At 41.5% G+C, this 288,358-nt stretch overlaps 19 protein-coding genes across 29 annotated transcripts in view; 8 read left to right on the forward strand and 11 right to left on the reverse strand.

Annotated features, from left to right (window-relative positions):
- Positions 1-7,991, forward strand: part of eppk1 (epiplakin 1) — a 20,986-nt gene extending 12,995 nt beyond the window's left edge. Inside the window, exon 2 of the mRNA XM_083789516.1 lies at positions 1-7,991. This exon is cut by the window's left edge and continues 5,320 nt beyond it. Within this exon, the coding sequence (XP_083645642.1) occupies positions 1-7,718 (7,718 nt within the window). The 3' untranslated portion in view covers positions 7,719-7,991.
- A 2,680-nt stretch (positions 7,992-10,671) lies between these two features.
- fbxl6 (F-box and leucine-rich repeat protein 6) lies at positions 10,672-19,138 on the reverse strand. Its single transcript, XM_083765355.1, has 11 exons — positions 19,000-19,138; positions 18,330-18,458; positions 17,472-17,928; positions 16,127-16,285; positions 15,969-16,032; positions 15,385-15,516; positions 14,272-14,379; positions 13,978-14,088; positions 12,965-13,196; positions 12,137-12,380; positions 10,672-11,356 (listed from the first exon to the last, which is right to left on the reverse strand). Exons 2-11 carry the CDS (start codon positions 18,424-18,426, stop codon positions 11,188-11,190), a joined length of 1,773 nt encoding a protein of 590 aa, XP_083621481.1. The 5' UTR covers positions 18,427-18,458; positions 19,000-19,138; the 3' UTR covers positions 10,672-11,187.
- A 289-nt stretch (positions 19,139-19,427) lies between these two features.
- Positions 19,428-23,596, forward strand: LOC310868055 (uncharacterized protein). The gene is made up of 3 exons (XM_083778299.1): positions 19,428-19,535; positions 19,880-19,963; positions 20,366-23,596. Exons 2-3 carry the CDS (start codon positions 19,903-19,905, stop codon positions 23,014-23,016), a joined length of 2,712 nt encoding a protein of 903 aa, XP_083634425.1. The 5' UTR covers positions 19,428-19,535; positions 19,880-19,902; the 3' UTR covers positions 23,017-23,596.
- Positions 23,597-24,134: 538 nt separating this feature from the next.
- On the forward strand, positions 24,135-27,856 carry LOC310863661 (solute carrier family 52, riboflavin transporter, member 2-like). The gene is made up of 4 exons (XM_083772152.1): positions 24,135-24,406; positions 24,926-25,796; positions 25,945-26,068; positions 26,314-27,856. Exons 1-4 carry the CDS (start codon positions 24,277-24,279, stop codon positions 26,521-26,523), a joined length of 1,335 nt encoding a protein of 444 aa, XP_083628278.1. The 5' UTR covers positions 24,135-24,276; the 3' UTR covers positions 26,524-27,856.
- A 7,311-nt stretch (positions 27,857-35,167) lies between these two features.
- Positions 35,168-37,153, forward strand: slc52a3-2a (solute carrier family 52 member 3-2a; the record flags this gene model as incomplete). Its single annotated transcript, XM_083766782.1, has 3 exons — positions 35,168-36,180; positions 36,548-36,671; positions 36,941-37,153. The coding sequence occupies 3 exons, from the start codon at positions 35,168-35,170 to the stop codon at positions 37,151-37,153; spliced, it is 1,350 nt and encodes a 449-aa protein (XP_083622908.1).
- Positions 37,154-39,713: 2,560 nt separating this feature from the next.
- nfatc1 (nuclear factor of activated T cells 1) lies at positions 39,714-84,455 on the reverse strand. The gene is made up of 10 exons (XM_083768274.1): positions 84,059-84,455; positions 81,460-82,519; positions 80,606-80,765; positions 75,070-75,272; positions 73,127-73,299; positions 70,841-70,981; positions 62,634-62,689; positions 55,963-56,095; positions 50,759-51,322; positions 39,714-41,911 (listed from the first exon to the last, which is right to left on the reverse strand). Exons 1-10 carry the CDS (start codon positions 84,075-84,077, stop codon positions 41,856-41,858), a joined length of 2,565 nt encoding a protein of 854 aa, XP_083624400.1. The 5' UTR covers positions 84,078-84,455; the 3' UTR covers positions 39,714-41,855.
- Positions 84,456-91,853: 7,398 nt separating this feature from the next.
- Positions 91,854-144,844, reverse strand: atp9b (ATPase phospholipid transporting 9B; the record flags this gene model as incomplete). Of its 4 annotated transcripts, none has more annotated exons than XM_083764194.1 (30): positions 91,854-94,231; positions 95,743-95,946; positions 97,669-97,726; positions 98,284-98,392; positions 98,697-98,761; positions 98,904-99,059; positions 99,689-99,753; positions 99,988-100,132; positions 100,524-100,613; positions 101,004-101,102; positions 101,575-101,745; positions 103,107-103,190; positions 105,437-105,529; positions 106,260-106,421; positions 111,401-111,658; positions 114,496-114,608; positions 117,363-117,505; positions 117,923-118,083; positions 120,973-121,049; positions 122,987-123,062; positions 124,533-124,613; positions 127,189-127,283; positions 130,115-130,166; positions 130,710-130,768; positions 131,792-131,900; positions 132,136-132,249; positions 136,289-136,439; positions 140,534-140,707; positions 140,957-141,075; positions 144,760-144,844. In XM_083764194.1, 28 exons carry the CDS (start codon positions 140,668-140,670, stop codon positions 94,095-94,097), a joined length of 3,264 nt encoding a protein of 1,087 aa, XP_083620320.1. In that variant the 3' UTR covers positions 91,854-94,094. The 4 variants fall into 4 exon arrangements, with proteins under 4 accessions (XP_083620320.1, XP_083620321.1, XP_083620319.1 ...); XM_083764195.1 differs by having other exon boundaries at positions 140,957-141,016; positions 144,760-144,838; XM_083764193.1 differs by lacking the exon at positions 140,957-141,075 and having other exon boundaries at positions 144,760-144,839.
- A 3,377-nt stretch (positions 144,845-148,221) lies between these two features.
- sall3b (spalt-like transcription factor 3b) lies at positions 148,222-156,836 on the reverse strand (the record flags this gene model as incomplete). The annotated part of the gene is made up of 4 exons (XM_083778084.1): positions 148,222-148,602; positions 149,010-149,353; positions 149,531-152,521; positions 156,752-156,836. 4 exons carry the CDS (start codon positions 156,834-156,836, stop codon positions 148,222-148,224), a joined length of 3,801 nt encoding a protein of 1,266 aa, XP_083634210.1.
- A 40,243-nt stretch (positions 156,837-197,079) lies between these two features.
- Positions 197,080-204,059, forward strand: mbpa (myelin basic protein a). Its single transcript, XM_083777713.1, has 6 exons — positions 197,080-197,319; positions 199,282-199,374; positions 199,747-199,779; positions 200,148-200,168; positions 201,873-201,953; positions 202,600-204,059. Exons 1-6 carry the CDS (start codon positions 197,215-197,217, stop codon positions 202,648-202,650), a joined length of 384 nt encoding a protein of 127 aa, XP_083633839.1. The 5' UTR covers positions 197,080-197,214; the 3' UTR covers positions 202,651-204,059.
- Positions 204,060-205,039: 980 nt separating this feature from the next.
- On the reverse strand, positions 205,040-210,114 carry zbtb22a (zinc finger and BTB domain containing 22a). Its single transcript, XM_083769707.1, has 4 exons — positions 209,932-210,114; positions 209,096-209,362; positions 207,457-208,243; positions 205,040-207,349 (listed from the first exon to the last, which is right to left on the reverse strand). The coding sequence occupies exons 2-4, from the start codon at positions 209,300-209,302 to the stop codon at positions 206,313-206,315; spliced, it is 2,031 nt and encodes a 676-aa protein (XP_083625833.1). The 5' UTR covers positions 209,303-209,362; positions 209,932-210,114; the 3' UTR covers positions 205,040-206,312.
- Positions 210,115-211,596: 1,482 nt separating this feature from the next.
- On the forward strand, positions 211,597-217,752 carry scn1bb (sodium channel, voltage-gated, type I, beta b). The gene is made up of 6 exons (XM_083776266.1): positions 211,597-212,159; positions 212,436-212,602; positions 213,532-213,769; positions 216,387-216,528; positions 217,348-217,422; positions 217,616-217,752. Exons 1-5 carry the CDS (start codon positions 212,111-212,113, stop codon positions 217,415-217,417), a joined length of 666 nt encoding a protein of 221 aa, XP_083632392.1. The 5' UTR covers positions 211,597-212,110; the 3' UTR covers positions 217,418-217,422; positions 217,616-217,752.
- A 1,017-nt stretch (positions 217,753-218,769) lies between these two features.
- On the reverse strand, positions 218,770-225,556 carry LOC310857068 (NAD(P)H-hydrate epimerase-like). Of its 5 annotated transcripts, none has more exons than XM_083762681.1 (7): positions 225,474-225,556; positions 223,404-223,584; positions 223,126-223,234; positions 222,113-222,196; positions 221,332-221,442; positions 220,271-220,418; positions 218,770-219,448 (listed from the first exon to the last, which is right to left on the reverse strand). In XM_083762681.1, the coding sequence occupies exons 2-7, from the start codon at positions 223,568-223,570 to the stop codon at positions 219,249-219,251; spliced, it is 819 nt and encodes a 272-aa protein (XP_083618807.1). In that variant the 5' UTR covers positions 223,571-223,584; positions 225,474-225,556; the 3' UTR covers positions 218,770-219,248. The 5 variants fall into 5 exon arrangements, with proteins under 5 accessions (XP_083618807.1, XP_083618804.1, XP_083618805.1 ...); XM_083762678.1 differs by having other exon boundaries at positions 222,086-222,196; XM_083762679.1 differs by having other exon boundaries at positions 222,086-222,196; positions 225,458-225,547.
- A 713-nt stretch (positions 225,557-226,269) lies between these two features.
- Positions 226,270-234,244, reverse strand: LOC310867289 (lamin-A-like). Its single transcript, XM_083777214.1, has 13 exons — positions 233,922-234,244; positions 232,816-233,183; positions 231,333-231,489; positions 231,012-231,137; positions 230,550-230,720; positions 229,672-229,797; positions 229,207-229,427; positions 228,606-228,876; positions 228,017-228,124; positions 227,809-227,928; positions 227,659-227,715; positions 227,382-227,573; positions 226,270-227,113 (listed from the first exon to the last, which is right to left on the reverse strand). Exons 2-13 carry the CDS (start codon positions 233,163-233,165, stop codon positions 227,078-227,080), a joined length of 1,935 nt encoding a protein of 644 aa, XP_083633340.1. The 5' UTR covers positions 233,166-233,183; positions 233,922-234,244; the 3' UTR covers positions 226,270-227,077.
- Positions 234,245-236,792: 2,548 nt separating this feature from the next.
- Positions 236,793-244,689, forward strand: usf2 (upstream transcription factor 2, c-fos interacting). 2 transcript variants are annotated; one of them, XM_083778402.1, is made up of 11 exons: positions 236,793-237,545; positions 238,346-238,389; positions 238,793-238,902; positions 239,842-239,961; positions 240,365-240,527; positions 240,813-240,900; positions 241,180-241,224; positions 241,767-241,825; positions 241,977-242,071; positions 242,403-242,531; positions 242,791-244,689. In XM_083778402.1, exons 1-11 carry the CDS (start codon positions 237,508-237,510, stop codon positions 242,878-242,880), a joined length of 981 nt encoding a protein of 326 aa, XP_083634528.1. In that variant the 5' UTR covers positions 236,793-237,507; the 3' UTR covers positions 242,881-244,689. The 2 variants fall into 2 exon arrangements, with proteins under 2 accessions (XP_083634528.1, XP_083634527.1); XM_083778401.1 differs by having other exon boundaries at positions 236,797-237,545; positions 241,977-242,083.
- Positions 244,690-246,292: 1,603 nt separating this feature from the next.
- LOC310867998 (free fatty acid receptor 3-like) lies at positions 246,293-247,291 on the reverse strand (the record flags this gene model as incomplete). Its single annotated transcript, XM_083778202.1, has 1 exon — positions 246,293-247,291. One exon carries the CDS (start codon positions 247,289-247,291, stop codon positions 246,293-246,295), a length of 999 nt encoding a protein of 332 aa, XP_083634328.1.
- Positions 247,292-252,841: 5,550 nt separating this feature from the next.
- LOC310868075 (free fatty acid receptor 3) lies at positions 252,842-253,846 on the reverse strand (the record flags this gene model as incomplete). The annotated part of the gene is made up of 1 exon (XM_083778325.1): positions 252,842-253,846. One exon carries the CDS (start codon positions 253,844-253,846, stop codon positions 252,842-252,844), a length of 1,005 nt encoding a protein of 334 aa, XP_083634451.1.
- Positions 253,847-256,869: 3,023 nt separating this feature from the next.
- On the reverse strand, positions 256,870-261,757 carry tekt2 (tektin 2 (testicular); the record flags this gene model as incomplete). The annotated part of the gene is made up of 9 exons (XM_083766585.1): positions 256,870-257,074; positions 257,470-257,549; positions 258,189-258,332; positions 258,866-258,973; positions 259,142-259,256; positions 259,534-259,677; positions 260,001-260,206; positions 260,849-260,974; positions 261,602-261,757. The coding sequence occupies 9 exons, from the start codon at positions 261,755-261,757 to the stop codon at positions 256,870-256,872; spliced, it is 1,284 nt and encodes a 427-aa protein (XP_083622711.1).
- A 1,328-nt stretch (positions 261,758-263,085) lies between these two features.
- ago3b (argonaute RISC catalytic component 3b) lies at positions 263,086-285,513 on the reverse strand. Of its 3 annotated transcripts, none has more exons than XM_083782690.1 (19): positions 285,373-285,513; positions 282,785-282,965; positions 282,415-282,535; positions 281,854-282,065; positions 279,673-279,809; positions 279,451-279,585; positions 278,998-279,085; positions 278,043-278,190; positions 277,552-277,671; positions 277,011-277,154; positions 275,995-276,128; positions 275,223-275,407; positions 274,482-274,641; positions 273,904-273,994; positions 273,570-273,764; positions 272,524-272,658; positions 271,110-271,211; positions 269,342-269,541; positions 263,086-268,734 (listed from the first exon to the last, which is right to left on the reverse strand). In XM_083782690.1, the coding sequence occupies exons 1-19, from the start codon at positions 285,395-285,397 to the stop codon at positions 268,626-268,628; spliced, it is 2,622 nt and encodes an 873-aa protein (XP_083638816.1). In that variant the 5' UTR covers positions 285,398-285,513; the 3' UTR covers positions 263,086-268,625. The 3 variants fall into 3 exon arrangements, with proteins under 3 accessions (XP_083638816.1, XP_083638814.1, XP_083638815.1); XM_083782688.1 differs by having other exon boundaries at positions 275,995-276,161; XM_083782689.1 differs by having other exon boundaries at positions 275,995-276,161; positions 282,785-282,962; positions 285,373-285,505.
- An 831-nt stretch (positions 285,514-286,344) lies between these two features.
- Positions 286,345-288,358, forward strand: part of olah (oleoyl-ACP hydrolase) — a 5,858-nt gene continuing 3,844 nt past the window's right edge. Inside the window, exons 1-3 of the mRNA XM_083771432.1 lie at positions 286,345-286,635; positions 286,869-287,007; positions 287,520-287,619. Of these exons, the coding sequence (XP_083627558.1) occupies positions 286,506-286,635; positions 286,869-287,007; positions 287,520-287,619 (369 nt within the window). The 5' untranslated portion in view covers positions 286,345-286,505. The remainder of the gene's footprint in view (positions 286,636-286,868; positions 287,008-287,519; positions 287,620-288,358) is intronic.

A 288,358-nucleotide genomic window follows, 5' to 3' on the forward strand; every position in this document is an offset into this window, starting at 1 on the left:
CAACTACCACCAAAGCAGGTGGAAAATACCAAGGAAGGACTGTGTCTTTGTGGGATCTGTTTTACTCCAAATACATCACTGAGGAGAAGAGGAGAGAACTTGTGCAAAAGTACAAGTCTGGAACAATCACAATTGAACATTTCTTGGAGATCATTCTGACAATCGTTCAACAGCAGACCATGACAACCTCAGAAGTTTCAGTGGTCAAACAACAAAAGCCTGTGCCCAAATTAGAAAGCAGCACAACCAAAACCACTTTTAGTACCAGTACAACTACAGAGACAGCTCAAACTAGCTTCCATGGAATAAGGAAGGATGTGACTGCCCAGGAACTCCTTCAATCAAAAATCATTGATGAGCATCTCTACAAAGATCTCAATGCAGGAAAAATCACAGCGAGTGAAGTGAGTGAAATGGACTCAGTTCGCAAGTATCTAGAAGGAACCAACAGCATTGCAGGAGTGTATGTGCAGTCCACTCAACAGACCATGAGCATCTATGAAGCAAAGTCCAAAAGCCTTCTCACACCAGGTACTTCTCTGGTTCTCCTGGAAGCCCAAGCTGCCACCGGCTTCATCATCGATCCAGTCAAAAACAACAAACTCTCAGTGGAAGAAGCTGCAGCACAAGGCGTGATAGGCAATGAGTGGAAAAAGAAATTACTTTCTGCAGAGAGGGCAGTAACAGGGTATAAAGATCCCTACACAGGAGACACCATCTCCCTGTTTCAGGCCTTACAAAAGGATCTCATCGTCAAGGATCATGGCATCCGCCTCCTTGAAGCGCAAATTGCCACAGGGGGCATCATTGACCCAGTGCACAGCCATCGAGTACCTGTAGAAGTTGCTTATGAAAGGGGCTACTTTGATGAGGAAATGAACCAGATTCTGAATGACCCTGATGATGACACCAAGGGCTTTTTTGATCCCAACACGCAAGAGAACCTCACCTATCTGCAGCTGGTTGAGAGATGCGTCAGAGATCCCATTACTGGCCTCAGCTTGCTGGTCATTGTCAAGAAGGGAGAGCTTTACTTCTTTGTTGACGAGGAAACCAAACTCCTTATGAAATCTACAACTACCATCAAAGCAGGTGGGAAATACCAAGGAAGGACTGTGTCTTTGTGGGATCTGTTTTACTCCAAATACATCACTGAGGAGAAGAGGAGAGAACTTGTGCAAAAGTACAAGTCTGGAACAATCACAATTGAACATTTCTTGGAGATCATTCTGACAATCGTTCAACAGCAGACCATGACAACCTCAGAAGTTTCAGTGGTCAAACAACAAAAGCCTGTGCCCAAATTAGAAAGCAGCACAACCAAAACCACTTTTAGTACCAGTACAACTACAGAGACAGCTCAAACTAGCTTCCATGGAATAAGGAAGGATGTGACTGCCCAGGAACTCCTTCAATCAAAAATCATTGATGAGCATCTCTACAAAGATCTCAATGAAGGAAAAATCACAGCGAGTGAAGTGAGTGAAATGGACTCAGTTCGCAAGTATCTAGAAGGAACCAACAGCATTGCAGGAGTGTATGTGCAGTCCACTCAACAGACCATGAGCATCTATGAAGCAAAGTCCAAAAGCCTTCTCACACAAGGTACTTCTCTGGTTCTCCTGGAAGCCCAAGCTGCCACCGGCTTCATCATCGATCCAGTCAAAAACAACAAACTCTCAGTGGAAGAAGCTGCAGCACAAGGCGTGATAGGCAATGAGTGGAAAAAGAAATTACTTTCTGCAGAGAGGGCAGTAACAGGGTATAAAGATCCCTACACAGGAGACACCATCTCCCTGTTTCAGGCCTTACAAAAGGATCTCATCGTCAAGGATCATGGCATCCGCCTCCTTGAAGCGCAAATTGCCACAGGGGGCATCATTGACCCAGTGCACAGCCATCGAGTACCTGTAGAAGTTGCTTATGAAAGGGGCTACTTTGATGAGGAAATGAACCAGATTCTGAATGACCCTGATGATGACACCAAGGGCTTTTTTGATCCCAACACGCAAGAGAACCTCACCTATCTGCAGCTGGTTGAGAGATGCGTCAGAGATCCCATTACTGGCCTCAGCTTGCTGGTCATTGTCAAGAAGGGAGAGCTTTACTTCTTTGTTGACGAGGAAACCAAACTCCTTATGAAATCTACAACTACCACCAAAGCAGGTGGAAAATACCAAGGAAGGACTGTGTCTTTGTGGGATCTGTTTTACTCCAAATACATCACTGAGGAGAAGAGGAGAGAACTTGTGCAAAAGTACAAGTCTGGAACAATCACAATTGAACATTTCTTGGAGATCATTCTGACAATCGTTCAACAGCAGACCATGACAACCTCAGAAGTTTCAGTGGTCAAACAACAAAAGCCTGTGCCCAAATTAGAAAGCAGCACAACCAAAACCACTTTTAGTACCAGTACAACTACAGAGACAGCTCAAACTAGCTTCCATGGAATAAGGAAGGATGTGACTGCCCAGGAACTCCTTCAATCAAAAATCATTGATGAGCATCTCTACAAAGATCTCAATGCAGGAAAAATCACAGCGAGTGAAGTGAGTGAAATGGACTCAGTTCGCAAGTATCTAGAAGGAACCAACAGCATTGCAGGAGTGTATGTGCAGTCCACTCAACAGACCATGAGCATCTATGAAGCAAAGTCCAAAAGCCTTCTCACACCAGGTACTTCTCTGGTTCTCCTGGAAGCCCAAGCTGCCACCGGCTTCATCATCGATCCAGTCAAAAACAACAAACTCTCAGTGGAAGAAGCTGCAGCACAAGGCGTGATAGGCAATGAGTGGAAAAAGAAATTACTTTCTGCAGAGAGGGCAGTAACAGGGTATAAAGATCCCTACACAGGAGACACCATCTCCCTGTTTCAGGCCTTACAAAAGGATCTCATCGTCAAGGATCATGGCATCCGCCTCCTTGAAGCGCAAATTGCCACAGGGGGCATCATTGACCCAGTGCACAGCCATCGAGTACCTGTAGAAGTTGCTTATGAAAGGGGCTACTTTGATGAGGAAATGAACCAGATTCTGAATGACCCTGATGATGACACCAAGGGCTTTTTTGATCCCAACACGCAAGAGAACCTCACCTATCTGCAGCTGGTTGAGAGATGCGTCAGAGATCCCATTACTGGCCTCAGCTTGCTGGTCATTGTCAAGAAGGGAGAGCTTTACTTCTTTGTTGACGAGGAAACCAAACTCCTTATGAAATCTACAACTACCATCAAAGCAGGTGGGAAATACCAAGGAAGGACTGTGTCTTTGTGGGATCTGTTTTACTCCAAATACATCACTGAGGAGAAGAGGAGAGAACTTGTGCAAAAGTACAAGTCTGGAACAATCACAATTGAACATTTCTTGGAGATCATTCTGACAATCGTTCAACAGCAGACCATGACAACCTCAGAAGTTTCAGTGGTCAAACAACAAAAGCCTGTGCCCAAATTAGAAAGCAGCACAACCAAAACCACTTTTAGTACCAGTACAAATACAGAGACAGCTCAAACTAGCTTCCATGGAATAAGGAAGGATGTGACTGCCCAGGAACTCCTTCAATCAAAAATCATTGATGAGCATCTCTACAAAGATCTCAATGCAGGAAAAATCACAGCGAGTGAAGTGAGTGAAATGGACTCAGTTCGCAAGTATCTAGAAGGAACCAACAGCATTGCAGGAGTGTATGTGCAGTCCACTCAACAGACCATGAGCATCTATGAAGCAAAGTCCAAAAGCCTTCTCACACAAGGTACTTCTCTGGTTCTCCTGGAAGCCCAAGCTGCCACCGGCTTCATCATCGATCCAGTCAAAAACAACAAACTCTCAGTGGAAGAAGCTGCAGCACAAGGCGTGATAGGCAATGAGTGGAAAAAGAAATTACTTTCTGCAGAGAGGGCAGTAACAGGGTATAAAGATCCCTACACAGGAGACACCATCTCCCTGTTTCAGGCCTTACAAAAGGATCTCATCGTCAAGGATCATGGCATCCGCCTCCTTGAAGCGCAAATTGCCACAGGGGGCATCATTGACCCAGTGCACAGCCATCGAGTACCTGTAGAAGTTGCTTATGAAAGGGGCTACTTTGATGAGAAAATGAACCAGATTCTGAATGACCCTGATGATGACACCAAGGGCTTTTTTGATCCCAACACGCAAGAGAACCTCACCTATCTGCAGCTGGTTGAGAGATGCGTCAGAGATCCCATTACTGGCCTCAGCTTGCTGGTCATTGTCAAGAAGGGAGAGCTTTACTTCTTTGTTGACGAGGAAACCAAACTCCTTATGAAATCTACAACTACCATCAAAGCAGGTGGGAAATACCAAGGAAGGACTGTGTCTTTGTGGGATCTGTTTTACTCCAAATACATCACTGAGGAGAAGAGGAGAGAACTTGTGCAAAAGTACAAGTCTGGAACAATCACAATTGAACATTTCTTGGAGATCATTCTGACAATCGTTCAACAGCAGACCATGACAACCTCAGAAGTTTCAGTGGTCAAACAACAAAAGCCTGTGCCCAAATTAGAAAGCAGCACAACCAAAACCACTTTTAGTACCAGTACAACTACAGAGACAGCTCAAACTAGCTTCCATGGAATAAGGAAGGATGTGACTGCCCAGGAACTCCTTCAATCAAAAATCATTGATGAGCATCTCTACAAAGATCTCAATGCAGGAAAAATCACAGCGAGTGAAGTGAGTGAAATGGACTCAGTTCGCAAGTATCTAGAAGGAACCAACAGCATTGCAGGAGTGTATGTGCAGTCCACTCAACAGACCATGAGCATCTATGAAGCAAAGTCCAAAAGCCTTCTCACACCAGGTACTTCTCTGGTTCTCCTGGAAGCCCAAGCTGCCACCGGCTTCATCATCGATCCAGTCAAAAACAACAAACTCTCAGTGGAAGAAGCTGCAGCACAAGGCGTGATAGGCAATGAGTGGAAAAAGAAATTACTTTCTGCAGAGAGGGCAGTAACAGGGTATAAAGATCCCTACACAGGAGACACCATCTCCCTGTTTCAGGCCTTACAAAAGGATCTCATCGTCAAGGATCATGGCATCCGCCTCCTTGAAGCGCAAATTGCCACAGGGGGCATCATTGACCCAGTGCACAGCCATCGAGTACCTGTAGAAGTTGCTTATGAAAGGGGCTACTTTGATGAGGAAATGAACCAGATTCTGAATGACCCTGATGATGACACCAAGGGCTTTTTTGATCCCAACACGCAAGAGAACCTCACCTATCTGCAGCTGGTTGAGAGATGCGTCAGAGATCCCATTACTGGCCTCAGCTTGCTGGTCATTGTCAAGAAGGGAGAGCTTTACTTCTTTGTTGACGAGGAAACCAAACTCCTTATGAAATCTACAACTACCATCAAAGCAGGTGGGAAATACCAAGGAAGGACTGTGTCTTTGTGGGATCTGTTTTACTCCAAATACATCACTGAGGAGAAGAGGAGAGAACTTGTGCAAAAGTACAAGTCTGGAACAATCACAATTGAACATTTCTTGGAGATCATTCTGACAATCGTTCAACAGCAGACCATGACAACCTCAGAAGTTTCAGTGGTCAAACAACAAAAGCCTGTGCCCAAATTAGAAAGCAGCACAACCAAAACCACTTTTAGTACCAGTACAACTACAGAGACAGCTCAAACTAGCTTCCATGGAATAAGGAAGGATGTGACTGCCCAGGAACTCCTTCAATCAAAAATCATTGATGAGCATCTCTACAAAGATCTCAATGCAGGAAAAATCACAGCGAGTGAAGTGAGTGAAATGGACTCAGTTCGCAAGTATCTAGAAGGAACCAACAGCATTGCAGGAGTGTATGTGCAGTCCACTCAACAGACCATGAGCATCTATGAAGCAAAGTCCAAAAGCCTTCTCACACCAGGTACTTCTCTGGTTCTCCTGGAAGCCCAAGCTGCCACCGGCTTCATCATCGATCCAGTCAAAAACAACAAACTCTCAGTGGAAGAAGCTGCAGCACAAGGCGTGATAGGCAATGAGTGGAAAAAGAAATTACTTTCTGCAGAGAGGGCAGTAACAGGGTATAAAGATCCCTACACAGGAGACACCATCTCCCTGTTTCAGGCCTTACAAAAGGATCTCATCGTCAAGGATCATGGCATCCGCCTCCTTGAAGCGCAAATTGCCACAGGGGGCATCATTGACCCAGTGCACAGCCATCGAGTACCTGTAGAAGTTGCTTATGAAAGGGGCTACTTTGATGAGGAAATGAACCAGATTCTGAATGACCCTGATGATGACACCAAGGGCTTTTTTGATCCCAACACGCAAGAGAACCTCACCTATCTGCAGCTGGTTGAGAGATGCGTCAGAGATCCCATTACTGGCCTCAGCTTGCTGGTCATTGTCAAGAAGGGAGAGCTTTACTTCTTTGTTGACGAGGAAACCAAACTCCTTATGAAATCTACAACTACCATCAAAGCAGGTGGGAAATACCAAGGAAGGACTGTGTCTTTGTGGGATCTGTTTTACTCCAAATACATCACTGAGGAGAAGAGGAGAGAACTTGTGCAAAAGTACAAGTCTGGAACAATCACAATTGAACATTTCTTGGAGATCATTCTGACAATCGTTCAACAGCAGACCATGACAACCTCAGAAGTTTCAGTGGTCAAACAACAAAAGCCTGTGCCCAAATTAGAAAGCAGCACAACCAAAACCACTTTTAGTACCAGTACAACTACAGAGACAGCTCAAACTAGCTTCCATGGAATAAGGAAGGATGTGACTGCCCAGGAACTCCTTCAATCAAAAATCATTGATGAGCATCTCTACAAAGATCTCAATGCAGGAAAAATCACAGCGAGTGAAGTGAGTGAAATGGACTCAGTTCGCAAGTATCTAGAAGGAACCAACAGCATTGCAGGAGTGTATGTGCAGTCCACTCAACAGACCATGAGCATCTATGAAGCAAAGTCCAAAAGCCTTCTCACACCAGGTACTTCTCTGGTTCTCCTGGAAGCCCAAGCTGCCACCGGCTTCATCATCGATCCAGTCAAAAACAACAAACTCTCAGTGGAAGAAGCTGCAGCACAAGGCGTGATAGGCAATGAGTGGAAAAATAAATTACTTTCTGCAGAGAGGGCAGTAACAGGGTATAAAGATCCCTACACAGGAGACACCATCTCCCTGTTTCAGGCCTTACAAAAGGGTCTCATTGTCAAGGTTCATGGCATCCGCCTCCTTGAAGCGCAAATTGCCACAGGGGGCATCATTGACCCAGTGCACAGCCATCGAGTACCTGTAGAAGTTGCTTATGAAAGGGGCTACTTTGATGAGGAAATGAGCCAGATTCTGAATGACCCTGATGATGACACCAAGGGCTTTTTTGATCCCAACACGCAAGAGAACCTCACCTATCTGCAGCTGGTTGAGAGATGCGTCAGAGATCCCATTACAGGCCTCAGCTTGCTTGTCATTGTCAAGAAGGGAGAGTTTTACTTCTTCATTGATGAGGAAACCAAACACATTATGAAATCTACAGATCTACAATATACAATACAAGGACAGATTGTGTCACTGTGGGATCTGTTTTACTCCAAATACGTCACTGAGGAGAAGAGGAGAGAACTTGTACAACAGTACAAGTCTCGGGCCATCACAGTTCAAGACTTCTTGGAGATCATACTGACAATCATTGAGCAGAAAACCATGACAACCTCACCTGTAACCAAATATTAACACAACAAAATAAGATCCTGAATTATTCAAATTATGTCACCTAGGGCTATTTTATCCCAACACACAAGAGAACCAACCTGCAGTTGCTGGAAACATACAGAGATCATGTGAATGGCCTCTCCTTATTTCAACAGAGTTGAACACAAACTATTTTAATACATTTAATACAAATACTTTTAATCTGTCAATGTATCTGCTTTCTATGTCGGACCAAAGTATGCCTCCCGGTTATTAGTAGTAGAGATCTTATATAATAACATGCAAATAAATGTCTTTTTTTTTTTCACTCTTTCAGAATAAGTGGAATACATTTTATATTCATCTAACATATTTTCATCTTTTGAAGTTAGTCATAAAAAACATATTTTGAAGTTAGTCTCATACAATGTATATTGTGTCAACAAATATATTTCACCTTCAACTCATGTTAAAAAATAAATGCAAAAAGTACAATCTAAATCAATCTGGTTTGTGTTTTATTTGAAAGCATTGACTAGAATTTCAATCTAATACATATTTCAATATAAAGCAGTAAGTGATTTTGGTTGCAAAGGTTTGGTTGTACTGTAAATGTTAATTGTAAGTGTAAATAGCTCTATATTCTGATAGTAGACATACTTAAAATGAGTCTCCATGTCTCTCCAGCTCTTTATTAAACAGAATGCATTTTCCGGTCAGATACCAATTTTATTCAATCAGGATAGAGTATTTAGGATACAGATTAAACAAGTGAAATTGGAAACAAAGAAATAAACAGACAAAATGTATCTCTTAACACTATAACAATGAAGGTGATCAGAAGTAATAATAAATCACTTACTTACCACACCTTTAATCATGTTCTATAAAAATATAATATAGAGCAGTGATTCTCAACCTGTGGTACTTTGTATGTACCACTGGTGGTAGTTGAGAGACCCCCTCTGGTGGTACGCAGAGGAGTCGCCCCAAAGAAAAAAAGACAATGTGGAATGAAATATTGATATTACTACAGGTGGTTTTTGACCAAGCAATTGTTTGAAACAGTTTCTCCAGCTGTGCTGAAATGAGCATGACAGCACAGCTGTCACATAGTTAATAGATTTGAGAACGGATTAATCACATTAGAAGAAATATAATTTGTGCTGATTTGACAGTTTCATCAGAGCAGCAAGCATTATTGACTGAGGAAAACAAAACAATTCAAGAAATAAATTACAGGGGCACAGTGGCACTGTGTTCAACTGCATTTCTGTCATGGTGCCGTTTCATTTTGCCCTGGCTGGTAGTTGCCTATGACAAAGAGAAAGCATGGTGGAGTCATTCTCGACACTGAGTGACAAAATCCAACACATTAGACAGTTTTGGGTAAGGGACCAATGCACATGAACGGATATGAACTGTTCTTTTAACACCTTTAAAATGGCCCCGGACAAGTACAATTGAGGGGCAGGCCCTCATTTTCAATGTAGCTGAGATACAAAAAAACAAATATACATTTGAATACAGCAATATCAAATATATGAATCAGAAGACAGAAAGTAAAAGAACGGAACAGATAGACAGAGAATTAAAACAGCTGAAAGTGCTAGAATTTCCCTGAATTGACCCGAGATATAGATATAGTTTGAGAATTCAAATAATCATCCAATTCCAAGCATTTTTAAAGCAGTTGATCATTTGTTGGGCAATCAAACTTTCACAGCATCAAATGAACCCCAATTAATTTAGCAATTTAGCATCATATTACTTCAACACATCAATGGCAAAAGGTCATGTAAGATAACCCTATAAAAATTTAAAAGAATTACATTTTTCTGGATCATGGTTAGCCCCATATGTGCCCTCTCCCTACGCTCATTCTGTAGCTCCGAGATGAGGTCACACACTGGGCCCCTCCCACCGCGTTTCAGAAACGGCGCAAGTTTCCGAAAACATGGTCTCCTATCCTTACCACACCATTAATCCAAAACGTGTAGGGCCAATCCAGGTTTACACTAATTCAAATTTAGGACCGGCCCAGAAAATCCAACTAGAGATTTGAACTGAGCCTTTACGTCCCGTATTTTGTCAGTCGCTTCCATGTTTATCAAGGAAGTGTGCGTGTGCGTGTGCATGTCGAGTGAACTGAAGTCAGTTGGAAATTTTCGACCAGGGGAGGCGCCGGGTAGGCGCTAAAGCTTTTCAACTTCCTTGATAAACATGGAGCGACTGACAAAATACGGGACGTAAAGGCTCAGTTCAAATCTCTAGTTGGATTTTCTGGGCCGGTCCTAAGTTTGAATTAGTGTAAACCTGGATCGGCCCTACACGTTTTGGATTAATGGTGTGGTAAGGATAGGAGACCATGTTTTCGGATTTCTTTCTTTTTTTTTTTTAAGATATTTTTTTGCGGCTTACGCCTTTTATTGATTTTTGAAGGGACAGACAGTAGGCTGACAGGAAACGGGAGAGAGATGGGGGATGACATGCAGTAAAGGCCGTGTCGGGTCCGGGAGTCGAACCCGCGGCACACTGCGACTGGATTACCAGTCCGGTGCCCAGACCGTTACGCTACGGCCTGGGCCTGTTTTCGGAAACTTGCGCCGTTTCTGAAACGCGGTGGGAGGGGCCCAGTGTGTGACCTCATCTCGGAGCTACAGAATGAGCGTAGGGAGAGGGCACATATGGGGCTAGATCATGGTATAATTTAACAAAAGATGTGTCATGTAAATGAATTGCCACTATAACACTAGAACACCTACCACGCCGGCACTGGACCCTGCTAAACCGCCTCCGTACCGGGGTCGGTCGCTTCAAATCGTCCATGAAGGAGTGGGGCCTGGCAGACAGCGCAGCATGCGAGTGTGGCGAGCCTGAGCAGACTGCCGACCACATCGTTACCACCTGTCCTCTGTACAGACCTCCTTCAGAGGCTGGCCTCTTCCAAGTGGGACCAGAGACAATGGCGTGGCTTTCTGACACTGAGCTGGACATATGACGACGATACACAAAAGAAGAAGAAGCCACTATAACTATAAAGATAACCAACTACTGTATATCATTCATGGTCACCAGTGAATTGTTTTATAGGTCTGTGTAAAACTATATTGTTATAGTTAGTGCTCAGTGTGAATGGCTGAAATCAAACATTAAATGTATTTCCTGGTGTAAAATAATTTAGTGGAGGACTTTAAAGGTTTACAATGTTATATAATCAGATTACTTAAATTTGCCATACACCAGCTACTTGCCAACCTAGCCTACATCTCAATGTCTCTACTGTTGCTGGGTTCCAACACTAGGTCTAACCCTTCAAAAGTATAAAAGTATTGTATATTGGAGAAACAAAATTTGCCAAAATCTAGGTACAATGATTTCATGTATTTTGGCCATAAAGACTATACATTAAAAGCTGCACGATGTAACTTTCCCCTTCAATCCCAGATTTGAATCCATTCAAGTTTCATAACTAGAACATGTCCAGGTTTTGTCTTGATGACATAAGAGATTATTGGTTTTCTGGTTTCAAGCTATGTGAAACGGCTTCTATCTTCAGCAAGTGAATTAGCTGGTGGATGTCTTCCTGTCCACGGTAAACCCTCTTTAGTCCTCTTGGAAAATAACGGCAGGATGACAAGTTGAGGTAGTTGAGAGCCGTAGACTGGCAAATGACTAACCTGGAAGCACAGTACAAAAACACAACATGCTCAGAATTACACTGGTAATAATGCCACCTTTTCTATACAATTGCCATACTATGTGAGTGCTATCTGTAAGCTCAAAAGCTTAATAATGTTAAAAAATAAATAAAATAAAATAAACAGATAGAAAATGATTTTTAGTAGATCGGGTGGAAGTTTATTGCTTACATGTAAAGGCTCATACATAGTCTGGATTTTCAGTGGTTAGGTGACAAAAATGACGTCACGAGCCGCGGTGAAGAGCAAACCACCGCTCCAGCCCTTCTCTCTGTTTTTACTCATCACCGCTCAATGTTATTTCAGCTCCGATGGTCAGCTCACCACCGGAGCGGTGGTCACCTCACCACCGAAAATCCAGACTATGAATAGGCCTTAAGCCTTGCCGAGCCATGAGGCCCATAGGGCAGGAGCCTACAGTATCTCCCGTTTCTGTAGCGTGAGGCAGATTGATGTAAAGTACACCCTCTGGACATGATGCTAGTATGTCGCAGGGACTTTGTTACCCTCAATCCAACTCTTGATGCTGAGTGCCAAGCAGGGAGGCACTGGGTCCCATTTTTCAGAGTCTTTGGTATGACCCGGCCAGGGATCGAACCCCGGTCCCCGACCTCCCAGTCTCAGGGCGGACACTCTATCCACAAGGCCACTGAGCTGGCTTACATGTAGTTGTACATCAATCCTTAAACCCCTAGATGTCACTAAACCACAGTGAGAACAATTCACTATCCCGGAAATGTGAGTCCATAGTTCACCTACCCAAGGGCATGTGGTGTGATCGTTGTTCCACAGAGATTTAGTGAGCGCAAGGAGTCCGTCTTTGCTGTCTGAGCGAGGTGCCTCATTGCGATCTCTAGGTCCTCCTCTGTGAATATGTGATTTGTGATATCCAGTTCCTTCAAGGTCCCACTCCATTTTTTCATCAGCATGTGAATGCCCTTCTTGGGTGACGGCAATGCCAATTTGCTATTGAAGTATAGTCCCCAGAACAGACACTCAAGTTCTTAAAGAAAATAAATATACAAGTTTGTTGATTCTGATGTTAACATTTTCAAAATATCCTCCTTAAATGTAATATGAATATTAGTATGGTAAGTAATTTAAAATTACAGTAACATTTGTTTTAAAAGTACAGTATGTGACATTTTTACTGTATTAGTATCATAAAATAACATTTTGAAAATCAATGCTTGAAATGAAATCTTCACAACTCAAGTGTACCACAATCTCAGAATAGACTGCCTTGTGTTGACATGCAACCTCTAGAGATCATGGCATCATAGTGGTACTAGATCAGATGTACGTAGACAATAAAACCCTTCTTCAAAAACTGCATTGACAAGAGAAGAATCTTGGCATTGCAGGGAAACACAGAGTTGAGGGTAAACACGAAGGGGGAGCCCACTGCTTATGCACTGTACTTGGTAGCATTAGTTTGGTATACATTTCAGGCAAATAGATCCAGGTTATTTATGGTATCCATTTTTTGTGTGCCATATGTATTGGTATATTGATATTTTAATATTTGGGCCATATGTAAATGTGTCATACTAGAATTTTACTCATCAATCTTAAATCATAGCTCACCAACACAGGGTAACTCAGCAAGGCCAGCAGGTGTGATTCGAGAACAGCCCCGCACGTCCAGAACCCGAAGTTTGGGAGAGCCAAAGAGAATGTCCCACAGGTCTTTGTCCGTCATGCGGGAAATTGAGGTCGTGGCCATGCACAGCTCCTCCAGTAACGGGAAGCCTGACGTAGAATTTGGTCCACATCGCATCACTTTGGGCATGGGTATGACGTTCAGCATCCGGAATGTCTGAACAGAACCAGAGTCACAATCTTATCCATGGGTGTTCAGGGGTCCTCACAGTTGCAATGGGGGGGGTTCCATAAACTTGCATTGAAGACTTTGTCCAAAAACACAGTTTTATAGACAATATATGTAGTTGGAGTTCCTGCTTTGTCTTTCTCTCTCAACTAAGGGGTCCTTGGCCTGAGAAACATTGAAGACCCAAGATCTCAGAGGTACTTGCCTGTCGGGGTACTTAGTTGCAAGTACAGGTCATGTTCTACTTTCTCAAAGGCCATGCACACTTGTCCGAAAAGTAAATTGCCGAAAAGTAAAATGATAGGTAAAATTTGAATTACGGTTCAATTCAACAAATTTTCTTTTCTTTCTTTCTGGGGCTGTGAGATAAAAAGAATGTCATAGCTCAATTGTTATACTAAATAGCTATGAATAACCTCTTATTTTACATTCCACAGACCAGAAGACTGGCCATGTTCAGGTGTTTAGACAGATATCTGCGGTTGCCACTCAAACGAGCACTTGCCCAGTCAGCCAACCTGTAAGCAAACTCTACCTGCCCCAAAGTTTTATTTATCTGCCAGGGGCAGATGGGCAACTGAAGTGCAATATACTTTTCTGTTTAATACTGTATGTTGGTGATAGTAAATGTACATTTTAATAAAATAATGATTTGGGGTATTTTCAATATTTATTTAGCTCTTCTGAATCATAACTTTTTTGAACCCCACTTTTACCTGGCATCCCTAATCTGGGCAAGTCATTATAAGCGAAATGTTTAGCTTTTTACCTTTAGCTTGGGACATCCACTTTGTAGACCTTGAATGTAGATGGGAAGTTGACAATATCCACTGTCGAGCTTTGTATTGATCTCAAGCAATTCTAAATCCGGACAGCTTCTCTGGGAAAACAAAAAAATAATGTAATAAATATGGTGTGTGTGTGTGTCTGTCTCTGTGTGTGTGCGTGCGTGCGTGCGTGAATGTGTAATGTCATTGTGCTCATTAGAACTCATTGCAGTAAATATAGCAAGTAAATAGACTATAAAATACATAATAAAAATAATAACGAGAGAAGGCCTTACAGAAATAATAGCAAGAATTCTCTCATTCTTGGATCCATGGGTATAGAGGAGCTGTCTGATTTGGCTGCCATGTGTTTCCAAGAAGATAACAAGACCTTCCACCTGAAACTACAAAAGGGCATATTGTAGTTGAGAAAAATATGCATATGTCAATCAACTTTATTTATTCACTCAGGTCCAGGTAGAAACAGACAACATAAAATACTACATACAAACAGGAACACCCCTATCCCATAAAAACAGCAGTTTTACAGTAAACAGTCATACCAGTGCTTCCAAAAAGCAGGCCGATACCTAGTAGTACTGTGGCTGGCAGCATAACTATAGAGTTCTTGAGACTTATTTAATCAAGTTTTTTCAGTAATGCATGAAAAGTGTACACTCCCACACTACAGAATAACTCTGCTCACACATGCAATCATTATAAGCAACCTGCAGTTCATAAATACTTGCTTTCTTGAACTTCACCCACAAGGGGGCAGTAAGGGCAAGTAGAACCGCAACAGCCTACAAAGACTTCCAACCGACTTCACTATAGTAGCCTTTTCATTTGTACTTCTAGGGCCTAGAATCTAGGCAGTCTGCTGTCGTGAAAGTTTAGTTAGAGAAATTCAAAGTTTCAACACCAAAGTAGTAATAGTTCATTGTGAATTAGCAAATTGGAAATTTAGAGTGAATGTTTCCTTTATCCTTTTGTTGCGCTTCTGTTTTCGCAGAGATTTTTATTTTTCGTCCGTTGTCCTTCAAGTTCCACAGCCGTCTGTTGTCCAGCCCCTCCCACCCCTCACTGGGGACAGTTCCGGGATGAAGAACGAGGACGCATCTGAGCCGCTACCTTCCGATAGCTGCGCTATAGCTTGGAGGACCTCATTGGCTGTAACTCCAACAGCATCACTAATATTCATATGCATAAAACTTTCTGCAGTCTCTTTGGGCCATCTCTAGGTTGTGATTTCTACCAGCTACAGTCTGTGTCTCCTAAAGCTTCCCATCTTATTTTCCGAAAAGTATGAGTAAATATTAAGAAATACATGATGAGCCATGTCTAGTAGAAATAATTAATTATATGAAACTGTCATTATCAATTCTTATGGGTATCTGTGTATGACGTACCTCAGAATACTGCACATTTATGCTATCCAGAGACCGGCTGTGTGCACTGAGGCTCTGGAAGGTCTTCTCCGTCACACCATTGCAATATGAGAGTTTGAGGGAGCGTAGATTTGGACAGAACTGGGACACAACCTTCGTTGAACAAATAACACATGAAACAATATTTCAGAAAAACACACAAGATATACGTGTGGAGTTTCCTCCCCCAAGTATGTTATTCAATTTCCTATACAGTGCATTGTTTTGCATACAGTGAGTACAGTAACATGGCCTATATAAAAAGTGCCAAATAGGTGCAGACCACGGCCAGGGTCAGGACAGGGGCTAAAGGTTCCCCCGAACCTCCAGTTGAGAAAAATAGTAAATAAAAGCTACTGTTGTTTGTACCCATTCAGAACGGGAATTAAAATGGGGTACTAAATGGGTTAGCATACCACGAGCAAAGATGTAGAACAGTGTACTTGGACTATGCTTGAGGTGTCTCGAACTCTCGATATGCAATATTAATGAACAGACAATCAGAAACAAATATATTCTGTGCCCACAGCCCACCTGTATACTACAATATGCATTACATTACTTACTTCTACAGCATAGTCCACATTCTTTTTCCAGTGACAAAGGGAGAAGTCTCTTAGCTGGGAGAATCTAGTCAACAGTTAGATGATAGGACATTTGTCAACAACTGCACTAGATCAGAATATTATACTACTTGGCATTTGACAAAAATAATAACATGGACCTGTTTTGTGCCAGCCAGTTTAGAGTGTCCTTAATTTTCAGCACTGTTTTAGGCAACTGTGTCTTCCCAGGATCAATCCAGCAGTGCCCCACAGTCACACGGCGCCACAGCACAAGACTGGATGCAGCAGTATTCCATAGACGACACACCCTTGCCATCCTTTTTCAGGAGGAAAATTAGATTTAGTTCACAATAGTTCCATCAACACCAAGTATGCTCATACAGTAATTAAACCTGCACTCTCAGTTAAGTTGTTGTTAACTGAGAGTTAACAACTTTTCAAAAGGGTAGAAGGTTCAAAATGAATAGTACGGCCCCGCAGACTTGTTGAGTAATTGATTAATTGATCTTAGTCGGTCAAGATTTTTTAGTTGATTTATTAGTCTTTTTTGTATATGTTTTCCATTCTAAATGAACTACCGGTACTTGAGACATTTCTAAATATATAAGACATTAATTCTACCAGTCTTTAGTACCAGTATAGATAGCAGCTGTAGTGAAAGGTTGAGAATAGAGCACCGAAGTCTGACGTCAATATCGGTAGAGGCCGCAAATCCACGGGTTCATGTACTTTTTATTTGCATTGTAATCCCCATAGGGGGATTTTAGATCGCCTCATATAATAACTGTTTGGAAAATAAACATGTCATCCCGGCAGTTTCATATATGGATATGAACAACTGACTGAGAGAAAACGCTATTGTTACTGCTGCTGATTTAGTTACATTTTCGCCAAAAACAGACATATATGAGTGACTGACTGACTGTCGCAAACGATACAGAGACACCTCCCTGACAATAACGCAGAGACAGCTTGTTTATTTTTGGACCACAATGCTTATATGAAACGATTTTAAGATGACCGCCTGTTATTCTCCATTGAGAAATTATTTCCGTGAACCAGGGGACACCAGGGGATGAGCGAGTGACGTCAGGACTTCGGCGCTCTATAGTTCTCATCAACCTCACCTATCTGAAACAGCTGGTGTCTGCCTGATTGTATGCAGAAAACAAGATTTTAATTATCTGTCAATAGGTTGACAAATCCCTATGACTAAGTCAAATAAGAATTAATTTAGTCAAGGATAGCCCTAACAACAAGCACTCACCTACATGTATCAAATTAAAAGCCACATAATTCTTACCTAATATGAATTTGTCTAGGTTAGATTTGTGCATGGACATGACATCACGCAACGTACTGATGTAGTTACAGTACATACATATAAACAGGGTCAATGAGGCTTAACATGGTGTTTAGGGCCTGTTTATGTTGTAGCACATGTATGACAAAAGAAATGCAATAATCACTCCTCACTTTTTGTGATGCCTGTAATTGTGTTACCTGCAAAGAAATGGTACTGCACCATCGTGGATGACAACCATCTGAAAGATTTTGATTAACACCTCCTCAGGAAGACCGTCTCCCCATCTTCTGTCTGTGCCAATGTCTCGATGATGCACCAGAACCTTTTGTTCTACCGTCTTACTCTCTGGTGGTTTAGTCTTAGCAGGGAGTGTTTTCCTCCTCTTAATTTGACCAGCCTTTGATTTGCCCTTAGCAGGCTTCTTTTTTCTGCTTATTTTCTTCTTCGGACGCCAGGCTAGATTATCATACTGGTTTGTGTTGGATATTACCAGGAGCATATCCTCTCCCTCTTGAACGGTGTACCCAAGCTTGGCAGGTCGGTTGACCTGGGCCCTCTTTTTTTTCTTTGGCTTGGCACGTGCAGGCACATTGGACTTCCTCTTCAAAGACGGCTTCTTTGCAGTAGACCCACATACAGCTGGGAGACTCAAAGCTGTTAGGACAATATTTATAGCCAAATGTCAATATTTGTCATGGCTCTGTAAATGACGATTCAAAAAGTGTTTTCTGTTACTAGAATAGAAACATTGTTTGTTTTATTTATATCAGAATAGAATATAGAATTGTGTGTTATATATATATTTATTTTTTTCCTTTGCTTGATGTTTTGTGTAAAGCACATTGAATTTAACCTGACTTTGCCAGATGGGGTAACCATGTTCCCCAAGCTGTGAAACAAAGTGTAGCAAGCTTCTTGGATCTGGCAGCGTCAGGTTATACATTGAATTGCCTGGTTGTTGAAATTAGTATAAGTCCTTCTAATGCTATGCACCAGAGATATACATTTTACAGCACATGACACACGTCACACACCTTTTTCCTGATTTGACTTACCTGATGTACATGATGTAGCATCACTAGTTCCCTCACTGGAACCTTGAGCTACAACTTCAGAGTCCATATTTAGGCAATGCCCAGTTCCAAGACACATAGACACCTGCCACAGCCTTCACTCGTCCACATCTAAATATTAAAAAAATAAAAATAAACACGTTTTAATTCTATAGTCATCTAGTTACATCAGGAGATGGGGTCTGAAGATAAATGTGTGGAACGTCAGACACTAACGTTTCAAAGCATGTTTTCCTCTATATATTTAGCTGGACCACTAAGAATGGAAATTGAGAAACTGAATACGCAGAATGTTTTTAATCCATCATTGTTTTTATTGTTAGTTGTTACCCATAGTTAGCCTAAAATGTAGTCTTGTTGTAGATGTATTTATCGATTCTGACTAGCCCCTCTCGGAACCCTCCATAAAGCTTTTCTGAAATGTTGATGTCGGTCTGTGTCGTCAAAAATGTCAGAAACTTCAGTACCATTGGGTTCTGCTTGGAGGGCTAGATTCTGACATAGATGAAAATGTCAGAATCGATAAATACATCTATACGATACTCTACATTTTAGGCTAAGCCATAGCATAGCCATAGCCATGTCCATAGCATAGCTACTATATAGCTACCTAGCCATTACAGCTTTTTTTTAAATGAAATTGCAATCTTACCTGAAGAAATACACAATATATTTTCAATATCCAGTTTTCGGAACTTGGTGTTTTTTATTTTAGTATATCAGGATGTTTCATCATGACATTAAGGTGCGACATTACATAAATTTGGTCTTGGGTCTGCTACATCGGCTAACAACAAAGCGCTAACAAGTAACAACTTCCCACAATGCACTTCGATATGACGCGATTGGTGGTCACAGATATCCCGATTCCCTCGAATCCCTTTCCAGTTTCCACTCGGTTCTGCAAACTGAGAGAAGCATATCAGATTAGGAAAGGCATAAAATAATATTACACTACAACGGTATATCGTAAAGATTTTTTTATATTATTACAGTAGGTGGCAGTATGTACCTGCAAGCATTGCAACCAACCTGCTGCCATAACACTAAAAGAAGTATCTGCGTCTGCAATGCATTCACCATTGATGCATTGATTGCATTCCTGCTTCTGCAAAGTTGAGTTAAATCCAGTGCTGACGAGAAGTGAGAGAAGGGTTGCCTACCTACATACAAAGTGATTTTGTTGTGGTAAGTCTGCTGAAATTATAAATATACATTCAAAACCATGTACAAATAGTCATGGACCAGGGGTGCTGGAGATGCTTATTAGTACGTAACTAAACTAACAGAAAAGCATGCAGCGCGATCGCTTACTGGTGAGAAATGCTAAATGCTAAACGTCCGCTGGTTACATTCCTACAACTACTATGTTTACATTACACTCGTAAACTAACGTTAATTTTTACCGCGTCATGCTGTACAAACACCGACACCTCACGCTACCAAACTAACTTTAATTGAATATATTATTCACCACAGTTAATCGTGAATGTATCTGACTTTGATCATTCATGTGTCTTCATATGGTTTAGAAACCTGACACCGTGTTGACACAATGGAGGAAGACCACGACATTTCTCTGTATGGGAAGTTAGCTGTGGCTGAGGCGAATCTGAGTAAGTTTACATATTTGATTTGTGTGTGTGTGTGTGTGTGTGTGTGTGTGTGTGTGTGTGTGTGTGTGTGTGTGTGTGTGTGTGTGTGTGTGTGTGTGTGTGAGAGAGAGAGATCTAATGTGTAATCTATTAAAATGTTTACAAAGACTTGCAAGTTAGGCTTTCACTCTCCACAAAACACCTCACTTGATCAGAAATGTGATTGGTGCATAAATGCAGAGGATAAGTAAATGATCAATTAAAGTTTTTGTATTGATCTTCATTTTGTTATTTTGGGCTCTTATTCCTATTTCCTATATAAACTGAAAACATTTAATTTTCAGAAATCTATGTTTTTATATCAGTTGTTTTGTCAAATATCCTCCAAATTGATACTCACTAACCAATATCTTTGTTTTTCAGGAGATGACAAGTTTTGGAAACTTACTGAAGACTTCTTTGGACCTCAAACAGGACAAGTTTTAGAGCTTGATAAGTCAAAATGCAAAAACAAAGTTTTGATTCAAATAGGACTTATGAGAGAGGACAGTCATCTTTCTTGGATTTCTGTGATTGAATGGTTGCAGAAGATTTTCCCGGAGCATAAGTCTGCCGATTTCCGACGTTTGATTGAAACGGGCATTGCAACAACATTGAGTTTAGGAAGTGATGCTAGACAATCCTTCCTGGAGTCAGCTGTGAACTTTAATTTTGTTGGCCCAATATGTGACAGCATTGGAGTTGAGAGAACAGATCTATTGGAGATGAGAGATTTTGCAGAGCGAGCACAGTCTATTGAGGTGATCACAAATGGTTTGATCCTTGAGTTGACTAACTTTGTTACCAGGGAAAAACTTGACCCAGTAATCTTGGTTACTTGGCTCAAAAACTTTAATCCAGAGTTTTGTCAGGATGGGGATATTCAGAAGGCTTACAAATCCTTAAGGACAAAAATAAAACGATTTAGACTCTTGTATCGGAATTATGAGACCAGAAGTCATAGGAGAAACACAGCAATGGAGAACCTACTTCAAACTCCATTTGAACTCGTGCCAAGAAAAGTTGAAGGCAATGGAGGCCGACGATTTGGTGCAAAGAAACGCATACAAAACGAAACATCTGACTATGAAAATGTGAAAATGAAAGATGATTGTGAATATGTTCCCAGCATGGAAGAACATTCAGATGACAAGCCTATAACAGAGAAATGGGAACGTGTCTCTGAAAAGGAAATTGTCAAAGAAAATTACTCCTTGGGAGATGTAGGCAATCAACCCAATAATGGGGAAGGCTCCCAAGATAATAAAGAGGAATCTTTAACACTCCTAGACATCACTATGCTCAATGTGAAAAAGCTTGAAGATGTGTATGGTGGAAAAACTCACGTGTCCAAGAAGTCATCTCTGGATCTTCTGAAAAATCACTATGTGCTAACATCCAAACATCACCCAGAAATTATGGAGTTGGAGACAAAAATCACATCAGTTTCAGAAAACATTACACTGGCACCTCCCTTGAATTTTTTACACTACAATGCCCATTTTCTTGTTGACATACATGATGCAATTGAGCTGCAGTTGATGAGCATTGAAGAGGAAATAATGCAAGAAACGGGAAAGAAACTAGGCCGTGATGGGAGTCCGAAATTCAAGACCTTAGTGAACTTCTCTGAAACTGTAACCTCACGTTACATCCATATGGCCTCTGATGTCTTAAGCCCTCACGCTCCGGCCGAGCAAAATTACAGAAGGCACTGGGAAGCTTTCTGTAAAGAAAAGGGAAATCCATCAAAGCTGGCGTTGGATATGTCAAACGAGTACACGAAATACTTTGATGCTGCAGCAGGCCTTATTCACCACCACCAAGAGATTCCCCTCTTCTTTTCAGACTTGCTTGAGCTGGAAATTGATGACTGCCCAAATATTATTCTGGAGAGTGTTGTCGCTGATGCCAATGATGACGTACTACAGAGCCTTGTATGTGTTCTCGGCATCATTTACCTCAAAATTCTGGGTCCATACTGGCAGCTCCTGAAAAGTGGAGCTGAATACACACTCTTCAGCCAATACATACTCAGCCTCTACCAAAAGCTCACTGAATGGTGTCAAGATCCTTCACTACTCCTGGAACCTGAGGCGATTGCGAATGTTTTCCTGCAGTTCCCATTGCAAGAAAAACATTTTGATAGGGTATCACATTATCTTTGTCAACCACACACAAATTTGGAACGCATAAAAGGCTGTTTGCAGAAGATGCTCAAGGTGATTATTGTTGTTACAGAAGAAAACTTGAAAGATTTTCTGCCAGGAGGAATATATTGTGAAAGCCCAACGCCACACATGTGCCAACAATTGTCGGCCTGCATGTTTTCCATTTTAATGGCAGAATATCCCCATGTCTATAGTCCTGATGACAAAGACGAGAAGAAAAAGCCTGATTATAAATCCTCTGATTTCTCATGGTCGAGTGACTCGGAGGACAGTAGTCTTGATTCATTTGGAGATGATTCACCAGATTTTAATCCAAGCGGCGCAAGACGAAACCGCAGCTTTAAATGGGGTGGAAAGACCACTCGCCCTCGTCAAAGACGTGCTATACCATACCATTTAAAAAGGGCATGTTTAGATAAAAGCAAGATGAACGAGAAAGTAGGGGAAATTACTTATGTGCATGATAAAAACAAGATGAAGGTGAAAGAAGGGGGAATTACTTATGTGCATGACGATCAGGGAAAGCACCATGCCGATGAGGAACATACCTTCCTAAGCCTTCCTATGGACAGAGAGGTAGTAGTAGCTACTGTGACTAAAAATGGAGGGCCATGCAAGACACAGCAAGATGTTGATAAACTGTTGCTCCGTTTTGATGGAAACACCCGTGCTGAAAAACGGAAAGCACTCCACTGTGAGATACTGTACCAAAAAATGGTGCTTGACAACAATAACCCAAACTTGAATTTAATTTGCCACTCGCTCACAGATATGATTAATAGATTGAAACTCGCGCTTCCCCGTGTTAAACCAAGTTACACCTTGGTTCTGGCACCTAGACTGACGCACAAAAAAGGCCCCTAAACTGACACAAATGATGTTCATATACCACCAGTAGGGTGGTATATGAATTGCCCAGGCCAGGTCTACAACAGAGGCTCAAACTCATGTAGCCAGGAAAGCAACGGCTTGAGAGATTTTTGATTTGGCTAAGAAGAAAGCCCCAAACCCTCTACTGTCTGTAATATGACACTGCATTGTCAGATAAGAAAGTAATTTGATTCAAGAATTGAAAATGTGATTACTGTTAAGCTAAGTGCTCCGTGACTTGAATGTTTGCCATTTTTATTCTTTATTTCAGATAGATAAGTGTGTAGAGATACAGGAAACAAATAGCTGATGGAGAGGACAGACTGGTTGGTTTGTCCACGAACTGGCTGAGCCAGTCTGTAAATGCAGACTTGTTGACTCCATTGTATATTCCAGGAGCTATTTGGGATGTAGGCTACATACATTAATCTAAAAGATCAGGTTATGTAGTTTAAATGTTGCGTAGTGTAATCTATTCTCAGGAAATTTACTATGCTTTAGAACATTTTGTTTTATCATTGTACCGCAATATTAATGCGTGTCAAGTAATATAATTTTTTTTTATGACTGCAATGTGCACAATAAAATGTTAACTTTCTAATTTGTTGACTTCTTATTTTAGATTTGTCAGAATGATAGAAAAATCCTAGATGTTAAGTATTGAAGCAAACAGCTAAATATGTTGAGCATTAACATTGATTAGGGGGGGGAAACAAGTTTGCTGTAGCCATTTTTAGATTAGATTGTTAGCTAAAGAAGCTGTATAATACTGTCCAATCATTGAGGGGTTCAAGAAAGGACAGGCAATCCGGGTAACAACTTTATATAGCTGATAGCTCAGTGGGTTACAGTGCCAGAAGTCACAGTACTTCGGTGTAGTTTTGCTTATGTCAATACGAGGACCCATTGGACGGGGCTTTTTGTTATTTGAATGGAACTTTTGTTGGGGTACGTGCCCTCTGCATCCGAAGGACATCGAAAACGAACGCACCCATGTTCGAGTGCCCGCCCCCCTGGTCGTTGAACACTCCGACTGGCTGTGTTGTCAGGGGCGGAGAGAGATTTGCACAACTCCATCGTTCATTTGTTTTTCGGCCTGGCTGCAGTGCTAGTGCTACCCGGCGAGCCATGAATCATCCGTTAGGAAATACTGTTGCTCATCTGTTGTGTCAGTTTCACATAAGTAACACGTTTAACTAGGTCGATATAATAAAACACCGGAGGTGATCGGTTGCAGTCTGTCAGAGCAGCACGATGGCAGGTACCTGGTGGAACAGTGCTGCAGCGACCCATGTTATGGTGGCTCTGTTCGCTATGGGCTCCTGGATATCCGTCAACTGTCTGTGGCTTGAACTCCCCGTGGTTGTCAGTGTTCTGCCTGAAGGTCAGTGTGACTGTATTGTGTGACAGTCTGATAATTCACGTTAATTGTGAATTGTCTAATTTGTCAATCATCAGATGCGATGGACAATAACTAAACTTAGCTAACGCTTCTTTTGATCTAAAGCTAAAGCCACAATTAGGCAGAATGATGGTGATGGACGCCTTTGTCTGAGACAAGTGCATGCAGGTTGTTGTAATACCATGCGTGCTGTACTCCTTGAACTGTCGGTCGGACTTTAGAAATATATTTTACTGACTGACCATAAATAATAATAAATAAACCTTCTACTGTTCATTTTTACTATTAATTTATTGTCACATCAGAGACTAAAGTTCATGGTGAATGCACCTCTGAATTTGCCATGATATCAGTTATAAAGTTCTAGAACTGATAATCCAGTCATAAAGGAGCCATCTGTGTGAATGAGAGTACTACACCATTAGTTATTTATTGACATGTGAGCCAGCAGCTTTCATAGCATTCTTGTTGCATGTGTTAACACAGTCCCTTTGTTTCCAGGGTGGAACTTGCCAGCGTATCTCTCTGTGCTGATAGCATTTGGGAACCTGGGTCCAATTGCAGTGACCGTTACCCACCACTGTGCTCCGGGAAGACTGAATGAGCGCCTGGTCATACACTTCATCCAGATTTTGGCAGTGGTGACATCTGTCTTCCTGGCCATCTTCTGGGATCGTAAAATGGAAGTCGCCGGAGAGGAAAGATCAGTACCATTCCTGCTGTTCACCTTTCTGCTGTCGCTTGTTTGCTGTACGTCCAATGTCACCTTCCTGCCCTTCATGTTCCGTTACCCACCTCAGTACATTCGCACGTTCTTCATTGGCCAGGGCCTCAGTGCCCTGTTCCCTAGCATCGTAGCCTTGGGGCAGGGTGTGGGGAAGATGGACTGTAAAACTGAGAATGGCACGGTGCAGCCTGTGTACCTGAAAGAGAACTTTCCTGCCCAGAACTTCTTTTGGTTTCTGTTTGTTATGCTGTCCATCTCAGCCCTTTGCTTTCAAGCACTTGTACAAAGACAGACAGTGCCACAACTGAAGCAGCAAGTTCCGACTAAGCTGGAGCCAGACTCTATCGCAGTGGCGGAAAAGGCAGATGTGGAGGAGACACACCCGCTACAAAACGGAGGAACGCCAGTGTCTGAGGATCAGGTGGAGTTGGAGGTGCAGCCACCCGTTCAGACTTTTTGGACGTCACGCAACATCTACCTCCTGGTGCTGCTTGGGGTCTCCAACGCACTAACTAACGGAGTCCTGCCATCAGTCCAGAGCTTCTCCTGTCTGCCTTATGGCACCATGACCTATCACTTGTCTGTTGTCCTTGGCAACATTGCCAATCCCCTGGCCTGCTTTGTGGCCATGTTCATTCTCCTCAGGTGAATAAATGTGGTTGTCAAAATTGAATGATTACAGCAGAAGTCACCCTCTGTGCCAGACAGATTTGCAATTTGTAAATATTTACAAATTTGTATAATGTCTATGGTTTTGTCTTGTCCAGTGATAATTTAACTCCCTACCTTCCAGGTCTTCTGTGGGTCTTGGGTCCATGTCTTTGGGAGGAGGGGTGTTTGCTGCATATCTCATGGCATTAGCAGCACTCAGCCCCTGTCCCCCTCTCCTGGGGTATGCTGCTGGAGTGACCTTCGTGGTAAATGAACATGCCATTTGTTACATCAGATCATTAACACAACTGAAGCTGTTTTGTTTCACATCTTAGCTTATATAATGTTATGTGGATACATCTAACTACTAATAGAAAAGGGTTCACATCTCACCTTGAATGCTCCAAACTTCTAAATTATTTCACTGCCCTTACAGTTTGGCTCAGCACCAAAATAGGTGGATGTGTGTTACATAATATTATTCTAACTACTGCCCTCTCCCGCTACACAGGTTATATCCTGGATCATCTTCACAGGGCTCTTCTCCTATCTGAAGGTGGCGATTGGGACTTTGCTTCACGAGGCAGGCCACGCCGCCCTGCTGTGGTGCGGCATCTCCATCCAGGCCGGCTCGCTCATCGGGGCCCTCACCATGTTCCCCCTTGTTAGCGTGTACCATGTGTTTGAAAGGTCTCAGGAATGTGTGAATAACTGCAGTTAAAGCACCATTATACTCACTGATGTTGTGCACCAAAAATAGAGATCTACAAGCTCAATAGTGTTTCAGCGTTACACATTGTGAGCTTGTGGATCGGCTCTTTCCGGTGCACAACACCGGCATGCAAACTAAGTATAAACCACCCTTTAGTGGCAAATTTGATGAATAAGGTTCTCCTAGTTCGTTTTTTGTTTGAGGACATAAAGCCCAATTGATTTATAGTATATAATTAACAGGATATAGGCTAATTATTTCTCCGCTTTTATTAAATCTATTTTGAGCATGGTCCATAGTCAAGCACCAGACAGGCTAAATCTTTCTTCACGACCATGCCATGGGCTAAGCATCACTTCCAAAACCAAAGAGGCACTATGAAAGCCCTGGGAGGCAGGAGCTAGTAAAAATAAAACATTCCAAGATGATGGGTGCATTCAGCTGCTGTGCATTGGCTGTTGGGATGTAAAATGCCTATGCCACAAGTGCTTGAAGCATTGATAGCTAGATTTGTATGTATCTTATTGAGTTGCTTACAATTACGGACATGCTGTAGCTGCTGTTTTTCTCCTCCCTGATATGTGCAAAGTATGATTTACTCAGGGAAAGAGTCACAAACTTTTCATCCACACTGGTTAGTGGTTGCCCCATGATCTAAGAAACATTAACATTCAAAGTACAGTAGCATATACTGTATTCTGTTGCAAGAGAAATATCTTACTTCATCTACTGAATTTCTTTGAATTAGTAAGACTTCATTTCCACTTTGAAAAGGCTGGCTACCTCAGTATTTATATTGTTCAATTTAACAGCATTTGTATCCAAATGTGGCATCAGATACGTTGCATTTTTAAGTCTGTAAATACTGTAATATAATTTAAAATGCTATGACTTAAGGCAAGTAATTGTATATCTAGATTAGATTGATTGCTTACATGCAGTGACATTCATGGATTTCCTGTGAAGATTATGCCTGAGAACTGATATGTTTGCTTTTAATTTTGCAAGGCAAATTTTGTACTAATATTTTAACTGATACTAGTTAAAAATTGAATCATTCCAAATGTGTAGACTAAGCTAATGGTGCCTTAAGGGAAGAGTTTTTGGATTTGCTATTAATAGACTTATTTAGTTGTGAACAAGGGATTGTGCCATTTCAGTTCTTGTTAGAAACTTACATTGTGTTTATAATATGCACTAGTTAAGTACCTGTATGTACATTTTTGTTGAACACGCTGCTACAGTACCTCAATGCCATGAATGTCAAATTATTTACAATTATGATGAAATATTTATTGTTTTGTACTGATTTTCAATAAGTAAAATGTGGTAAATGTTTAATTCATCATGTCACTTGCCTTTTAGAATGTTAATGTTGCTATTTTGTCTGGATTTGTATCATTTTCCAAGCATGGACAACGGCTAATGGAGTGTATTTCTTTATGGTTGCTAAAACAGATTTGTTGTAAAACAAAGACAGGCACTTGTTTCAAGTAGTTTTTCTGTTTTGTAGGCATCATGTTTACTTTGGTTACTAAAGCCTGGGGGTCTGGGTCACTTCTATTCTCAGTTTCAACTAAAACATATTCAGCATAAAATATTTTTCAATCTTTTAGCCTACATCTGAAGCATGCATGTTCTTGCTTACAGTGAGAAGTTGAAATTGTGCCAAGCAAACATCAAGCTGGTATTGTTTTAAATGCATCATTGTCTTACTCGACTTACTGCTATAGACTACATTTTATAATTTCATAATAGAGCACAGTGGTTCTCAAACGTTTTCATGCTATTAAGGACTCTCAAATTAGACTAGGTTGTGGAAAATTTGCATCCTTCGTGGCACTAACGGACCATTTCACCCTTACTTATTTTACTTTTTGAGTGGTGCAACCACTCCATTTGCGGAGCTTTGTGGGTCCCTGGCTGGCTGGCTGTTTATTTTGGAGAAGGCTTCCATGCAACTTGATATGTGGATTTCAAAGCTAGCTCTCCATATTTAGCTGATTCTAAGGTCCTTTTTTCCACTGCCAGAAAAATAACGGTTTTAGATATGTACAGTAAGGCTTGGACTAGCACAACTGTTAATCTGTTGCTGCTGAGGTTTTCAATGTTTTTCAGGCCAAGAACCCCTTAACTGAGACAGATGAAGCAGGGACCCCCCCGCCCCCTACCACATAATGTGTAATTATGTCAAATCGTTTTACAGATTGAAAATTTCATAGAAGACTTGTGCAATATCATCCATGTTGTGTAAATTCAGATTTTTCGTCTGTATGTTGGATTCATGTTAATGTGTATTTTCAGACAGTACTCTGTACTTAGTCTGGCTTGTACATCTTCTATTTTCTGATAATGTGCCCTACAGAATAGGGATGCTAGGATTCAAGTGGTTAATAAATATATATAAAAACCACACCCGTGACCCCAGGTGGTCCCCGGAACTTCCAGACCTACAGGAACGCTCCCAGGGTGCCGGCCCGGTTCCGGTGAGCCGCCCCGCGGTCGAGAAATGACGAGTTACCGTGTGGGGGGTCCCCCGGAATATTATTATTATTATTTAGTTTTATTACATATTTTCAATTGTAGGATGCTGGTACAACGTGCGTGCATTCTATTTTTATGCTGTAATGTACTTGTTTTTTTATATTTTATTTTACATTTTTGGTTAATGAACTGAGTGAACAATGCTGAAGCGTAATTTCTAATTTACAAAGCGTTTATTGAAAGCCAAGAGAGGGGAAAAAACCTTGATAATGTGAATCAGGAGATTCAGGAAATTCCTATCTAATACACGGGTCACCACACAGCACACAACTCTGAATTGATCACACAGGTAATCCAACACCAGTTCCTGGCTGTATCCCAAGTGCCTGTAACCGGGGCTGAAATGGGCTAATTTAGTGTCAAATGGCTATTTCTAATGGATTACTGTCTCTTCAAATGATTACAATATTACGCTGAATATATTTATCGCTCTTTGACGCGTGCGCACACATGCATGTACTAACTTGTTTAAAATGGGGTCTTCCAACTCTCCATGAGGATGCAAGGAAGTGCCATACACAGCCTGCAGCACATACAGATTCAGGGTTACAGGCTCAAGCCCTAGGTGGAATGTGGCGCACCACCCGATCTACTATAGTACATCGACTGGATGCACTGTACCCCACCAACCTGATCGCATCTGTTCATGACTTGTATTTGGAAAGACATGTTTTTGGTCATTCATAATATACTACGCTTCAATTACCGTATACGTACTGTATCATCAAGATACAAAATCAGTTGTCCAATTACTATTAATACTCTAAACATGTATGGATTATGTTGAGTACAGTATTCAGGTCATGGGGCATGCAGGCTGGCTGGGCATAATTATGTGATGCTTTGGGTTTAGGGTGTAGCAATGCTTCTGCATAGAGAAGTAAGGGGCCATACCTGGGCCACCTCTCTGCTGCAGCACACATTCCCTCTGGGGGACAGTATTTCACACATTTACTAAGTTGATTATATTGGTATTGTTAGCCTCTATATATGAGCAGGACAAAATAGTTGATCATCTCTGTCACCTGCGCCAGTCCCGCCATATAGCTTCACCTCCGACAGCTCCATCCTCTGCCTCCCTAGCTTGAAGCCAGAGATCACCGCCCACCCAACTTCTAGACCAATCAGTGAACGGCACTGATTGGTCTAGAATTTGGGTGGCGGTTAAGGATTGATTAATGATTAAGGACCTCACCGTGAGTATGATGGCCTCGACTCGTATCACCTACGACATATATGTCAAACTCAAGGCCCGGGGGCCAAATCAGGCCCGTGAATGAATTATCTTTGGCCCGCGGGATGATAATTAATTAGTATTAGAACTGGCCCTCTGGTATATTGCACGGACCACCATAATACTACAAGTCCCACAATGCACTGCGAGTGCATTGGCACATATCGAGGGCCCGCAAGCGCAAGCATGCGTCTTCTCTTCACTATTGATCAGCAGTGAAAGTATATCACTTGTGGTCAACTTTCAGCTACACAAAAATGGCTAAATGAAGGTGGACTCTGAAAAACGTGGGTTTTCAAGTCAGGTGGGAGGCAGAGGGCAAACCTCTGTCTGTCTTCTGCGTGGAGACAGTGTGGCTGTAATGAAAGAATATTACCTAAGAAGACTATGATAATGATAAGAAATGAATGCAACTGATTTGATTTACGTTCTCATTTTACTATGAAAGCAGTGCTTGGTGAGGATCATAGAACAGGAAACTGAGCTTAATAATAATGCATTTTCAGTTTTAAATGCATTTACTTTTTAGCTGTTTGCCTGGGACGTCCTCATGACCGCGGTGCCTGTGTGTTGAAACACAGTCCGGCCCTCGACTAAAGGCATTTCTTTATTTTGGCCCACTGTGTATTTGAGTTTGACATCCCTGACCTACGAGTATGAATGGGCCTTTAGCGACCCACCACTGTCCTCCATGGCATGGAGGATGCAGCGGAGGAACCTGAGATTCCAGGGTGAACACCATATTATCTGGATGTTGTCTCCGGTAGATTGTAGATGTAAATCAGCATTGGTGAGAGGACAGACCCCTGTGGAACCCCATTTCTCAGTCTTCCAAGCCTGCTTCGCTGGCCATCATTGGTCTGTAGTGTGAAGCTGCAGTTTGACAGCATCTCCATGATGAAGTTCACCATAAGGCGATCTGGGATTGTCTTCTTCAGTAGCTTCAGAGGGCTACCAAAGTACCAGTAGCTTCAGAGGGCTACATTTTCCACAGATGTTTAGCACAGCACAAGTATTTTCCAGATAGGCCCATACATGGGCATGCCCATATACATCAGGGATCTCCATATATGGGCATGGACAGACAGATATAGAGATCTCCATATGGGGACAAAAGGGACACAGAGGCAGATGGTTACAACGGCTACTCTGACAACGGGTATAATGCGAATTACTAGGTAGAATGTATCTTTGTGAGTGAACGCAGCATCAGAGACACTCCAAAGAGTATTCAGTCGTCATAAGATGTCAAATTCAGTTAGTTTGAGCCTGCTCCAAACTAGAGTGTCTTGTATGCTTAATGCGTCAACGACCGTAAAACCACAGTTCAAAGCTGTTACACGTCTGTATGGCTGCAAGGAGAACAGTAAAAGGGGAAACACCCAGCATCAAGCCTCTCATTCTTTAATATTTTAAATGAAGGGCCTAAAGTGCTATTCTGGCCGACACATAGGCGTGAACTTAGCCATCAGCAAATCAGCAAATCAGCGCCCAAGATTCAGCATAGCCATATTCCCTTCAATACAACTGGTAAGCAGTGAACATCAATTAGCGGAAAATAAATTCCCCAGAAATGATATGCCATATAGTCAAAGTGATATATCTTTTAATAGCAGATCTGCCAGTTGATGCCATGTATTGTGAGCTTGTAGATCTGCTATTTGCAAGGCTAATTTTGTTCACAAATCGAACCTTACATACAGCATACAGTACAGTATATTTTTTTGGTATGACAATAAATCTTGTATCCACGTTTCAGTCAGTACAGTACGTTTCTGCCAGTTTAATGTATTATGCAACTGCGAAAACAACACAGTTTTTCACCCCTTAGCATAGTCCCCATGATCCCCTTAAGCAGAATTAATTAAATCAGTCATTTCTAGAATTGAGTTGATCTGAAGTTTTTTTCCACAGAGGAGACAAAGGAATCGTAGGTGAGAATGAGACTGCAGATGTTCCTTCTGAGGGTCCTAAAGAATACATTCATGGGTTTAAAAAGGACGACTAATGTTAAGTCAGTGTGTGTCTTGGTTGGCTAAAGACTATCACACACCCACCCCCTCCAGAAGTTATAATCCGTCGGCTCTCACATGGGATTTAACGCACAGGACTTTGGCTTCTTTCTCCTATACAGACCTCAAACTGTGACTGATCTGCATGTGAGTATTTTATTTTAATTTACTTTATGCAAATGAAAATATCAAATCATGCTTATATTTGTTACAGGGTAAAAGTCTTTCTGGAAAGCTTAACTTAGCTTATTTGTTTTTATTTCATAAATGTCTTCTCCTTTGTATTATTTATGTTTCTGCAAATATAGCCTTTAATGTAATGCATTACTTAATCAATTATGTTATTTGATGTTTTAAATTTATTTTAATAAGAACGCATTGGAGTGGCACAGTTTAGTAATAATTTGTTATTTTCTACACTGCACTATCCACTCAACATGGGTGGTTAATGTTTGTTATGTTGTCAAAAACATTTATTGGATAAATAAAGTTCAAATATAAATTTAAGAGAAAATTATATTATTTTAAGTTACCACAGGACATCTGTTAACTAACTTTGTTTTTCCCTCTGCCATTTTATATTCAGTTTTGAGGACCTGCATGCATTCAATTTCTTGTATTTGCCATTCTTTCATTGATCAAAGACTCTCCAGTGCATGCCTTCCTTCTGGTCAATAAACAATGCTATATCAGATGTTTTCTTAGATTATGTAATACTTGTGTAAGCTACTAGTGTACAGTAGGTGGCCATGCTTACCTTACCGGAGTCTTGATATCATAAGCCAGTTTAAACAATACACTTCCCTGTAAGGAAAAGGAACATGTCATTGATCTTTTAACGAGAAGGGATGTTGGTACATCACACACATGACAAGGTTCAAGGTTCAACTTTATTTGTCAACAATAACAATTAGAAAGTAAAAGGCACATGGAATTCATTGTGCACTAAAAACCAACAAAGCCAACACATCATCCACATGGCCCTGTTAATTATGATGCCATGCTCCGTTTAAACATTCGTACAATTCACTTGACACGTGCCACGTCAGAACAAATGCCAGTAACAAAAAATAATAATTCCAGAGTGCAGCCGTGACTTTGCTTCTCTCCTGGAACATAGAACAAACATTAACTAGAGTAGGAATAATTCACAAAGCCTAAACAAGAAATTGGTAGAGAACTGCATGCCTGCTCATTGCATGTCTTCTTCGGTCTGTGAGATGTTGCACGTTTAAATTGCCATTATAACAATGGCTTTCACCTAACATTATTATGGGATAACATTATAGGTCCTAGACTAGAGCATGCTCACAAGCTCACACAGCTTGTACCTGTATATCCATTTTAGAAAATAAGATGATTTGCCCAGTCGCCTTGCTTAACAGACAGCGCCTGAGTTCTTTTAAGATGTCAGTCTAATCACATCTGCACCTATTAGATAAGAAAATATCTTTTATTGTCACTGTATGGAAGCACCTATTAGATAAGAAAAGATATTTTATTGTCACTGTATGGAATACAATGAAAATGTGTTTAGTGCCTCCATACAGAAGTATCAACAATAGTAAATAGTACAAAAATTATACTTAAAGTGCAAAAAGTAAAAGTACTCATTATGCAGAATTTCCCGTTTCACAAAAATGGTAAATGGTGCATTCACATAGCGCCTTTAACCAAGGCGCTTAGATTGTGCATTACATTCACCCATTCACACACATTCATACACTGATGACAGAGGAAACCATGCAAGGCACCAACTGCACATCAGGAGCAATTATGGGTTCAGTGAAGGACACTTCGACACTAACTCTGGGGGAGCCCGGGTTCGAACTGGCAACGTTGTGGTTCCCATCCAGCCATTCTATCCCTGAGCCCGTGACACCACAAGTTCAAAATGTATAAAAATCATTTAACGTCATCATAACGTTTTTCAAAACGGTATACCATTTTAAAAGTGGTATAAACCATTTTCGAAACGGTATACCGTTCTTCAAAACGGTGGAGTATGCCATCGCATTAGCCACATGGGGTCCCGTTTGGCCCCACCAGGGACCCCTGGGTGCCACAGGCACACCGTTGTTTCCGATACGCACCAATTTTGGCAATAAAACTGTTCAGGGGTCTACCATCACATCGGTTTATATACCGTTTTGAAAAACGGTATACCATTTTAAAAAACGGCATGGTATGCCAAATACCACTTTTGGAAGTCCTCTAGTCTAGTGCATGTGTGCTCTTCAGACACACACCTCCTGCTCAAACCAGGTGCAGCGCGCACACACACACACCAGCTCGTCCCAACCCTCAACCAATTATACGCTTAGAAAAGTGATGGAGGCAAGAAGTAGGCAAGAAGGAAAAAAAGAAAAAAAGTGAACTATTAAACCTTTCATTACCTATTGAGGTTAAATTGTCTGCCTAATGCTACTAATTAATTACAGAGTTCCCCTAGGATTCTCCCATTTGAGATTTAAAAGACTGTATAGTATAGGTGGCTGGTTAGTGGAGGCGAGCAGATCACTTCGCTTGAGCCTGGGTTGTCGGATCGTCGGGTAGCCTCTGTTATATTATTTTACATTTATATTATTTGTTATTTATTATTTGGAGTGGGCCAGTATCTGTGTTCTCTAAATGTTTTGATGAATTGAACAAGGTGGACCCTCTTGTAAACAAGTTTAATGCTTAATTGGGTCGTCCACTCACAGTTAACAGTCACAGGGGTTACACATTCTTAATTCAATCTAAATTAAGAGAGTGCGGATATTTCCCTTTTTCCTACATATATAGAGGCCACTTGTCTTGCAATGATTAATTGTATGTTTGCCATTTAATTTTAGATAATCCTGCCACGTGGCCACCCACCATGTCACTTCTCACACACCTGATGGCATGCCTGTTTGGCATGGGCTCCTGGGTGGCCATCAATGGCCTGTGGGTGGAACTGCCTCTGATTGTCCCCCATATCCCAGAGGGTTGGTACCTGCCCTCCTACCTCTCTGTCATCATCCAGATGGCCAATGTGGGGCCACTCTTTGTTACCCTGATTCATCGCTTCCAGCCGGGTGTACTGAATGAGACTGTGGTCATATATGTGATCATCGCCCTGGGCTGCATAGCCAGCTTCCTATTGGCATTCTTCTGGAAGGAAACCATGGTGATGGCAGGCGCACCGCGCAGCATAGCTCTCTTCATCCTGACCTTCTTTCTCTCAATGGTTGACTGCACCTCCTCCGTCACGTTCCTGCCTTTCATGATGCGCCTCAAGCCCCAGTATCTCACCACCTACTATATCGGAGAGGGTATGAGCGGCCTGCTGCCAGCCCTAGTGGCTTTATTCCAGGGTGTCGGGGTGATGCACTGTGTGAACGCTACCCACTCTCTGAACCACAAAGTAAACGGCTCTGACAGTGCTATGACCTATGACCTCCAGGCCCAGTACCAGCCGGCCAACTTCTCTGCTGAGGTGTTTTTCTTCTTCCTGAGTGGAATGATGGTTGTGTGCCTGGTGGCATTCCTGCTGCTGAACTACCACCCGACTATCGCCAGGGAGCGTTCCGATTGTCAGTACACCAACGGTGTAAAGGAAAATGGCAACGCAGCTCAGAAACAGAAGAAGTTGACTGAGCCCATGATGGATCTCTACAGCAAGCCCAGCAAGCCCAGGAGCAGCTTTGGCAATGGAAATTACAGCTATGTCCAGGTGATCTACATCTTCTCCATCCTCGCCTGGGTCTGTGCCTTGTCAAATGTTGTGCTTCCTTCGGTGCAGTCCTATTCATGTCTGCCCTATGGGAGTAATGCCTATCACCTTTCAGCCACCATGGCTGCGGTGTCCAACCCTCTAGCCTGCTTCATCGCCATGTTCTTCCCAATAAGGTTAGTTGGAGTTCTATGTGGACTTTCTATGTGGAGCTTCATTCCAAAATGGTAAATAGCCTATAAATTCTGATGTGTTCACCTGCACCACTCAAAAAACCAAACAGCAATCTTACATAATTATTATACTGTACACGTAGAATAATGTTAGGACCTAACATATTACCTAACACAGAGTTACAGTAGGTGATAAACAGGCCTTACATTATGAAATCAATTCAATGACAATCCCCGTTGAGATTTCAACTTTCAACTAATTAACAGAACCTAACTCACTAAGATAAATGAAGCCTGTTAGTGTTGACATACTGTATATTCAATTGCATGAAACTATATACAATATAATGTCTCTTTCTTGTTCACAAAGGTCCCTATTGTTGATGGGAGCTCTCACAATCCTAGGCAGTGCAGTTGGAATGTACATCATGACCATGGCAGTACTGAGTCCATGTCCACTACTGGTCAATGACACAACAGGAATTGTACTCATTGTAAGTCTATATTCTTGCTTTTGGTACAAATCAAGTACAAACCATAGTTACTATATAAATGTTTATATAATATTTGTCCTACGTAAATTCATCATCCAATTACTAAAAAGAAAGACATTTCTTACCATTTTGTCCAATGTTGCCAGTTTTAAAATTCATAATAAAATGTTTTATTTTTCTGCTATCATATTTTGATATTCTGTTTCACATAGTGGGTTTCTCAACTCTTTCAAAACTAAAAAGAAGCCTCACTTTGTTTGTTTTCACAGGTGTTGGCTTGGGTCCTATTTATTCTTACTCTGTCCTATGTAAAGGTAATCGTCGGAGTCATCCTGCGAGATGAGGGCCACAGTGCTCTCGTGTGGTGTGGTGCTGTGGTGCAGTTAGGCTCTCTGTTGGGCGCTGTGATAATGTTTCCACTGGTCAGTGTGTATAACTTCTTCTCATCAGGAGATCCATGCAACACTAAATGTCCTATATGAGATAATTATCCATTATTGGACACTGGATCCATTACACATCCACACACGTTGCCCATCCACATGAATGACCACAGACTCAACAGTAAGAATCCAAAGGAGCTGGCAATTTTCATTTGAAGGTGGACATTTATTATTTGGATTGATATGTTCTTGTCAGGCAACACACTTAGATTTTACACAGAAAGAAGGTCATTTGTTGTGGTGGAGATTCATGAAACTGTATCTGGTTAAGTTGAGGATGGATAATGATTTCCAACAATGTGGGGAGGGATCATGTGAGAACAAGGAAGATGCTGCTGCAATGTATCAGTTTTGTTGGAGTCTGAGAACTGTTAAAGATCACTGTTTCCCGCTCTGCGTTTTGGTTCCCCGATAAACTCTAGTGTCTCCATGGGAACATGTCTGTTCCCCGGGCCTAGCCGTATACGTTTCCTGTTCCCTCAGCCCTATGTTCCTTGTTCCCTCAGCATACCCTTTTGTGCAGCCTACAATGTTGACAGCAACGGAATGTGGACCATGACGACTTCACATGGAAAACCATGTGCAATTTTGAAATAGATTAATATCTTATGCAACTGCAACAATGCTGAGTTGACGGCTCAACAGCTCAAAGCCACTAGCCTACTGTCTGCCTTGTTTTCTTTGCCAACATTTGCATTGAGTCGACATGATCCATGGTTATGCATTCCTTCTACTTTAAAGGAGAATTCCATGCTAGAATGCTTTCTTATCTTTCTTTGTAGTTGTTACGTCCCCACCAAAGAGGTCCAGGTGTTTTTTTGTGCAAAAACTCCTTATTGGCTATTTTCCCTACCATAAGCCCTCAATGAATTGCATTGCATTGAATGGGGCTATGGGGTGTTATGCTAATTCGCTTATTTCCATCGAAAGAAGTAGTAAAGTGTGCCGCTTGGGATATTATTTACATTATGAAGAGAGGATATATACAAAGAAATTATAATTTTGAGCGATGGGAATTAGCACAACACTCCATAGCCCCATTCAATTCCCATTCAATTCATGTAGGGCTTATGGTAGGGGAAATAGCCAATAAGGAGCTTTTGCACAAAATAACACCTGGACCTCTTTGGTGGGGACGTAACAACTACAAAGAAAGGTAAGAAAGCCTTTTAGTATGGAATTCTCCTTTAACATGTGCAAACGGCTGCCCCGATAATGGGTTTATGCCTTGTGTGTGTGTGTGTGTGTGTGTGTGTGTGTGTGTGTGTGTGTGTGTGTGTGTGTGTGTAATTCAACTACTACAACCTGAACCTTGTATAAGTGTGAATTATGGGAACTACTTTAATAGCATTAACATTTATTATTACATGGAGCCTGGTAGCTGATTCAGGCCACAAGGTGTCACTATACCTAAGCATATCCTCTACTCAGAGTAACAGCAGAGAAGTTTCGTTTAGCCCTGCATATCAATAACCTTAGCCAATAACAAATACTAATCCTCTAATAATGGCAGTGATTGAGCTAAACTTTGACTGAATTGATTATACAATATTATTGATAATGTCAAACTACTCAAAGTTAATTTAATTTGGGGGTGACATTTTGAGGTGTTATAATGGCTAATAAACATTTCAGAATAGAGAAAACGTAACAATTAATGACGTGAAATCATAGCCGAGAAGGAAACCCTTTTCAACAAAAATGTTGGTTTGACCATTTTAGACAACATTTACAAACAAGATTTGTGAAGCTGGGAGTAGACAGTAAAAGGAAGGCTGAATGTGTACTGTGCAAACTGGGCACAGGTTCATTTTCTCTTTGAAACTGAAAATAAATTAAAAAGTATTTTGAAGTTTATCTCCTGTCCCTTTTATCCTGCATTTATTTAAACGTGAATTATAAATTGTTTATAATTTATGGAGATTACATTTAGTTGTATGATTGTATTTTTTTAATCTAAAATCCGTAAACCTAATCCCAAGCAATGACCAATGTGAATGTGTTACAAGAATAGAGCTTGTTGGGAGGTGGAAATCCAGACTCGACTCCACAAACTCAATGTCAAGTTATCAGTTATCAATAGGGAAGCTGTCAGCATTCACACATCACAGATCAGAGCTACGACTACTGTCGTTTCGGTCGCTTCAGCTGAAAATATTCCTCTTCACAATTATATTCAAAATTACCCAATAACAAAATGGAATTTATAATATTAACTAGTGGTGGGAAATAACTATGTACATTTACTAAGTACTGTACATGAGTAAAATCCATTTTTGATACTTAATACTTCTACTCCATCTCAGAGACAAATATTGTACTTTTACTAATAGAGGGTATGCGTGTGACATCATCATCATATCCGGAAGTTATGCGGGAACTCCTACTGAGTGGAGAAAAACTACTTTTCTGGCCTTGATAGCCCATACATCCAAACAGAAAAGTCCTATCTGATTGCATTAAACAACATTAAACTCACTTTGCCACTCGATTTCCCATTCACTTTATGCATGCGCATAACCTCTATACAAGCAGTTAATAGCCTCCTCCTTCCCGTGGTTCATTTAGTATCTTATAAAGCAGTAACTCACAGACAACCTAAAGAGATGATGACTATTTATTGACAATACATAACATAGTTCACAAAAAAGAATTATGGAGTTGTCCACCGACAATAATCCTTTCAGTAAACATTTTACTATGGCTTTGTTCATGCCCTCTCATTATATGGATTAAGACTTATAAATACATATAAATATGCAATGCTAATGAAAGAACCTGGAAATAATTGCTGGTAGTCACAAAACTACAAAGGCAGGTAACAAATGTTTCTCATGTAGGCCTATTCAGCCTGTATGCAGAGCACCCTACATTAATTAGTAGGTAAACCACAGTACAGTATATAGAATAATCATTTAAAAGAAGCTATATGCTAAACATGAATAACAATAAACAAAGCACATGCTAAAAGAATAAATATATTAATACAAAAAGAACATGAATTCATACATATTGCTTTTCACCATCGTTAACTTCTTTGGATTCTTCGTTACAATCTTGAATGCATACATTCTTTGAGAGACTAATCTATACCTGCCTAATATTGCATAGCTTCCAGGTATCTATAATATACAAACTTGAGATGATTTCATTTTCAGACATTGATCAAGCCATTATTGCTGTGGTGAACAGCTGACTCCAGAACTCATGTTTACTTACAAGCTTAATAAGAAACTACAATGTTCACTATGTCATACCATGGATATGGTATTTGCTATTCTAAGACGCCATTACGAACAAAATAAAGGAGTTTGTTTGCAATATCCTGCAACTACATCGTCTTTGTGTATGTGAACAGTTTGTAAAGGCGTGGGCTGTGAGCATCTGAGCTACTGTATGTATAAACTGAAAACCATCACATTTCATATGAGCATATCCCTCAGAGCTCAGTGTGTGATATTAGTTCACTCCTCAGAAGGCACTAGCTTGTTGTCCCCCATGGTATAGCTGTAAATTCAGATACAGTTCTGTTGGGTGCTTAATGCTGTTTGCCAACAAGGCGTCCCATTTGATTACATTAAAACTTGGATCTCTCCTGTTCACATACAAGGTACAAGTTTAGTTTTTGTCTTTGTTCAAAAGGTTAAAGGTATAATGAGTAGGGTTTTCAGAAAAACAAAGAAACAAAAACAATGCAATACAAAGACAATTGCTCTCAGTCATCACTTATGATGACCAATTATTACAGCTTGGTTGAATGCTCATGATTGGTCAATCATGGCATTTGGCTGCTATAAATAACACTGTTAGTATGGAGTATGGATGTTATATTAATAGACTGATTAGCTGGATCATTTCAAGGCGCAGATAAAAGTCCAGGACATGTTTAGCTTTAATAAACAGCTCATTAGCATCTGTAGAATCTAATGGACTATTTTCTTTAGTGGAAGCAGAGCAATCATTTTAAATCAATAAAATAATGTTGGTTGTTATAAGGTGTGTCAAATGATTGAAGTGTCCATGTAATAAGCAGTATAATGAACAGTGAGGGGGTCATTATTGAGAAATAAGATTCAAGAACCCTCCTTCGTATTAGCATCATGCATCACCCTGGACTTTATTTCTCAATAATGACAGCTCACTGTTCATTTACCCTTACCTAAAAGTGTGGGGCAGTGTCTGTATCTGCAGCGACCTTTCCCTTTATAAATTCCCTACATTTGAATGTTGTTGTGCTTACAAATTGCATCCGAAAAATCCCACTCATTATACCTTTAAAATTAAAGAACTGAACTTCTAGTCAAAGGCACTACTGATATTTACATGACACACAGGCACTGTATCATTTACAAACGACAGAAAAACAACACACACACACACACACACACACACACACACACACACACACACACACACACACACACACACACAGCTTGGTCCTCTAAAAGTATACTTTGGGTGGGGCTGGGGATGGCAAGTTGGAGTGCTACATACCTGATTTACATGTCTACTTACAAGAGTCAATATCGTGATTGATATCTCTATACAGGAAAGGCATATACGAAATATGACAAGGCACACTCTGGTCTCTGGTCCATGATAAATCTCTTTGCTCGCCATGGATTTCCTTTTTGCAACTTCCTGCATACTGTAGTCCAAGCACACAGAACGTACTAGTGTCTTTGTCTGGTATTTCCCTTTTTCTGTTTTAGGTCTTGCTTTCGGGGTGACCGTGGAAAAGCTACGCTTGACTGTGGACGGAGATGCTCGACAGGTCATTCCTGATTATCTCATTGACTGAAAAGGAAAGGGGAGAAAGGGTTGGTCAGTATCTCAGTTACACAGAGTGTGAGTAAACAGTAAAACAACATACCATTTATAGACACTTTTAGGTAAAGAGCAGGTAAATTTCTTAGCATGAGTGCTCCTGATTAGAATGGCATCCTTAACCCTGAAAGTGTTAGCTTAACCCTGAAAGTGTTAGAGCCATGTAGTGTAGGTGTTTATGTCAGAGATGCCAGACATTTCTTTTGATTCACCAACAGAATGCGACCTCCTGCCCACTCCTAAAGGATCAAGGTGCATTGATCTATTAGTCCGGCAGCCGAGGTGGACAGGTGGGAAATTTGGTATATGGTCTTTTTTATTGGCCTAAAATATTGTCTATATACATACATTCATGAATCCACTTGCTGACCGGCTGAAAGTATTGGGCAAAAATTTTTCTAGGTGTTTCTTGTGACCCTACCATTAACATCCTATGGCAAGCAAAATTGTCAAAAATGTCAAACTTTCCTTTTGCTTTAAGTAGCATGTCAAACTAGGGGGGTTTCATGATTCTGAATCCATTCCAAGCATTAGCTTTGCACAAAATACACTCCTTGGGCTAAAAACGGCCATAGACATCATGACAAATGTCAAAGTCAAAAGTCATACGATTTGTCACACACGTTACCGCAGTGAAATTTGTTCTCCGCAGTTGACCCATCTCTTGGAGCAGTGAGTCGCAGCCAAGGAGCGGTGGGCTGCAGCCATGCCAAGCTCGGGAATCATTTGATTAGTAGATTTTACCCCTCAATCCAACCCTTTGATGCTGAGTGCCAAGCAGGGAGGCATTGGGTCCCATTTTTACAGTCTTTGGTATGACCCGGCCGGGGATCGAACCACGACCTCCCAGTTTCAGGGTGGACACTCTAACCACAAGGCCACTGTCTGGTGATGAGGTCAGCACATTTTGGGCACATTTGGGCAAGTGGCTATGGCTGCTTTTAGCCCAAGGAGTGTATTTTGAATGGATTCAGAATCATGAAAACCCCCTAGTTTGACATGTCACATGCTACTTAAAAGCAAAAGGAAAATTTGACATTTTTGCCAGCCATAGGATGTTAATGGTAGGGTCACAAGAAACCCCTATAAAAACGATTGCCCAATACTAACAGCCGGTCAGCATGTGGATTCATGAATGTATGTACAGTATATAGAGTTATAGACAATATTCTAGGCCAATAAAAAAGACTATATACCAAATTTCCCGCTTTAAACAAAAGAAGACTTTCGGCTGCCGGACTATATCTCTTTTTATCAGCTGTGTTCTTTGGCAGATGGAAGGGAAAGGAGCCATTCTAACAAAAGCATTGTGGTTGTGGAATACCTGACTGAAGGGGCTAAGGGGGTAATATGTGAATTTGCCTAGCATAGTATAGTATTATCAACAATTAATTGATTTACATACAGATTTTAACACACTACACTCTGGTTAACCCATCGCCATTTCAGCAATTTAACATCATTATTTGATATCATTATTCTGCCTTTGTTTAGTAGAGATTGCAATTTGCATGACATATAAACCCTACAGAATAATAACGATTAAACACCAGTGAATTCACAGTACAAAATAATTGTATCAGAGTCCCTGCCTATTTCATCAAGGTTAAGAAGTCATGCTCCAACGCTCAGGTTCAGGCAACCTTTCATCACTCTCATAGGGAACGATCATAGGAAATGCGAGAGGGGAAGGGAACACCCCTGTGTGGAAGCCGAGCCAGCAGACCTTCAGAGGAATTCCCTCTGACTGGACAGTGGCCCTGCGGCACCGCTGCAGCCAAGAGAACAAACTGGGCCTGGAAAAGCATCCTGGAAATCTGAGATTCCCCTTCACACAATGGAATGGTGTTTTTTTTTTTACTTCAGCTCAGGCCTTTCCCTCTTTGACCCTGCAATCACACAGGCACTTCCTTGCAGAAATCCCGCTCACGTCCTCTCGCACCAAAGGGTGATAGGGCGTGCCACACAACCTTTCAGCCTGTCCTGAAGGAGAACCTTCAAGTTGTTTACCAGCGTATGACAAGGCATATCAAGATATCACCACATGTATGAGGAAACTAAGTGAGAAAGGACCTACAGTAGCCTGAGCCCATCTAACTATAAATGCAGTCTCTGTACGTACGTCTGTAATCCACGTAACTCGAGCACCGTTTGCCCTACCAACTTCAAATTAGACACACGCGTTCCACACCCCCACAGGGAGTGCAGTACCCGGTGTTGAGTCTGTTGGATAGCCGGTTGTCCAGAACCAGTACAAAAGCCTCGGCCCGGGCTCTGGACCTGATCACCCCTATATCTCCATATATTGAGCTGGCCTGTTCTGACATCTGCATAGACTCCATATTTTGCCATGCCTGACAAAGAACTCCATATATGGGCATAAAAGGGACACATTAGATTGGCAAATAGGTTGGGCATGCAACAATAATAGCTAACAGAATGGTACATCAACCAAGAGAATCGGTATTAACAATTAAATCAGGTAAGCTACCCAGAAAATGGATGCCAAGACTTGCCAGTTCTGATCGTAGCCGTTTATTATGTTCAGCACAATACTTCACTGGCCCTGGGACCCGTCAGACTGTCTAGACATATAGTTGATGCGTTTGGCTCTCTGATTGACTCCTATTAATAAGGAAACAGGAAGAACCGAGTGTTGGATAACTTATGGTGCAGAGATCTCACATGAATGTGTCATAGAAATACATGGACGCAGTGAACCTGCTGTGTGACGGACCACGAGCACAGGGTGTATCTCACAACAATATGTCTTCATGCAGAACTTGGCACAGGGGGTAGAAGATACTTGTCAGGGGAGTAATGACATTTATATTCAGGTGCACTCGTTCACTCTTCCTTTCTTGATGTGGCTTAACAGAAGGCCAGGGAGAAAAAAATTGCTTTACCTTTCCAAAGGCACACCTAAAGCACTTTAGTTTTATCTGTGCAATACATCACGAAACAGAGGCGGTCCAAACCCATCTTTTAGATATTAGCACGCTGTAGGAGGAAAGGCATATAGGACATGCAGACTATCTGCTAACGGAGACCTTGAAATCTCTCCCTCCTGAACGAGGCTTAGAGGAATAAATCTCTGCCGGGAGAGTTGACTTCACCAGACTTCAGCTTCAATTTCACCCTGATCGGTAACAACTTAGTTATGATAACAGTAAGATTAGAAAAGTCTAAATGTTCCTGTGTGAATACGGTAAAAGATACTCTGTCAAGTACTTTATCCGAAAATCACACAGTTGGTCTCTTAGCAGCTAGGCGAATGTGAGAAAATGACCAAATTACAACCTTAAGAAATAACAGAATCTTACTCATTGTAAGATGTAGGCTAAAGGTTAGAGTGGCGTTTTTTGTAAAGTTGACATGCAAGGCTTGGGAAATGATGAAAGTGAATGAGTAATTAATGTCTGATCAACTAACTTTGAGCTCTATGCCAACCCTCTTTGTCTCCATTCATTGTGTATACAATTATTTGCTAACTCTCTCTGTATTCATTGTGTATAGTCTACTACAGCTCTATGCTAACTCTATCCATGTGTTGAGTATTTAGCACTATATTACCATAACTCCATCTTTTTTCATTGTGTATGTACTGTAGCATAATTATTATCTTTATAATGTATGAGTGTGAAACAGAGCATTGTTAAAAAGAAAACTTTACTGTATGTGCGCTGAGAGAAAACCTCCAAGGAAAGAAAAATAAGTAGCCTAATGCACATATTTATATTGAGCAGAATCTGAACACCATATTTATATTTAATCCGTCTGAAAACTTTATTAAACCTGGAGGTTGACGATTATACTATAAAAGGGGACGTTAATATGCCCATATCTCACTGCATACATCTAGTCAGTACCGTATGTCATCAAAACATCCAGGTCAGAAATATTCACACCATGAATTATGTTTACACCTGTTTGTTAATGATGACACCAGGACAATGAATAGAACATGGGGCTCATATACTTTTCTTTACTTGATATATATATATATGTAAGGAAACCCAAGTTTGCCATGAACACCACAATGCGATGATATAGATAAAACAAATGGACATCATGACATAATAAATTGCCATCCTTTACTTCCACTGATGTCACAACAATGATTGTTTGCATGCCCGTTGTCAAGGACTACATTTCATTGTGCTGCCACATTTTAAGTGAAGGGTCTAATTGAAAAAAAGAATAATTCAATTAAGTCATTGATATCTATGTATATTTATTTACAGACAATCTGGACTATGGCCACAACAGAAAATAGGGTCGACACCAACATAACATGGGTGTAAAGTAGCTCTGGTCACAAGACAGTCATAGATACCTTTTGCATCAGGATATAAATCATGCTATTGCCTGATTTATACTTTGTAATATGCTACTGTTGTGCTGATAATAGCCGATCTACAAGCTCACAAGTCACATTGGTGCAGAACACCACTGTATGGCTAAATATAAATATGGATTGGGGCGCTGGCTGGCCAAGTTGTCCAGGCCACATAGGCTCTGGCCTGACAGCGCGTTAGAGTGTTAGAGTCCCGTTCATGAAGACCTTTGCTGCATGTCTCAATACAGGACTCATATATATATATATATATATATGAGTCCTGTATTTTTAAGCCATATATATATATATATATATATATATATATATATATATATATATATATATATATATATATATATATGGCTTAAAGAGACAGGACTCTTCACAACTCTAACAAAATCTAATATAATAAACAGTAACTACCCCAACACTGTATATAAATAATGTTATTGCTCTACCTCTTGACCTAATGTTACCTCCTTGACAGCATGGTTCACTTCACATGAAGTTAAGTTGCTGTATGCATAGTAAATAAATACATATACAAGGGGTGTATAAAACTGGAAGGTAATCAAACCCAACGCTCAAATCCAGACACACATTATTAATGTGACACCGCTGCTACAAGGGATTACCTTATTAGGGAGAGTTATTAGTTATTGTACGTGTCTAACACGGCACTCCGGCATGCAGGAAGGGTAGCGATGGATATGAAGCAATTGAGGAACCTGTTTCCTGTCACATCGAGTTCCATGGCAGCTGGGGCTGACTGATATAGATTGCCTTTTCTAGCAGGAAGGCCCAGGACAAACGAGGAACTCCCAAACAATTAGCAGGACAACTCTGGTTGACTCATTAAAGGGGTTCAAACGCGTCAACAGAATCCGGTCTCGCATTGACAGCCTCTTTTAACACAATAACACCGGGAGAACCGCTACACTGTCAAGCTACCAGCCATCTTCCAACTCTATAAATAAGCTAACCAAACGATGGGGGATAGGAGAAGAACCACAATAGTAAGTAACTACCCCAACACTTTATATAAATGATGTTATTGTTCTACCTCTTAGTCTTGACCTAATGTTACCTCCATGACAGCATGGTTCACTACACATGAAGTTAAAAGTTGCTGCATGCATAGTAAAATATATAAATACATATACAAGGGGTGTATAAAACTGGAAGGTAATCAAACCCAATGATCAAATCCAGATACATTATTCTGACACCGATGCTACCGGAACAATGACAGAATAAAGGATGGGGGATATAGGAGAAGAACCACAAATCCCCTCGGGTTTACTGCAATGGCAGGTCCGAGGCCACAAGATGTTCTTGGCCTGTACTAAGGTTCCTGCTGGTTTACAGTAAAAAGCCCAGCTATACTCTGTTAAGCGCCAGTGTTGCACACTGCAAATAGCAGGTCTACACAACACGTTACACCGTGACATGTTGTGAGCTTGCAGATCTGCCATTTTCAGTGCATGACACAGCCAGCACACATGTCGTCCCCCAGCAGTGATGAGACTGTCAATAGGCTACTTAAAGTATGGGGATGTTTCCTGCTCCAAGTTATATCATCATGAAATGTATAATTTTAATAGTCAAGTTTGTATGCAATATGCCACAGACATTAAGAACGACAATAAGGGGGCACCCGCTGGCCAAGTGGTCCAGGCGAATGCCACATATAGGCTCTGGCCTGACAGTGCATCGCGTGTTCGAGTCCCGTTCATGACGAGTCTTGACGACCTTTGCTGCATGTCTCTCTCCTTCCTACTTTCCTGTGTCTTCACTAATAACTATCAATAAAAAGCTAAAAACAAAAGAACGACAATAAGCAACAATACAATTTTACATTCGACAAAGTACTCAATCACAGTACTTAGTAAGTCAAAGCATAAATACTCCTGGTCAAATATCAATCAACTTCAAAAGCAAGTTTATCTGTCAAATTTGTATTCGAGTAAGGCTGAAGTAGGCTACTTGCTTGAAAGAAAAAGGGTTGCCAAACTTGCCATGCATCACAAAACCACGATTCAACATTTCAATCGAGTGACCGACCCAAGCAGACACCTCACAACCACTGATGGCTCCCTCCAATGCTCCCTCCATTGAGTACAAAACTCTGATGCTGGCACTAGTTAGGTGCCAAAGTTTTCTCTTGACGACATTACACTGGTGCCACTGCTATTGCAGCGACCCCACAATTATTAAAGGTAGTGTATGTAATCATTTATTTGTTCGTTTTTTTGTTAAAGCTCTCTTCTGCAATCATTGGTTTAGAGCGTTTGTTAAATTTCCAGGTGTGTTGCCAAATTCAGCCAATTGGGAGAGAGCCTTTATTAACCTTTATCAGCTTAATTTTAATAGTGTTCTAGTTCCAAATGTCTGCTCACTTCTTTGTAACCTTCCAATTTCACTTGTTAATTCTGTAAGCTGTATGATATCCTGGTTTGATTAAATTGGTATCCTGACCTGAAAATGAGAAAGCAATGGTTAAAATGGGAATATAATTTACATCAACACTTATTTTAACAACAACTAAAATCATTACTTACTGCTCCTTTAAGGTTTCAGAATGATGGATTCACTGATTCAAGACAATTCATATGTTTACATACGCTGCCAATCACACAAAACTATACTAAATAGTCAGCGATTGTTGTATTACCACAATACAGTATATTACCCTACTGCAAACACATTCTCACTTGTGTTTACCTCACCTCTCAACACACAACTTGTGCAGTAGAAGTTAAATGAATCAATTTTACTTTGATGACTCCTCTGCATTTCTAACTATTCTAACTATTAGGAGCAATCATCGGAAGTTACTGTCATGATTTACATCTCAGTCCAAATTCTTCCAGCTTTTCTCTCGAGCCCAAAAGACAAACTCCAAACCTTACTAGTACTACACAGCAAGTTTTATTGCAGCATGGCCCTATTCCATCTCCCTTAGTCACAGGAGCACAAGGCTAGACCAGTAGACCCTGCTGCCTATAGACCAGGCTCCCAGCCAGTCTGGGGGAAAAGTGACTCACTACCAGTTGGGTCAATATATTGTATCAAAATATAGTGTCAAATTAAATGGAATCAGTGTCAAATTATTCGTAGTAAGTGCTTCACCTCAATAAAACCCTACTAATAATGCTGAAGCACATAACAATGCTGAAATAATTCCTCATGTTAAATACTGCATATTCTGATAGTAATCATTGCTATAGTTTATAGTTAGTTAACATGTGTTTCCCCATCTCTACAGCGCTTTCAAAATATATTTTTTTATAAAAAAGAAAATAAAGATATATTACTTACAATTACAGCACCTTTAAAATCCCTAAGCTCCCTAAAAATCTCATATTTTCTTGTGTTAGCTTTCACGAGCATGGCTGACAAGGAATTACAGTAACACCATACCTGAGTGAGCCTGTGAAACCAAAACCAATAGCAATCTTTGCCAAACCTATTAACAGAGTGTGAAGCCACATTAAGTTTGGAACGCGTATAGACATTTCCTTCAATTTGCCAATGAAAACAGCATAAGTGGAGGGGGGGAAATCCTAAGAAATATATACAATTGTTCTAAATTACTGTACTATTTAATACTTCACTTCACTATACCTACTTCCAGTTTGAACTCGACAACCCCCAGGATATGTGAGCAGCATTGATACAACAGTTTGAGGGAAATTATAAATAAAACCGTACTATTGACAGTGTCGTGTGCCCCCCTTCCCCCAATAATTGGGTTTTAGTTTTATATTATTTATCCAGACGGTTATCAGGAAGTGGCATGAGAGCGAGGGGAACCATACATCTGTAGTCCTGGCACCATCATCAGGAAGTCAGTCTGTTCAGCTGGGGCTCTGGTAACACATCAAAGACCTGACACTACTCTCTCTCTCTCTGTTGAACCCATAGCTGCTGGTTAGTGCTCCTTCATCGACTTGCACTGACAGAGCAGGTTTCCTCCATGTGATTTACTGTATATGGGGCCCAGGCACTGTTGTCCTGCCCCAGGGAAGCTCATTTATCTCATTTATTTCGAATCACTGCAGTGCAGTACGTACGTTACAGCCCTCAGAACTTCAGTCGTGAATGCAGAGGCCCCAAACGAATTAGATCATAAAGTCTCTCTTCTAGCCGACCTAAGATAAATAATAGAGTTGCAAAAAGCTGCACTTATTTTATCAGTGAGGTCTTGAACCTGGCTGCCTCGTACAGGATTTAAGGCATGATATATTAATCAGGCCTATCAGGTTCCTTTGATCTAGTTACCATATAAGTTACCACACATGACAGGCTGACAGCAATCGGGGGAAAGATAAACTATAAATTGGTGTTAAAGACACGCTATATCATTCCTTAACAAAAGCACATCATTATAACAATATGAAAAATGTCAACTGCTTGGGGAGGCCTTGTTGACGTCTGCACCTAGTTTTATGTCATTGCCATCATTTCGTACTCACCATCATCAAGGTACATCTGGTCTAGCTCCTGTGGCTCCTGTTTGATGTTAATGGCCAGTGTGGGGGGGCTGGCCCCTTCCTGCAGGGAGGAGCGGCCTCTCTCCGACACCTTGGGGAGCGGCTGTGCCACTGGGCTAGTGCTGCCACTGGCAGGCATCAGGGAGAAGGGGGTCTCAGGGCCTGTGCCAGGGGTAGACGACTGGGAGGTCGGGGAGGAGGAGGCACTGCTGGCTGAGTAAAGGTCTGACGGCTGGTGGTAGCGTCCGGGGGTCTCCTGGATGATGGACACGTGTGGCACCGGAGAATGTGGATTCTTGGAGAAGTGAGTGGGCGAGAGATCGTGTAGTTTAGGGCTGGTGCTGGGGGAGGATGAGGAGGATATCGAGGAAGGCTTGGCTGCCAGTCTCTGCTGGGCCACGGGGTATCGGAGGTCAGAGGGCATCATGGGAGTCATGACTTGCGGGGTGAAGTATGGTTTGGGGTGCAACGCCAGGCCAGTGCTGCGCTGAGTACAGACCAGAGCAGCATCGTAGTCGTCGTGTGGCTCTGTTTTTATTGTCGGGACTGATAATAGAGGCACACAGAGAGAGAAAAAGAAGAAAAGAATGAATAAGAAGAAAGAATCATTAGTAAACATACATCTCGGCCCCCTTTGCGAGTGTGATCGGGAGAGTAAGTGTGTGAGTGAGTGGGTTTGTGGCTAGGATACCCAGTGCCAAACAAACAGTCGCATCAATGAGACTCTGTGTCTAGGCCCTGAGCTCTCCCACCCGGGCTGAAAATATTCACAAAACAGGGGGAAAAAAAGGGATGAATCATCACCACAAGAGACATCCAGCTGGTTCTATAATAAAAGGGCCTATTTTCTTTGGATCCTTCCCTGGCGCTAATATCCTCTAAATGTGTAATATTATGAAATATGCAGCTGCCGTAGAAGCTTCATACTCAATGGCGTTCTGCAATTTCAAACAAATTATCGCATACTGCATTCTAAGAGAGATGCAGGAGAGGTTTCAACTCAATGTAAAAGTTGTGTGTGTGTGTGTGTGTGTGTGTGCGTGCATGCATTTTAACATAACCCCTTAGTTCAAGGCATGGCTAAGTGAAACAAAATGGTGGAGTGGTGCGCTCGAGGCTTTGCGGACTGTGGTGATTTTACAAGTGGGGACCATGGCTGGAGCTCAGACAAGCCGGGTCTTTCTCCGCAGCCTTGTTCTTAGTCCCCAGGACTTGGCCACCCGGCCAGATTCCAGCATAGCTCATGTTGAACATAAAGTTTTGAAATGAGGGCCCTCAATCTGCTCCCGTTTATGATACAGCATCAATCTTATATAACAAGCGACGCAGCGCTGTCCATCTATAGGGAAACGAGTGCAATGTTCTCAACCCCAGTTTCATCACCGCATCAGCTTTCTTTAATCACAGTAAAAGGGGGTCTATCACTTCTTTTCATGGATGTGGGGATTGAGAAGCTGTTTCACATTACGAAGAGAAGCGTGTGCTTGGGTTCAGGGTTAAAGCAGTAAATAACTCTTGCTTTATTCTTTTTACAGCGTGTCTTATTGGACGTTCTCAGTTTGTTTTGGCTACCTACAGTCAAACGTTTTTATTCGATTTTTATTTTGTCTGTACTTGCGGAGGTTTGTGCAATCTGTGTTTTGCCAGGATGCTTGTCTTCTTAGCCAGGTCTTTTGAGAGTCTTTATTTTCTATCGCAGCGCGACTGGCTGGGTAACCACTTGAACCATTAAAACCCTATACTTCATTGAAGTTTGGGACAACACGTTGCACGACGTAAAATGTGTTGCGGGTTGGTTGGGAAGACGAGATGTGCGACACTGCAATCACTTCACTTCCATTTTCTGGCGACGGTGAGTCGCAGACAGTATGAATACTAAAATCTGTGAGACTACACGTAGTGCGACGGATTCCTGGACACCCTAACCCATAAATATATATTTTGGGGGGGGGGATCATGAGTAAATATCCCTTTTTGTTTGTGTTTCTTACTATTTCTTTCAATTATTATTTACCCCCTCCCCAAACAAAAACAAAAAGAACAGAAAAAGCTAAACAATTTCAAAAGAGTTTCCATAAATTAAAAAAGGAAGAAATAGTTATATCTCGCAACGCACGGCAATGTGAAATAGGCAATGTGAGGTTCAAGGGTTGTGATTTTTTTTTGGGGGGGGGGGTCCCAGCTATAAATTAAGTAAATTAATTAATTAATAATTTAATGGGGGTCAGTAGCCTCTGCATGTCAAACTGGGGGTCCTTTTCAAATGGGGTCCTGCCCTGATCATTAATTTCAGGGCAAGACCTCGACCTTGCGCGTGCCGACTCGGCCCCCAGCCTGGTACCGTAGTCAAAATATGGCCCTTGAGGAAAATTAATTGGGGAACCCTGGACTAGAGTAAACCTTTAAATTTTTTTGCTTTCTTCAGATATAACAAGAACAATAATGATAAAACCGTAAAAAGAAAGTACGAGAGTGCAAGAAGGAGCAAAACAAATCGGTCAGTGTATACACCAGCGTATGTACACATACGCATATAATCATGGTATACGTAACATACATCAACAGCATTTTTTCAGTAGCTGCCACCTAACCTTATGTAAACAACTTATACAATATATTCTATATAATGTACAGCAGAATAGATTAGGTAGGAACAGTTCAAGCATAAAAGAAGAAGAACTTGGAAATAGTCTATTTTCCCTATAAGTGGTTAATTCAAAATGTATTGTTTGGGGGTCACGAGCTGAAAGGTTTGTGAGACACTGGCATAGAGCACACTGCCGTCCAGCCCTCCCTCCTTCCTCTGTCAACAACTCTATAGCAGGAACTCTGATGAGACGCCTTTACACCAACCACAAGACTAAAATAGCAGGCGCACCCCTATTTTCGGCACAGCCACAGGAAGCGTGTCTGTTAGTGGAGGACAGACAGATGCAGAAATCACACAAACGAGTGGGAGAACTGCAAATGTTTGTCTTTGCCACAAAAAACCTTGTGAGAGTGCACACAGTAAAACTCCAGTGTTACTTTAACGCTTGCCAAAAGGCTACAATTGCACACTCTCACTCTATAGCGTGAAAAGTTCTAGTCAGGGTATAAATTAAAATATGTAAACAAACTGATTCAGAATCCGACGGCATCATTATTCATCTCTGCTTTTGATATCATCCCTCTGAATTAAATACATGCAATTCCTTTTGGGAACACGTGGTTTCATTCCTCAGAAAAATCTCTCTGATCAATAAATATTCACCTAGTTTTTTTTTCGCACCCAAAAAAACATCCATAAAGGAGTTTTATAGTACCACAAACCTGCCTCTTTGCCCTCATTTAGCATTTCAGGATATATTACTTAATATGCCAATATGTCATGTTGCATGCACATTGCACCAGTTTTCAGTGAGTGCTGGTCTGGAAACCACATTTTTGGAGGTACAAATCCATATGAATGCTTTATGCATAGTGCCAAAGACCACCAGGATCCTTATGGGTAAGCTTCAAAAACATAGTAACCACACACAAAAACATTATTCTTTAAATAGCAGATGTCTCCACAACACAGATATACAAACTCACAATGTATTGTGAGCTTGTGGTATATGGTATATGGTCTTGTGTGGTTAATAAAATAAATTACAAATTGAACCCTTTTTTTTTTTAGTTTTTTTTTTACTGTACTGTACACATTCACCACTTGTACAACAATGTTCTTCCTGATTCTCAGCCGCTTGAGACATCAACCATAATATGTCCACCACCTCACTTGTACAACAATGTTCTTCCTGATTCTCAGCCGCTTGAGACATCAACCATAATATGTCCAACGCCTCACTTTTACAACAATGTTCTTCCTGATTCTCAGCCGCTTGAGTCAACCATCTCTGCCTGCATCTTCATGAAATGTACATCCTTTCTAGAAGACAGTGACCAGACTGGCTGTCCCCTGCTTCTGATTGTCCCCTGCCAGACTCTCCCTCACCAGCCTGCAGGACAATACTCCACTTTCACAGCAGGGCGCTGTGGCGCCCACATACAGGGCAGGGCCAGTGCCGTTGAATCACAGCTTTGAACCACCCTGGATGCTCGCTCCAAGTCCCAGCGGCAATTAGCAGTGCTTTTTTTCTTCAGCTGTTGGGTCAGCGGTTTTATTTAGTCTGGCAATAGGTTTGCTATTCACATGACAGGCCTTTCCCATAGCCTTGCATTTCCCCGCCCTTCTATGCCCCATTCATAGCAGAGTTCCAACAGCTACAGGTATGGAAAAGAACAAATTTTATTGAGATAGATTTTTACAATGGAGTAATAATAGTGTTGCTTTGTTCCTCCCTTGCAAACCACAAGACAAGGGGAACACAATCGGTTTGTTCTCGTTCTCAGATGTAAAAAATGGTGGCTAAGATCATTCTCATTTTGTCTAGGATCTGAAAGGACAAAGGGCAGTTGGATTTGGCATTATAGGACCACTTCACTACTTTTCAACCTATCTTCATATAATTGGTCCTCACTATGATAATGACAAAATAGTACAATTCTTACCAGCTGCTGTGTGAAGCACAGCGGAGCAGGTTTATGAACGATCGTGTTGCCTTTCTGGACTAGCAAGCTATCTCTCTCATTGGCTGCCATGGTGCCCGTAGTGCTCGTACTAGCAAGCTATCATTTTCATTGGCTGCCGTATTGGCTGCCTCGTAGTGCCCGTACTAGCAAGCTATCATTCTCATTGGCTGCTGTATTGGCTGCCTCGTCTCTAGGCAACCAGCCACTTTTTGCCTCTAGCCAACCTCTCAGCCATGGGATGCTAGCTGTCTGAACAGCCATGAAGTCAAACCATCTGACACTACTTTGATGAAACTGGAACCCGCCGCCAATGACTGGCCTTAACAACCCATACATCCAAACAGAAAATCTGATTGCATTAAACAACGTTAAACTCACTTTGCCACTCGATTTGCCACTTACTTTATGCATGACATACCCTCTATTTTCAAATTGTTTTGAAATTGTTAAATTGTGATATTATCGAACAAATAGGCCTATCAAACATATCAGACAGTCTACAGTGATGAAATAATAATAATAATAAAAATGACCAGAGGGGGATATCAAAAGCAGAGGTATGGATCCCCCAACAGCGTCAGTAAATGCCTAAGAGTGAAAAATGAATGAGTCAGAGAAAGATAATTTACCATTGGCAGGCACATAGGTGAAACGCTGGTATTGGCTTCGTTTCCTCTTGCCGTTGCATACGTAGAAATTCACTTGGACTGGGGTGGATAGTCTCTGGTTCCGATAAGGAGGGATTTCAACCAGAAGTGAATTCTGCAACACACACAGAGATAACATAAGCCCCCGACACTATAGCTCAGACATATTGGTCGGATCGGATGTGCGATGTAGGTGTGAGGGCCGCGTAGCAGCCTGAACCTCTAGTGATTGAAAAGGACAAACAAATATTTCTCATAGAGCTCGCAACACTGTTGTGTGATGGAGAATAAGTTAATAACATAACCCTATACTTACTGTATGACACAAATAACAAAAATAGCCGATCTACAAACTGTGAGCTGTTTTTGTGCTATTGTTTTGGCCAAAAATAGGGATGCCAGGTGTAAAACAGAACAATTATGTTCAGCTGGGCAGGGATATTTTTCCTCACAGATCTCAGAGTCCCAATTAATAGGGTTGTATAGGGGTGTGTTGATAAATATGAACAGGCTAGGTCAAATGACTCCTCTCTTGACAATATCTTTGACTAAACCCAGTCCTTACAGTCCCGAATAAATAAATCAAATACACTCAATGCAGAGTAAGGATATTACCAGAGCCAGGAAGCAGTGAAATGACCATAAATACTATTCTCAAACTGATTTTGATTTCCATTTTCCCTTATAGATAGTCCTAGATATAAAAAACTACTTTTTTAAAAACAGATTATAGTCCATATGGGAGAGAAAGTGAGAAGCCCTGAGGTAAGGTCATAGTAAACTATGGTTGTTTTCATGGCGAGTTACTCTAAATTCAACTAGGGAGGATCCAGACAGTTTATTTCCCCTGCGCAGCTCCCTGCTGTCTCAGGAGCGAGCACAGAGCCACGAAAAGCCAAGAAACCGGGTTCAACCCCTGGCCATGTAAACTACACAAGATCTATGTGTTTATATGAGTGTGTGGAAGTTACACTGTGTGCGTGCGTGCGTGCGTGCGTGCGTGCGTGCGTGCGTGTGTGTGTGTGTGTGTGTGTGTGCGTGCGTGCGTGCATATTTTAGGTGAAGGTGTAGAATAGATGTTGTTTGTTTGCTTAAACCATTAAGACCAGAGGCCGATTCTACAAGTGCCTAAATCGGTAGTACTAAAACCTTTTTGTGCCAAAGACCTGCAGAATTTTTTGGCCGCAAAAAAACCCCAGAAGAGATTACTTAAATCTCTCTGACTTAAAATTATTCAAAGGTTTTCAAACTAAACTTGCAGATGTACAAGCCCGCAAAGCGGCATGAAGTGACTCGCTGTGAGCTATTTTTGAGAAACGCAATTCTATTTCCTAAAAGTTTTCTGAAAATCTCAAATGAATGCAATGTAATGTAAAATTGGGCCTATGTGCAGAATTTGTAGATTGCGTGTCATATTGTTATATGAATGGGAGTATACGTGTCAGTATGAAGCCCCATTTATAATTCTTACGACACAGTAAGAGAATATTGAAACACAATGTGAGCTTATGGATCGTCTGTTTTCGGTGTGCAAGACCATTTTAGGTCGTACGGTACAACAGAGTATAAATCAGAGAGAGAGAGAGTGTGTGTGTGTGTGTGTGTGTGTGTGTGTGTGTGTGTGTGTGTGTGTGTGTGTGTATGTGAGAGCACATGTGCACACGCACACTATTCAGTAGCCAGAAAGGAAGTCATCTGTCTGGGTATTATGGTTTGGAGGAAGGCTAACTCTGACAGGTACAGGTGAGACATGACACACGATGAGTTAAATCACTGCAGTCATAAAGTCAAGTGAAGCCAGATGGGGCACTTCACCCACTCTTCCTCATTGCCTTCTAAACTGCACTGCACAACACACCACAGAAAAACAGCCTTCTGAATCGGTCATCCGCTAGCTTCAATTATAAACCCAGCTGATTCACTTGAAGGAATGATGAGGCTATGGTTACCAGAGATTTTGTGTTTTTCACCAAATATCTACTTTTGAAATTATACAATGGGCTTTCGTCAATTTCAGAAGCCATTTCAGAAGCCATGTGCCACACATGCTCTACACACATTATTGCTGTACGCAATTGCTGTAATGGCCATTTTTACATGGGAACCATTTTTCTCTTATGTCACACTAATGGGGGTTCCCAGTCACACACTCCCTCGTGTATAACGTAAGAGCAAAATGCGAATAAAGTCAATGTCCTGCTTTAATTTAATTAAAGGGATGGGGAATCGCACAGCTTAAAAATATGTAAAATTCCAGCAGGATTAGCGATACTCTAAATGCAATAAACATTTTGTGGTTCTTTTTTTGCCATTTTGGGTCATTTGGAGATACATCTTCCTAATACTGTGTCCTACTGATTCAGCCAAGTGTATTAATTATTAATGCAATATTGCTCAAGGTCTCCTGAAAAAGAAGAAAAACGCTAAATGATTTTTACACTCTTTCTGAATAGCTTCTACTCTCATTCGATTTCCCTGTGGTCAATCCCTTGCTCCTGAACTCTTCAAATCTCTTTCTCTCTAGGGATGCAGGGGATGCTGAAAGTGTCAGCCTCATAGACTGGTACACCTGCAGTCGTAGTTCCAGCACCAGTTCTGTTCTGGATTCTTGGAACCTTGGTGATTTCTAGCGAACCGGTCCGCAAAATGAAAAATATGTTTTTCACACTTTTAGAGCATATCCGTGCCGTGGTCATTATATGGGCATACCTAATGCCAAAACGATGGTAAAATGTCCATCTTTGTGCATTTTAACTATTTTTATATCAAAAGTCCATAAGAATCACATTTAAATTACTTCCTTTGAAAGAAAACGTGCTGCGTGTCGAGTCCTGCATGAATAAAAATGAATCTTGATTTCATTCACCTGGTTTATTCCCATCGCTGCGTGACCTCCAAACACAGCTGATTTTTATTAAAAAACTAATCTCATCCAAGATGACATCCAGACAGTGTATTACTAATTTTAAACGTAATCATCACGCTAAAATATGTATGAAAACCTTATAGGTTAGAAATAAGCCACGACCTTTGCTGCCCGTCTCTCTGTGACATGTAAACAAACCAACGCACGCGTCACGCACGTGCATGTAGCGGAGCTACGTCAAATACCCTGAAGGGATGCAACATTCTGATTGGTTCAAAAACACACAGCTTTCTGTTTCAGAGTGAAACTACAAAATAGAATGCTCCTAACAGCCATTGCACAGGGTCTTTAACCAGAGCCATCGTAACCAATCAGCTCTAACCCGCAAAATGTGTTAGCAGTGGTGGAAAAAGTACTCGGATGTCTTAACCGATTCCATGCCGCCACTAGAGGCGGTATCCAGTCAAATGCGCGAAAAACCAAAGAAGAAGATTTAAGACCTTGGCCCACCCATAGATGGGCCCACCAGGCAGTGATGCAAGGGGCTCACAACACGGCCGATCGCCGGGAGGAGGATTATTAGCACGATCATGGATTCAAGTTTTAAAGCTTCTAAACATCCTAGTTTGTCCCATTTTGAGCAGAGAAAGACATTGTAGACAAAACATTGTAGATCGTCTAACGGTATTTTCAAATGGCCGAAATGTAGATTGTCTATTTTTAAATGTATGTTTTGTAATAATAATCAGAATCCACAAAGTAACTAACGTTTTCAAATAAATGTAGTGGTGTAAAAGTACAATAGGCCTATTTGCTTCCTAAATGTATGAGTAGAAGTAAAAAGTATTGGAAATTGGAAATACCACCACTGAGTGTTAGTCTATCGATTGATTGATTGTTAATAATATATGAAGCCCTAATATGCAGTAGCCCTCAGTAACAGTAGGCAACAACATTGTCCCAGATTGGTAAACACCACTGATACATTCTGGTCTCTGGTCATGTAATTAGACAACACGGAAAGTGATAACGAACTTTTCTATGACAATACTTAGGTGGTTAGGTGGGGACTTAACAGCAATGTAACTAAGACACATTGCTCGCTTTCGCCATAGTTTACACGGCATCAGCATCTTCCAATCTGTAGAATATTGACACACCCACTTTGGTTCACAGTTCAAGGCATGAAAAACTAACTTTTAGGGTTAGGATTCGGAACCAATGTGTTAGAAACACTCTGAACCAGTTCTAAATTAGGCAGGAAAACAACAACACAAATAATAACCGGTTTCACACTGGTGGAAAAGGGGAGACTTAACTAAGTCCTCTTTTATTCATCGGATATTCAAAAATACTAATAGCCATTCTAGGCTCACAATGCATTGCAATACGAAGCGGTGTGAGCTTGTACATTGGCATCAACATTTTCACCTATAATGACATGTGCAAAATAGAGACGCCATGGTTAATGTGGTTAAGATACTATCAAACATGTTTGACTTTGTTGGAAAGGTCAAAATGAGAACAACACTGCAAGACTCCACCTGAGAGTCATGGTGAAGCACACACCAACTGAGTTAAGACAGGTTACTCTGACTCTGGAAATCTGTCTAAAGACTTTAGATCACTTCAAATATAGCCAAGTGTAAGGCCAGCATTACGCACTAGAGGTTCTTATCTGACAACTGCAAGTTGTTTTATTTCGTAATCGTAAGAATGAAAAATTTGGGGGAAATTTGAAGGCAGGTCTAAACCCTCATACATCAACAAGTAATCTGAATCATCAGACCTAATGAAACCTAATGTAAATAACTATTCAAGATCACCATTTAATCCCTACCGTTTCCCTAAATCTAGTTTTTAGAGGAAGGTCCGTCCTCGACAATGACAGAGACGGTGAGGTATTCCTGAATGTGCAGTCTGCTTTGCTTTGTGGTGCAATAGAATAGGTACAACCTTTGCCAAGGCACTGTCAAGTGTTTTAAATGGGACAAGTCCAGGAGACTGAGGCTGAGAGAGCAGGGAGCCCTGTGTGTGTCAGAGCATCCCACAGCTGTCTACCTGCTGTGTGTGTGTGTGTGTGTGTGTGTGTGTGTGTGTGTGTGTGTGTGTGTGTGTGTGTGTGTGTGTGCGTGCGTGCGTGTGTATATGCTGTGGGGAGACAGGAGCAGGTGCAGTGTCTCATATGTAGACACCCTCTAATCCCCTCGTCCATCTCCCAGACTCCCAGAACACATTGCTCACTCCCTCTCTCACTCCCTCTCTCACTCTCACTCGCCATCTCAGTCCTCGCAGCATCTCCAGGCTTGCCGCCCAGCTATTCTAGGCCAAAGCAAGGACACTCTTTTACACTTAACCCATTCTGACCGGAGATCAAATTCTAAAAAATGTCTTCTACATCCTGACAGTTTTCTGAAAAAGCTATGTTTCTGTGTCAGTCGTTGTTCGATTTTTCAAATATAGCAGACATACAAGCTCTTAGCGTGCCACTTGGCGCGCTACTCGCTCATTATTATTATTATTATATATTTTTTTACTATTTTGAAAAATATTAAAATTTGTTTTTCAATATTGTAAAATATGGCAAATAAGTTTAGGGATAAAGGGTAAACACAGCGCAAGTGAGGCTTCAGGCAGCAACACATCACTCTTCTATGGGCTATATAGACTATGAAGCAATATAGCACTGGTCATAACGGGCAACGGATAATGGATCTCAAAAAGGCAATGCATGTGGAACGGTGATTGGTTTCATTATTGTAACGCCAAACCACACGCAGTGTTTTAGGGATTTAGACAGGTGACCAAAATAGCCACTTCAGTGGGGGAACGCCCCAATGCTACATCCCCAAATAGTGGCTTTGGAAAGCTCGGATGTAAATAGAGCCCTATGTAGAAGAGAGAATTGGACTGGCCCCGTGAAGTGAACGGAGTTGTCGTAACTCTGTCTTACGCTATGGCTCTGCTCAAGCCATGCAGTGAGGAAGCAGGTGCTTCTTACAAAATGACAACAAAAGACGTCAGGGAAGTTATATTATATCATAGGATAAATATGTTGATATTAACGTTAAGGTAACGCTTTGGTTAATGGTTCAAATTTGGTAAAACAATCGAGTTGTCATAGCGTGTTGAACTTTATGCTCGGCACTGTCGGCAGTGCAAAGACGGATGGAAACTCCAAGCTGAAGATATAATGATAAACAACTGGTGCAACATAAATTAACGGTGGATTAGCAATGGCTAAGAAGACACATTTACACATTATTTATTTTATTTTCAAACTGTGCCCACACCGCAATGATTGACTGGGATTTACGTGGCGTGTCATTCATGTCAATGAGCATGTAGCGGCGCTGCTGCACCACCAACAGCGGGCTGCGTTTTAGGTAAGAAATAACTCTTATTTAATAATGTACATAATGATATTATGATAATGACGGCATTCGGTCATTTCGGGTCCTTGGGTTTTGTACGGGTAACGGTCCTCATTTATTATAATAGGCGGTTCTGTTCGGCTCCGGTTCCGACAGCTCTCGGTGCTTTTTGGGCTCTGAGACATAATTCTAAAAATAGAAGTGGGTCCATCCGGTCTCGGCTCCATTGTTTGAAGGTCCTTTTCAGTGCGGGTTGGTCAAATTGGACCCGTGAAGACCTCTACTGGAGAGGGAAGTCTGGAGCTCTCTGCTGGAGCTGTTGCCTCCGCGACCCAACTCTGGATAAGTGGTTGAAGGTGGATGATGATACTAATACTAATACTAATAAAAATAATAATAACTTAATTACTTACAGACTTCGAGGAATCCCTGTCAACCTTGGCCTCAGTCTCCCACAGGTGGTGACCATCTAAAAAAAAAGGAGCAAAGAAAATAGTGAGACATTTCACAGTATAAGCCATTACAAAAAAAAGGGAAAAAAGTACAGCCTACTTGGATTCCCATTCAACAATGATGAAATCATTGTTGAAGAAATGCGACGAGTGTTGTTATTATTATCTGTTACATCAGTGATATATAAAACAGCTGTGGAGAGCCAAGGCTATCGCAAACGTCATTTGTCTGACCCAGAACTCATGAGCTCATATCCTTAGTCTGAGTCTAACTCCGTAACTAACAACTGTATGGGGAGGGGGTAGCAGACAAAAAAACAGTTCAGATCTAGACAATTATAAAAACAGAGGAAGACAGAAGAAGACACAAAGACCGAAAGAAACTGAATACTGCTAAGAGACAGTCAGTCAGACAGACAGACAAAGTTTACAGATGGATGGCACAGACAGACAGACACAGCCGGATGGGAATCTGATGCAATTCTCAACACTGAGAAAGAAAGAGAAGAAGAGTGACGTCGTTGGTGGATAGCAGAAACCTTAACTTCAATCCTCTGTGCATTCCCAACACGCATAACCGATTCCGACTGGCTCGGCTCGTTAAAAGAGCTATAAAATAAGGATTCCGATAACCAGTGGGCAGAGGATGACTGACGACTTAATCCTCATTTTTCACCATTGTGAAGGCTCCTCAGTCCTCATACATACACGCAAGTACGCACACAAACACTCACATGGACACACCAATATCAGCCTTTTCTGTCATCCTTACATAATAATGTTTATGGTAAAAAGGCCCCATCAATTTAAACCTGTCCCAATAAAGCAGCTTTCCCCATCATGCAATAAAACTGGGAAATTTGTTGGAAAACATGTCCCTCACTGAAACCAAAAAATAAGAAGCCTTTCTGAAAAGAAAGAAATTTTCACAATTTTCCCACAGTTTTATGACATTAAGGAGGAAACCATTGCACTTTTTAATAACTTTTTTTCTTTTTCTTTACAAGGCTCCAAAACAGACGTGAAATCACTGTGAAAATGCCCTGTTGCATTAGGAGACGGCAGCTGAGAACTAAATGTCTGGCTGTGGCCATTCTGCAGACCAGCTTCATTGGAGGATAATTAACTGAGATGGGTATCGTACTGTGCTCAGACGAGAGGATGCCTGCATGGTATTTGATGTCCAGTTAGAGTTGCATAGACAGCGTGATGGATGGGGTGTCGTCCCTGGTCTAAGCTGTGAGGTGACAGAGATACAAGGCACATGATGATGCCTCCTATTATGTGCGAGGCACCGTCCATTCACCACCACCTCCTCTTTCTCTCTCCATTTACAGTATCCTCTCGTTTAATTTACTACCATCCATCCATCCATCCACACAGTATAAAAATTTAACTTTATTAATTTGCAAGGGTCTGTCTGTCTCTTTTTAAGAACTGTCTCTCTGCACAGACTAGTTCTTTGTCTGTCTGTCTGTCTGTCTCTCTCTCCACCAGAATGGAAGCCCTTAAGGAATACGTATATCAACCCACAGGAGATAAACATGTTTTTCAGATCATCCTGTCTCTATTTTGTTTCAGACACAAGTACACTTTTTTTACAGCACATATTAGTGCAGAAGCAAAAAATATCAAACAGCAATTTGTCCTATTTTTTCCCCTGCTGCCAGGAAAATTGTTTTCCAGAAATGAAAAAAAATAAAGCTTTGGGACTTAAAATGCGTGGGCTACCTCTGTTTGAAAAGAGTGTACCGGATAGCTGATAACCACAGAATGTTCCAGAGCCATGGCAACATCTACACATCACTTCCACCAATTTGGTGAAAGAAAAACACAATAAGGTTGCGAATACAAGCTGCCAAAAAAGGTTTTCTCCGACGGGTGGCTTAGAGATAGGGTGAGAAGTAGGGATGTCCCGATCACGTTTTTTTGCTCCCGATCCGATTCCGATCATATTATTTTGAGCATCTGCCGATACCGATTTTTCCAGATCCGATATTTATATTTTATAGAACACGTTTATGCCACATCACAATAGTACAATATCGCAAATCACAGACAATTTCCAGTCTAATATCATGATATGGATATAATATTAATACTAGGACTGTCCCAATCACGTTCTTTGGATCCGGATCCGATCGGGACAACCCTAGTGAGAAGTTCAGTCACGCGAGAGAGACTCGAGTAGAGTCGTTGCTTCTGTGCCTGGAAAGAAGCCAGCTTAGGTGGAACGCCTTGGGTTTCCCCAGGAGGAAGTAACTAATGTTGCCCTGGAGAAGGAAGTCTGGAGCTCTCTGGTGGAGCTGTTGCCCCCACGACCCAACTACGGATAAGCGGTTGAAGATGGATGGATGAAAAACAGGCAAACATCAGTTACAACAAAGTCTCTCTCTCTCTCGCAGACACACTATCCAATATTTTATCAAAGTTTGCTAGACCACTCCATGTAAAATCCCCCCCCCCCTCCCCCCCGAAACCACCTCAACCATATAAACCCTACAGTACGCCTCTTAGTACGACTCACTCAGTGCCCAAACCCCATTTGACTTGGCCACATCCCAGAGTTGCAGTTGAAGACAAGTCTGATAATTCACATTTCTTTAGCTGTGGTCTATACAAGTCATTACAGTTGCACGGACAGACATAACACAGAGCAGTCAATGACACAGCAGGATTGGTGTACTGTACACAGCCAAGGCTGGCTTGTGGGGGGGAGGGATAAACAGTATACAATACGGCTATTTGTCATGCAGGGTTTATAAAGGGAATCAAACGGCTCCTTGTGCTCCTTAATTGGGGTTGGGGTGGAGTAACTCTGGTGCCCAGAGCGAAACAGCGGGGTGGCATGTGCCCAAATCCCCTATAACACACGGTAAATATAAACACATGCGCAGCCTGGGCCCATGATGTGGCACGTTGAAAGAGGTCCCTTGTCCTCCTCATCTGATGACTGAACCTTCTTCTTCCCATTCCTTGGTGCCCTCAGAAAACATAAGTATCATGGGTGTTGCATGCACGCAGTTGCAATTGAGACAAGCCAGCTCTCCAAAACTAGCTATGATAAAGGCCAGCCGCAGAGGACATACTCAAATACTGAACACTCTTCGGCACAGTGCAGTGTAGCTCCTTAAGGTGGTGCTGTCTCTGCACAATGTCATCTGCATATTGTGTCATAAATCTAGCGGCTATTCAACAAAAGTTGATCCCCGGGCTTCCACCATCAGGCCCGTGAGTTTATGAACCACACAGTGTAATTGATGAAACTATGAAGACTCTGTTTATGCGACTATAATTTATTTGTTTATGAAAACAACCATTGTTCTCAGAAGTGTTGGGGAGGCGGCCAAACCGCTAAACGGCTTCGAGTGGAAATCATTGTTCAATGAATGCAATGAATCCGATCCAAAGCTCTACTGACCATGTGCACCACCAAGGGGAAAGCGAACCCCCTCCCACCAAAAACGAAACCATTTATCTAAGGAGACCCACAAACCACTAGCAGGCAAAGTATACATCTTGCTCTCTTGTGTGTGTGTGTGTGTGTGTGTGTGTGTGTGTGTGTGTGTGTGTGTGTGTGTGTGTGTGTGTGTGTGTGTGTGTGTGTGTGTGTGTGTGTGAAGAAACCTCATTCACTGCAGCATTTACAGTGCTTTCATCTTGGTCAGGCTCTTGCAGGTTTTGCCTGTTAAAAGGAGGATGGTTATCTGTAATTTTCTACGGGTAATTCAAGACAGCACCTGGCAGCTTCCATGTGTACTGTGTGATAATCTTTGCGCAATTCAATTTTAAGGTCCTCTTACTTGCACGGTTACAGTGGCCAAGAACAACTAGACAGAGCTGCCGGGGAAAGCCGGTCAGGAATGCATTGGAGAATCACGGGGCAGGCCCCTACCTGCTTGGACCTTTCCTGCTTTGGCTCACTGACACAGAGACAGTGAGACTGGGGTCACAGGTCACAGAAAGAGACACATCCTGGGCTGGCTGGCTAAACTGACTCGGGGCCTTCAGTTCAGAGAGAGACCATGAGTTATTCGCCATGATACTGACTGCTGTGGAGTAGGCAGGCAGCCATCCAGAATGCCTGGCCAGATGTGAAAGCGTTCTTTTCATAAGGGTGTTTCTCAATGTCTGACTCCTCCGCAAGGATTCCCTTCAGGCTCTTGCAGTAATTTTCAGCCATTATCCACAATGGTAGAGAAATACTGAGCAGAATCCTGACTGTACATACTGTAAAACCTGAGTTAGATATACGAGGATGTTACACAAAAAATAGCCGACATCAAGCTCACAACATGTTCTGCAACACACTGTGAGCTTGTAGATCCGATATCGTCTGTGTACGACACCCCAGTGCAACTATAAATTGGATGTAATCTACAATCTTGATCTTTCTGTCTGTCTGTCTGCATATGTGATTGTCACATCCAACCAATTGACCTCAAACTTGCCGTGTGTGTCCCAGATGACCCGGGGGTGCAGTGCCTAGTCAAAATTTGGTCAAACCAGTTGGTTTCCGACAAACAAAAAAACACAAATATCTGTGTCTGATTTTCCGTGGGTCTGCGGAGGCTTCACCTGAGCTTAGCATTTTTCCAGCTTTTTTGCCGCTGGGTCCAATATAAGTGGCAGCATGCACAATGGAACTCCAGTCACATAACCTAATGTACATCAGTTCTTGCTGACATCAGGGATCTCCATATTTAGCAGATTGGTTGTATGGTAGTATGTACCCGTTAGCGCACTGGGTACGCTAACGGGTGCTAAGGGGTAGTCTGATACAACAACTACAATGGGTATTGCATAAACGGGTGGGGCATGAATTCCCAACTCGCATCGTTCCTGTGTAGGCCGGTGCCCGCGGTTACCATACTTGGCACTCTAACAACGCGTACAGCAAGTACTCCGATGCATGCATTCCCAACTTGCATCGTTCCCGATTCAGATTGTTCCTGACTTGCATGATCCCGAGTAATAATAACTTAATAACAGTAAGTAGGTCAGAGAGGCTTATTGTCGTTACATTGTCGGACATTGAGGCGTGGGAGTCTATCCCCGCTACAATGCACTAAGACCCCTGTGAAATGGATTGCTGAGGTGGAGCGCAACACCTACCATCAGCTTCCAGTACTAACCGCACGACTTGTCGTAACCAAGCCGTGCTACTCATACGCCGAGTGTGCTGTGCTTGGGATCGAACCCATGACCTTGTGGTCCAATGGTGATACCTCTACCGACTGACCTACCCAGACACAAAAGTTATGATGTATGGGATATTGTACTGCGATGCTATAGAGGGTATGCGCATGCATAAAGCGAGTGGCAAATCGAGTGGCAAAGTGAGTTTAACATTGTTTAATGCAATCAGATTTTTCTGTTTGGATGTATGGGCTGTCAAGGCCAGAAAGTTGTTTTTTGCCACTCAGTAGGCGTTTCCCGCATAACTTCCGGGTTTGATGATGATGTCATGTGAATACCCTCTATATAATCATACACAATACACAGTAATATAATTTTTTTATGTTTCCTATCCTTTTAATACTATAATATATCATGACAAATACTGTTCACATATTCAGACAATAACTCTGACAACTACAAATCTGGCTTAAAGGTCACTGTATGAACAGAGATATCCCCCTATGTGGACAATTTTACTACTTTCCTGAACCAGACTGGACTTTTTAAGCACAAGAACTTCCACTCAAACCAAGCCGGTTCATTTATTGATATTTTCGCAGTAGGCTGACAGGCAATGGGGAGAGAGATGGGGGTGACACGCAGTAAAGGTCGTTGGGATCAGAAGTATTTTCACTCAGACATATCTACTTTATAGTATCCTTATCTTTTTATGCCTTGACACACATACTTTGTTTTTCTTCTTATTTGCACGATTTGACTATCGTTCTTTACCCAACTGTCAAGTAGCACCTTAAATACCTCAAACACCAAACCATAAAAGACCAAGAGGTGAATAAAGGACATGTGCAGAGCAAACCCTAATTTCCCAAATGGAAAGACTGGGTTTAATCAGTGGCAGCATCTTTTGGGCAGGTTGGGGCTTGGGGCAGGGAGAATGAAAGGGAGGTCAGGTTGAGCGAAGCTCAGATTACAGTGCTGATGTCTGCAGTACTACAGTATAGTAATCGCTTATGACTTATTGGCTGTAACCAGGAGTGACAACTGAGCTGATGTTATCACAGATCTCTGTGTTGAGAGACAGGGAGGGGCAGACGAGGATGACTGCCATGTATTTTGAGGCTGGTTGCAGACGTGGGAGCAGGTGGTAGCATGGACTCTCTCTTGCTCTCTTAAGGGAGATAGGGATTCCCTTCTGTATGACGCGTGGAGAGACACAACCACACCCACACAATGTTTATTGCACATCCACATTGACACACACGCAAACAGAAATGCATGGTTGCAGTCTTGCATTCACTGATTCATACAAACGTCCAAGAGTATGTTAACTTGCCTTGTGAGACTTGTGGGTGTTCTTTGCTGGAATATATAAAGGAAAACTGCACATTGGTAAGATAAATGGTTAAGCTCTCGGCAGCAGAGTCCACTGCTCTGGATTTATGAGGCTGATCGTTAAACAGTTTCTCAGTCCTTTGCTTTTGGCATGAGCAAAACAACAATATAAACAGTACGATTTAAAACTAAGGCATGTAAAACAAAAACAAAAATCCTAATCCTATTTTTACAAGTCTGTACACAGTCACTAGTTAAAATATGTATAAATACCTATGGGACATGTCTCCATAGGTGAAATAGTATGCTTCTGCAATGGATACCATGTTGTGTTGCTTTAATTCACTTTATCTTTACTAGTATCTCATGACGATGCCCTGGTTTCTCCCCGAGGAATGAAGAAACCATCTACTGTACCTATTTGTCTGTCTACTTGAAGACCAGCTGTACAGAAGATTCAATGGGATCCATAGGGACCTTACACTACAGTTTACAGAGTTAATGAAATGGGATATGGAGGCACATCAGATGCAGCTTGGATAAAGGGTTGGAAGGATTTGGAAGGGGGGGGGGGGGGGGGGTGTATGGCAGTGGTGGAAGCCTGGCTTAAGGGTGTTTCCATGGTAGGTTTGCCCAGGAATCCAATGTGAGTGCCAGACGTGGGGAAACCCTCATCAAAAACAAGGGAGCACACCCACCATCAACAACAGCCGGCCTGCAGAAGCACAGCACCCCAGGCCCTAAAGACAGTTGCCTTCAGAGCTGTTCATCGTTAACCCGGAGGAATTCTGACCCGCTGCGGACAGACAACTGAGGAACTATTGAGCCAAACTCAAACACGTCGTATAGAGTTCTATTGTTCGGAAAAATCATTCACCTCCGTCGACACAGAGTGAATAGATCATCAACCTTTCCTTCCAGCAATAGAGATCGTAGAGGCGATAACAAAGCCTTCCTCGCGCACAATCACTTCTTGTTTTGGTAAACAACCCCACTGCTCTATTGTGAGTCCCCCCCACAGGACTTTTCTTTTTCACAGGTGGAACAATGTGACGGCTTCCCTCTCCACTGGGTGACTCACCGGAGGCTGATAGCATCGCACGTGTTTACATCGCTCAGCTTCGGCCCAAACGTTGCTTGTCTAAAGCTAATCAAGGAAATTGCTGTTTGTAAACCACCTCGAATCAACATCTGGGAACACTTGCTGCTCCCACCAAACCAGAAGGGCTTAGAGTAAGAAAAAGAGAAACAAATACTGCTGGGGGATGACAGACACACACGTGTGTGCACGCTCGCTCACGCATGTGACTGCACAAACACGCACTCACCGCAGAAACACATGTAGCGTGTACATGCATAGGGCACGTGCATGCAGAAAATACACACGCATGCGCGCACGCACACAGCATATGCTGCGTTTGTGATCCATTCCTCCACTGAACAGGCAATGGAAACTTCTGCAAATGTAAATGTGCTGGGTTAAAAATACAGCGCATTAATGTGCACCACATGTGGCACTCTGGCAGCATGGAGGATATTTTGACGGCGGGGGAAAGAGGAGGGAGGAGGGGGGGGGGGGGGGGGAGAAAGAGCGAGAAAGAAGTCCTGGGGTTACTCCAGTGACAGAGAGGAACACACACACACACACACACCTCTTAACAGCTCAACATTCGCTCCAAAATACCCTCCTCTACCTTGGGCCTTTTCCACGAACACCACCTTGGAGTCGTGCTGGAAGTTGTGTCCGTTAAGGAGCATCCTCTCCCCACCGGGGGCAGGGCAGGTCTCCAGACTCTGCTTGTCCACCAGAGGCAGCTCCTGGGCCGATCTCTGGGCTGTGGGAGGAGAGAGGAACTGTCCTCAATGCTCAGCTAATACACACCCACTCCCCATGCAGACCCGAGCATCCCGATCCAAGTTAGAAGCTTTCAGTTACTTCTGTGGCCCTGCCCCCTTTTCAGTTAAGAAATTAGACTCTCCTTTGCTGTTAAGAAAGAGAAATGATCTGTCGTTTTTATTTTTGTTATTCTGTACCAGAATAACTTTTTCCTGAAATAATTTCTGTGAATTGTATTCATTGTTTTTTCTGTCTGCTACTGTGAATAGTTGACTGCATCTCATTTGGAAAACTGATGATTCATTTCACTGTGACTAATATGGATAAAGGTGAAATATTTTGTGAAGTCTTTGGAAACAATATAATATCATTCTGCACAAACGTTTTGGTCAAAACAGTTGCTTTATGGCAACAGTTTAACAACCCAACAATGGTCTATTTCAAGGGGCTGAGTTCATAGTTATAGCACTGTTTTTCAGTTACCTCATAAGACTTGATCTGTATGGTGGCTATCAGTGCCAGAACCACATGACACAGAAGCTGATCTGCTGGGGTTTGTCCCAGTTCACTGAAAGGTTGTACAGCATGAAGTCAATAGATGTTATTGAACAAAGGCTAATTGACCATTAACGTGGACAGACATTACAATGATGATTTAGAATGATGCATGAGCCCACAAGGAAGAGTTCATGAGTAAAAGTGTATTTAAAATGTTCTTCCGTGGTCACAAAGTGCTTTACAGTGGGTTACATTGGTACATTTACCATTAAAAAAAAAGACAGTACAAATGGCCTAGTTAAATCTTTGGGGTAATGCAACTGCAAATTGATGTATTTACATTTATCTCTGCTGTCAAGAAAACATTTTTAAAACAAAGCAATACTGCCTCAAAGTTGGTATTGTGACTTTATATAATTACTTGCATGAGAGGGGGAGAGGTCGTGGAGTTAGCTGCTTTAGCAGAGAGCTTGAGGGTCCAATGGAGTTAAGAGGTTTTGTCCGAAGCGCTAATTTACAACTTTTCATTGGTTCAATATTTTTGTTAACCAACACACAGACGTAAAGGGTGTTCATTAGCACAGATTTATTATTTTTGCCCGACAGCAACGATATTCACACAGTGGTTGACAATCAAGAGAATGTTGTTGTGGCGGGTCACAAGATGATTAGCCTGGAACAGAACTATGCTTTCTATGGCATAGGCAGCTCCAGGCAGCAGAAACTAGACACCTGCAGCAGATGAGCCTGATTAATTAGAGAGACGGAGAGAGAGAGAGAGGAGTGTGTGTGTGTGTGTGTGTGTGTGTGTGTGTGTGTGTGTGTGTGTGTGTGTGTGTGTGTGTGTGTCAATTGAATAAGGCTGCAGACCATCAGTAATGTGCAGATAGAGAGAACAGTTGTATGCCACAATTGAATGGGTTTTTGCCTAGACTTTTATCTTCTTCCTGGAAATAAAAACGTCTGTGTTTCCGAGGCTACAAGATGATATACTCTGTACAGTATGTCAGTATGAGTATACGGTATCGTATACTCTGTACAGTATGTCAGTATGAGTATACGGTATCGTATATACTCTGTACAGTATGTCAGTATGAGTATACGGTAACGTATATAGAGAGTTGTTCCTCAGCGTTAATTTATCCATTTGGCATCCACATTTGGGCATGTAATTATAGCCAAAAAATATATTATACTTTGATAACAGCCCAGCAAGCCAAATTACGTCATGATGACGTTATGATGATGTCCTCTTGTGACGTTCAGGTCGTTCAGGACTAGGCCAGATCACAGCCCATATGGGGATGATCTTTACGTCATTTCGAGGACGTCTTCACCAGTTGAAATAATATAGCCTATTCTGGGCCAGATCTGACTTAAATTGATCGGACTCTCTCCGATTCATCCAGGGACATCCGTCTTAGTTGGCAGAATTTATGTTGGTTGAAATCAGGTGATATTCTGGGCCAGATCGGACTAGTCTTGGTTTGACTTCATCGAGACATCACTAATTCGTCTAGGTCCTGACTGTACTTGCTGGGAGACTAACTACAAACTCACAACAATTTGTGAGTAAGTGTTGTAAGCCATCAGCTATTATCCCCTAAATAACCTTAGGGCTCACTGTAAGTTTGTTAATACTCACAGCATTCGATGGGGTTGGATGAGGCCTGCAGGGACACAGTCCTGCCTGTGGGGTGGCTGATGTGCACCCGGAACACCATCCGAACGCGGGTGTTCTTACGCCCAATGTCAGTCTCGCCCTTGCGGAGCTCAATGTCCGAATTACGGAGTTTCAAGATCCCTGCGCAGTCAATTCTGGATGGGAGACAGAGATGGAAAAGTTGAGGCAGATGAAAACCTGTTATCAACCTTTTAATCCATTAAGACCTGAGGCCGATTCTACAAATGCCTTCTGAATCAGTAGGAGGACCAGCAGGAGATTAATACAGAACAGAGATTTCACACTCTCCAATACAGCCAAAATCAATCCACTGTAACAAAAACAAACAAATGATCGCTTCATGAATAGCTTTTTAATGGTATGAGAACCCCTGTGGGAATTTCCCCCAATATTGGTCTCTCTATAAAGTTCTCCCTGGCCAAGGAACCATATAGGCTACAATTAAAAATGTATAATTGTTACAGTCCCTACACTTTTAATAAACATGCCACCCTCAAACCCCGCTCGCCCTGCTCTTCGGTCTATGCCACATTGTCATCTAAGGTTTTACACCTAGCTGAATCCACACTGAATCCACACTGAATTTGAGTTATTTTCCATCTCCTTGTTATTCGATGCTTCATTCCTTGTGGGTTTCCTTGAGTGTTTGTTCAGTAACAGGGGTCTCTCCATTGCTCCAGCTTTAGTAAACAGGATACCAATTTTATCCAATCAGGAAGGAGAACCCCACAAAGATAGTTAGTCAATAGTGCTAATTTCTTTCTTTCATCTCATATAATTTCACTTGTGTATTCTGCATGAATTGTATAAAAATACATCCTGGCACGAAAATATATTTTCTGTCCTAAACTGTTAGCAATCTCATTGCTATTAGAGAATAGTATTGCAACATAGAGCATATAGATAACATATTTGAACCAAAGAAAATATCACTCTCCCTTCAGTATAATAAGGTCTGGTTAACTGACAACCTTTATACTTATTCTAACACACCCTGAGATTCTTCACCAGACATTGAGGTCTCTGCTTTACTGGAGAAGCAATCAGGTGTTGATGCTCGGACCCCAGCTGTTCAGCTCGCCGCCTACGTAGACAACCGCATTCCGAGGTGTCTATTCAAGGCTTGACAAAGAAAAAAGAGATTCAAACGGCACAGAGCCAAAATGAGAAGAAACAACTTATTTTTCTCATTCTAGATCCATTGCAGGCCCGATTTCGAGTATGAGTTGAACGGATTCGTTCTCCGCTCTCAAGCATGCCAGCAGCTTTTGTGGCCCTGTGCCAGAAAAGCTGGAGAAAAACTGAAAGCGAAGTTGATTCATAGCACAATTTAATACATGCCTCTAATCCTGACGGCCTAAATCACGATGAATTTGTGTAATATCACAATGCCTCTATTCTGTGCTTTGCCACCGAGCATCTATACGTCACGTTAGAATGCATGTCAGAATGAATAAATCTCAGACAAATCCCTTGCCTATACCGTAACCACTCTGAGGCGTGTCCTCCCTGAAAGAAAGAGGAAACCCTATCCTGAGCTGCAGGAGTTATATAAGGGGAGCCTATGTGTTACATCCATTAAAACGTAGAGAAAGTGCTGATGCTAGCAGGCTGCTACCGCCTGGAGCTCAGACACAGCCCAGACCTCCGTTAGCCACTTTGAGGTTCCCTCTAGTAATCTGATCGCAAAGGCTTATAAAAATGGGAAACCCGCTCTTCTGTGTGCAGAGGGCAGTGTGCACGCACGCACGCACACACACACACTCAAGCACGCACGCACACAGATCTCCTCCAGAACAGCTGGCTCGCATTACAGTAGGTGTCACGGACATAACTTTTCAGATAGTCACTCCATCATTGCATGGGGGTAAACCCGGGGAGGTCCTCTATCTATATCCACTCACATGGCTCTCATGTTGTTCTCTGGCAGCAGGGGAATCTCCAGGACTTTGGTGTTGTTTTGCAGAGCCTCGTGGCTGGGCGTGGATACCGTCTTGCCCGTGATGCGGTGGACCTGGTAGAAGGCGTGCGGCCGCAGGAGCCGGTCGTCCGCCGTACCGATGAACAGCTGCAGCGTCAGGGGCTCACTCTCCATGTAGCCATGGAGCTAAGGGGCAGAGGGGAGATGTCATGTTACTGTGCATGGCTCAAACCAAGGTTTCAATGTTTTTTATTGGACAGGAATACAGGTAAGCGAGGAAGTAGGGCTGCAACTATCAATGACTTCATAAGATATTGTAGAAATGGTCAAAGAGACACATTCAAACACATTATATTTCTCTTTTATTCAGTGTGATTTACAATGTGCAATTATGAAATGAGCATCAACTCCTAAATCTATCCCTTTGCAATCAACTGGGGGTTAGGACTACAAGAGGGAAACCTCAAGTCCCCAGTTAATATTCATGTGATCCCTCACAGGGGATCAAATGTCATTATTAGGTTACAAGAACAGAGATGAAAGCTATGAAGAGGGGTATTGGAAAACGTTGTTATACCTACTTAAAGTTTCACTTTAAAAAAATACTTTTGAAATTTTACCGTCTACTCAGGCTTATGTGAACACCCCAGACAGTTTTTAAGTTGCTTGATTCAGTATTTTGATATGTGATATTCATTTTAGCTGCCCCGCCCCTTTTTCTAGACAAACCCATTGTAAATTCAAATTTTATCCATTTCATTGAAAACACACATCCTTTTTTCCTGGTGACTGATATTGTCCTTCTAATACCTGAGGGGGCTGTGTTTTTTCATTTACTGTTTATGCATTTTTAATACTTTTTTGGAAAGGAATGAAGAGGAGGAGGATGATGATGAGCATGAGCCATAAAATATTTGAAAAAAAATAACCTAGCCTGCGTGGGGGGCCTACTGACATCTCGTTACGCCACTGAAGGGTTTGTATAGGACTTAAAACTTTAAAACTGTCTTGGGTGTTCACATAAGCCTGAGTGAAATACTCCTTTAAACCCTACAGTTACAGTATATACTTAGTAGACATTAGTCCCGAAAGTTCTATACTAGCCTCCCTCCTGTTTTTACTCTGCACTAAATAAACATGGTTGACAAAAATAGCCCATCTACATTCTATATATATATATATATATATATATATATATATATATTTATTTTTTTTGTTTTGTTTTGTTTTTGCTTTCTTTTTTTCTTGCAGTAATATTAGTCATGCGCATCCTTTCATTCTACATTGAAGAAGCCATGCTCTATGGATGAAGGTTTTTAAACAACGTATCCATTTAGGAACTTGGTATCAGTCCCATTCTAGTTTATTCCTTAATTTACCACCAAAGACCCATATACACTTTCTCCATTAACGTCAGTCCAATTCTGGACTGATTGACTGTTGGTCCTACTGTAGTTGGATCTCAAGGGCAAGCGCTGCCACAGACCAGTACAAAAAAAAACGGAAAAAGAACCTTTAAGTACAAAACAACTCTGTGATTTGCGAAAGCGGTCAATGCCCACTGACAAGACCGAGCCAGTGTTACAGTGAGGAGAAGGTCACGTCAATTACTCAAAGCCCCCAGCTAATCAAGGTCAAGGAAACGTCTCGTTGCTGACCTCCCACCTCTGATTTTTATCAGTAAGGTGATCCGGGACAGGATGCATGATTTGGTTTGCAGAGGTGCTCAGAAAGAAAAGCTCTCTGACTGCAGAACTGGGGGGAGGGCTTGGCTCGGCGGTTCTAAGAACTCCCAGATCGCTATAGGTGTTGCTTGACAGGAGGGCCCTCTGCCAGGATGACCTCAACCACCCAGACTGCGGAGCCACGGCATGGAGCCCAAACCCACCATCTGAAACTTGAGAACAGCGGCTACTGCCGACACGCTGCCCCGGAGCTATGTATGTTATCTATACAGCTTGACAGGTGAGAAATTAGGAGGAGAATACTCGGCGTAGCATGTCAAATGAAATACAGACAGGAGTCATAACCAAGAAAATCACATTTTATGAAGCGGGGATGGCAGGATGGCTACGCAGTTAAAGAGACTGCTCTGTAATACCTGAAGTATGCTCTGTCGTATGATTGCGTCAAAAATAGCAGATCTGATCATGGCGTGTTGCATCTGCGATGCAGTACTGTGAGCTTAGTTTGGCTGTTTCAGGCACGTAACGCTGTCATACAACAGTGTATAATTCAGGCAAAACTGAAAAATCACAGGTTAAATCCTGTGTCCTTGAGCAAGACACTGAATCCATAACCACTCGCTCCAAAACTCCTTGGATAGGAGCATCAGTTGAAACGCCAAAAATATAAAATGTAAAATGCAAAAGATTCATAAATGATGCCTGCTGTCTTCTCACCAACATATAAAAAGCACTGAATGCTCCCAAAATATGAACAAGGGCTTTGACTGGGGAAGCACAACATGTGATTTAGAGGAGGATCCCTTTGAGGGTTAAGAGCCTGCAAAAGCACTGTATATTTGTGTAAGGAAATGGGTTGCTGCCTAGCAATGCTGTTTATTTAGGCAGCAGGGAGTGTGTTTGATGGAGTGAGAGGCGGCCTGTTCACAAGGTTGAGCACATTTCTTTATAAATGAATTTCGTTACAGATAGCAAATTACCCGCTTACAATTGCAGTCCGTGACATAATCAATACCAAAAACATTAAATTCAATGGTGTGATGAATGTGATTTCTTTAAAATCCATTAGTTGGCCGGGGTCCCCCAGAGCTCTATACTAGGTCCCCTCTACACCAAATATAAATACAAGCTCACAACACATCGCAATGCGACGTGTTGTGAGATTGTACATCTGCTATTTTCACCCGAGAATAGGAGTGCTGTTATCCAATTTCTGTACTCATAGCGATGGATCTGTGTTTCTTTTCTAAAAACCAATTATAGTTTGTGGTAATCAGTTTACATACAGTAATGCCATTATGTGTAAGTCATTACTCCTTAAGGCTTGCTTTTTTGACAGAGGCATTGCAGCCGCCCTTCCCTAGTTCACATTATCACCCACTAGAGGAATGCCAAGACTCCAGCCGCTCAAGGCACCAAAGAGGAGTAGAGCCAAGTGAGGACTGCATGGGCAGTCTCTCCATTCCTATCGCATAACCTCGCTGCTCCAAGTGATGATCACACACATACGCCACACCTACAACAAATACACTCTCATGGGTCCATTTCTACTCTCTCAGAGTTTGCTGTGTAACATTTTCAAATACGTTTGGATGTTTAGTTTGACCTTCTTAATAGGAGTACCATATGCATGGGGTTGGCCATTCAATGAACACCACAAAGGTTTAGACAATCACAGGAAATTCAATTATTTTGAAAACCTATTTTCTTCTGTGATTGACAACTCGCCGTCTCATCGTGATGCTGTGACCATCATCCATCTCAGAGTCTAGGTGGGTGGATACGTAAAGTGCTACTAATCGTTTGTCTGGGGTGTCAAATTGACAAAGTTAAATATCTCTCTTTGTGTGTAGAGAGTGTGAAAGCAAACTTATGTACCGCAATTAGTGTTAGTCACACTAATTAGTCCTCGTTCATGTTTTTGGATCACATGAAAGAAACAGCTTACTAGTTTGAAAAATAGGATGCTTCAAGGTCAGTCTGGGGGGGGTCATCTAATGTCCAAATATATCATTGGTTATTGTAAACCCAAAAGGTTAATCTCATGTCCTCCTCAGCACACAAGATTTCCTTTCAGACAAAAAAAAAAGACCTCACAGACTTGACTTGAGGGCATTGAAAAGAGCATGAAAACCTCCTGCAGAACCGCGGCGAGGACAGTACATACTGCTTCAGAGAGGACATACTACAGTCTGCCATTGGCGTAATGGCGAAAAGTGTGGTTGATTGAGACTCGAGGCAGAGGCCATGGCATTGAAAAAGAACAGAAAACACTGGGGGCTTAGCTGTGCTGGATGCTGGACGAAGCAGAGCAGAAAAGGAAAGAAAAGAGAGAAAACCACACACAGAACAAGATGCCTCCAAAATAAACTCTGTCAACGTTTTTGGGCTGGGTTTGCCTCGGAGAAGCAAACAAGAGGCTTTCGTCTTGCTCATCAATGTCCACAGTGGCAGCGGCTGCAGCAACAGTGAACCATGTAATCAGGAAGCAAGCAGAGAAAAGGAGATTGGGTTGCGTTCGTCCGACGTTCCTCCCTCCCTCCTTCCAGCATCTCCATCAGAGGCCTGCCAGAAGCATGTGTGGTTTTCAGCCCCTGCCCACCTCCGCCTCCGCAGGACGCGGTGCGCGATGATGTCAACCATACACACAGGAACTTTCCTAAACAAAGGGAAGTCTGTGCATTTGAGGTGGACGCAAGTGGTGAAGAAGGAAGGGGGTGGGTGGCGGGCAGGCAGGCGGGTGGGTGGGTTAACTGGGTTGGTTTGGTTGAGGTTTACATAATGTAGAACACACTCTCTCTATTTCAGCCGGGGCACGTCCATTAAATAATTAGCACCTAATCAAGGACAAAAAACATGTCCCTGCCCAGCACAGATGTGTAGTTACGATTATGGACACGTGGATTGTTCAGAGGGTTCAGGGTTCCTGGGTCCTCATGCAACCCCTGCCTCCTTAGTTAAGATCACCGGGTGGCCATAAACACAAAGCACCATGATGAGTACTTCTATCTACATACAGTTCAACATGTCCGACCTTAAAGGGATATGTTGATATTTTATTACCTGGTAACTACTTTACAATAAACTGTAAAATGGTACTGTAAAATCAACTTAAAAATAAACATTGGCAAAAGAATCGAGATATGTCATAGAAATGACAACTCCACTTGATTTCACAGTAAACCTGTGAGTGTATTTAACTCTGCTGAATGAGCATACAAATGGACCATTTGGTTTCATTTGTACACTGCCAGGGTTAAATGAACACTGATCTGATTATTCATGCTTCTTTGATTATTCATGCTTCTTTGATTCATTTTGAGACGGAGGTCAGTGGTGTGGACAGGTTAATGTTTGTTGGGGGGGTGGCTAGGAAACCTCAAAACCAAAACAGAACGGTGGTTGTTCAATACTTTCTCTTCAGGCAAGCTATATAGTACAGTTGGTTAAAAGCTCATGACTAAGCTTTACTGGCCCACACCACCTCTCTTTGTAACCGTCTGTGCAGCACTTGAGAACGTAATGGAAAAGTTTGAGTCACCCATGTCTGGACAGGAACTGGCTGAGTGGACCAGTCTGTCTAATAGCATACTTATGGTATTTCATTCAGAAATGTGACATCTTCAAATAGCATCATAGCCAGGTCATGATCTAAAAAACACATGACAGCTCATCTATTTTAACACAAAGTTGAAAAAAAAGACGGAGAAAGTGGTAAGGCGAGAAGTGATGGAGCTAACAGTGATACGACCAAACGAGGGCCCTGCATGGCCTAATGGCAGTACCGCGTGTTAAGACGAATCACGAGAGGGAAAGCCAAGCAATCTAGCAGACCTGAATGACTGGGTGTCCTCCCGCCGTGGCCTTGACTGCCCCCCTGCTGCCCTCTGTCTCATAGTGGGCCCGGTGGTGGGATTTGGGCTGGACATCGATCTGCAGGCTATATGGCCCCGAGCTGGATGGAAGCTGCCAGTCAAGGGCCGGGAGAGATGGGCTACCAGGAAGAAGGAAATAAACACATGCATCCCATCAACCTTTAACCAGAGGGGAGTAGAGCTTATTTTAGATGTGCTTATCAAGGTGGAACGTGTAGAATGCGAAAACAGCCCAGATAGACTGGACCTTGTGATACGCTCAAATTATTTTGTTTTGTATGTTTTATTGCAAAGCATGGCATTGCAAATATGCAAAAACGTGTTTCCTCTCTCTCTCTCTCTCTGTCCATATATGAATGTTTCAAAAATACATTTTTGCTCAAATCTCACTGGACCTGGTGTACTTGGCTGATCTGCATTTCTCATTACTTGCTTGGATCTGGGGCCAAATCTCAAAAGTTGTTGACAATACTGTTCATAATAATTTTAAGTACAAATGTTGTGCCTTGAGCTGTTGCTAAAGGAATATAATATAATATAATTAGAGATGTCCCGATACTGTATCGGGAAAAGTATCGGATCGGCCCTTATTTGTCATATCGGTGAATATGCCAGTCTAACCACCGATCCGACACAGGGGTAAGGGGTTGACACTATAGCAGGTAAATAAAATGTTGGAGTTTGCAAGAGTTTGCAAACTGCAAGTGCACATTTGAGTGAGGAGTCTGCTATAAACACAACACGAGATATATAGATATATAGTAAATGTTCCAACTAGTTATTGTCTAATTCAAAATCTCACTACTTCCTTACCTGACATATTGCTTTGGCTTGGACCATGTGTATGGATGCTGTGGCACATCTAGGAACCCAGCACAGAAGATCTCCTTCTTTAAGGCCAGACGGGCTGCAGGGTGGTCATCCTGACAGGGCTCCGCGGAACTCATTTCCTCTCCTCTGGGCTCCACCTTCAGGCTGAGGGTGGGGTTGTGTTCTAGGCTAGTCTTTCGGGCCTTTGTAGGAACCCCTTCCCCCAGATCAGCCAATCCATCAGTACTCAAGGCATTGATGGCCGCCAGTATGGCCGAGTTGGTGTACTGGTTGGTGTTGGGCAGCCAAGACTCTTCTGTCACACTGAGGCGTGGGGAGGTCTGCGGGGACAGCCCAGGGGAGTGGTTGGGGGAGTATGGGAATTGGAGCTTGTGGGACGCCGGAACGCCACCACCATTGAAGGTGTATTTCCTCTTCGCACCGCAGGGGGAGTTGGGCCTGCTGGAGCCACGTGACCCGATCCAGGTGTCGTCGGTCACGCTCGCACGCGGCGAGGTGGAGGGGGAGTGGCGCGGGGAACCACCCTTGGCACAGGCCTCACCCGGTAGCGTGAGGGTGGAGCCCTTGGGCGACACGCAGGGGGACTGCCAGGGGGAGTTCTGCGGAGAGTTATCGTAGTTGTAGGAGAAGCCCGATTCATAAGACGAGGCATCGGAGTGACAGCTGCGGGATGATACGCTGCTGGCAGGGCTGAGGCAGCTGGGGTCTCGGTAGCCGTCGGCGTTGGGCAGGGTCAGCGTCACAATAGAGTTGACACGCTTGCCGATGGGAAGGCTGCTCTCCTCCACCTCGTCCTCTGAAAACTGCCCATAAGCTGTGATCTCGATGCGTGGACTCTCCAACGCCGGGGCCCCATTTGGACGGATAATTGGAGATGAGTAATAACCCGAATTTCTCATGGCCTCTTGGGCCTCGTAGCTCGTTGGCTGGCTGATAGAGACCGATATAATGGGGCTCGATTGGAGGCCATGGTATTGGGACGGTAGACAAGGGTTGCCCAGTGGGAGAGAGATACTGACATTTGGGGTGTAGCTATACGCATCTGAAAAGCAAACAAATTGAAATTGTAATCATAATAATTATCAAACACACACTGGTACCCTTAAGAGGCTTATTGTAACAGCTGCCAGAATTGGCATCATGGGAGCTGTTGCAGTGTTGCCTATAATGGCATTAGAAACAGCATGCCTGGAACTAGCTCCAGCTCTCTTGGCTAACCAGTGATGTAGTGATGTAGAAGGCATGCACATTTCTGTTTCTAAATGAGAGTAAAACCATAGACCTCAAACCATCAGCTATGGGTTTTCCCCAAACAGCTATAGTTATAATAGCACAGTGGCCCCATGGCATTTAAGTCAGAACACAACCTCCACAAAAGGAAGAAAGGTGAGACACAAATTAGTGAAAAATAACCAACATTCTAAAACCATATCTACAAATAACCAGGAAAGACCATATTCCACACGCCACGTAATTTATGCCATCGAACATACATGATGCTCTAGTCTATATAACACGATAAAAACTCTAAGTGCTTTTGTTGGCTCCTTTGTACTTTCAGCTTTCCATCAGTCCCTCAAAAGTAAATGCAGGAGGCACACCTTGTTTGTTTGCATGCCAAAAAGGTGCATGCTACCCAGCTCAGCAAAGTTAATTGGCCAACTACTAACCCCCCCACCCCATATAGGCTACTGTAGTTATGAAGTAGGCTACATGAAACTCAGCCTTGCCTTCAAAATCTGTGGCAGAGGCTGAGGTCATAGTCATACACATAAGGGATATAGAAGCAGGGGAGTAGCCTACTGCATGTGAACGGGAGGCTGTGGTTTGCATACATGGGGCTGAGCAACCCAGTACAGTGATATTGATGAGAGAGCTACTATGAGACTGCTATTGGGCAGGCAGACAGACAGCCTACAGCTACCACAGCTCCCTGTCTGAGGCCAATTAAAATGAATTAGGGGCCCAACCGTAAAGACGATGACATCAGTGCTGCACCATATGACTCCTTGTAATAAAAAGGAAAATTATGTCCACATTTAACATTGTGGTGTGACACAGTGGCATTGCAATGTCTGTATTCTAAAAATAGATCACTTGGGTTGTTGCTCTTCAGAGGACTGGAGATTATCCAGTTCCAACAGGTAAAGGACAGACTCCCATTGGATAACTATCCAACAGTTTTCATGGAATACATAATTTATTTTATAGTAGCAAAGACTGGATTCTAACAGCCCATCCAGTCACGAGAAGAGTCAACAGTCCAAACACGCCTACATTGCCTAAATCACCAGAGAGGGGCACACGTAGTTGCTTTAATAACGACTTCATCATGATTTACTGTTTATATGAAATGTATGAAAGTCGAACAGACTTCAAAAAGAAGCCAGCTGTTAAGAATTTCTCTAAAATTAGAGCAACATTGCATTTATAAAAGTAACACATTCTGTGTAATGTAATAATGTCATGTGAGATTGGATGAGATGCGTTCTTATTCACTACCCAGATCCCTGGTTGATGACTGACTGAATTGTGCGAATAGAAGACAGACAGTAGGGACCCAATGGTAAATCACACTCACCCTCTTCAGCAGCTTTCATTTCCGTTGTAATACCACGAATACGTATTAATTAAAGGAATCAAACTTTGAGTAAAGTAGCAGATGGGCAAGATCGCTTATCCATAAAGGGGGCTATTGTCCAGCTGTTGCAGTTGATCTTCTTTCAGCGTAGGCTACCTCCGTAGAGTTCGAACAAGAAATCGCTTGATTAAACTTAAAATGATCAGCCTATAAAAGAAATGTTACATCGATGCGCGTTATTTAAAAAAAGTGTTAAAAAAATGAGACGTGGTTTCAGATAAATCAGAACACGCGGAATATAAGATCATGCCCGAGATGCTCACGGATGGATGCCCTTAGTTTAATATTTGTGTCCGTCCGTGTGTTAATACCACACTGATAGGGAATCCTGGCTGCTCTGGGCGTGTGACGCACTGCTTCGACACAGAGAGGACTTCTGCGCTTATAAACCCGGGGATCACCTCAGTAGCCCCGCCCCTCTAGCAATGACGCGTTCGTCCACGTACAGCCTACAAGCAGATGTGCTAGTAGAGACTGGAGAGATTCTCTCACACATGGGGTTTCCAGCTGTAGACAAGGCCAATTATCAAAGGTAGCAGGCGATAAGCCTGTAGCCTACAACGTGCATAAAAGTCGCATCATTGCCGTCCACAGCACAGGAGAATCAGGTCTTGCAAGTATAATGGTAAAACATATTTATGCAGCAGGAACTGCAGCTTCAGCTAGCCTGGATGGATTTCTTATTAGGCTATATTTTCTAAATGTTATAAATAGCAGAACAGCACATTGGGATGGCACCGCTTGTAAAGCATAGAAGTCATTTGAGAGGTAACAAATCATAACAATAAACAACCACTGCTATTTAAATCTCTTGAAGTTTGTTCTCCATTAATCTATCCTTTCCACACCTTTCATGTATTTGCTCGCTTTGGCGCTATATGTGCAAGGCCAAAGCTGTCATTGCATGACAGAACACAGCATAACATACTGCGAGAAGAATCTCCCCGATCAAGAGCTTTTGATGCAAACAGTTGTCAACTAATTACAACAGATGGTTTTTCTGCTTTTGTAGCAAAAAACCCAAGCAGGTGCCCTGGCCCTTGACGCCAAACATGTCCCAACATAATAGTATGTTAGCTGTCACAACCTGGATAACCTGCATCCTAAAACATAAAAACGTTCATATAGGGGCGTTCCACAGGATTTCTAAATTATTGCAAAGGCAAATAATTGCTTTTCCACTTCCCTTTGACAGTCTGCATGTCTGTGCCTGGGCAACAGAACACATCATTATCCGTAAATGCATAGGATGGCTCTATAAAAGTAAAGACCTATACCCAGTCATTTGACACGGTGAACTGAGAATCTTCATAGAGATTTTCCATAGGCTTCTCGCTGTGGTAGCATCCTTGTCTTGTGCTTCTCGGCGTATACAAATCCGAGGCAGGACCGTCGCTGCTATCTTTGGCTGGCCTGGACATTTGGGTGCCGGCAGCGAGGCTGTGGTTTCTGTGATGACAGCAGTCACATGGTGGATCTCTGGAAGTGTGTCCATCCATGGAGGTGGGAGGAATCTGCACTACAACACTATGGCATCTTATCAGCACCCCCCCCCCCCCATTGGTGCTGAAGTGCCATGCCATTCTCATTGACATGTGTTCAAAGACCCGACTGCTTGTAATGTGTAATGTCACTACTTCCCTTTTTTTTTTACAGTCATATCAACAGTGGTGTGTTTCCAGAAAATATATTTGTTTTCCCTGGTTGAAAAGATACTCACTACTGTATATATATATATATAATAGGTCACACTTACTAGCCAAGCTTAATTCTTACAGTGTCGCTCCCACGAGACAATAAGAGGGTGTGTACAGTATGTCCATCCCAAACTAATCTCTCCACGCCGGTATTAGACCCTTTCTTACTTTAAGATATAGAGCTCTCAGTTGGGAAAAAGCGTAGGAAGTCAGTGTAAGTAATTATGGTAACTATAAAAAATAAATAATAATAATGGCATTTCTTATATCTTATAACAATTCATGCCGAAAAACAAAACGAAACACAAGTTGGGTTTTTCAAATATCTGTCTCTTTGGGACAATGTCAGTGATGTACAGCAGGGATAATCATTTAGGGTTCCACTCTCCATTGTCCAACTCCACATCCAATGCAATACTTCCTCTTCTCTCATCTGGATCTCTTTTCAACTCAGTGATGGCACTTGTGGAACCCTAGCTGTCTGCTTCATCATGGGGCACAGCACATCCCCCATTATTTTAAAGAGCCACACTCATTTCTTTGACATCATGGAAATCTGTCACTTGGGGGCTAGGGGGGGCGAGGTGGTGCCGGGTGAAGGCGGGCATTGCTGCTCTCTGCAGCTATGTGTAACTGAAACATGTGCTGCAGTAAACACTTCCCCCCCGTCTGCAGTTAATAAATAGCACTGCTGTTGTTGATTGACGCTCAGCCCTCTTCTACGTCAGGGCCAGCACTTGGACTCCATAGTTTTTCCACCCCGGGTCTGTTGTTAATTAGTGGACACCTTGGTAACCTTGGTAACAGTCCACTACAGCTGGATAGGATGGTTCCGGAAGCACAACCAAAAAAGTGCTGCAGATAATTAAAAACAATGATAGTGTCCTGTTTTGATAATGTAAACACAAGACAGGACATAAATCACCAGAGGCTGATGAAGTGGGTGCACATGTAAGCTCTGGCATTGAATCATACAATTTGCAGTGTTGTTTTTTTTAATTATTATTTTCCTCTAATTGTTATCTCTATCATTCATTATTTAACCTTAATTTATACAGGGAGGACCATTGAAAGCTCTCTTAATCAAGAAGACCCTGATAACAGTAGTTTAGTCCATCCACAGCATAAAAGGTGAAGGCTCTCCTGACCAGAGTGGAGTTGGAGTGCGCTAAAGTTGGCCTCAGGCTAAATGCGAAGGAGACTGAGGTCATAACCTATAACATCTCCCAAGAACATCTGCCCCTAACAACAATAGAGGGTACTGTCCTAAAAAAATACCTGGGCACATGGGTTGACTCCACAGAGAAGGACCTTAAAGTGAGGAAGGCACTTGCCTGGAGAGCTCTTAATGGTATGACCAGTGTGTGGAAAATCCAACCTCCCGACACATCAAGATCAGTTTCTTCTCTGATACCATGGAGTCCATCCTCCTCTATGGCTATGAATGCTGGACACTAACACAAGCTCTACAGAAATCTCTGGACGGGTGCTACACCAGAATGCTACGTGTGGTACTTAACATCAACAGGGACGAGCACATCACCAACAAGCGTCTGTACGGGGCATTACCAAGTGTAACAGAGAAGATAGCAGTAAGGAGGATGAGACTAGCTGGCCACTGCCACTGACACCAAGAGCTCCCGGCCAAAAAGCTTGTACTGTGGGAATTAGGAACCAACACACGGGCATCGATCAAGAGGACGTCCCACACCTACCTACGTGGACGTACTAAAGAAAAATGCTGGTGCAGAAAGCACAAATGAGCTGGCCAGATGTATGGAGAACCGAGATGACTGCATACGCTGATGGAGGGCTCGTCTGAGGACGACGTAAAGAGACTAAGTAAATAGAGATTTAATATACACAATAATTTTGAAGGCCACTGTATAAATGCTTAAATTCAAGCCCTCAGTGTACAACAACTTAACATGTGGTGGTCAGCGTAAGTGTGTTCATCAGAAGCGGATCAAGACTAAGAGTAAAGTTCAGTGACGTCACGCTAACATAACTTAACAGATGCCATTAGCTGTTAACTTCATCCAAAGCTTCATACGTACGCATATACACATATTTTTGGCATGGGGGCAGTCCCAGTGAAAATTGAGCCTCTAACTCATGCGTGCCATGTGCTCAACTCTATTACAGCCTGAGACAACTGTACCATGTTCTCTGGCCTTATCATAATCCATGTAATCAATCATCCCTCTCTAGCTGCCTGCCACAGGCCGGACCCAGTTAACACGCTAAAATTGATTTGACTTAATCACAGGATACATGAACGTCTTTCGGTGTATCATGAATGTTGTGCATCATCACCTCCAGGAGGTGGTGTGTGGGGGGGGGGGGGGGGGGTGGTCCTACTCACCTCGACTGGTAGACGGTAGTCCATTATGTGGTTTGGCCACAATGCTGTGGAAAAGACGTCGGATCACTTTTCTTTCTGCGGCTCTTACACCCGAATCGGGTGCATGGCCTTTATTTGTGTCTGAACAAAAAGCATGATGGAACATTGGACAATATTGAGTTATTCACAAAAGAAAAACAGTGACATGACCAACACAAATGTTTGGCTTGCCCATTGCTGAATCATCTGTTTGTTTTGGAAAAATAAACTGGAATGAAACTGGAAAAATAACAGTAGCTCTTTGTTTTGTTGTTTGGTTTACTCATACATCATACATCCCTTTCCACGTGCCCACTGTAGCTGTATAACATAATTGATACAGTGTAACAAAACATAATAAATGAATCTCCACCATCGAACTGCACTGTCACAGTACAATGACTGCAAAACTGGCTCCAAACACCATGTTATTTTAACATGGGTTCAATGGGTGCTCGTGTGTGTGAGTGCGGGGGGGGGGGGGGGGGGGGCTGGCAAAGGAGGGGCAGGGTAGAGAGGTACCCACTCCCCTCTCCTACAGTCAGCCTTCCTGTCTCCCATCAATGTTCTCCTTTTTTCTCTCCGGCGCGCTGTGACGGAATCCCCCAGTCTGTTTCCTGTTGTGCATAGCTGTTGCCAGGTTACGGCAGCCGGTCTCCAGCAGTGGGGAGGGGGGGGGGGGGGGGGGGGGGTGAGTGAGCGCAGGGAGCTGCTCTCTCCAGATTCTGAGTTCTCACATTCTCCCTCCAACAGTCCTGAAACAGCTGGAGGCCTATACTTATCAGGGCTGGGCCAGACCCAGACACTGACCAACAACAGGCTTATGATTTTGTGGATAAAATGAAATATGTTTTGCAGTATGCAACTTGATTTGGAGGACAAGGACAGGGATTGAACATGGCGCAAGAATACTGTATTTATAGTTACTTAAAAATACAATCTCCTCTAATCACCTCCCCCCCCCCCCCCCCCCCCCCACACACACACACACACACACACACACACACAAAGGTGCAAACAAAAAACAAACATACACATACTTTTGCTGCCTACGTATTCTGCAAGACACAGAGAATGCTCTCCTAATCAGATTGCTGTACTGGGGCCTGCAAGTTAACACCTCTCTGAACTGTTCTCCAGCATGATGCCAGTCAAGGCATATCATAACAGATACTGTAGGCCATTGGGCTACCATCTACATTTGGTAACAAGATATCATAATGGTAGGGCTCCCAAGTGAAAGCAGCATATAAGAACTGTTTTTGTTTTTGTAAAAGTTATATATAGAGAGGTGCCCGTGAGGCCTCTATGGCGGTGCCCGTTGGGCACTAGGTTACTTGGAATGATGCAAGTTGGAAATGCATGCCCCACCCAGATATTATGACTGTGTCCCTTTTATGCCCGACGTCAGATTTCTGTATCTGTGTCCCTTTATTCCTATATATGGAGTTCTGTGTCAGCCATGCCCAAATATGGAGTGTTGGGATGTCAGAACAGGCCAGCTTGTGGAGTTCTGTGTCAGTCATGCCCAAATATGGAGTGTTGGGATGTCAGAACAGGCCAGCTTGTGGAGTTATGTGTCAGCCATGCCCAAATATGGAGTGTTGGGATGTCAGAACAGGCCAGCTTGTGGAGTTCTGTGTCAGGCATGCCCAAATATGGAGTGTTGGGATGTCAGAACAGGCCAGCTTGTGGAGTTATGTGTCAGCCATGCCCAAATATGGAGTGTTGGGATGTCAGAACAGGACAGCTTGTGGAGTTCTGTGTCAGGCTGCTCAGGCATGCCCAAATATGGAGTGTTGTGAGGTCAGAACAGGCCAGCTCCATATATGGACGCTGGGTAGGGGCCCGGTCCAGATCCCGGGCAGAGGCTTTTTTTTCCGACACCGGGCAATGCACCCGCGTTCCTCACCACCTGGATGCTCAGGGGGTGCAGTACTTAGTTCAAACTAGTCATTGGTCCGACAAACAACAACCTACCTCAAACCGTAACCTAACAATAACCACAAGCACGGGAGCAGCGCATGTCAGCATGTCGGACTAATGCTCCGTCGGAATTATGTGCGGATCCCGTGGAACTCGTGTGTCGAATTTGAAGTCGGTGCAGGGCTAACGGTTCTCAAGTTATGTGGATTACACACAGACAGACACTTGGTGCATTCATTTATATATATATATATATATATATATATATATATATATATATATTTATTCATTTATTTTTTCCTCCTATATACAGCTTTTGTCCCCACATGTCTCAATATTTGACATTGAAAGGAGAAATAAGGTCAATTGTCTGCCAAATATGACCAACCAATCACAAATTCAGTTGTTCATGAGATGATGTATGATGATTGATGATGTATATTAATGATAAGAGCGCCCCTCACTTCACACCAGTGTGACTTTTTTCAACATATGGGCTAGCTATTTTAAATTGAAGTTTCAGAGGGATTGAAAATAAAGGTGTTTAATAGCTTCATCTGAGGTAAGGCTCAGAGAATCCTAAATAATAAGCAATATATTTGAACTCTCATCTATGTACATTATACATACTACTAGGTCCTTCAAATCCAGTTCAGTACAGTACCTCTTTTCTTCTTGTGAACGTTAAGCTACCAAGTGAAAACTAGGAGATGAAAGTAAATGTTTCTTCACATGTTAGAGCCATTGGACCATCACATTCATCACTGGGTCGTCCACCATAGACAAAGTACTTCCTGCTCCATGCAGTGAAATTGATAACACATTGTCTCTCTGCTGAATCATGAGTAGCTCAGGTTTCCCTGGCTAAATACAGTATAACGTTGCTGTCGGGGAGAAATCTCTTATCACTCTATTATCTCCATATTCTAACTTTTTTGTAAATTAAATGCCGTTTGATCATATTACAGCGTCACACAAACGCAAAAGTAACAGATCTGCAAGCTTGTAGATCTGCTACTTTTTCTATTTTTGGTTTCCACCTGATACAGTACTTACAGTATTTATTAAATCTTTCCATTGTACACTATGGTCTGTATTTTGCGTGTCTTAAGTACCAGGTCTTATTCCCTAACTTGAGTAAACTAAAGACCTGGAGGCGTGATCAATGCCATTTGGCTATTCTGAGTGGCCAAAGAGCATTGACCACGCCTCCAGGTCTTTAGTTTACTCAAGTTAGGGAATAAGACCTGGTACTTAAGACACGCAAAATACAGCCCCAAATGTCCAAACAGCACATACATGTCTCCACCTTATTTCAATTTAAAAGGCCCAATCATTGATTGCATTATGGGACCACCAAACTTTCGGAATACCGCTAAATACTAGATTAGGAAAGAAAGCTTTGATTACCTTAGAAATGTTAACAAACATCAAGATAAAGACCAGTACTTGGAGAAATAAGGAGTGAAGCAAGTTTGTAACCCATAATCAAAACATACCAGAATGAAACCGTAAGACAGCACTAGATGAACATAAAAATGGGAACGTAATAGTTTTTACCTTGACCTTAACTGTCACTGTGAGAGGATTGTAGTCATTCTGTATGTCCTGTCCTGTGTCAGGTCTTTGTCTCCATCGTGTGGCCAGAAGGGGATTTCTTTTCCCCATGTGACTATGACAAAATGTAAAAGAAATTACTTTAGAATTAGTTCAACTTCAACTTTTTTATTGCTCTGAAATCAATAGCAATATTATAAATAATGGTCATACTGTTAGAAATAACAGTGTAAGACATGGAAAGCAAGACAGCAAAAAAGAGGATAGTTTCTACTACAACACCACACACAACGCAAGTCTCAACAGACAACACAGGAATAAAGAAAATTCAACCTCCACACCCAAAAACAATTTACATCAAAGTGACATAGCCATACTCCTTCCATAAGAACTACTGTACATCCACTTGTGCCTTTCTTTCTTCTTATTTTTAAAGTGTTGCTACCATTTCACTCACAGCAGGTTGCCACAAGTAACGCAAACAGGTTATATTTAGGAATTATTTACCTGAGTTTGACCTCAAATAAGATACTGAAGGAAAGCAGAAGACAATCATAGTATACTACCCTATTATATACTGCACTGTGTTAATGCAGAAAAATAGGTCAAACATTACAATGTTCACTTGAACAACTTTTACCTTCCGAGTCCAACGCATGATGTCCAACTTAACACTAGCGTCCATGGAATAAATGATAAAACTCATTCCTCCATAACAATAAGTTTATCAACAGGTGGTCGTTTTAACAGTAAAGTGATTTGGTGTCCTGTGTTGAGAAAAAAAGAAAATGGTACGTCCATATCAAGCATTATAACTATAACTAGTTACACAGTAGTTATACCTGATAGTTTTAGAAATCGTTCCAACTCAACTGGATGGCAGAGTCTACACATATACCCCATTGTATTTTCAGTGCACAACCATGTTGTACAACAAAGTATAAATCAGGCTTTATGGAATAGCATTGTCATTTTGTGAAAAGAAAGGTTCTCGAGATGAGATGATCTGTCAGAGCATGAAATAGGGGCGGCGGGGGCTTTCCAAAAACCTCTGATTGACATCTAAAGCTGTGTGAGGTGCGTTTAAAGTTAACCACTTAAATCCTAAAAATAATCTTCAAAAACTTTCAATATTTTAATAAATTAGCCAACCTACAAGCTCATAATGTGACACATTGTAACTTGTAAGCTTGTAGATGAGTTATTTAAAAAATAAATAATTGGCATTTTTGGAATTTGTTTAAAAATATGGCTTAAGTGATTAAATAAATGTACATACAATACAATAATGATAATACTGAGGCACAACGCAAGCTGCAATTGGCTGGTTCTGTCAGATCTCCCATTATACAATACAATCAAGGCCAAAATGTGTACAATACTGTATATACCATTGTATAACATGTAGATGATGGAGTGCTGGTTTCATACTATGAGGAATTATCAAGGATGGATGATAGGATATGCCTTTCATGTTATATATACAAAATATTGAAGTCAGTGTTCATTTAACTCTGAAGATTTAAATGAACCTTTACGAGTCAAACTGTGCCCTCTCAAGAGTTAACACTTCAAATCTTACTGTGTTGGTCGATGTTCCCAGTTTTTACATAGTGTCACACTTCTTTATGATAAAATGTTTTTGGTTAATGTATTAAGGTAAGCAGAGTTAAACAGTGAGGTTTGCAGAAATAGTAATACAAAGTACATAAAAGGTCTCATTTATAATTAGGAGCTGGAATTGGAACACAGCGCAGATAGTCAAAACAGACGTCTGTCACAGAATGTCTTCGTGGTCATCAATGTACAGTATACAGGACTTTTGCTGGCGCCATGCTACCATGTTGAAAAAGTGCGACAAAAAAATGATTATAACAATCCGCTTTTTCTCCCTGGAAAAACAAAACTAATTTCTGTTCTTAAAAAAAAAAAACACATAAAAAATCCATAGCTCCACATACAAAAGATTTAATTCTGAAAGTAAGTGAGTTTTTATAAAATGACATTTGGAACTGACTGGATAAAAATAGACTGAAAACCGTGGAAGGCTTGACCAAGACTGTCCAGTGCCGTGAGTCTGATACACAACTTAGCTCTTCTCCCCTGCTCAACAAAGTCAATCATCTTTTTTAAGTCTTCAGTATGTACTCCATATTTTCAAGTATTCCAAAATGGCATAAATGTGCTCTGTTCCAGTGACATAAATTCAAAATTCCAGTGACATAAATCTAAAGACATTTTTCTTCTTTTTACTTCCAACAGTTCCAGTGGTCGACTAACCTCTACTGGTCCCCTGTCCATTTTTGGAGATCAGTGAATACAAAAGAGAAAGTGCGAAGAAAAACAAATGTCAGAGAAGCCAACAAAGTACAAAACAAATAGAAATAGGCAAATCTACGGTGTCCAGTTTGGCTCATGAAGACAGCTTGGAGTAGCTTGGCGGTGAAAATTTGCGCTTCAGGTACTTGATGATGTACAGAGGAAGACAGCTGACCAGTGTGATGGCAGACACTTTCCAAAGGAAGGCCTTAGTTGTGATGAATGACAAGTCTGAAAAGCAACAGTGCCCAGAGTTAGACGGTTTACAAATGCAGTCACATTGCAAATTGTAAGAGAATTAGGGATGCTCCGATCAGGTTTTTTGGGACCGATCCCGATCACAGATTGTTTTTCTCATCATCGGCCGATACCGATCTTGTGCATAAATAAAAAATAATTTGAATATTTTCAAAATTATTATGTCAACTGTCCCCGTGTGTGGGGAGGAAGGGGAGAATGTTTAGGCCTGTCACAAAGATGCAAAATGATATACTATATATCTGATTGACATTTATACCACTTAAATGGTGTACTGTAAAAGATCAGTTTCTCCAGATAGGGTAAATTGCTGATCACCGATGGAGCCATTTGGAGTGAATATTGGCCGATCACTGATCGGTGGCCGATTATCGGAGCATCTCAATTTATTATTGAATTGTAAAATAGAACCGCATGAAGACATTATGTCGCAGATATGAGGATTGAGCTCATTATTATTTTTTTTTTCATTTGCTTGACATTTGTATCTTTAGAAATATAACATGCATATCATTCATAAAATTCTTATTTATCTTCCAGTATTAATACATTTTGGTCAAAATGTGAGTTAAGTGTACAAGTCAGAAATGTCAGGAAAGGAATATGAGACTTGTCAGTGAAATATCATGCTACAATGAAGAAACCCAAAACAAATATGCACAATAAACATAATGTCAACACATCACATTGTGGCACAACAGAGCAAGCAGTAATGGGGAGCGACAGAGTCAAAGAGACAGAGAGGGAATGTAAAGATGAAGGGACGAGTGAAAAGGGTTGTGTGTGTGTGTGTGTGTGTGTGTGTGTGTGTGTGTGTGTGTGTGTGTGTGTGTGTGTGTGTGTGTGTTTGTGTGTGATTGTGTGACTGTGTGTGTGTGTGTGTGTGTGTGCGCATGTGTGTGTGACTGTGTGTGTTGAAGATAAACATTGGTAGATCCAGAGATGCACACCTACCCAAGAATGCTCCAAGGGACACCCTGCCTATGCCTTTTGCCAAGGCAACATACAGAAGCAAAAGAAGTATAGTAAAAAAGAGAGTGAGTGCAGCACAAAGGGCTGAGTATAGAGGAGAGACAAGGGGGAGCACAAGCAGCTCTCTGAGGGTTGTACTAAACGTTGAGAAATTAAGTGCCAAGTACATGGAGTTTAAACACAAAACAGGTGCGGTGCAAAGTGTGACACTCATCTTCCAGGAAGTTTACAAGAACCAGCCGTTCAATCTCAGAACTAGACACTCTTTCTCTCTCAGAACTAGACATCTTAATAAGACTCACCTACTGAAGTATTTATAAAATACTTAGAAAATGCTGAAGAACATACATACAGTATAAGATGTGGCATCTTTAAGCTGTCCTGCAAAGGGCTCAGCAACACGTGTAGTGTGGAAAAACTATGAGATATTAAACCTCCCCATAAAGCATCCTCGTAGACAACAAACAAAGTCGCATTAGATGACATGTGGAGACTAAAGGTGGTTTTCTTACCAAAGTACTCATTGAGGAAGGCGAGGGAGGCCACATAGCAGCCTAGGCTGAAGAACTCAGCCAGAACCATGAGCCAGTGCCAGGTTCGGATGGTCAGCGCTACCATGAGCAGCTCCGTCACGATGAGCGCCGTGAAGGAGATGGCCACCACGTGAACGAACTCCGACTCGAACAACACCAGGGCACCGTACATAAGGATACCACCTGGTGGCGCCAGAGGAAATGTGCATCAACCACACAAAATAAACAAGAGCAAATGTGTTTTATTAGCTTAAGGAAGGAGAATTAAACCAGCATGAATTCACTAACTGTTATGTCTGTGTTTGGGCAATTGCCCGGAAGATATTTTTATATTCCATGGAGTTTTGGTCAAGACTGCTTCTAACATTACTAGACATCGGTGTCAGAAACGGGTGCCTCTGCTTTTTGTTTAAGTGCCACCCGGGTGGGGTTTTCAAGTCATCGGGAAATTAAACGAATTTCAAAGGTAGCAAATAATTTCTTAACCATAGAAAAGTGTATTCATTTTCAAGAATCTTTTAATAAAAAATAAACCGCATTAAAGGTTTGGCCACAGTCTATTCTACAATGTACAGACAGCTGACTTGTATCTTAGAATAAGGATGAATGCCTGTCTGGAGATAAGGATTGATTCAATAACATTTATGAGAGTAAAAGACAGACACAATGCACCTCAGTGTGGTCCGAACCCGGCAGACGTCCCATGAAAGCTCATCTGGGGGCGCCTACTGTATTTTGATAGGCCCCTTCATTTAGTCATAACGCCACACAAATTGAGCTTAATAGCCTATAACTGATCACATAATTGGCTTTTCATACAGCCTTCATACACAGTGCATTCCTCAGAGTTAAACTCTGTAATAAATTAAAGTGGATCATGGTGTGTGGGTGGGGGGTAATATTTTCCTCCTCTTCCCTCGCTGTCATTCTCTCACTCTCATATCTTCTCCCCTTTTTTTTCATTGGACCTGGTATTAGTTTTTAATTAAAAAAAAACTAGAGCTGTCAGGAAGTCATGCCTGAGCAGGAACATAGATCTTTCTCACACGCTGCATGGCTTAGCGATTACAGAAATATCGATTTACTGGACGGACAAAAGCCCGCATGTAACAGCGGATGACGCTCGGAAACCCAAGCTACTGAGAAAGGGACTGTCTGGGAGTTTTGCAGGGGGCCAGGGGGTACTCTGGTATTAAGAGCAGTAAAATATGAGGGATTCAAGAGCTGAATTTAGGCTAAGCTGTTTCGTACACTACCATCACAATCTCTCAAGTTGAAGGTTAAACAATGTTTCATAACCACTAACCAGGAGTGGAAACTCATCTGCCAGTCACAGTTGTTAGTAGAGTTCATCATCTACCAGTCACTACTTTACCACCCAAGTAGGATTTCTTTTTCAGAATAGCAGTACTGAACAAGGCCCTGGTACCTGCCAAACTGGCTGGTAAACTTGAGAAATTAGCCAGACATGGTCATAATCTACCAGCTTGTTTTGGCCAGTGGCTAAGGCTCATTTCCCAGCCTGTTCAAAACACAGGATAGGGCTGAGGTTGCTTACAACCCCAAAGGCTTTATATGCACCTGGCTGACACCTGTTACAGTCTAATTTCTCACAATCCAGCATAAACAAACTGTGTGCTATTGTACACCCCTTTGAAGTTCTGTCTTTATACTGTGTGTGTGTGTGTGTGTGTGTGTGTGTGTGTGTGTGTGTGTGTGTGTGTGTGTGTGTGTGTGTGTGTGTGTGTGTGCGCGCACGCATGTGTGCACACGCTTGTAAGGCAATGGTGGTTGTAATGCTGCTGATTTAAGTATTTACTGTAAGCCTTTCCTATCATTGCACCCAGTGTAAACATGTCTAAGGAACAGCAACAGCATACAATGCCTTAAATGAGGATTTGTTACCTTGATAGATACTGATCAACACCCAAATGAGGAAAGTCTTGAAAGATAACGACCGTCCCTATAAAAAAAGAAAATTTGTTGTTAATGCAACAATTCTTTACTATCGATGTCATACTGAGCTAGATCATCAAACGTTTAAAAAAAACTTTTGTGAAAATTGTGTATGGCTGTTCATATGGAGATTTTACATTGTTTATTTTATTCTATTTACCATGTACATTTACCATGTACACACAAATGTGTGTACATGGTAAATGAACTGCATTTATATAGCGCCTTCTAGTTTTTCTGACACAGTTGCCTTCCCGGTTTTAATGGGTAAAAGTCCTTGGAATGAGTCGGCCAGGGATTGAACGAGTGACGCGTCCCAATCTCAAGGTGTAACACTCTAACGGTAACGCTAAGGCCACTGAGCTGGTACTATATGTATAGTATACTGCAGTTTATAGAGTGGTACATATTTATCATAGTCATATAGCCGGGGAGCCACAGGCCCAAAAGCTCAACGGTTAAGGATTTACCTGTGATGTCATGACATACTATTTATTTGTGATTTTTCTATTCACTTGGTCATTAAGGTCCTCAAATATTTGGTGCTGGCTCCCCGGCTAATACCTTGGTAAGGTCTTTATAAAGCTCAGGGTAGAGCAGAGCCATATCTGGTTTCACATCCTGGTCCAGAACCAAGGAGAATACTGGAAACATGGTATAGATGGTGGCATACCTGCAGAGAAATAAATAATAGTCTTATTGAGAAATAGGGAATGCGTAGATCGATTAGTAATCAAAATCAGAACAGATTTCTTTGTAGTTCTACTAGCTTCTCATGCTGGCCCTGTGAACCTTTAAATATGTTCCCATTTATTATTTTCTAAACAAACAACACTGTCAGACTATTAAATGATAAGAAGTAATGGCTCCATCTACTCAAATAAACTATTATCAACTATCACATAAGCACATGCCTGAGTGTATCACTTAAACATTCTTGGGCTAATTCTACGTTGAGTTCAGTAAGGCACACATACCCAACCATCAGGAAGCCCTGGTACAAAGGAACAGAGGCAAAGTAGAAAATAGAGGAGAAGACAGCCTGGGGGTGAGAAAAAAAGAACCGTGACGAATTCGGTCATTCACAGAAAACTAATGTTTAATCAACTTTCAACAAACCTAGTAGACAGAAACTCTCAAGTCATTTGTTCAGCATTTGCACTGGTTAAGGATGGGTGTGGTACCTGCATGGTGGAGATGATCATGCCTCTGTGCATGACAAACTGGCCCAGTGCAGCGGAGCGTTTGTAGCTGTTCCTGCCGTGGACCATGAGCAGCCGGCCGATGTGCTTGAACTGAGTGATGGAGAAGTCTGCAGCCAGCGACGCCTGCTTCCCCTCCTATAGTCATAAGGATTATAGAGGACCATGCTGCGGTGGTCATTCATGACAAACAAAACAAAATGTTACACAACTTCATGAGAATCTAGGTGCATGTACTGTATCTGAGCTGAATAATGGATTTATTTATTCATACGTTATCTATGTAAACTTTTGTTTTTATCACATTTTATGTTGTATTATTTATTTAATCCCGGATTTTATTCTGTTGAAGTAAGATGTCATATAATTAAAATGGTGTTGCTGTCGGACAGAAATGATTCTCCACATTTCAACGTTTTTGTCAATGAATGCCCTACTTCAACATACAAGAGTGTCACAAAAGTAGCAAAAATAAACCTACAAGCTCACAACACAATCTGTGAAAGTCGTCAAATCTGTCTGAGTTTTACAAATATTTAACCAATGAAAAGTATAAACAAGAGCTTGTGACTAAATAATAACTACATTGGTTTCCACCAGACAGCGACGATATTATTTTTAATGTAGTGCCCGTTCAGAGCATGTGGCCCCTCGGCCATTCATTTGGAACGGGCTGGCTGCTTGGCACGGAGAAATGCTGCTTGGCACCCGGAGGTGCTGCTTGCCGCAACTGCACATTGCATTGACATTGCATTAACCGCTGTTACCTTTCCTTCTATTCCAATACCACAGTCTGCAGCCTGGATCATACTGACATCATTTCCTCCATCACCTGTCACAGAGCAGAGAAGCAGCAGGTCAAACAAAAGCTAACGAAATGCTGCCATACAGGTTCTCAAAGTAACAGCATCTAACAGGTGAGCTTTGATTGCCATCATGTGGACACAAAAGGTAATACCATCTAGAGTTTTCTCTTCAATAGTTTTCTTGCCAGTGTGTGCGCGTGTCTGTGTCAGTGTGTGTGCATGTGTGTATGAGAGAAAGAGAGATCAGAGAGAGAGAGTACCTATGGCACAAGTTCTGTTGGATGTGTGTTGTTGAAGAAGCTTGACAATCTGAGCCTTCTGAGTCGGGGAGCAACGACAGCAGACCACTGCAGGACATTGACACGCCAGTTCCACAAACTCATGTTCATAGTACCTCAAGCACACCTATCAGGATTCAGGACACAGCGTTAACACCATGCATTTACTGTCATGAAAGAACATCCTTTGACAAAAGACTAAATAAGGTTCAAGCAAAAAAGAGTAGTCAGATGCTAAGATGCTAAGTTTATGTTTGGTTTTAAGTTAACACTGTCGGTTTGGTTAGTGTAATATTGCATAATTTAACTAATGACGAAAATCGGTGCACTCACACATTAATAGCAATAATACCGGATATGTCTGTTTTGTGCCTTTGTTTCCCCCTTATATTAAGGCCTTGGTTGAACTTCATTCGTTGAACTATTTTTGTCCTTGCATGGAGTACAATACATTCTATTCTCTTTGCTCATCTGCATCTCTAGGCATCATCACTGTATGTTGTGTTGTGTTGGAGTACCTCTAAGGAGTCTCCAGAGACGACCAGACAACAGTCATGTTTCCTTCTGAAGGCGTTGAGCTCCAGATGGGCCTCTCCTCTGTTGGAGACCTGCCCAAGAACCATGCGAAACAATCATCCATCAGAATCATAGTACAGGACTGTTATCTTACTACGAACCACCCCCTGAATACATGCGACCAGAAGTGCAAAATGGCCATCTTGTGAATAATAGTGCGTTCAGTGTTTTCCAAAACATAGAGTCGTGAGCCAAAACAGGGAGCAAGTAAATATCCTATGTTCTTTCCTACGAAATGTTTTAATAATTAAAATAAATACATTTGCAATGCTTGTGAGCTTGTATATCTGCTATTTTCCACAAATATGAAAAAGGGCTTAAGTGGTTAATACATAAGTTTGGGACTTTGGGGAAACACCAAATACTATAGGGTCTCAAGCTGAAAAAGTTTGGAAAAAGTTTGGTGGTCAACTAGGACGTACCGGTCTGAAGACGTGGATGTCTTGATTTCTGGACACCAAATGTGAGCTCTTAGCGATGCATGTGGCCGTCTCCATCTTATCCCCTGTCAGCATCCAGATCTTGGCAGAATACAAATAGGAACAGCATATGGAGTTACACATTTATTACAATGTATATAAGAGGACCTCCGCGTACAAAAGCAACCCAATCCATGGATTTGATTGTACTTTATTGTCCCCTTGGGGAAATACAGTACAATCATCCTATGGATGCTCAGGGGGTGCAGTACTTAGTTCAGACTAGTCATTGGTTCGACAAACGACAACCTACCTCAAACCCTAACCTAAAGGCAAGCACAGGAGCAGCGCATGTTCTAGTGGTTCCAGCATGTCGGACTAATGCTGGAATTACTTGCGGATCCCTGCTCAGGACCAGTACTTCAGTAGTAATGCTAATATCTTGGTCAAGGGCACTAGCAGGAATGTCTGTCTTGGTGTGGGAGGAAACTAGAATACTGACAGAGGAAACCCAACACAAACACGAATTTGTGAGAAGCACTCTCAACAACCAAACAACGGCAGCCTCTGGTACCTTGATGCCAGCGTTCCTGAGCAGCTCTAGGGTGGGCCTGACGTCGGCCTGCAGCTGGTCTTCTACTCCTGTTAGACACAGCAGCTCCATCTCCCTCTCCAGACTCTCCACTACCGCTGCTACCTTCAGGGCCCGGTCGTGGAGGCTCAGCTTGGCCTGGTTGTATCTGTTCTGTAATGCACAGAGGAAGGGAACAAGGGAGATGGTCAAAGAGGCCAAGCACCACTGTGTTCATTCACACTTCACACAGTACACACAAACAAATAAAGCGTGGTCAGCTGCAACGTCACCACTGAAGTGTTGCTCAACACGCTCATTGACCTTATCAAGCATGTGTCCGTGTGTGTAGGAGGGGACAAGCAAAAACGAATGTTTTTTGTGTTTTTGTGCATAAGAGAAAGTTAAAGCCAGATTAACTTTGTTTTGTAACTTGTCATGTGTCGAGGGTCAGTTTATAGATTAATGTCACTGGCTTCTATTGAAGATGGCTTGTGGCCTGGGCTGTAGCTTTGTCACTGCTAGTGTGAACTCAGCATTAATTTATGCTTCACTGCGTAATGGTATTGCTTGCTGAAAATAACTGATTTACAAGTGAAGAATGCAATCACACCTTTGACCCTTCTGGTGAAATGCAAGTACAGTATATGTGTAATATATGTATATAAAAAAAAGTAAAACCTATTTACACAGTGTATAATATGGTGTTTCAAATGGAAACACCAATTTGTCCATTAAATGTCATATAAAGCATCAGCAATGTCATCCATACAAGGATGTGGAGAACAATGCAGTGTCATAAAATTCCAAATGCTTAATTTATACCCCACCACACGACGGGGTACAGCACCAAAAATTGCAATGTAAATGTGTTTGTAGATTGGCTATTTTCGGCACAGAACCATTGTACAACCAAGTTCAAATCAGGTTTAAAGGAGTAGTTCACCCAACAAATGACTTATTTCTATCGATTAAACAAACCCAGTAAGCATTTGTCACATTTCTAAGCCAATACATTCCTAAGCCAATAATTTGATGACTGGGTCATCATCAGTCAGTAGGAGACCGCGGCGGTCATCAAATTATTGGCTTAGAAATGCGACAAAAACAAATCTAAAAAAAAAAAAGTTGTTCCAGGGACCTCCCAGAAGTAAAGATTTTAGTTCCCCCCCCCCCCACCCCCCGGTGGTAATTGACTCGATAATGCCAATATAATTATGAACATACACATACTAGATTTGAGTTAAAAAAAATAAGATTTGCGCCACATTTTCACGATTTTTCAAAAATAGCAGACCAAAAGCTTGTAGATCTGCTCATTTTCAATAGTTAAAGTAGAACAGAATGCTGCCCGAAATGGGTTAACTATTACGAGAACTTCTGAGAGGAAGTTCTGGGGAGAAAGTGTGCAAACCAAACACAGAGAGAACAGGGGGGAAATAAAATGCATTTTCACATGTCAAAGATGACAAAAAGATGATGGATATGATGTGAAGACTGAGATGAGAGGGGTGTATATCTGGCTAATTTGTTACCTCAAAATCTTGATACTGCTCTTCAGACAGAGATTTCTTAGCCACCACCAGCGTCCTCAGACCTTCCCTGGCCATGTTCCCACACTGAGAGGCAGGATAAGAAAATATTACAATGATACAGCCTCATTTATACTTACAGTAGTTGTGTGCACACTGAAAATTGAAGATCTACAAACTCAGAATTCATTGCATTGGGACTCATTGTGACCTTGTAGACCAGCTATTTTTGATTAATTAACAAATCTGGCATTAGTCAAACAGGACTCAAGCAGGGTTATGCAAAAGTCATTGTAAATATAAATCCATTGTACCTTTAATGACAATGCAATTAAATAATAATAACTGAATTGAGTCATAGCTAGTACACTACATTTAAAAAGAATAAAATGTCAAAGTTTAAATTGAGGCTGAATATGGGACACACACATGTGTACAGTATATAGCGTCATAAACAGCAGCACTGTACATTGTCAAATCAACACTAAGAAAAATCAATGGCGAATAACGTGGCCTCTGGCAATGTTCAGGGGACACGATAAAAATGCAGGGATGGATATTTTTGATATGAAAAGCCAATAGGGGTTGAAACTGCCGTGCTGATTGGTTATTGACAAGTGTGGCTGCTGTAGCGGTGGCTAACGTGACAGCGGGGATATTACAGCCAATGGTTCATCATTAGCGCCATTGTTCGTTAATATGACATACTGTAATTACTTCAACTTTATCTAGGTCAGTAATTAAATCAAAAGCTGCCCCCCGGTGGTAATTGACTCGATAATGCCAATATAATTATGAACATACACACATTAGACCTTCGACCACCAAACCCAGTGGTTGGATGTGGCCTGTTGATCTCTTGATTAGTTACTGAGATTATTGGACATGGCGAGAGTAATGACTGCCATAATTGAATATGCTCTTGGGTTTATTCATTATTTAATCGCTGCAAGTTATCGATATTACTGTACACGATAGCAGTGGTTCTCAACCTTTTTAATGTCAATGACCCCGTTTGATACTGGATTGAATTAGGTCACAGACCCCCATTTGATACAATATTTATCCCTGGGACCCCAATCTACACTGTCAAATACTCAGTGTTAATTAAATTAAATTATTAGATGACATGACCCGCATGGGTCCATTTGGTTCCAGTTGTACACATAAGAGTCCATTTGGAACCCTGGTGATCGCCGTTGAGAACTGACTAGAGCAGTGGTTCTCAACCTTTTCTGGATCAGGGCCCACTTGAAAATCTTGGAAGCCTTCACGGCATGGTTGTTTTAATGATCCATCAATCGATTGTGTTCCACCTTCGATCAATGGAACTAACGTTGTATACCGTAAGTTCATATTTATTGTAATTCCTTTTTTGTGTTTCATGAACACGCCTATGTTTTCAACGCTGCAGCGGTGTATCGGCTTGTGTGAGAGTAGAAGTCAGATCATAATAAACCTTTAACCCATTCAGGCCTGAGATCAGATTCTAAAAATGTCTTCTACATCCTGACAGTTTTCTGAAAAAGCTATGTTTCTATGTCAGTCGTTCTTTGATTTTTCAAAAATAACAGATCTACAAGCTCATAGCGCACCACCGAGTGGCGCGCTATGAGCTTGTAGATCTGCTATTTTCAATAGCTAAAGCATAACATAATGCCAACACCAAAAGGGGTTCCCGCCCAGAATGGGTTCCTCTGAAGTTGTTGGCTATTTTCACATAAAGTAAAATGAGTAACATGATTTCAAATGTCAGCAACTGTAATGGCATTACCGAACTGGGGAAAAACACACTAGTTACCACAAAATGTAGTTGCCTTACGCAGCACGCCAACACGTTACTTTCTAACATATTAGTGTTAATAGCAGAGATTTATTTGATGGCGAATGGTCAGATATTATGTTCGGCACAGTGTAAGCTCTCCAGACAGCATAATCTGTCAGCACCAACACTGCCCTAACCCATTCTGAACGGGCACCCATTTTGGTGTTGGCATCATATTATGCTTTAGCTATTGAAAAATAGCAGATCTACAAGCTCATATCGCGCCACCGAGTGGCGCGATACGAGCTTGTAGGTCTGCTATTTTTGAAAAATCGAAGAGCGACTGACATTTTTAGAATCTGATCTCAGGTCAGAATGGGTTCATCAGACCAGTGTGTGTCCGGTGGAAACCTCGTTATGAATCTGATCTCAGGTCAGAATGGGTTAAACATGTGATGTTGTTGTTAGTAGGAATAAACACAGAAGCACACGGGAAGAAGTGGGCTAAGAAAGGGGACGAGCCAAACTATGGCATGGCGTGATGCCGTTGAGTGTGTGGAGTCCCTACCTCCTCTTCCAACCAGTCATTATATTGCACAATGCTCGCCATGGCAACATCAGCACCCTTCATGTAAAATGTGATGTCTCCGGTTGACTCCTCCTAAATCAAATAAGAGACATCCAAAATAAGATACTTTCATAAACTTATACAGTCATACAATCTTTACTATAGAATTATTATGATGTGGAAGGTTTCTATGCCTAAATCGCGCTCACGCACACACAATCTCGCACACACGCACACGCCATATTAATACTGCTATTATAGTTTCTGGACTAAATTTTGAACATTTTTTAACCTATGACTTTTGACCTTTAACCCTAATAAAACTAAGTAAAATAATTGTAATATGTTTTTTTGTGATCATTAGAATGTCTAGAACATGTTTTATTCATTATTGTGAAAGATATCCCCCAAATGTAAATTATTAATTTATTATATTATTATATAATTATTATAAATTTTTCATCAAACTTTATTTTTTTTTAACATATTTTTTAGTCTTAGTCCTAGTAGTACAAAGTAGTAGTAAGGTTGAAATCACTTTTTTGCAAGTAGAAATTAATGCGGGTCTTAAAGCCTATACACTCTGTTGACCGGGATCCCCCAAGGGTCTGTCCTTGGCCCCATTCTTTATTTCTCTCTACACCAAATGTCTTCCAAAATTGCAGATCTACAAACTCACAACGCATTACAAGGTGAGCGTAGTGACTTGTGAGCTTGTAGATCTACCATTTTTGCTGAAGGTTCACCAATGGTCACATTGGTGCAGTGATAAACAGTTTAAAAGGGACAAAAGGACCTCAAGTGGCTGTCAAAAGAATCGTACCCTGACAATGATACCCATCCTCTTGCTTTCAGAGGTGAAGGGGAAGATCTGCAGGATGTAGAAGGTGAGGACTTGTCCAGATGGAGTCCTCAGCTGCAGTGAGGTCAGGTCTCTGTTCACCAGGGTCAGACCAACACTTTCTGTCCACTGCACCAAGGCTACCTGACCAGTGCACACAGACACACAGAAAAAAAAGAAACACACACAGTACTGTACAATGTACATACATACAATACAATAAAATGCACATTGCACAAGCATGCATTTATGGACAGAAGATTAAACCTTTGAGCTCTTTATTATTTATTGCTCCCTTTAACAACTTACAGTAAGCCCTGCGTTTATACTTTGTTGTACAACAAGTAGCGGAAATAACCCCCAAAACATCTGATCATTGGAAGTATGCTGTATGTGGGCTGTCCACAGCCAAAAATAAATGTTGCATCTTATGAAGGAGATAACCATGGTCCGTGGTTGAAATTCATGCATCTTATGAAGGAGATAACCATGGTCCGTGGTTGAAATTCATGAATAATAAGTATTAGTTAATACAAATAATAATAACTAATACTGTATGCTAATAGAGCACCAAAGTCTGACGCCAATATCGGTAGAGGGCGCAAATCCACAGGTTCATGTACTTTTTATTTGCATTGTAATCCCCATAGGGGGATTTTAGATTGCCTCATATAATAAACATGTCACCCCGGCCATTTCACTCGTATGGATATGAAGAATGAACTGACTGAGAGAAAACGCTATTGTTACTGCTGCTGAATTAGTTACATTTTCGCTAGAAACAGACTGTATCAAACGATACAGAGACACCTCCCTGACAATAACACAGAGACAGCTTGTTTATTTTTGGACCACAATGCTTATATGAAATGATTTTAAGACCCCATGTTATTCTCCATAGAGAAATTACTTCCGTGAACCAGGCAGAACCAGGCGATGAGCGAGTGACGTCAGGACTTCAGCGCTCTATATAATCACCAAACAGCCTGTTCAGGGGGGTGTGGAGCACAACTTTTGTTTAACCGTTCAATTTGGTCAATTTAGGAATTTGATATTATTCTGTTACTCGCATACTGTGTCAAGTCACTTGCCAAGTTGACATGCAAATGTCAATGTGTAAAAACAGAAAATACAAGACGTTCTTTTCCCAGTGGGGGCCAGCTAAGGTCTAATACAGAGGGTGGTAGGATGAAACAAGTGTGTATTCATAACGAATCAACTTCCTGAATATCTCCTTCCCCAACGGAGGAGGACATGAAGACCATAAAAATTACTTATCCATTGTATCGCTACTCACACCTGACGGGGAATTGAATGAGTCACAATCGAGAGACTGCGTTGTGTGTTATTGTTAACATTTCATTTAACCAGACATGGCTTGCTGCGCATAATTTAGATATATTTTTAATCCTTCCCTGTCATAGTACTACTATTGCAATCAAAGTATTCCATTGTTGACCATTTACTGTAGAAATATATGAGGCCAACTACCTTGCTCAAGAGCACCTCAACAACAGCTGTCACGGGAGGTGAGTTGAAAGAAGTAACATTTAAAGATACCCACTGCTAATAGTTAGGATTGGTTCAATGTAGAGGCCAAATCCAGATCATTTATGTGAAAATGTATTTACTTAGCCAATTAAACTTTCCCTTGGTATAAACATAATTGCAAAAATACAAGTGGACATTGAGTTAAGACTTGATCATGAACCTGGAACAGAACAATCAAAAGCCTAGGATTTTCTAGCTTCAGAATTTTGCTTAACTCATTACCATGTTAAGATTGCATGACATAAGTCATGATTGCAGTGTACACCACTGTATGTGTCAGGAGCTGCTCCTTAGGCTTAATTCAAATTCTGCCGTACGGCGGTGATTGGCAATATACGGCGCACGACACCGTCGTACCAACGAGCATACATCAGGTTTCAGCTCTTCCCATTCAGTTCCAGATGAGTGTTTTTTTGTTGCCTTTCCCCCACTGCTTGCTTCTTCTGCTCAGCAGGAACCGCGTCCCCCTGAGTGAGCGTTCAGCTGCACACGACTCCATTCTCAATGGGTTCATTTTCAATTTGCTCACTCAAAGGTTGTTATTATACTCTGACCTACAAATTGGAACTTCCTGCTAATACCCCATCATTTCTCCCACTCCCCCTTTGAGCTCTGTAAAAGGGCTGACTATATTTGCTTAACACACATCTGTGTGTCATTATCCTCTGTGCGTATGTGGCTGCACACATAGATGGCAGCACACTGAGACACATCCTCTCTCTCTCACACACACACACACACACACACACACACACACACACACAAGGCAGCATTTCTCCCCCAAAAAAGACTAACAGAGAGCGAGGTAGAGAGAGTACACATGCGTGTATACACACGTGCGCACACACACACGTGGTCACATGCGCACACACACACACACACACAGTCTCACACACACACACACACACACACACACACACACACACACACACACACACACAGGATCTAAACTAAAACCCAGCTCTTCAATCTACTTTATCAGCTCCACGGGAACTATTTAAAGCTGTGTCAACTTCAATACAAACTGTATGTGAATCAAGGCATTACAACAGTAACAGAGGAGACTGGCCGTGACTACTTTACGACAGTGGCAGAGCAGTTTAAACAACCCAATCAATCATTTCAATAGCGTTCTGGACGTCCCAGCGATCATCTATATCAACATGGCAGCAATGCCTTTAAAATGAACAGCACCTAAGCATCTCATGATGAAAATGGATCCCTAATAGTTAAATTCTCCCCCCCTTAATGTCATCTGCAATATGAAGGCCACATTCGCAGGGTTGAATTCATTTTGGGATGGTTTGGGATGGTTTTACAATAGACTGAAGCTTGTCTTGACTAGGTGCATGTAAATAGAGGGCAATAGTAGATTCCAGATGTGAGCAGGATGTATTAAGAAAACGTTCCGTAGTCGATAAGTTCAGCTTCCATCTTTCAAAAATAGAAAATGCTGCCTGTGATAATCACCAACTTGCACATTCAAGTCATTCCCTTCCAATTGTTCCTATATGGACCTTGTACTCATGCCGAGATAACAATATCCAATTACCTCCAATTGAAAATGATAAACGGCTGGTTCATGAGACTCTGCCGTCATTAGAGGCCACAGTCAAATGTTCTCAGGCCGATATCGCAGGGGTCAAATGTCAGAGAAGGGGTCTGTTCACAGCGGGCCGACCAGCAGGTCAGATGACCCCTGTTTTGACCTAAGGGGGGCAAGCCTGCTTCATCTCCTTGATATGGACTCATTACATTAGAGAGGCTGCTCTCCGAACAGGAATATAATGGGCCCTGCAGAAGTCTGGTGACCAGGCTGTGACGGTCAGTGAGACTGTTGAGAGAGAGGGGGACAGAGAGACAGAGGAAGGAGAAAGGAAAATAAATAAAGAGAAAGGTACAGCCTGAGAGAACGATAGAAAGTAAGAGGGTCAGAGTGAAAAGAGAGACAGCAGGAAATAAATGCTAGATAGCCATCTATCTGTAGATAGAGACAAGGAAGAAATAAAAGGATAGAGAGACTAGAAGGAATATGGTGGAGGTGATGGCGTGTGTGTGTGTGTGTGTGTGTGTGTGTGTGTGGGGGGGGGGGTGGTATCTCCATGAACAACCACAGACCACCCTCTCATCGTCTCTCAGAGAAAATTAAATATTGATCACTCTGAGCGGTGCGAGACAATGGAGCAGGGAGAGATAGAGCAGAGAGCGCGAGGAAATAAATAAATATATACATCAAATCAGGGGGAGGGCCGACAGGCAATTCAAGAGCAGTCTAAATGGGGAAACAGGGATTTATCTTTCGCTACCTTTTTTTTAAACTTCATTTTGACTGCCACACGTAGGTGGGGGTTGGGGGTGGAGCACGAAAGCTGTGCTACACGACTCTCACAAAGGCTGAGCGAGTCCCAGTCCCATCACGGCATGGGTGAAAAACATGGCAATGGCCCCGAACATACAGCTAATCCTCAATAAATATATATATATATATCTTTTTTAGTCTCATATTCTGGATATTGAATATGAATGAAGGACTCTTCTTGGAAGTGCCAATATAATATTGTACATATTACCATAACAGAGACCTGTTAAATAACTCTCAGCGACACACCCTCATAGTCATAGAGGCCCAGGCTCTAGAGTTACACAGAGACAGTTAGAGGAAGGGAAGCTGCAGGGAATGCCTTAAAGGTCGTTATTACGCTAGATTCTTCCTTCAATTAGAGCAGTAAATTCTCAGGAAAACGATGCTGCTGATTAAATAGCTTAACCTCTCTAACAGGAGTTCATAACCTTTGACCCACAGACCATGAAATGACTATTATGACAAACGGGGGTTATAGTGGCAACGATTAAAGTATTAAGGGTGTTAGGAAGCAAAAAGGGAAGGAAACAGGTTTCCAAATTCCATTTAGTCTTGTAAGGCCTTGATTTGTAGATTATTATATAATCATTTAGTTAACACAAGGTAATATATATTTCTCCCTTTCCGTATAACCCTTCAAAATATGTATTTTGTCAGACTCAGGGCACGTGAGTTACAATAGTAGGCAAGGCACTCATCCTATTGTATCAGGGGGATCAGGAGAGCAATCAGTTATTAGTCTAGCAACTTTGATGGGTCAATATGCTTATGTTAGGAAGCTTTCAACATCTATTATACAACAGGTCGTTTTGAGGAAGCAATCTGATTGGTTCAAACAGCTTTCTAGCCGTGCTTCAGTTCAAACCACATTATTTCAACGCCTAATCAAAACATACAATTCAGCCGTGCTTTTCTCTCAGAGCGCAGCAGACTCGGTGGCTAGGCTAGCTAGTTTCTTGGGACATTTGTGGTCGTAGTGACTACATCTGTCATTGAAAAATTATTATTTTTCAGCGATTCTCTAAGTTTTAAGGGTTACTGTTGCAATAGTACACTCGAGGGGGTGGGGGGGGCGAGTTCCTGCAGAATGGCAGGCGTGCATTAATGACGTTAAACCACCCCCTCTCATGTAATATTGCTTAAGTATTTAGTACATTAAACAAAACAAAACAAAACAAAAGGAGGATTATCCATGGTAGTTTAAATGTACCTCGTCAGGGCTGGAGGCCTGGTACGTGCGGTTGTCGTCACTGAAGTCCTGGTCAGCCTCAGCGGATTCCGGCTCCCCATTGGCGGTGGCATGTGACTCGTAAACAGGCGTGACGTTATGACACAAGGCGATGGCCTTCACCGCCTCGTGGATGCGACTGACGACGCTCTTGCGGACCTTTGGAGTCGGACCAGTCGCCTGGGACTTTCGTGATGGCGTAGAGGCACTGGCGCTGCCATTGGACGGCTGGGGGGCCACCTATTCCATGCAAAAGTATATCACAAATTGCACAAGGTTTGATAAATGCAGAACATCAAAAGGGTCCAAATGAAGGTCTAATGTCGAAATAAACAGCTATATCTTTTGCAAGTTCCTGACAGTGTACAAGTCCTATTCTTTGTTATTCTGAGATCCCCCTTTGATTATATGCACTTTGTCCTACGCACCTGTCACCAACATTTCGAGGTGTGCATCTGCCTTTTTCTAAAAAATAAATGCAGAACGAAAATGCTTTGCTTCATTTACTTCAGCTTTCATAAATCTAGGCTACTTTTTTTTTTTCCCTGCCTTTATTGATAGAATACAGTATATACATATAGACAGGAAAATGAGAGAGACAGGGAAGTGACACGCAGCAAAGGTCGTCGGGATCGAGACTTGAACCCACGACTCACCATTCGACCACAAGGTCATTGGTTCGATCCCGGGCAACAGAATTTCAGCAACATGAGGAGCACAGCTTGGTTGCGGCAAGTCGTGCGGTAAGTACACCCAAGCATCTCCCAGGGGTCTTTTTAAACTGGGATAGACAATAAGCCTCTCCAACCTACTTACTTAATCATTTATTTCCTTTATGATTAGCTTAACCCAACGATTATAAAAACGCCTTCTAAAACCTAACCCAAGGTTTAATTTTTTTTTTAATGATGTTGCTACTGTATATGTATTGCAACAACTAATGAGACTCTGTGGTTGCTCACGGATTGAATCTAAATGGGTTAAAAGCCTTGATATGCTGTAGTAGCATATTTTGTTACCCTTACTGTAAACGGTATGGAATCATTATGTTATTTCAACAGGCTTAAACATGCATCTCATACAGGAAAATAAATATTATGCAAAAACACAGAAACACTCAGGATGGTCCAACTTTGTTGCATTTTGAACCGCTGCTATTATAACAAGCTTCTAAATTGTAAATGTAAACGTGTTTTTACTTCGTTAGCTACTTGAACTTGCATTCTTGTTGAAAATGGACATCATTAGATGTAATCCCATTGATATCATATTACAGCTACATAGAGCAACAGAGGGAGCGTTACAAGCATTATCTGTTATATCTGTTTCGAATAAGACAAATTGTAAACCATAGTCGAACATAAATGCTGAAACTTTACTTGCTGTAATGACTTAAGATTGGAGGGAGCAAGGTACACTTGTGTTCAACTTCATCATGTAGAAAGGAACATGCGATTGGCTTGTTCCAGTCCATAGACTGGTGGAACGCTTATCCCATAGTCTGGAGGGACAATTGCGCTGCAATTATATTAATCAGCATGTCAGCATGCACAAGAAATATGATGCTAATTGCCCTAGTAGAATACAAGAATAGCTGCGGACATACGCAGAGGGACGAACGCATGATCTCCTGGCAGAGATAAATACTACAATACTGTAATTGTACATGACACGTTTACACAAAAATCACCCCCCCCACCCCCTCAGAATCACAGATAATAAAAATCTATCTTGACTTATTGAAAAAGTATTGTTCAAGGGTTATTCACTCCGTTGGATGGACATGCTGTATGGACATGCTGTAAATAAGCTATTGCAACTTGTCTGGTTAAATAAAATAAAAACATTGAAGATAAAAATGGAGCACTCCCTCTGAGCATAAGTCGTGGATTAAACTCCACATTCTGGATCAATTCATTTTGACAAGCCCTTTACAGGCTAAATGACAGTGCAACACAGGAAAACCCTGCATCACCATCTTTATCATGTCATATCTGGTTTGAGGCTCTTTTATGTTTTCCCGCTCCCCTGACAACCCCCATCGATTTAGCTCTGTGTCGGTGCGCAAAACAGGCAGGCGGCCCACAGTGCCAGCTGGGTTTGACAGGGGCTGATGTGCTCCAGTGGAGCATATGAATTTGGCTTATTATTAACCTTCAGTCCTGCCAGGGCAGAGCGAGAGAGGGAACTCCTACAAGGATGTGAGATGACAAGGCTTCACGGAAAGCAATTGTGTGTTTTACTGGGGGGATCAGTGAGTCAGACTGTTAGACGTGTCACTGTCGGCGTGCAATGGCATGTCATACAGTATGTTTACACAGTAAGACTACGTATGGTTTATTTTTAGGGACAGATATACTGTATAACAATATGGACATATGTACACATGATAAGCAACACGGTTGTTTTAGTATTTTTAAATCATATCAGTCAGTTTCCTGTGTCTGTCCTTTGATCAAGTTACTAGACACCAAGATGGAAGTTTGATTCCCTTGCTTAGGGGCATAGAACCAGGAAACTACCTCACCTCTTGGCAACATCATCCAACTAATCAACTTAGATCTACTATTTTTGCCTTTTATGACATGCCCTTCCCCTGAATAGAAATGCTAGGGTTCATGTGGTTAACTAATCTTTAAAGAAAATACAATCTCTCTAATGACCTGACGCAGCCTTGCAAAAGCAGGGTGATGCTAAAAAACACTAGCCATCTTTCATTAGCTGTTCAGGCAGATGGTTTCAACCAGCTGTTTGGAGCAAGCCGAGTCTGAACAATATGATTTTGTCAAAACTTCCAGCATGATCTGAGCCACCCAAAGAGGAATACCCAGACGTACAGCTGCGAGAGCTCAGGGACAATATGATGAATGAACAATATCCTCTTTCCTGGAAGATATTATACATTGACCAATATTGGAGTGCTGGATATTGATTAAACAAAGAGGTGGGGAACAGAGAAGAGGAGGTAAAAGAGCTAATATATTTGTCCCTTTCACAAAGATTCTGATCCAAGACACATGTTTTTAGATCATGAGTGGTTAGTATTCAGATAGAAAACAGAAAATAACTTTCATCACCATTGCGTATGACTGGATTATGTGACTCTGTATCTCATCCATGGTGTCAGTTCCATATGATACGGTTCCCAGGTGCAGTCGCTTGAAGATCATCTCATTCTGCGTTAGAGTGCCTGCAGTGCAAGAAATAAATACAGAACAACACGTCACTTCATGCTTTCATTTAAGTTGAAGTACTGTACTTCAAATATCAACCCATCACTGTTGAATTTGATTGATTTTGTATATGTGTCATCATAACAAATAAGTGTTTTTAATTAAAATCCTGAATTTATTGCCACCATAGGTCTGAAGGTAGGTATGAAAACCTGCGATTTTGTCGATCAGTCAGTCAGTCACGCCTCCATAAAGGGTTGTCAGTCCATCACGCCTCCATATATGGCTGTCATTCCATCATGCCTCGTGACGTGACACACTCCAAAAATGGCCATCTCCATATATGAAGGTCACATCACTGACCTCATCAAACCCTGGATAGCCATACATGGAGAAGACTGGATCTTCACCTAGATCTGCATATTTGGAGCCGGCCAGCAACTCTACATCTCACCTCAAACCCTTAGATCTCCATATATGGAGCTGACTTGTTCTGACATTCCATATGTTGATTCCACCCCACCCGTCCTTCCTCTTCAATGTTTCCCTTTTGACTGATACCTGTCAATTCAAACTCTAGACGGGCCCGCCCCAAAGTTATAACAGGCCCGAAAATTAAGGCCCGGCCCTACCTGGGCCCTCATCAAACCCTGTACACTCAAGACACTGCCACCCTTAGATCTCCATATATGGAGCTGACCTGTTCTGACATTCCACATGTTGATCTGACCTCATCAAACCCTGTACACTCAAGACACGCTCCATATATGGCCAGTACAGAATTAATTCCATATGTTGATCTGACCCCCTAATGTCAAATCGCCAAAGCTCGCCCAGCAGTCTCCCGTCACCCAGGCGGATGTGTGCACGCAACCACACCCTTTAGTACGAGGTCGCTTTTCGCCCTCAGGGTGTCTTACTGGTACTACTATTGTAAGTACAGTACGTGTATACAGACACCGAGCCACCCACCCAGTAATGTCCTCAGTATCAATTGATCAATTTGTAAGTAACTCCAGGAGTGTATAAATGTAATCAACCTTACGGGTTAATTTGGTTACATTTGTACATTTCGCCTTTATTTTATATTTTTTATAGAGGGACATACAGTAGGCAGACAGGAAATGGGGGAGAGAGATGGGGGAGTGATATGCAGTAAAGGCCGTCGGGATCGGGAGTCGAACCCGCGCACACTGCCAGACTCGGACTACCGGCCAAAGTGCCTGGACCGCTGAGCCACGGCCCAGGTACATTTCCCAGAGTTAAACTAACACTTAAGATTCTACAGTGCACCAAAATACAGAAAAAGCTCAAAAGAGCAGCCGAATGTCTAAATGTCCAATGCATCATGAGACACGCAAAGGGGGTGGGGGGGTGTTGGGGTGACTGCCGTCTCATTGAACTAATCTAATTACCCATATGGGTTCCCTGTCCTCTCTAACTAACAGACAAGACGCATCACCGCATAGAAAGAGACCGAGTGAGCGCTCAGACTACTAGCGAAAAAGAACGAAAAAAGGATTGCGATTGAAAATGGGGCCAATGGCCTCGTTTAATGGATGTTGGTTGCCAGAATGTGTATTGATAGAGCATAAACCTGATTAGAGAGCATCTACCTTCCAATAACATTACAGCCACAGGGTTATCCAATTCTAATGGATTGATTGTTTGTTCCTCTTTTCCATGTGCTTAACTATCAACGTGGATAAATAGGCTCTGAAGCCAATCTATTCCCCACCTAGACCACGCCAGGCCGAGACAAAGAAGCATGCGGAGACCACCATGGGAGTTTATCACAGCGATACAATGTCTGACATTAGGGAAAGAAATGCTCGTTTGTTACCTGCGCATCAGGTCATCAAGTGAAATAAGCCAAGTGTAGGGTGGGCCTGAATGTCACGTTAATTCTGTGGGGTTTTGGAAATGTTACACATCCTGATGGATGGAGAAGTACGATAGATCTGTTACTTGTACCGTAAAAGGGTGATGTGGTTCTGAAGCCCATTTCAGAATAACATTGTACTAGGTCATGTCATAAACTTTCAACTGTTTTCATTTCACTGTTCATTATTTTTATCCCAAATAAGTCATTGTTATGCCAATTCCCCCATGTCCCTGTCACTGTCTAATGTCTGTTCTTGGGGAGGGTGTAGAGTAGACAACCACTTCTCCTCTGATATACAGTATGTGACCTCGCCAGCTGCTTCTTTTCAACAGACAATGAGGACTGAAGAGTTTAGGCATAACATATTCATCTTTCCCAGTTCTGGTCCCTGCTGAACAGACGCCCCGACCAATTGGAAAGCCTGGCAAAGCTGTAGGCACTATAGAGGAATCAAACACCAGTTTCCAGTCTCCATGGTGGTGGGCAGGAGCTTTACCCCTGCACCACCTGGAAACACATTTGGTTTATGAACCTGTGGTCCTAATAATAGAAATCTATATGGTGTCCTTTGTTCATCAGTCGACTTTGGGGCTTAATCAGGAGTTTGGCCAGGACTAGACTGAGTTGTGGACATTGCTCTTGCCTTTATGTTTTTATGTATGTAATTCTGTTTTCTTTTCTGTTCGCTGTGTTATGTCAAATGTGTGTAAATGTGTTGCATACAAGGCCACTGGGTCGCAACTCGCAAGACAAATTTCAGTGCAAACTGACAATAAAGTACTATATCATATAAATCTCATAATTTTCAATATGTCAATAGCAGCATAAGTCCCTCTACATAATCTGCTCACTAAGAAGTGAATGTATTGATTCAGTGTTCTCCTACCTGTTTTGTCCGTCAGCAGGTAGACTAGTCTGCCCAGTTCTTCAGGGATGGTGCTGGTCCGAACGACGGTACCAGGGATGTTCTCGTCCTTCATGATCATCCAGCCGTAGGCAGACTTCCCCATGTCCAGGTTGACACGCAGGCTGGATGCACAAAGTGACAAGTATAAGCTTATTTTAAACCTAAAACTAAAATTAAGTAGTGGTTGTGGTCATGGAATTAACTTAACAACCATCAACAATTGACCATACTGTATTCACACAGCTCCCTGAACGATGTACAATATTGGGTGATTCTTCAAAGGTTAGTGAAAAACACCCGCAGTCAAAGGGGGATTAAGATTAATTAATTCCACAAGCAATTTGTTAAGAGTAAAATTTCCAAAGCGTTAATTTGATTAATTTAATTTCTTGGCTAGTGTATTTATGTGTATTTCCAATGAATGTTTGAAATGCATGATTTCTTTAAAAATAATGACAGATGGTGGAAGAATGAGCTGAAATGGAATTTCAAAATAGAGAAAGAAAGAATAACTTAAACGGTCATATATAACATAATACCTGATAGGAATGATGTAGGAGAACAGTACGACAAATCGGAATAGGTTCCGGAACCATGGACCCACAAATCCCTGCACTGCTACCATGACAACAGACAAGACCACCTGGGCCAGGAACAGGGCCTTGGTGAGTCGGTTCAACTCCAAGTCCAGTAGGCCAACCTGAAGGGATGAGAGGTCAGACGTCAGGACACCTTTTACCTTTTATTCGGGGACTCTCAACCGTAGGGAAATTGAGATGAAGAACAAGGGGAGGGATTCAATCCCAGGTCAGGAAGGGGTAACATGTGGCAACAGACACACTACATATTATCTGTGGACACATGATGAGTAAAATGTTTGATTCATTGTATATTCCAACTGTTTAACAACAGTTGTCTTTGCCTTCAAAGTTAATAAACTTACATTGCTAGGCAAAGACTACAAAAATGTACAAATGTTTTTCTCGGCAGCAAAGCGTGAAAGACATTTGTTTATTATGGTTCTTTCTCCTGGTAAAAAAAACAAACTAAATCACTGTCACACTCCCTGAACACCAACAGCTGGTCAAAAGGGCTTGAATGTGGAAAAGTTCCCATATTGAGATAACCCTATTAAAAAAAGCACCAGGGTCAGAGTTTTCTTCTTCAGTTTTCGAGTACAGCTCCCATCCAATGAAGGATGTGGGAAAATAATGTCAAGGCAAAAGAGGAGCGCTTCCCCTCTCCTTGGCAGTGTTTGCAGCGAAGGCCCAAACACAGAGGCCTTTCATCTGACACACCACGCTTAGGAAAACACCAAAACATAACATCTCCCCCCACTTAAATAAAAGGAACGTCTCTGAAAAGGAGGGGAGGGGAGTGAACACGTATCAAAAGCAGAAAGGAGAATTCCTCCGTTGCCTGCAGCCCCGGTCAGCCAGCCCCCCCAACGTTCCCCAGAGAGCTGGGAGAGTGACTGATTTATCAGTCGCTGTTCAAACTCACTCAGTAGCAGAGCAAGGGGGGAAAGGGGTGGAGAGTAAGAGATGGAGTTGGGAGGGCACCTCTCCCCATCCTGGTCTGGTGCCTCGCTACATGGTTCATGCTTGAGGTATTGAGAAAAATAGGGGGTTTGCTAGGATTAAAACGAAGAAAAATTAAGACAGAGAGAACAGTGCCATGCCTGAAAAACAGGGCGATCCCCTTTTTGCATGAACAATGGCCGGTCCAAATTTTCCTAGGCTCTTTGCTGAGGTCCGAGGATCAGATGAAGTCATTATTCATTCAGACAAGGAGAAAAAAAGGACTCAATTACCTCAACCTAAAGATGCTATCAATGAATAAAAGTGCATATTTTAGCCCATTTATCCCACGACTCATTAAAAGTTAAAGGAATGAGTCAATGTCTCTGTGCCGCTAGTATTTTTACGCATGTGTGTGAACTCAGATGAAGAATCACTGCCGTGGGCCATGAATATATTAAAGTTAAAACCTTGTGAGAGAGAATCAAAAAGATCTGTGAAATAACTATTGATTCAAGGTGTTGTAAGAATGTGACGAAAATCTGAGGAGATCAGAATTATCACAACTAAGTCAAACATCAAACAGTCAATCTATGCTTAAGAATAGCTTCTGGCCGAATAACATTGTCCTGTCTCTTTACTTTGAAGGCGGTCTGTCTAACAATATTGAGACAAAGAGTGAATCTATTCTTGACGCTCCATAGGATAGATCAAGTGCAGGCATTGTCCTGGCCGGTGTCACAACAGATTATATGAGGCCAAAACATTCTTGTGACTTTAGCCGCACTGTATTGACTTTCTCCACACAATCTCCAGTCGCAGTATTGGCACTTCTGACATCATCTCCTTGAAATATTGAATTCCTCTCAGCCACGGAGCTTATACAAAACGCTGCTGCCCCCGAACCCCACACCCACAACCCACTGCCGTTCGACCGGCCACATCAGCATTCTTATTAAAAGACACTCGTGTCGTGTAAAGACAAAACAAATAAATAAATAAAGTAATGCACCGCAGTCATGCGCCTGTGTCACTGCACAACCATGAGAGCTTTAGAACAGTAGACAAGGTACGTGCAAAACTTTATCAATGTCATAGTATGGGCAGGGATAGTCTTACAAAATTGCCAAAACAGTACCATCCAGATCTCGAACACAACCTCCCTCTATCCTACTCTATCAGATGACCTGTATCTATCAGAACTGACGATCTTCCACGTAAAATCTTATATTTACGCAGTAGCACATTTTCATTAATCTCCTTGCAATCTGGGGGACAAAACGCTCGATGGGGATTCTGCGGGATTAACTTTCGGACTGAAAATGTCATTTAAATCCTCGGTTAGTTAATTTCCCTCTTGGTTAATTAGCGTCTGCCAGCGACCTTTTGCATTGACAGGTCCAACTTTATCTGGAAAGTCAAGGTTAAAAAACCACCTCACCAAAGTGATTGATTAGTGATTAGAGACAAGGGGGAGAGAGGGAGAGAGAGAGAGAGAGGGGGGGGCAGCAAGAAAACTTTTGAGTGGGCTACCGTGCTATATAGAAAAATCTTCAGTCAGTGTTTGTTTAACGCTTACATTTGTACACTGTAAGAATTACAAATAGATAAATTAACATGCTTAAAAAAATGTAAGCCTTATACCAGGCATAGCTTCAGTTGCATTTCAAAGGCATTTTTAGGCAAACACCATGTAATCAACCCAAAACTATGAACATGGTGTAAATGCAATCTATACTGTAAAAGCTAATTGAAAAAAAAAGTGTAAAAACCATTATGGGAAAAGAAACATTGTGTAGTGCAGCAGTACTAGTATTGCATTTAGAGCATCTGTGTTATCAGGGTTTTGAGGTATTTTGGTCATATACATATGCCAATAGTTTGCGAGGTGATTAAAAGTTGTGTCATACCCTTTCCTGTGGTTTGTTATCACATCCTTGGTTAATCATGTGAAAATTAATCATGTGAAAAACAGTCTTACATTCATTGTATTTGTGAACAATGCTCATGGAATCACAGAGGGTTGTGACTGTCTTTGTCTATAGGTAGCAAAACAAAAAGGTTTTCACCTTGTTCTTGGCGGAGGACGTGTTCAGTACACTCCTGGTCTCTTTGCCTGTGTAGATCACCACCCCTATCACTGTGCCTGCCAAGGACGGAGACAAGGAAAGTAATGCTGCTCATTAACTGGACCCCACACACACACACCTCGCTCTCTTTCTCTCTCTCACACACACACACACACACACACACACACAGTCAATTAAGATGAACTGCATGAGAAGAAACACAATAAGGCTGAGGCAGCTCTCCTTCATAGCCACTCAACCCAACAGTCAGGCACAACTTAAATACGTTTAGGCTCCCAGACCTTCAACCCATCCCATGGAAGCTCATAAAACCAGATCAATATGCTACTACCTTTATTTGCCAATTCATTAAGGTGGCCTTATTACAAAGGAGTAATGAGTCATTAATATTAAACAAGCTTAATGGGGGAGTAAGGGTACTAATAAAATACAGACCCTGGAATCCCCAAACGAGAAGAGAAGAGAAGAGAAGAGAAGAGAAGAGAAGAGAAGAGAAGAGAAGAGAAGAGAAGAGAAGAGAAGAGAAGAGAAGAATTTTAAAGTAACTACTAAGTAATGAATCATTCCCTTTGACTCCCAACTCGGTGTAAAAAAATGAAAACATGTGACAAATGGTCTGTGTCACAGCATGGTGATGCCTTTTCATTTAAACATGCGAACAACTGAGCCTCTTGTCACAGCTGGACGCACACGGTTCATAAGAGAATGAATCCAATAGCGATCCAGACCATTCAGAGTAATAGGCACAGAACACCACTGTGAACATTATCAGGTGTCCTTCAAGGAGACAGTTGTAGAGGACAATGACACTCTCAACCAAAGGATGATGTCAGGTGTTCAAGTCAGACCCAGAGTTTGTGTGTAACACAGAGAGCGATTGAGTGTGTGTGTATGTGTGCCAAAGAAAAAGAGAGTAGTGTGTGTGTGTGTGTGTGTGTGTGTGTGTGTGTGTGTGTGTGTGTGTGTGTGTGTGTGTGTTGGTCAAGGTCAGGCCAGGGTGGAGTGGGACACCGCAAATCAATGGTGTGGCCATCGCTGTGAGTGTCGCACACTCTCAACTGACACAAGCGTTCTGTGGGGAATCGCTTAGCGGTAGTTAAAAGAGGAGGATTACCTCAACCGTACATTTTGGAGAGTTTTTCCAAAGTGCGGATAGTCGTTTCAGGGCCAACCTCCATCAAGGTTTAATGTCATGGGACTGGACAGTAAAGGGTATCTACACAGCTTGAATGTCGCAGTCGCTAGTCAGAATTATTTTAATCATCAGTACAATAAATGAACAGTGTTGATGAGATTGGTGTGAAGCTTGCCTATACCGGCCCAGGCCGTAGCGTAACGGTCTGGGCACCGGACTGGTAATCCAGTCGCAGTGTGCCGCGGGTTCGACTCCCGGACCCGACACGGCCTTTACTGCATGTCATCCCCCCATCTCTCTCCCGTTTCCTGTCAGCCTACTGTCTGTCCCTTCAAAAATCAATAAAAGGCGTAAGCCGCAAAAAAAAAAATAAATAAAAAAAATAAAAAAAGCTTGCCTATACCTTTCAGGTCCACACTACATACGGTATTCACACATGCCACAAACAGGAACAGGAAAATTAGGGATTATCAACGTACGCTGGATGACTAAAATATAGTTGCAGTGAATTTCTTACCAGTTTTATGACGGAACAATAAAGTGCCACTTAACCCGTACTGTATACACTTCACTGTACTACAGAAAGTGAAAGTAGATAATCTCAAAAGTACCAAGACATCGCATTACAATGTGTTGTGGATTTGTAGATCAATTTTTTCAAACCTACAGTATTTAAGTCTATTTGTATAGAACATTTCAACACAAGACAATTAAAATAGCTTTTCACAAAACATCAAGCATCAAAACTGCCCTGCCCTGCCTTGCTTTACATTTTATGATGCTTCCTGGGTGCCAGGGTCCACATTTATGGACCTAAAATGAATGTTAGCCAATTTACTTTGCATTTACTGTACTTACCAGATGCAACAACTGTGCTGGCCCAAAGCGTGTTCTCAATACTTAGGCTCTCGTGGATATGAGGGTCACTGTCTTCCTGCAGAGAATAGCCACACAAAAAGAGTTTCTTATTTCATTCTCAATTATGCTGTTATTTTGAGGTATTCCAAATGTACTTCATAATTCCTAGTATGTTATGTATATACTGTAAGTCAACATCTATTTGGCAAATGTTTGTAACATACTACAGTATTATACCGTAGCAAACTGTTTATGGTCTATAACAAACCAAGTTTAATTTATCATGACTAGATGGGATTGGGGCAAGCATGAAGCTTGAACACTTGCAACCTTTACTTGTGTATCATTAATATCCAGAACAAGCACCTGACACTACAAATACTGCCATAGCAATGTGGTACCGCACATCCTTTATCAATACAACTCCCACTAGATCAGATTCTGGGTGGAGATACAGGCTGCCTTTTTAAAAACAGCATAGAGAAGAGTGAGCAGAGATTTCAGTGATAAATAAACCCCTGGAGAGCATCTTGTTTCACCCCCCACTACACACGCACTTAACCAACCCAGCTCCCTTCCCCTCTTAAATAAAGACAAATGCTGAAAATGGCTTGAGTCAAGACTGCAGAGTTACGGGTTCCAGTTTCGTCTCAAATTGCCAGCCTGATATGATAATTATGATACCTAAGCACCCACATCCTGTCAATCCCACTAAAACATGGGAAGAGGAGCATGAAGAATAAATGGCAGGTTTGCAGAATGCTTGACCGCCCCGACATTGGCATTGTACCAAGGCTCGCCTCTCATAAATGCTGAATGCAGAGCGGGAGGGAGGCAGTCAGGGAGCAAAGACGCACAACTGGCAAGATCACTCTCAAGGAAGGAAGACGAAAGAGACGGCGAGAGAAAAAGAAAGACATAAGAGACAAAAAAGAACACGGAAAACTAAAATCCTCATAAATAAGGTATGTTCATTTGCTGCGGGTCTGTGGGAACCTAGCCCCCCCCGGTCTCATCCACACCCCAACCCCCGTCCTGCTCGGACTAAAAGCACACGTTATGCAAAAAGAAGGCCGCGGAGGATGAATGAGAAGGAGGAAGTGCTCGCTCACTAAGCCTGGTGTGTGGCCAAGAGTGAAGACCAGCCACAAAGCCCGTCTTTGTACTGGGGCTCTCCTCTCCGTGGGGGCCACGCTAATCTGCTATTAATAAAAAAAAAGGAAAAAAGAAAATTCACTGAGCAAAGAGAAGGCATGGATGGAGCGACGGAGCTGGAAGGGACCTGCCTGTGATGTAAGAGGCCGGCCTGCAGGAGATAGCGGAAACCCAACAAAGAGAGACGGACACACACAGCCCTCATTGTTGCCGTTCGTCGACACATTGCGGTGGTACGCATCAGTCATGTCAATTTCTAATTTCGATCAATTTGATGAAGAATTAAAAAATGATGTGTGTTTTAAGAATTGTTCTTTTCCTGGTGAGGAGTGTGTTTTAAGAATTGTTCTTTTCCCGGTGAGGAGAAGAACATATCAGTCAGTCACTCTACCCTGGTGAAGTTTCCCTCGAAGCTGTGGATGTCCAGCTGGGGCTTCTGAGCATAGACATAGGCGCTGATGGAGAAGAGGTCCTAAGGGACAATGGGAAATGAGAGATGAGTGTTCAATAGCGATCACTGATCATTTAAAGCAGAAGTAAACAATACGCATCCACAAATTGCAAGAGTTGGCAACAGGAGGTAAATTCAAACCTTTGCCTGATTTATTAGCTCATAACATTTGGCAATGTAGGGTTTTTGACTTTTTGTTGGTGAATCCTGTATGCATATTTTTCCATGTAGTCATGCCAAAGGAGATGGGTTTGAATTAGAGGGGAAATGGAGCAGTATCAAAACAATTCCTTCAGCCAATACAAACACGAGAGACATATGACATCACTCTACCATCATCTCATTCCTACTGTTATCAAAATGTGTCAGACTGCAGTTATAACGCTGTCAAGCATTGAACACCTAACACCAGCTCTCACTCCCAAGTGGCACAACAAAAATTGATTGTAAATATTAAATTATTCAGCCAGGCAGGCAGCCTCTGCAGCACCAGGCGGCCCTCAGTCATGCTCAGATAGTGTAGTGCTGGTGAGAACATGGGCAAAGTGGTTTAGAGTTGGAGCGGGGGGGGAGGGGGGATAATTTTACTGGGCCCCCAATGGAGAATAAGGTTGCTCCAACCCCTTACTGATGACAGAATAAAAAGACATGACAGAACCGTGTTAGGTGCAGAGACATGGACAGAGATTTGACATTTCTGTTTCACTAGTGCTTCTATTTGGGCTTAAATTTAATGTAATGTGACAATATTGATTATCCCGTCTTCATTTTGCAAATGAGCAAAAGGGGACACAAGTACAAGTACAAGCAGTTATCATGAATTTAATTTAAAAAAATAACAATAATACAAAATGTCCATACAAAAATCTGTGATTTTTGTATGGAAAGGTTATGAAGTTCAATAGAACCCATTCAAATTTACAAGATATGCTTAACAACTCTATGGATCCAACATGGATGGTATTATTTCCCTGGATATCACAATGACCGCATATCCTTGTATAGATTAGTATTGCTACCAGGAAGACACTATCATGACTTTTCCACTGCTGATACTGGTGCAGTGTATTACACACTGCCAAGACATAACACCACACAGAACCTTTGCTTTGATATCTGACATGACATAAGTGGGTCTTGTTAGCAGACATTCGTATTTGGGGGAAATGCCTAATGCCAACACCCTATTCAAGCCAGGGATTAGGCTGATATGTGATACCACTATGGATATCAGAGCAACCCTGGTTGAAAGGATGACAACATAGTATGTGGCGGCTTTGACTAAAGACCAAAAGAAACATATCCATCACTATCACTAAGCCACTAGAAACTGTATAGGGATGTTAGTCCTCAATCATCAAATGACTTACTTAAACTTTAATTGTGTGATCACATTAAGTGGGAACGGAAAAGAATCTTAAATCTTAAAGTGTTGAGTATCTCCTCCAGTTAAAGGAAACTACGGTCAAGGTCTAAGTTGTTCCTGCTGTCTGTCACTGCTGACTGGGTTTCCATTACAGCTCAGAGCTGACTGCACTCTGATGACTGATGCTTTAGAGATAAAGCAACATCAACTTGCTATCAACTTGCCGTGACGAAGCTCCTCACCATGGAGGATCGCGCCTTTAACATGATCAGCTGCTCCTCGGCTGTGGAATTCCCTCCCTAACCACCTGAGAGAACCTCTTAGCTGTGTATATAGTTGGGGATGGTCTCTGACCATTCATCTGAATTTCTTGACTTTTATGCAATGTAGCACTTTTTTTACAAATAAATTTGTATTATCATTCATTCACTTCATTGTGGTTTTTGAGTAATTTCAGTATTTGTAACTGTGCATTACAGTTAAGAGTAATTACATAGAAAATTCTGACTGATGCCAGACATAGAAATCCTATTGCTAGTTCCCATAAAGCATGGCTATCCTTACCGAATACCTACCCGAGTCTGTCTGTCAGCAAAATAGGCCTAATTTGATTGTCTTCAAACTTAGTCCTGTTTTTGACCTTGACCTTAATTGTGACTTTGATCTTTGAGATTTCTGACCCCAAAAACATCTTTTCGGGACAGCCTACAGATAATTCTCACCAAGTTTGAAGAAAATCAAATATTATAAATATGCACATATTTTTATTTAACCTGTGAATGACCAGGAGGCTGCCAAAAATAGACGATTAGCTTTTGGGTTCAAACAAGGTCCTAATCGAGGCCACGGTTAGATCAATCTACTGAGCAAGATCTTTCAAGTTTCTTCTTGCGTAAGTTTTGAACTCTCTAAAGCAACCTATTTTTTGCCTCAAACTTGTATACATTTACATTATATGATGTATTGTGTAATCACATTATGTAATCGTATAATAGCTTGACTTAGCTGGGCCTCATTCCAACTGCATCAGTACTTAATAATGATGCAAGTTGGGGATTGCATGCCCCGCCTGGTTATGCAATAACCATTGTAGTAGTTGTCAGGGTACCTGTATAACACCTTTGAAAACCATGGTAGTAGCATAGATGAATAGAGTACATTGGAGACACACACACACAATATGTTATAGGTAGAATAACCCTCCTTCAGCTATTATTACTGTATTCCTACCCCTAGTGCTGGAAGGCGTTGCGTACAGCAAACAGCAACTTTCAGTTTCCAGTCCGTTTCACCATCCAGCTGATCTGTTCTGATGAAACACGATCCTGGAAGAAAAGCACAAAAAAACAGACCAAAACTGGTCAGGTTGTGGCCTCCTGGTAGCGCTACAATAGGCCAATGTGAAAAGGAGAAATGGCCTTCTTACACCTTGGATGGCAATTGAATGATTCTATTCCAAAAATGTGTTTTGCAAAGATCCACCTGTTGGTGGCGCTATAACAAGCCTATGTGAAAAGGGTGGGATATATTCCTCAGCCTAGTAGGAATGTCTGTGTTAGATTTCACGTAAATTGCACACTGCATTCATGATTTGAGGCTTTTTGTTCAAAACGGGCCAATCCTGCAAACTTGGAAGGATTTTTGGACAGAATCTGGAGGAGTAATATCCAAAAATGTGTTTTACCAAATTCGGCCTCCTGGTGGCGCTATAACAGGCCATTCTGGCAGAGGTTCATTGTTGGCATCCAGGGAGTGTGTGTGCAAAATTTGGCATTGACCAGGTTAACGGTGCCGAAGATTAGCTGGTAACAGACGGACGGATGCACACACGGACGGACTCACACACACACACACGGACGGAGTGCAAAACATACTCTCTCCCCATGCCTTCGGCCTGGTGGAGACAACAAAGGATGGATAAAGGCGGTATACAATACCATTTGCAGATCATTCTAAATTAAATTTAGTGTTTCAATATTCCTTGTACCGTATGTCAGTATTATATGATTATCAGTTATAAAAGTAAGAATTGCAACATGCAATCATACACCAATTGAGTTGCTCAAGTATGACATATAATCATACGCTACACATTAAAACACATGTACCAGATACAAATATGGAAATGTTACTGTAGTTAATTGACATAGGGTCATATAACAGTACATAGAGCCTGTGGCTGTGAGGGCCACCTGAGGTGCACACAAGAGCCCAATAAATGCTCAGCAATCATGACCCGTATTGATCGGAGGTAATATTCCATATGAAACTGATGGATGAGAGTGACTATTTGACAGAGAGAGGTCAAAGGGCAGTTATAAATGGTCCCCAGAGAGTTAAGTATGATGGAAAACATTATCACAAGGAGGATGATTCATGGTTTCCTTCCGCTGCCAGGTCCTCTCCTCCTCGCTGAGATGTGTGTCTCCTGGGTTTGTGTGTGCGTGCATGTGCGTGTGTGTATGAGTGTGCGTGTGTGACAGAGAGGAAGACAAGGATTGATCGAACAGGTTCATGATAATACTGATAAAAATGTATTTTCAACTGAAAAAGTTGTTGCAGCGGTAGGTCGCAAATTACTACTATGAAAACCTGTAAAATCCGTCCATCCGTCAGTCAGGTCACGCCTCCATATATGGTTGTCAGCCCATCACGCCTCGTGGCATCACGCCTCATGACATGTCACACCACCATAATGGTCGACGCTCTATATATGGCCTTCTCCATATATGGTCGATGCTCCATATATGGCCATATTGAAGACACTGACCTCATCAAACCCTGGATACATGGATAACCTAGATCTGCATATATGGAGCCGGCCAGCAACTGACCTCAAGCATCTGACCTCAAACCAGAAACCCTGAGATCTCCATATATGGAGCTGACCTAACATTCCATATGTTGATCCTTCCCCATCCATCCTTCCTCTTCGACGTCTCTCTTTTGACTGATACCTGTACATTCAAACTCTAGACGGGCCAGGCCCATAGCCATTAGTGCAGCTGCGACAGACAGCCGGCGAAAACTGGAGTTCTCAACAGGCCCGAAAATTAAGGCCCGGCCCTACCTGGGCCCTCATCAAACCCTGTACACTCAAGACACTGCCCCTGTTGCCACCCTTAGATCTCCATATATGGAGCTGACATGTTCTGACATTCCATATGTTGATCAGACCTCATCAAACCGGCGAAAACTGGAGTTCTCAACAGGCCCGGCCCTACCTGGGCCCTCATCAAACCCTGTACACTCAAGACACTGCCCCTATTGCAGCCCTTAGATCTCCATATATGGAGCTGACATGTTCTGACATTCCATATGTTGATCAGACCTCATCAAACCCTGCACACTCAAGGCGCACTCCATATATGGCCAGTACAGAATTCATTCCATATGTTGATCTGACACCCCATGCCAAAGCGCCAGCGCTCACCCAGCAGTCTGCCGTCACCCAGGCGGATGCGTGCACGTGACCTCGCCCTTCAGGGCCAGGGCATCTTACTGGTAATAAATAGTGTATGTGTGTGTGTGTGTGTGTGTGTGTGTGTGTGTGTGTGTGTGTGTTCAACTCATGAAAACATCATCAGCAGTCTGTCATGCATATTGACAGATCAGAGATGGATGAACAGTTACCTCGTGCCCCTTAGAAAAAGGTGTGTCAATCTAACGAGTTTCATTGACTACATGGAATTCACATCATTAGTCACTGCAAGAATCTGTTCAGGTGGTTTCTAGTCTTCATACTATGCATTCATTCAAAATAAAAACATCCCTATTTTGGATATACTCAAATTGAGACATGATTTGACTTTTGTGTTTAACCTTTTAAAAACAATAAAAAAATAGCTGATCTATAATGTAACAATTCTCAACACAATGTACACTGACAGCACTAGTGTCATGCAAGTATAGATGCTTGTTCTTTTTTATCTTCTTTTATCCATTAAATCTTTTATCCATTAAATGCTCTCAAATACAAACTTTAATCAAATCTAGTTTTAAATACGTTTTTCAAATGGATTTCAAGATTGGCCACTTTTTATTTATTTTTATTTTAAAATATCTGTCTAAACATTGGTAGTATCATCGGGTGCAAAACTCTGTCCCTAATTCTATGATCCTCTAATATGATTTCTTTCTTCCATTGCCTACTCACCATTTTTCTCAGACGTTCTCAGGAAAATCATGTCGACAGGAATCCTCTGATTCTGCACAAAAAACAAAACAAAAAACACAATAATTTACATGGTGTACCAATTTCACAGATGACACAATGCTATTGAGCACAGTAGCAACAACCCTTAGAATCATCCTGAATAATTGAACAAGGTCACCACCTTGTCCAGAGAGTCAGTTATCTCAAGCCTCTTTGAAAGACACAGTGATGGAAATTTAACTTGTCCCACTGCCACCGGTGACGAAATTTCACATCGTCTGAGTTGAAGTTAAAGATCACCAGCCTAACAGCTGAGAATCAAGCATATTCTCACACTGTAACCAAATGCTTGGTCAACATGTTGCATGTTATATATTGAATATTGTATTTTTCCTATGAAATAACAACCTTATGACTTTGAATGTGAAAAGCAATATACAAGTTTTGTCCTTTTTTTCTTTTTTTTTTACCTCTACAGTCCAGGCAGATAAAGTACCAAAACAGTAGTACTTCAACTACCGTAGTCTAGGAAAGAACTTTGGCTTGAGCCTTGTTGACCAGTGGCCAAAATTAAAACATGAACATGAAGCCCCACCTTCTCGACAATGATGAGGTCTCCAACTTGTATATCAGAGCTCTTAACTTGAATTTTACCTGGGGAGGAAAGCAAGAGAGCATTATTCCTCACAAATAACAGACTAATGTGGGAGAGCACTGAAACAAAAGGGCAATAATCTTAAATTCCCATAGAAGACACATTCCAAGCAGATTGACTACCTCATAAGATGTGCTCTGAATGTTTAAACGGTGGTGAAATGAAACGCAGCTATTGATCCCTGGTCCTTGAAAATGACGCTGACTCTTAAAACCACAACCTTGTTTTTATATCGTTCTTCTCTTTCTCCCTCCAGTTTCAGAGAGATCAGTTACAGTACCTCGCCCATGCAAATGTAATACCCTTCTGTTTTGATCCCCACTGTCAGGCGTGGACTAAAACAATGGAACATAGGGTCACTCTCAATTATATATCGACTCAATATGCTCTAAGGACATAACCGCTGTAAAATGGTTATGGCTGTAGAGCATGCTTGAACGAATGCTGTGATTTCACTCTATAGAGAAAATGGAATGTTTTGCTTGTCTAGGTTGAGTGATATAAAAGTGAGATAATACTTTTATTTTAAAATATAATCCTCTCTACAATATAGCCAAGAATTGTCTTCAGGATTAAAGTAGGGTTAATGCATGCATGAATGCAGAGTTCTATAACAGCTACCTCTGTATGTGCCTTCTTCTATTGTGTGCGTTCACACAAATACTGTATACAGTATGCACGCATGCACAGGCACATCATGCAGACACACGTAGTGTGAAAGTTACATCCCTCGCCGCCACTGTTACAGATATTACGCTTGGGAATTGGCCACACATTCAACAGAGGGATGGATCTTAGATCATACAGTCTTGAGAAATTGGAGACGGGGAAACCAAATCAATGCAATTACAGCAAGAGGAATGACTTTTGTTACAAGTGTAGATCCATTTGAGTGTCGTCCCTTAATTGCATGGGGAAAAGCTTGACTGTACACTTGAATATCCGTTACCGTAATGTCAGCAAGGGGTTACAGTCATAAGGGAGAGCGCCGATAAGAGTGTTTTTGTTCTTCCTATCCTAACCTCGCACTGTGAGCTTGCCGTATAGCTGAGAGTTCATCTCTTTGTCGCGCTGGTAACGGCGCACCTCGTCCACAGCCTCTCGCACCATCGTTACAGCTAACACAAAGCCCTGGGCGACACAGAATATGGAACACAAATTAGTTTACACTTGTTTTGTTGTTTTAAACATTTCAGTATAAAGTATATGGTTGATAGACAGAGGCAGAGAGACAACAGACAGACAATTAGACAGACTATTAGAGACAGTCACACAGACAGATGGTGTTATGATCACATGATGATAGGGTCTGCCAACAGGGACACTTGAAGGTTATTATTAACCTTAAGAAGTTAAGAGCATTTACCAGAGGTGCCCAATATGTGTACAGATAGCCGATTTTCAGAGATGGCACGAACTGGGAGCAGGCCACCACAAGAAAGTAGAGGTTGAGGAAGAACTTGAACTGCTGGTAGAGAACCTGAGAGGGGTAAAAGAAGAGACAATGATTCTGCACGGTGAGTGAATGTCAGGAAGGTGAGACGAAGACGACTACGACATCCGCTGAGGAAGACGGCCAGAACGATAGCGAGCAGTCATAAGGATGGGTTACATGACACCAGGTGGAAAAAGATACATCTTAATGCTGTTACCTTTACATTAACCTAATGGAAACCCGAGTGCTTTTATGAGGGTGTCTATCTTTCTAATGACGTTCGAGGGGTACAGATTTCACTTGGCACAGAAACCTGTTACAGTGTCCAATGAAGGCCAGCTGTTTCCTGAGCATTACAGACTTACTCTGAAAAATAAAATAAGACATGTGACTGCATTAATGAACTAAACAGCAGCAGAGTTTTAAATACATACCTAGAGACTAGCCAGACTGCCTCATAATTGAAAGATTACAGGTCTGGTTCGTAGTACCTAGGCTTACTGACAAAGTATTGTGGTGAAAGATACCAGTAAGCACGTCTTTCATTGAAAGTCACGCTGGATAAGAGCATGAACCTTGTGTCCCTATTTTGGGCATGTTAAAGTTCTTTGAAATGTGCCATGTATCAATTGACATTGTTTCAGAAATGTTCAAAAGGTAGCAGTGGTGTAACGTGTTTTGAATAGGGCTAATAAGAGGTTAACAATGCATTTATATTTATTAGAGGTGCTTTAGATCGGCCAATATTCACTCCAAATGACTTGATCGGTGATCTGCGATTTACCCAATCTTTTATAAGTGGTGTAAAGGTCAATCAGATATAAAGTATAATATCGTTTTGCATCTTTGTGACAGGCCTAAACATTCTCCCCTTCCTCCCCACACACATGGGAACAGTTTTGACATGGGTTTTGACATAATTTTGGAAATATAAAAATGTTCCCCTTACGCACAAGATCGATATCGGCCGATCGTGAGAAAAACAAGGTGATCGGTCCCAAAAAACCTGATCGGAGCACCTGTAATATTTATTATCCATTACGTCCAGTAATTAAAGAAAGAAATTCCCCTTAGGTTGGCTTTATTTTGTTTCTCAACTGATTCTGTCTACTAGCCAGGATAAACAATGTACCCTAATCTGCTCACTGCAAATACCCTAAATTTGCCTTAATCCAAGATGCCACCATTGACAACCTATTATAAGGCAATATTTTCTAAATTTCATTATGCTTTAAAGGAGCATTCAGTGATTTGGGTGATTTGCAAACCCCCCTGGTCCGCCCCGGTAACAAGCACACGCTCTACAGTGGGGGAAAGTGCAACAGGCCAACAGCATGTGCACCAAGGCCTCTCTCATCCTGATTGGATGAAGGCTTTCTCGCCCGCCAGCAAAACCGAAACTAGGATTTTTTTTTTACCCCAGGGGCTCACTGGGGACAGGGAGGAACTCCTTATATTGTCAGCACACTCTATAGTAGGGAGGATTATCAAAAAAAGGGGAAAAAGTGATATTTGAATTAAGTGAAATCACTGAATATACCTTTAAGTAGCATGTGACGTGTCAAACTAGGGGGTTTTCATGATTCTGAATCCATTCCAAGCATTAGGTTTGCATGAAAAACACTCCTTGGACTAAATTTGGCCATAGCCATTTACCCAAATGTCCCCAAAATGTGCCGACCTCATCACATTTGTGATGACCGCTATGGCAATGGTAAACAATGGTGGCATCTTGGATTAAGGCAGATTTAGGGTATTTGCAGTGAGCAGATTAGGGTAGATTTTTTATCCTGACTAGTAGACCTAATGCCCTGTCAGAATCAGTTGAGAAACAAAATAAAGCAATTTAGTCCAACCTCTGCCATTTAATTATTGGACTTTGGACTTCGTAAATTTGATTTGACTGTGCCTTATTTGATTTGTCCTATGTTCCTTTATTCTCTATTCTCTCTTTCCCTATTTTAACTCATGTAACTGCCAAAGTAGAAAGCTTGCAAAGACAGATTTGAATTGTGCAATGTGACTACAAAGTAGAATTTACTAGTGTCTTCTTGTGAGATGTAAGCCCTTCACTACAATTTACAATTTACAATTTAGGCATTTAGCAGACGCTCTTAATCCAGAGCGATTTACATTAAGCAAGAACAAAAAAGCATGGGAATACATCACATAAAAACATTTATCATGAAACATGCGTAAGCTAAGAAAGTAACAGTGGAATATCTATATAATGAAACTATACAATGGAATATCTATATAATGAAACTATACATATAAACTATACATCTATACTACTATGCTATACATGTACTATGTACTATGACGTGCTATGACTACATACAATGCAATTATAGTGCGGTCTACATAACATGCTATAAGTCTGTATCAAATGCTATCTAAGTCTACAGAAATGCTATCTAAGGGGGTGGGGTAAGTGCTATGGGCCATGATGGAGTCTGAAAAGGTGGGTTTTCAGACTACGGCGGAAGATTGGGAGTGATGCTGCAGTTCTGACTGCAATGGGAAGTGCATTCCACAGTTTTGGAGCCAGAAGGGAGAAGAGTTTGGGACGTGTGGAGCGTTGTCCCGGCGTTTTTAGTGAGGGTACTTCCAGCTTCCCTGCGTTGGCTGATCTGAGTGCACGGGAGGGTTTGTAGGGTTCGATCATACTTGCAAGATATGGGGGAGCCATACCTTTGGTTGCTTTGAATGCCAGCATCAGAGTTTTGTATTCTGTGCGGGCAGCGACCGGGAGCCACACATCCTCTCTATCAAGCAGTGATAGAGGAAGCGATCTATAGAGATTTGTTGTTGGGTTTCTATGCTCGTGCTTTTACTTCAGAGAGACCTTTAGCAGAAAGCAACAGGCTATTCGTCTCTGCTCAGATTTTGAATAATGATCGCAATAATGAGAGTCTAGCGTCTAAGTCACAGATTATCAGAGACAATGGGATCGATGGGCAATGCTCTATAGTTAATGAACCCTCTGACCTTTAGGGAAAAATGCACACAGCTAAACTCAATCTGTGAGTATTTAATAATTCAAGGTGGAAGGAGAAAAACAGAGGTGTTTGGTACGCTATCGATGAGAATATCTATGTGTCTGAGAGACAGTTGACATTTTATAGCTTGGCCAAATGAACGGCTTCTTAATCATGGAGCCATTTGGTTTTTAATAAGGAACTGTGATGGATCTCAAGTGATCCCTACAGGAGTGAACCCTCACCTTGGTAATTGAGAGGTACAATTAACACATGGGATGGGATCACTCTCTAATGTGTGCTCCACCATGGCTATCTGTACAATTGCAATGTTCCATCAACTTGTAAGGAAACTGGCAGGGAAGCCCAGTACTGTATTGTATGTACTATGCCAGGGGTTCTCAACCCGTCGGTCGCGACTCGCGACCCCTAGGGGGAATAGCCAAATTATCCCCAAATTGTTTTTTTGTTTTTTTCCCCACTGAATGGCTGGAAAATGGAAATGTGTTTGCATAGTACACATACATGGATACCTGTAGAGTACATGCATGAACTTTCCTTAATGATTATATCTGGTTTCAGTATTAGTTTATGATATATCTTCTCTATTATTAAGGTTATTTTTACAGTCAGTTTGTATTGGGGGTGGGAGGGGGGCGGGGGTCGCGAGACATGGCCAAAGCAATTCCGGGGGTCCCCAGCCAAAAACGTTGAGAACCCCTGTACTAGGCAGTGAATTTTTTTGAAAACTGTACAGTCAAATGCAGTTATATTTTTAGTTTTACAAAAGGCTAGTAATGTTTGTCAACTTTACCAGCCACTTTGAAAGTTAACCAACAATCATATTGAAGTATATTTCCATTCCAAACATTACTTTGGCGTGAAAACAATAGTCAAAAGCAGTTTGTGTCTTTTGGAATCCATCATCAACTGTGTGGAGAAGACGAAAATATTTGTTTCCTGCCCTTGTAATTACATACTCAGCACTAAGTATACAGTGAACCCAGCAACAACCACATGGAAAAAAGCAAATGTGACAACATATAGTATTATATGTATAATGCAGGAGGTCCAGGAAGGCCATTTTCTGAAAGCAAGCTCACCCCAGGCACAAAGGTGAAGATGTTGTACTTCTGGTTTTTGATGGCATTCCTGGGGTACTTCTCATCACACTTCTCCGGGCAGCCAAGCCATACTGTCCGGGCCTTCAGTTCCTTCTTTCTCCGACAAGTACGGAGCAAGCAATCACAGCAACTAAGTGGGAGGAACAGATATGATATGTTTGTATTTGTCCAGAGTTAAGATTAGTCTGGTTAGTCAGCCTACCTGATCAACTACTTTGACAGACCAGACATTATTTCGAGGTCCGGCTCTATTCTACGGTACAATCCTATTGGTGGTAAACATTTTGATTGTGGCCACTGGGATTGACTGTATCAATCACATTGGCCACTAGATAGAAAGTGGCCTTTGAGAGAGAATATAGTAGAACATAAATGAAGATACTCAAAGTGTACCCTGTACCTACAGTACATAGTATACACACAGGGTGAAGATGAGATCTCTCTCATAATACTGGCAGCAGGTTGACCCAGTGGTTCGCCAGATCAACCTGTAACTGAGAAGTCAAAGCTTTGATCAAGCCTATAGCCATTTCCATGCAAGTTGTTCTGAATGAGAATGTCAGTCAAATGCATAGTGTCACATAAGAATAGAAAAGAAAATCTCTCAGCTCCATCCTACATAGCTAATTAATTCCAGGGCCTTGTCAGAGTTAATTAGATCTGCTAGGTTTCTTTTGACACCATTTTATAAAAGAGGCTCTTCTAGCACTTTAAACAAGCTGAAATGGTAGTAGCACTCCAGGAGTGGCATTCCCATGCAATTGTCATTAACGTGAGAAGTCACATTCAGACATGAGGTCAGCTCAACTAAAAGACCCACACAGTGTTTCTGCATGGAGTATATACATTCATGATATGCAATGCACAGTAAAAATCTTAAAGATGGAGTGCCACAATTTTTGTATTTTTCCAGCTTTTCATGTGTCTATGGGGTGACAGTACTTCATTAGACACCCTGGAGTCGTTTTTATGTCCAATGGTGTAATAACTTTGTATTTAGGGTTTCTTCCTGGAGGCTGAACCCTTGACGGTCAAACGGGCCAATGAAGTAAACACGGATAGTGTGACGTAAAAATATTGCACGCACACACGCACCTCCCCCTCTATACATATTTTTTAAATACGACAACCTCTGTGGGCGGAGCTGCCTGCCACATACACACGTGTGAACTGAACAGCGCAGCCAGTTTGCTTTTGCTGCTCTGTGTGTGTCTAACTGTGTGGCAGATTTTCAAACAGTCATTTCACACATTACCAGTTCACAGCAGAGCAGACTGTTTTTCGTTAGATTGGAAGCAAGTAAATGTTCACGTCGGGTCCTCAGGAAGGAAACCACAACAAACCAGTCTTATAGCCTACCTGCTCTGCTGTATAGTTGCTCTTGTTGTTCTCAAGGAGTAGGTTGTTTCTTTTATAATCACAGTGGTCGGGCTTTGATACAGAGTGTAGTGTCACAGTGTGCATTCTTGTTGGCTGTTGTAGTCAATAGCCTATGTATGTAGGTCCTAATACTTATACGAGGCTGTAAAGTCAAGAATTAGAAGTATGTTGTGTCGCGCTGGATGTCATGTTGCCATGTCTGGCTATTACAAGCGACTTGGGCTTGTTTTCATATAAGTAACTTTCAGGGGAGATGTGGTTGACTTGACCAATGATTCATGTGAAGGACCCTCAGATTAATATGTTGTTAAAAGGATTGGTGTTGTTGAAACGTTTTCATAAATATTCACGGCAATTTCTGTGACTTATTTTTGTGGACCTGGCCGCTTGTTTCTTTAAACCTGGCGACTTTTGCTGAAACTCAACGCAGTCAGATAAAGGACAGTTTTAATGCCAGGGTGCTTAGCTGGAGGAAATCAATAGCCTACAATAAATTGTAGGCTAAATGATCTATCAAACTAATTGTTTCTGCTGTTAAACTATGATCGAATTGGATGATGAGCTGAGCTGATTGCGACAATAGGGTCAATATAATTGGAGGAAATAAATAAATGATTATAAAAAAATCAGAAAAAACAGATCTGATATGGTATGGATGCATGGATTATATGCCTATACATGGATGGTGGCAGTATAAGTGCATAATGGTGCCTATACGATATCTCAGAAATATTGGAAGTGTTCACTTCTAACATTCACAAAAACATGAGTTTTTGTTACATTACAGACACCAATTTGCCATTTTGTAAACAAAAGGGCAGAGCCATGGGCTGTCCTTTTATAAGGAGGGGGAGGGACTAGGACAAGTGGGTGGTCTTAAAGGAGGAGGCGGAGGGACTGGATTAGGTGGGTGGTGCTATGGTTAAACTCACGCATACCTAATGAACTGGTGGGTGTGTCCACATAAAACCATCATTTTAACAAATACTGTACACTTTTTTGAAAAAATTATACCTCATATACACCTAAATACACCTGATGATCATGTTTAAGTGTGGAAAAAAATCACGGCACTCCATCTTTAATTTAACTGATGCCTGAAGATCAGTGGACAGAAAGCTTGCAGCAATAAATTGATTATGCACAGATTTGAGTGTGCGGAGCCTCCCTTTATTTAGTCAACTCTGAGAGTGTACAAATGTAACATTTGGTTTTTTGGTTAGATTTGTATCGTCTCAGTTACAAGATAGGTTGCCTTCTGTGGACCCAGACAAGAGACATGCAAACATTGCCTTTCCCCTCCAATAATATTATGTGAAAGTTCTAATAAGACAATTGAGGGGTTTGTGAATACATTCGTATCTCCACTTCACTGAAAACTCCAGAAAGAGCATTTGAGATTCTATCAAGCTGGAAAAGGGCAAGTAGAGGGTTTTATCCTATCTGACAAAACCAAACATTCTAGGAGTAGTGTAGGGGTCAATTCAGAGCTGCTCGGTATGAACAGGCATTAAACTGGCACCAATGGGGAACAAAAGGGACCAGCCTGGCCTGGTTTTCATGTATGCCGTCATGCTGCTCGCTTTGGCTTTTCCACCCTGTAAGCAAGTTGGCAAAACAACATAAATCCACTAAAAGACGTGTTTGTGTTGGCCATGGCGTTCTCAGTCTCTGCGCTCCCGAATTCCAGATTCATAAGAGTGATTATTTGCGCAAATGAATGCTATTCAAATAATATGACATTTGAATAGGCAGGGCTTATTCAACGTGAATTATTTGCGTTTTATAATCCTCGGCTAAGCACACATAAAATTACTGGAAAGCATCAAACTGGTCAGCTGTGAAAAATCCGATTTGTTCATTAGTGGGGGAAAAAATCAATATGCGGCTTGGAGGGAGGAGATGCATCACCGATAACCAAACGACTCTGAAAACTTAATATTCTATGAAATTCATCCACAAACAAAAGGTACTTTTTGGGTAATGAAATGCCCCACAAACATTTGTTTACAAATGTTATTACACTTCATTGTGCTGGCATTAACAAATAGTCCTCTTTTACATGTAGCCAAAATGGTCGTTGTTAGAGGGCAAAACCTGTCAAATGAATCATTAGCTGGATAAACCATGCCATTTTGTTTGACCTTAAAAATCTTTTTGGACTGTTGGTGCGCGTCGAGGAACTCGACCAAACAACGTGCCCTTATCCTCTCTTTGCACTTCACGCACAGCTGCCGGTGCGTTTGAAATCCAAACTAAGCATCATTGGCAATACTTACTAACAATCTATACACCACGCATGCACAGTTGCACACACTAACACACATGTATTATATATACACACATGCGGGGACTGATACACAACAGAACTCTCAAAGTGCGTTGAGGTTTTGAATGTAAATGCTGTAAGTGGTTTACTGGTCCAGAGAATGAAGTGTAAAGCAATACAGTAGGTTGCTGACAAGAGATGCAAACTGGGCCTGACTCATACTGTAGCGTTGTTGTAGAACTATCCTTCCCAATGACAGTATAAGCAACTGGAAAAGCAGAAAAACTAATCAAGTTTCAATTATTTAAACATTTTCTGGTACATACACATACCCCAAAAATTGGTCCAATAGTCATACATCATCGTTAGTAATCTTTTATGTAGGTGAATGGTGAAAGATAAAAAGTGATATCACCATGTCGGCATGACTTGTGAGAGATCTATGCTGCAGAGATGTTGAAGTTAATTTATACTATTAATACCTGTCCTGTGATGGTCGTACTACCTAAGTGCTGTCTCAACAACATTATGAATGATTAATAAAAACACATGAATAATGAAGTGTACCACCATACCTGCCACAGAGTACTTTCCAGCCTCCTAAGAGGAACCAGCCCAGTCCTCTCTGTCTCCGGTGGACCCTGGCCCTGGGCAGGGTCTGGTAGTCACTCTCTTCACTCTCAAAGGCTTCCTCTGACATCATCAAGGGCATCTCATCCAAGTTGGAGGACTCATCCTCTAGGGAGTATCTGTGAGAGAAGAACAAACATAATAGCAATGTTACATGATATATCAGAATATAAATACAATACAACATGTATAATAAAGAGAAATAGTGACATTGTTAGATGATTTAATCCTAAATTACATAAAGCATAAAGGGTACAACAAAGTTTTTTTTTATGTGGGGTGGAATCAGTGGGAAATTAACTGCTAAGTTTTATCGGGTTTATGCCATGTGGAAGAGTGAGGTTTTAGTTAGTACAGATGAAGCTCACTTAACATGTCAGCAAGTGCTGTAGAGAAGCCTACATCCTCCATTCACATCAGTGAGCCACCTTTAAAAGGCAGATGGCAAACAATCTTGAGCATGTAATGTCTTATTCATGAAGTCCTTCTGAGGAAGAGAAAAGGTGTGTAGTTTAACAGATAAAGCACACACCCAGTGTAACTCACTAAAGATAAATACAACACAAATAAGCCTTACTAAATTAACCACTATCAGCCTGGGGTCCCAATTTTGGGCACGTCATTCATTACTAATTAGGCAATAATTGTCACAAAAATTGCTGTGTGACACTGCCGTAAACCAAAGTATAAATCAGGCTTAAGTGGCTAAATTGTTGTTTAATACAGTACAGTGTGCAGAAAGAGTCTGCAGGCGCCCAAAGCATCGGCAGCTAAACTGTGACAGATAGGCTACTGTGCTGTAGGCCACCAGCACAATAAACTGAACTGACTCCCTGGGGTGATATCAGACTCACTATAAAGGAGGAGAGCTTCTCCTCTGGTCTCACACACTCTAGTCTGGACTAGGTTTGCATTGGGCCAAACAAGAGCTTACAAGCTCTCCAAGTTCTCCTGACCTAACTTATGGTCCTAATGTATGCATAATATTGCATATACACATAGTAGGGTACTAGGGATGCTGGGGGACATGGACACAATTAAATTCCACTTGTTTAATCTGCATCCTGACTGCGTTCTGTTTCTCTATCCGAATTTTATAAAAACGGTATCCCAGTTTCAGTTTCGGTTTCTGAAAATGCATATCCTGTTTAATAAAAAGCTGGGGAGACATGGAGACTCCTGTTACTGAACAAACATCACAATATAGAGCTTTTTAACACTTAATTTAAAGGTGATATAGACAAGTTTCCAGTGTTTGTACACAGAAGTGAGTGAGTGTTTCCAAACAAATGCATATCTAGCTCCACCCCCCTCCCCCCCCTCATTCTATTGGCTGAGCCAGGTCACTTCAGGCTATGGGATTGTTGTTGCTGCTGGGACGGACGCTATGGATATTGCGCTCGTATGGCTAAATATGACATTACAAAATTATGAATTTCTATCGATATCTTAGTTACAACAATGACATTGAGTTGACATGTTTTTTTAAGGGTAACTGTAGCATAATCGCAATATCACACCGAGTCCCGCAAATGAGGAAGTAGGAAGTAGAGGAGACTCACTGGCTCTCAATTCAATTCTCTTTTATTTGTAATCGTGCATATAAAACATATTTCCCCTCAAATGCCCCATGCCACTACAGCATCGTTCATTCATGTGAACTACTCTGTCCACGGTTATTCATTGCAATGAAGAAAAATCGCTATGATGATCCGCGACGGCCTGTCACCGTTGGCGAGCACGGGTTGAATGCATGCATGCTTCAAGCCGGCCGGCAGGCAGGCGGTGCGGCGGTGCAGGGTGAAATACTATTACTCACTTCCACTTCCACCATTTCAACAAAAGCACATACAACCCACTCCACATGAACGAGAACGATATTGATGTAGGCCTAAACAGGAGATTTTATTGGGGTCTGAGTTGTTCTGTGACTAAGGATCCTAAGTTCTGTGGGGTGCTCACTGCTTATTGCTGCTGGTGTTGTTCAGTTTCACACCACCCAACCATGCACTATACATAGCGATTCTCATAATTTCAATAGGCTTACATATTAAATCATAAACATACTATTTCACATGAACAATGTTAGTGAAACTAAGATATGGGGATAATATTATACATTGCAATTGAAATCGCATCGCGTTTTCATTATAATACTGCAGTGCTGGGTTGAACACACCGTCACAGCCTTGCGCTGCAATTGGCTAAAAGTTTAAATCCCCTCCGACGTCCCGAGTAGTAAACTGTAGTGGATATAAACAGCGCATTCAGCCACAGGGGGGGAAAGGGGGAGTGTGCTGTTGCAGGAGAACACCTCAGCATCATAATATAGGGAAAGATACAGGGGGAAAAGGCCAAAAGAATACATTTATATATATTTTAAATTATGGCTGAAAACTTGTCTATATCACCTTTAACCAAATAAAATCACTTACACTACCTTTAATAATGTGAGGCCTTAAAAACCAGGAAAACACAATATTACGATGATACCCCAAATCCCAGACTATAATCTCATAATATCAATAAAATATTAATACAGTGTATTGCCAAGCCAGCCTAAAACACAGATGGTGCAGCAAGTATCACAGTTGACTGACCAATTCCAGAAACTAAACATTGATATAGAATAGATCTTTCCACCTATTTTCCACCTCTGGAAAGAATATGGTAATTCATTAAGTACTTAAGTAGATCTAACATATCACTATACAAATTATCCAGTGTGTCTTGCACTCACAAAACAAGATGGACATGTGATTGTGAATGTCAACAAACATAAAAGTAGCTTTAATGTTATGCTGGATAGAAATATCAGCGGAATGCCTAAAATGGTAGTTTACATTAAGAAACTTGAACAAACAGGAGTACTTCCTACAACGCAACTTTTGTTTGGCGGATAATACTACACCAGTGATTCTGGAGGCACTGAGTCACAGTCAGTCACACAAACAACACGCCCGCTAACGGAGTCAGTCTTTACCATCAAGTCCTGCAAGCTGTACATAAAGCTTAGCCCGAGTGGCTCTGAGATACCTTCCTGGGATTCATTGATTGTACTTGGCCACTGAAGTGATTCTAAAGTACTCTCAACTTGGCCAAAATAACACCAAAACAATGACAAGTGCCTCTCTCATAGCATACGTACACACACCGTTTAATCACAACTCAGTGTTTCTAGAGTTACTGTAGCAGTTCCTGCAACTTGAGGGGAGACTGTCCCCTCAAGCTGCTGTGTCTGAATCTGAAAACCTCTGGTATAATTTTAGTTAGGTGAGCTGCAGTTGTATACAATGTCTACAACAAAGATGTGTAATGGCGGTGTATGTGAACAGTGGAAACGTCTGTACACCAAAGAACTGCCAATGTGATGTTATATGACTATGTTATATGAGAGTTTGGTAAAGCCATTAGGTGTGGGTGGTCAAAGCAAGGGAAGACATTTACAGTGTATAACAGTGACAGCTGTTCGTACAAGTTATTGGTGTGGGTGTGTAGTTATTGGCCTAGGAGTAGGTGGTCATGCGATAACTGCAATATAACTAGTTTGGTATTTACAACCCAAAGCTTGCCAGAGTCATGTGCTACTGCTCATTGGTCTCATCTGACAAATGCCTGACTCTGCTGTTATATGACACAAACAAACAAAACAAAAACATATATTATGATATGTAACTAGGCAGGCAACAGTCCAAATATTAGACTTAAATGATGACTTTGTGAACATGTGACTTTAAAAAAGGGGGATGTGTGGGCAGTGCAATGGTCAGCAAAACCTTTGTGACAGGCGTACTTTACCCAGGTCATGAATAAGATAAAATAATAATACGAAAAAAGCAATTAAGACAGAGAGGTGACATTAAAATCGCAGCTTTCATATTGTTGTGGTAGAGAAACTACGAAGTGAAACAACAGTAGATCTACAAGCTCACAAAGCGTCGTATCGCGACGCGATGTCATCTTGTGGATCTGCTCTTTTCAGCGGGCGACACCGTCGTACGATGAAGTATCGGGCCTCAGTGTCGATGACAACACTAAGCTAACGCTAATGGTGCCAGGTAACTGTGTCCACAAAAGGCCACTCTGAGCTGATGTCACTGAGCCTTTCGACATTAAAACATTACACGAAACTTAAGTCTTTCTCCGAAGACTCGGACTCACTCCTGCCTACCTTGAAAGTCTCGAAGAGTTGTAATGCGGGATTCTTTTCGAGCTCTTCCGCACCGGGTTTAACGGGATGCTGTCAGCCATCTTGGCTGGGGCAGCAGTACACACGATGACGTCACTCACACGCAGAAAAGGAAGCAGACTGTTATCTGATCAAATAAAAATAAAGTAGTGTGCCGATTTGATTCTCTCTCGCTCTCTCTCTCTCTCTCACACACACACACACACACACACAATTCATACATACAACATATGTAACTGGAGAAAATAGTAATTGGAACAGTGTCAGTGCAATACAATTCTCATTTTTGTATCTAGGCAAAGAGAAAAATACCAAATACTGTGGAATAAAGGAGAAAAAAATGATAAAATACAACTTTGTATCCAATGCTCAGAGTAATAGCGGCATAGTGGTCCTATGTCAAATAATTGATATCAAAATATTAGGCTACTTTATTGCTGCTGGTTGGGCCTTATTACATTTCTGACCCAGTCGATGCATCATCATGAACCTTCCAGACACCAGGTCGTTTGGGACAGGTCTGCATGCTTTCTGAACCCATAGTCAGGACTAAACATCGCTGATGATAACAGGGGTCATCACTCTCCGAACCCACCTCACCCCTGCCCACTTTCACAGGCTGGAATGGCTTAGGGTTACAGAGTACAGCATCTTGCAATGGGTTGCAATGGATTTTCCAGACCCACAGGATCGCACCCAGGGTGCCGGCCCGGTTCCGGCGTGCCGCCCCGCGTCCGAAACGGTTGAGAAATGACAGTATTACCGTTTGGGGGTCCCTCTACTGTACTGTACTCTACTGTACTGTACTGTTTGTTTGTGTTGCGCACAAAAACAACCATGCTGTTTTCGTGCTCATACCCACCCAGTCACCCACCCAGCTACCCAGCCAGCCAGCCAGCCACCCTCCCACACACATAGCTCCGTAAGAGAGTGGTTGCACCACTCAAAAAATGGTGGACCCTAAACAAGTGTAATGTGTAATCCACAGTAACAGCCTTTGTATTGAGTTGTGCTTTCATATGAACTGGAACCATTCTGCAAACTATTAAAAAATACTTCAATCAATCAATCAATCAATATGTCCATACACAAACAAATGTGTCTGTGGCAACGACTTGGTCTTACTCCGTGGCAAATTTTGGATTTCCTTTTTTACACACCATTATTAATGTTCTTTTTTTATCATGAGACCCAACTACTGAATGTCAAGTCTCCAGGTTTTCTTCAGAGTATGACACTTATTTACCATGACACTACGTAGGAGTCCGACTAGTACAAGTCATTCTCAAATGTTTTATTTGTAAGGACCCCCTTAACTATAATGGTGCATTTCATATAGTAAAGGGTGCATTTTATATAGCGCCTTTATCCAATAGATCCAATTACAATCCAATTACATACATTGTGCATTAAATTCACCCATTCACACACACAATCACACGATTGCAGCGGAAGCCATGCAAGGTACCAACCAGCACATCAGGAGCAATTTGGGGTTCAGTGTCTTGCCCAAGGACACTTCGACATGTAGACAGGAGGAGCCAGGATTTGAACCGCCGACCCATGGATCATTGGACGACCTGCTCTACCTCTTGAGCCACAGTCGCCCCAACTATGAGTTACAGACCTGTTATTGTCATTCAGAGCCAACTCTTACTTTATGTGTTTCTGTAACATTATTGTCCACTCATTTTCTGTGTCCATGGCAAAAATTCAATTTTGACTAAAATGTCTACTACAAGCCAGCATGGCGATGACCCCTGCTGATGAAGCGGTGTTCTGTTTTTATGGACCTCTCCACTATCTGGAATAAACTCTGGAAAGAAACTGCTGCAACTCTGTTAGCCTCATACTTTTAAATCACGGCTAAAGAACTATCTCTTTGCTGTTGCCTTTTGAGGTTTTTTAATAATTTCTTCTGCACTTTGATTTATGATATAATTTCTTTTGTATTATTCTGTATTTTCAATCTTAACTTTCACTTCACTTTCTTCATTTTCACTGTTTAATGCATTGTGCTTGAATGTCTTAATGATCAGTGTTTTGTGTTAAGGACATCGAAATGCTGTTAATGTGCTATCGTATACAAATAAACTTCCTTCATGGCCGATGAAGATCGCATAACGTTCTCTTGTATTATACCTTATAAAAAGGCTTGAAATGTCCGTGCTGCTCCAGTGTCCTCTCCTCCTTCTACAATTTCCCTTGTCTATACATATATTAGTAAGCGTTTATTACAGTACAATTAGAGACAAACAACAGTTGGTATTGGTATTCAGTTCACTGAGCTAAAGCATTCTGCTTATTATCTCTTATTTTAAAAAAAAATCACATCCTTTGTGTTTACTTTTTATTTAAGTAAATGTCATATGAACCAGAATATTCTCATTCAGTCTTCGGTTTCGGCCCAAAATAATCTGTAAAAATATTTTCTGTTTGGTGTCCATCTAATGCAGTCTAGAAAAATAGTGTCATTAACCTCTCATTGAAGATGCCTCTTCCTTATTTCAAAGCAAAGTTTGGGGAATAATGTAATGTAATGTTAGGCCAACACCAATAATTAAACAAATAAAATACATTAAATATATAAAAACATTATAACAAATACATTCTGTTTTTGTGTATCTTTACACTATACAGTACTTGATTCTCCTGTCTTATATAAGTGAATGATTTTATTCCAGAAATAAAAAATAATAATTTACCGTATATGAAGGAAAATAAAATATTTTGACTGAAAATGGTCAGGGAGTAAAGTAAATCTAGCAAAAGCAACTCAAAGTGGCATGCATTGCAAGCTGCATGAAATGAAAGACATCAACCCGTGTTGAACATTTTAGTCTGCTTAAAAATCAATTACATTAATTTTCTAAGCTATTTCCATTCAGTGTTTAAACATGAAATCACCTTAAACCCATGAAATGCCAAGCCAAGTGAGGTAGTGAACTTAACATAGACTGCAGTTTGTTCTAGTTTGTAGTCTAACTGTTTAATGAGAATGAGAGGAGATATTGTTCATCATAACCATAAGGATAGGTCATTGCAAATCAGAAATATACACATTTGAAATAACATTTTGTGCTTTGCACCAGCTAGCAGCATCGGGGGAGCTGTTCAGAGAAGATTCTTGCAGATTCTTTGTATTATCGATTACATCAAATGTTCCCATTTTTAGTGTGACAACAAATCTCCTTCATAAGCACCATGGGAATTCTCAAATACAACTGAAACAACTTATCTAATGTATAGAAAATCCAAGATTCACAAATGACGGTCAAATAAAATAGTAAAATTTGAATATCCTACTACTGTATGCTTGTTCAATTGATAAAAAGTATTTTTTAAATCTGTATATAATACATTACATTACATAAGAACTGACAAGTTTTACAAATATTTCCAATGTAGTTTGCATAAAGTATCTATTCATCATAAATGTTTTATTCAGTTGATCCCAATCTCTTTACTGTCATCGATGAACATAGAAAAATGTCTGTTAGCTCCAAGTTCCATGCCTGTCTTTCCTAGACCGTTTATTGAGCTTCCAGCAGTGCTCACTCTGTCCATGCCATGGAGCTGAGGAATGCCTCTGTTCTGAATCACGGAGATCTCATTGTTCTTCATGGCCAGGCCGCTGGTTATAGCAGCTGCGTAGCGGTTCCAGAATCCTGGGTCTACATTCATGGCTCGGGCTGCTAGGTCCTTCTGAAACATCTCACCAAACTTCAGGGCATCTCCTCCCAGTAGGGCCATGGGGTTCTCCACTGACAGCCGACGGCCTCTCCTAGCTGGGGCATTATTCCACATATGAGTGCCCATGTGAACCTGTAAATGAAGAGAGAAGAAGCCATGAAATCAACGTCATGAGCTACATATGAACCCAGGACCTTATGTGTTCGTATTATTATAAGTAACAGCACTGGTATGTGCCCTGGGCTTTAGCCGTATACTCATATTCACCCTTGCACTCCTTATATTTTTTGTTATGTAGATGTTGGAATTTATGCTCATTGTGAGATATAAAGGATGTCAACAACTGTAAATGCACATATACTGTAAATGTATAGATATAATGATTACATTAGAGAGTCTAATGTATCTACAGTCACAAATGCAAAATTTCAAATGCATATTTTTTTTTTATCTATATAAATGTCTGATAAAAATAATAATAGATATCTTATATGAGCAAGGATTATAGTCTGACAAACAAACACAAACATCTACAATACCTTCAGATTGCCTTTAGTAGTGAAAGCTCTGCCGCAGATAGAGCAGACGAAGGGTTTCTCCCCAGTGTGCGTGCGCTCATGGATCTGCAGGGCACTGGCTGAGGAGAAGTTCTTCCCACACGCATTACAGTTGTGTTGCTTCGGGGTCCGTCTAGGAGCAGCAGGCCCAAGCAAGGATGTCATTCCTGGGCTGCCAACAGACGGATAAGCCGGAGGAATGTGGAGGCTAAACGGTGCGTGTAGCCCCTCGTTTGGGTTGTTGGGCTGATTGTGCCCATTCATCTCAGTTTTTATCATGCCTGATGCACTGCTACTAATCAGGCTCGGAATGCTCTGACCTGCAGGTGAAATTAAAAAAAGGAATTGTCAATAAAATATGTGTTGTAGTATTATTATTAATATAAGGCATCATCATTGTAGTAGTTATTAATTAATACATCTCTCTCAGCGTTTAAAGAATACTTAACAATAATGATTAATGACTACTCAATGCGATGCGTGTAAAGCAAATATAGCCGTACCTCGTTCTCTGCTCAGATTAAATGGCATACTGTGGGGACCCTCCTCTTTCACACATGGTTTGCCTGGCTGTATTCCCCTCAGGTCCTGTGTCCCTCCAACCCCTGATGTAGAGGTAGGAGAGTCAGATTGCTCCCTCTTCACTGAGGCTGCCAAAGGCTCTTGAGAGTCTGATCTGCTAGTTGCCACTGGAGACTTGCTCGCTCTGCCTTCAAAATTGCACTGTATAGGAGATACACTGGGAGAGCTGGAAGTTTCAGAAAATGTAGGACTGCCTGCATTGTGATTTCCCAACTGTTTCTCTGTAAAAGAGCAATTAATAACAGCCCCACTGCCTATAAAACCATTAGCCAGTGACTTCATGCCAAAAGAGTGGTTCAGACCAACAGTGGAGTCAATCATTCTCATTTGGTTCTCCAGTGCTGCTATACTTGAAATAATGGCTGAGGACTTGGGGGGAGAATCACAGACTGATGCCAGGGGCTTGAAAGGACACAGACCGTCCTCCTCCATATTTTCTCCCTCATATTCCTCTTCCTCGTCCTCGTAGTCCTCCATTGAAATGTCATCCATGAGGTCATTGTCATTGCTGCTGAGGCTGTTGAAGTTGTCTCTGTCTGAGTCCTGCCCCTCTATAAATGATGAGTCTGGGATCTGACCACCCATGTGCATGCGAATGTGCTGTTGCAGCACAACAGCGTTGGTGAACTTCTTCTGACAGATGGGGCACGAGTGTTGCACACGGAGTGGAGGGTTCTCTCTGTGAACACCAATGTGAGTTTTCAGGTTGCCTTTGGTGGTGAATGCCCTACCACACACCTTGCATTTAAAAGGCCTCTCTCCGGTGTGGATGCGGTAATGCATCTTCAGCGCACTCTGGCAGCTGAGGACCCGGTGGCAAAGGATACACTGGTTGGGGTCAGTGATCCTTTTATCAATATTTTCCACCAGCTGCTGAAGCTTTGAGGTTTCAGATGTTTGCATAGTGTCCAGCAGGCTACCAGAGAGGAAGTTCATGTGCTCTGAGTTAAGTGAGCGAGGTGGGGAGTCTGACACAGGGGATGCCTGCATGGTGCAGGGCTCTGGTGTGGGTGTGCTGGAGACAGTTGGAGTGGTGGTGCTTGTGGCCACACTAATTGAGTTGGCCCTCATTCTTGCAATACAGTTTTGAGGCAGGTGTACTCCTTCTGTTTTGAAGATATTAGAGCCTTCATTCTTGCTGTTAGATTGGAGAAACTCTGAAACAGGAGGGATATTAGGCTCCCTGCCTATGCGATTAGGTGACAAAGACACACATTCACCTGAAGCTGTCCTATAGGGAGATTTAACGGATGGTATTACACTTGGAGAGTCATTTGAGCTTCCTATACTGGTGAGAGTAGAGGACAACGGAACACCCATCGGGGTGGGCAGAGTTGCCACCACAGGTTTGGTATCCAGCCAGGAGGACCCTGGTTTTTCTGGAGGGAATGACATCCCATACGGAATACCAGAACTTGTTGGCACATTGTCTAAGTATTCTGGCACAGGGTAAGGGTTCATCTGAACATGAGGATACTTTTCTTTGTGCCTCTGGAAGTGAACCTTCAAGTTCCCCTTGGTGGAGAAGCGATTACCACAGATGTTGCACTTGAACGGTCTCTCTCCAGTGTGGGAGCGCAGGTGGATCTGCAGGGCGCTGTCGCTGCCAAACACTTTGGCACAAAACCTGCATTTGTGCTTGAAGAAGGGCTCCTCCGGGCCGGGCTTGGTGTCGAACAATGACACGTTGGGCAGCTTTCCCTTCCTGTGCTTCATCAAGGCGGCAAGGGGGTCGAGTGCGTTAGCTGTGGCAGCAATGCTAGCCAAGGGGTTGGGGAAAATGACGCTGCTAGGGGGGCTCTGAGGTAGAAACGGAAGGCTGGAGGATGGGCTGAGGAGGCTGTTCTGCCCCAGCGGCAATGGATTGGGGGAGTCCAGTGTCTGGGTACAGCTAACGCTGGTTGTGTGTGAGCCTGTATAAGGAGGCAGCAACGTGGAAATGCTACCACTTGAATTGGATGGAGGCGGGGCCATGCTTTCTGAGGAAGCTGAAGTGTAGGGAGCGTCTCTAAAGTTGAATTGCACACAGGCTTCCATTTGTGAGGAGACTGGTTGCGACCTCTCCCGCACAGAAGACAAGGAAATGGAAGCCTGTCCATCAACGGCCGACGGCATCGTTCCCGACAGCGGCAGCACGGGTGGAGTGATGAGGCCTTGAGGTGGAAACGGATTAGGAGCCAGAGATAGAGCCCTGGAAGTGGGGTTTAACGCAGCCTGTGTGGGTTGTCTGTTCATGATAGCTACCTGGCTCCGGATCTGCTCGATGAGCTGCAGCTGGTGGACTTGCTGCTGCTGCAGAGCCAGCAGGTGCTCCAGGATCACTGGGATGGCCGCGGACGCCACCTTCCCTCCGGCACTGCTGCCACTTATTCCCTGGGAGAACTGGGCTACGGCCACTCTGGTGCTTTGGAGGATCTCCAGCGTCACATTTGTACTGGGCATGCTGTAGCTGCTCGCGGCTGATGTCAGATGGGAAGGACTTGACTCTGTCGAATCTTGATGCTTAGGGCTGGAGGTGGATGCTGTATGTTTGTCCTGTGGCCAGTGCTCACACTCTGTGGGCTCATCTTGGTCCCTCGCCTCCTCCAAAGGATCCAAGCTGTCGTTGTCATTCGACACCAGCATCTCTGCCGCCTCAAGCCCAGTGTCTATGGATTCCACAACGGTAGAGTCGCTGGGCACCATGCTGGGAACTGGGGAGGGTCCTTCTGGGGAATCCTCAGAAACAGGCATGGTGTCCTCATCCTTAACTATGAGCACCAGAGGGTCTTCAGTGCAGACTCTCTGATGTTCACACAGTTCACTCCAGGTGGAGAACTCAGCACAGCACTTCTCACATATGTGGGTCTCCTCACTGCAATTGTGGCTCTCCCCTCCTCTGAGCTCCATCCTCTCAATGTCCCCAAGAACACCTGCAACATCAAATAAAAAGGATACATAAATGTGTTAGAACAATTGATTTGAAGGGTAAACAAAAGCTTTCATTCACCAAAACGTATTCTGTTTTTTAATGCTCATATAATTGGCAAAAACAATTATAAGCATGAAAGTTATTTAAATTCTCAATTGTGGGTACATTGATTTCTAGTTGCTTTTATATAATTCAACATAGCACCACATCTGTGATTGAAAATTGAGCCTTAAATAGACCAATCAAAAAGAAACTTCAAATAATATTTTTTGTTTATCTTCCTAGAAATACTTGGATGAGATGTATTGTTTATTTATTGTATTAATAACATTCAGATAGTGTCACAACGCTGTCAATCAATGAAAAGGTTAGAAAACTGATTTGAGATATTTCAAACTTTGTGGTAGTAATTTTCTTGTAGGTGTAGCCAGCTTCACCCACGTGGCACTCAAAATAGGTAAAACCATGAATTAAATGTAAATACAATTTAACTGAGGTTTCATTCTGACAGACTGTGAGACACATCATATTTTCACAGGAAGTTAAGAGACGAAACAATAACAAACATGTAAAAATGATGTATTCCAAATTCTGGTGTGTTAAGGTGCGCTAAACTAAATTCCACTCTATTTGATAGAGATTAAGATTCCACAAGAAAGTGAAATGTACCTGAGAGCAATGAAAATATTTAATCATATACTATAAAATAATCAAATTTGGCTGAAATATCATGAAACACAATATTTGTTTTATTCTCAAGTTTTGTTTGAAAGTTGTAATCTCAAGTTTTGTTTGAAAGTTGTAATCAGATCAGAATAATCATCTCAATGTATTGTCGTTACAATGTTGTTTTTAATTAGATGTATACATTTGGTTGAGTAACCCCCCCCCCCCCCCCCATATAGGCTACTGTATATTAAATGTTCTTTCATACTGAATATGATCTTTGATATCATATATTTAATTTTGCCTTACATAAGTGGAGTTGACATGTAGTGTCCCTCTTAAAAAGCTTATAATGATATGCTGTTACATCTGCTCAGGCTTTGGCCCATTAGGAAGCACATAGCAATACCAGATGGAAACATTCTGGGAAATTAAGGGAAATCATGATTACATACACTCCAACCTCCCATCTCTTCCATCTTTTTTTGTAAACATCAATGATCATTTTGGGTTAGATTTTAGTCAGAGTGACATACATTTGTAAGGAGAATGGCAGGTGTAATTAATTTGAAATATTATGATAAACACAAAATAATGTTTTGGGGTAATTATACAGTATAAAATCTTCATTCAGAAATATAATATTTTTAGAGTGGCAGAATAAAAAAGTAGTAGGCTACCAATAAAGAAACTATACCGTGTGTTTTGTATGTGTGCCCTATTGTACAGTATATACGCACATGCATGCGCACATGCATGCACGTAGCCTACATGTGCTTATGCATGTGTGCATGACCATAATGTAACTATCAGGCACTTCTAAACAATACAATGTGCAAATCTATTGTCCCTGAGCTATATAAATGGTTATGAACATTCACACCAGAAGTGCTGACTCAGGGTCAATAGGCCTACACTGCTTGATTTTCACAAGATTCCCCACTTTAATGTAAAGTTAATGAGAATATTGTAAACAGAGATAGGTCATAAGAACAAATCCACATAGAGATACTAAATATTGTATAGGATATTCATTATTGGAAATAAAAAATATATACAGTATAAGAAGAGTTAGAATATATCACCTGTAACCTAACATATACCGTACACTTTTTTCCCCTGTGAGAAATGCATCACAATAATTATTTTTCAACCTACACTTTCAATACTCCAATGAAGCCAATTATCTGTGTCAGCGGCCCACAAATTGGGTGGTCTCAAGATCATCAAGGCAGTCCACCAAACACTAAGAACATCATAGCTTTTTTTTAGATAAGGATGCGTGCAGCCTGCATGTTCTGAAATTAACTAAAATAAAATCAGATAAACAGGTAGCTTGATGTCCACAACACCTTTAGAAATATCAAAACCAGCTCCCACACAGTTTCATATTAAAACAACTTCCAATTCAAGACAGACCACCAACAAAAGCCAACCGTTATACACAGTAAAATCAGAGTACAAATGGTTCCATTTGAACACTCTCAGGGCTAAATCAACACACAGCATTTCACGGTGTGGGAACGGTGTGCCGATTTACGTCCACTACTTGTTGTGTAACTGACTGCTTAATGCCGTATATCCATGCAAACCCCAACAGTAATTCGGCACAGCATTAAAGCCCTTTCGCCTGTTTGGTCCTATATAGGCTTCAGAGGTCAATGGCCCAGATGTACTAATTGTATTATGATCCTCACATGAAGCACTTGCCCCTAGCAGGGTGAGGTAGACAAAGGTTAAGTCAGCAGGCTCAATCAAAGCCAGTCTGAGAGATAGAACTCCCTCTGTCTGTATGGCAGGCTGGGGGTGCGACTGAGAAGGGCCTCGGTCCCCTCTCAACACCTTCTCATAGCCACAAATAATAAAGTGGCATAATAGCTACACTTAAGTGGCATAATAGCTACAGATACTGTAGTACTAAAGTGACATTATGCTGTGCAACAAAGCATGGCGCAAGAGCCATGATGACGAATGGCTGAGTTGCTGTGTTAAACAATCCTTTAAATGCATTTGATGAGAAATTATGCTATAAAAATTAACATAGACTAACGTGATCAAATTAGGTGAAAATAGAAACATATCCAAACAAATCGTTTTCCATTAAGCTTTGCAAAGGGTTAATGTGTAGACAAAAGCACATTGTGGACAATAATCTAATGGCCCATATGCAATTTGTTTGGTTGTTTTGCAGGTCAAATGTGCAAGTACATTATGCTTTCAGGACAAAACTGACCAGACTATAGGTTAGTTTAAAAACTTTACTGTCTGTTGATTGATGGCCTATAAGTTACCTATAGTATTTCAAACAAAATAGCATGTGGTCTAATTTCTCATTATGGTCGTGAAATTACATTCCAAACTCAGACTTGAAACTCAGATTTTTCAATATATAAAAATGGTGTTTAATAAAACAATTAACTATTGTAACATAGGCTACATATATGGAATCCAAACTAAAATATGTTTACTTCAAAGGGAATATATAGGCCTATACTGTACACACACATACACGCGCACACACACACACACACACACACACACACACACACGCATGCACGCACACACATGCACGCGCACACACACACACACACACACACACACACACACACACACACACACACACACACACACACACACACACAAAAGATTTAAATTAAGAATGATTAATTTAATAACATGATAACATTTTCATGCACAATAACCTTTCATTTTTCATGCAAAATTATTTCATCTCTCTCTATGTGCCAAATACCAATAGGCTAACCTCCTTAAAAGAAGAAATGTGATACCTAGCCTGTGATGTAGACTATTACAGGCCTATATAGTATTATAAACCAAATTATTATAAATCACTACAAGCAGAAGAGTGAGCTAATTTGATTAGAGCAAGCAATAGCCTTAATTAAAATGTCCATATTCAAATCAATTTATCCTAAATAGCACTGGGTCGGTTACTTCATATCGTATTGTAATGTAAATAAGCCTACGTTGTCTTCCATTAAATGTAAATCTTTTTTTTTGACAGCTACAGGGAGGCCTTGGACGTGTTTGACAATATTCAATGCAATCTGTAAAGAAAGTTATATACATCATAATATAGCTTATAGTATGGGCTGTTATAGGCTATGGAATATATTTTTTTTGTAAATATAATAATTCGATATTTTAGTAGCCTATTTTTCCCGTTAAAGTTTAAAGATATCCCATTTCAGGATAACGTGCCAAAAGTTGAGGCGTCTGATATTTTCATAGGGCCTGACGAGAAGAAAATATATTTAAAAAAAAGTTAAAAAACTGATAATTTGCAAATAAATCGTTTTTTTCAAAGCTCAAATTGTATAGGAAATAAAACCTAAACTTTTGTAGACTTGATTTGACGTAAAAGTAAATAGCCGTTTAAACTTACACATTTAGGCATGATAAATGCAATATAGCGTATAGGCTACAATTAAAAACAAATTAAGAGATTCAATTGTTAACCGACAACCGTAGCCTATGCTCTAAAGTTAACAGCTGAAGTTAAAACAAGAAGAGACAGGTGTAACTCATTCACACATAGGCCTACCATGTTCTGAGAGGACATCAGGTTGTGCTGCTTCTTCTTCATCTGACTTGAGATGCTGCGGCTTGGCTTGTTTGCGGCGGGACATGTTGATAATTCTCGGCGAGTTGCTCCTGTCTTTTGCCGATTCATCGGCAACTAACAAATGGGACCCTTCAGCGAGAGTCGGCTCTGTGAAATAAGAGTATTAGCTGGTGTTGGCCGTGGTGTGCGGATTGCGCATGTCGGCGTAATTATGATGGAGGAAGGATAATGCTTTACGACTCTTGCTGCCCTTCGATAGGTGATTGGCTCGTGTCCAGCAGATTCACACTACATATGGAAATGAGGGATGGCTTTAATAATTGCGCTGTTACTTCACTTCCTGTGTCCACCTGACCTGATTTTACGCATAACTCGCTCCACTTCCAGTTCCAGTCCAGTCCCAAGTTGTCTTGTAAGTTTCACATGCGTTTTTTAAGACAGTCCTCTGTCTGGTTGACTCGGCTTGTATTGAGTCTATTGACTGTCTGTGACACGATGTTGCTGCTCTGTAGACGTTAGAGGTTTTACATGTCCAAAAAACGCGACATAACCCGCGCTGCTTTCTTCTTGATTTGGTCTGAAATAGGTGCTCCGCTTTCTTCTCGGGTGGCCCGCCTGGTTTGGAAACTCTCGCCGTTGTTAATCTCACACAGAAACAGCCTTTCCTGGGCTAAACGGCACCGTTATATTTCCAGAGATGAATTTGGTTGCGCCTTCATGTAGCCTACAGCATATCAAGTAGGCTACAGCAAGGTCCAGCTACGCAAGCCATGCGAGACCGAAGAGTCCTACATGCGTAAAATCTAACTTTTAGTGCAAAAGCTCGCTTAGAGCTTGCTCGCACAGATCGCCGGCATGACTGATCTCTAAAGTGGACTCAAACAATCCTTGGTCTTGTTTGTGTGTCTGTGGCACCGGCGCTCTCTCTCCTTGATTCCGCAAGTTGCCTCCGCCTCCGGTCCATCATTAGTTGCCCTTGAGCCGACTGCGATAGGCTACTGCTAGGACACCACAGAAGGTGTTGAAGAGCTGTTACTTCATTTGTAACGACCACCCACTATTGGTGCTATGATACACTGAACGTCGGCATGCTGAGAAAATGCTGAAAATAGCTCAAGGATAGGATTTATGATTTAAAAAAATTAAAAATCAATTTTGCTGTTATTATACCCTTTCATCCATCTTTTATATCCACATGACACTATAACTGAGAGGGATTAAAAAGAACTATAGGCTACTTTACCAAAGCTATAATCCTTCACCAGCTATTGTCCAAAAAGTTGTCATTATATGGTATTAAAAGATGCAACCGGCAGTTGTTGATAACTGCAAGTACTATACACAACAGTCTAGTATTGATCGCAGTGTCTCCCATTCCTCTGCTATGGAGAGATAAGAAGGCCCCCACTCCTGGTGGAATATAATTTCTTCTGACCTATCAGGACTCTACAGACTTATGATGAATAGCCAGAGTGGCGAAGAGAGCCCTTATCTAGATACTCAACCTACCTTGATTTGATATTGATTCTTTGTAACCTGCTTCGGCACAGAATCAAACTACCAAGTATTATTACTTGACCATTATCTCGCTGCAAAATTCAAACTATTACCAAAGGCATCCCACTGATGTTTTATATAGACTTTGATTTCTTTTGTATATAGGATCTAATGACCATCATCATTTAGCATTTAGTATTTTATATAGTTAAAAAAACAAGTAAAAAGCATTAACATAACATCCAATTGCGCAAAGCCAGAGAAGAGTGGACATGCTTGCTTGCTGAGCTATATTAGTGAAGGCGGTCACCCCAGTTTCTTTCTAAATAGTGCTATAATTAAAGTTCACTTTCATGCAGAGCATGGGCCCAAGGCCAGCCTGTGTAGTGATCTGTGAATGGAACAGAAATAGACACTGTATATTGTGGAATTTATCAACAAGCAACTATGTGCCTGAATGTGTATGTTCATATACAGTATAGGCTACGGTATGCTTGTCAATGTTTTTATTAATGGATTGGATACTGACATTGTCCGTGTCAGTATCCAAGTTTGTGTGCCTTTGAGTGTGTTTGCTTATGTCACGATCGTCTACTTTTTTGCATCGTTATTTTCATGTCCTTGTCTTAGACCTTGTGTATTTGCCTATATGTTTATACGCGTGTGTGTGTGTGTGTGTGTGTGTGTGTGTGTGTGTGTGTGTGTGTGTGTGTGTGTGTGTGTGTGTGTGCTTGTGTGTGTATGTGTGTGTGTCTTTCTCAGAAATAGAGAAATGCATGAGGACAGTTGTAAATGATGGTTTCTGCGTTTATCATTGTAGATCAAGATCACTGGTTCCTAAAGTAGGGTCCGGGGGTTTCAGGGGTGTCCCCAACAAAATGAGGAATAATTTAAACACATATTTTATTGTTTTGATATTTGAATACTTAATCTTACTAATCCCATGGCCTATAAGGGGCCGTAGGGATGTCATGGTGGATGCTTGGACAGTCAGGGATCTCCATATATGTTATACGGCTATATGAATAACCGTATAAACTCAGTCACGTGTTGAGTTGTACGCCTGCTATTATTTTTTATTTATTAGAAATGTTCTCTAATGGGGTCCCTGGCAAAGAATCTTTTAAAACGGGGGTCCGAGGACAAATACATATAGTAATTTGGGGATCCTTGACGTGAAAACATTTGAGAACCACTGTTGTAGATTACATTGCTGCTGTGATTTACTAGCAGCCAAACGGATGAGCATATTGAACAGGCTGTCAGCCTGGAGGAATGTGATTGCAATGCTGTGAGGCCTCCTATGAAGATATGACAAACTATTGACCTCTGACCCTGAGCCAAGAAAGAGAGTGATCAGCAACAGGAACAAAAAAAGCAAAGCTTTGCAATAATATATCGGGTCACATGACATGACAGACACCACCCCTGCTAAGGGATGTCAAAGGAGGATGACAGAAATAACTTTGGGACACTTAGGCCTGCACGTTCATGAAATGGTCTTTATGAGAGGGGTGACTCATTACGAGTTGTAGCCTATACAGTATAGGCTATACTGTATACCAAAATTTTGTAATTATTGAAACTCTTTGGGTATACTTTAGCCAGTCAAATGTATATATTACACAGCAAAAGCTGTGGCTCAGGAGGTAGAGCAGGTCGTCCAATGATCCATGGGTCGGCGGTTTGAATCCCAGCTCCTCCTGTCTACATGTCGAAGTGTCCTTGGGCAAGACTCTGAACCCCAAATTGCTCCCGATGTGCTGGTTGGTACCTTGCATGGTTTCCGCCGCAATCGGTGTATGAATGGGTGAATGTAATGCACAATCTATGTAAAGCGCCTTGGATAAAGGCGCTATATAAATGCTCCATTTACCATTTACCATGTGTTAGTGTAACTCTAAGAGTGTACAAATGAAACCCATACCTTTCATAATGTATAACACATTTTATTAGCTGTACACACACGCACGCACACACACACACACACACACACGTCTAATACCGATTAAACTGATTCTGTATATCGATTAGTACAATTAGTATATGAGCCTGCCAGAAATTGAAAATATCTTTCTGTTAAGGGGAGTTCACTGTGGCAGTACTTTGAGCACTTCACCAGCATGCAACAGAATAGATCTCTAGAGGAATCACACACACACACACACACACACACACACACACACACACACACACACACACACACACACACACACACAGGGCCTGTTTCCTCGTATAATCACAAAAGAGATTTTTCTTGAAAATGATCATAAATCACCAGGCGGATCAATACAGTGGGCCCTGGCTGCGGTGGCCTGATAACACAATCAATACAGAGTATTTGGATTTTAATTAATACATGACAGAGGCTCAGCCCTGAAACAATGAAATATGATCGCGCTCCCCTTTTTGAAATAAGCCCTGTCCACCTGCAGAACGCCACCGATGTCCCCGATATCTTCCAGACTTCCACAGTTGTTCATCAGATGTCATTGTGAATGTGACACCATACCTGGGGAGAAACATAACAGGGAGAGAGAGAGGGGGGGGGAGAGAGAGAGAGAGAGAGAGAGAGAGAGAGAGAGAGAGAGAGAGAGAGAGAGAGAGAAAGCAGAGAGAAAGACAGTTACACACACAAATCCATATTGATCATTTAATTCTGAAAGTCCACAGTAGATGCATTTATTTGTACCAACACACAGGAAAAACAAGGGACCCAACACACAGTCCATTCATATAATTGTCAAAGTGGACATTGTAGCTCCTATTCAGACGGGCTCCTTGCAATATCCAAAAACTTCATTCAACATCTGCTGCCGCTGATTGAGAACCGCTTCTTCTTCCCCGCAAACAAAGAAAACACAACAGACCAAAAGAAAAAAAGAAAGAATGAAAAAACTAAATCAAAAGTGAACAAAGAGGGATTGAACAGAGCCATGAGTGATAGACAGCGTTGAGACAGACCTGTTAGGTTATGTAGTCTGAAGGGCTGAGCACACTGGAAATTTCTGATCACTTTAATTCACTACAACCAACTGGGGCCCATTGCTCGCTCACCCTCTTTGCTTTTATCTAACACTGTGTTGCTGTATTGATTTTTTTCCCTTCTTTATCTTCAAGGCTGGATAAGAGGACAGAGAACTAGGGGAGCGAGAGTGAATGGAGAACTTTCTTGAAGATTGCTGCTATTCTCCAGCTTATTGCCTCCTGTCGTTCATGGTTTCACATGACGTCCCCGGGTGTCAAGATCGTCTCTGAGCAGCAAACGAGGTAGATGATGATACTAGAGGACTGGGATCAAAAAGAAAAGGAAAGAGAAGATGGGAGTGTGATAGAAACCATACAAGATAGAAAAAAAGAAATAGATTAAATGTAATAAATCCCTCCTTTTGTTGTTATGCGATGAAGGATAATAAAAGTGCAGTTTTGATATTAGCTCTATAGCTTGAAGCTAGTGGTAAAAGAATGTCAGTAAAATGCCTCTTTATAACTTTTGGTGGGTGTGTGAGTGCGAGTGTGCGACGTGCGTGCGTGTGTGTTTGTGTGTGTGTGCGCGCGCATGTGTGTGCCGTGCATGCACGTTCACACATGACGCAAGTGCTTGTGTGTATTTTTGATACACGAGTATTTTGTTTGAGGAAACTAAGATTAACCATCTCTTCTTTCGCTGCGTTCTGACACAAAAGCCTCATAATGACATGTTTGTGACTTTGTTGATACTCAAGTCTACATGACAACAACCTGTTGGCAAAAAAAGAGGTACACATGTTACGGAAAAAGGAGGAAATTATTTATTCACCGAGGGTATACTAGCTTTACAACAATGGATGCAGTAAAACAGTAGGTAATTACAACCTTTGTGCGAAATAACATCTAAAAGAGGGAGAGGAAGCTCAAAGTACCCTACAATATGTATAGCTCATGTAGCTGAAATAGCCCAGACCCTGTTATTACAGAAAATTGTAAGAGTATGGCAAATTGAATTGAATTGAAGTATATTATACTGACCCTAGAGTAGCATAATATACTGGGATTATTACGATATGGGATCGAGATAAATACAACAAGTTGCTGACAGTAAATACACAGATTCTGTTTTCACCGCACAGCAAAATCCTGACTTATAGTGACCCTTACGGATCCATTTTTAACACAGGTTTTTGCTGTGCAGTGATAAAATAGCAAGAGGGTTACAAAAACGTTTATGGCAAAGGATTTCTTCATAGACGGAGATATTCCCGAATGTCTCTGTAGGATGCCGAGTTCTTTAGGAAATCCCAGCAACAATTAGACACAATTATTGTTTTCAATAACTATAGACTCACTTGATCAAAGTAAAAGTATAATAATCCTATTCATAGATAACGGAACAATCTGATATGTCCTGATGTTTAATTTCCTTATTTTCCAGCATTAGCAGAACAGAGTATTCCATGCCGACTGAAAAACAATCTAGTTGTCAATCCATTTACTCAAATTAAGATAGGCCTCCCTGGGACAGTTTACATGGCAGTGTTAAACCTTTCTTCTGACTGGGTATGACTGAAGAAGAGTAAGGAAAACATTTGAGAAATTCACAAACTGTTGCTTTGTATAGACTGTGATTGGTCCGAGGTCACTTCAATCCAAGATGTGAATAGAGATGATTCTATTGATGTGATGTCTAGTGATGTCTCCAGAAGACAAATTGTACTGGTCTACCACCAACACATATTGAAACAGTAACCCAACTTACCCAAGCCCAACAGGCATCTTTGACACATTAAAGCAACATATGTGAAAATTTCAGAGCCTCTTCCCGGTCCGGCATGCATCGCAGTAGGAGACAGGAGAAGAAAATAACGATTAGGAAACTCATTCTAAAGCACACTGGGAGAGACACATAACTATGTTAAAGTACTCATAACTCACCCTTGATGGCCAGTAACTGCCAGTAACCACAACCAAAATATCTCCATGCCACATCAGCAGAGCTGGGTGCAGCAGCCTTAACAAAGTGAAACCAGTTGTCCCAAAACGACTATAATAACCACAGTGGTAGCTATTACAGGTGACCGCTTTCATGTATTTATCTTCTATATAAGAAGTGTTAGTCCTGCAAGCACTTTTCTTTATCGAACATCTTGTGGCGTAACTAAATTTGTTTACTGTAAATCACATCAAGTCTCTTAGCTTTCCTGTCTCATCACTATTTCTTGTAACTGCCAGGCAGTAATAACAGAATAATAATACATCATGCAAAACTGCAGGCTGTGGCTTCGCAAGCATAGCATACAGTACAATTTTCAATTTAGGCATTTAGCAGATGCTCTCTTCCAGAGTGACGTACAAAGTGCAAGGTTATAGTAAAGGCATTAACTTGTCATTAATGATCAAGGAAGTATGTTTGGAGAAGAAAGATAGGCAACAAGAACAAGTAAGCAACATAACTAGTATCTATTTCAAGAACATAAATATGAACACAAAACAAAACAGTAGATTTTAATTTGACTTTTTTTTAAACTCTGACATGGAGTTTAAATCTCTCAGTTTCAGTGACTACATGTAAATACTAAATACATAATGATAGTTGATTCATCATGAGCAGCACTTACTGCTGTGAGTCACTGGAGCCTTATGGTTGAATGTTGGGCCCTGTCCAGCAAAAGAGAATCAAATTAAACTCACAAAGATCCCTGCACACAACTAGAGGTGTTGTCTCCTGCCCACAGTCAAACACTAAAGCCTACCGTCCACATACAATGAAAAGGAGTCGAGAAAAGAGAGAGGCAGAAAGAGAGAGAAAAGAAAAAACACTCCACCAGGCCGAATTTTATGTGAATGTTGACTAAGAATGGTCTCCATCTGTGTAAACCGTCTCAAACAGTGACTTCCTGTTAGTCACAGTCTGAGGCCTGGAGCAAATCACTGATATTTATCATGCAAGAATCAAGATGCACACACTCCCAGGGTCACAATTTACCCATCTGCTGGTCCTCTCGTCCACAAGGCTTGGGCCCCCACTGTTCACTATGACCACTGTGAGTCTTTACCCCTGCCCTGTTGGTCGTACTACTCGTCCTTTCAGAACATTATTATCTTCAAAGATGTGGGTAAGATTTTTTCTTCCATTGGATGTTTAATGAATTTCCGTTAGCTGATGCCAAAGCATTCAGCTATAGGACTTCCTATATGAATAAACTTTATGGACCCAATATACTGTACATGGGAGTTAAGATAATTAGGACACCGCTTTGTTTTTTGTTTCTCGGCTGCACAATCTCTTATTTATTTTTTAGGATTATCTTATCATCGTAAAATGATTAGGTGATGTAATGACGCTGTAAAACAAACGGTGACAAAACAAACATTACATTCTCTTTATTGTCAATGGCGTTTTTAAAACAAACATTGAACTAAAACAAACATTACATTTTCCCTTCATTGTCAATGGCGTTTTTAAAACCAACATTAAACCTGTATATAGGAGGGGCTAGCGCAACTAAAAAATAAAACGACACATTAAAAGTAGGGTATATGGTATTTATTTGTTAAAATAAGTATTAAATAGCTCTCTATTCTGATAGTACTCATTGCTGTAGAGTACGAGGCGTCTCCATGTCTCTCTTTGGTAAACAGAAAACAAATGTTCAGGTTGGGATACAAATTTTATCCAATCAGGCAAGAGGTTAACCCATACAGAATGCAGGATAAACAAGTGAAATTGGAAATGATGACACCAAGAAATGAGAAGAACCGTAATACTATAAAATGTAAGCTGATAAATGGATACTCTCTCCTGGTTGGCTTAAAATTTGCCACCTACCTGAAAATGTCTTTTCTGTTTATTAAAGAGACAGAGAGACCCCCGTTACTGAACAAACAGCACTATAGCAATGATCACTAACAGAATATAGTGCTTTAACCTTTTAACTAAAAACCTTTTGTTTTTAACCTAAAAAATAATTCTTTCCCCTAGCTTTGGTGAAACGAAAGCCAGTTTTATATGCACAGGGAGTAAAACAAAAAGAGAGATCTGATGCTAAGATCAGAAGTTATAGAGCAGGAATAATAATACAAATAAAATAAAAAAAGATTTTCTCAGCATCACAGCAACTTTTTAAGAGTGGAAATTTACAACCTCCACAATAGGTCTCCATAAGTCTTTCATGTCCCCCCCCCCCCTGCTGCTCCACTGAATATCCTCATAAATGCCTGCTCCTTTTTTGGGGGGGGATTCCACATTATGACATGTTCTGCGCGGTTCCGCGTGTCGCCTAATATAGTCCAAAAAACAAACCCAGGAGGTGGCACTGGAGGTAGGAGACATAAACAGCATGACAGCTTCCCAGGGCTGTTCTTCTCCTCTCTCTCTTTCTCTGATATTGCCATCCCTCTATGACACTGTCCTAAACATTATGGTGTTCCTGTCCGTCAGGGCAGATGCTGGAGTAATGCATTCCTTTCCTCCAGCCGCTTATTGAGACAGTAAATAAAATGCAACGACATCAAAGGCACTGGCGAGATGGAGTCCCTTAGATTAGGTTGATCGTAAAGTTTTCATCTGTCAGTTTTTACTATGATTTTCTTTCCCTCCGTTATACAGCTGTGTTCTCCTTTTTTATGGTCCAACTGTAAAAATATATAACTTGTTTGTTTTGGAAAATTCATAAGCTCTCCACTGGAGTTTTCATTTCATTTATTATCCCATGTTCGGGGAGGAGAGAGACTCCCAATGAGATACACATACTGTAATAAAGATCAATACGGTGACAGAATATATATCTTTTTGTTCCAGCTTGTAACAATCAGATCACCACACATATTATGTTAAAGAAAATATAAACATTAAACAGTATTTTTAAAACCCTTTCACCCTGGCCTGGCATCCCAAAATATACATTTTGTAAACTTCCACAATTTCTAATAAAAATAATTACAGATCTACAAACTGACAACACATCACAATGCATTATGAGATTCTAGGTCTGCTATTTCTTTATTAGAAAACATTTAAAATAGGGCTTAAGTGGCTAAAACCCGTCATCAACCTTAGACATAAACTTTGTCACGCATTACTGATCAAATAAAAAGCTGTACAGCAGAAGGAGGTTACGGGTAACTGCAAAGTCATGCTCCATGAGGTTTGGGGTTGGTTTATTTGATTAACCTCTGCTGACAGGTCACATGTTGGGAGTCTTTTTTTTGTTCCAGCCAGATGATCATGGCTAATTTATGACGTGCTGGCGATGGATAATCAATAGGTTGGATCGGCAGACTTGCGTGAATACTAGCGCCTCGCTCAGACAAAACCTCTCGTCAGTGTAGTGTTTATGTTATGGCTGTTCTGTTGTAGTGATAATCATAACTTTATTGGCTCAATGACACATTGCTGTTATGTAGAGGAAAACCAAACAGAGAGAGCATCCATGTGTATGTATATGTGTGTGTGTGTGTGTGTGTGTGTGTGTGTGTGTGTGTGTGTGTGTGTGTGTGTGTGTGTGTGTGTGTGTGTGTGTGTGTGTGTGTGTGTGTGTGTGTGTGCGTGCGTACGTGCGTGTGTACGTGCGTGCGTGCGTGCGAGAAAGATGGAGAGAGAGAGAGAGAGACATAAGAAAGATTCAATCTTGAGAGCAACAATTAATATCACTTGATGGTACTTGCTGTATGTGTATGCTGTTTTTTTCTCACACCTGACTGAACCACAAAGAATAGTACCCATCTTGTGAGTCCCATTCAAAGGGGAGAGAGAGAGAGCCAGAGAGAGAGAGAGAACGGGAGAGGGAGAGAAAGCCAGAGAGAGAGAGAGAGAGAGAGAGAGAGAGAGAGAGAGAAAATAAACGTCACGCATACGATGCAAACAGTAAAGAATCCAATCTACTTTACAGCAGTGTTTACAACACATCCTGGGCAGGCTCTTGTTGGCGGCCTGCAGAGTGCATGCAGACACAGCCCTGCTCATATCCGGCCCCCCTTCAGGGGCACAGCAGTGAGAGAGAGCCTCCCCACCTCTCTGCCATTCCTTACTGGGTGCTGCTCTCTTAAACTGCCACCCGCATGGAGCTCCTCGTGGCTGTAAACAAACGCAATTTTGCATTTCCTGTCGTCTAGACACAACAAGAAAGGAGGTTGCAGGACGCCTTGTTGGAAAACCGATAATAAGCGAATCACACTGTACCAACAACAATCAATCAATAAATGACTAAATGAAGATATTGAGTCATTTCATAATGTACTTTTACTGTATAGCATTATATATCACTGGCAATAAGATTAGGTTAATTTCATGTACTATCTTCATATTTTTCTACACTTTCTTATTTCTACTGGCAGGCAATCTGAGAATCCCATCGTCAAATATTCGGGAAAAGGGAAACAAATAATGCAACTGATAAGTTGTCCAAAACTGTTACATACACTAGGTCACATCACATTTAATTAACTGTGTGTCTTCATAATTATTCTCCTTTCACTTTCCGCAAACATGTTACATATTCCCACTCACAAAAAAATACAGTCAATGAATATGTCACTATTTCAAGTAAGAACAGTGTGGATTCCTCTGAATAGCAGAAGTAATTGACTCTCCGCTCTGCCGTGCAGAGCTAAAACGGGGAATGGATCACAGAGCCCTACAGGAAAGATGATCATTGATTTAATCACATCATCAACTGCAGCCACTTCAGGGCCAAAGTAGCTGATCCATAACCAGACCCATGTCGCTCGGCCCCTATCATGCTCAGATGTGTTATGAAGTGTCCCAGTATTGATTAGAGATAACAACGTACTGCACCCCACCCCCCACCACCTGCCGACCACATAAGACATAACTGCATCGACTAGGGAATTAGAAGGATAATCGTTCTCATGTCATCTTGCTCCTAACGTAAATGTGTAATTCTCTATGTATGTGTGTGTGTGTGTGTGTGTGTGTGTGTGTGTGTGTGTGGTGTACGTGCGCCTCTCTTTGTCTGCCTGTGCCATGAATGTATGTGTGCAATGTGCATGCAGGTGTACATATATGCGTGTGTGTCTATGCGTGCGCTCGTGTGTGTGCATGTGTGAGTGCGTGTCCTCTTCTGTGGTTGGTCACTCAAAGCTGGCTGAGACTGACATGAAACTTGTCTGGGTGTTAACAGGGTTATCTGCAGAGAGCTCTGTTTAAATTCACTAAGAGATGGAATCTGCTCCTACTCACTTCGTATTACAAGTTTGCACCTGTATATCTTTGTATAAACATGAGGTGCAAGTTCATAGTTAATCCTCCCCTTCCTTCTTACATGGGGATTTCATACAAACTATTACAGATTTTGTTTTATGCATGATTTATTTTTCTTCAAGTGGATATTGTTGTTTCTGAAAGTCTATTAACATTTTGAGAAACATTTTGAGAAAAAATCTTGGGCCAATAAATGAGATAACAAACTTGTACCAATACCAAACAGCATTAGTGCAATATGATTAAAATATTTGAAGTTCGTTAATTCCAAGAGTTCTTTTTCGTTTGTTTATTGTTTGTTTTGTTTTTGTTTTTGTTACAAATCATCTTATATCTTTTGCAGAAAATACCTCTCCTCACTTGGGTGAAAAATACAACCCTGGGAAAACTTTGGGGTTTTATTATTGGACGTCCACTCTAAAAGTATTTCCGAACAATCCGATGTTGTGCTCAAATAGAAACGTATGAATGCTTTTCAGGGCAAGAGGACAAAGCTACGCCGGGGCTGTACATCTGTGAGTTTTGAAACAAAGGTTTGTTTGTGAGCCTCAATCACTTGTGCTCATGAAAGCAGACACTTACTTGAAAAACTTTTCTTTCTTTTCTTTCAGGGGTTGGGGTGGGGGGGGACACTCTAAACCTACATCCTGGTATAAATTTGCAAAACGCAATACAGGCCTGATTGTGTGTGGGGGCAGACGCAGGATGCATACAAATAGAATCCCTTCTGAAATGTCCCCTTCCTTGCATGGCTCAGTGGCTAATGTACAATAAATCAACAAAAGGGGTCTTTAATACCAGCAATAGGCAGGGCTAAGGCTACTGTTATTTTTTTTTTTACAGTATTTAATTGGAAGTTTTCCCTGAAACCTTACACCCTGCTTTCAAATGACTCTGCCCAAATCTAAGAGGAGATTGATAAGAATTTTCCTTCCCTCTCTCCATCTCGCCCTCCTCTTTTTTTTCCTCGTCCAAAACCCCCTTCGCCTTTCAGGAGAGAGAGCAAGTTTTTGCAGAGGGGGAGAGTAAAGTTACAAGTGTGTGGCATTTTGGGGAGGGAGACTGAAATTGGAGGCTCGGAGGGAACGGATAAGGACAGGCTGGGAAAAAGGGAAGTTGGCAGTGGTAGCGGGTCAACAGCGCGCCTCAGAGCCGTACCCACTGCACCAGGTGTCCACTTAATTCAAATGATACTATTATTCATAGACAGAGGCAGAGTATTGAAGCAACCCCCCTCCCCTCCAAATCATTTGCAACTGAATACAGATATAATCCTGGAAATATAAGTCTCCATTAAGGGTATCCCATTTAGCAAACAAGGCTCCCTTTGTGCAACATGTTGTGTGTATAAATCACAGACTGAGAGAAGAAGAAGAAGGGAAAAAAAACACGGGAGAAAGTAAAAAACTCTGTCCAAGATGAGATTTGAGAATGTCACTCTCTTTCACATAGGTATTAAGAGTGTGGTTAATTTTGTGATTTTGTTGCCACGTGTTTTTCACATAAAACTCTAACCCTAACTCTTAAAAATTAACACTGTGAGTCTTAACACTGTGAGTAACTGGTATTTCCTGTTGCTTTTGTGAATTATATATACAGTATTAATTTACAGAATACTTATAATTAACATTTTTTTGCTTCCAGTTCCTTACAATCTCATGCTAAAAATATCTTCATCATAACCAGTCTCACCTGTGTGTGTGTGTGTGTGTGTGTGTGTGTGTGTGTGTGTGTGTGTGTGTGTGTGTGTGTGTGTGTGTGTGTGTGTGTGTGTGTGTGTGTGTTTGCATGCGTTCCCGTGTCATCAGTCCTCAAGTTAGCTTTCCTCATCTCACTTTGCAGCAGCAGAGGAAACTCGTTCAAACAATACACATTACATCATCATGCCCATAAACTGATTTTCAACCGCCTTGGCACAGTGACTAAAGCCGTAATTCATTTTTGTTCACAGCAAAAGAAAGACACGTACAAAGACAAAATTCTTGTCTGGCGAATGCCTCAGGCCTGTCACTCTCGCTCAGTACAGTGCGAACACCCTGATGTAAAGTTCATCTCAAGTCAGTGGATCAATCTAATCCGTTTGAGAAATGTGTGATGGACTGGTGCAATCAAGCCAAACAATAGACATACAGAGGTCTATTCCCTTCGTCTGGGAACTCAACTGTGAAAAGTTCAGCAAATATAAAAGAGGACAATATAGGATTCCTGATAACTGCCTTGATGTTTTCAATCCAGGCCAGACCATATAAGAGCTGCACTTACTACCCACAATTACAATCCAATCTCCTATCCCCATTCATCTTGTGTAAATATCACACAAGCCAAGCTAATTGATACAGACAACACAAATAAACTTAAGAGGCTGATATTATACAGCATAGAGCCATAGATCCACATTGCAGTGAATAGAATATCTCAGTAAATGCTGGACACAGCACTAGAATACAGAGCAGTGGTTCTCAGCCTTTTCAGGCTGCCACCCCCCAAAATAATAATATTTTAACTGGGGATCCCCACCATGACAAGCACTTGGACCAATTTTTATGATATTAGTCCGGCAGCAGACAGGCTTCTTTTGTTTAAAGTGGGAAATTTGGTATATTATAGTCTTTTGTATTGGCCTAAAATATTGTCTATATACATGAATCCACTTGCTGACCGGCTGTCGGTAAAGGCAAGATTTTCAAATTTTCATTATGCTTTATATAGCATGTGACATGTCAAACTAGGGTTTTTTCATGATTCTGAATCCATTCCAAGCATTAGTTTTGCACAAAAAACACTCCTTGTGCTAAAAACGGCCATAGCCACTTGCCCAAATGTGCCCAAAATTAGCTGACCTCATCACATTTCATCACATTTGATGACGGCTATGGACGTTTTGGCTATGGCTATGGCTATGGAGTGTTCTTTGTGCAAAACTAATGCTTGGAATTGATTCAGAATCATGAAAACCCCCTAGTTTGACATGTCACATACTACTTAAAGTATAATAAAATGTGACATTTTTGCTTTACATAGGATGTTAATGGTAGGATCACATAATAAACCCTTATATAAACCAAATTGCTCAATACCGAAAGCTGTCAGCAAGTGGATTCATGAATGTATGTATATAGACAATATTTTAGGTCAATCAAAAAAGACTATACCAAATTTCCGAGCCCACAAACCCGGCTGCAGGACTATATAGTCTGTTGATTACTTTTGATGCAGTCATTTTTCATTCACTTTCTTTTTCTTTCCCGGTATTCGAAATGCTCTTAAAATCCTTTCAAATTCACTGTCATCCGACCCACATGTTGAGAACCACTGTCCTAGAGTGCCAGTCAGTCATGACACATGCTGTAGCCGTGGCCTCCTGGCTGCATGGAAAGGAGAGTCACTGTGACAGGAGAGGGCTATCTTAAAATACTCCATCAATCAGTATGAGGCTGCGTGATTGGTTAAGAATTCAAGTAATCCATCTCTTTTTTTCCTGTACTATTGACTGTTCTCAGTTCCACTCAGGTAATGTTGTTTTCTCTCTTCCTATCATATGCCCTCCTACTGCTCTCTAAATGTATGAAGACGTCCGCTGTGAAAGCCGAGACCTATAGTAGGCCGTCCTACAGCACAGGATTTGCATAAAAATGCTCAGCAGTGTCATGCATACAATAACTATATTGTCCATATAAAACATTGTAAATTCCCCAATGAATGTCTGTGCATTATGGTCTATGCTCTTTTCATTTTGTCGACACCTCTCTCTCACTTTCTCTCTCTCTGCTCTTATATGTTGAAGTTCCCATGACCCATCACAATACAGTGATGAAGTATTCACGCAGTGATGTATGAAATTCGGGCAAATAAAAACCTTTGTCCTCCCACACTGGCTAATTATTTGACAGATTGGTGCCCTGTTGTGTGTGGATACTGTGAAGGACCCCTCCGTCGCCCCTCCCCCAGCTAATAAAGAGGCCACTTGCAGAAAAATTCCTTTATAGCCTCCCTCTTTTCTATTCTTTGTTAGAAGATTACATTTTTTCACCACATTTTGCAATGACAAAATGGGGGAGAACTATGGGTTTTGGGGAAGGGCGACTCTGTGTGCACAAGAAGTGACAGAGGGGCCGGGACAGCAGTCAGTGGCCGCTTAAAAAGGTTTTCTCAAGCAGAAATATTTAATCTTCTCATGGAGAAAAAAAAGCAAAAGCAGAGGAAAAAAGAGGGGATAGAAAGAAGCTAATCATCCTCAGGTCCCCCCTTCACCCCACAGAAAAGAAAAACTCAAAACAAAAGAAAAAGAAAAGAAAAAAGATGATGCAAGACTGATGGAATAAATCTGCATGTATAATTACAAAGACATTCCCACATTTCAACCTTGCATTCTAGAAAATCTGTCTCAAAGGCAACTTTTTTTTACAGTTGATACAACAGATCATACCAGTTTCATGCTTGCCATATTCCAGCACCTTTCAAAAGACACATAAATGCTAAAATAAAGAAGTTGGTCACCAAACAAGAATTTCAAGCAAAATTCAATAGCAGGGCTTTCTACTGTATATCTTGTTTTAAACTACAGTATATGTGATATGTTGCCTCTTACTGTGTGTTGCACTGTAAAATTGTGAGTGTTCATTTCATTCAGAGAGTACGAATGGAACCAAATGGACCCCTAAATGCCCATTTGTTTCTGTTTGTACACTCACAATTTTAAAGAGTGCTGCAGTGTTTCCCCATGGTGTCTTGCCCAACAGGGGGTGGCAGCAACCCTTGATGTCAGCCCGAATTCTCTCATGTGCTGGAGTCTCAGTTATGTTGAAATAAAGTGAGAAATGCAATATACAGTAATCTGATGATATAATACAATATTAACAGTATAGTACATTATGTATTGTTATATTATATCAAAGTATATATTTATATTACATCCTAGTACAATTGTTTTTTTTGTTTTTTGTTTTTTTTTTTACAAACAAGAGCATCATATATCAATGCTGAGGTGGCAAATATCATAGTAGTCACATTTGGACACAACCTTGGTACGGTAGTGGAGAAACAACCAGGGGTTATCCTCTCGGCATCTGGCTGTTAAGTAGAGGGGACTGAGGGAAAGCATCTGTGAGGGCCCATTCCACCCCTCGTCAAGTTAAGGTTGGAGGAACACCTGGCACTGGCCCAACGACGAGGTGGCTGGAGCATTAGCCGCACAACTTCCCCTGCATAGAAGGTTAAAATCCTTCCATCTCCCTCACCACAGAGCAGCATATGCTCTCTAAAACATATGGTCACCAGCAAAAACTACAAAAGCCACCGAAACTTGGAACTTGTGAGAGAGCGTGGCCACTTTGTAATAAATGTACAGTTAAAAAAATAACTATTGGAGGGTTTGATTCCAGTGTTTGCTCCACTTATTTGTGCTTTGTCATCAAAAGCATAAACAAATGTCCCCAGAAATGTCAGTGTAGCAACATTCTGAGAATCGACCTTATCCAGAAGAGTATAAAATGAGACCTGTAAGTAAAACTGATCCTCAGGATTTTGTTGTGTACTACACTGTGATTTATCATGAACATATTGTCCTAATTAGCACTATTATGTTGGTGGGACAGGCTGTTTGACCTTCTCATGACATCCTCATTTGTATCATGTCAACCAAGAATCATCTCCCTAAATCACCCTTTCTTCACTCTCTAGTCAACTCATGCTTCATTTTTACACAGAAAATAGCTGATCTACAAGCTCACAATGCATTGCACTGCCCCACACACCATTTCCGGTAACTGACATCGTCATAATATGAAGTAAATCACACCAGGCACACTTGTAATACAAACGACATGCATGCTGAGCATGAGGTTAAAAGTTAACCTGCTTTTAATTTAAGATAAAGATAAGGTTAAGTAACATAACTGAAGAATGTAACTGCAAATTGCAATATGGTCATAAAACATTAACTGCATTTTCTACATTATAGAATTTCTTTACTGATCTAAAAAAAAATGTCTTTCTTTCTTTCTTTTAGGAGGTATCTTATTTTGGAATAGAATTGTGTAACTACTGTTCGTTACTAGATATTTTTTATGTACAAATATATATATATATATATATATATATATATATATATATATATATATATGAAACTTTGCTAAATAATAAATATTCTATGGTATGTACATAAAATATCAAACAGCATTCACAAAATAAATGTTAAAACAGCAGCTTAGAAGGGGAAAGGGCACAATGTGTACAGTTAGTGTGTTGCAGAGAGTACTGATGACTCTGTCAACTTCAGGCAGGGTGAGATCAGTGGGCACAATGGCACTCCTCAGGCCCTGCCCGAGTGCCCGCATATTGAAACAAATCTCTGGACGTTTTGTTTTGGTTAATGGCTATGTGTCAGCTCGTATGTCTGTGTCACGCCATGGCCAAGGCAGGCTCCCGGCAGGGTTTTGGGGGCGGGTGGGTGGTGGGGGGGTGTGATGCCTAATTTATGCTCCATCGTACAACGGCAATGCAGACCGAAAATAGCTGATCTACAAGTTCACAACATGTCGCCATGCGACACGTTGTGACCTTATAAATTGGCTATTTTTGTAAGTATAAATCGGGCTTAAGTCAGAGTAGGAATTGGGGAAGGGAGGGGAGAGGGGAGTTGGCGGGGTGGGATGGGTGTTTCAGGGAGAAGGGGGGGGGTCAGGCTTCGAAGGGAGCACATGGAAATGAGACCCATTCATCGCACTAACACCCCCCCCACCCCACCCCTCAACTGGCATATGGCATGGCATTGTCCTTGGCCGCTGAGCCAGAAGTGATGCAATTTGTTGGCATGTCCTGTCATTTCACAAACTACCCATCCCATTGAGGCCTCCAGAAAACAACAACTGAAGACATGGAAGGGCAGCCAACAGCTCAGCTACCAGGGATCCCCTGCCAAACCCACTCGAGAGAGAAATGAAAAATAACTGGGCTTCAAATGCTCGCAAACGTTTAGCAATATTAATTTAGGCTTTAAATTCATTGCATATCATGAAAATTCAAAATAAATGTATCAACATTTTTAAATGAAACAATTTAATTAGATTATTATTATTGGTATCATGTTGTTTTTTCATTGAAATCAGCAGCAGTCCATTTGACATCAGTTTTCTTTTAAATGATAGGTGTTGCTCTACTTATCTCAGGCTGACACCTTATGTTCATGTGTGGTGGGGGGGGGGGGGGACCTTCAAAGAATATGACCACGTCGAAACTGCTGGAACATTAAATCCACCTCCATATCCACTGCTTGCATAATAGTTGACCTCACCCTCTGCTGGGACGTCCCCCCGAAAGTTGTGGGTCGGCTATGACCCGCAGAGGCAAGGATTTCCCCTCTGGGAGGCACTGAGCTGTCTGCATGGAGATGAAGCTGAGAGGATCCATCATCCTCAGATCAAGTGACGTCAGGGTCAGGCTCACGCAGTACAATCCCCAGTGTTCACTCTTGAGAGTGTACAAATGTAACCACAGTGTACTAAATTAATGTAATAAATGTAAACAAATGGCCCAAAGTGTCTCGGAGTTACAAATGTAGAAAATAATCCTGGGGAATTTTACTGGATGAACAATGAGGCCCAAATGATATCTGTGGACATATGTAGGTAAATGTATCATGTCATTTGTTTTACATCTGTGGAAATGTTGCTCTATTTGTTCATTATAGCCTATTACTAATCATAATCATCTTTTTTGTCATGGTGACAAGGTTTAGGAGGCACTGTATTGCTTTAGTACAACTGATTAATTAACATGAGGCAAATAAATTGTTTCTCCTGCTAATTTCCCTTTTTTTAGAACAATTTGCGATTGAATTTGCTACTGCCCCCTGTGTTGATAAACTGACCTGGATTTAGATTTTTTTTTAACAAGGCATTACACTGAAATTAGTAATATCTCAATGTACTGGAGAACCCAGTATTGTTTTTGATCAATCTACATACTGTATGTTAAATTGTAATATTCAGAACATATTGGTGAGAATGATATGTATAGGTTTGCAAAATGTATCATAATACCTGGGCAATATCCTTTCCTCCTACACAGTACAATATTCATTTAAGTCATTGTTATACTTTCATAGTTAAATCAACACTTGACATTCTAAACTGACCCAGTGGTGGCAGCCACATTAAGAGGTAAAAAATATTGCATTTTAAAGGAAAAGCTGTCTATTCATTGCACTGCCCTTATTTGGACAACTGTATGGAAGACGGAGGGTTGGCTAGTACCATCCATCATTTCTACTGGTCAGAAAAAGGTTAAGGGGGTTGGGGGGCAAGTGGTGAAAGGTGGGGGGTGACCACTTCCAGTCATCAAATCATCCCTGGGCAAAGTGGAGGTGACAGGGCCTCAGAGGGAGATGGATGGTATGCGGATGGTATGGCTTTGTGTCTGACGTGCTCACCACAAGCCCATAGAGCTGTTCTTCGGATATGCGGGGCACAAAGACACAATCAACTTGTCATTTTTCAGGGTCAATGATTGAGTAAAGGATATACGGTACGTTGAGTAAGGGATACCCTTATCTCCTCACAACTGGGCCTCTCTCCATGACTTGTCTCCTTTCCTCTGTTTTAATATACTCTCCTCTGATTAACACATTGAGAAAGATATATACCCTCTCTATTATTTAACATGTTTTACTTTTCCCAACTTAGCTAGTTGAAGCATTATATGGCAACAAGGGTAATTCATAGTATCAAACAGATACAGTAATATATAAGTTCCCTTGATGATACTTAAAGACTTGTTTTATTCCATGTGACTCACTTGTAAATAATTTTGAAAGTGCCATCAATTTGAAGTACATCTTTATCCTATTGATGTATATAACCCGCATCTGAGGTTCCAAGTTGTTGTGTCTTTGTTCACTGTAATCCGCAGACCTGCTCTGGAATTTCCTTGGTCAATTAGAAAATGTACTGGCTTCACAAGGTGAGGTTGACTAATGCTGATGATGTCATCGATGTAACCCTCAGCCTACAAATCAGTGCAGATTCATAAATCATCTCACAGATGTCTCCCTCATTCGATTAACACAATGTCCATATGGCGCACTGTATATCAATCAGTAAATATGCCGCTGTGACACTTTCTCACTGGCATTATAGCAAACATGCTGTAATGTATGAGCCATTCAGGTCTTACAGTTTTAGTCACATAAATTTGTCTTCATACCGACTCATTGGTAATGCTATTTTGTATACTTTTAAATTTAAATTTACTCACCAGTTGTGTAGAAAGTAATTTTATTATGACTTAACCTACTGCATTTACCACACAGACCAAAACAACCGTAAAATATTTAATCATATTACTGGTAAAATAATATCTATATCTATATCACCAAAACATCTACTTATTAGTAATTTGTCAGTTGCCAGGTGTTCAGCACTACTTCCTGTTTCCTCAATTTTTAAAGGATCAGATTTGCAAACACATCTGCATTTGCATTTCCCACAATAAAGCTTTTTAGCTCAAAGCATGATCTTCCAGCCATGACACTAAAGGAGGTTATGATAATTCTATAGACAATAAGGTTTCAGCGAACCTCATAACATGACAAGACCTCAGTGCTCCCTTTCTGCATATCAAAAACACAATCCTTTTTAAGCCATAGAAATAACCAGCAGAGGTCTCCTTTAGACATTTTACATCTGAAGACTCTTATGACTATTGTAGTTTTTTTAAATAAACACATATGCTCATCCGTCCTTGAAATCATCCAGAAACAAATAAGTGATTTCATCCTGCAGACAGAATTATACCGCAACCATGACCCAATGTATTTGAAGTACATTCTATTGATTTCCTAATGTTGCAACCTCTTAATAACAGTTTAATTATCGCCAGGCAGACCCCACGCCTTGTATGATCTCATTTACATTCACAAAACAACAGATCTGCTCCGAGATTATACTAATAGGCAGGTTTCTGCCTAATGCTATCTTGTTGAATTGAAGGGGGGGGGGGGGGGGTACCTTTGAAGTAAGTGAATATGAAAGAATTGCCACGTAAGATGTTCAATTAGCATTGCAACCTCTTTTGTGGTAGCTATAAAAGAAGATGATAGAGATAAGGTTTAGCATGATGTATTGAATATCATTATGTGTCAGTTTAACCCTCTGACCCTAACCTATAAGAGTGTGTGTGTGTGTGTGTGTGTGTGTGTGTGTGTGTGTGTGTGTGTGTGTGTGTGTGTGTGTGTGTGTGTGTGTGTGTGTGTGTGTGTGTGTGTGTGTGTGTGTGTGTGTGTTACACTAATTTAAACATGTTTAAAGAGATATTTTCTAATCTATTACACTAATTCCGAATGCATATATTTCCTGATACATGGGGTCAGTCTCTAAAAGCTATCTTATCAGCTGCCATATCAATTTACTGGTGCGTCCATACTCACTTTAATGGCTGATGTATGTACTCCATTGTCATTTGAGTGTTGTCTGGTGGGTACTTGAAAATGCATTAACCTACAAATCCAGGGGAATAAGCCAGAGAGGTTACATGTAAAACCAATGAACCCATTAAAAGGACCCTGATCTGACTGCTCTGTTTATGAGCATCCCCTCCTCATCCTAATGCAGCTTTTAGATGATGCTAATAGATCGCAGAACCGGTACGATCGGACAAGGTAATGGACCTTTGTCACAGCTTGGTGAATGTTGCTCCAGGGCTCTCATTATTTTGTCCCTTTATGAAACGGAAAAGCCTAATTTAAGCTTCATTGCACGAGGGTGTCACTCGCCAACAATAACCGATTCATAAGCAATTAATTTTTTACTTAAAAACTGTTATTTATATGCATGAATTGAAACATATAGCACACAGCCACACACTTAAACACATGAACACAGACAGAAACCTGGGTATGCAGCCCCAGGACGCACGCACACACACACACACACACACACACACACACACACACACACACACACACACACACACACACACACACACACACACACACACACACACACACACACACACACACACACACACACACACACACACACACACACACACACAGAACAATGACCCTAATTAATAACGATTGGCTGGCCCTCTCTAACATTTTAACAGAATGTGCAAATGGAACAATAAACAGCTAGAGCTCTTAAACACATCAAATTACAACTGAACTGAAACCATTAATGCCGATCATTAGTAAACATCCATGATTTGTCATTACTACTCTGTGGCGTGAGGATGTGTAGATAAACCAAGGTCAGGCCGGCTGATACTGACCTGGCCATAGCTTATAAAAGTTTACAGTTTCATGTAATTTCACGCAGGCAAGTAAGTACATGCATGGATTTAATTACCATTGAAAAACGTGTCAGAATGAGAGACCTGTGATTTAAATAGCAACAATAATAATTAATATTTTGAAGAAGAAGAAGAAGAAGAAGAAGAAGAGGCTTTCACCATTAGAGCAACATTTCTGACAAAACTTTAACTTTTATTCTGTAGTGGGAAAATGGAATGGAAAGAAAGCGAGAAAGAGACATGGGAGAGAGAGAGAGAGAGAGAGAGAGAAATCGAGAAAGGCTACACATGGCAGAAAGTAGCAACTGTAGACACAAGGGGACATAACAATAATGATTAACCCAGTATGTAAATGGCAATTAAAGGACATTACATGCTGGAGGCATTGTCCTTGTGTTTTGCTGTTGGTTTTGATTGGCACAGACCCAGCTGCTGAAAGCTATTGGCCTCTCTGACATTCATTTGTCAAAATGAGAGATAAAATCTGCACAACTCATTTGATCAATTAAGATGAATGGCAAAGTGATCAGTCATTTCTTGTCTCAATGAATGAGTGTTTCTACAGCCCCCCCAGCCTACACTATGAACTGCATTGCATACAATGTGCACAGTGATACGCGCATGCACACACACACACACACACACACACACACACACACACACACACACACACACACACACACACATGTCTGAATGACATACATTTATGTTCCATACTACAGTACCAGAACGTTTGCTTGTTCAAAACCCAAGAACTTATCTTCTGTACAACTTTCGAGCCGAGTCAACACATTCCAACACAAAATGCTGATAAATGATGGAAACAGTCAAGAGAATGCTGTGGTGCACAGCTGAAAATGAGCACCATTAGTATTACTTTAACTCAAGTGCTTTCAGTGTAATTGAAAGTGGGATTGTGTGGATTTGCTGTGTTGTTGATGGATCAAAGACCAGGCTGAAGAGGAAAAGAATGAGCAGAGAGGCAAATGCTACTGACAGCAAGTCAAAGGCAATACAGCCAATGCAGTAGGTTGTCCACTATCACTTTACTTCATCCATTGAACTAATCTCTGGGACACATTCTATGGCCATTTGTAAATGATTTACATAGGAGCATACTACCACCTAGTGGGTGTTTGTATTTTGTCATTATGATAAAATAAAATCAGAAATGATGTAATTTATTTATTAAGTAATGGGATGAACTTGATTTTTATAACTGTTGAAAAACATGTTTATTGAATTACAAAATCCCCCCCCAAAGAAAAATAATACAATTTGATAAGAGAAATTAGAAATAATATATAGAAATATTAGGCTACGATAGAACTAAAAAGGTATACTATCACAAAATCACTTGACACGGTCAGAATTTGTAGTCAGATAATGAAATGTAATTTATGGTGTCCTGATCCCGGAAACACCTCCATCAAGCTAATCTTTATGCTGCATGGGTTAGCAAAGTCATAATTCACCCTCACTGACATTCACCTGATGCACTGTTGAACAAGCTATTCATCACAACACTAGATGTCAGCATTTAATCATTCACGTTATAACCCAAAATGATATGACAGAAGCAAACAACACCTACTGTATGAAGAGGGGCCCTGAATAGTTGTTCAGACCTCATGATTTGGACTGAGAATATTCTGTAGTAGCCCAATTCATGTATAGCCCTAGTGCCCTAGCCTAGTGCAATGGTGTGCTATAGCCAACGTGCAACGACGTGAACATCTTGTTAGGAAGTGACAGCGGTCGTTCAATGGGGGGAAACATCTTCTCTTGGATTACGCACAAATTATTGTTACAAAATTATTAATAAGAAAAGAAACATCGAAAACACAAAATCTAGGAGTGTAAGGACATACAACAATTAACTAAATCTTATATCTTCTATGTTATACAGATATTCAATATTTCACATCAGGAAAGATTTTTATTTCTAAATAATTTGCCATTTTAGACGTAAACTCTTTAACAGAAATATTATCAAAGGTTATTTGTACAATGTTGTTGTTTTTCCTGACAGGAGAGGACAGTGGAGATAAACAAGAAAGCGATTAGCGAGGGCAGAAAGGAGGGGTTCAGGAATTGAATCAGGGACATTGTGGAAATATGAGTGGCATGCTTCCTACAAGACATTAATGGCCTGGACAATGAACTTATTACATTTTCAAACTGTATGGTGAACTTGTTTTACTGAGACTTCTTGCACTGACTGAAACCCCCTCCTGTTCTTTTCCTTTTTCTCCCCCTATAACTACTCTATGAAATGTGTTGTGGTCCCAAATGGTCAATTGCCCAACAGATGAAGTACGCTTTGCTGCGAGGGAAGAGTAAATTAACAATAGGATGGGAACATCAGGTTTAGGACACATGTTCTAGCTTCATGCGTCTTTCCCACATTCCTCTTAAACTGTAATACGATGACCTTTCAACATGTCCGACAGCCCATCAAACTGCCCCTTAGCCATGACCCTGGGGTGAGGCAGGAAAGATAGCTTTGTTCTCACCAATTTTGCCTCTTATGCTGCCCTGTAATGGAGTGGCCTGAGCTGCTATGGGACATCCGCTACCCCCCACCTCGTTTTTTCACAATGATCTCTGCCTGGATAAGAGCAGTGATCTGGACGTGGAGTCACAGTTCATTTCATTTTTCAACCGTCGATGAGATCTCAGCTGTTATCTGATTAAATTGAACAACCAGCGTTAAGGTGGGGGCCCTGCCATGAATAAAGCTCTCTTGACTGCCCCACACACACACACACACACACACACACACACACACACACACACACACACACACACACACACACACACACACACACACACACACACACACACACACACACACACGCACACACACACACACACACACACTAACAGAAATACCCACACAATTCCCCCACTTTGTCAGCAGTTTTGAATTCATTGGCCCCTTCTCAACAAGATGATAGGAATAATCTGGCCAAGTGAGATTGACAGTTCATTTCAGAAATCAATATTTACAATTTACTTCTTTCAAAGTTCATTCTGGGAGACGGGCCCCATATTATCCTCCTCCCAAATAAGCTGATCATATCTCCGCCAGCCCTGGAATGAGTTTCCTCCCCAAAATGTGCCCTTTTTTCCCCTCTCCTCTTCTCTCTCTTCTCAGAAATCAATGTCTACGTTTGTGCGCTTTAATCTGGCTTGATGACAGTAAATCTTTATCTGTTTCTGTGCAAGCAGCAGTGCAGCGGCTGACACCATTTCCCATCAGAACAAAGGAGCGTGGGCCTGTGTGGACTGCCGGAGATACATGGGGCTCTAATGTGGCTGGACATGTTTCAACAGGGCCATTAATCAGAGGGGGTGACAGCCAAAACCTCTGCACAGGGCTGTCGCCGCTCTCCTGGGCTAAACTCAGATCTACAGGAAAATGCACTACAGGGCTGAGTCCTGGGCAGGTGGATAGAGATCAGAAGCCACGTGCTGTCTCAGATGAGTCCTCTCTTATGTCACCTCTGTCCTCTGCCACAACTACGTGTGTTGATACTGCTGCTTCTTCTACTGTCATCAGGCCAGTCAATCTACACTAAGCTAAAAAGTGGCGTGACCCAAAACAAATTGCAATAGTAATCGTTCAAGGTTTTTTGTGATCCTTAGGGTCATCCAAATAACATTAAAACTTGATTAGTATATAAATGTTGGATCATGGTAAATTCGGGGGTTGTGGTACCATTGAAAACCTAAGGCAAAGATTATGCTTTTAGTAGCATGTGACATGTCAAACTAGGGGTTATTCATGATTCTGAACCAATTCCAAGCATTCGTTTTGCACGAAAAACACTCCTTGAGCCATAGCCACATAGCCAAATGTAGCCATCACATTTGTGAAGACGGCTATCACCCTAAGGATCATAAAAAAAACCTTGAACGATTACTATTGCAATTTCTTTTGGGTAAAATTTTAGATTAACTGGCCTAGAATTGCTTAAAATTTGTAATCATTTACTTTCTGAATCTGAAGACTAAAAAAAAGCTTTCAGCACATCATGGTCTATGAGTATGTGCATTGATGCACTTCATTGTGAATGTCCTTTTTTGACTGCATACATTTATGTTATGAATAATAACTGAAACTCTTAGAGAGAGGAATGTGTCCACTAGAAGTAATTACACTTTTCTAAATTAAATAATACAAAAGTTAAACAATACTTTGGTTAACTTTGGTTAAAACATTAGAGTTCACCCAAAGACCGGCTCCCACCAAGGCTTTATTTACTGTAAGTAGGTTCTACAGAATGTTGTTTCATTTTAGCAAAAAGCTTTGAAACAGTAACAGTAACCAATCACTTATGTAGGCATAGAAGGGAAGATAGCTACCACTGTCATTTTTCATAATTAGCTCAACCTCCTCATACAGACAAACAGTCAATGTTTTCCAGATATCTCATTTATGAATTAAACACTTCGCTTGTACTACTAACAAAATATTTGTAAAGTCTTGAGTACAGTGGGGAAACACACACACACACACACACACACACACACACACACACACACACACACACACACACACACACACACACACACACACACACACACACACACACACACACACACACACACACACACACACACACACACACACACACACACACGTGTATATGTTTTATGATAAAGACCGTATAGTATCCTAAACATTATCTTTATTCTGAATGACATTCATCATAATACCATAAGCCAACACACCTCACCCATGAAATAAAGCCCTATGATGATTCATAACCAAACGCTATATATTAATAACATCACCTCAAGCGATGAAAGAATGGATTGGAAGTGTATTTATTATTCAGCTGATTTATGACATCCCTGCCCCCCACACAGCCCTTCACCAGTGAAGTAACACCTCTCTCACTGCATTCAATTGTGCTCCACAGGGAATTATTAGGTGGTAATCTATTGTTAAAGAGCTTTTAGAGTGATGGATGAAATGTCAGCTATCTACACACAATCAATTCATATCTAATTAGCCCATATTATTTATGACACATACAATGGGGGGAAAGGGTCCCAGGGGATGAATAGAGACCTCAGCTGCCACTGAGTCTGTGAAATGAGAAATGGGGAGGGGGACTTATTAAGCGAGTGCATTTAGAGCTAGGATAGGCAACCGTATTGATTAGCATCAGGCGTCAAGAAATTAATTTCCCAGAGATTGGGGCGGGAGATGTGAAGGGTGATTGTGATCAGTCCTTTTCATCGAATCGAACCCTAAATCGCTTACAGACAGCATAGCCCCCCCCCCCCCCCCCCCCCCCCCCCCACACACACACACACACACACACACACACACACACACACACACACACACACACACACACACACACACACACACACACACACACACACACACACACACACACACACACACACACACACACTTATACAAATAACTTATAGACTAGTATGCTTGCACACAAACAATTCAATCAGACAGACATAGGCTACACAGTTCAATTTTGCCTTTGAAGGACTTGTTCACCTGTATGGTTGTGCAAGCCTGACATCTACTGGTCATCACAGGTTCAAACTGTTTCTGTTTGAGTGAGGGGGGGTAGTTGTTTACCCACTGAGGTTAATTTATAGCTATTTGTTACACTGTTACACAAAATAAACACAAGGTGCAAATAGTGACTATAATTCAATGACTGATTTATAGACTAGTGGTTTTGTCATGCTTTGTATTTGAATATATTCACCTCACCATGGCCTCATAGTTTTCATGGAATAAATTGCAATATAACACACACACACACACACACACACACACACACACACACACACACACACACACACACACACACACACACACACACACACACACACACACACACACACACACACACACACACACACACACACACACACACACACACACACACACACACACACACACACACACACACACACACACACACACACACACACACACACACACACACACACACACACACGTTTAAATTACTCCTAAACATTTTGCCAAACATCACACAATCTCCTATCCTCCTGGTGGAGACCAAGGTTATAATAGTTTTGGTTTTTTCATTATAGTTTAGTTTTAGTTAGTTTTGACTTTGACTTTTTTTCTAATTCAGTTAGTTTTAGTTCGTTTTTAGAGCGGGTTTGCTAGTTTTTATTTTGTTGAAATGCTTAGTTTTAGTTTAGTTTTTCTTTTTTTTTCGTACTTTGGTTTATTTGTCAGGTATAGGATTAAAAAAGATCAATAAGTATTGTGTAATAAAACCTAAAAGATATACCATTTAAAAATATAAACTCTAAAAGTTCAGAAACGTAACTTTGGTCCTTTATTTCTCCACTTTGATGATACCATTTGGTATTGTGTTTTATATCATTTTAATTGTTGATCGTTGTCACCTGTACAACGAGGTATAGTCTGTATAGATTGTAAGAATCGGGCATTCGTGGAATGAGCAACACAGCTAAACGTGTGGGTAGCGCCCCCAAAAAATGTGCCAAAATTGCAAATGGTTGGTATACCAACCCTTGCTTTGAGTTGCTTAGTGGATTGGATGATTGCACTCTCCCACAATAATAAGGAAAAAACAACACTTGGTTCTGTTGGTTGCATGTACAGCACATGCACTCGTACAGCACGCCCAAGCTGATCCCACAAGTGTTCAATTGGGTTGAGGTCTAGACTCACAGCATTTCCACTCCTACATTTTGGAGGTACTCTGTGATCCTGGCTCTACGGGGCGAGCGTTGGCATCCTGGAGGATGGCGTTAGGTCCAAGATTCTGAAGATATGGGATCGCCACTGGCTTCAGAATCTCACTGCATTGAGATTGCCTTTAATGATGACAAGTTCTGTCTTGCCCGTGAGAGAGATACTGTTCCATACCAAACCAAGCTGTTGTGGCAACTGGCAAGGGTGAATAAATACCAATACGTTTTGGCAAATGTGTGCTACCCACACATTTATCTGTGTTGCTCATTCCACAAATGCCTGATCCTTATATAATAGGCCTATACCCTTCCGAAGTGCTCCGCATATTTTACTATCATCCTTTTCCACAAGGCACTTCCTTGCGTCTCTCTCCCATATTGGACTGTCTCTTTCTTCCAACTTTTCCTGGCAGTGTCCGAGCACGAAAATAGCGTTTGTTCACCACCAAGTGTCACTGTTGCACAGCCTAACACACAGACACACACAGGCCAGGGAGGAGGGCTTACAGTACAGTACAGTACAGTACAGTACAGTACAGTACAGTACAGTACAGTACAGTACAGTACAGTACAGTACAGTACAGTACAGTACAGTACAGTACAGTACCACTCACTTAAGACGGGTTTGATTTTCCAAGTAACATGCAGTCAGTTTCAGGCAGTGCAGAATGTAAACAAGCAATGTAAAGTGTGGCTACATGATGCTGTACGGTGCTGAAAACAGCCGTAAAACTTGTTGGAGAAATGAGGAAATTAATCTAATGAATTTAAAAGGTTTATATTATGAATTTCCGAAATGCATATAAATATTGATAAAAACTATAACTAAGGGTATTTTTTCTATAATTTCAGTTAGTTTTAGTTAGTTTTGTGAACACACAATACAGTTTCAGTTTAGTTATCGTTTTTAATTTATTTTTAGTTTTTATTTAGTTTCAGTTAACTAAAATGTTTTTTAAATTCTAGTTTTCGTTTTTTAGTTAGTTTTAGTTAACTATTATAACCTTGGTGGAGACCTGTGCCCAGAAGGGCACTTTCTAGTTAATTTCTGCATCTCTTAGGGCCCATTTAACCATATAATGCATTTGGATGGCAAAAATGGCAGATCTGCAAGTTCAGTGTCTTGAATGAGATGTGCTGTGAGTTTGCATATCTGCTATTTTCCAGCATAGGACCGCTGCACAGTAAAGTATAAACAGCTGCTTTTGGATTTATAAGTCGTTTTTAGAATCCTCCTCCTCAGGAGCATATCCACGGATATCCCAAGCTGTGCATATCCACGGCTTCCCAAGCCGTGCATGCCTATTCCCACTATAGGCTGAGGAAGAAATGCCACTTGACAGTTTTCAAATCAGCCTCATGGTGGCGGTACAACAGGCCAAGTTGCGTCTCACACACACACACACACACACACACACACACACACACACAATTTCTCCTAAACATTTTGCCTTTGGCCTAATGCTATCGAACAATATACTCCAACATTTAGAAAACCTCACCTGCGAGGAATTTCTTGACAGAAAGTGTTTGTTATGAAACAAACACTTTACAGATAGAAAGAGGATAATTCAAGCTTTTCATACAGCTGCAATGTTGGTGAGTTTGAAGTCGTTTCATACAATCTGTTACTTTTAATGGCAAGATGGCCGCGGTGTGCTTATAGGTCATTCATGATAATTAGGATGATAATTGATCATCATAATGATCAACCTTGTTGTTGTGTATTGAAAACGATAGATTATTAAAAAAGACCACACTTACCACCAGCACTCACTTGAATTCCTTTTAGGATGTCTTCCTGTTTAGAGAAGAGTGAAGACCCAGCAGCAGTTACACGGGGCCTTCCTCAACGTGATTAAAACCAGATAGGATACAGCAGAGCCATTGAAATACGACAGAAATACGACAACTCCGTTCACTTCATGGGGCCAAGTCCTGGACCGGAAGTTGGTAGAATGCACTGGACTCAGGGGGGCAGTCAGACAGATATTTTGTGAATAAGCTACTAAGGAAATCGGGATTTCCTGAAAGTTCATATAATGGCCTGTTGTGGCGCTGTCATTGGGCCCCAAAAAACCCATAGCTCCATAGAAGTCCATGTATTTGGACCCAACTTCACCTACGACTGTATTAATTTACCTTAATAAACATGGTCATGAATACTTTCTGCTTCCAGTCACTAGTTTAAAGTCTCATTTCTAATGTCATTTATTTTTGGAAAATTATGGTCCCATTTATAAAAAAAATGACCATAAAGTATGTTGTGAGGGGCGTGGCTACCGTTACAGTCTATGATCGGGATTCCCCACCCACTCGAGTCAAAATAAAAACTAACGGAGAAGAAGGGGGGAAGTCCCGCCTCATATTTTTTACAGTCTATGACTGGACTCGGGGCATGCCATAGAGCAGGCCCGGCGCCAAGGGGGGGCAAAGGGGTGTTTGCCCCCCTAAATCAACCTCTTTGCCCCCTTAGATCAAATAGTTACAGACAAAACAATGGTACATTTCCAGGCATTCAATTACGAAATCGTGCGCCTCTGCCCTCTATAGATATGCAAATGTGGCGCATTGTCTTCATGTCCAATACCTGGCCCCGATTGCCCCCTCTGTCATTTCATCCTGGCACCGGGCCTGCCATAGAGTATTAAAAGGATAGAGACTGAACTGGCGCGAAGCTCCGCCCCCTCCGATATTCATGTCAGTGGAAGTTTCTCAGTGGCGTTTTGAAGCGACCGGCAGGACCGTCTATTTCCGCCTTTTTGGGCGCATTTCCGCATTGGACCATCAAATTCTGGTGGTCCAATGCGGAAATGCAACCGAGCGCTCAATGTTAAAGCCCAGCTGCACGGGGTTTCCTCGTCATGAATCCACGGGTCCGCCTGCAGTCCTTCCTCTTACCACTAGGGCCCAGCGCTTCAACATTGGAGTGCCTAGCTGGCCCCTTGGGGCATGCAGGCTTAAAAGATCCTTTATTTTAGATCGTTTTTTTAGTAGGTAATAGTAGGCTACAACATAAACATTACAGAGACTTTAGTTGTCACTATGTGCAATATGCCTATACTTTAAAACAGTTGTCATGTTGCACACGTGACATATGACACATGACGATGACAAACATGCCTAAAATTACTGATATTTGCACCGCCCTCGTCGAAAAGGTAACAAACAGGTCATCTCGCCCCTTTGCCAACTCGCCCCCTCGAAAAGTGAAGACGGCTCGCCCCAAGCCGTGGATAGCTCGCCCCCAAAGCGTGGATATCTCGCCCCACAGCGTGGATATCTCGCCCCATGTTTATTTCATGTTTATTTTACCTTATTTCTCATATTAGAACATTTAGAATCAATGTTGTTTGTCAAAGGAGAACATTTAGAACCAGTTTGTTGTTGTTGTTGGTCAAATTAAAATTATGCATGGATAATGAATAGCTGGAAATTCCATTCTGCAAAGGTGTTCCAGGTGTCCATTCCTCCATTGTTACTGAAATTAGTTGTTGTTGTACTATTCTGCTATGTCTGTCTAAAAGTACAGTAGGCCCTACTTGAAATTCCATTCTGGAAAGGTGTTCCATTCCTCCATTACTGAAATTAGTTGTTGTTGTACTATTGTTGTACTATTCTATATGTCTGCCTAAAAGTACAGTACTTGTTAGAGTTAAAGATTTAGCTGGGGACCTGGAGCGCCACCAACAGGTGGATTTTTGAAAATGACTCAAATCATGAAGGCATGCAATTTACGTGGAATCTTTCACAGACTTTCATACTAGGCTGAGGAATATATCCCACCCTTTTCACATTGGCCAGTTACAGTGCCACCAACAGGTGGATTTTTGAAAATGACTCAAATCATGAAGATTTTAGGCTGAGGCATAATCTTCTAGATAGTTCCAGTGAACCAACACAGAGTAAATAAGGTGATTGAGTGTGTACATTCTAGTTACGCCGTTTCCAGCAAAGGAAGACAAAAATTAGGCCTCCAATTCAAATGCAAAACTAGAGTTGCTATTTAAGAATACAAAAAAAGGGAACAAAAGGTATTATTTTTTGGTTGGTCAAAGGTCAATATAAAATAAATGATGTGACACTTGGGTTCAATTAAGATGGAAAAATTACAGGTGTATACAGCATAAGAGGTCCTTATTGAGCTGTAATAAATCTTTGTAATTTTTGGGGCAGTGTAGCTGTCCCAGTTATGGGTATGCTGTAATATTTTAGTTAGTTAGTTAGTTAGTTAATGCATATGGTAAATTGTTGGGCAACAAACTGTAATTTGTCACTGTATACCATCTATAGATTAACTGCTGAAATTCCTTAGGACTAAGAAAGAAAGTGTGAAATGATCCATGTAGTAAAGCATGTGAAGATGATAGTGGTTTATTTGTATTTGTTGATTTGAATTTAATTCCAGATATTTATTAATCATGTCTGATCTATAAGAGTATGATTGATTTCAGAACCGTGGAGAGCTGCCGAGCTGTCCATGGTGCTGAAATGAATTACGTGCGCAGAAAGACCACAGGTGGTGCTAAATCGCCTGTCCATTTGGTTTCTGACAAATGCGGTTTTTGCAACACACCCACACCCCCCCCACCCCCTCACTCACGTTTTATTGGCCCATGTCGTCAATTCCCAATTACAATCATGTTGTAGGCTAATGCCTGGCCACTGAGCCCTTGCTCCTCTCTCGAGCTTCAAGCTTGGCACCGTGATAGCCAGCCAAGTAACGATAATGTTTGGCTTTTGGCCCTAAGCAAGCCTCGATATTGTCACTGTGGTGAAATGAAACCACTAATACCTAACACATCTTAATACAGCAGACTTCCAGACTATACACTTAATAGCAAGCAAGCATCGTTAACATCGTCGTCAATAAATTCAGGCAAATCACTGAAACAAATAAATAATGCATTAGCCTATGCTTCAGTGGTTTAGCTAATTTGGTCTTAGTATAGGAAATGCACTTGAAAAATGTTAATGTGGTTGTGCTGCCAAAGCTAGAAAGAACAAAGTGAAAGATGAATGCCTAAATTCAGAAACTGGAAAAATATCTAAATGTGAAAGAATGCATATATGCAATTGGGTGAAAAGCAAGAGATGTGGGCTAGCAGGCTAGCTAGTCTGAAAGTGTGAGCAAAACAATGAATTAGTAGTTTGTGTTTAAAAAGGAAGTGCATTTTCTTATTAATGCAGTATCACACCACTCGATGGATATAGAATGAATAAATAAAAATGTCATCCTGTGAAAACATAATTTCTTATTTGTTTTACTTACCCCTGAAAAACATCTACCCACTACTATAGATATTCTTTTAAATCTACCCCCCTTTTTTACCTACCCCTGAAAATAAATCTACCCACTATGTCCCCTAGGGGGCATAGTGGATAGATGTAATGGTCATATGAGTACACATTACTGTTTCAATTGCATACATCCACACTTGGTGTGCCTACCTACATGCATCTGCTCTTATTACTGAGTTTCATCAGTGGCAAATAATTTCACTTTGTGTCTAATCAGTCATAGAATAGTTCAATCCTATCCAAAAACGCATCAACGTTTCTTTTGCCTTTAAATAAAAACAAGACAGATTCTAATGACAACGTGGCTGGTATTCATTCATCAGCCAACACTCCCCACTCACAGGTTGTACCCTCCCCCAGAGAGGACGTATAGGGCCTTAGTCCTACTCCTCCTCCCAGCCGCCCAAATCACACCTTGGAAAGCATGAGTGTCTATTTCAAACAAAGTGGGTTTTTTTACAGCAGGAATTGCCTGTCATAATTTGACCCCCCCCCCAGTATCAGGATGTATTAGGATGTAGATATTCATTCATCACTCACAGGTAGTAACCCCCCCCCCCCCCCCCCCCCAGAGAGGACGTATAGGGCCTTAGTCCTACTCCTCCTCCCAGCCGCCCAAATCACACCTTGGAAAGCATGGGTGTCTATTTCAAACAAAGTTTCAGGATCAGTATCAGGATATATTAGGTGGCTCCCATGTGGATCTCAGACTTCATGTAGCCAGTCTGAGATGACAGTCATCTACAGTATGACATATCTTGACGTAGGCCTACTACGTAATTAGGCAACATTCTTCCCAATCCAACTGCCATTGGCTTAGAGTCTAGAAGATGAACAAGAATGACTGTAAAACAAAAATGAAACTGAACACTGAGAGGGGAGAGTTAAATGTACGGAGAGAGAAACAAAACAAAAGTACAATAATGTTGTAAATGACTACCGGTATGTTGTTTACTCTCCTCCCGGTTCTGTTGTACAACTGTTTGAATAAGTGCTTATCAATAAACAGAATAAAAATAAAAATATGATGGACTCACAGACAAACCCATTTCTGTCCTGCAGAGTCATTTAAAAGCCTTAAAACAGGGAGGACAAAAACATTTCTAAAATGAGGAAAATAGGACAGCTACAGTATATCCCATAAAAGACTTGTTTACATGAAATTAGATAACATCAGGTCACAAATCATAGCATCATCTGCCTTTCTTGTATATTTTAAACAAACCTTGCTTTGAAATATAATCACGGACATTGAGTTGGCATAAAAGCACTGACGGGCCTGGCCTGTGGCTCAGCGGTCCAGGCACCCTGGCTGGTAGTCCTGTCGGCAGTGTGTCGCGGGCTCCACTCCCGATCTCGACAGCCTTTACTGCATGTCACCTCCCATCTCTCTCCCTATTTCCTGTCAGCCTACTGTATATCCCTCTATGTGTAACCCTGAATGACCTCCCCGTCTGCTGTCATTGTAGCCTATAGATGACAACAGCTATTCATCACCAGTAACTGTCAACTGATGACATCAAATGGACGCTGAGGCCAAGAACACATTCCCATGCTTCCCCCCTTTCTCCTCCTACAAAATGTTGTAAGTATTTCTCTAACTGTTTCATGTCAAGGATGGTCAAATTAATATGTACTTGATGCTAGATTACCTCATTTAGCTGGGGACCACCTGGAACCCCCTCAAAGACCACACTTTGAGAACAATTGTTATTAGATTTGGATTTGATTAATGGACGTACTGATATTTTGTTGCGTCTTAATGTCAATTGTAAAGAAGTATAGCCTACCACCTTCTTTACATATACGTGTATTCTTTATAATGTTCTGAGATATTTAACTTTAAATAATGTTATGATGGAAGTCAATGGCTCTCAGATTGAACTGAAATCTTTGCAGGCTGTCAATATGAAGTCTGCGACATACTAGCATCATCAGGGGGTGTACTTGTACATCAAGCTGCCTCACGCTACAGAAACAGGAGATAGGCTCCTGCCCTATGGGCCTCATGGCTTGGCAAGGCTACTACTTACTTAATATGAAGACTGAGATCCATGTGAACCACAATGTAGACCTGTCTTGTGTTTAAAACATTATTGAAATTATTTGATATTAGACAATACACAAACAGGATATTTTGCTACTATAAGACACCATAAGACTTTTTTTGTTTCAGTATTTGTGTAGTGTTTCAGTTCAGTCTGTGAAAATTGGCCATTGTTCCCAGTTGACATTTGTATAGATGTATGATCTAATAGCATGAGCTATGACACCCTCAGAGTGATCATTTAACTGGTAAACAAGTCAATGCAAATGCCTGGGTGGTAGAAAGCCAGTGATTCAATCAACATTTGGCAGCAGGACATGGTACCGGACTGGAGTATAATGCTATCATTTGTTTAGTCTCCTAACAATATCATGCACTCTGCGTCCGTGCCCTGAGGGTATTCTCAAGGCCCTTCTGCTATTAAGGTTTTTATTAGGCCTAAAGGCTACTTAAATGTACAATCGTGTTGCTTGAAGAATAATTGATCTTCAAGTGACATGTGACGTGATGCACTGATGCTTGCAGGTTGCCATGTTTTTCACTTATAGATCAGTTTTTTCGACGAGCAACAAAGTTGTACTAGAGAGTATAGAGATTATATTTTAGGGCATGTAGGAGAGTGAAAAATGTTCCAGATCTGTTGTCTGATTGGGTATGCAGGTACTGTACTATCTTTAATCAAGTCCAATCAAACCATCTCCTGCATTCTCTTTCCCCACATGTTATGGAACAGAGGATGGCTTTCTTTCCCCCTCCCAGCTCCACTGGTGGGTTCTTCAACTCACAATGCCCAGTGAAGTAGCAGCTATTTAGCTGCCTCTCTTGGTGGGCGTCTTGGTCTACATCAACATTCCACCCGGGGTTCAAGGATGTCTCCCATGTTTGTGTCCCACAGCTCTCATCCATGGCCGCCATTGTTTCCACCGCGCTCTCTCTCAACCCTCCGGCCCCAGGAACAAAGCCAAGGCTCTTCTGACACGAGGGCACATGCAGTGTGGTCGACCCACTCTCTGCATTCCTGCTCTCTATCACTGTCAGGTCAGTGGGCGCTTGGACTGAGTCCCTTCCCTATAGGAATAACAGATGCACTACTGTGTTCAGTACGTGCCCTATAAGACAAATATATCCTCCTCCCAGTGCCCCTCTCCATGGCGCAACAATGACAGCAGAGTGATTGAAATTGTTGAAACTGTGCAAACATTTCACCTCCATCTAGGCCACATACTATAGTAAGGAGGCACGTTTGCAGATGATGGCATTCACCCACCCATTCACGCTTTACTCTATGGAATTAGCATAGCTGAAGCGTTTCATCATTACTATGGAATATTTTCACTGAGTCAGTAAGGCTGGTGTACAGTGGCTATACTATCGGACCCAGCTGTTGCTGTAAATACATTGCTTACTCATAGTAACTATTTTCTGGTTAGGCAGATTGTAAATTCCTAGTTAGCCTAGCACTAGGAATGGTTACTTTTCTTTTTGTTCATATATGTTTAAATAACCTATAACTGTACTATGAAATCCAACCAAAATATAATATAATACAGTAATAGTCTGTAAATATGGTTAAGTAGACTTTTCATTTTCATTTGCAATGTATGTTGTTATTGTTGGGGCATGCATTACAAATACAGAATAATGTCACTAAACAGTGTAGAGGTGTAGAACCATCAATGGCATTGGACATAATCCCAATGTTCCAACAATACAAATAAGGCAAATAAACTCTGCTGTAAATAACTTCAGCCAACCCTTTAACCACATGAATCTTCGCACCCCTATTCTGGGATATTGCCTAAAATAGTGGATCTACAAGATCACAATGTGATGCATGTGAACTTGTAGATTGGCTATTTTTGCTGAAGAGATTTGGCATAGAGGGAAAACGCGGGGGGGGGGGGGGGGGGGAACCCTGGGAAACTTTGTTCAATTAAATATATTTGGTTTAAGTTCATGTTCATCTGTTCAAGCTGTGCTTTCCATGGAATTTATCTTAGATTTATTTTTATTATTGTTATTATTTCCGTGTGATCTCTAAAGCAAAACAAATGTGTTTTAGTGTTATGGTCAGTTATGCAACTGTATTATTATATATAATATTCTATTTAAAGCGGCCTCTGTCAGTTCATTTTCATTTAAGATGTTTATGTTTAGATGCACTTGTAGACTGCCTCCTACACAATTGAACTGAACAGAGCTGTTTTTCTTTTCTCACAAAGTTACTAAAACAAAAGGCATTTGTTCCAAAATATGAATATTCCGGGGCATGGGTGTTTTCTAACACAACTTAACCTTGAACAGATTCCACTTTGTCCACTGGCTACTGTAACCAGTGTGAATGAAACAACATATCCAAGAGTATTCATCATGTGGCACAATAGCAAATGATAATAGTAATTAAAAAACAACACAAGACAAAACTCTGAGATGCAGGAAAACTTCCATGTTGAAACCTTATACATAAAGAAAATGAAGTACCGGAGAGAGTGTGGAGTTCAAGCCAACCTTCATGTGTGCAGAACATAATACATAGTGCTCAATAAACAATGTTAATGTTGCAATAGCAATGTGCACGATTTTTTTCACTGTCACTCTCAGAGTTTAACGAAAGCATCATTGGTTAACTTGCAGTGCAGTTTATCACACCAATATTTTTGTAGTTCACTTGAATTATCTTGCACCATGAAACCTGCGAGATTTAAACAGTATGATAAATTACAAAAAAAAAACTGAGTTTTCAATTTGTTATTACTTTTTAAAACCACAAAAGCTGCTGCGGGCCGACTATGTCCATACCCATTGACACCTTCCACACAATGAGAGTTCCCGTTCCTTCAGTCCACTCCATATGTTAATTCTGGTGCCTGTATGTTCGATTTTAAATACAATAAATTAAGAAGATGTACGGGAGCCATTTTAACAATAGGCTCACAGTACTGTTTTACTGCTTTGCATTAGGGTCCTCGTTCAGGCTCATAGACAACCCTTGTTGTCCCTTTGGCCCTGGGTGAGGCAGATGGGGAGAAAGGAACAATGGCTGGCCCATATCGAGGGCGGCAGTGACTGACTCCACAGTCACTGAAGGTCCAAAGAATGCCTGGAGCCAGGCCAGAACCATGGATGCCACTGCCACCGCCTAACCCTCGCTCCCCACCTGACCCACCTCATCTCCCATGATGCCCCGCGACCAGCAGTCGACACCTTCAAAGACAGCCCCCTCTGCGTCAGATGGGCAGCGAACTACTCTGAAGTAGCACAGACGGGTCTTGGCATTACTGGACTTTAATTGCTTGGAAGAGGACTACTCCAACAGTGTGTGGTAGATACAGAGCGCCTGAACCCCACCCAGCCAAACCAACCACTAGCATGTCCACGGCAAGCACCTCAGGGCTAGGGAGGAAAAAGAAGAGCCCCGGCCTCATGGATCAGATTAGTAAACTCTTGTCTGGAGACAAAAAGAAAAGAAGCAAGGTGAGCATATACTCTACTGAAAATGGTTTTGAAATATTTACTTAAATGGATGATTCAGATTTTTAAACCTTCACCAAAAGGGATGGATAACGTTTTTAAACTTTTAACAATGGGATGGTTCAGGCCTTTAAATCCTTACTTAAAGTGATGCTAAGCAAGATTACTGACATAGTGGGAATAGTTTTTTATTAATTAACAAACACATCATAGTTTTTTACGATATGAGATAGAAATTGTACTCAGATATACAGCTTGGAGCTGCTCAATAACACTGCAGTCTTTTAAGTCCTGATGTCAAGTAGTTACAGCCTAGTGCAAGTGCCTTGCTCGGTGGCAGTTCCACAGAGATTCCAGACTAATATCTACACAGTCTGGCCATGCTAGGCTAGAAGTTGGTGCGTGTGCGGGAGAATGCAGTTTGTTCACCTACACTAATAGGATCTTACTTTCTGACTAGATATAAAAAAGAATCAGTGGATCACATCACATGATGGAATGTTAGTTAAGCAATCATTTAGCCTCTGACAAATTAATTTGGCAAAAAGTGCATTTCTTTGTGATTTTTTTTTAAATATGAGGCAGAAAAAGAAGATTCCTATCCAGTGAATATGATCCACCTTTCAATCACCTTTATCAACCTTATGCCAAACCAGCATGCTTTATTATTTTTTATAGGGTTCAATACATTTACAGATATTCTGAAATCATATCTTTCTGATAGTGAACAATGAGAGACACAAGAAAGGCAGGAAAGAGAGGGTGGATGAGATGCAGCAAAGAGCCCCAGTCGGATTCAAACCTGGGCTAGCCGCAGGAAACTTATATGGCATGCACTCGCGAGCTTTCGGAAATAGCATGGTGTAACATCCCAATAGTGGGACTGGTTAGCACACAGAAAATTTCTTCCATGTGATTTAATTTGCATGCTCAGGATTTTGCAGTGTACTGATGAGTGTGGGTGTAAAGGGAGAGGCTCAATCCATTCTAAATTTGAATGTAGAGATGTCTGGACAGTCTACCGGTATTATAAACCATTTTCTGGCTATATATTCTTTCTACGAATTTCTACCGAATTCTACCATTCTATAACATTATTTGGCCGTTTGGCATTGTTACATCATCATTAGAATGTTCAGTACTCAGAAGTCTAAACTATTGGAAGATAATATACCTGAAAAGGTTGGTCTCTCTCTGCATGATTACAACTGTATGTGAGAAACACAATTCACAATTCTGTCGGCAATGACTTATGATTATTTTACTTTTGTTTTATTTAGACCTTTATTTATATAGGTAAAGTTTTATTTTTAGAGAGAGCCTAGCTGTCCACAGGGCTCCATTTATTAAGCAGAAATACATATTAAGAGTTTATAGTCACATCAACCTACATGTTATGCTATGCAGTGCAATGCCATGCTAATGTCAGTAAGGTATTATGTGACCATAAGCCTACAGTACATAAATTCATAGTTTTATTACTATACAGAAGGTGAATGTAAGGTTATAATACAGGCATCCACGAACCAGTATCTCCCACGTTTAAATACACAATCTTTACTTGTGTTATGTGCTAAGCTTTAAACTTTCATCTCTATTATGGAATTTAATTATGCCATATTTGTCTGTCCACAAATCCAACTTCAAAGGCATTTTGCTGTTGACACAAGTAACCAAATTAGAAAATGTACAGTATTAAGATATTTTGAAAGGCGTACTCAATATTATGGGGAGAATTCCAGTGCCCAATGTGTGGTGGTGTCCAAATTTTATATTTGTTTAAATAATATATTTTGATACATTAATAAATATAACATTTGATGCCTTTATGGTTTCTGTTCTAAAGTTATACTACTACACCTGAGGGACCAGCTCAACTGCAAACACAATGATGCCATTTAAAAACATTTAATTTCAAAATAGGCACGGGAACAACTACACAAAACCTTGTACAATGTCTTTCAGGGATCATTCCGGGGTCATACCGCCTCACCCCAAACAAGCTCTTCCCGTCGCAAACCTGCTGAAAATGCTGTTGTGCAGTTCTTCAGGAGCATTGTGAGTATCCTAATCCTAGTCCTAGATATACATTTACCATTGTTTTGCCTGTCCCTTACCATTTAAATATACAAATACTGCATTTTGCTCTTTGTCGACCATCATGGTTACTTTACTGACACCAGTGTCTATACTCTATATATGATTGCATGGTATCAACTCTTTCATCTTAGTTTACTTCTTGTGATTTCACTGTTTCTTTCAAGCAGAGGATACTAATCGTTTTTGCCCTGCTCTGTCTTATTTACATACTGATAATGTTTGAATTCACCCTTCAATCAGAATCGTAACCATAAATTGATTTGGATTTCAGAGTTAAGTCTGCTGTATATTAAAAAGCAGTCACACTGATGTCATTGTCCTGTTTCTCAGGTTTCCTCTCCTCTCCCCTCTCCTAAGTCCAGGGTGAGTGCATTTTCAGAATGTTTGGTTTATGGTAGTAGTAGGTAGTACAGGGGTTACGTTTTAGAGACATAGGGATGGATAGAACTACAGTATTAATAGTCTTCCAGTCCTTCAGTCCGTGCAGATGAGACTCATAACAATCCTTTATTTGAAATGACTGCATGTCCACAACAGCAATATGTTAGCAGGGTTTTGTTACAGCAGGTACTGCACATATTCATATAACATGCCAATATGTTGCCACATAATGCCTAGAAAATGCTTCTAGGAATTGTTGCTACAAATATTCAAATTGCAAACAGGCAGAGACAGAGCTAGTATCCTATCCAAACATCATGTTTGCTGTTCCCTTTCTCTTTCATGTCCAGTGGAGGGATGCCTTGGGCTTGGTATGTCATTTAGTCTTCACTCTCAAATTGAACTAAATCCTATTGCTGCTTTCACAGCTCTGTGTGTAACCAGAATTCACTGGTGTCTTCTCTTCAGAGCACCTTCGTGACGTGTTGGCCAGTCTCTGTCTTACCTAAACTGTCTTCTGTTGGTGCCTCTGCTTTGTCCTCCTGTCTTCCTTATTCTGTGTTTTCTTTCTTCAAATCCAAATACTGCCACACCCACACACACACACACACACACACACGAACGTACACGCACACACACACACACACACACACACACACACACACACACACACACACACACACACACACACACACACACACACACACACACACACACACACACACACACACACACACACACACACGCACGCACGCACGATTGATTGGTTGAATGATCCATCATTAATTGATTCAATGCTCAATGCTATTCATTGATTCATTATATTATAATTAGATATACAGAACAACAGGCTTATTTACTTCATAACATTTCAATCCCCCTTCCCCCTTTTGCTTCAATCCAGAGCGACTCACTGCTTCTGGATGACTTTGAAACTGCTCGACTATTTATGAGCCGTCGCTGGTAAAAAATAAAATTCTCTCTCAGGAACTCTTGGCCTGCATCAATGTCCTCCAACCATCTCCTCTACCTGTCCGCTCTCTACTTTCTGTCACCTCTCTTTCCCCCCTGTGGAGAAGATGACTCACTAATCCACCTGTTTTGGCTCCTTGCCATTTCTTCCCATTTGTGATTTGTCCAGAGTGAACCATCCTGCTGTATGTGTCAGAGATATGACAGTGATCCTCTCGTGTGTCCCATTGTTCTTGAGCTATGTGTTTGTAATCCATTCTCTCTCCCTTAAAGGTCGTCGTTATGCATCTGAATATGCTCATTTCACATATCCTTATCGTCCTGTTTATGCTATTCACCGAATACAGTTCATTGTTTCATCTGTACAGTGCCACTGACATTGTGTCAAATTCACATAACTGCAATTGGACACTATTGGACACTATTGCATGGTGTTATGAACACCATGCAATAGTACATTTAAAATGCTGTATTCCTGACTTTAAAGGATAACCCCAGTGGATTTTTTCGTATTTTCTGTCTCACATTTGGTTCCACTTAAATAATCCGTCATTGACCATATTCACGTGTTAGCCATTTTGCTCACAGGTCATACTTGGGGGGGTAGGAAACAATGTTTTCCAACACCTCGAGTATGACCTGAGAGCACAATTGCTGTCATATATGAATATGGCCAAAACATCAAAATGCTCATTGGCTCAATGGCAATTTCCACAAATACACAGAATGGTACTAGTCTGAATAAAGGCTACTTTCATACTAGCCTTATAAAGCATTGTTTCTGGATTTCTTTATTTTATTTTTACTTGACCATGTTTGACAATGATTATGTCAGTGGAACTCAATGTGGGGGGAAAAAACACCTGCAGTTAGCTTAATCGCTCTGTAAAGAGTAAATATTTGAACAATGGCTCCCTTTTTATGACTATCTTCAGCCAACATAGTTTACACGAAAACTCTTTACTTTATTCTATAGTCTGAATGGTTTGATTAACTTCCAGTTCAAATAAAGGATTTCAAAAACAAACATCGTCAACATGGCTCCAGGTCCTGTTTCAGATCAAGCCTGCCTCCATCTGTACTTATAAAACATCTTTTCATAGGCCTCACCACGTGCTGAGAGTACCAAGTCACCCCTCAGACGTCGCAGAGACCAAAGCACACTGTCCCGAATCTTCAACCTGGTGAGCTCACCTAATGTTCATCTCCATGTTGCAACCAAATTATAGCACTCCATCTTTTCACAGAGTACAGGATATACCTGGTAAACACTGTGCTTTGTTTGTGTTTGCCTCAATACAACAGTGATGCTATCAACAGAGATCAGTGAGTAGTAGCTAGTAGTACCTTACTATAATATGGTTTCTCATTATTATTTTATACAAGCTACATTTTGCCATTCATATATAGTGTATACGTGCTCCTTCTTTTCCATTTGTTATGCATTATCATGCTTTCACATTCCACCATAATAAGAAACTAACAAGCTCCTGTGAAATATAATTTAACATGTAAAAATCACATCATGCAAATTGAAAACTCAGGCTTGTGCATCTGTCATTAAGTTTGCAATACATTTTATATTGTATTATTTATGTATACTTAATCTACCTCAGCTGTCAGTACTCAACGTTTTGAATCCCTACCAATGTGAACTAGTTGACAATCAGAAATTATTACCAAAAGCAAAAGTCAACAAGTTGCAACATTGTTTGCGCTGAAAATTGCAGCACCCGAGATTGCTCTTGCACGGACACCATGTTTAGTTGCAGAAGGCAGGCATTGGATCTGTCAGTCACCTGATGCTCTTACTTCTACATCTCTTCCCAGGGAGAAACCAAGCCCCGTCCACCCCCCAAACGCTGGAGCACCATCTTTTGAGCCCTCCACCGAGGAACCAACCACAGATCCAAATGAGATGGGGCAGGATGAAGAAAATGGCAAAGATCTGCGTTCAGTGGACTCACAACATCAGATATGTTAACCAACTAACATCACGCTCCTTTGTTTTTAGACAGTGACACAACTGACCATAGTCACATGATGACCAATTAGCTCTTCCATCACACCCGGGTATGACATAAGAGCAATATGGCCGCCGTGTGGTTAATGTCATAGGCACTTGCAGTATATTATGCATTCTGTTGGAATGTATGTGGTCACTGAGGTGGGGACGGGACGGGACGAGCATGTACATGTAATTTAGTTACAATGTTGCTATACATTCATTTTTATTCTAATTATGAGGGTTAGTTTTATGTACATCTCTATATACTTGGCTTTGTAATGCTATAAGGTTTGGTAATGCAGTAAACATATATTGCAGGTATTTATAAGAGCAAAACATCCTACTGTAAAATGTTGCTCAATGAGCTACTGTATCACATCACCCATTCCTGAACATTGGTCTGATGCTAATGTCTAGTCTGTCTGGCGTTCAAGGTGTATTCATGGAAACTGTTTGTTTTTGTATCCCTGTTGTCTGCATTTTGTACATGATGTATGCTTTATATGGCTTCCTGCTTTCAGCAACAGCAGTGACAAACCTCGTCCTACACCTTTATGTGTTTTGTGTGTGTCTGAGTATTAGTGGTTGTTGTACCGTATGTGTTGTGTGACTGTGTAAAAGTTATTGTCTGTAAAGTATGTGATTGTGTGATGCATTTGAAGATTCAACTGGAAACTTGCACATAAATGGTAAATGGAGACTAATATTATTTTACTTAACACATTTGGCATTTGGTTTACCTGCCTTCCCTTTAATACATGAACATGAATAGCATTATGCTATCCAAGTGAATAAAATGCCCTTTCAGCATGCACTGTTACACAATTGAAAAAACAAAATATCCTTAAAAATGTGGTCCGTTTTCTTTTTATATGAACATTTATTGCATCTATCACATTTATAGAAACGTCTTTGTATATTAATGTGTTAATTCTTTGTTCTAATGACATTCACATTTTATTTATAAAAATTAACAGAAGGTACTCAGAAGGTCAGATGGTAAGTAGCTCAAAGGTCAAAGTGGTAACGAAAGGTGGTTACAGGACTTGGGACACTGAAGGACAGTGTGATGTTTGGAAACATTTTCTTTTCAACTTCATTTGTGCATAATTAATGATGCCTCTCTTCTTTTGTACATGTGATGTGTATGTTCACTGTTATGTGTTCAATAAAATTATTAAAATGCCAATGTTTGAGGTTGAGGTTGGTGACATCTTGTGGCACTGTGTATACCTACATTTTGTAATGATGATCCTAGCTTGAAATAAAAAACAAATTTACATTTTGTCTCCTTTGATTTTAAAATGTTTGCTGATTCTATCTAGTGCAGAATAACATTGAATTCTCTGATCACCAAGTGTGTCTAGTCCAAAGATACAACAAATATCCTAGTATCCATTCTAATGTAGCATAATGATATTCTTATAAAACATTTTCAAGCATGTTTTAACTTTACACATATCTGCCACAAACCAACCAATAGACTTCCATACAAGATGTACTGTAAGTGCAAGATTCAACAACTTCCCATTAAATGTGTAAATAAGAATGAGGGCCTTGGACACTGCATATCAGAATATGTAACTAGAAAAGTTTATTCAGCACAACTAAAGAGTGAAACAGTGAAGACTTGAGGCAACGTGTGCCCACCTCCAATTATGGATAAGGATTAAGGATAAAAAATCTCCCAATCATAAAGCAATAATCCCTGCGGAAGAATCATATACTGTAGCAGTAAACATTAACATGACCTGGCTCTTCACCAACAAATCACAATGGGTCTCATTAGTTGTTACAGATGTCAAAAATAGATACACTAAGCCATAAACTCAGAGCGATTTTCGCTCCACGCAGTCCACGGAACTATAGAGCAGAATTTCTGTTGGATTCCCTTGTTAATTCTAGCCATGGGAAAAACAACTTTCCCATCATTGGAAATACTGCTGAGAAATATTTTTTTCAAGGACCTTCAACCACAATTAGCAGAGACTCTTAACCTACATTCACTGTTCCTGTGATCAATTGGCTCAAAGTAGTTTGAAATCAGCAATGACAATATACGAGCAAGGTTAAAGGAAGCGCTTTCTTACATTTTTTATGCAGAGCCATTATTCTTGTTGGCTCTCTAATAATATATATATATATATATATATATATATATATATATATATATATATATATATTAATATATATATAATAATAATAATAATAATAAAGTACTTAACAGTACCAAAATTATGAGAAAGTAAAGATACAGTATATTGTGGCAATACGGACAAAATCAAACATCACGATATTTTGACCAATCATCATTTTTCGACCGCGGTCGAGATCGTGGATTTCACAATATCAAGCCAGACTTCCCGGTCCTTCATTGCCATCACCAGTTCCTGCTTACTGATGCCTGTGTCCCTAGCGATGACATCAGGGAATGACAGATTTCTACCTCTGGTCTGCTTTGAGGCAGGACTCCAGAGAAGAAGGGAATATATAATCTCATTGTCAGCTCTGTAGCAGTGGCAAACTGTGTTTTTCTGGATCGGACTAGTGAAGAAACACGGGGAAAGTTGCCGTATATTAGATTAGTCGATGGGTGGCTCTTCCAAGACAGATTTTGCGCTCTCATTAGAAGGCGGGTGTAAGTGCCATCCAACAGTTTCTCTAGTTTCTTTGAAAGTGTCCATGATTCGGAGCCATAAGTAGAATCGGCTCAACGGTCGTCCTTTTTTGACCAATACTCCATAACAATAATATCGTAACGTGTCAATTTCCTTTCAATTGTGAAACTACACGTTTTTATACAATTGACAATATTTGAAGGTATAATAAAGGCTTATGTGATTAAAACCAGGATAAGACATTTATGCCATATTACCGCATCCAAAATCCTCATATCATATGACAATATAAATATATTGCCTAGTCCTACAAGGAGGATAGATTTACAATCTAAAAAGAATACCTCATGTAAATGACATGCCCTTTAGAAAGATTATTTCCATCAGCCCACAGCATCTTGCCCTGATGAGATGATAGGCAAAGGCTTTCATCCACAACCCATTTACCACCATTCATGCTGCTTCCATTTGTATGTGTAGATAACTATGTCCCCTGTACCTTACTGTAAGGTACAGGTTATTATGTATACATACAAATTATACCAAATATTAATTATCTGGGGTCATTGTAGGGTTGCCCTTTGATGCTTACATTTCCCTTTGTAGTGTACATTTACGGTATATGGGATCTGAAGCATGGCCTATTATCTCCACACCTTTCAAGCACATTGTTTAATATTCATTCCTTCTTGATGTTCTGTATGTTCTTTGTTCATTCATTACTGAAATGCACTGAATTACTATGATGTGTTGTTGAGCAACAGAGACCTCTGTTGCCTTACAAGTCTTTACACTATTCTTTGTTGGTTATTGTTATTGCTGCTCAATGTTGAAGAACCAAAACCATGTACTCCTATATACATTTTTAATGTTTAATCTTGAAAGAATCTGACTAGAGTGAAATGCTGTATTTCTTTTTAGCTAAAACTCTCCTTTTTAAAAACATGGCAGTCCAGGCTCCTCGATTGAGTCCTTAGCTCATCAACAATCCCAGACACGTTGCCCAGCATCCCACCCATGGGAAAATCCACTTCCTCCACTTTCACCTGGCCTCCTGCTGCCAGAAAAGCTGCATCCCCTTCATCAAAACCATAGCTATAGCCGTCGCCCAGCTCTGCCGCTACACTTACAGCATCATCATTAGCAGAGGAGCTGGCAGCAAGTCTCTCGCATCGGGCCTGGTGCCTCAGGAAGCTGTCCCTCCAGATAACTTTCTTCCCACACACACTGCACTCGTAGGGCCGGAGACCTCCGTGTGTCTTGAGGTGCTTGGTCAGGTGGTGTTTCATCTTGAAGGACTTGGCACAAACGGGGCAGCCGAACGGCCGCAGGTTTAGGTGCTGCATCTTGACGTGCCGGTCACGCATACTCTTCAGGGTGTAGGCCTTGCCACAGTGGCAGAAGTGCACTTTGCCTGTATAGGCGGCTCCTGTGAGGGAGAGCGATGACGACGAGGATGGGGTGGGGGGTGAAGAGGAGGGTGGGAATGGGGCAGAGGATGGGGATAGGTGGCGACTGGATGTTGGGGTCACTGGTCTCTGCCAGTTAATCTCGGACGCCCCCATTGTGAACTCACCGTTGTCGGGAGATGCAGGCAGCAGAGGTCTCTGGGAAACCTGCCCTGTGCCATCTTCAATCTCATCGTATGTGTCTCCGCTGAAGGTCCCCTCGGTAAAGCGCCCACAATCCACATCCTCCTCATCGTAGGTGTCCTCTGCTCCGTCCTGTGGCCTCGACTCAGGCTGGGACCAGGGGGTGGTCTGCCACTGTGTTCGCGTTGTTGGACCAGGAACACCGCCCTCAGTTTCACAACCAATTAGTGAGGTCATGTTTGAAGCAGGGACACCTTTCTCCGTCTCCCTCTGCTGTTCTTTCTCCTTCGTTTCCTCTGCACTCACTTTGCCCACTGCTTGTCCAGTGTCCTCACTCTGGTGTGTGCCGGGACGGAAATCTCCTAGAACGGATAACAGAAAGTATAATAAAACCCATTAATGTAGGTCAGAAAATACAAACACATACGTCACATATCTAGAATGGGGATTGGGAAAACTCAATTCTCACCTGGATGGACAGTTTGCACCAATCCTTCCCTCTTCTCCATCACTTCATCTCCTATTCCTTCATCTGCCTCGATTGCTCTTCTTTCAGTCCTCCTCTTCTCTAGCACGTCGCCACTCTCAACACTGTCTCTATTCCTATCATGCAGTCTCTCCAAGCTGAGCGCTGCTCCCCTCTGATGAACTCTGACTTTCTGCCTCAATGCCTCGCCACCGCTGAACACCCCGCCGTCACGATGAGTCCTGCTGTTGTGACCGTGGCCATCGTGGCTGAAGGGGCTCGCTTTCTCATGGCTGGATACCCATCCTTCTTCACAGCTGGAGTATTCACTCTCCCCGAAGCTGGGAAGGTTGTCGATTTGCGAATCAGCCAAGTGTTGGGCTGGCGAGGGTCTTGGACGGCCCCATCGTGAAAACTGCTGTGGCCTCCTCCATGTGGCCAAGGGAGGCAGGGCGTCAGGCTTCCTGTCCCTCCTTTTCACCTCCCTCTCCATGTACATGCAGTCCGTGCTGCTAGGGGACTGTTGCCGAGAGGAAGTGCCGGCGTGAGTAGGCCCTGCAGCAGCATCCACGACAGTGCACTCCGCAGGAGGCCGAGGCCTCTTAAGGAGCTCTGTGCACTTGTCCACAATGTGCCACATCTGGAGGAAGCTGGCCACGGTGACATAGTTGACGATGTCGTCGTGCACAATGCTCAGCTGGCCCGTGTAGGCAGAGCTCAAGACACTCTCAAAGGCTACTGGGTCCATAACTGAGGGCAGGGACACAGTGGTGACATTCTTCAGTAGCACCTGTTGAGGAATAACACATTTGACAGACTATAGAAGACCACATTGAATCACTTATGGAAATACCTTTGTCTTTACCTTTTCACCAATTCACTATCATGACTAATATTTTATAAAGTATGCATATTGTCTGCCTTGTGCACCACACTATAAATGTGTTAGAATATGCACACTGGGAATGTGCTCAGTTTTTTTGTGTGCTGGGTGAGCGGTCACCCAGCTAATTCACGGCCAGTTAAAACTGGTCGTTTTAACCAGTTAAAACAAGGGCCAAGGTAAATGATGAACACTAGTATAGTGATGTACTAAATGCTTGCATAAGTTGCTTTGCTACAGTAGCTTAGCTTTCGCCTTGCGCTGGGCAAGACGCTGTAGACGGTATCATTTGTTAAGTTGCAGGATTTCGGCGGAAGTACCGCTCAAGGAAATGACGTTGACTCTTTACAAATCAGTTTACATTCTCTGTGTATGAAACAAGTGTTGTGATTGGTCGAAAGAATATCGTATCCGGGGGAAATGCATCTGACGGATGTTCTGGCTGACACTTCCGCCGATACCGTCTCTGCCTTACGTTGTGACCAGGCTTTTCTCTTCGCAGATGAGTAAGCCTTGGACCGAGGCTACTGAGGGGCACTCGAGACGCCGCAGTGACACACACTCGCACAGAAAAAACCCAACTTCTGAGTAGGATTGGTCAGTGCGGATACTCGGCACACCCGGGGCGCAGCCAGCACACCAGACAGCGACAACGACAGCGCACCGGCCACCGAGTGTACTGAAGAAACCAACGAGAACACCAGTGCGCTCAGTGTGAATTTCCGAACGCACCCAATGTATATCACATTCATAAATTACCTGGTCGTGGAAATAAGGTGAACAGGCAGCCAGCACACAGCGATGGGCCCTGAAGACATGTCCTTGCACCTGTATGGAGAGGTCACACAACCTGCCCTCCTCCCGCTGACGGTTCAGGTTGTCCAACACGGCAGCGCGGGCTCCAGGGAAACACACTTGGAAAATCGTGCCTGCTGGGGCACTAGAAGCACTGAAGGGCTGATCCATGGTCGTGGAGCACTATGAGAACCATGGGGTCACTGTCCAATGATACACGTTGATGCCCTGAAGGGTAGATAATGGCTATTTTTGATTACATTTTATATAGTCAACTCATACCACAGACACATGTAGGCTGTTGCGCTGACACTCTTTATAAATGATGTGCTGTCCTGCATCGCGCACATTTGTCATGTAAGAAGCTGCATGAGGAATTTTCACCTGGAAACTGCATCCAAAGCAAGATATCCTATACAGATGGACGACCAGACTTGTTATTATCATAACCTCAGTAGCATGACGCTTAGTCAATTACCATGCTTGAAGGAGTTGGGGTCAAAAAGGTGCTATAACTACTATTAACTTATTTTCGCTCAAATGTAGTGCAAAGAACTACCAAGCAGACTAGCATCTAGCGTTAGCATAAACAGTCTAAATACCGTAGATACTCCAGTAGCCATATTGTCAGCCAACATTTAGCAGAGTTATTTATGTCGATAAAGCGATGGTTTTGCTGTAAAGTCAAGTGCAATACGCAGCATGATATCAATATTTGAAAATAAGTTTGCCTCGTCAAAACAAGCAAGCTAACGATAGCTACTGTAAGTAAGTATAGTAACGCATTTTGTGTTTGTACCTGTGTAGCTAAAGCTAGCCTCAGCATCAACAGTCCACGCACGCTGTCAGACTCATCACTGCCACTGTGGGTGAGAGTTGAGAGACAGTGCCAGTGGGAGTGCTACCTGGCATTACACAACATTCTTTGGAAATTGTAAAAACTTCCTCGGTCCAATTAAGTAGCCTACAGTTTTGTCAAAGATGTTCATGTCTTCATTCATCTTCTTTTGTATTTCCCAATTCCAGCAGACAGATCGTCGTGTCAGTGTGTGCTGCCTCCCACTGTTGGTGTTAGGTACTGCCCACCGTTTACCTAAGTTATCTGGCGAGGGGGCGATATATTAATTATCCTCTTACTGTATCCTGCAAAGTGTTTGTTTCATCGTACACATGTGGATTTGTATGAAACAAACACTTTGCAGATAGAAAGAGGATAAGTCAAGCTTTTCGTACAGCTGCAATGTTGGTGAGTTTGAGGTTGTTTAATACAATAAAATACTTTTCTGTTTGGATGAATGGGCTTTCATGGGAAGAGGTTACTTAAAACACCTAACCTAACTGTATTGTTTTATATGTAATGAAACAGAAAAACAATATAGGCTATAACGTTTTCTTAAGATTTAGTCAGATTATGATCAGGTTATGATATGTTTCTATGTAGGCTATGGAGAGATAAAAACACACGCGCGTGCGCGCGTCAGTAACAGTAGGCTATACATAAATAAATATAGCCAATGGCGTCATGGCGATAGATGTATGCTATAGTCTACTTCGAATACATTCCCAATATATAGGCTATTAAGCATTAGCCATGGGCGGCCCATGGCCCATGCCTATATTGTTTATGCTTGTTGAGAGAGTTGCCTACATGCGGGAGGGAAAGGAATAGAAATACTAGTATGGGTAAATATACTAATACATCGCCATGTTGTTGATTTCAAAGCCGTCAACGTACAACCGACACTTCCGTGTGATGTGAGCGAACTGAGCGCTGCGCCCGCGATGCTTCCATCCTCACAGGCGTTTTACCGCAGTGCATCTGCATCATCCTCTGAACGGAGCGACAGACCGACAGGCGTTCTGTTGCACGCACCATCAGCAGACAAACACTATAACGATTTTCATTATACCGAGAACAGGACGAAAAGACAATACCATTGCTTTTGGCTTATTTGGAACGTGTATATGGGCCTGCAGGCTGCCTAGTATACCGGGCACCTGCAGTTTTATATACGATGTCATCGCAGCCGAAGCATCTTTTCTGCGAGACTGCGGTCATTCGATAGATTAGCCTACATAAATATTTCTACATCCAACTGTCATCGCCTTCTGGTTAAACAGTTTGAGAAATAACAGGAGAGGACTGTGTTTTTTCTTTTATATTTGGGACTAATAACGGCGAAGAGAGGTGGCCTCTATTTTCGGACGTCAATACAGTAGGCTTCGTTTTCAAATTATCTAAATTATGTATCAAAGTAGGCTATAGGCTACACCTTTTAGATCCTTAGATTGGCCTAAAGTAAATGTTTAGGGCCTATCATATACGAGGTAGGTCTTTAATATTTTTGTATCACAGCATGTAGCCTAACTAATTAGCCTATATGTAATGGTATGTGAGGTAGGCCTAATAACCAACATAAAACTACAGGCTAACTCATGCAGGCTCATATTGGCATGTTCCACACGTGAAGATTATATAAAGCCTGTGGCCTCTTGTTGCCCTGGTAATTTGTCAACATAAAAGGTGATTTAATTTGATCCTTCAGAGTGTGTGTCTGATTGTATCAGGGCCTCAGGGAATGGATAATGAAATCAGGGCGTTGAATGGGGACACTGTGAGCAACTAAATATCCAGATTGTTCGATGTTCTGATGTTTCATGAAGGTTAATAAAGAATAACTGCAGATAGTTGCCTCCTTGGATAGATAAGCCAGTCTTTATAAGGCATCAAGGAGCTCAATGTTGCAATAAACGTTACAAATAATACAAGACGATTACTGATTTGAGCCAAAGATACAGATATATTTGGTAATATAAAGCACTTTATTAAGCTTATTTAGCTTTAAAGACGCACAACCTCTAGTCTTAAAAAAAAATATATATACACAAACTTTCTCCAGAGCAATTGTTTAATTTGTGTATTTCTGAGGCCCCTCATCACATACATCAGTACCATTCTTACACTAGTACATCAGAGATATGGCTGCTGTACACATTCTGCTCCTTTCTCTGCTCTGCGCCCTCTTTGGTAAGTTCAGTCAAATTATTTCACTTTGTGTGTGTGTGTGTGTGTGTGTGTGTGTGTGTGTGTGTGTGTGTGTGTGTGTGTGCGCGTGCATGTGCGTATGTGTGTGTGTCTGTGTGTGTGGTGTGCACGTGTGCATGCCGCATGTGTGCATGCATGTGTCTGTCATAACCATTCATTTTATTTTAATATAATTCTACTAGGCTTTAAGCATTGCTTACAACACTTATGTTTGTATGCCATCCATCTATCCATCCATCATTATCTATTCTCTGACAGTGTACCAGTGCCATGGGGCATGTGCAGAGGTGGCCTCAGACACAGAAGCAGTAGCAGGCAAAGGCTTCAAACTGGGCTGCGTCTCCTGCAAGATGAGGAGTGAAGTGGATGCCAGCGCCACAGTTGACTGGTATTTCAGAGCCGATGGAGAATCTGACTTTAATCACGTGAGTACAGACCCACTGTTTTTTCTTTTTTTTTTTTAAGATATTTTTTTGCGGCTTACGCCTTTTATTGATTTTTGAAGGGACAGACAGTAGGCTGACAGGAAACGGGAGAGAGATGGGGGGATGACATGCAGTAAAGGCCGTGTCGGGTCCGGGAGTCGAACCCGCGGCACACTGCGACTGGATTACCAGTCCGGTGCCCAGACCGTTACGCTACGGCCTGGGCCCAGACCCACTGTTATCCAAGTCTGTTTACTCTGTTGCAAACCCAAAACACAACCTCAGTGACCTGTTGACCAAATTAAAATGGTTGACATTTCACGAGCAAAATAAATATAGTAGGGTTTCTAACCACTTAAAACCTGCCCTACTTTTTCCACAAACGTGCACACACAGTGACACATAACATCAAATAGATCTGGGGCTATATCTTGCGCCACCCCTTAACCCTTATCCCTAAACTAAGTTGCCATTTTTTACTATTTAAAAAAAGTTAAACCTTTTATAATAGTTCAAATAGCCAATCTACAAGCTCACAATGTCTCAGTATCCAGTGTTTAAGTCAGCGTAAGATTCAAAGGGAATCACTCCTGACATTTTAGACCTCAGTGATCATTAGTGCTGTGTAAAGGGCAGGACAGAGAATGGCATCCAGCTCTGCTGTGTTGACCTTGTACAGCATCCTCTGTGACACTGAACTGTATCCTGTGATGATGGCATACACCTGGCATGACTCACTTTGTATCGCATGCAACTGACATGTACTATATATAGTACATGTCCCTTAATTATATCCCTTAATCATCCACTGATCTATTTATCATTAATAAATAGAAGATGAACCACCCCCATGAAGCCTTCTCCGGCAGCACCGTTATTTCAACACAAGATTGAGATAATGAATAACAATGCTGCCACTGTGCCATCAGATATACTACTACGATGAAATTGGCCCCAGCATTAAAGATGAACGCTTCTTTGAACGCATTGACTGGAACGGCAGCAAGAGGAGCATGGACATTCAAGACGCCTCCATCTACGTCTTCAATATCACCTTTAACGACTCGGGCACCTACCGATGCTTCTTCAACCGCATGCTAACCTACAAGTATTATGAATACCAGACCCACGTCGACAAGGTTGTGCATCTCAAAGTGGTGGCAAAAGGTACTGTGTGAATAAGCTTAGTATGTCGGAACTAAAGACTGTCATGGTTACAGGCTTTAGTTCCGACATACTATTAGTCTGACTGTCATTAGAACAACAACCTACCTCAAACCCTAACCTAAACATAACCGCAAACACGGGAGCAGCACATGTTCGACCGCATGTCCGACCGTTGTTTCTGCATGTCGGACCATTGGTGTGTCGGATCTGCGTGTGCATCCCGGGCCTACAAAGTTTGGAAGGCAGTCATACTCATAGCCAATTGGAATAAAACCTGTAAAATCTGATTGATACATCTTGATTACATGATAAACAGATAATATGTACTGGGAGTGTGTGGTTTCACACCGATCAGTCCAACCAACGGCTCTACAGACACATTCCCTCCAGGCTCCCATTACTATAGCTGGGATCGTGAGGCCAGTGTGGTGTGTGGCCAGGCGTGTGGTGTGGGACACTTTCATGAGAGCCAAAACTCGCACCGGAAGTTCAATGAATACGTGGCAGACACTGGCAGTGAATGGAGCTGGCTGGACCAGCTCATAACAAATATTATTTCTGAACAATTGAGACCGTTGTCATATAATCGGTTCAGGAATATAAAAGAAGACATGTCACTTGCTTTTCGATGTGCATAGTATATAATTTAGTTTGAGGATCTGAACAGCAGGTATCGTTTCTGTCTTGTCTCGGAGGTATCGCGAGATTTGACTGCCAGACAGGAAATGGCGTCTTGCGATACTTGGCACGTTCAGAAACAATAGCACCCTTTTTGCTCTTTAGATAACTCTGTACAATTACAGAGTGTACACATTGAAAAGCAACACAGCAGACAACTAGAAAAAGTGCCCTTCCGGGCACAGGTCTCCACCAGGTTATCCACAGATCCGTGCAGTTAGAGGTAAAAACACTTTTCGGCCAGTTATAGCGCCACCTTGAGGCTGAGTTGAAATTGTTCATGTGGCATTTCGTCCTCGGCCTAGTGGGAATGTGGGTGCACAATTTCACGGAAATCACGCGATGTGTTCATGATTTGCAGCATTTTGTTTGAAACTGAGCACTCCTGTGAACTTTGGAAGCCAATCTTAATCAATCAGGATGGAGTCTGATAAATCTGAAAGACCCTTTTCGTTGAATGGCTGTAGAGAGACTGTGTACCAATTTGCGTGATGTTTGGACAAAATCTGTAGGTGTACTGTGCAAAAACTTGTTTTGCACAAAGCGGCCTCCTGGTGGCGCTATAACAGGCCGTTCTGGAAAGTTTGGGGCAGAGGTTCATGGTTGGCATCCAGGGAGTGTGTGTGCAAAATATGGCATTGAAAAACTTGTTTTGCACAAAGCGGCCTCCTGGTGGCGCTATAACAGGCCGTTCTGGAAAGTTTGGGGCAGAGGTTCATGGTTGGCATCCAGGGAGTGTGTGTGCAAAATATGGCATCGACCGGGTTAACGGTGGCCGAGATTAGCTGTTCACGGACACACACACGGACACACAAACGGACACACAAACGGACGGACGGACACGCGGACGGACGGAGTGCAAAACATACTCTCCCCACATGCCTTCGGCCTGGTGGAGACAATAATGTGTTATATGTCTTCTGTTATTTTCCAGAAGCGATTACTTTACAAAAGGTCTCAGTCATTCAGAAATAGTGTTTGTTCATGAGCTGGTCACTGAGCTCTCATTGACTCCAGACTAGTGCATTCTGCCGAACTTCCGGGTGTAGTTTGGGTGTAGTTTTGGCCCCAGCTAAATACTTCTCCCATCTTCTTTCACCCAGCTCTTTTTGCAGTCTTAAAGAACACAGTTTCTCATTTTGAAGAGAAAAAAGACTTAAGCGTGCATGCGGCTGCGTCGGATCGGGATGTAGGTGTTTCTACCATGAGAGTAAAAAATAATTACGTGATCTCATGGATGGCACAGTGGGGTACAGTAGCTATTCACAGAATCATCTCGTTCTGGCACAGGTTAACTGTTCACAGACAGACAGACAGACTCACAGAGTGAAAACATAACCCTCTGCCTTTGGCTGGTCAGGCCTAATGGCAGGGATGACTAGAAAGTATTTTATTAACATGAGCCAGACTGTCTAGAAGCCAGAAGCCTATGTTCCACATACAGACATACAGCATGCCTCTAGCCTGGCATGGCCACTGCTATTTTCATTTTTAGGTTCCAAGGGATGGCACCCCCTAACTTTCACATTTAACCTCAAAATTCAGGTATTTTATTCACATTTTGTCCACCTTTTTTGCAGATAATTCTGATTTTAGATCAACACTTAAGTTATAGACACTTATTTTTCACGTTTTCGGACTTTCAGACTTATGCCACCCTCTAGTTTTGTATGCCTTTCATGCGTCTTTCCACAACACGTTCATTTAAAAATGTATGCTAGCTAAAGGGGTAGATATGTATTAGAAAATATCTCAGAGAAAGCAAAGTGAAGTGTTATTGAAAGTGCATTAATCTCCCCGCTTAAAAAAAACACATTTGGGACAGAATGAGAAAAAAAAGAAAAATCTGCTTAACAAAGATCGTGAGTGGTCCTGCTTAGTCAGTGCCATGGTCAGAGTCAGCAACCTTGTCTGATTGGGCGATTGTTTTTCTTCACAGCCACCAGAGGGACGGCCTCCATCGTGTCTGAGTTCATGATGTATTTTTCAATCATTGGGCTCCAGGTCTGGCTCCTTATAGAGATGATATACTGCTATCGCAAGATATCTGCAGCGGGAGAGGAGGCACTTCGAGAAGCCGCGTAAATATTTATTATATACGTATACTTATACACACACACAGACACACTGTAAAGTCCTAAGTGTTAATATGTAAATGAACACTGGTGAGTTTATTGTGCACTCATTATGAAAATGTGCCCTTTTTGAAATATTTGTGTCCATTTTTAGAACTTCATGCAGTTTATGTATTATCAGCAACTGATGTATGTCAATGTGTTGCATTTAAAGGTGACAAACACATTGTGTCCAAGACACACAGATGTGTTGAAGATGTGTTGTTCACTTTGCAAGGGTGTAACTAGTGTGTTAGCTTATACACATTTCCTCTTGGATGCTGCCCTTGTATTCTCATGATCCCTGAATTCCTTAACTATCATTTCCACTGTTCTACTTTCTTGTTATTCCTCCCTCTTTTCCCAACCAACTGTGCAACTCTGTTGAATGTTATGTGTAACTTCACCCATCCATTTATACCTGCTTGTTTGTTTTTTTAATCTAACCAGTTAACCACTGTTACCATTGTTTTCACGTGTGTCTACTTGTGCCCTCTCTTTGTCCAACATGTCATGCTTCCTTCTGTCTACTTGTTGTCGTGTTTCCGTCTTGTCCATCCCATCCTCTGTCAACCTCCTCCCTAGTCAAAACCAAAACGAAACTCGATCCGTAAGTCAAAATGGAATGCAAACTGGTTGGTCATCTTGGATCTTTCTTATCATTATTTCATCATTCCTAATGTAGCAATATGTAGTAATTGCAAGATGTAGCAGTTCCTACTGTAGCAATATGTAGTAATTGCAAAATGTAAAACTCATAACTACCTTGTTTTTTCCCCTTTTCAGAAATGCTGAATATTTAGCAATAGCAGGGGAGGGAAAAGATAACTGTGCGGGAGTGCAAGTTGGAGAATAACACAGGTAGGAATGGGGTTAGATCTGGAAGTGGTCTTAAGTTTGATTTCTTAAACATTTTTTTTTATTGATAATTCATTCGGATTTAAATAGTACTATACTGATTATAGTACTATTTAAATCCATAATTATGCATAATTTAGAGTGGAGAATAGTGAAATGTGCAGTGAAATTGAATAATGCACCTTCCCTACCTAAGGGCTTTATCAACGGACTGACCACGCCATCTTCCACCCCTCGGATTGCATGAAGACCTTCTGAAAAACACACAACTCGAACGGACACAGCAAAGAAACTAAGAAAGCATGGAACCAGCACTGTACTGTATATACTGACAAGCAAAAGCATGTATTGCACTTTCTGTATATTATAAATCATTATGCATCGATAAATCTGATGTTTAAAAGAAATATACCGGTCCAGTATTTCAATTGTCTATAGTATTGTTTATATAAAATTAGTAGAGCTGCGGGAGTCATCTTGACTCATTGGTATTGAATGTAAAGGAAAGATTTTTACTAATCCATCATCACCATCTTACTGTACGTGTGAATAATACAATGCACAAACACGTTATGTAAGGTTAACACAAAATGTGATAGACTATGATAAGACTGTCTTTCCAGTTTAATTAGTCTTGCTAGCTATACATTCAATGAAATCTTAATATGTACCAATAAAAACATAAAATAATATACAAGTGATGTTTTGATGTAAATTATTTTTTCTTATTTTCAGAGTGCAGAGGGGGGAAATAAATCTCATATGCAGCATGTTAACTGTCCTAGCTAGACATACTGTAATCCTCAGCTAAGCATTTTGGGCTGCAACTGTCGCTTATCCTGTCAGCAATACTTCTATTCTTTACATTGTCAATGAATCAAATAATCAAGAAGTGTGATTTTATTTTATGAACCAATAGACAGGGAATTCTAATACTGATGTAATAGCCAAATAGCAGATTTGCAAGCTCATAACACTATCTATGATGCAACATGCTGTGAGCTTGTATATCTGCTATTGTATTTAAAAATTTATATTTTTCATAATTTATTAAATCCATCAGTTAACTGTTACACCAGTCAAATAATGTATAGTGAAAAAAAGCCTTCTGTAAAGGAGTGATTTATTCTCATAAGAAAAACCTGAGGATCCATAAGGCCCAAACCGCACCAATGCAACAAACAGTTTAAAGGACATGTCACACCAATGCAACTCTCGGCCACTCGCTCACTCACACTCGCTCACTCCAGCATGGCAAATGACGGTGAAATTGGTGACCTGCCAAATATGTGACCATCTTGTTCACACAACTATTACATGGAAGTCTTTAAATACATGGCCTAAATACAGTTAGGTTGAACTCTGCTAATGAACAAACTGCAACAATTGACATTAGGACACATTTACATTATGTGATTGTCTACACGGTTGTCACATATTTCAGCAGGTCACCAATTCCACCATAACACCACCTTGCTGGAGTGACTGAGTGAGAGTGAGCGAGTAGCCGATATTCTGGGTATTGGAATTTGGCTCTTGCAACTGCCATAGGGATTGGGGATAATGGTTTCATGCAACTAAGGATTTGCATGGCGAACCATTGGTGCAGTTTGGGCCTAAGAGCTCACATTGACAACACAGTCAATGTACAGCAGCCGAAAAATACATTTAATGGCAGCACACTTCCTGGATCCACACAAAACCTGTCATGATGAATTCTATTAAGTTGAAGTTCTGGTAAGCTTTGTAAACATTGAAAGAGACTAATATTGAGTACCAGGGTCAAAGCACATTATCTAATATCGTACTTTATCGTTATTACCATCCTACTATAGCTGTAGAACACAGTCAGTGCCTGGGTACTGAGGAAGGTTAAGGTGGTACTTCTTCTCCAAGCCAGGAGGCACAAACCTCCCTCCCAGGAAGTGATACCGTCCTCTGAACAGGGTGGCTGATTTCTTTGGTGCAGTGAGAGAGATGAGCATGTCAGGTTGTAGTCCATCTTTGCTGCCCTGCTCCACGTCCCAACCTTTAGGAATGCAATATATAGAACCGTGTAAAGGAGATGGAAGTAGTAAAATAAAGAAAACACACAGTCACACACACACACACACACACGTATATGACGTATACACACACATATATTATGTAATGGAAATAAATTAAACAAGAAGCTCAAGGCTGGATTTATCGCAGTGTATGCCCCACCTGCTGCTGTGATTAAGTAACTAAAGTTAAGTAAATTAAACAATGATGATGCTATTTGTGTGAGGACCAACAGCTGTGATATGTTTATGTAAAAAAGAAATAAAAAACTTATTTTGGTATTTCCATTTATAGTGACTTCATACATTTAAAGAAAACTTATATAATACATTATATTTATGAACCCAGCAGCTACTACTAATTCTGAAGAGAAATGTGATACACCTTCAAACTTAAAGCCTGATAACTATAAAAGGAAATAATCAAAGGCACCAAAGATTCTCCCAAACATTGAAATACTAGATATCAGGGAGTGATAAACATAAAATACCACCATTAAGAAGAAAAATACCATTACATAATAACTTCTTGCTGGTATTTAACAATGTTTCGTCACAATCTGCACCAATTTGCCATGTTTTCATCAGACATGAGGGTGTTTTTCTTTGTACCAACTTGGTAGATACACTCAAATGGTACACCCATGGTTCTGATCAGCCCTGACCGGACTACACTATATTTTGATTTTCATGAGCTGTATGCCATATGGTACACACTATATGTATGGTATATGGTACACACTAGAAACACAAATAGAACCAACTCTAATTTATTTTGTGTATATGATGTGCATCCAGGAACCCACCTGAGGGGATGTCAATGCTAGCTACAGGCACGGTGGTCTTCTTCAGTACATCAAGGATGGAACCAAATGGCTCTCTCACAGCCCCACTGAAGCTGAAGCCAAATATGGCATCTATCACCAAGTTGTAGGCCTCATCAATCAATTTGGCCTAAGGAGACATTTCCTTATTTTAGTAACAGTAGGCAGTGCACTCTCTTGTTCGTTATGAAGCTGAGGGAGGTAGCACAGCGAAAATACAAGAAAAAGTCAAACTCATTCTCACTCGGGCACAAATTTGGGTGCACACATAAAAAGCTGTCCATGTCATGGAAATATATAAAATATTAAAGAAAAGACACTCTGATCAGTTCTTTCTAAAGGTGGCTGGTATGTTGTCACCTTTGGATTATGTCTCATAGGATCAAATTTTAAAAGGCGGTGTCTAAAAGCTTCCCATTTGTTCTTAAAGTAATCAGTGTGAACTGTGACTAAACTTGAGGGTAGCTAAAGGCTACGGATCTAAAGGCCCTTGGATACAGTTTGCTGTTTTTCTTTTTTGTCCAAACAAACCAAATAACATAGATCAGTGGTTTTTAACGAGTGGTCCGGGTACCACCTGTGGTCCTTGAAGGGATTCTATAGGTGGTCCCCAGCTAAATGATGGAGAGTTGGTAACCAAATGAACCCTTATAGATCTTTAACTCTTGAGTGTAAAATGAAACCAAATGGACGCGTACACTTAAGAGTTAAATGATTGTTAAACACCTGCATTACTTAATTTACAAGAAATCTACACAATTAGAGAATGTAGAAGAATTGTTATTTTGATAGTTTGCCTGTTATCTCTCATCATGGTACCAACATCAATACAGCATAGAGTACATGTGTGTACATATTCTTTAGTTTTGGGTCTGCAAGGCTAAAAGTCATCAAATGGTGGTCCGTGACTCAAATGCAGAATAAATAATGGGACTTGATATGAAAAGGGTTGAAAACCACTGACATAGATTAACAGATTAAAATGTATGCGCTTCTTTGAAGAAAATAAAACGTGTTAAATAATTACGCAGTAAGCAAAATACCTCTGGCATTTCAGAGAGGAAGGGGATCTCCATTTTCTCACACTGTGTGGTCAAGCCATGGAAAAGTGGCTTGTTTGGCCTTTTTGGGTACAGTATGGTAGGCTCATAGCCCTGTGAACAACACATAGGAATAGTAAAGATAAAAACAACACTGCAGCTTATTCATGTCACTGACCATGTAAAACCTAATTTAGTCCATTACATTTCCATACAAAACATTCCATCTCAACAATTACCATTTCAAATGTTATTTTAAGTTGCAAATTTACTGTAGGAAAAAACCTTCGCACACCTAGAAGAAGTCAGGCGTCTGCACAGGTGCGTAGGCCAGTGGACATCAATGAAAGAAATAGAATGCACCCGCACACTATATTTGCTCAGTACAAGAGTATTTTTCTTTTCAATGCAACGTTTCGGTCCCTCCGGACCTTCTTCAGGCAGGGGACCAAAACGTTGCATTAAAAAGAAAAATACTCTTGTACTGAGCAAATATACAGTGTGCGGGTGCAAGTTGCAAAAATAGAAATGTAGTGGTCTACAATTTACTTACACATGATAATTTTGTGTTTGCTTTATCTACTTGAAGCTTCAGAGAGGTGGCTTCAATATGCGGCAGGACAAGTTGGAGAAAAAGCTGAACTATGGGAAAGTTGATGTAAGGAGAAAGCACCTATTTTGATACAGACAAGGCAGGTGCTGAGATGTGTTAAAGAGAAGTCTGAAAGTGAAACCAACCAGCAGTAGAGACACTCACAAAAAGTTTAAGATGCCTTGCACAAACCAGACCATCACCTCCATTGTTACCAGGCCCACAGATCACCAGCAGTGAAGGCTTGGCTTTGACCAGAGAACTGAGTGGGTAACCCTGAAATGCAGAGACATCAAATGATTGCAACGCAACCCTTACACAGACAGGTACTGGTTTGTTTATACTCGTACTATAAATTAAGTATAAATAAAAAAATCACACCAATGTGTGAAGTGAGGGGCGCTAATATATTAAAGTCTAACTCATGTTGATATGGTGATGTAAAACAAACGGTGCCAACACAAACATCAAACGCCATTAACAATAAAGAGACAATATGGCGTAATGAGGCACATTATGGTGTACATTTTCTGTTCATTGTTAATGGCGTTTACAAGACAAACATTGAACTAAAGACAAACATTAAACCTGTGTATAGGAGGGGCTCAAAAATGATACCTTAAAGCATGATGGGCACATTGGGCAGCAGCCGCAGCACGTATCAATACATTATCTGAGAGTTCATTATTTCAAGAATAGAGAACATACTAAACTCAATCCTCACTACTACCATCAGTTATTATTAAGTTATTTTGTCTTATCTATAACTTAGTCATGTATCTGCATGGAGGTACAGTGAAACATTTAAGCAAAGTAGCAAACATACGTAACACAATAAATGTATTAAATTCATCCAATCCCATTGACATTTGCTTAACCCTGTCTTCTACGATGAGACATGAAACTAGCAAAGTGTGTTGGAATTAGGTGGATCATGGGCTTTAGACCAAGTATATCAGTTTGTTTTGGGAGTTCTGAGGCTTAGTTTTTAGTGACATTGCAAGCATAATCAAAATTGCATTGAATGAGGGCTCCAGCTAGAGTTTTGTTTACTAGTGCACAAAGGAAATCCTGAGGAAATAGCTATTCAAAGTGATGTGCAGCAGGGTGGACTATGGTGCTCAGAACAGTGCCCTGTAACTGACAAGTCACAGGTTTGATCCTGTGACAGGTAGCTGTTTTCTTAGAAACCAACAGAATCTCACCCTTGTAACTGCTGTGGCACAGCTGAGGCCAGCCAGTTCCATCAGCTGATCGACACTGAAGCCATACTCACTGAAGAGCTCCTCATCAATGTGCTGGGCCTCCTCCTGCCTACCATTCAAGATTCGAGAACAATGTTCATTATATCTGGCCTACACAGTACACAATATGCATACAGTCACCCAGGGCATAGGCATGCAAACAGGCCATATAGCTCTTACTGCATTAATTCCCATAAACACTCTCTCACACCACCCATCCACAGTAAACATTTCTTTACCCAAGGTATTTGATCGACTGGGCCATATTAGATGCTTGTCGACTAAAACACGTCTTCAGGTTATTTGTTGAGGTGGCCAGTGGACATGTCCCCAGCTGGGCAAGGACTGTGGGTGCCCGTGACGTCACCAGGAACCCAATCCCAAACAGAGCCCGCAGACTCAACATCCAGCTGGATGCACCTGCAGGGAAAGGACCACGACCAGACCAGTGAGACCAGCATAGCCAATCATTAGAGCAGAGATCGATAGTTATGTACATTAGGAATGTTGATTGAGGATAATTAAAGCTTCCCCTACAGCTGCAAGAACAACAAAACTCACAACACACTGGCTGCAAACATTCACCAACACATGCCTCAGGAGAATTCTACACGTCTGGTGGAGGGACAAAGTTAGCAATGTGGACCTGTGGAAAACAACAAACCAGGATCCCATTGACCTACAGATCCGAAAAAGTTGGATTGGCCACACCCTCAGAAAACCTGCGACAGTCTGTGTCTCATAGGAGGGCTGTGGGCAGATCAGAAACCTGTCCAACACGCTGGCCGGGGCTGTCGGCTCAGGTCTGGAAACGCTGTCTCTAGCCGGCCAGCGTCTTTTCTGGGTTTTTAATACAGCTGGTGGAAATTAAGCTCCACCCACACATCTGACTGCCGTGGGGGCAAGCGTTTTTGGGAATCTGGCCGTCTCGGCATTCAGCCGCATGGGTGGAGCTTCTTTTCCATCCACCAGCTGTCTAAAAACCCGGAAAAGAAGCTGGCCGACAGAGAAAACGGCCGGGGCTGTCGGCTCAGGTCTGGGACTGGAAACGCTGTATTAGCTTGGATTCCCCATCGATGATGTCACTGGTGGACGGGTGTCTGAACTGCCCACAGCCCTGCTATGAGCTGTGGCCCAATCCCAATCCACTCCCTTGCTGATTTAATGAGCCCTCACTGACTTAGCTGCGCGTTCATGGGAAGTCTGCGAGGGCTTGAGGGATGTCCCATTTGAAATCGATAAGTCAGTGAGGGCTCAGCCCTGCCCCTTTATGTGCCCTTTGCCAAAGTCAGCATCGATGCTGACTTTGGCTGACTTTAGCAAAGAAATTACCCACAGTTCATAGCGTTACCAGGGGAATGAGGGGGATCCTCCGAACGTCAATCATTTAAGTATGCAAATTAGTTATGTATCGCGGTTAGAATGTCAACAAACACAATAGTGCTTTCTCACTGTTCTCAAAAGGAGACGGAATGGAAGGATATAGGCTATATATTTAATAACAATAATAATAATAAGGGAAACATGATGAGAAATGACTAATGAGCAAAGTAAAAGAATATGGAAATTAAATGTATAATGAATATTATTATATATGAATATTACAACCCATATCACACAGGAAAGTGTATTTATGAAACCAATAATAAAACGATCAGCTTAAATACTAAAATAGACATGATAGACATGTATAAATAGGCCAAGCATGTAGGAGGTAGGCACTGGCTTTGAATAAGGACAGTTTTTATAAAGTGATGCAAAGTGTCATGAATGGCGGACTCATCTTCAAAGTGCTGTCCCATTTCTTTCACAACAATTTGGAGCCCTTGCAGCCTCTCACCCTCAAGCACTTACAGCTGACGTCATTAAAGTCAATGAGGGTCCAGGGCTCAGGGCTTGGCCACAGACTGAGTAGAACAAGAATTGTGGCATTTTATCATGATTATTAGTGAGGACCTATTATATGAAGACAGGTTGAAAAGTGGTGAAGTGGTCCTTTAAGGCTTATGGACCAGAGCTAGATCAAGACTAGCATATATTTGTTGTTGTTGTTGTTGTTGTACTGTAGTTTTATCGAATTTGGCATGTGCATACGCTGTTGTTTTGTTCGGTAAAGTCATAAGATAAATCTATGATCGTCTTGATAGTTGATACAAGGCTATAAATACAGGTCAAGACAGCTGACGTTCAAGACATACAATGCCATGGAACTGTAGCCTACATGCATTTTAATTTGAAAACAATTATCTGCAACACTGTCCCTTTTAACGTTAGTATCTTTGTAAACTCTTACTTTAAATGCACCTTACCCCGTAAAACATAAAATGTCGTGTTGCAACCGTTTACGGCGTAGCAAATTCTTGCTTGCCTTGAACTGTTTATTTATGTCAGTATACTTCCTGGTTTGGGAAACCGTGACTACAAATTAAAAGTACATTCATATTTCAAATTAAAGGTTCACCCACTCCCAGGTCGCTCCACTGAGGGGCTGGATGATGGACCAAAGCGCTGAATCAGTAGGCCTACGGCCCGGGGGACCGTCCGCAGGCATTTGTTTAGTAGGCCTACCCATGTATTCTGTATTTTTATTTATTTTTACATTTTATGACAAAGACAAAACAGAAAGACACAGGCTCAGACACGTTGCGGAACAATTAACGGGCACAGATACACACATACCTACATCGAACCATAACATAAAATACAAAAACAATATGGACAAAATTGTTTGGTGCTTGATAGTCTAGAATCTAGATGGTTAACAACTACCCAGAGAACAAGGAATGATGATCCTATATCCATCAAGGTTATGGCATCGCTTCTGTCAAGGAAACCTATGGTCAAGGTGGTAGTTTATTTGAGGGCCAATAAATCTCAAATATGGGTCCCATATTTTATAGAAGGACTCTGTTGTGGAGCGTAGCAGGCATTTTAAGAATTCCAACAGCACGCACTGCATGATTATTTTGTAGTTTTTGTTTATTTTAACTGGTCCAGTAGACAGCAGATCAAATCAGACAGACAATAGTGTTCAAAGCTGCATTGTGGAATCAGTAAAGCCCTTAAATTGTATGGGCTTAAAGCGAGTACAAAAGAGTCAGACAGTATTTGAAACAGAAGCCAGATTTATTGATGCCAACCAAATACATGATTGATATTGATTGATTGAATACTTTATTTTAAAAAAGCACAGAGGTAAAGTTTCATACAAAAGTGCTGTAGGATAACGAAAGAAGCCTTACGCCAATAAGGCTTGTTTCCATTGGATTCAACTAGTTGAGTTGCCATGCACCTAATGTGGCTTTCCTTCACATTCTAAATTATTTAGAATGAAGGCTTTATTTATGCAAAGTAGCCTACACCCTACAGTTTCAACTTCACCTTTGAATAGATTGGTAATTTGGCCTTAAAATGGCTCTGAGGGTTCACATGGTAATTCACATGTTAAGCCTAGTAGAAATACTATGGGAATACAATAATAAATGAAGGATAATAATGAAATAAATCGTGGAACTCTGATACTGCATAAACAGAGCAGGAAACTCAAGTCGATCCACTAGTCTGTACTCATTAGCTGTGAATTCCAAAGTCTACCAGCCACTTTCATTATTTTATTAGCCTACAAATTTGTTCAGATGAGAAAATAATCTGTAAAGAAAATATATTGGTCAAAGGAACTGGTAGGGTAGACCAGCTACAATAATAATACTAAAAAGGTGGCTGGTATTCATTTCCTATTCTGGCTATAACAGCTCACAGTTTAAAGGTCCCAAACAGGCTACAGCATGCCTATATACAGTACAATATGACAACCAACGGTATGAACTTTTGTTACATACATTAGTAATGATCAATGTATGAAATATCGTTTAATTTTAATTGAGTAAAAGTCTTCCAACATGGCTCCAGAGCCTCACATGATCGGACAGTTCTCCACTCTTGCTCCACTCTGAAAGAGAGAGTAAATATTTACAAAAAACTCAAAATTCCACTTTACTGAGCAATTTCATTCCAAGATTACATTCCCAGCATATGATTCAAGCTATTTACACATAGATACAGTATACATACATAGGCTACTGTAGTAGAGGCTTTTGCTAAAGGAAATCAAATCACACAATTATACTGACAATGCTTAGTTCATACATCATCATTTACAATCATCTCTATGAAGATGATGGAACAAAGCATTTAGCTGTGTTCTGTGTTCTTCCCACCTTGCGAGGTGTACTGTGGCCGATCACATAGGAGTGTGGAAGCAGGCCCTCTGAAATCCCGCCACTGCGGTAGGAGGTGCGTGAGGCAGAAGATACAGAGCAGTTGCTTGTTTTATCTGACGGCAGACCACAAGAACCACACCTGCTGCGCAGGTTGTATTCAGTGTCCCCTCCGCATGTGCTGTGGGCACCCTAGAAGGGTTAGAGATATGTTTAGCAACCTGTTATCTGCACACTAGTTTGACATATGTCTTTGATAAAATGTGGTTTCTCTTACCATGTCATCATCATCCTCTTCCAACTGTGTGCGAGTGACCTTCCTCATTGCCATTTCCTGAACGTAAAAGATCATTGCAACAATTAACTATTGTTACATAAAGATGGGAAATAACATATTTTGAACAAAATATGGTTTAAATATAGATACCTCTCCATTGGTACTGATCAGGGTTGTCTGGAACTGGTCTCCAGTGCCCCATGTTGCCTGGTTCTTCCATACAAAGTCACTGGGAGGGCTGTGGGTTCCTCCAGCAGCAGAAGCCCAGATCTTTGCAAAATTAAATAAGGCATCCATAACAATATTCATGTAACAATATATGTGATATACTTGTTGCTTACAGACAGTTGATGCTTACCGTCACTTTCTGTCCAGCCTTTAAAGTGAATTTTGCAGAGAACTTGAAGGAAATGGGTGTACCAGATCCCACCTGTCGCTTCACCTGCCAGTTCCCCAGATTTTGGTCCTGAGGCAGGAATATGGAATTCAGTTAATGGAGTCAGTCATTTGGGTTCTGCTACAGTTTATTGTGTTTGTAATGTAAGGATCACACCCGTGTGAAGTGAGGGGCGCTCTTATCATCGTACATCATCATACATCATCTCATTCCGGCCAATCACAAGTTGCGTCGTCACTTTTGTCTTCAATGTTACACAATGTTTGTGTTTACACGAACACTCAAAATTGTCCATTCATTGATTGTCAATGGCATTTAATGTTTGTGTAGGACAAAGTTTGTATTTGCACATACACCAAAAGCTAGACAAGTTTGTGAAGTTTGTTCACCATTGTATAGTAGATGTGAAAATACAATTTCGGCAAATATTACAATAAACAATAATGCAAGAAATGTCCCCATTCTACTGTACCTGGAATATAAGTAACTACAGTGTATGTCCACTGTGACTGTGGAATATTCAGTGCAAAATCATATTCCATTCTCTCACCTCATCTGCCTTGTTGCTGAGCCTGACGTACTTTCCATCCAAGTCCACCTCGTCCACGGTGACCCGTCCACTGGCCGAGGCCTGCTGGCTGATGCGTGTGCGGGACACGGCTCCCCCGGCGAAGCTGGAGGCCTCGCTGTCGGTGTCGTTGAGGCGTTGACGCTTCTTGCCAGAGGAATTCTGAGAGTTGCAGTGGACTGAACGGGTCAGTGAACCAGAGGAGCGGTTTCCTGCAGCTCTGGTTGGAGTAGGGCTCGGTGACAGGCGAAGCCTGCAGGGATGGACATGACCCATGAGATGCCCGTGTGCGCACACATCTGTGTGTGTGTGTGTGTGTGTGTGTGTGTGTGTGTGTGTGTGTGTGTGTGTGTGTGTGTGTGTGTGTGTGTGTCAGTGTGTGTGTGTGTGTGTGATTATCCATACATTTGCATTGCTCACAATGTGTAATGTACAGATCCGATCTACAATATTATAATACTCCTGTCTCCAAATGCTGTGACTAAATGTAAGGTCAGTGACGCATTACATTACGTACCTAACTGTGATAATTAGGTTGACCTGCAGTTATAGGCTTAGTGGTTTAAAGATGAAGAACACGTACCGCTCTTCTTCTCCCTCCAGGAGCTTCCTGTAGGCAGCTATCTCCATATCTAGAGCCAACTTGACATCCAGGAGCTCCTGGTACTCATCCAGCTGCAGCTGCATCCGTTGCCTGATCTCAGCCATCTCCCTGTCCTTATCTCCAAGCAGACGACGTGTGGTGTCCCTCTCCCGAGACATGGCCTCCTCTAGTTCCCTCACCTTGGCATCACGGGCTGCCAACTGGAATTGAGGGGATCCCATACAGTAATTGTTACTAATTTGATTGAACTAATATACTCATATCACATACTGTATAATGTATTCTCCATAAACAACTTGTTGGATATCTAAACCTGTATAGCTCTATGGGTAGAGTAGTGTGGCACAAAAACAAATTGTGTTTTGCAAGGAAAACAGGAAATCTATGCATGAATAGCTGTGTGATGAGATTAACATGAAACACTTCTGTCCATTGGTGAGCTACCTGTTTCTGCAACTGGCTAAGCTGGGAGGACATGGACTCCATACGCATCCGTGTCTGCTGAAGCTCCTCGTGGGTCGCCCCCACCAAGTGGCTGCTCCTGTCAGCTGATTGACGTGCATTCTCCAACTGACATAAGTAAAAAAATAAAAAAATAAAAGATGTTTGTTAGGGCATGGTGGCACCCTTGGCACAGTTGGTAGTACTGTCACCTCACAGCTAGAAGGTCCTGGGTTCGATTCCCGCTGGGGACGCTGTGGGCGTGTTCTCTCCTCCGCGTCATCAGTGCCCATACCCGACGCGGAGTTGGTGAAAGGGCCTTTCTGTGTGGAGTTTGCATGTTCTCCCCGTGTCCCCCTAGGGTAGGTACCCTCACAAAAACATGCAGTAATCCTGGTCTCTAAACTACCTCCCCCTGGCCAGCTGGGGCGCCCGATGGAGGGGAAAGGAACTTGTTCCTTCCACGTGCTATGTCCGGCCGGGAAAACTCTCCCCCGTCAGGTGAAAAGAAGCAGCTTGGACTACTAATGCATAGAAGGAAGCATGAGGTCAGTCTGCTGCCCCCCCCCAGGTTTTATTAATTATTTATTATAATTATTATGATAATAATAATTATTATGATAATAATAATTATTATGATAATAATAATAATTATGTCTTCTTGAGTATTACATTAATACAGAATATGTCCCTGGACAAATAATATATTATACATCATCCAGGTTACACAAGCGAATGGCCATAACTTCTAATGTAGATGCATGGGTGGCATTCATTAGAGGTCTAATAGTTTTATTAGAAATTCTCTAATTCTTTCTGGAAAAGCCAAAGATTTGAATGGTACATTCTTTATGTTTTCCTGGCATCTGAAGAGAATTTACCTTGGAATTGTAGGTCTTTTCAATCTCATCCTTATACAGTTTGATTTGCTGCTCATGCTGGCCACGCATTTCGATCAGTGCCTCAGCCAGCTTGCTCTCAAAGTCTTGCTGCGTGCCGTTGGCCAACTCGACCATGCGAGACTCATGGCGGCGCTTAGTCTCCCTCAGCTCCTGTAAAATAAGACAATAATGACAAATTATAATTGTAATACATTTTTTGTTCAAGGGAGATTCCTATTTTATATGAGAGCAACCAAAAAAGTACATAAATAAGTGTACAAAAAACAAATTAAACACGTCCATCTCCATCAAACTCACTCACAACTAGAACTACCCAGATCATTACAGGTTACTATGTTGATATCAGGAGGATTTATGTCTTCCTGATTCTTATTCTGCTTCATTAGTTTATAATCTCCTGATGACAGAGAGACAATAACAAGTTCCCAAAATGTTCCTGACCTCAGAGTAGAGGCTCTTGTGGAACTCCAACTCTTCTTTGAGGGTCTGGAGGCGGTTCTCTCCATCCACTCTTCTAAGCATCTCATCCTGCAGTTGCTTCTTGGCATCACCCAAACTTGCTTCCAGCTTAAAATACATTAAAAAAGCCAAGAGATGATTGAGTTCAAATCATGCAAACAAAGATCCCTTCATGTATTGTAATTATATACGGCAAGTATATCTGGATATCACATACTTTCGCACACAAAATAAGTATAGAATTACTTACATACTGACACTTCCTAGTTTAAAACTCATTGTGTGTTGTGAGTTTCCTGTTACCTTGGCAATTTGAGCCTTTAAGTCCCTGACTTCTATCTCCATGTTTCGTTTCTCTCCCAGGGCTGTGGTCAGGGATGCATCCTTAGAGTTCAGCAAGGCCTCCAGGTCTTTGAGCCTTAGAGAGGCTGCTGCCAAATCAGACTCCTTCTTGGTGTTTCTGTAGAGAGACGCAGGCATGGGTTTAGATATTTATGTTCCCCTTCCCTTTCCGTTGTGGTATATTTTTCTGCAAAGATTTAAAAAAATAAAAAGCTCAACACATACAAGGTGAACATAAAAAGAGGAACAACACTGTGCAAAGAGCAACAGTGCTATGCACAGAGAGACAATACCTAACCTCTGAGGGTTAGTTCAAGTTTTTATTGTGTGTGTGTGTGTGTGTGTGTGTGTGTGTGTGTGTGTGTGTGTGTGTGTGTGTGTGTGTGTGTGTGTGTGTGTGTGTGTGTGTGTGTGTGTGTGTGTGTGCGCGCGCGCGCGCGTGCAACAATAATAATAATAGAATTCGTAATAATGCAGAATGCATCTTAAAGTGCTTCTCCAACAAAATAACCAAGTGGAAACTAGATTCCTGCTATTTCCTTTGCACGTCATCTGTAATCAAATCTGTAGGTTATTTTAGGATGGGAAGGGAAGCCTGGATGAAGTAGAAAGAGAGGGAAAGCCTTTCCAGGCTGTATGACTCATACGCTCCAATTATATCTACGTCCAATCTGACGTGTCTGTTAGCCACAAGCCACAGCCTCCTGATGTTTAGTTTAGACGCTGCCATGGTAACGGCCTGGCTTTGCCAAACATATATATGCCATCGTCTCTATATTTATGGAAAAATAATGGAAACGAGAGTGTAACCGCTAAACACTGCCACGTACTGCACACATAATGATCACTTTTAGTGGAACAGGAGGAGGAGGAGTGACGGGAAAGAGTTAGTCATAAGACTCTGCCTGTGGCCGAAGTACTGGAGATGTTGGGATGGATGTTGAATGTCAGACGGGAGTGAGCAATGGGGACGGTATGCTACCATGGGAGTGGTCTGGGCAGGGCACTGAGAAACTGTGAGCAACATTTGCAAAGGCCGTCAAGTTTGAGGTTGTGGGATGTTGTTATAGGGATCTCCGTGTACAATTATTCTACAAACGCATTCTCCAATCAAGCTACCTTCCGGTAATTAGGGAAAAGTAAATATGAAAAACCGCACTCTGCTTTCATTCACTTGAATAAAACGTATGGGTTCCAGAACAGCAGACTTGGGAGGTCTCAGGGCTGTTCCACACATAATCCTCTGTCATGCAAGATATCTGGATGATTGGATATATTTTTATTCGACATGATGTACAATATTGTGTAACTATAAAATAATTAAATAAATTATCTTCAACTCTAAGTGTTCATTTGAGTTAAATTCACTGCTCAAGGTAACTCAGAATCCAAAACTAAGGAGAGCACACACTCAGCTAAGGGTGGATTGTGACCTCTAGCATACCTGGCTTTGAGTTCCTTGTAGTCCTCTCGCACTTTCCCCAGCTCCAGCTGCAGCCGGGCGCGTTCTTTGGCCACCGAGTCCAGAGTCTGGCGGGCATCCGCCAGCTCGGCCTCATAGGCCGCCTTCATGCCCGTCATCTCGCGGCTGATCTCTGTCTCCGACTCAGTGATACGCAGGCGGAGGCCTGCATTCTCAAACTCCAGTGTTCTGACCTTGTCAATGTAGACAGCCAAACGGTCGTTTAGGTTGCACAAGTCCTCTTTCTCCTGCAGCCTGGTGATACGGTTGGGGGAGGCTGCGGCAGGGCTGCTCACACCCCTGTGAGTACCTTTCTGACTGGGTGTCGCCATGGCACTTGTGGGTTATCTCTGTGGGAATACAGTCTTTTTAAACTTTCTTTTCATCAGTCAGATTGGGAGATATTTATAAATGTGCAATAAAAGCATGTGTTTATATTAGGTGTTGATCTGAAGACAGGCTACAGCAGTCATCGTATATGCATTGCATATAACCTATGATACAGGGAAAATAGCCACATCATGTGGCCTTATAGGTAGGCCTATGTGAAGTTTGACTGTACAAAAACATTATCACTCTGCAGATATACGTAAAGTCCACATTTAAGTCTGTCAAAAATAAGAACAGCATTAGAAAAGCATATTGAAGTGTCCCTTTACACCCATGCACCATAGTATAAGTATGTGTCAAATGCCATTTTTCAGAAACTAAAAAGATTTTAAGAAATACAACTCAATTCACTCCACTCACTAAGTATTCTTGTCAAGCACAATGTGACACATAAAACTAGCATGGCATTATGAGTTATAAATATTTCCTCCCATCATTGTAATGTCATTAATAACTTACTAATGATAAAGATATGGGTACAACCAACATCTCCACCTAAAAGATACACATTGGGCCCTATGATATCTTGCCTTACCCCTTATGCCTAATTTTTGGAGGCAAAATAGTTCAAATAGCCCATTTACAAGCTCACCACGTGTTGCGGCTATTTTTTTTTACTATATTTTTAAATGTTTTTCAAAATAGTAAAAAGGCAATTTCACACAATATGCAATGGGCTACTGATAGTCAAACTTTACCTCTATAAAAGATGGTGTGAAGTGCGGGAAAGAATCAGGTCTGAGGATGTTTTTCTCTGATATTTCCAGTGGTCAGTGATCTTAAGTGTTCTAAAGTCCTCCGATGATGCACTCCCAGAGACTGCACTGTCTGAGAAACCAATCTCAGAGTGAGTGCCCATATAGGAGTGAGATGGGAGGAGAGGACAGAAGGAGGTTGGCCTCAAGTTTGGCATCATAGGTGGTAGTTCTCCCTGTCTGTCCCTCCTCTCTGTCCCCTGTTTCTCTCCCTTGCCTCCTCCCTTCTCTCTACTTTTTGTATAAATGCAATAAAGTGGTCCAAACAAAGAATCAGCACATTTTTAATAAGATCCATTTGATGTCTCTCAGTAGCTTATGATGAGGTTTTTTTCATTGAATATGGATTAATTATATTTCTATTGGGTTTTCCAGTACACAATGTCCAGCTCAGTGTTCAATCTCTGATCGAGTCATAAAGACTATAACAATGGATCTAAATTCCTCCCAGCTTTGGGATTGGGCGCAAATCACTGCAACACACAAGTGTCATGTCCAGGAGGTGTACTTGTACTGTACCTATACATTAAGCTACCTCACACTGCAGAAACGGGCTCCTGTCCAGCCTGTGGGCCACTTGAAGGCTAGGTCCATTTTAGCCGCAATTTGCAACTCTAATTTTTTTACAGAGTACATTTCAACTCAATACAAAAACTGTTAACTGTGAGTGGACGACACCATAAAGCATTACTCTTGTTTACAAGAGGGTCCACCGTTTTCAATTCATCATAACATTTAGAGATGTACAAATATACACTTCTATATAGCCAAAAGCAGGAAATCATCATAAGGGAGGTGAAAAGGGGGGAAAAACATATACAGTGAGAGGAAAAAAGGGGTGGGTGGGGGATTCAGATTTTACGGGGGCCAGTTTCAAATTGCAGGGGTCCGTAGGTGCCCTTTGAGAGCGGTTTTGAAGGAGTCAAGGAATTCACATAATTATCTTAATGACAGTTGGTAGGGAGTTCTACATTTTTTTGTGGCATAGGAGCTAAATGAATTTAGTCCCTTGTTTGTGCCGAATCTGGGTTGCACATGGTTTTGTTTGTCCCTCTGGTGTTGTGGGTGTGGACTTTGTTAACATTAAGGAAGTATTTAGACAGGTACATGGGTATCTTGGTGGTGTATCGAATCTTGTGGACCAAACCCATTGCAAGATGCTGTACTCTGTCGTCAACCCTAAGCCATTCCAGCCTGTCAAAGTGGAGGGGCGGTTTAAATAACCTTAAACTCACACTTGCATGTCATAAATCACCTGCAGATAATTTCTTGACAGAAAGTAGCTCATAACATGTCTATGGTGGATTTTTGAGTGGTGCAACCACTCCTATAGACAGCTATGTGTGTGGCTGTGTCCCTGGCTGTGTCTGAGCACGAAAATAGCGTTATAGCGTTTGTTCACCACAAAGTGTCACTGATGCACAGCCTAACACACAGACACACACACAGGCCAGGGAGGAGGGCTTGTACAGTACAGTACAGTACAGTACAGTACAGTACAGTACAGTACAGTACAGTACAGTACAGTACAGTACAGTACAGTACAGCACCTGCACTCACTTCAGACAGGTCAGATTTTTCTGAAACAAACACTTGGCAGATTGAAAGAGGCTAATTAAAGCTTGATAACAGCTGCAATGTTGGTGAGTTCAACGTCGTTTAAGACAAGCAGATCGCAGTTGCAAATTGGATGAATGGGGAGTCAATGGAGGTTATTGCAACTCTAGATTCATCCCATTATAAAAAAAATCTAGAGTTGCAAATTGCAGCTAGGTCCATCCTTAGAGTATATCTAAGGGTCCATCGCATAGACCTATCCCCAGTAAGCCTATAGTACTTACTTACCATCTTTTTAGGACAATAATTAAATGTCTTGGACCAACACTGCTTGGACAGGGAAAGGGAACTTTGTGAGAACTTCATTACAGTGAATTAGTCTTTGCGGACCAAGTTTTTCCAGTGCACTGAGTGCAGTCTTCATTTGAAAATAGCAGCCAGTTTGGAATGTGAGTGAGTGCTGATGACTCAGCCCGCATACAGTGGAAACAAGTTAAACACACTACTCTAGTCTAGTGCTACGTAAGCTACAATGGCAGAGAGAGAGCCTCTTCGTCAAAAATTGGTGTTTTTATAAATTGTAAAGACAAAGTGTCAAGTGAAGCACAAACTTGTTATGAGAAATCAAATGGTTTTGTGTGGTGTAGTGTACGTGGCTATGGCATAGAGACTGAGTTTGTTTATATAATCAAGTCAATATCTTCGTTGTGTACATTCTATGTCACTTGACAGAACTTTATTTTCACTTTTGATCTGGTTGACCACAAGAGCCACGACAGGCTCTCTACTCTACCACCAGGCTCCAGCCTATGGCGCACGCTAGCCCCACTACCCACCTGCTCAGCTAAAGCACGGGTTTGCTGCTGTTGCATTCACTGCTTTGCAGACAACTGCAAGACTTGTCCATTCAACACACAAGGCATTGTAGTCTAAATAGATCCCGATATCTCGTACAATTATGGCATTATTCATGCAAGGTTGGTTGGAGCTATGCTAACGTTAATAAATCAATATATTGATTAAGGGATTATGCTATGCTTGATGGGGAGTGGGGACTGAGCTGTCTGAGCATATGCTTTTGCGTTGGTTTTCAACACGGCAAAAACATTTTGTCATGTGGTTCGTGTGAAAACCCGGATTGGATCTTCTTGGTCACCTGAGTAGGGACTTGAAAACGCTGCCATTCATTGATTCGAATTCGAAAGATAAGAATTCTTTGACAAAATCACCCGTAATTTATTCCTAGAGTACCAATTATAATAAACTAAATGTATTTCGTACAATTAAAACATTATATAGTACATATTTACAACACCATATAGCCAAGAGCAATGCTTTACATAATTTATGACACGACAGTCAACAACTGTATTAACAAAGAAGAATACACACACCATGACATCAAACTGGTAACTCTTGAAATTTTAAATTCACCAACATGTAGCAGAAAATGGGTTTAACACGTCGTTGTCTACAATAGATCCACTCCATGTCTTATTGCGCGCAAGAGGAATCGGACACAGCCTGGCGCGGATGAACAGAAGCTCTACTGTAACGCCGCGCCGAGGCCACCGACAGGGGGAACAATAAGGAAGGAAGGGAAAAAACAAGCAAATAGTCCACAGTCGATCATCTAATACGGTGCATTTAGAGATATGTTAATCCAAAACAAAAGATAGCTCTGCTGATTTGACCAAGTTATTCAGATAATACTGGGCGCGCATTCCACGCTGAACGGAGCGATAACCGAAAATCTAGTGCAAGGTCGAAAGAGAGCGAGGGAGAGAGAGAGCAGACGCAAACACGTCCCCCCAGCTCTGCAGCGGTCTCCATTTTAGATCCTTGCCCGGTTGGTACCTCACGTGTCCTGGACTGTCTTTCTCACATGACCCGCGTGTTTGTCCCCGTGATCAGTACTTCCATCTCTGTATTTCAGTGTCGCTGAATATCACACATTAAAACAGCAACCTTCATGGATATGCTCGAACAGAGTTTGGACAGCTCGACGAGGTAAGAGAGAGCGAGAGAGGCTACTGCTGCGCTGCAATGGCTTCCACGGCCTAGTAGACCTAAAGTCACCATGTTCTCTGTCTATGCGACGCAATGTTAACACATTAAACGTAGGATAGGATAACTTTGGCTCTTTTTTTCACTCTCACTCTTTGGTACCCGAGAGATATGTGAATGGTGGCATCTTGCACGAGCTGCATACGTACCATGTTGCATGCATAGGCTGTATTATCGTAAAAATATTATTTAATGCAAAATAAAGCTCTCGTTAGATGCGGTTGTAACGTTAGAGGACACTGACTGGGTCGCTTGTATATTCGCCAATTAAAGCAGCAGATGCACAGTAGTTTAAATGTTCGCGTTTTGTTTAAATGGGGCATTTCTGACTGACGTGTGGTCTATGATTCCATAGTTTACATCTAACGTTATTGCAGAGCTTTTGTTATTTTTAAATATATTTTTGCCAAATAAACTGGGATGGGCGTTGCTGGGCAATTTCAATTGTTAACAGTTATAAGGGAACGTTGACTCGAAACAAAATATAAAACTCAAAATATTAATGTAACTATTCTTGTTCAAGAATATTTACGAGTTTCGGGTGACGGGCGGCAACGTAGCAAAACAATTTCTATTAACAGCGATTGCTGTCTGATGATGACTACTAGGTTACTCCAGTCCTCACATCTCACCGCACGAGGTCGCTATTGATTCATGACTAATCCTGAGTTTCATAGGACATTTGTTAATTCGTAAGATTAATGTAATATAATTAAATGTTGTTTTTCTGCTCTTCTTTCCAGTCACGAGAAACAGGAAACAGAAGAGGTTGTCCATTTACAGGAAGGTAACAAATAACAATCTAATTATTTCCATTCCAGCTGTAAGAGAACAGCTTAATTCCATGTTGAGAACTAATTTGCTATGCAAGTACTAGAATATTACTGCAGTGCAACACAGACACACCCCAGACATTATTGACTAAATACTATACTAACTATACTATACTATATAGCTGTTTACTGCAAGTAGTTCCTATATTGAGAATGAATCAATATGTCGTCTTTTTAGGATTTTAGTATTATATTTGTATTATGCTTAGTATGAGGAGTAGTTCTGAAGGAGAATTGGCTCTGAAATCCATTCGTTTTGTCCAAGTAAAGTTATCCACAAAGGGAGTTTGTCATTAAGAATGTAGTGTATTTCTATATTTAAACTTTTGAAATGGGTTGCTCATTTGATGTTTTCAGGAGAGGCTGTGGGAGCACAGACCACAGTGACCATCGCCAATGTACAGCAGGCTGCATTCGGTGACCACAATGTGCAGTACCAGTTCCGTACAGAGAACAGTGGGGGACAGGTCAGTATTACATACATCTCTAGAGAATATATTTTGTGACGCAACGAGTATATGATTCCTCCCACCCACCCCAGGGTGCAAGGTGTTGTGACAGGGTCACAGAGAAAAGAACGACTTAATTGGAGAAACCTTTTCTTTATTAAATGTATTTACTTGTGGTCAAACTAATTTGTAGAATTATCAAATAATAAATAAAAATGTAAGTTTGTTTATTTATATATCCATCCATCTTCAACTGCTTATCCGTAGTTGGGTCATGGGGGCAACAGCTCACCAGAGAGCTCCAAACTTCCCTCTCTAGAGCAACATTAGTCACTTCCTTCTGGTGGATCCTGAGGTGTTCCAGGGCCAATTTAGAGATATACCTGTAATTGTCTCCACCAGGCCGAAGGCATGGGGGGAGAGTATGTTTTGCACTCCGTGTGTCCGTCCGTCCGTCCGTGTGTGTGTCCGTCCGTGTGTCCGTGAGCAGCTAATCTCGGCCACCGTTAACCCGGTCGATGCCAAATTTTGCACACACACTCCCTGGATGCCAACCTCTGCCCCAAGATTTCCAGAACGGCCTGTTATAGCGCCACCAGGATGCCGCTTTGGAATTTTTCACATCTGCTCATCCTGGTGGAGACCTGTGCCCAGAAGGGCACTTTTTCTAGTTCCTCCATCTGATCCTTTTGTCCTGGGGTCTCCTCCCAGTGGGATGTTCATCGAGAACCTCCCGAGGGAGACGCGGTGCGCTCGGTTATGGAATGATTAATGTTCTGTCTTTTGATTAATCTCCACTTAAATCATGATATATAACCTTATATATATATAACCTAATTTAATTTTAATTTAACAAATTAGGCCAATCTCTAAGTCGAATCATGCAAAAAAAACACATTGACTATCAACTAAGAAATTGGTAGTCGACTATATATCTCTCTCTCTTTCTCTCCCCAGGTGACCTATCGTGTGGTACAGGTGACTGATGAACAGTTAGAGGCAGCCCAGGATGGAGCAGGAGCTGTCAGCGTGGTTTCTACTGCAGCATTCACTGGAGCGCCACAAGCAGTTGCACAGGTGTGTAATAACGCATGATTTATACGCCATCATACAATGCCGAAAATGGATGATCTACAAGTATCACTCTCAACACGATGGCTTTTTCTAGATCAGCTACTTTCAGTGCAGGACACTGGCCTGCAACAAAGTATAAATCAGGCTTAATGTTTCATAAAAATCCTCTGAGTTAATTAATACCTGTAACTACCCTTTATGGCACCACATTGAAAAGTAGAATGACCTTGATGTTATGACTCAGAATAATTGCACCACTGACCAACTTGAGGCGTATGTCGTGATTTGGGAAAGAACATCATTTGACTATTCATAAAAGTGCAATCTATGAGTTTTTCAGTTCTGTTGGCATTATTTATGAATCAGTCACACAAATCTTTGCTGTTTCTTGCTCGCTCTTCACCAGGCTGTTATTCAGAACCCCTTCAGCAATGGAGGAAGCCCTGGAGGTGAGACTGTGGGAGGAGAGACGCGTTTTGCATATTTTCCTGCTTCCGCGGTCACCGATGGAACCGCTACTGCAGTCTCAGTGCAGGCCACTGCAGACCAAGCACTCACACAGGCTGGAGGTGAGGGAACCACATGTGTTTGGACAGAGATGTGGGTCCTTTACAACTTCACATCAGTGTCTGTTGATCAGTTATGCAGAGATGATGAGATTTATATTAAAGTGTATATGTTTTCCTTGGGATCTTTGCTTTATGAAGCAGACATCTCGTATTCATCTTTATTGGGGAAATAACTAATGTTTTTCAGATTCATTGTTCACTGATAATTTCTAATCTAAAAACATTAACTAAATGATTTAGTAAATTATTCAGTTTGATTCACATGTGTTCTCCCTCTAAATTCAGGCCAGTTTTACGTGATGATGAGCTCCCCCGAGGTACTGCAAGCCGGTACCCAACGTACCATTGCACCTCGCACACACACCTACACCACGTGAGTATCCTGTAACTCAGTTTTACTCTAAATCTGTCCAATTCAACATTGACATAACAGAGCACCCCACCATATTGGGTGACAACGCTTCTCAATTCTACATTCCCCACCCTCCCCAATGCCACATTGGATTGGTATATTCCTTACCTCTTGCTTCCTGGTTTGGCATGATTGGTTTGTGACTGTGTGTACAATTCATTATAAAAAAGGAACAGTTATGATTCAGAAAGTAAAACAAATGGAGAACCAAAATCTGTCCCACTTACCTGCCATCCCCAGAGACCTTGGTGAAAGCGAGATGTTGCAGCAAGGCAATACAAACTGGTGAGGAGAACTTTGACATCCCCTACAATGTACCCTCACTTCCCACCGCCCTACTCCCATCATGGGGGGTAGAGACAGACCTGTGGTTACTCTTACTAGTTGTGATAAGTGCTAGGTGGTGTTTGTTTAGTATTCCTGTGTGTTGATTATAAAGAAAACATTTTGGGGCCAGTGTTCCAGCCAGTGGCAACATTCAATCAACTGGATCTTTGATTTGAAGCCTCTCAGGGGGTCATTGACCATATTCACATGCTCACTATTTTGTTCTTACATCATACTCGGAGGTGGCCTGTGAGTATGACACAAGGGCAAAATGGCTGGCATGTGAATATGAGTAATTACTTACAGTATGTAGCATGAAAATGTATATTCCCTTCCTTTAGTATAACAGTGTCACAGATGCAGTAAAATAAATTTATGATATAAATCGTACATGACCATTTACTGTATCGTTTTTAGAAACTTGTGTTTATGCAGACTTTTTCAATACTGTTACAACGTTTATCAGAAGTCAGTCGCTTCAATATGTTGTTGCTTTACAGGAAAATGGAGGGTCCGCGTGCACCCAGGGATGAGAGACGAAGGGCACAGCACAATGAAGGTAATACTATATGCATTCATAATCAAAACGACATAGTATTGTTTGTTTCTTGTATTAAAGCGGATATAGTTATGAATCCATATTTGGATGTGTAATTATGGAGAGTTTTGTTGAATAACAATTAAATATGAGTTGCTTTGTCTCTCTGTAGTGGAGCGGCGGAGAAGAGACAAGATCAACAACTGGATTGTCACCCTGTCAAAGATCATCCCTGACTGTAACATAGACAGCAGTAAGACCGGAGCGGTGAGTCAAAAGGTTGACCATGATTCATTTTTTCTCAGAGTGTGAGTGTGAGTGAGTGAGTGTGTGTGTGTGTGTGTGTGTGTGTGTGTGTGTGTGTGTGATGCCCTGCTTGAAATTATATTGAATTTGTCATGTGTAATTTCTTCTGTTCCTGTAAAGGAGTTAAGTCATACTACTACTAATTTGCCTTGTAAACCAGTGATTTGCATGAAGGGGTTCTCTTAGTTGTAGACATAACTTAATGTAAGAGACATGGTCGAAGAAATTGGAGGGAAGTCATGAACACTTGATTTTAATGTAATTCACTATTACCTTCTGTTCCATTCCTCAGAGTAAAGGAGGCATCTTGTCCAAGGCCTGTGACTACATCCGGGAGCTTCGTCAAAATAACCAACGACTACAGGACAGTTACAAAGAAGTAGAGAGAGTCCAGGTGGACAACGAGCTGCTTAGACAACAGGTGAACTTCCCTTCAAGCACTAACTGTAATATTCATTATATCACATTGTGATGTTACTTTGCTAAATGAATTGATCAATAGAAAAATATTAGCTCGTAACGTAAAGATAATGTTTAAAAACCTTTATAGCTCCATTTAGAAAGACAATATGCAATAAAATAACTGTTCCTCAAGTTCTACTAAATAATGAGTGTCACTTTCACATTAAGTGTGCATTCTTACCTATTCTTCCTTGTACTATTTTTGTATTCTTTATTAGATTGAAGAGCTGAAAAACGACAACGCACTGCTTCGAGCACAGCTACAACAGCATGGTATAGAAATGAATGGAGATTCAACACCACAGTGACACGAGGTTCTGAACTCAATACACAAACCCACACACCTCACGGAAAACAAACCACAGATACTCTCGCCAACTTGAACTCAAAGAATATTGAGAGGAGAAAATTGCAAGTGTCCTCCACCATGCAGCCTCTCATAAAACAATAAATGAACTAAATGCTGAAATGCAAAGTCTCCCCCAGCTTTCCTCTTCCAAGACTGGATGCTGAAATGAATAACTAACTTCACCTTCCCACCACCGTTTAAAGGAAAACAATGTTGATACACCACCATGCTTTCATTGTTTTTAGTTTAAATTATGGACTTAATATTGAGAATGTTTCTTTTGGAATTTATCCTTTGGGAATTTATCCTTTGGCCTATTTGTTTTGTTTTTTTCCTTTTGCTTTGTTCAACATTTGCTGTGTTTTGGATTACTTTGTTTGACAAGAATGAAAACATCTTTGTTTTTTAATTTATTAGTCTTCAGTGAATATTCAGTATGTGTATGTGTGTGTGTGTGTGTGTGTGTGTGTGTGTGTGTGTGTGTGTGTGTGTGTATATATATATATATATATATATATATATACACACACACAAAGGAAAAACAGTTGCCGTAGATATTAGTTTAACCCATTTAGACCTGAGGCCGATTCTAAAAACACCTCCTGAAACCTAACCTAAGGTTTTCTGAAAACCTTCAAATTCTTATTAATAAAAAAAAATACATTTATAAATTATGTTGGTATATGAGACAGAGGTGTATGTGACACAGAGGGCGCATCCGGCATTTAAGGTAAAACAATGTATAGGTTAAACTAGGTCTAAATGGGTTATATTGGGCTGAATTTTGTTGCAGGCCTGCATTTTGTTGCAAAATATATTTTCCTCCTAATTAAAGGCAAATCAGTTTAGCTTCATCCATTTGTCATCACTGTTGGTATGACTAGGTTTGCTGTCAATGTACCGTGTGCATCATAAAACTGACAGCTTTAAGGTTTTCGTTTGCATTTTTGTGTTCTGTAGGGCAGAGCAAAATTCTAAACATTGGAAATATATTGCATTCAATTTCATTATGCTGATTTTCCCAGCCAGTTCAGGGCTTTGAAACATTAAGGCTTGATTTTTCCTCTCAAGTTGTGCGGCATTATCACACACAAATGGCTGATCTGCAAGCTCACAAGGTGGCGTGAAGCGTTGTGGGCTTGCAGATCAGCTATTTCCGGTGCGTGACACCTGTGCAAAACAGTGAGTCAAACCAACGGAGTCAAAGCCTCTTGCCACACTTATTTTACTTGACTAAAATATTTTGTTTTGTAATGAAAACTTTAATATTTTCCTCAGTTGCAGTGGAACTCAAAAGCTCTCTTGGAAAGAAAAAAAAAAAGCATGTGAAATTAAAATGTATTGACACCCTGGTCAGACTTTCTAGGAAATGCCTCATGTGTGTTGTTACAGTGGGACTGGCTGGGAGGAATGAATGTTATTCTGTGGGGGACATGCATTATGAACATGGTGCAGTGGCAGTATCAACAATGATACCACTTCTCTGGCAATCAAAGTGTAAGGTCTTTGATAGAACCATGTAGGTTTTATTTTTTAGCACAAAGCCTTAATAGAAGCATGTTGGAGACAGTTTATAACATGGCTCAGGTAATTGGGATAGTACACTGGCAGTGGTTCCCAAACTCGGTGCAGTCTTTTATTGTATGCAGTTATTTGTTTGTGACCCAATTTGGTGCAATGTACAGTATGTGTATCAAAATGAGAATATCTGGTTGACTATGAAAATGTAAATAGTTTTTATTGGGCATTAAATCATGGTACGTTTGTATATCTGCTTATTTTAGGTCACTGATTTAATGCACTGAACTGGAGTATAAAGCATTTCCGTATTTCAACAGGTTCTTAAAACTACAATCCTTAGTTTTATGTTTGCCGTCTCCCAACCCAGATTGAGAGTGGTAATTGCAACGTTGTTCAAACTACAATAAAGACCTCTAGTGTTCAATTTGGTGCGCTGTGTGCTTCAAATTTGACATTATCAACCAGTCTGTGTCCTACCTGACACCAGAAGACCAGTCTAAGTTTCTCAATGGAAGAGTAGGGAGACCACTGCCAAACACTGCATACTCTAGTCTATCATACAGATTGGTTCAAATAAAGTTGTATTCATTACAATAAATCCCAGAGATTATAGCTTTAAGGCTGATTTATGCTTCAGCGATACTGAAAAAAAGTCATGCATCACACGTTTTATTTGAAAATACATATAGTATATGGCACTTTGATGCTAAAGCTTACATCAGGCTTTACCAATAGTTGCATTGTAGTGTAGACCTGCGGTAGTATTATCATAGATCTATGATAATATTCCATATTTTTTCAGTAACTGAATATTTGGGAACCAGTGCTGATGACAATTTTATGGTTAAGACAGGACTGGAGCACAATGTGCTGCTGAGGGTGTTACAAAGAATATAATTAAGTAATGACATTTTGTAACTGACCATGTTTTGTCTACACTGAAAGCAATCAAAGCATGGAAATTTAACCACTGGCATGAATAATTCTGGTAGTACAATAAAAACCGTGATGCTTAAACCAAAGTGTTTATTCATTCATGAATCCACTTGCTGACCGGCTGTCAGTATTGAGCAATTGCTTTTATAGGGGCATATATGTGACCATACCATTAGATTTTCTAATCATGTCATGTGACATGTCAAACTATTTGTGATGACGGCTATGGTCGGCTTAGCCCAAGGAGTGTTTTTTTGTTCAAAATGAATGCTTGGAATGGATTCAGAATCATGAAAACCTGAGTTTGACACGTCACATGCTACTTAATGCTATAATTAAAATGAGAAAATGTTCGTTATAGGTTTTAAATTGTACCCCAACATTCAACCCCTGAATTTACCAAGATCCAAAAATGTTCAATCCATCAATTATTTTTGTCAATCATCAATGTTATTTGGATGACCCTATCATAAAAAAAACGATTACTATTTATTTTGGGCCAAATCTTAGATTGACTGGCCTACATACACATACTTGCTTCCAAAATGCAACTCAAAATGAAATAATAAAGAAAAGCATATACCTGCACACAGTATCAACATCAAAAGGAATCATCATAAAACCAGCTATTAGTTCCGACATACTATTGGTCCGACAGTCATTAGACAGACAACCTAACCCAAATCCCTAACCGCAGGTGCAACGCATGTCGGACCAACGCATGTTAGGGAGCGATGGTGATTTCCGCACGTTGGACCTTTGGTGTGTCGGACACGTGTGCACCCTAAATCTCTCACACACTAAAATAGAATGCACATTCACTAAATTCACATTGACTACAATATCTAATACATGATACACCAAAAATCTGTCTTCTCAGAACAATTCTTAAATGGGTCATCCCTTGAAAACCTTCAAGGTGGCCCTGTTACCTTGTCTGCTTTGGAGGAACTTAAACAGCAGCAATGAACCCTTCCAGACTTCAAGATGTGCAGTTTAACTATGAAGTTATGAAAGCAGTGATTGAGCATGCTCCTGACAGCTGCTGAGGAAAAGTAGAAGATAATGGGGTCCAGGCATGCATTGAAGGTACTGGAAAGCAACGCCACGTCCCTCCAAGTCTCACTCTCCTGACGGGCAAACCCCACAACATGGGACACATTGTATGGGCCAAAGCAGACTGCAAACACCAACAGGGTACCGAGGGCCAGACCAATGGCACGTAGCCTTCGACGCCGGCCGATTTTGGGCAATCGGGACAGAATGAGAATAAAGTTGACATAGCAGAAGCAAGATATCAGGAAAGGGACACAGAAAAGAACCAGGAATAGCTCAAGGCGGACTGGGAGCAGGATTCTGAGCTGATCTTTATTGAACTCCATGTAGCAGCGGAGAGGGGTGATATGAGTGTTGTTGACACTGTCATCACCACTGCTACTGCTGCCACAACCAGTGGACGTGCCTTTAATCCACCCTAAACATGGAACAATGTACACAATGCTGAGATTCAGAGAAGAAACCACCCAAAACAAGATGCAGGCCATCACAGCATAGCGTGGCCTGCGAGCCACAGAGTACCTGAGGGGGTAAGCCACGCCCAGATAGCGCTCCACGCTCACAGCCATCAGCAGCAGGGTGCTGTTGTAGATGGTGACGTAGAACAGGAAACTGGAGATGGGACACAGGAAGTTGGGTAGGCGCCAGGTCATGTCTGCAACCTCTTTCATTTTGAATGGCAGGAAAGTCAGGAAGATGAGGTCTGAGATGGTGAGGTTGAGAAGGAGAACGTCTATGGGGGTAGGCTTGCGCCGCACCTTGAGGTAGAAAGTGTGAAATGCCAGGATGTTGGCAGGAACCCCCATTAGGAAGGTGACTATGTAGCCAGAGAGCAGCAGGTGGCTGATTATTGTCATGGTGGTTATTGGTTACTCTCGTGTTTATACTGTAGACTCTGGCAAGACTTTCATGGAACTTGGCATGGAGGCTTCTTTATCAGCTACAGGTGCCACAAAGACTTTCATGGAACACTGCACTGCACAGAGGAGAACATGACATTGAAGAGCAGTGATTAAAGCCCAGTCCATACCAATGATTTGCAGTGCAACAAGTTGCAATAGCAAAAAAAGGTTGTATACTGCTTAATTCCCAAAATTGTACAAATGCAGACTTGTAAAGAAAAAAGGAATCCAAGGCACTCCGTCTTTAGTGAAAAAGAATGATATAATTTATAGATGAGCAAGGCAAATAAAAACAGGACCTACGCGTTTCGACCATGATGGTCTTCGTCAGGGTCTATCTAACATCTAGACCCTGACGAAGACATTCACTGGTCGAAACGCACAGGTCCTGTTTTTATTTGCCTTGCTCATCATTAAATTATATGCCTGGATTCCTTTTTTATGTCTGCATTTTTACACCTCTGGGAATTAAGCAGTATACAACTTGAAGAAAAATAACCTTTTTTGTCTATGCTCCTAACCTGTATCACCAAAGAGCACCCTGAGCCACTAACTGATTCCTGCAGCGCTTCCATTTCTCTATTTTTAAGTTGCAATAGCAACTTGCAACAGAATCCCAAAACTGCAGTGACCTGCAATGGGTCATTCAGACTGGTGCAAATGGTTGCAAGTTGCAACTCATTGCGTTGCGAATCATTGGTGTGGACTGGCCTGGGCTTAAAGAGGAATGTTTTTGCAAAATTACATTTTTCATGTAACGTATCTCTAACAAAAATATCAACATAGGCCTAGAAATCAGAAATAATTAATGATGTATTGATGAGCCTAATGTAAAAAACATAAAAACATGGTTGAAAGATCAAGGTTCACGTAAGAGTGAAGTAAGACATTATTAAACAATTTGTATTACAGACGTGACGTGATATGTAGTGAGATGAGGAAACAGGTTGAAGAAAGTCTGGAAAGGTGACGTGGAGGCATGCACTAGAGAAAAGATAAAAGTCGGCCGCAGTAAGAAATGTCGAAAGAGGACAGTGGAACAGTGAGGATGTAAGAGTGGAGAAGGTGAAGTTTTAATACCTAGGGACCGAGGGTCAACTATCCAAATTAAGGAGTGTGGAAGAGAGGTGAAGAAGAGAGTGCAAGGAGTGATTTGTGACTGAAGGGTACCAGCAAGAGTGAGAGAGAAGATGTAGGCCTATGGCCTAATGCCATTAGTAGTGAGTGAGACCAGCTATGCTGTACGGCTTGAAAACGGTGGCACTGACAAAAAGACAGGAAGCAGAGTTGGAGGTAGCAGAATTGAGGATGCTGCGATTCTCATTAGGATTGTAATAGTACTATTATATTACTAATAGTAATATAAATCTTTACATGTTCTGATGAATTGAAAATGGAGGACCCTGATGTAAACAAGTCCTAGTGCTTTTCATGGTTTCGTCCTAAAAGTAGACGTTTTTGTATTGACTTGTGGTCTTGTTTGAATTGTCAATCAATTAATCAATCAATCAAATCATAAATGACTACCGGTACATTAGAGGATCAGCCTATAGGTTTGAAGGTTTGGGGATAAAACAAGAGAGGCGAGGTTGAGATGGTTTGATCATGTGCAGAGGAGAGATGAGGGCTACATCGGGAAAAGGATGCCGAAATATGGAGCTGCCATGGGAAAGAGGAGAAAAGGAAAACCACAGAGGAAGTTTATGGATGCAGTGAGAGAGGACATGTAGGTGGCTGGAGACTAGTGACAAAGGAACATGCAGAGAACAGAAGCAGATGCTGTGGCGACCTTGATAGGAAATAGCCGACAGAAGACTGATCAAAAATGACAAGCTTACCTCACTCGGTCAAGAAACCAGGCGCTCCATTGTCATGTGTCATCCTATAGGATATTCTGAAATACTGGCATAATGGACTGTCTTTTGGAAGCACATTGTTTAATTAAATCAGAACACTCCCCCTTTAATTTGCTGATAGTGGAAATTTAATAACCTTCTGCCCGTCTTTGTTTTTCAAGCTATTCAAACATCATCTCTCAGCAACGCCACATTCAAGGACAGGTAGTAGCTGGATACAGAAAGATCCCCTTTTCCACCGGTTGGTTCCCAATGGGAAGCAGTTCAGTTCTTTTTGGTTCTTAGTCCATGATCCAGAACTCCAAAATGGGAAAAACTAGACCTATATTAAATTGTTTATTGGATCAATACAAGTAAATTAATACATGATAACAGTAGTATAGCTTTTTCATATTTTCGATTAATTAGCATATTTTCCTACATAATGCCTAATTTGTAATACAATAAATCATTGTCTTCGTGTAAGTACTCAATTGGGAAAGTGTCATGGTGATAACAATCTAATATAGGTATGGTTTTGCCCAGTCAATTCATAATTAACGTTCCAATTTTGGAGCTCTGGCTCACGAACCAAAAATTACTGAACCGGAAAAGGGGCCGAAGAATCCAACAAAGTTGGATTTGAACAGATGACATTGACAGACAAAAGTAAAGACAGATGTTATCACACATACAGTATCTAATTTGAGATGATATGGGAGTTATATCATTCTACCCACCAGAGAGCAGAGTAATATTGATTTGATTCATTTTACAGTGTCACAATTTTTGTATTTTTCCAGTTTTTCATGTGTCTATGAAGTGACAGTATACTTCATTAAGACACCCTGGAGTCGTTTTTATGTGCAATGATGTATTCCATTTGTATTTAGGGTTTCTTCCTGGAGGATGAACCCTTGACAGTCAAGTGCCAATGAAAAAAACAGTAATATAGTGACATCACATTATCAGCCCCTCCCCTAACCCCTCCCCCTTTATCCTACAACCACAGCTGTGGGTGCGGCTTAAGTTCAGGTGGATCACCACCCATCACCACCCACCAGGCAAACCAGGCATACTTAATGAACTGGTGGGGGTGCCCACATAAAAACGACATTTTAACAAATACTGTACACTTTTTTGAAAAACGTCTTCCTCCTTATATAACAACAAGATCTGATGATCATGTTTTAGGGTGGAAAAAAATCATGGCACTCTTTAAGGGCTCACATGAAAAAACAACTAAATGCAATATTATAGTCAAGTCATGCATGAAAATGTTCTTAAATTAAACCATTGACGTCACTCTTGTACTTTTGTGTTTGATGCTGAAGTTTTTCAGAAAACCTAGGTCAGGCATCAAGCCAAAGTGGGTTAACATCCCCCAGATTATTGTCATCATATGCCCCAGACAGACAGAGGAGGGAAGCATACTAGCATGCCTTCTGGCAGAGATTTGCACTGTACTTGTACTGCATCAGCAAGCCAGATGGTGAATCATGACCATAAAACATTTGATTGTGTCAAAAAAGGGTACTTATTAATTAGTATCAGTAAGGCAAGAAGGGGCGATGTCGCAACAGGTCTTGGAATGCCCATATATGGATTTCTTTTTTGTTTGTTTATTTTTTTGTTGTTGATATTTTCAGCAGGGTAGGGCGTAAAATGTGTGCTAATTAGTAAGGCCAGGTGGGGCCTTGGGCCAGCCCAGTTAGGGCCCAGGTAGAGCCAGGTCTTAATTTTCGGGCCTGTTGAAAACTCTCAACATGGCAGCTGCGTTGCCAGGCACAGCTGTGCTAATGACTTTGGGGCGGGCCCGTCTAGAGTTTGAATGGACAGGTATCAGTCAAAAAGGAGACATCGAAGGACGGGTGGGGTATAGGATCAATATATGGAATGTCAGGTCAGCTCCATATATGGAGATCTAAGGGTTTGAGGTCAGATGTAGAGTTGCTGGCTAGCTCCATATGAAGATCTAGGACGATTCAGTCTTCTCCAGGCTATCCAGGGTTTGATGAGGTCATCGTATGTGATCTTCATATATGGAGACGGCCATATATAAACGTGACGTGTCACGAGGTGTGATGGACCGACGGCCATATATGGTGGCGCAGGTTTTCATAGTAATCTGCGACCTACACTGTGACCTACTAATTCTAATTCTAATTCTAATTCACCAGGAGCCTGGATGGCTTGGTTCATGCCTTTAAATATACCGTAAATATGTCCGGAATTCTCTATGGCAAAAATGAATGGGTTTTCTATCTGTGGCACCAGCTGCCACCTATGCTCTTATGGCCACCTTTTTGGGATGAACACTTTGTGCACAGAAAATATATAAAAACATTTAGCTTCACGCATCTTACCAATGGCTCGGAATGACCACCCCTGTGACTAAACATGTAGACTACGTCCTACAGTATGTTATCTCATCAGCCCTATGTTCCCTCAAAACTAACACTAACCCCAAGCCTAATTCTAAGAGAATATAGGCCTGTGGAACATGAGGACTGATGGAACATAGGAATGACTCAGTTTACAGTAGAAATTCACTATATAATATATTATATAATATATGAATAATTAATGAAGTTCATTTGTAAATACAACCATGCAGTATATGCTTTGGTTTGGGCTAGTCTAGGTTTGGGCAAACAGCTGAATATTACTCACATCTCTACATGCATGTAGAGAATAAGTTTGAACTTTAATAAGTGTCTCAACAATACACTTTGTAGCTAACTAAATTGTGTGGTTACCGGAGATCAATTTTAGAATTACCGTTATACATTTATTTCTGCTGATTACTCAAATGAAATGTAACACAAAATGTAATGTTCAATTAAACATTTATTTGAAAGACATCTCAACAAAATAATCATTAATAGTTTCAGAAAACGAATTGACACTAAAGTGGTAGAAATAATATTTAGTATTTGTTGCTACTTCATGATAAATAAGGTAAATCATATTTTCCATTTGGAAACCAAAAAGGTTATGATTGAGAATAACCACTTGTTTGTACTGGGGTGAACATTCAGCAAAAATAGAAGATCTACAACAACGCATTGTGTTTTACGCACTGTGAGCTTGTAGATCGGTTATTTTCAGATATTTACTGTAGAGCACTACTAGTACTACTAGTAATACAGGGTTTGCACAATTCTCTGATGCTGGCTCATGTTTGTTCAGTGATATCTTGAAATGCTACCTTTTTGTTCAAAAACTCAGGTTTCAATTTATACATTCAAAACAATACTAGTACGTAAATTGTTATCCACAGCAACTCTTGAGGTAACAATAATTGCCAGCCTAGAATTAGATTTGTGGTCAAAATGTGTTGTTTCTCAATGTCTCTCTTTTACAGAAGATTAAGAGCACAGGACAAAATGTTGGATATTATGCCACAATGATAGTGCAGACAAAAGCATAAACCAAGTTAAGCTGCCAGGAACGTGCATATGTCTTTCCAGAGGCAAAGAAATTGACTAGATTGACTAGACTAGCTCTCCACCCCATTTCATGTGCAGAATCCAGTACAGATATGTACAGAATAAACATTTCTCAGAAGGGTCCAGGCCACTGTGCGTGTGGGGTCTTCTGAGAAATGGTCCCCTACGTCATATTCTGCCATACTGTCCAGGGTTGTGTCATAACTTCTCTGTATGGATTACATCCTTACATCCTGACTGACATTGGTCAGATTATCTTCAGGGTGGCTCCGCTCAGATAGCGTGGACACTCCCTGGACACTGGCCAGAGCGCCTGTTGTGTTACATGGACGCCGAAGCCCCACTATCCTGCTGAACCGGCTCTGTTGCCCACAAACTCTACCCATGATGCCCTGGGAGGATGCTGGTGACAGCATGAGCATGACCACAGGCTCCAAGAATATGTTGCAGGAGATGGTCAGCATGGCCTCTCTCCTCCACCAGACATTGTCCTTCAACACAACTCCCACCACATGAGAGGCATTGTAAGGCGCATAGCACACCACAAACACAGCCAGTGTGGACAGAGCCACAGTTAAAACCCTTCTCTTCCCTGGGGCAGGCAAGCAGGAATGCCACACAATAATGACACAGCGCAGGGTGCAGAAGGCCGTCACCAACAGAGGAAGCAGGAACAGCACGATGGCCATCTCCAGGCGCAGAGGCAGCAGTATTTTCAGTTGAGAGGGGTTGAAGTTGTTATAGCAGGCTTTATTGTCACCTTCGGAGACAAACTGGGCCCCTCCCTCGGCCACCAGGCCAATCCCCAGGTGGATGAATACCAGGGCCCACAGGACAGCACTGATGTAGCAGGAATTACGAGCACAGCGATATCGCTTGTAGGTAATTGGAAAGGCGATACTGAGATAGCGGCCAACTGTCACAACAGTGAGGAACAAGCAGCTCCCATAGAGTGAGGAGAACAAGAAGAAGCTGTAGATTGGGCAGAGTGGTGCAGGCAGCGTCCATTCCTGAAGCGCAGTTTCCATGGCCTTGACGGGCAGCCAGCCAACCAGTGCCAGGTTGGCGATGCACAGGTTGAGGGCATAGACCACGTTAGGGGTGGCGCCTCGCTTATGGGCCTTGCGTGCGTACACAAAGAGCACAAAAATGTTGGCAGGAAGGCCCAGTATGAAAGTGAAGGTGTAAACAGACAGAGCGATGCAGTCGACAGCTATCTTCATCTCATGGGTCAAGGACAGCAATCAACATGTAGGCGATACATCCAACTGAAAGCAAACTAGAGAGTTTCAACACACTTTCTGTACAGAAGCACTTCAACCACCCTGCGTCTGAAGAAATGGTCACTCGTACTCATCTTTTCATCTTCTGTCCTCCCTGCTCTATGAACGGTGTATTGCAGAGGTCATATAATCCAGTGAAGTAGAACGGGTGCTTTTCTGTCGCTGTAAACAAGATATAGCCTAGCAGAGCGGTTACAATATCTCCTTCATGCTTACACCAGGGACTGAGATGAACAGGTGACGTAAAGACTACATCCCTGACACAGGTAGCACTAACGTGGGGATAAGTTGTGATAGATCATGTGTGTGGATTCTGTGGAAACAGGGAAGGGGTGGGGGAGGGCACCTTTGTGTGAAGGCGGCAGATAACGAAACATTTCCACTGATGTGGAAGTAGATGGCATTTAGGAGGCACCAGGCAGCGTTAATTGCCCCCTCAATAAGAGGCAACAGACAGGGAGCATCCGTGGCCTTTAGTGAAATGATTCAGAATAATCCAGCTATTCAGGAAGCACGTGGCCATTCTTTTAAAGCTGGTCCACTCTAAATAAACTGGAGTCAGGCAGTAAAGTCATAAAACATTCAAGTTGATGGGGAGAGGATGGGTCAGGCTTGCCTTGTAGAGGTAGGACAAAATATTTGTGGAATGAGGGTGCTTCTCATTTCATAGCGAATGTGTGTGTACCAGAGAGAGAGAGAGAGAGAGAGAGAGAGAGAGAGAGAGAGAGAGAGAGAGAGAGAGAGAGAGAGAGAGAGAGAAATGCTAATTTGAGGAAGAAAATAAGAGCATCAATTTCTTGTGGCTTAAGTTGTGAAAAACTAAAACTTTCATTGAAAACAAATTTGCCCCACATTTCACAAGACAGCTGAATGTTGTAATTATCAACCCAGTCAGTACAAGATAAATTGTTTCTAAACAATTTTATATAATATTGATATCCAGACCTCATTACAATTTCATAAAAATACAGTTTTATATAATTTAGTTGGAAATGAACAGTTGGAGGAAATGCTACATTGAAAAGTGATATTAACCTGTGTTCAGTTTAAAAAAAGAAGAAAAAAAAATGCTTATCTTTATGAAGATCTAGTAACTGACAAAAACAAATCAATTTGATGACATCACAACTGAAATAGGCAGTTAAGGGAGATTCACTATCAAAGGAACCCTGTCCTTCATGTTTACCATGTATTTTGTTTATCTGAATGAAGCGCTGTAAGAGACAAAGTTCACTTCACATTAACCAGGCAGTTGCATGCAGCAAACAGTCACCACTGATCAAACAATAAGATGGAGGAAAAACAGGATCATTAGTGCTAATGGTCAGACATTGAGCAGCCAATGAAGAAAAGCAAAGGAGTAAAAAAATCTCTTAATTTATTTTTGTGAATTAAGATTTATTTTACTGACTGTCATAGCAATATTCCACATTAGTCATGTCTTTCACAATCGTATTAACCTAATGCATGAATAGATATTTAAGCAATATATATATATATATATATATATATACTAGGGGTTTGGGCCACTACACGGCTCTCACCCCTAGTGCAACGCGTCGCCAAAATTGCAGGATTGGACAACCGCCCACATCCTGTTTCAGCTCAGTTTTAAAACCCTTATTCTGCCCTTAACCTCTAGTAGCGGATGTCTGCACATTGTAGTCACACGCACTGCCAGGGGAAATATATGTAATTAATTGTGCTCCAAGATCACCAATAATAGTTACAATACATTAGAAAACATACAGTAAGTAGCAGCGGACCTACCTAATATGAACTTGTCAGAGTGTACAGTACAGTACTGTACGGTACGGTACTATTTGTAATGTACTGTAGTATGTTGTGTACCGGTATTCCATATACTTGAAAACCTTAAGCGACCGGTAATGTTCAATGAAGACCTCTGTACAAAGACAGACAAAATCACCGGAGCAAAGGTACCAGGCCAAAATGTGTTTATCAGTTTACATGAAGAAAACAGACAAATATTACCTTGAATGTTATAGCCATTTAAAATGACTTTCTCAATGCAGCTTACATGGACAAAACAGACCAATGTTAACTTGAAATTTAAAGCCTATTATAGACAGGTTGTTTGAATAGCCTCTTCTTTACAGCTACAAGTTTATTATTTATTTATTTATCTTATCATTATCTGTTTATTATTATCTCCACCCACGCAGCAGATTTCCGCGTCGGCCAGATTCCCGGAAAAGCTTTCTGCCGCGTGGGTGGAGGCTTGGAGCTTCATTTCCATCCACCAGCTGTATAAAATTCCGGAAGAGACGCCGGCAGACAGCTTCTTTTGGCCGCACATGGAAGTTCAGGTGTGCCCAGGCTGAATGAGAGAGATGGTCCAGACAGAGCGGCTGCGGCTCTATACATCTCTGTCTGTACACGGTGTTTTACCGATTTCACTACTTTGTGTTAAATAACACCATAAACCGTGCACACATTTGTTTGTTGTTGCCATCACTGCGTGAAACAAATGTAAAGTCTTACCTTGTAGAGTAGAATCATAGAAGTTGCACAGAGGAGTCGAAGAGATGTTGCTGAAGTATATATAAGTGCGCATATGACGTAAACGGAAATACGAAACGGAAACTGCGGATTTCGGAAGCTGAACAATAACAGGTGAGTAGGACTGCGGCCGCGTGATAACATGTGTTAACATATGTTATGGTCTGAGAATATATATATATATATTATATACTGTATATAATTTGAGATATCTTTTGGTTTGAAGAGATTAAAGACATTGCATCAAAGCAATTAAGCATCAACAATGAAGTTGAGGGAAGCATCAGTGGCATGGCTCACAACATTGAATCGATTGACTGATTTAATAATTTATTGAACATAAATGTAATATACAGCAACAGGGTACACTGTTTAGGCCCTATGCAATCAATTGATTCAATTCATAAATATAAAAAATAGTGTCCTAATAAGCCAGTGTGTTAAGCCAGGAGCTTAAGGTTGATTCTCCCACTGGAGTTGGTAAGTGGGACAAGAGCCACGGGGGCTGCTGGGTCAGTGAAAGCAGGTAAGGTGAGGCGGCCGCGGGTATTCATGGTACGCTGCTCCAGAGACAGGGCTTCCTGTTTCCGGGACAGATCCTGGAACATGCGAGCATGGTGGAGCTCCAACCTCTGCAGAGAATGCCTACAGGTAGGTGGGGAAGGGGAAGTGAAGGGATTAATTTTTTTTGCTGGAGCCATATTAGCCATATGAGTCAAGCCTTTCATAGAGACTGATGCAAAAGTCACAACATGGAAAGGATAATTGATTGATTGAATACGTTATTAGTCAGAAATGTAAACGGCACGTGGTACAGTACGGCTAAAAGGATAACACAAAAAAGTCCTGGGGACTTGTTTCCATTGTGGTCCTATGTAATCAATTAATCAAGGATAACAGTCCAGGTGGCTGAGTGGCAATTGTACTGGTGTCTATCAGATTGAAAAGATAGAGCAATATGCAAGATTGAGCGGAGAGGTGATGGTCAGGGAAAAGGGAAATCCCACTTTGACAAAAGACAAGCCAATGATGTGACTCACTGAGCCTCAGAGAGCTTCTGTTTCAGTGCCTTGATGGTGGCTTCCAGCTGCTTCACCTCGGCAACCAGCCCATGCTGAACCTAGAGAAACACAGGAAGTATAAAAACCAGATTTATACTTAGTGTGCTGGTGTCGTGCACCGGTTTGTGATGAGTAGACGTAGATCTGCTATTCTTGGCTTTAGAATAATTTCTAGGTCATGTTTTTTTATTTACTGAATAAAATCAAGAGAGCAACAAGCTCAACTCAATTAACTTTATTGACCAAAAACTCTCCACTGTGTAATCAGATGAGTGTGTGTGCATTGTCCCCGTTTGACTCTATAGTGCCGTTTACTCTTAATGTTTGGATTGTGAAATGAAGATGGTAACCAATCTATAATGTAAGTTATTAGTAATTATAAACGTCATTTGTCATCTTTAAGCGGTGCAAGCTGCTAGTTGGTAATTTTATCACATTTCTGGTCCCACCATCTTGAATTGTCCGTTTTATTGATGGTGACAATATTTCCACCATTGAGGGCTCAACCTCAATGTAGCTTCTGATATTTAACGTTGATGATTTTACCTAATTGAAATAGGATCTAAAAACAGAAACGGTTGTAATTTATATAACCCTGCAATGATAGAGAGAGAAAAGGCTGGAGAAGAAATGCATTGAATTGTTTCAGTTTCTATGACATTATCATGCAGGTCTTGGTGCCATGGGACTGGGGTTACCTCGTCTCTGCACAGGTCCATGCCAGGTCTCATCGTTCTGTTCTCCAGTCTGGTGTGAGCCAGCTTCAGTGAACCCGTCTTGACCTGGAGGTCCTCATCTAGACCACGGATATCACTCTCCATCTCTGTGATCTCTTCCTGAGTCTGAACCACAGAATAGTCACGTCCTGAATACTGATATTAATACTGATTCCAGTTAAACAATACCACTGACTGTTCTGGCATCAACAGTAACACAGAGAGACAATGATACCAAAATCAAGGAACTAGCCCATGCTTCTTATACAAATGCATACAGTATGTTCAGCAGCACTGGTCTTGTAATTAAATCAACTCTTGGGGATAAAAGGGTATCCCCCTTGAGGAAAAAAACTTCAGCTCAACAATGAGAGAATAGATGTTATATCTACATACAGCTTGAAGCAGCTTGTACCACTTAAAATGACAAATTAAGTCCCGGATGGTTAGCTCAACCGTCACCTAGGCTGCTGAGCCAGCCTGACGGCGTGCTGCGAGTTCGACTCCCGATCCCGACGGCCTTTGCCGCGTGTCTTCCCCCCCCCATCTCTCTCCCCATTTCCTGTCAGATTACTTTCAACCTACTAATTAAAAAAAAAGGCAGAAAAAGCCCCAAAAATATGAAAAAATTACAAAATACAATTAAATTAATAACTGACTTTACTCAATTGCCAATCCAGCTCATCACGGGCCTGGTCTTCGTGGTGAGTACGCTTGCGGAGTGCAAACTCAGTGGCTCTGCGCTGAGTCTCCAGTTCATTCTGCAGCTAAGAAACACAATAAAGATAATTCACCCTCACTCAAGGCAAGAGTAAATAGGGTGTCAGACTTAACGGTTCCTTCAATTTATGAATTATCCTTCATAATTCCAATCAGCTTGAAGGAATTATTTTTTTCTGGCAAATAGTATTGCCTCATAGTGTCATCAAACATACCTCAGCCCTAGTGAGACTCATGTCTTCCCTGATCTGCTGTGAAAGCTGCATGGCTTCCTCAGACCGAGCCACGTTGTACTGGCTGAACTGCAGCCACTCCTGTGGGGTGGTGGAACTGCAATACAATGAATTTTGACAGGCTGATATTTTCTTGTTCTGAAGTCTGAAGCCACATACAGTATAATGTAAGTTATGGCAAAGTGGCTGCCATATGAAAAACATAATTTGTGTGATGATGTGCATGGATAATAATGAATAATTTTCATTTTCTCCCTCCATTTTGTTTTAATGTTGAAAGTTTATAAAAAAAGATTATGCCCTTTCCAATTGGCCATTCCCCTGTTGTTCCTTGGAGACCGCGGCCCCTACTTTGAAAACCACTTCCAGCTCACCCTGAGGGTATGCGAGTTGGATTGGTCTTCAGCGAGATCTGAGTTGAGTTCACAGTCAAGGAGAGGCATGTCATATCGATGTCCAAGGCCTCCATCTTGTTTTGGAGATCAGCGGTCATCTGGTGACGTGCCTCCTGCAGAACACTGGGAGAAACCAAACACAGTTGGGAGGATAGCAACATCAACATGTCAATGTTTATTTAAACGTAACGCTTATTTAACTGGAGAATCTTGAATGGAACCTGCGCACGCACGTGCACACACACACACACACACACACACACACACACCACACACCACACACCACACACACACACACACACACACACACACACACACACACACACACACACACACACACACACACACACACACACAAACACTTTCCTATGATGACATCAGCCAAGTCGAAAGTGGTTAAATAGACAGGTGTTTTTACTGCATGGCAGAATGACAAACCTTCTTACCATAGCTGCTCAAAGGCCTTGTCAATGTGCTGCTGGAGAACTTGCTGCACTCTCTCAATCAGGCCCTTTTCTGCCTTCAGCTGCTCCGCCACAGGATCGGTGACCAGCTCGTAGCCTCGCCGACCCTCCCTCAGGGTCAAGCATTCCACGGTGACCTCCAGAGGCATCACTGTGGAAGCCAGCGCCTGTTCTGTCTGCTCTTTAGACTGTCACAAACAACAATCAAAACCGCTATTGTGAAATAAAAATCACACCCGTGTGAAGTATGGGGCACTCTTATCATCATCATCATCATACGTCATCTCATTCCGGGCAATCACAATTTGTGTCCTCATCTTCGTCTTCAATGTTTGTGATACGCAATGTTTGTGTTTACACAACCACTCAAAACTGGCCATTCATTGATTAATGTTCAAGTGTTAGGACAAAGTTTGTGTTTACACGCACACTAAAAAGGTGGACATAGGCTATCGCCCCTCAAAAATGTAATCTCAGACTTTACGTGGCCAACCAGGGCCGTCGTCTAATATGATGTATGACTCCAAATTTGGGTAATGTTTCAGCCTGATCAGAGCCCAGTTGTCTTCCATTATAAATTTAAAGTAAACATATGTGAACAAAGACAGACAGAGCCTAGAGTCTTGTGTCATTGACAATTTTATACACAGTAAATGAGTAAAATCATCAGTGGACATCTGTACACTCTCACAAATCTACAAATTGATACATTAATAAGGGGGATTTTACTGTGCAGTACTTATTGTACTTATAGTACACACACATACTTAATTGAAATTCGAATTGCCCCCTCAATATAAGGTTTACAACTTTTAGTCATTCGGGCTCACCAGAGTCAATGCCTCCATCTCTTTGTCTACTTCCTGTGCACATGATTCCAAAGCCTCCTTCCAGCGGGCAACATCCCAGATCCTGTCACTCAGCCTCCGACAGGTATCGCTATCATCCCAGAATGTCTGCAAGAGAAAGATGGATAGGAAACTAAGCAAAGAAAGGAATAGACGTTTTGATGAATGTGGATGAGAAAACTACCTTAGTTTACATACACTTTACAGTATGCTTTGTGCAATCATGACTATGTAGGATTAAAAAGATGTCACTCACTCATACAAGTATGCATGATAAAACAAAACAAGATATAGACTGTATTGAGTGTGTATAAAATAAATTTTTGTGCAATTTGCTTTGACCCCCTTTTGCTGTTGACCCCCCTTTGTTTTTTAGTTTTTTATCTGATCCGTCTGAACTGAGTGGTGCTGTGTGTGCGTGCGTGTGACTGTGTGTGTGTGTGTGTGTGTGTGTGTGTAGCCCTCCTCCATTTAAGCAGTTTGAAACAGCACAGTCAGCACAGCAAAATTTGACAAACTTTCTCCAGCCTTCAACAGATGCAGACTGATTATTATCTCAATTGGGCAGGGTCAAAAACAGGCCAACACAAAATACTTCCAAATAAAACATAATAGCATGGAAGGGCCAGCAAAACATGGAGTAGTCTACTCCTGTTAATACTGTGTTTGTCATAATGATGGATTAACTGGTGGGTTTGCTGCTCACACAATGCAGCAGCAGCCTCGTCAACCCACCTTAATGGAGGTTTCATTGCGTAGAGTCCTTCCTTCTTGACGAATCTCGTTTGACACATGCCTCTCATGTTCTGCTGTGGCAGAGAGCTGATGGTTGTTGCCAGACCATTCTGACACGTTGTGGCGCAAGGCAGGCTTTGCAGGAATAGTAGACATCCTGCTATTCGGTTTAGGACAGAGGAGAACAACTATAAATATTTAGCAGGGTGGTCATAGCTTGGTACTCTTATAGCCTACTGCTGTATTGAAGGGTGGTCGGATCGGGCTGACACCTTTGTATTCCAAATATGAAATTGTGATCGTCATAATGTCAGATGACTGACATAGGCCACATGAATTGATTGATTGATTGACATTTTTGTAAAAGTAAATTACAAAAACTATTACTTTGTGGACGAAACCATGATAAAGCACTAAGACTTGTTTACAGGGTCTACCATTTCCAATTCATCAGTGAGCGCCCCTCACTTCACACAGGTGTGATTTATTTTAGGTGCGCTAGCCTAAACATTAAATTCCTATAAATAAAATTGACAGCTATCAAGCAAATCAGCTATTTTGTCCTACACAATGATTATACATTCCCAATTCCCATTGACAATGAATGGATAATTTACATACGAGCAAATCAGCTATTTTTGTCCTACCTACACAAAGTTAAATTCCCATTGACAGCGATATTAGCACCCCTCACTTCACACGGGTGTGATTTGTTTCTAACTTTTGTTTGCCATTTCTTATCTCCGCCTTGCCTTCCGCCTGACAAGGTGAAGGGCAGGCGCAGATCGAGCCAGCCATGGTAAACATGATCGACGATTATGACGCCAGATAGGCCTACTGTATAAACAATATGCTCACTCATCACGTCACCTTGACATTTAGATTGGAAATAAAGCAATTAAGTTGGTTTCGTTTCAACGTGAGCAGTCTGCAGTGATAGTAGAGAGAGATGTTCAAACGTAGCCTATCCCAGGCCATAAATATCCATTAAGTTAATCAAATAATTGTCACTGCAATTAATTCACATTGGATGTAGGCCTATTGACGATTTTGATCCATCCTTCAAAAGTTATTTGACTTGATCTAAGACATCGTTTAAAAGTTCTACTCACCTCAAGAGTTTAGCAGCTGCGAGTACTGAGTACGTAGGCTATTCAAGTAGCCCAACTCACCGTTTCCAAGCAACACAAAGCAAACCCATGCTTAATAATTAAAATGTGATATGCCTCCTTCAAACGCAGTTCTATAAAAACACTCATTAATCCCGTCATATTAATTGCTGCTGATGACGCCATGACGGCCATGAACACAATGAATGGGTAGGCCTATATATGTATTGAATGATGCTGCTCATCAATTTGTCCATAATTACATCCATGTCCATAATTAGACATTTTATTTCCATTTGAAATGTATTAAATACTCCAGTTTGGAGCAATTCCCTGAAAAAGGTTTGTGTTGTGAAATTATTAAAAACACTCAGGTTTCATACATGAGTATTTAATCAAAATAATTAAATATGACAACCAAATAAAAAGGCTCAACTGGGACCAGGATCAGATAAGAGTTAAGACAAATAAGATCTGGACACACATACAATTATATATAAAAGTGACACAATTTCATAATCAGGCAAAACATAACACATTAATATACTGTGTAACCAAAGCATTGTTTTCATTACTTTCTGAATATCTATGCAGCCACAGAGGGTTTGTAGATCTATTGTGAGGAATCCCTTACATGGGACACGGGCACTCTGGGGGACAACTCAACTACTGCATCATCTCATAATGCTGTCATACACTGAGTGACTGAATTCATAATGCTCAGCTTCATCAAATTCAAAGGCCCCTTTCAGAAACAATTCAAATGTCTAAACTTTGAAAACAACAATATGGAGTATCACCCCCCACTTGCCACACACTCACAATGAGGTCCATGTGTGCAGCAGGTAAAAGAGTGGTTCATTCATGCACAGCAATATGGGGTCGTTTTTCCTCCTACTGTACTTTGGGGAGGGGGGCATGCATACATTCTGAGAAGGCTAGAGGTTCCAAACATGAGAAGGATACGCATGTAAATTGTCTACACCCCACTGTAATTTAGACTGTTGACTTTAAAATATAGAAAAGTGCTATCAGATCATACTGGTAGACTCAAAGAAGCCAGCTGTCAATGTAAGCCTACAACATGATGCAACATACGACTGCACAGAAATCTTACACCGTTATTGCTGCTCACACAAGATGAACACCTCAAACATCACTCTTCGAGTCTACATCAGGAAAAAAATTAAATATATACACTTAGCACTGTATAGAGGGGAAGGTATCATCAAAAAGATAATGCTGAAATACATTTAATTACTAGTCTATGGGCCTTCCTTTATAATTTGTCCCCATTTTTGAAATGCTAATTGATGGGTTGTGCTTTGAGTGCCCGTCCACTTAACCAATCCCCACAGGCCTTTTGGTCCTGTCAGCACCAAACTGATCAGTTATGCATACTTTTGTGTTCTTGGCATGTTAAGGTATAACACACATACACACTCGCACCTTACAGTATTGTCATATATATATATTCAGACATGGGCGATTCACCCTAAATGTTTTGAATGTTAAGATTTCTTTGATTTACTTGTTTTCAGCACCATAAGGAAAGGCACAGTCTAGAAAGTACGACTCTGTCCAAGGATGAACTTTCAACCCTCCTCCCAGGAATACCACAAAGCAAAAAGCAGGCAAAGTTTGACGTGTACTGTACAGTATTATTTAGACATTGCGAAATATATTACGCCCCATTATAGGGTCAATCAGATCTATTCTCTTCCCCGACAAGTTTTTCAAGAGATGATAAAACATTAATATTCATAGTAAGAGGGAGGTCTTCACAGGTCCTTTGGTTAGAGAATAAAACGCAGTAACAGAGGAGGGGTGAAAGTTCATCTGTTCAATACATGACAACATAACCTTCTCTAAATATATATAAAAAAGCACAATCTCCACACAGAAGGTCAATGCAGCAACATCAGTTTCTGCTTCCACATAAGACAAGTAAACCTATTGCATTATCAAGTTTGGATTAGTGACTAGTACTACATTATTAATGTCATATTTCGTTACAGCCATCATGGTTCCATATCTTATAGGATTTATGTTAGCAAAAATAAGTGGTGTGCATTCCGTTAATATAAATATATCTCCATTCAGAATTTATAAATGCTTTTGAATGGTGTGAGGAAAAGGCATCTGATGTCCAGCACTGCAAGATGAGGCAAGGCTATTATTCTCAGCCTTATGTTCTACCACCTCTAGGCTATGTAGTTCAATTCCGTGGCAACTGGCAACATACTGTAAGTGGAGAATATTCCCATAAGGCTGTATAATTCAACATTATCCGTATGAGTGGGGTAGATGGCCAACTCTACACACCTGTTCGCACCGTTGACCACTTTCAACCTGGTGTCCCTATTTGGGCATGTCACAAAAAATAGCGAAAGGGCAACTGGATAAAATCGTGCCTGCAACCATCATTTGCTGATTTTCACGTCAAAACTAAATGCTGGTAATGTCTTGACATCAAGAAATGGTTTAGCTTCAAATTCCCACACACACACACACACACACACACACACACACACACACACACAAAAACACAGGGGTAACGGGAACAAGGTATTTTTGTGTTTAAAATCCTATCACTTGCTGCATCCAAGTATACAGGCATCTCATAGTCTTAAGGAGTTTGCAGTTTTAATTCTAATCAGCATTTAAATATTTCCCCGGTCCATTTGCCTCCACAAAATGTACACCTCAGCATGTGTTCTTAAATGCATGCATCTTGCAAGTGCAGTTAACGGTCATATCCTTATAGTCTTTCTTTGCATGAATATATAACCTACATATTTGATGCAATATTAAATAAATGCTTTGTACGAACATCCTTAACCTTTAGTTATAGCAGCTAGTTTGGTTCTGATAACACATGGCTAGTATATAGCCCATTGTTACACTGCACCTCCTGCTTACACTATAAGCACCTATGTGAGAGGAGGGAGTAATCTAGGCAATTCCTCCACCAGGCACACTGGTTTGGTCCAAGTGGAACGTTAAGGAAACCTAACTTTTTTTTGTTTGTTTCTTTAATCTGGTGTATTCTGTATGCACTGCAAGTCCATGAGAGACAATGCCCCATAGGGCTGGGTAAGCAATAGTGCTACACTTGCTTTTTGATATTGGCGATTTCAAGAGGTATCAAAAAGGTATCAATAAACTTCAAAATGTTAGATTCTTCAATATTCAATCAATGTACACACATCTATCTGCATTTTAACGTACTTATTTATAGAAGATGATGTAAACATGTAACACAGAGTAGACGATGACTATTGCATGATGAAATGTGCTTTCATCCAACAGAACGCATCTTTTGTTTTGTTTTTACGGAATCAATTTAAATTAGATCGGTATTACAACATGGCCAACGACACCCAGCCCTAATGCCCTCTGATAACAAATGCAACAAAACTAGATAAAAGTCTGAAGTGATTAACTTCAACAGTGCAAACAGCTGAGTGCTACCAGATCCTTGTCTATCTGGTCATTCACATTTGTAACCACATGAGGTCAGTGGATCAATGTTGACACACTGCTTTATTCAATATGCTTCAAAGAGATTCTGAGGTCGTTTGACTCAACGCATGTTGACATGCGTTGAGTGACCCAAACCAACGTTTCTAAAGCCTATATATAAATTAGGCTCAAACCTTCCACCTTACAAAATAGGTTCTCTCTCTAATCAAATCAGGCACTTTGTGTTCGCTCAACATCTTTCCAATACCAGACACTGCAGTGCACTCTTAAAAAGGATGAATATTGTATATGGGATGTCACATATTTATAATTTGTCAGTACATCTGATAATAACGATTTGTTTCATTAACCACTTTCAACCTGGCATGAGATTGTGGTAATTTTGGCCACGCGACACCATCGTACGACAAAGTATAAAACAGGGCTCAAGTATCTTCAGCATGCGTTGTACTGAAAGTATACACAAATTATGCATTGCCCAAAAGTAAACACAGACCCTGTGTATGTAAAAATAACACCCACACCTATTTGAGAATGCACTACAAACTATACACCAAATCGCAGCACCACTTGTACTCATTAAGAGATACTGTAGGCTACATTCTGCAATTCCAATTAATTGTCACTTGCCCCAAGTCAATCACACAAACCCCCAACAGGAGGTGAACCGTCGTAGCAATAACCAGCCTAAAACATCCACTGAACCAGCCCTGTCTGCATCAACACCTTATTGCACTGAAAGAGTCCATGACAACGCTATTGGTCAGTTCCTTATGGAGAAACTGAAAAAAGAAAACCCGCCATCAATGGTTAATGAATGATAGACAATTGGTAACTGTGCACTGTGCTCTATTGCTGAAAATGAATGCAATTTAAAAAAAAAAGTCTCATAAATAGCAGGAGGAATAAAACACACAGGGAAAGTCTCCGATATAAAACTCTGTACCAAGCTAACTCTTCTTTAAGTGAGAGTTCTAAAAAGGTCTGTTGCATGGCTGAGGATTAGTATTCTAACAGTCTGCTACAGTATATGATTTCTCGCCTTTTCACTAAGGCATCAAACGTTACACAATCCCTAAAAACAATGGCTGTATGTGGCTCGAGGTTAAAAAGAAAGGGAAAAAAATAAAGGAAGAGAAAACAAAATGAACATTATCTGCAATTCTGCATTTCATTCATTGTTTGTATTGGTAGATATTACTATAAGGAACCATTGGCTTAAAGGGATAGTTAACAATTTTTGAACTTAAGTTGTGTGAAATACTTGCCATTAATATAGTGTTTGCAACTACTAATTGATTGTCCGAGTCCCGTGGTCGGAGTCCTGCTCTGGTTTTGGATAATACTAAGTAGTTCCGGTCATTTTGTGGGGGGCACTGGGGCCGCGCATTAAAAGTAAATTAATCCACAAAACTAGCCTCATCTGTATTGTTGACATATTTCTAAAATAATAGCACAACTTTCGTTCAACTTTGACCCCATTTCTTTCATATTTTTTGGGCATAGTGATATGGACACAAAAAACAGTTTTGTGTGATATAGGGGTAAAATATTAACGTAAATTGTGCTAATATTTTAGAAATATGTCAACAATACAAATGATGCTAGTTTTGTGGATTAATTCACTTATAATGCGTGGCCCCAATGCCCCCCACAAAATGACCGGAACTACTAAATATTTCACCAAAACCAGAGCAGAACTTCCACCACAGGACTCAGGCAATCAATTAATACAGTTGCAACCACGATATTAATGGCAAGTATTTCATACAGCTCAAGTAAAAAAATTCTGAACTATCCCTTTAAAAAGGGAGAGAGTAAGCCAGCCTATTGTTTGAGGGACAAAAGAGGGCTAAACTATGATTTATGAGGGTTTTCCAACCTGGTAGGCATCACCGGCCACCTCGCCTTTCACTGAGCAGACAAACATGTACATACTGTACTCAAACAAACGTCATACAACGTACACCAGCATGATTTGCCCAAGTCACTCACCATAAACCATGGAGCCAGAACCTCAATGGGTCCACAACATATGCTGCAAAAATAATTGTTACTTTTCTATACTCAACTTTCTGAGGACCCCCCACCTCCAACAAAACAAAACTTTGAGCTGGATCACATCCATTATAAACAAACCAGATGGGGAGAGATGGATAGGTGGGGTAAGAGTGCAGAGACAATTGGCTGGTTTCATATTGCATATGTTTCTAAACCCCTCCTCCTCCTCCTGCTGCTCATCTCTGGCTTGTGAATGTCCTTTAGGGACGCCTGCCATCCTCACGTTTCATTGGCCAACGTTGCCTCAGCACCAGGAGCTTCTGGGTGACAAACAGGGTGCTGAACCAACAGAACACTGAAAGTGACTGACTGGCTGGGTGGGTGGGACGTATCTCAGGAGGGGTCCGAGCCGAGGAAGAGCAGGAGATTCAGGCGAAGTACATGGTCCTCAGTGTGTCATGGTGAATCTGAACAGCCTTGGCCAGAGTCTGGGGGTCCCTGCCGTTACTCTGCGCAGACACATGGCTACCCTCCGCACTGTGGCAGAGAGAGAGAGAGAGAGATGGAGCATTCAGTATTAAAAAAAGGAAAATAATCAGTGTTCTATTGTGCTGCCATCGTTTTCTTCAAATCGTTTTTCCTTTTTCTCCAAATTAAGTTAGACAACTTGTGTAGTGTGTAATCCCTGTCAATGCTGACCCTACAGTTGGTCTTGTTGGATGTTACAGCTGCTTCTTTTCAAGCGACAGTGTTGCGTTTCCCTAGGAGGAAGAGTAACACGTACGGAGGACCATGCTATCCAGGCACCCTGACCAACCTGTAGGAGACGCTAATGCAGTGACAGAGATTACCGTTCCTGCGCCGCTTTCCATCCTTGACCACGGTCAATTGTGTTTACTGGAACACATTGCGGCAGTGGTTTGGAACCCATACTCTGTCGGGGCAGGAACTTTACCCCTGTACCACCCGGGAGTGCCTCTGTGTTTACAGTGCTGCCATTTTAGTTGTCTTGGCGATCAATAATGAATGCAATGGAAAGGATGGGCTGTTTTAATTATTTCTTAGAGACAATAAGTACTGAAAGTAAATCTCACTATGGAGAGACAATGGCCTGCCTAACTTGCTAAATAACCCTCCCCCCCACCTGTCGTGCTCTTTGTCAACCAAGTGGTAGCGGGCACGGAAGGCCACCAGGTGGGCATAGTAGGCGGGCGCAGGGATGGAGACCGAGCGCGTGCAGCGGACATAAGTGTGACACAGCTGGTAGGTGAGGAGCTGGAACTCATCAGCCGTGAACAGGTTATCATCCCACAGGACATGGTAGTGAGACGGCCGGCTCGTACCCTGAGGACAAAGGAGACAGAGAGGACAAAGTGTCAGAGAGACCATAGCCAAATTCCAATACCCAAAATCTCTGCCACTCGGTCACTCGGGGTCATTCTAGGGTGACCCGGAAATGGTTAACGTTCCAATTGTTAATGTAATTGTAATCAATCGAGGAGGTGAGTGGAGAGCGCATACAGCGAGTGTACATCAGGTGCAGGCTCGGTGGGGTATTTTGTCTCCTCACTGCGGGTTTCCGCATCACGTGTACACGTTTTTTCCCTGCACTGCGGCTGACCCCACACACACACACACACACGCACACAAAACTAAAAAGCGTTGCTGTTTGTTGAAGAGACACATTTTCGCTGAATTAATAGAGCTTCAGAATGATAAAGTAGCCTATCTATAGCCTACATATGAGAAAGTGAAAGGACCACAACAAGTATGATATAAAGCATAATAAAAGTAGGCTATATAAATATATCATAGATGCGCACTTCATCTGCCTCAAAAGCTAGTTGATTTATCTCTGTACAGGAATGCACAGATTGATAGCAGTCATGACCTATTCATAGCAGTCGGTGACACAAATGTATTTATGTATATGTGGACTGAACTGAATAGGTCACGTTGGCCTATTATTGACAGACACACACACACACACACACACACACACACACACACACACACACGTCTATGAAAACAAGCCCACAAAAAATGCCTTTCAACAAGCTACTTACACACACTACAACTCGCTTATAATTCAACAGTGCTGACATAATGAAGTGACATTATTCCGGTACAGTGTGCCAGCCCTTCGGTCGCCCGTCGCCTTAAGGCGTCTTACTGGTAATCATATAATATAAATTTGCGCTTATTCACTATTTCAGGAATAAATAGCTGTTGCAAATGTTACTTATAGATATAACGATGTGGCAAAAAATGGCCATACACATTGATGTATTGTCTATTCTGTACTACACTCATCCACGGCTCTGGTTCCAGTGATCCAGCTGTGGGACACATTGTATTGTTTTAGTTTTGCTTTGGCAATGTAAACATATGTTTTGCCATGCCAATAAAGCCCTTTGAATTGAATTGATACGCGTCATAATAAGTGATCGCGGAATGTGCCGTCGCTTTGAAATGACAGCGTAGTACATTCCGATTCTAGAGGCAAATCCACTCCACTACTCTGTCCTCGCATCGAATCCTCTCCTCCTCGCTGGGGGCGGGGCTAAGGACCGAGTGGAGGACGCGAGGAGAGTGAGCGAGTGTAAAAGTTGTGGTATTGGAATTTGGCTTAAGGGATCATGCAAGCCCAATGGTGACAGCTATTTTACCCAGGATGACCTTTTACGCAGAGCCTGGTAGTCAATAGTCACTGAGGGGGCGACCAGATTAATGTTGGTGAGGGGTCCGTTAAAACGACCGGATTAAGGTTGGTGAGGGATGCGCTGCTCCGTGCTTGCACCCATGTATCCATCTTTCTAGACACATTATCTTATCGTCTTATAAATGAGATTATCATGGCTATTCCAAGCTCCAGCCAGTGATCAGGGAGACATGCATGCATAGAAACATACCTGTATTCCAGCGTGACTGCAGAGGTAAAAGTCAAACTCATAGGGATGGGTGATGTCTGTGTCCACAGTGGTGCCAGCAGGAATGTTTCCACTTCGTCCAACCTGATAAAAGCAGTCATTTAAAGGGGCAATAGAAAACATTCAGCCACTAGATATTGCACTTTTACAACACCTTATCGCACCGACAGACGGCTACTATGGTGATGCCTTGATGTCTTTTTCAGCAACAAACCCGCTGCTATCCAACGGTTGAAAGCTGATGCTGCTCTACGACTTGCGACCAGACGTGACAGTGTACACATCGCCCATTCAACGGCAGATTCGGTAACAGACACTTTCCAACACTTACCACCAGTAGGTGTGGTGGAGAGAGAGCTAACTGAATTAACCACTTAATTTACCCCACTCAGTAAAAACACATGAATAAGTTACTTAGGTAAACATACCTACCTTTCAGTCCGTCAAATTGATTAAAATGATTATTTTACAATTATATGCAGAGAAAAGCAATAGAACGAAAATTCGCATGGATGCAACTGGGATGTATCCTCAGTGATGTATCCCAAGGTCATCAGGGTTTCGGGTCTCGCAAACATCATACCCCTCACTCGAGTGACCCAGCCGGGGTGATCAAGTCCCAACTTACATCCCAGTAGCTATCCTCGATCAGACCCACTAGGGAAAGACCAGGGCCACACAATCCATTGGTGGTACCACTCCAGTACTACTATGCCGGGACTGAGAGGTACAATTCTGGCATGTGGAGGGACTAGGCTCTGTGGGTTGCCTCCTGTGAGGACCTGTGCGTTGCACCAAACTCCCAGCACCAGACACTTCATTCAGGAGTGGTGGATTCTTGAGCCGCAATGGTTCTGCAGGCTCCACCTGGGCAACGGTAGCACTGCAGGGTCCACTTTCGGCTCGAATAATAATAATATAATAATTTTATTCAACAACCTTTTAACCCATTCTGACCGGGCACCCATTTAGGTGTCAGCATCATGTTATGCTTTAGCTATTTAAAAATAGCAGATCTACAAGCTCATATCGCGCCACCGAGTGGCGCGATACGAGCTTGTAGGTCTGCTATTTTTGAAAAATCGAAGAGCGACTGACATTTTTAGAATCTGATCTCAGGTCAGAATGGGTTCATCAGACCAGTGTGTGTCCGGCGGAAACCTCGTATGAATCTGATCTCAGGTCAGAATGGGTTAAAAGCTCTGTGTTGATGCAGTTTGCCGTCATCATTTTGTGGAGAAATACACAAGACATAAGGTATTTTTCGCGTCACTATAATATTGATCTCCTCACGTCAAACCATTGGGATTTAGGTTGACAATTGGTGACGTTTGCCTTGGCTTTTAGTATTCTCTAAATACAAATTAATTGAAAACTAAGTCACTGTACTACTCACCCGCTCATTGCGATCTGCACAGAAGAGGCGTGTGTGGTGGCGTTTCTGTACTACTATGTAGGTAATCCCTGGCTGATACTCCTTCTCCAGCATGATACAAGCCTCCCGGATGGCCAACAGCTCATAATACAGCACCTGCATAGAGAAATACAGGGGCATTCAGAATCACATGATCACAAGGGTGAACTGGTCTTAACCCATTTAGACATGAGGCCGATTAAAGAAAAAGTGGCTTCTAAATCCTGACAGTTTTCTGAAAACCCTAGGTTTCTATGTCAGTGGTTCTCAACCTTCACGTCAAGGACACCCAGAATTATCTGAATTTGGCCGCGGACCCCCATCGGAAAATATGTAGTTCCAGCCAGGGACCCCCCAGAAGCAAAGATTTGAGTTAAAAACGTTTGCTCCGAAAGAATATATATATTCAAAGATTTGCGCCATATTTTCACGATTTAAAAAAGAGAGCAGATCTACAAGCTCATGAGCTTGTAGATCTGCTATTTTTCAACAGCTAAAGTGTAACATAATGCTTAGTTAAAACACCAAAAGGAGTTCCCGTTCTTAAGTGAATTTCATACTGTAGTACACAGTGAGATTCAGTGAAAATAGAGGGTGCAGATAAACTGTGGAGAGCAAGACTGCCAACATCACGTCTACTCTAAACACGCAGGCGGAGCTGTGGAGAGGCTGGCTATGCGAGACTACCTCTACCTTAATCAGTCAGATGACACTGAAAACAAAAGTTGAGCCGTACATACTACATAAATAGAAATATAACATTTTGGGGTTTTACAGACAGATTACTTAAATTGACTGTCCCCATGACATAAAATAAGTCAGTCCTACTGCCCCCTAGAGGAATCTGTAGGGTACTTTAAGACAGTTACATTTTGTGACCCAGTTATATTAAATACCGGTATTCCATAAAGCAGTGAGAGAGAGAAAAAAAAGAAATAAAGTATTTAGCCTGATATCTGTTTGAGTCAACTCAAAAGATTCTCAGTGAAAGTAAATAAATAAATAATAATAATGCTGAGCATAAGTACATGTCTGAACTGGCCCTCTGAAACTCCATCCCTGTAGAAGATGATTCTAGTGGGCTTGTAGCGGGTGGACTTGTAGAACTGGATGAGCAGCTCTCGGACCATGGAGGCCAGGTCCTGGATGACCTCCTGCCTGGGCCTCTGGACGCGCACCGTGGCACAGTACCTGCTGGGATGGGCGTCCATGCTGCCCACCACCTGACACACAAGAGAAAAGAAAAGACAGAAAAGACATGCATACATGATATTGATCATAAATGTTGATGACAAGGAGTTTGAAACAGAGGGACATAGGATCAAACTTGATATAGTGGGCGGCTGGCCTACGAGGTCTCACCGCTGCAATAGAAGGCTTCTTCCCATCTCCAGCTGGTGGGTGAGTAACATCGGCGCCAAGGAAGATGACTGGCTGCTGGAACACAGCGGGACTGGATGGTGGTCGGGAAGGAGACAAAGCACGTTGTAAAGCCAAGACATCATTTATGAAAACCACTTAAAGCTAATGCTTTAAGTGTATATGCCAATATACAAGTAACCCAAATGCCGTAGTCGCATTTAGTCTCCCTGCTCTTGATTAGATTTTTATTTAGCACAGTATAATACAATATAACATAAAAAGGAAAGTGCCAGGAGGCATGAATCCCAGGGGGCTTATACGAGGCCTCTACCTACATAAGACGCAATAAAGACATATAGAACAAGATATAAAGAATTTCCGAAAGACATGGTTGCCGTACAAAAAATATATATACAAAATCTGCAACATGATTTAAAATTAATTTAAATCTTGTGGTAGGGTATGACCACTACTGGTTGACAAGTAGTACTGCCTGAAGGTAAGACATTTATTTTTTGTCTGCTATTTTAATTGCCAGGTTGAAAATGGTTAAAACAAAACCAAAAATCTGTTGCTACCGTTGGTGTGGCACCAGGATGTTGTTGATGCCTCCCAGTTTCACATTGATCTTGAGGCAGAGGTTGGAGAGGGTCTGAGGAGATGTCTTCACCACATTCTTCACCTGGACACACTGAGTGGCCATGCCCAACAGGGTGTCTCCCACCCGCTTCACCTCAGCTGCAGAACACAGTTAACAGTTCATACAGACTGTCTGGAGAATAGATGAACAGAGACTCATGATCCAACTGTACATGTTGAGTGATTGTCCATGATGATTCTGTCATGACGGATGCCTGTTATGGATAACTGCTGTAAAGATTTTTGTTGACGCATTTTTATTCACTATTCATGGTCTGTACATTAGCCATATACCCACTGTTTTAGGCTGGCTGACTATTCATATATTGCATCAGTCCCATATCCACTGTTGATAGTCTGCACATATCCATTGAAAGGCAATAGATGTATGTTCATGCATATACAGTATTTACTATTAATAGATTATTCATAGATTGTATATTGTACTTATCTATTGATAGCATAGATTGTAAATTCAGTCAGACCAAGTGCAGCTCAAGACTCCTTTTTCAAATCTTATTATCATCACAATACTCTTACCTGTACCTATCCTGTGTTTCATGCTTCCGGCTGTTTCTGCTATTACACCTGGATTTCCCAGATCAAAAGGTCTATCTCTCGATTGACGATCTATCTATCTATCTACCACTATCTCTCTCTCTCTCTCTCTATGTACCAACCATAGACGGGGGTTTTTCCAGGTAGGATGACGATGATGAGCTGCAGTCCAGCATATGTGTTCTTCAGGTGTCTGAACATGGGCTCTACGCTGTCTGCGCCCTGGGCGTATTTACAGAAACACGGCTGGCCCTGGATTGGCATCCCAGCATCCTTAGAGATCTTTCGCAGCTGATCAGTGAAGCCCCTGGGAGAGATATGGGTGAGAGGAAGACAATACATACACGGTACAACAAGAACAAAGTGGTGCCATTGTTTAGAGTCGGGTGGAAACTAGCTAGCTGGAACGCTGTGACTGGTCGGTCTGTTGATTCTACTACTACCTACAATACCTCACACTACCAACGTCTGATTTTGGATTAATTAGAGGGGATAGATACATGAACTTGCAGTACACGTCATCAGACAGAATCAAAACGGGAACTGTCAACCCACACAAGCTCTGTTCAATCTACATTCCCTGAGATTATAGTGTCATCAATGAGTATTGGGTGGTCTTAACCACTTTATTCCTGGCATCCCAATGGAGGTGCAATGGGCATGTCATTAGACTGGTACTGCAGTGAATCAGGAGGTAGAACGCCGGTCTTGGAATCGGAAGGTTCCAATACTCAGCTCCTTCTGGCTGTGTGTCAAAGTGTCAGACACTGAAACCCTAACTGCTGGTGGGTGCTCTGCATGGTTCCCTCCACCATTGACTTTATGAGCTTGTATATAATATATATTTTACATTTGTTTGTTTTTTGCTTTTTAATAGCGCTCAAGTGAACTCACTTGAGTATCTCTTCCCGGCACTGCCTCTGTGTGGCAAAGCAGGCAATGGCCCACATCTTGATCTCTACGCCGGTGTGGAACTGCTTTCCTCTCATGTCCCACACCCCGTGACTTGGTGTGGCCACGGTGCGGTTCTGCAACGACAGTTCAGGGTTCATCTGCTGGGGCTGGTGGTCACACAGACACACACATACATACAGTACATACGTACATACAGTACGGCACATACATGGAAACATGGTCAGCTGATTGGGTTAAAAAGATAGAGGGCAGTGGAAATCAAAGCAGGTATAGACTGAAGATAAACAACTTTTTCAGATTGGCCTAAAGTGATGAGTGTAAACAGATTGTGTTTTAGCAAGCTGATGAAGTAATTAATTGAGCATTGAAGTTGAGCATAACGTTGTTCTGAAACCGAATGGTTATAAGTTGGTTATAAGAGTGTAGAAGATATAGTACACTGTGAAGAAAACTAAATTGTCTGGATTATGAAAGTATTCACTCAAACATATGAAAAGGATTCAAAACAGCATGCATGTAAACAGTAAAGTAAGACATTCCAAACAAACAACCAAAGTAAGAGAGAGAAGTGGTGTAGAGCTGAAGCAAAGCTAAAGAGATGATTATTTTTAACAACTATACAGTAGATGCAAAGATAAAGGGTTTCCTTCAGTAGGCAAATGCCGTTCTGGCAGAGGTCTGGTTAACCCTGACCCTGCATTTACCCCTTAAAGCAATGTCAACACCTCAAATGGGACTTTTAAATGACATGATGGGGGTTACTTACTTCTTGTTTATAAAATTAGGCAGCACATGCCATATAAATAATGTTACCGGTAGATACTTTTTAGCTTTCTTTCCCACTCAAGTCCTATTTAGGAGGCAAATCAGCCTCCTTTGACTCATCTTAATCCACAATATAATTGGAGGAAAACCTGCTGACCCCAAAACACACAAAGAGGCATATTGTCAAAAGACACACATGCATATGAAGCGTGATATAAAGGGGAAGGTACCATAAAGTGTTCAGAGCTCGCCCTGCCGCCATATTGCAGCATGGGGGCGGGCAGGACACGGCCTGTAACCTGAGCCATCTCATCCCGCACGCGAAATTGAAACTCTTGGACGAAGGGATCAGCCTCATAGTTTGCACTCCGAACCTAGTGGCAAGATGACCAAAGGTCAGGGTGAGAAAAAGGATGGATGGGAGACAAGTAATAAGAGAATACACTTTCCGAAACAGAGTCACATCATTCCAAAGATATAATATTCTTATAAGTATAAAGTTAAGATAAGAACATAAAAGTTCATAGCATAGCTTGTAATGTAGACCATCTATTTTTTATACTTTTGAAATTGTTAAAATATAACGACGCCAGGCTGAAAGTGATAAAAGTTTTTTATAGAATACCGGTAATAAAATTCCTAAATCTGATCTTAAAGAAATATGAATGGCTTTAAACAGCCGAGACATTAGTCATTAAAACCAATTATAGGATTGAAAATGTATTGCATGCAGATGTTCTTCCAGTCCACCAGGTGGTGTGCAGTACTCACCAGCCTGCTGATCTCTTCCTGTCTGTCTGGGGCAGAGCGAGCTGTGGCCTTAATCATAGTGGATGTCTGGTTATCCGTTAGCTTTTTAATGCAGCGCTGTCCAGCAACAATGTTACACACCTGGAGCGCCACAGGAACATGGGTTAACACAGTAATCGTCATCAATATACATGCAATTTATTAATTAATAAGCAGGATAAACAACACAGAATGGAGTTGGTTCTACTTTCAGAGTGCTTGCCGGGCAGAGAGCTACTGCAAGTGGAACATTTTAAACAGCCAAAATTGTAATGTTGCATTTAATCTTCAACAGTCACATACTATACATTCAGTTACTAATCACCTCAATGCACAATCTCTGCAGTCTTTAACTATAGATAGGTATACGACACTGCCAACCATCAGAAAATAAGATTTGGAAACGTGATTATCCATTGACGGTCAAAACTGTCAATACATCCGAGTAGATGTTGCTGTTCTAAAACTCTTACCTCCAGAGGCAGATATGTGTGTTTCTGCTCCTGGCCGACCTGTAGACATGGGAGGTGGGGGTACTTCAGCTGTAGGTTGTATTTCTCCCTGAAGTACTGGGCTACAGTACGTTCCACTGTCTGACCATTCTCAAGTTGCAATGGAAATCTGGATGGTTAAAAGAAATGAGCACATACAATAAATGTAGCCACCACAAGGATGGTTGAAATATCCCTTTCAAAGCAAACAAAATGGTAGGAGTGCACACCAAGAGTAGGGAGGTGCTGACCATGGGAGACAAACTAAAACAGAAAGGAGGTCGCACAACGTTTCGACAAGCTAGTTGCCTTCTTCAGGGTATGAGAGCATACCCTGAAGGAAGGCAACTAGCTGTCGAAACGTTGGTAAATAAAGTATTTTTTGGCATCGGGACTACGAGTTGTGCGACCTCTCCTTTCCGTTATGAAATTTGCCTTTAACATGTTGGGATTTAAACATTGGTGTTAATGACTTTTATTCGGGACCGATACTAATGTAACCCCTGGAAAGATAGAATTGAGTTGCAATTCAATCCACATTTGAAAACTATTCCTCACTATGCCTCTAACTATTTCCTCAATGTGGAATACATTTACAAGTGACAGAGCTAAAGGTAGGTGTGTTTTTGTGTGGCTAGATTTGTTAGGCATGGGCCCGGAAGGCTGGCGTAGTGAGTGGTCCGGGCACCTAGTGACAGCGTGTCGCGGGTTCGAATACCAATCCCTGACTGCCCATCTCTCTCTCTCCCCATTACTTGTCAGACTACTGTATATACTATCTAATAAAGGCAGAAAAGGCCATTGCCAATTTATATTTTTGTCTGTGGAATGGATTGCAGTCCCATTACTAAATTAAATATGACTGAATCATTTCAGCTAGATCATCAAACTAACAGCAGCCACTAATTGAGGCATACTGTATAGAGTAGACACATACGTTTGGTGGCTGGCAGGGCGTCGAGTCACATTGCACACCCTGTATTTCCTACGCATGGTTCCACAGTGGGTCACCTCCACCTTCAGACCTGAGGAGGCACCAATGAGAGCAGTTATCACAGTGCAACAAGAGAATACAATATTCATCCATTTCAGTATAATGTACATTAAAAAGTATATAAGAACAGATAATTTGTTTTATAAATGATTATATTTAAGGAAAGCAGTTGTGGAGAAACCGTAATTAAAGTAAAACTCCTAACTAAGTAACTACTAACCAACTACCTACCTACCTATATTGAAAACGAACTATAGTGCAAAGCAAAAACTAATTGAGACACAAAGAATTTAGTGAAATTTATACTGCCTCGAGTAAAACACAATGTGAAAACAGTGACACAAGAAAGAGGCTGTTGTGAACATTCCTGTCTCTCACAGACAGATTGACACATACCTTTGATCTCTTTGGTGAACTTGACCCTGTGAGAGTCTGTGAGGGGCCGGGGCTGTTCATCAATGTTGTGAATATCAAGGACCTCACACATGAACTGGATGACTGGCTGGGCTTTGTAAAACGCTGTGGCTGAAACTGAACACAGAGAGGCCAAAGCTTACACGGTCAAATTAAAACAAGCATGCATCAAGTTTTATCCTTTCTTATTTCAGTCACGCTAACCATCAATGTTGAGCATCATCTTCCACATGGCGGGCCGTACTGACTGATGGAATCCAAACCAGACCTCCCTTCCCCCGCCCAGCGGGTGGTCATAGCCCTCTGGGGACGAGAAGAAAGAGCGGCCTACTGGGGTGTACCTGGGAGGGAAGAGACGGTGGCTGGGTTACATTATGTATGATACATTTAGCCTGATGATTGTGTTTTCCCACAACACCTGGTGTGATCTGGTGTAGTGTCATTGACACTGCCAGGGTTGGGAGTTCAATTCCTGTGTAGCTCAAATCGATGGTTAGGAACAGATGGTGGCTGGGTCATATACATTTGGCCTCAACATTTAATACCTGATGCAATCTCTAAAGTGTGGTTCAGTGGGTAGAGCATAGACATAACACTGAGACAGGAGGAGTTTCAATTCCCCTGTGCCATTCAGTGGGTAGGACATGCCACAGTTAAAGGATGACCATAATATTTTCGAACACCCAAATTGGTACCCTTAAGGACAAAAGTAGTGAAAACAGCAGATCCACAAGCTCACAATGCATTGTTGCTACAGCGATCAATTGAAAATGCAAACTTTGAATAGGCATAGCTCAGGTCATAGTTTAACCGCCAGCAATAAAACTTCAATACACATATGCATTTCCTTATGAGGAACAAATGTGGTATGGGGACCTTTGACCTCTGACCTTTAGATCTCCCACCATTTTGAATGATATGAAAAACAGTTCAAATCTAACTCCTCGCGGGATCTTTGATCAAAATGCACGGAAATGTAATGTATACACATGAGTACATTTTTTAAGTGAAAAGGTTTTATGAGCCAATGAAAATTGCAGTTTTATGACATTTCTTTTCCCCCTAATACATACATGCAGCGTCACAAGAAACTTTACAGTATGGCAGAGGGTCATGCCAAATAGCACTGAAACCAGTCTTACTCCATTTGGCTAAAGCAATAGCAATCGTTTGAAAATTAAACCTTTGAACAGGCGTTGTTGCCTGGATCAACACAGGTGAAGAGAAGTTTGTACTTTGTACGTGATTTTTTTTTTATACAAAACATATAGCTGCAAGCTATGTCTTCGAACAGACATAACTCATGCCTCGTCTGTCTGTGATACGAACAGCTGCAATACCGCTGGGTGACCTAAAGTGGCACTGTTGAGCAGCTAAATAGGGCTTATTGCTTAGTCCAGTTTTATCGCTGCTTGCAGCTATATATTTATTATTATATTTGACGAGACATCCAGCTTCAAATGGGGACAATCCGAGCCAGACCAGAGGTCAGTTAGGCATTTGGTTCCCCACTTAAAGGCATCCATCCACCAAATGGTTTCTGTAATGTTATGTGGGAGCAGTCTGGTAGGTAAATGCTGAATAATACAATAACGGAGCAAGACAGACATCTTCTACCATCCCATCCTTGGTTCACGTTTCACAGCCAGACAGCTAATCAGCAGGAGTTACCGTGCTCATGTTTAATTCAGTACTACATTGATCGAAAATCTTCTCCAGTCAACAATTTAAGATCGAGAAAGATAAGTATATCTGGTTGTCTGCGAGATAAAGCCAACCTGCCAGAAAGGTTACTGCTTTCTTAAAGGGATAGTTCACCCAAAAAAAATATTTTTTAGCTATCGGTTACTCACCACATTCCATGGAGTTCATGGATCTTTTGTCGCATTCCTAAGCCAATAATTTGATGACCAGCAGTGGATTCCTATGGAGACACAAGAGTCTCCTTTGTGTCTCCATTGAGTCTCCTACCGTAGACTCCACCGGTCATCAAATTATTTAGCCTGGGTTCCAGCCTGCTTCGCTGCGTTCCGTGGATTTGTCTCTCGGACCCAGGCTACAATTATAGGCTTAGGAATCAATGGGACAAAAATATAAAATGTATTTTGAACTTAAACTGTCCCTTTAAGTTCTTTACACACAACGCAAAAAAGCAATACACTGCCTCGAGATATTTTCACATCAAACTATTACTTTGGTGATGCCTCATTCACACACGTGGACAATTATTATAAATATTTGTGGCAAGGCGAAATATCGACCTACTTCATGGAGGGCAGGTGTTTATGAAGAGAAAACGACTCACTTCATGGAGGGCAGGTGTTTATGAAGAGAAAACGACCTACTTCATGGAGGGCAGGTGTTTATGAAGAGAAAACGACTCACTTCATGGAGGGCAGGTGTCGGAGGACAACGTCCACAGCATGAACAGGGTTGGTGCTGAGGGGCTTCTCCAGGTCTACAGACTCAGGAATTCCAGTTCGGCCCGTCAGGACCTCGTGCAGCATGTGCCAGCTGACCAGTGACACAAATTTGATGGAGACTTTGAAGGGTCTGTCCTTACCCCCCTCACCAGGCAGTGTGACGTCCAGATCCACCTGGAGGTTTTATTGAGTTTTGAGGTTAGATTGTGGGTGTGGGAGTGGGTGTGTGTGTGTGTGTGTGTGTGTGTGTGTGTGTGTGTGTGTGTGTGTGTGTGTCTTCCTATCACTGATTTGAAAACCAATCCTCTCTTCGCTGGATTAAATGGGGAGTTTAACAACTTAATTTAACTGTGGTTGAGTTGGGCTTCTGGACTGTCATGGTCAAACTTAAAAAGAAATCCAACAGCTGGTGGCACACCATGTGTGTAGCAACCGCTTTACTTGCTGTTGAACTAAGTGCTCGATTCATGTCATGCTTTGTGAAAAGTGTTATTAAAGTGTTAGTATTCATTTGTATCCTTACCCCGGCACTAGCAACAGGCAGCGGGTTAGCAGTATAAAGGCTCCTCTTCCCATCATAGACTGGTCTACGGTCCCCAAAGATGGTCACCTTGAAGTGCTGCACCATGGAATCCACCACCTCCCTAAAAACAAAAAGAGGAAAACAAAAGAGGAAAAGTTGAAAATCATCATATAGAATGGATTCATAAGACTCCACCATATGTTGGTTTAACATAAGAAGCAATTGAAGACACCTGACATGTTGCTAGTTAGCATTAGCAAGTTGAAAAAAGTATTAAGCCTTTAGTACAAGACCATGATTTGGAACCACTCAGCTCAGTGTGTCTAGTGTGTGAGCAGACTCAGCAGTCTGCTCTGTACTGGTACAGTACCTGTTGACACGGCGTGGACATTTCTCAGGCTTGATGTCGACCTCATACAGGTAGACGTCAATCTTTGGGATGTCCACCTGGAAGCAGTTGGCCAGCAGCTTGATGGGCTTCCCCACAGTGCCATAGCCAGGTCTCCGTGGCAACGCGAATGAGAAGAGGGCTGGGGCCCCATCGGCTCCTGCTATGAAACATGAGTTAAAGAAAATAAATTAATACATAAACAAAAACACAAATATCTGTATACGTCTGTCCGGCGGTCTGTGGAGGATGCACCGAATCTCTGTGTTTGGGCGCGGCTTCCCTGATTGGCCAAGCCGACCAGTCAGATTTAATGATTGGTTGAGCTTGGTTGAGCTTTGTGTCAAGCTTTTCTGGAAAACCAATATAAGTGGCAGCGTGTGCACTGTCATTCAGAGGCCATGCGAGTTAGAACAATGAAATTAGGGAATACACGACACCTTGATGGTCAGTATCCAACATGACGAACAGTCTGATGAACTGTCACTGTTCACACTGCTCACACAGTCACACTGCTAGATGCATCCTTCCACCTGTGATCATTCATACTGTGGAGGGGGCATGTCTTAAGTTCCACATTACAAACCAGGCCAGACTTTTTTGAGGAAAACAAAGGCAGTTTGGGTAGGAAGGAAGTGGCTGATAAGAAAGAAAGTTCAAAGAGGGAGGAGAGTGGGGGCAGCTACAGTCAAAACTACCGTATTTAACTTTGTTTCACATTTGATTGAAGAAAACTTGAAGTGATGAAACTGGAAGAAAGAGACCAACGATTTCTTCCACAGGAATGTGCAATCACATTTTGGTGACATATTGAACCAGTACCAGCTCAGCAGCTCTATATTATTCCTTATCAGCAATTCAGTGTGTGCCAAGCTGTACCAATTTTCTACCAATTTCCATAAATGCCTAAACTGTAAACTTCTCCGCCAAACAGTGACATCACTTAACGACAGGCTTCCTACAGTTATGAGTCAGAAAATCCACCACACCACACAGTACTTCCAGTAAATGACATGATGGTGACATACAGTACATGTGGGTGCATTGTACACTCTTGTCACTCTCGTGTCATGCATACATGGGCTTGTGGCAATGGGTACCAGTATCAAGGGCTGCCCCTTTTGCAAGAAGCAGGTGTTACTACTCAGTGACATTGTACTTTCGGCTGCTGCGTCCTCTTGTGGCACTTTTGCTCCCAATGTATCGTTGCCGTGCCAATGGCTCCCATGTGGCTGCTGATTCACCATAGCAACTAAAGACATGCTGTCAAGAGGAAAACAGGTGCATCCAGATTTGCTTTGCTTAGCTTTGGAGGCTTGAGAAAATAGTCTAAAAATGTAAAAGCACGAAATATAAAATGATACTAGGTGCTATATGTTGCGCCACCCCTTATCCCTAAACTTATTTGCCATTTCTTACTATTTTTTAAAAACATTTTAAAATAGTTCAAATAGCCGATATACAAGCTCACAACGTGTTGATGTAGAATTGTAGATCGGCTAGTTTAACTGTTTTCAAATGTTTTTCAAGACAGTAGAATATGGCAAAGAAGTTTATGGATAAAAGGGTCAGGCGTGCCCAAGATAGGGCCATAGATCTATGAAAATCTATGACAATCTATGACGAACCATCCATCCTCCTACCAACCACATGAGAAATATGCTCATATGCTAACATGCAACAACACAAAATACAAAGAAACATCTGAACGTAGGCATAGTGGCATACGTGATTACCATTCTTGCAGTGCACCGTCTGTCATAATGCCTGACACGCACATACACTTGTAGAATAGAGCTCCAACAAGTAAATTCTAGTCTGGTCCGTTTAGCTGTGATATAAACAGTGAATAATGAAAAAGGCCATAAAAGTTCAACTACAAACTGCATATGGCTGAAACAGTAAACTCTGTTAGCTGACACAAAGTTAAATAATATACGAAGAACAATCTGACGCATCGATGCCTCACATGTTAGTAAGCTGGCCTTCGCTAAATAATTTATTTTTACAAACGGAAACCACATGAACTACAAAAAAATATATATAATATCCATATTTAAGTGTAACCATGACAGCAGTATGAAAGTCTTCCCTTCCAAATGCAACGCCTCCCCCCAAATGTGAATCCTGACTGACTGTTCACACAAGACAGCCTGCCTCTAAGCTGGACTTCAGGCACCACACCTGACAGGAGGATCACCACCTGCTTCTGACAGCCGGCAACAAATGACGTTGGCGAGTAAGACCAGTTAGAAACTGGAGCACACAGGGCGCACAAGTGACCGGCAAAAACCACAGAGGATCAGTCAATATGAACCCCCATATTGACTTACTGGATAGGGGAGGGGTGGGGGTAATTAAAGATGTTTGAGGAGCTGTAACGTTACTACATATTATGTATCAGAGGTCATCTACTCCTCTTGATTCACAGTTCACACCTTATTGTAGACAATCCTCAGTGTTCAAGAGCGTCTTGTCCATTTGTAACTCAGTCTGAGGTTTTACAAAAGCAAATGGATGGACCCCAGGATTTTACACTGTACTGACTGAGGTTCTTCTAAATCTCTCACCTGATCCTGATGTTCCGATTTCCATTCATGAGGTCTGTGTCGGGACACCCCGGCTCTCAGTGATCAGATCTCTGGACCAGTTTGACTTCTAGCCACCTGTCAACTAGTCAACCTCAACTCCCGGCTGTTGTGGACCCGGCGGGCCGCTTGGGGGGTCCTCCACTTATCCCGGAGGTCCTGCTTTCCCTTTGCCCCCGCAACTGACAGCAGAAAGTTGGAACAACAAGATACAGCCTCTTCTGTTCGCCGAAGCTCCTTCCGTTTCTGCTGAAAGACAGACAATGGCATAATGTGTGGTTTGTTGAGGACATTTTGACAGCTGAGAGACGTAGTTTTGGTGCATTTTATTAGTGTTAGCAGACGGCGTTAGCTTAGCCGACAACTAGCGACCTACTACAGACATCCAGACCGACATGGATGTACAGCGTACCTATAATGGGTCAGTGGATCCGTCCTCCACACCGGGTCAACTACTTGTTTTCTCGCCAAAGAGGAGCTTCGATCTTCCGGCGTCCTCCTGTGATCGCGGTCTGTCGGAGATAAACGTACGGTACCGGTGTGAAAGCCTCACTACTGTCCGCCCTCTCTCTCTCTCCCTCCTCCGCCGAGGGAAATCCGTCAGGAAATACCAACCGCACGAAACAACGTCACTTCCCATCACTCGTCGTGTTTGTTTATTTATTTTATTTTGTTTTGTTTCATTTCAAGACAATCTCACATGAACAAATAAGAAATCTTTGTCTACACACCTCATCATTATAAATAACGATTTGTTTTGGTCATCACGTGTTTCTATAAATTATGATTTTACTGATTTCCAGATGGGGGGGCTATGGGGCTATCATACAAATACCGGTATGTGATAAACCTGGAGGTACTTACACACTCCAGCCTACAGATGTCTCTAGTATCATTCAAAGTTTTACATTCAATACCTATCCAAAGAAGATAACAAGGAAGCTGCATGACCTGGGGGCTAAGCTAAGATCAAAACATTGAGGGCTACGAGCTATAGATGTGGGATGTGAATAAAAACGCTAAAAAACTTGGTGTTAAAGGTTTCAATCTCTGTTCTCAACTATTCACCACACAACCTGGACTTACTCATTAGTTTGTAACTTCACCCCAATAGGATGGATAAGGTGATCAACTGTTTCTGCAAAAGGCCAGATGCTGTGGCCAGGTTGATTTGCTTCCCATGGGCAGGTGGAGGGTCTATGCACTATGCACGTTGGGGAAATATCCTCAATGACTCCATTGAAGGTAACATTACATTACATTACAGATTTATTATATCTGTTTAGGACTGGTGCACATTGTACTCTTCATTTATATTCACTTCCATGTGGTAAATCTAAATTCACCAACAATAAAAGCCTGAACTCATATTGAGTAGATAATTTTTTTCCTCTTGTGTCCATTGAATTTGCCATAGTTTGTGGGTCTAATATAGTCCCACTTGTAAAACATCCTGTATCCTTTCCCTCTTCGCCCAGTGTATGCTGTTAAACTCCCAGGCAGAGAAAGTCGAGCCAAGGAGCCATTCTTTCAGAACATGGAGCAGATCATAGATGAGGTCACAAGTGTGTTGTTGCCAGTATTGAAGGAGAAGCCATTTGTCCTCTTTGGCCACAGGTAGGTACAATGAAAGAATTTTCGCATATTGAGAGAGTGTTGCCTGTCCTCTTTCCCTTTTAATCCACCACTTAAGTAGGGTAAGTGATATTGAAAGGTTAAAGCTCTATATTGTGATAGGGGTTTCCCTGACTCTCCAGCTCTTTGCAGATAACACATTTTCAGGTGTGTTGCCAATTTCATCCAATTTCATCTTTTCATCCAAAAGAGAATCCATTTATCAGCTTAAATGTCAGTGTTCCATTTCCAACTTTGTCTGCTCATTTCTTTGTTTCAGTTGTTTATCCAATATCCTTTATCCTGTATGAGTTATCTATCCTGATTGGATAAAAGTGGTATCCCAACAAGCTCTGCCACTCTTTAAGTGCTCTAAACAAACATTACAGGTCCATAGACTTGGCTGCCATATGATGCAATTTCAAAAGTCAGATGTTAAAATAACTTTTGTTAATATATTATTTTTCTAGTAGTAGGCATACTTCACATTTGTGCTATATTCTGTGCTGTCATAGTTTTGGAGCCATGGCCACTTTTGCTGTAGCAGAAGCTCTTAAGAGAGTGCACAACCTGGAACCAATGCACATCTTCTTCTCTGGTGCCTCAGCGCCATATGTAAGTGCACCTGTACAGTACCCAGTTACCCGTAAATAGCCTAGAAGTTCCGTTCCCCTCATTTAAGCCTTAAATCCTATCCCTGAAGTAGACCTGGAATAGTGCAGCATCTATATTAGTAGTATTAGTAGATCTAGCCCAAAACACATTATGAATTTTGTGCACTGATAAATGAGGCCGATTCTAAAAACGCTTCTAAATCCTGAACTAAATTCAGGATTTAAATATTTATATAGCAGCATCAAAAATACGTTTGAATACTGTACATACTGTACAGAACCCCAAGAGGGGTTCCTGTCCAGAAGGGTAACTTGGAACACCAAAAGGGGTTCCCGCCCATAATTTTATGTGCATTTCACCATCACCAAACGCTTTGGATGTGAAATGGGTCTGGCAGGACTATTCCTATTTATGTACACAGAGACTAGTCCTGTAGTGTAGCTAGACCCATTTCACATCCAAGGCTTTTCAGTTTTTACATTGTTTGCCCTGTATTTTCACATGGGAATTGATGGATTGTTTGTAGCCTCTAACCAAATGCACAACTTTTATAGACAATGTACATATGCCTGCGTGAGTGTAGTTGACAAAAGCCTAGAGTAGCTTGTTCAGTTCACAATACCTTTACAAGGCTGGAAAATATATTTCTGTTCCAAAACATCTAAAAGACAAAATTTAAACTAAACAATTTTCCCCCCCAACTCATTAAGACTTGAGGCAGATTCTACAAATTCCTTCT

The sequence above is a fragment of the Protomyctophum parallelum genome (assembly GCF_964188405.1).
Source record: "Protomyctophum parallelum genome assembly, chromosome: 1".
Classification (NCBI taxonomy): domain Eukaryota; kingdom Metazoa; phylum Chordata; class Actinopteri; order Myctophiformes; family Myctophidae; genus Protomyctophum; species Protomyctophum parallelum.

What these genes read in the sequence shown, in the direction of transcription:
- fbxl6 (XM_083765355.1), bottom strand. Translation starts at nt 18,426, where the DNA reads ATGTGTCTTGGAACTGGGCATTGCCTAAATATGGACTCTGAAGTTGTA. An exon ending in ATGTGGACTATGCTGTAGAA is followed by an intron (nt 15,517 to 15,968) that starts GTAAGTAATGTA and finishes TGTTCAACGAAG; the next exon opens with GTTGTGTCCCAGTTCTGTCC. An exon ending in ATCACACCACATGCCCTTGG is followed by an intron (nt 11,357 to 12,136) that starts GTAGGTGAACTA and finishes CTGTGCTTCCAG; the next exon opens with GTTAGTCATTTGCCAGTCTA.
- LOC310868055 (XM_083778299.1), top strand. Translation starts at nt 19,903, where the DNA reads ATGGAGGAAGACCACGACATTTCTCTGTATGGGAAGTTAGCTGTGGCT. An exon ending in TGTGGCTGAGGCGAATCTGA is followed by an intron (nt 19,964 to 20,365) that starts GTAAGTTTACAT and finishes TTTGTTTTTCAG; the next exon opens with GAGATGACAAGTTTTGGAAA.
- LOC310863661 (XM_083772152.1), top strand. Translation starts at nt 24,277, where the DNA reads ATGGCAGGTACCTGGTGGAACAGTGCTGCAGCGACCCATGTTATGGTG. An exon ending in GCCATGTTCATTCTCCTCAG is followed by an intron (nt 25,797 to 25,944) that starts GTGAATAAATGT and finishes CCTACCTTCCAG; the next exon opens with GTCTTCTGTGGGTCTTGGGT. An exon ending in CTGCTGGAGTGACCTTCGTG is followed by an intron (nt 26,069 to 26,313) that starts GTAAATGAACAT and finishes CCCGCTACACAG; the next exon opens with GTTATATCCTGGATCATCTT.
- nfatc1 (XM_083768274.1), bottom strand. An exon ending in GAGAACAACATGAGAGCCAT is followed by an intron (nt 73,300 to 75,069) that starts GTGAGTGGATAT and finishes TCTCCCATCCAG; the next exon opens with AATTGACTGCGCAGGGATCT. An exon ending in GTTCGTGGAAAAGGCCCAAG is followed by an intron (nt 62,690 to 70,840) that starts GTAGAGGAGGGT and finishes CTTTTTTTTTAG; the next exon opens with ATGGTCACCACCTGTGGGAG.
- mbpa (XM_083777713.1), top strand. Translation starts at nt 197,215, where the DNA reads ATGTCCACGGCAAGCACCTCAGGGCTAGGGAGGAAAAAGAAGAGCCCC. An exon ending in TGCAGTTCTTCAGGAGCATT is followed by an intron (nt 199,375 to 199,746) that starts GTGAGTATCCTA and finishes CCTGTTTCTCAG; the next exon opens with GTTTCCTCTCCTCTCCCCTC. An exon ending in TGTCCCGAATCTTCAACCTG is followed by an intron (nt 201,954 to 202,599) that starts GTGAGCTCACCT and finishes ATCTCTTCCCAG; the next exon opens with GGAGAAACCAAGCCCCGTCC.
- zbtb22a (XM_083769707.1), bottom strand. Translation starts at nt 209,302, where the DNA reads ATGGATCAGCCCTTCAGTGCTTCTAGTGCCCCAGCAGGCACGATTTTC. An exon ending in CACCTTATTTCCACGACCAG is followed by an intron (nt 208,244 to 209,095) that starts GTAATTTATGAA and finishes ATTCCTCAACAG; the next exon opens with GTGCTACTGAAGAATGTCAC. An exon ending in GGTGCAAACTGTCCATCCAG is followed by an intron (nt 207,350 to 207,456) that starts GTGAGAATTGAG and finishes TATCCGTTCTAG; the next exon opens with GAGATTTCCGTCCCGGCACA.
- scn1bb (XM_083776266.1), top strand. Translation starts at nt 212,111, where the DNA reads ATGGCTGCTGTACACATTCTGCTCCTTTCTCTGCTCTGCGCCCTCTTT. An exon ending in TCTGCTCTGCGCCCTCTTTG is followed by an intron (nt 212,160 to 212,435) that starts GTAAGTTCAGTC and finishes ATTCTCTGACAG; the next exon opens with TGTACCAGTGCCATGGGGCA. An exon ending in GAGGCACTTCGAGAAGCCGC is followed by an intron (nt 216,529 to 217,347) that starts GTAAATATTTAT and finishes TCCCCTTTTCAG; the next exon opens with AAATGCTGAATATTTAGCAA.
- LOC310857068 (XM_083762678.1), bottom strand. Translation starts at nt 223,570, where the DNA reads ATGTTGAGTCTGCGGGCTCTGTTTGGGATTGGGTTCCTGGTGACGTCA. An exon ending in CAAGGCATCTTAAACTTTTT is followed by an intron (nt 221,443 to 222,085) that starts GTGAGTGTCTCT and finishes TGTTGTTCACAG; the next exon opens with GGCTATGAGCCTACCATACT. An exon ending in TAGCATTGACATCCCCTCAG is followed by an intron (nt 219,449 to 220,270) that starts GTGGGTTCCTGG and finishes GCATTCCTAAAG; the next exon opens with GTTGGGACGTGGAGCAGGGC.
- LOC310867289 (XM_083777214.1), bottom strand. Translation starts at nt 233,165, where the DNA reads ATGGCGACACCCAGTCAGAAAGGTACTCACAGGGGTGTGAGCAGCCCT. An exon ending in TACAAGGAACTCAAAGCCAG is followed by an intron (nt 231,490 to 232,815) that starts GTATGCTAGAGG and finishes GTCTCTCTACAG; the next exon opens with AAACACCAAGAAGGAGTCTG. An exon ending in AAAAGACCTACAATTCCAAG is followed by an intron (nt 229,798 to 230,549) that starts GTAAATTCTCTT and finishes TACTTATGTCAG; the next exon opens with TTGGAGAATGCACGTCAATC.
- usf2 (XM_083778401.1), top strand. Translation starts at nt 237,508, where the DNA reads ATGGATATGCTCGAACAGAGTTTGGACAGCTCGACGAG. An exon ending in CAGCAAGGCAATACAAACTG is followed by an intron (nt 241,225 to 241,766) that starts GTGAGGAGAACT and finishes GTTGCTTTACAG; the next exon opens with GAAAATGGAGGGTCCGCGTG. An exon ending in CCGGAGCGGTGAGTCAAAAG is followed by an intron (nt 242,084 to 242,402) that starts GTTGACCATGAT and finishes TCCATTCCTCAG; the next exon opens with AGTAAAGGAGGCATCTTGTC.
- ago3b (XM_083782688.1), bottom strand. Translation starts at nt 285,397, where the DNA reads ATGGAAATCGGAACATCAGGATCAG. An exon ending in AGGAAGAGATCAGCAGGCTG is followed by an intron (nt 277,155 to 277,551) that starts GTGAGTACTGCA and finishes TCTTGCCACTAG; the next exon opens with GTTCGGAGTGCAAACTATGA. An exon ending in AGAAGCCTTCTATTGCAGCG is followed by an intron (nt 273,765 to 273,903) that starts GTGAGACCTCGT and finishes CTTGTGTGTCAG; the next exon opens with GTGGTGGGCAGCATGGACGC.